General features: G+C 43.1%; 2 protein-coding genes across 11 annotated transcripts; both read right to left on the bottom strand.

Annotated features, from left to right (window-relative positions):
* Positions 1 to 4,675: 4,675 nt before the first annotated feature.
* Positions 4,676 to 37,550, bottom strand: TSEN2 (tRNA splicing endonuclease subunit 2). 6 transcript variants are annotated; one of them, XM_081276320.1, is made up of 12 exons: positions 37,404 to 37,486; positions 30,668 to 30,865; positions 29,098 to 29,179; positions 25,166 to 25,202; positions 22,320 to 22,824; positions 21,675 to 21,752; positions 18,753 to 18,803; positions 16,602 to 16,740; positions 10,203 to 10,239; positions 8,730 to 8,841; positions 7,572 to 7,661; positions 4,679 to 6,534 (listed from the first exon to the last, which is right to left on the bottom strand). In XM_081276320.1, the coding sequence occupies exons 2-12, from the start codon at positions 30,851 to 30,853 to the stop codon at positions 6,475 to 6,477; spliced, it is 1,377 nt and encodes a 458-aa protein (XP_081132446.1). In that variant the 5' UTR covers positions 30,854 to 30,865; positions 37,404 to 37,486; the 3' UTR covers positions 4,679 to 6,474. The 6 variants fall into 6 exon arrangements, with proteins under 6 accessions (XP_081132449.1, XP_081132450.1, XP_081132446.1 ...); XM_081276322.1 differs by lacking the exon at positions 37,404 to 37,486 and adding an exon at positions 34,417 to 34,428; XM_081276321.1 differs by lacking the exon at positions 37,404 to 37,486 and adding an exon at positions 33,973 to 34,046 and having other exon boundaries at positions 30,668 to 30,870.
* A 38,599-nt stretch (positions 37,551 to 76,149) lies between these two features.
* On the bottom strand, positions 76,150 to 215,404 carry PPARG (peroxisome proliferator activated receptor gamma). 5 transcript variants are annotated; one of them, XM_081276298.1, is made up of 8 exons: positions 215,382 to 215,404; positions 189,772 to 189,847; positions 123,324 to 123,551; positions 121,653 to 121,822; positions 111,789 to 111,927; positions 101,654 to 101,853; positions 90,546 to 90,996; positions 76,152 to 76,604 (listed from the first exon to the last, which is right to left on the bottom strand). In XM_081276298.1, exons 3-8 carry the CDS (start codon positions 123,541 to 123,543, stop codon positions 76,357 to 76,359), a joined length of 1,428 nt encoding a protein of 475 aa, XP_081132424.1. In that variant the 5' UTR covers positions 123,544 to 123,551; positions 189,772 to 189,847; positions 215,382 to 215,404; the 3' UTR covers positions 76,152 to 76,356. The 5 variants fall into 5 exon arrangements, with proteins under 5 accessions (XP_081132420.1, XP_081132424.1, XP_081132422.1 ...); XM_081276296.1 differs by lacking the exon at positions 215,382 to 215,404 and adding an exon at positions 215,126 to 215,318; XM_081276297.1 differs by lacking the exon at positions 215,382 to 215,404 and adding an exon at positions 213,840 to 213,901.
* Between the last annotated feature and the right edge of the window lie 22,852 nt (positions 215,405 to 238,256).

The raw sequence follows: 238,256 nt of genomic DNA, 5'->3' as shown, positions 1-238,256 counted from the left end.
AGAGTTGAGGACACTTGACATCAGGCTCACACAACTAGCGTAGAATGAAGTGGGACACAAACCTGGGTCTCACTATCAACCCTCCGGCCTCCAGCAAGAAATTGCTGAAACCTAGAACCCAAACCCGTCTTAAAGCTTTTAAACCCTGTGAACTGTCAAGTGCTAATTCTCACCCAAGAAGACGGTTCCCTAAAAGGAAGACAGGTTTGCTGCCCCTGAACCACTTTATTTATTTATTCAAATATTTGTTTTTTAGTTGTAGTTGGACACAATACCTTTATTTTATTTATTTATTTTTATGTGGCGCAGAGGATCAAACCCAGGGTCTTGCCTTTGCGAGGCGAGTGCTCTGCTGCTGAGCCACAACCCCAGCCCCCACTGAACCACTTTAATCCCTGTGTCACTGCCTGGCAGAGCCGGGTCAGGGCCTTCCCAGGGTGACCCCCCTAGTGGAGCCCCAGGCTCTTCATAGGGCAGGACAGAGATAAGTCAGTTTGCTCCCATGATGGAATGGCCCCTCTGGCACCATCCCAACACGGAATTTGCTCTGAATACAAATAGACAGATGTTGTGTCTTTTTGGCCTCTTTGGGTGGATTTGAGTCACTCCTGCCAGGAAGGAAGACTCCCTGTTGTGCCAGGTGCCTTTTGGGTCTGAGCTTTGTCCCTGTCACCGCACAATGAGAAAAACATTCACAGGGGCCCATTTTAGAATTAAGATCACTGAGGCTGATAAAAGGCATCAAGGAAGTTGCTCAAGGGCACAGCCCAGCCTGGTTCCTTTCTAGAAGGTTCACTGCCCTCCTCAGCCTTCAGTGGGAGTTATCTGGGGAAACCCCTGTGCTGAGGTTGCTAAGTTTGGATCCACAGATGGACCTGGTGGGATCCGCCACTCTCCTGATGCCATCTGCAAGATCATTACACACGAGGCCTGGGGTGTAGCTCAGTGGCGGAGTGCTTGCCTGGCACCGCGTGAGGCTCTGGGTTCCATCTCTCCAGAACTGCAAATCAAATCAAATAAATAAAATCTCAGATACAGGAGGGCATTCCTGGGGGAGGGGCCTGGCTGCACCCCAACCTTGTGGAGCAGGACCATCGTGCATCTGCAGAAGCACACACCCAAACGCAGTGGGGCACTTCTGACCTCACGTGGCTGAGAGGGTGCTCCTTGAGCTCGGTTTCTGAATGCCACTTGAATGATTTTGCCGCCAACCCTGCCCTGGTGGTTATATTTGATTTGGACATCCACTGTGGGGTCACAGTTGTTTTTTTGGAAGTCATGGTAGCACATGTTCACAGCAAGAACCGAGGTGGTACAGACACCGGTGTGTCATTTATGCAAGAGCAGCCCTATGGGTTGGGGTTGAGGGTCTCACAAGAACAGTGGCTAAGGCTCAGAGATGGCCACTTCTGTGCTTCACCAATGACTATGCAAGTGGAGGACTTGGCGCTGGACTGGACGGAGGAGGTGGCACAAGCAGCCATCTTTGCAGGTCATCTACTTCTTCTACTGTTTGGGCTTGTGGTGTGCCATCACCCCATCTCCCCACCTTGGTACCTGAAAACATGGAAGGATAGGGAGAAACATCATAAAATAAGTAGGTGAGTTTTGGAGGCCAAGGAGAAGTTGGAAGTGATAAAATGTCCTGAGAAAGTAAACATAAAAGGCATAATCTTGCCGGGCGTGGTGGCACACGCCCTGTAATCCCAGCAACTTGGGTGGCTGAGGCAGGAGGATCACAAGTTCTAGGCCAACCTTAGCAATTTAGCAACACCCTGTTTCAAAATTTAAAAAAATCCAAAGGGCCAGGGATGTGGCTCAGTGGATGCATCCCTAGGTAAATTCCTAATACCAAAAACAAAACAAAAAACAACAACAAAAAAATCTTGGCCAAGTATGTATATAATATTGTGTACAATATTTTGCACTAAGTGACAGAATTTGTGAAAGTAGTTGGTTCCAGAAAGCTTCAGGGTGTTCCCAATTATGGTGTGCTCAAGCCAGTGACATCCCTGTGCTAAGGGTACATGGTGAGCCACTGAGACTAGCCTCATACAGTGGAAAGCTTTGTTTTTATTTTCTTTTTTGATACTCAGGGGCACTTGATCACTGAGCCACATCCCCAGCCCTATTTTGTATTTTATTTAGAGACAGGGTCTCACTGAGTTGCTCAGCACCTCGATGTTGCTGAGGCTGCCTTTGAACTTGTGATCCTCCTGCCTCAGCCTCCCGAGCTGCTGGGATGCCAGGCATGTGCCACCACACCCATCTATTTCTCTTTTTTTGATATGGGGTCTCACTAAGTTACTCACGCTGGTCTCAAACTTGCAATCCTCCTGCCTCAGCCTCCTGAGGAGCTGGAACTATATAACCAAACCACACCTGGCTCAAGCAGGAAACTGAACACCTGGAGAGCCCAGTGATGGAGAAGGATGATTTTGTGAAGGCTTTGTTTTGTTTGTTTCTTGACACTAGGGATTAAACCCCGGGCTTTGCACATACTAGGCAAGCTATACTGAGCTACATGACCTACCATGCGAGGATTTCAGGTCCCAGTATGGAGGGACTGAATCCAAGGGCACTCTACCACTAAGGTGTATCTCCAGCTCTTTTTTCTTTTTGGTACGGGATTGAACCCAGGGTGCTTTACCACTGGGCCACATTCCCATCCCTTGTTTTTTTTTTTTTTTTTTTTTTTGAGGTAGGGTGTTGCTGAATTGCTTAGAGCCTTGCTAAGTTGCTGAGGCTGGTCTGGAACTCGAACTCTTCCTATCTTAGCTTCCCAAGTTGCTGGGACTACAGGCATGTGCCATTGTACCTGGTTTCCAGCCCTTTTCTTTCTTTCTTTCTTTTTTTTTTTTAGTTGTAGAACTAGCAACATTATGCAATCCAGCCCTTTTTGAGACAGGGTCTTGCAAAGAATGCGGAGGCTGGCCTCAAACCTGTGATCCTCCTGCCTTAGCTAAGTTGCTGGGATCACAGGTGTGATACACAGCCCTACCTGTTTTGAAGCCTGTCTGGAAGGGTCACAAGATTGAGTACCACATAAGCCTGAGGCTTTGAAGCTACGGATGAGGCAATCACTGCTGTAAGCGAAGCTGCAGCATCACCCCCATTGAACTGTGGAAAACTCCTGGAGGTATTTTTATTGCAAAACAAATTTCCAATCTTGACAAAATTGCTTTTTTTTTTTTTTTAAGAAAACACATACCACCTTGTATATTTATTTCAGAGAACAAAAGTGCCAGGATATAAATCCTCCAAAGAGTAGCTACTACTGCTGTTAGCTAGAAACTGTGAGGGCAATGTTAGACCCAAACCCCATTCTAGAGCCCAAGGGCCCTGTGGCAATGCTGAAGAGCACCTGGCCTGCCACACAGAGTCCAAATCATGTTCACAAAGGAACACCTTCCATTCAGGCTTGGAGAATGCTATTGCTTCTGGGCTGGGGTTGCAGCTCAGGGGTAGAGTGCTTGCCTACCATGTATATGGCTCTGGGTCCCCAGCAGCCACAGAGGACCATATCACACCACTACTGGAGTCACTGGGGATCCAGTGCCCTGAGCTACATCCCCAGTCATTTTTTAAACTTCGAGACAGGATCTTGCTAAATTGCCCAGGCTGACCTCCAACTTGCTATCTGCCTGTCTCAGGCACTCCCTCCCTGCCCCATTACCTGTGCCTGACTTATGGAAGAGTTTTTACCTAAAAGGCATTTAGAGTACTGAACACGCTTGCAAAGAAGTGTTGTGTAACGAAAGGCACCAGTGAAGGGCTTGACACTCCTAAGAAACTTCTGACCAAGGGCTGCTACCAGCCAGAGGCAAAATGGACTGGTTGTGAACAGCAGGATCAGGACCTGAACAGAGACATAGGACTACATGCAGAACCTGCATATCGACCAGGGTTCATCTCACAGAGTTCTCAAGCTGTCCCCACTGGGAAGGTCGGGGGCCAAGGCTGTCAGCCAGTTTCCTGGATTTAGACGTGGGATGGATGACAGACATTTCTTGTATACTTTCACTAGCTCGCTTTGACTTCCTCCTCCCCATCACTAAAGAACAACCATCTCCCTCCTTGTTAAGGTTTGAATGTGGTTTGTTTCCACCAAAACTCATGTGGTTCCCAACAATAAGAGTACCAAAGTATGGGTCCTTTAAGGGAGATAGCAGGTAACGGGACAGGGATGTAGCTCCGCCATGCTGCGATACAGCCAGGGAGCCCTTGCTGTTTGAACTTTCCAGCCACCAGAATTGTGACCCCGGTGAATATCTATACCTTACCCAGCACAAGGTCACAGGTGTTCTATTTAAAGACATTCCTCTTGTCACCAAATGCTTCTTAGGCAATGTTCATTTCTTTTTCTTTTTTACAATTTGTTCTAATTAGTTATACATGACAAGAGAATCTATTTTGACACATCATACATAAATGGAGTATAACTTCTCATTTGTCTTGTTGTACATGATGTAGTTACAGAGATGACGTAATCTTTCTTTATTTTTTTTTGTTGATAGACCTTTATTTTATTTTTATGTGGTGCTGAGAATTGAACCAGTGCCTCACACATGCTAGGCCAGTGTGCTACCACTGAGCCCAAGCCCTAGTCATGCAATCTTATATGCTCATAGGATCATTGATATTTCATGCTCCCTCCTCTCCCTTCATCCCCATCTAGTCCAAAATACCTCTATTCTCCCCTGCTCCCTTATTGTGAATTAGCATCTGCATGTCAGAGAGAACATTCGCCTTTTGTTCTTTGGGATTGGCTTATTTCACTTAGCACGATAGTTTCCAATTCTATCCATTTACCAGCAAATGCCATCATCTCATTCTTCTTTAAGGCTGAGTAATATTCCATAGTGTATTTACCAATTTCTTTACCCATTTAATCTGTTGAAGACACCTAGATTGATTCCAGAGTTTATTTATTGTGAATTGAGCTGCTATAAATGTTGATGTGGCTGTGTCCCTGTTTATGTTGATTTTAAGTTCTTTGGGCATAAACCTAGGAGTGGGATGAGGGGGTCAAATGGTGGTTCCATTCCAAGTTTTCTTAGGAATCTCCATACTGCTTTCCATATTGGCTGCACCAATCTGCAGTCTCACCAGCAATGTATGCGTGTGCCTTTTCCCCCACGTCCTCACCAACATTTACAGTTGCTCGTATTTTTGATGATTGTCATTCTGAATGGAGATGGAATCTCAGTATAATTTTGATGTTCATTGCTTTCTAACCAATTAAACATATTTGTTTATTGTACTTTCCTACATGTTAACTGCATTTATTATGTGTCTCCAAACATATTATTTTATCACTTATTTTTATTTTACAAGTTCCCCAGAGCAAGAATTTTTAACTATATTGTGATATTGTTGTGTTCCGCACATAAACCTACCCAATAATGAGTTGAGAATTAAGCAATTCAGTAATTGATTTTTAAAAAAAAATATTTTTTAGTTGTTGAAAGACCTTTATTTTTTTATTTTTTAAAAATATTTTTATTTTTTAGTTATCGGCGGACACATCTTTGTTTTTATGTGGTGCTGAGGATTGAACCCGGGCCGCACACATGCCAGGTGAATGCACTACCGCTTGAGCCACATCCCCAGCCCCTAGACGTTTATTTTATTCATTTACTTATACAGGGTGCTGAGAATCGAACCCAGTGCCTCATACTTATCAGACAAGCACTCTACCACTGAGCCACAATCCCAGCCTCTCAGTAATTGATGTTTTAAAGATTTTCTTAGAATCAAAAAATCCTTGGCAGACAATCAATGGATTTTTTTTTTTTTTCTTTTAAATGCTGGGGATTGAACTCAGACAAGCTTTATTGCTGAGATAGATTCCTAGTCCTTACTGTTTATTTTGAGGCAGACTGGGTTACTAAGTTGCTGAGGGTCTTATAAGTTGCTGAGGCTGGCCTTGAACTTGGGATCCTCCAGCTGAGTCAATGGAATTACAGGTGTGAGCCCCATACCCAGATGGATTTTTAAATCCAAGGACAAGTCCTTGGATATGCTGAGATGCATTCATACTTTCTCCATTTAAAGAATGGAACATGGGGCCCTGTGATCCCCACATCTGCTCTCTGTGCAACAGATTAGATGTGCAAACAAGAGAGATCTTGTTCATATCTGTGTATGAACATGCTCCCAAAACTGCAGAGTGCTGTATCAATGGAAATTATATTTTTGTATAAACGTGTATTATATTTTTGTACAAACTCAAGAGAGCAGACCTACCTGTTCCTGGGAGAGTCCTCTCTGGACTCATCTAGTCTGACCTCCCCAGTGACTGGATGAAGACCCAGGCTGGGGCCTAAGAGGGTTCATCGAGCAAGTGACTTGAGGACAGACCTTGTGGCTTCAGCACAGGCCTCTTTTTCCTCCCCTAAGTAGCTGGATGGACGATTACAGGGAAAGGACTTTGTGGAAGGCTCAGTGAGTGGGAAATCTGAGGCCGAATCACTAGAGTTCATCTTGGTCGCTTCTCTCTCGTGAGGAAACCCATCGACTGAGAATCACCTCCTGTAACCAAGACAAACAAAAGGTGACTGATTTCAAAGACAGAAATGAGAGAATGTTCCAAGCATCTGACATCACAGCTGTGCTTCACAAAGAGGCATCCTCTGTGCAAAGATGATACCCTCTCCCTCTTTTCTCCTTCTCTCCCTCGCTCCTCCCTTCCTTGCATACTAGGGATTGAATCCAGGGGTGCTCTCCCACTGAGCCACATCCCCAGCCCTTTTTACTTTTTAAATTTTGAGGCAGCGTTGCTCAGGCTGGCCTGAAACTTGTAACCCTTCTGTCCCAACTACCTTGGCCACTAGGATTACAGGTGCTTATAACAGAAAGATCTGGAGAAAACACAAAGGCAACAATGTAATCCTTACGTTATCTATAATATCTATAGTAATCACTACAGAGACTTTAAAGGCTGGACTTGCTCAGCTGTGCTTCCCACCAGCACATTTTGGGACAGGCATGCAGATATGGACGCTAGTGCCCAACGTCAGAACTGGGTCAGCCACTGAGAAAGGGAGGAGTGGATTTTGATCAGTATTTTATGAAAACCTAACCCAGTGGAGAGGAGCAGGGCAAATGGAGGGAGGGGCTGTGCCGAGGGCCAAGGCAGCAGGAGTGGGGAGGGAGGGTGCAGTGTGCGAGGCAGAGGGAAAGGAGGACAGGCCAGGTGGCGGGGAGGAGATCTACCTGCAGGGGGAGGGGCACAGAACAAAGAGCAGATGATCTGACAATGAACTTGGCAGAGAATTTGACAGAGAAAACTCAGCCAAGAAGACAGCAGAGAGCGTAATTCAATACGGGAGTCAAATGAGAGGCGCTGGGGTGCAGCTAGGTGGTAGGGCTGTCTGTGCAAGGGGAAAAAAAAAAAAGGAGAGAGAGAGAGAGAGAGAGAGAGAAACATGCAGAGGAGGCTTATGGGCCGAGAAGGCTTTCCATGTCTCTGTGGCAAGACCATCTGCACTTGCTCTCCTGGCACAAGTTCCAGAGGAGACAATAGGTACACAGAGTCTTTGGGATGATGTGTCCCTCTGTTTACTCACCTGGACTTTAATTCTTTTCATACATTCTGGGGACTCCATTTCCTCGTCAGTCATGGTGGAGGGCTTGATCAGATAGCAAAGCATAAGTTCCTATTGAGAAAAGAAAAGCCATTTCCATAGCTCACAGGACGGCAGCGAGCGCAAGGGGGTGCAGGCGGGCTCCTCGGCTCCCACTCTGAGCTCCCAGAGCCAACAGCACAGGGGAACTTCGCAGCACATCCGTTTCCTCCTGGGAACTTTAAAACTGGGGCTTGGGGTCTCACAGTTGACACGGCAGGGGAATGCAGATAAAGGAGACTTGCTGATCAGAAGCAGAACTTAGAATATTAAGGATATGCTAAAAAAAATCCCATACACTTGGTTTAAAAATGCTAGAAACAGATTCCTTGTTTTCCTTTGGGGTTGCCTAAGCCAACTCCAGCAACACTGGGAGTGGGAACACTTATGGCCTGTCAGTCAGCACACACTGTGGCAGGAGACTCAGCGGGCATCCTTATTTTTTTTTGGGGGGGGATGGTGCTCAGGAGAGGCTCCACCACTGAACTACACCCCAAGTTTGTGTTCCTGATAGTCCTAGTGCAGGGTGAAACTGTCCTCCTGCCTGCAATGGCTACAGGACACAGAACAGCAGTCAGGAAGCCAGATGGCTGTGGGTCTGGGCCTCTTCTGCATCTGAGCCATAGACCTGGGATCGGTCACCCAGAATTGCTGGACCTCAGGATTCCTCATCCTCACAACGGGGATGAGAACAGGGAGGTGGGAAAACAGGGTGGCCAAGTGCTGAGTGATGCCTTTTAACTCCCTTCTCTCAGAGATCTGACAAATTTAAAAAGAAGTATGTCAATGATGTGTGGTTTCCTTTGTGTTTGTGATGAACTGCTGAACTGCAGGAGGAAGGAGCCTGGGACAACTGATGGCCACAGAGACCCAGCCTAACCCGGGAAGTGGAAAAGAGAGACCCCCAAAACACCAAGGGAAAAGAGAGCAGCAGCCAGCCTAATAGGGGCGGGGTGCAAAAGACCCCAAATGTCCCAGAACCTACTGTCAGGAACATTGTGAAGTTTCTATAAATGATCCCTTTAATTCTACTATATTTAAGAAAACAAACAATCAAACGACTTTGGTGACGCTCTAATGCCAAAGCCGTTGCTGTGCTACCTTAGAGACATTAACTGAGATTCTGCTCAGGGTGGCCAGCGACTTCCAACTGAATGGTCTGCGGAGGGAGCCTTCCAAGTGATCATTCACGAGCTCAACGATGACAGAATAACTGGAAGACACAGACAGGACGTTTTAAAAAATAAAAGGCACAAGGCTGAGGGCAGGGGTGAGGTGCACACCAGTAATCCCTGTGGCTCGGGAGGCTGAGGCAGGAAGATCACAAGTTGGAGGCCAGCCTCAGCAATTTAGGGAAGCAGCCCCAAGCAACTCACTGAGGCCCTGTCTAAAAAAATAAAAAGGTCTGGGGGCGGGCTGGGGAATGTGGCTCAAGCGGTAGCGCGCTCGCCTAGCATGCGGGCGGCCTGGGTTCGATTCTCAGCACCACATACAAACAAAGATGTTGTGTCCGCCGATAACTAAAAAATAAATATTAAAATTCTCTCTCTCTCTCTCTTAAAAAAAAAAAAAAAAGTCTGGGGGCATGGATCAGTGGTAGAACACCCTTAGGTTCAATCCCTGGTACCAAAACCCAACCAAATAAATAAATAAATGGCATGACATCATGTGTTCAAAATAAAAGTGTTTGTTTTATGAAGATACAAAAAATGGAATTTATATGTTCTGACCATAAAGTACACCTGGACTGCTAATGAGAAAATAGTAATGAAGAACTCATGAACACCTGAGGTTATAGCTCAGTGGTAGAAATCTTGCCTAGCACGTGTGAGGCACTGGGTTGGATTCTCAGCACTCCATACAAATGAATCATCGAAAACAAACAAAAAAAAATCCAAAAAACAAAAACAAAAAACCCTCACCTCATGCAAACTTTCAGCTGATTTCAATGCTTATTTACGAAATCATTTTCCCAACATGAAAACTATAAATTCATTCAACTGTTGAAACACTAACACTGACTGATGTTAAGATGAATAACCACCAAGAGGTCTATTCAAGTGTTTCACACACAAAAAAATACACTGTCATCACCTACAGATTACTGAATTTTTAGCATAACGATGTCATAAATGAGGCATTAATTTTTTTTTTTTGTGTGTGTGTGTGTGTGTGTGGTGCTGGAGACTGAAGCCATGGCCTTGTGCACTCTACCAACTGAGCTCTACCTCCAGCCCTGGCTTACACATTTAATATTTGGTCCCTGTCAGGGCCAGGAGGAACATGACTTTGTCTCTGTGGCACTGAAAACAAAACTGGAAGCCAGAAATTTCCTTCTGCTTTGTGTGTGTCTGTGCAGGGGCTGGGTACTGGGGATTGAACGCAGGGGTGCTCTCTCCCCAACTACATCCCTAATCTTTTTATTTTTTATTCTGAGATAGGGTTTCACTACATTTTTGAGGCTGGCCTTGATCTTGTGATCCTCCTTCTTCAACCTCCCAAGTCACTAGGATTACTGGCATGCACCTCCTTGCAACTTTTAAGCTGTTAATTTATTTGAAAATCATTCCAAACCTTGCATGGTAGAATGGCGGGCCTTTCCAATATAGCACTGCAAAGAAGAAAAAGAAAATGTATAACCACTCAAAATCAAAGGTTTGTTTTATTATTACTAATTTTTTTCCCTTCTCCAAAGGGAAGCAAATATCTAAATCTCTGTACATGGATATTCTGCAATATACTCATGATCTATTTTTAAATTCCATTAAAAATAGAGTATTTTTGACACCACACAAAAATACACTGTCATCACCTACAGATATATAGCATAACAATGTCATAGACGAGGCATTAACTTTGTTGGTTTTTTTTTTTTTTTTTGTGGTGCTAGGAATTGAATCACTGTGTCTATAACTATTTTTCCCCCCAAACAAAGTACAATTGTAAAGCAAATCTGTTGCCAACACCCAGCCACCTTTGCCCCCCACCCCCACTCTCCCAGAGTAACTCCCAAAGTCAAGTTCAAGTAATTCTCCTCCCCCTTGGGGCTGGGGATTAAAGCCAGGGCCTCTGAGCTATACCCCCCCAGTCACAAGTAACCTTTGTCTTGCCTCTTATGCTCTCCAGAGTTAGGGTGTGAAATTGTATCAACAGTGTGATGTTGTGTAATCTGTTATTCATTTCAAATCAATTGAATTTGAAGTGACCGAGTGGCCACTTTGGCCAGTTCTGTGATAGGTGCTAGTTGGTGCTAGAGATGAACAAGATTCAAGCTTGTTTTTAAGAAATTCAGTCTCATGCCTATTTTTAATAAATCCAAAGTCAAGTGGTTAAAAAGAAAAAAAAAAAAAAAAGGCTAAAGTATCAGTCTGCCCTACTCTTTGGGCCTTGAGGGAAGCAGGGTTGATTTGATCTGTGGAGGGCAAGAAGAACTTCTAGGTAAAGGAGACTGGGGCTAGGGACTCTGGAACTTTCCTGGGACCCTTTGGATGCACACAAGGCCCTGTGGCAGAGAATGGCTGCCTGCTCACCAAATCTATTTCTTCTTCCTCTTGGGCATGTGGCCAGACCACAGCTCTCAATCTCCCATGCAGCCAGGCATGGCCGTGTATGTGCTGACACTTACTTCCAGGTTGGCTCACGAACCCTCCTTTCTTTTCTTTTCTTTTTTTAATATTTATTTTTTAGTTCTCGGCGGACACAACATCTTTGTTGGTATGTGGTGCTGAGGATCGAACCCCGGGGCCGCATGCATGCCAGGCGAGCGCGCTACCGCTTGAGCCACACCCCTAGCCCTACGAACCCTCCTTTCTGAAGGGGGCATTGGAGGCTGGTGCTGGAGACCGTGAGGCACAGGAAGAAGCCTGCCTTCCTGAAGCACCTTTTGGAGCAGATCTGCCCGCCATTCAGAGACACTCATTTTGGATTTCACATGAACAAAAAAATGAGTGCCACTGCTGAGCTCCAGAGACCTGGCATTTATAAGTTAACTGTAGTTCTGGGAATCACTGTCACTAATGCAGAATTACACTATAAGCATTCAGCTATCCCCTGTGCTAAAACCAAGGCAGGATGGTTCGAGGGAAAGTTTTGTTCCCTTGAAGTACTGATGATACAGTTTTCCTTTTTAGACTTATCAATCCTTCAGGGAATCATACTTGCCCCTGGCTTGGGAAATCAAGAAGCTCAGAGACAAATCTGTACCACCACGTGCACAGCTGTAAGGTCCCCAGGAACACAGGGGAGACCCTTTACCACCACTGGGCATGGTACTTTTCCTGATTACTGGGTTCCCCTATGAAAATTGTATTTATAGTATTCCACAAGTCAGCTCATTTTCCCTGGCACAAATTTAAGTAAACATCCAAACATTTTCAAACTTTTTGGAGACGTGGTGGAGTGGAAAGAAACACGTATGGAGATGAAGGGGAACTCAGAAGCTTTGCCTCCTGTCCAGTCTCCCTACTCCAAGCTTATGTGGCTCTCAGGCCTGTGATGAACTTCTCAAACCTCAGTTCCCAAAATTCTAAAATGAACACATGGCTGGGCGTGGTGGTGCCGCCTCCAGTCCCAGCCCTCAGGAGCCAAGGCAGGGGGATCACCTGAGTCCAGGTTTGGGGGCCAGACTGGGTGCTATAGCAAGAACTCGTCTCAAAAGTCAAAAGCAAAACGAGAGAGAGAGAGAGAGAGAGAGAGAGAGAGAGAAAGAGAGAGAGGGAGGGAGGGAGGGAGGGGGAGGAGAGAGAGAGAGAATATCTTTTTTTGGTAGATGGACACAACACAATGCCTTTATTTTTATGTGGTGCTGAGGATCGAACCCGGGTCCCGCCTGTGCTAGGCGAGCGCTCTACCGCTGAGCCACAATTTCAGCCCAAAGCCTTGTTATTTTGAGATGGGGTCTCACTAAGTTTCCCAGGCTGACCTCAAACTTGTGATCTTCCAGCTCAGCCTCCTTAGTAGCAGGAAAAAACAGGTGTGTGCTGTCATACCCAGTAGCCATTTATTTTTATTCTTTTAAATCAATCCTTCCTCCTTCCTTCCTCCCTCACTCCCTCCCTCCTTTCTTCCTTTCCTCCCTTCTGCTAGACATTGAACACAGGGGTACTTAACCACTGAGTCACATCCCCAGCCCTTTTTTTCATTTTTAAATTAAACAAGTTCAGTGGGGCTTGGAGGTGCACGCCCATAAGTCCAGCAACTCGGGAGGCTGAGGTAGGAGGATCACAAGTTTGAGGCTAGCCTCAGCAACTTAGTGAGGCTCTCAGCAACTTAGCAAGAAGAGATTCCAAAGACAGAAGCTCGGTCACCGAGGCCTGGCTTCAGGACCCCTTACATTTTTACGTCTCAACATAAAAAATAAAAAGGGCTGTAGATGTGGCTCAGTGGTTAAGTGCTCCCTGGGTTCAATTCCCAATACCCCAAACAAAACAAAATAAGGAAAATTCTATGTATCATCTACAGACTCGATTGCTGAAAATAAAATTTGCAGAGGAAGGGGCTTTGGTGAGTGCCCTGTAAGCATACATCATCAGCTATCTTTCTTGTAAGAATTTTATAAAGAAGATGTTGCTTTGCACCTTATAAGATGAGCAAATGGGAGCTTCCAGTGACTAAGGAACTTGTCTGAAGTCACAAGGTTAAAGAAGTAGAGCCGGCTGTGAACCTGAGAGCTGTCTTCCGTCACCCCACGCCACCTTTTTACATTGATGTGGCCTTGTTGACTGGAAAATTTGACTCCAGTTTCCCCCACGTAATGAGCAAGCTGGAGGAGGCCTGCCAAAGGCTCACACCAAGCGGCTCTGCTTACGGAGTGTGAAGAGGACAGGGCAGGAAGCCAAGGAAGAAAAACAGAACCCGCACTTCGCTTATTTAAACAGGACGGTGGCCAGCGCAGTTATCTCGGAACTAGTGAACTCCTCACAAGCTCCTCTCCAGCCTTCATGTGGTTGCCCTGGGTTGGACATCTGTACTGAAATCCAGGTGTGGAGAAACAAAAGAAGCCATTCATCCCAAAGATGGGCAGGCCCCACCCTTCATTTTGGATTGATGATCCCCTCTGAGAACCCAGGAAAGATAAGAGAACATGACCTGCAAAACCACTCCAGTCTACAAACACTATTTTGAAAAGAATTTTGGAGGGCATTCGGGTCCCCCTGAAAACTATTCTCAGATTCCAGGTTAAGCACATTTTAAGAATTTTCAGGAATAAACTGAGTTTCTTTGGGAATTTAAAAAGGCTTAAAGGCTTGGTGGCACATGCCTGTAATCCCAGCTGTGTGAGGCTAAGGCAGGAGGATCGCACGTTGGAGGTCAGCCCCAGCAATTTAGTGAGACCCTAAGCAACTTAGTGAGAATATGTCTCAAAATAAAAAATATAAAAAGGGCTAGGGTTTTTGGTTCAGTGATTGAGTGCCCCTGGGCTCCATGCCCAGTATGGAAAATAAATAAATAAAAGGCTCAAAACCACATGGGCCCTGACTAAGTAGAAGGCTTCTAAAACACCTCAAATCTCGGATCAGAACCTCACCAATGGTTCTGAAAAGATCAAGGAAGAGCCCTCATTTGGCAGATGTGGAAAATGGGTTTCAGTGACTTAAAGGAATGATTCCGATGCTGGAAGGGATTCCAAGGATAGAGGCTCGCTCACCAAGGCTTGGCTTCAGGACCCTTTATATTTGAGGACTGTCAAGGCCACTCTCCTGTGCTCCAGAACCACCCGTCTCTGCCGCCTCTGCTCATTAAGCTGAGCATCGTGAGCACAAAAATCTGAAGTGCTCTAAAATCTGAAAATTTGTTGTTGTTTTTAGTGGGCAGATGCTCCACCACTGAACCACACACCCTGCCTGCCAAATCCTGTGACTTCTTGGAGGGCTGACAAGATGCTACAAGCAGAAAATTCCATACCAGGCAGCCTTGCTGCACACATTAAATTATTTTAAAAATATTATATAAACTAACAGTCAGGACTTGTATGCAAGATGGGTATGGACCGCATGTGAATTTCGTGTTTTGACTTGGGTCCCACCCTGGAGATCTCTCCTTATCTATATACAAATATTCTAAAACCTAAAATGGGAAATGCTTCTGTTACCCAGCATTTCAGATATGAGATTCTCCATCTGTATCTTCACAGAACTTGTTTGGTGAGCTCTAAACATGAAGCGGCCCCCTGGAGGAGCAGCCATCTCAAACTCTTCTCTCACCTGAAGCTGCCACATCCACTCCTTCAGTGGGCCCAGCTTCTCTAGTGAGTCTCTGTTTCTACTTTGTCTCCCCAAGTCATGAACAAGGCGGCAGAGACAGGGTTCCATTAAGTCAGCTCATTAGATTCAACTCACTCCTCTGTTCAAAATCTTCCTAATCAAAAACATCCACATTCGGGGCTGGGGATGTGGCTCAAGCGGTAGCGCGCTTGCCTCGCATGCATGCGGCCCAGGTTGGATCCTCAGCACCACATACCAACAAAGATGTTGTGTCCGCCGAGAACTAAAAAAATAAATATTAAAAATTCTCTCTCTCCCCTCTCTCTCTCTCTCAAAAAAAACAAACAAACAACAACAACAAAAAAAAAAAACAAAAAACATCCACATTGGGCTGGGACTGGGCTCAGTGGTAGAGTGCTTGCTTAGCATGTGTGAGGCACTGGGTTCGAGTTTCAGCACCACGCATAAGCAATTAAATAACTAAAAAATGTCCATCAATAACTAATCAAAATATTAAACAACAAAAAGAAAACATCCATGTCTTTGGCAGCCCCACCTGATCTGGTCCAGCTTGACCCTCAGTACTCTGCCTCCTGTCACCCCTGGGGATTGCACATACCCCTGACTCCTGCTGTTCCTGAAACCTGCCCAGCATATTCCTGCCTCAGGGCCTGCTGTCCACTTTGCCTAGCGTGTCCTTTTGAGATTCTCCTGTGAGCTGCTCCCTCGATCTCTGCCCACCTCTTCAGGGAGTCCTTTCCTGAGCCTCCTGAGCAATGCCCTTGGCTCCCTGCCTTGTTTTTCTTAAGGTACGTAGCGCCTGAAGTTGCGTTCCATATTTGTATGCTTGTTTGTCTCTCCCTGGCCCCCGTGAGCACCAGGAAGGCAGATTTATTGTCCAATTGTGTTCTTTTTTTTTTTTTTTTACATATTTATTTTTTAGCTTTAGGTGGACACAATATATTTATTTTATTTTTATATGTGGTGCTGAGGATCGAACCCAGTGCCTCACGCATGCCAGGCGAGCGCGCTACTAGTTGAGCCATATATCCCCAGCCCCCCAACTGTGTTCTTGACCCCTAAAATAATAGCTGGCCCACTGCAGACCTTCTGGAAAGTCGACTCTCACTTTAGGAAGCTCTAGGCAGGCAGTGCTGTGAGGCAGGGTCTAAGACACTATGCTCTAGAACCCAAAGCCCAGCCCTTGAAGTTCTGGCCCTGGAACGACTATGGACAAATGATCCAATCTCTCAAAATCGCAGCCTATCAGAAACATTAGGAAAAGATCTTGTGCAGCCTGTAGCCCAGGACTGACTGCTGGGAGGACTAAGTGAGATGACAAATGTCAAACAGCACAATGCCTGACGCATAGTCAGCGCTCAATACACACCAGCGATGACTCTTACGGAAATAATAAGATTATTGTTACCTGGCAAATGAGGCAACTGAGGCCCCAAGGATACAGGACTGACCTAAACCACATGTGACGTGAGGTCATGGGAATCAGTGCTGCAGAACCCTAAGATCACAGAGTGAACTGGGGGGAGAACCTGAAGGGGGGCTGCAGGTTTCCGCTTCTGCTCCCAGGCTGCCTCCTTTCCTGCCTGGACTTCCCCTCTACCCAGTCCAGCACCCAATATTCTTATCTAAACCAGAAGGACGATATTGTCTCAGACAGGATCAGCAACAGCAGGTAACCCATCTGATTTTCTCAGATGAATCTCATGCAAATGCCATTCTGGCACCTGTCACGCACACCAAGAATACTCACAGAAATCTGTCCCGTACTTGAGCCCCACTTTGGGCACCCAGCCCTTGCTTCGGAAGTAGTGGTAGGCCATGTAGGTGGTCCTGAAGGTGGGCTGAATGGAAGTGAAAACTTGCCAGAGTTTCAGTATCGTCAAAGGTTCCTAAAGTCATTTAAAAAGAAAAGGCGTTATTGGGAACACGTATTCACTCACCAATCAACAAACGTGGAGCTAAGGTACAAACCGAAATCAATGTGGTACCCCTACCAGAGGGAGGCCCCCCGGAAGGCCTAGACTAGAGGGCACAGCTGCCAGGCACATCTGGCTCGTCCTAATAGCGTAAAATACACACCGAGTTCCAACTCAGTATGAGAACCAAAAATGAATGAAAACTAGCTCCATAATTTTGGATGTATTGGGCTATAAAAACTATGGAATATGTTATTAAAATTAGTTTCACCTGCTTAAAAAAGAATTTTTAAAAATGTGGCTACCAGAAAAATCTAAAAATGATACACATGGCTCCCATCCGAGACGTGCATGATATTCCTCTTGGACAGCGGGGCTCTACAGGACTCAGAAATGGCAATATCTGGGACCTGGGGTGGAGCATGTGCCTGGCCTGCAGGAAGCCCTGGGCTCTATCAGTAGCAGAAATTAAAGGGACGGCGGAGAAAGTGAAGAAAGAAAAGGTGACATCTGAAAATGAGAAGTAGCCAAGGAGAGGCGATGGTGGTATGGGGGTGGTGGTGGAGTCTGGGATGGACATTCTAGGTAGAGGAACTCGGAGTCACAGCACACTGTGAAGTGTCAGCTGTTTCCTATGGTGATTGCAGGGTGGCCAGGAGGGGCAACTCATGGCTGCTGCTGCTACCCAGCTAGCGATCTGCTCAGGAAAAGATCCCAAGTTCAAAGTTCAAGGTGCCGGGGCTGGGGATGTGGCTCAAGCGGTAGTGCGCTCGCCTGGCATGCGTGCGGCCCGGGTTCGATCCTCAGCACCACATACAAAGATATTGTGTCCACCGAAAACTTAAAAAAATAAATATTAAAATTCTCTCTCTCTTAAAAAAAAAATGTTGCGCATAGTCCCACCTCAGGGGCTATGTACTTGCCTTAAAAAAAAAAAAAAAAAAAAAAAGTTCAAGGTGCCATTTCTACCAAAGCATGTTATTTTTACACACATAAAAAATTCGAACCCTCGTCAGTTAGGGGTGTCTGTATCTTCCAACAGGTATCATATTCACATCGTTTGAAAATCAGAAAGTATAAAAAGCATCCAGTGTAAAGTCTGCCTCTCCTCCTGTCCCCAGTCCCCTGGTTCCTCTGCCTGGAGGCAACGGTTCTACAGTCTGCTGCTGCTGCTTCTACTTTTTCTTCTTCTTCTTCTTCTTTTTTTTTAGTACTTTTAGTTGTACATGAACACAATAACTTTATTTTATGTGGTGCTGAGGATCAAACCCAGGGCCTTGCACGCACTAGGTGAGTGCTCTACTGCTGAGCCACAACCCCAGCTCCTAGCCTCTGCTTTTTAAGGGGGCAAGCCACTATATAAAGTCAAAGGCTCTGGCGTTATCTGAACATATTACCTACCTATCTATCTATTTTGGGGATCAACTCAGGGCCAAGCACTCGCTCTACCCCTGAGCTACCCCTCAGACCCCTTCAATCTTATTGTTCTTTTTCAGTATTTTTCTGACACATTTCCTGATTATCATATATTACGCTTCATCTCTAGGAACGAAACTCAGTCTACAAGGGTTCAAGCTGGCTTTCACCTCAACAGACACATTCAGAACCCAGAGCGAAACCTTGAAGAAGAATATCCAAGTCCTGTTTTATTCACTAAGAATAGATAGGTTTGCTTGGTTTTGCTTTGTTTGTGGTGCTGGGGATTGAACTCAGGCCTCAAGCCACATCCCCAGCCTGAAACAGACACAATATATTAAAGCACTTTGAGAATTAGCACAACTTGCTTTTTTTTTTTTTAAATTTTTTTTATAGTTGTAGGTGGAGACAATAACTTTATGTTGTTTATTTATTTTTATGTGGTGCTGAGGATCGAACCCAGTGCCTCACGCATGCGAGGCAAGCGCTCTGCCACTGAGCCCCAGCCCACAACCTGCTTTTAACACTCAGGAAACTTAAATGAATTGTGTCTGAACAAAACACCTTACCTTCTCATAGTAAATACTGAGACATCCCAGGGCATAGACCAGGAAGAAAGCCTGAAAGCAGAGCAAGCAGAAAATGCTCATTAGAAATAGGTCCACAGGGCTGGGGATGTGGCTCAAGCGGTAGCGCGCTCGCCTGGCATGCGTGTGGCCCAGGTTCGATCCTCAGCACCACATACCAACAAAGATGTTGTGTCCACCGAAAACTAAAAAATAAAATATTAAAAAATTCTCTCTCTCTTAAAATAAATAAATAAATATTAAAAAAAAAAAAAAAAAAAAAGAAATAGGTCCACATTCTTAGGAGTGGGAGCACTGTAGTTCAGTGGTGAGCGCTTGCCTAGCAGGCTCAGCGACCTGGGTTCCTTCCTTGGCATCACACACACATACACACACACACACACACACACACACACACACACAAAAAAGCCACATTTTTGAGAAGCTATTGTATTGGCTGAGATTTTTTTCCACCATGAATACAACTTATCTATTTTGATACATCACATATAAACAGAGTATAGCTTCTCATTCGTTTGGTCTTATCACTGAGATACATCTCCAGCCCTCAAATTAATGTTCTTTTTCTCCTTTTAACTTATTATTTTTTAAAATTTTTATTTAATTTCCTGGGGACGGAACCCAGGGCCTTCAGTATGTTATGCAAGCTCTCTACCACTGAGTGACAGTCCCCATACCCCAAAGGTATGTTTTTAAATCAGCAAAATTATCATATATTTTTATCATAAATGACTCACTAAAATTTCAAGAACTGAGAAAAAAAAATCTTAACATGAATGTTACAAACTGGTTTAGATCAGTAAAAAATAAAATTATATATATTTTCCTTAAAAAATTGAACTGAGAAAGATATCAGTAACTAATAAAAACAGAAACCTTTGCTAATTGGATTGCCTCCTGTAAAAGGAAATAACCATATTAAGCTGAGAAAAATATAGAAAAAAATTGTGAAATGTACAGGGAATTGCAAATTTTGCTTACGTTACAAAATATAGAGTAGACTTTGCTTATAAAATACTGGGGTATACTGAGTGTGCCTAGTTTGCTAGCATGTTTGGGGCCTGCATTCAATCCCCAATACTGAAAAAAAGAAAAGAAAAAGTCAAACAAAATACTGCCATGCACAGTGGCACCTGCCTGCATTCCCAGCTACTCAGGAGGTTAACGAAGTATTCCAAGTTCAAGGCCAGACTCAGAAAATTAGTGAGACTCTGTCTCAAAATAAAAATATAAAAGGGCTAGAGATAGCTCAGTGGTAGAGTGCTGCTGGGTTCAATTCCTAGTACCACACACACAAAAGAAGAAAAATGAAAAAAAAAATTTAGATAGGCACACTGGCACACGCCTGTCATCCCTTTGATTTGGGAGGCTGAGTCAGAAGGATGGAAAGTTCCAGGTCAGCCTCAGTAATTTATTGAGGACCTCAGTAACTTAGCAAGACCCTGTTCAAAATAAAAAAGGCTGGGGATGTAGCTCAGGACTGTGCCCCTGGGTTCAAACCCTTGTACCAAAACCAAAATAAGTTTCTCAGCTCTCCTGTCAAGCATCTCCACTGAGTTATGTGAAATTCCATGTTCTACTGTATGAAAGACGCTGGAGAACCAGCCTTCAGAGTTGGCCTGGTTGAATAAAATCACTCTTAAATGGAAATAAAAAGAGCTCTCTGATGAAAATAATAACGTCCACACAGCCACGTGTTGTTGGCTGTACCTGTCTCAGGTGATAGAATCTACAGGTACAACTGAGGAGGCTCCCCAGAGACTGATGTGCAGCAAGTAGTGGCTAAATGGTGGCTCACAGGAAACTGGGTTACTTTTTTCTTTTCTTTTTTTATGCTAGGGCTGGAACCCAGGGCCTTGCACAGGCTAAGCACATTCTCTATCACTATGCTCTGTCCCCAGCCCTGATTTTTCTTTTTATACATGAAAGCATGTAAGAAGATATGGAAGACTGAATTCATAACCAACAGCAGGAATGCCTAGTGGGCTGAACGCTATTTTTGCAGGACTGGGGACTGACCCCAGGGCCTCATGCTGGGCAAACACTATGCCACTGAGTTGTATCCCAGTTGTGTGTTATATATTTTAAATGAATGAACTTTTTTTTGGTACCTGGAATTGAACCCAGGGCACTTTTTTTTATTTTATTTTATTTTTTAGCTTTAGGTTGGCACAATGTCTTGTCTTTATATTTATGTGGTGCTGAGGATTGAACCCAATGCCTCATGCACGCTAGGCGAACTCTACCACTGAGCCACAACCCCAGCTCCGAACCCAGGGCACTTAACCACTCACTGAGCCACACCTCCATCCCTTTTTTAATATTTTATTTTGAGACAGGGTTTCCTTAAGTTGCTGAGGCTGGCTCTAAACTTGTGATCCTCCTGCTTCAGCCTCCTGAGCTGCTAGGATTACAGGCGTGCACCACTGTACCTGCTGTACCTGGCAAAATGGATGAACTTGATAGTATATAAATTACATTTCATTGAGCTGTATTTTTAACAAAGCTGGTGAAAATTAGTGACATAATATTCAGCCAATTTGAAATCTTGATGAGAAAAGAAATGCTTAATAAACCCCTTAAATGCCGCATGCAATGATATAAAAATATCCCCTAAAACACACATCTTTTTTTTCTTTTTTGCAAGGCTGAGGATTGAACCAGAGCCTCTTGCATGCCTGGCAAGCCCTCTACCACTGAGCTACACCCCTGGCCCCCACACACATCTTAGAACCAATGAAATAAAGGCTGAGGAATGAAGTTGGCAGGCCAACTTCGGAAGCTGCCAATGCCCATGTCAACACTTAACTGGAATCTTCAGTTACTGCATGACACTTAGAACTGTGTTTGAGGTAGGTTCCTGCCTACAGTGCACGGTGCTGAACACACACGATGAAAACCTACCTCTTCTAGGCTGAGCTGCAAATACTCGAAGATCCTATATGGGTTTCTTCTGCACGTTAATTTCTGTCTTTGCACCACCTGATGAGAAAGTAATACCATCAAACACACACGGAACACCCGGTAGCACCCCAGGCCACATAGAAGACACAACATTTTGCAAGGAACATTTTTCTGATGACTCTCAAGCTGCACATGCTATTGGGTAAATACTAGATTTTTTTTTTTAATACAACTTATGGAGAGAATGCAGCTTTGATTTTCCCCATTGTTTTAAATTTCCTTTTACTCATGAAATATATTTTTTCCTGCAGATCATTTTGTGGAATTGTTGTGTTTTATTTTGTTCACTTGTATGTGTCTGATTTTTTTTTTTTTTGGGGGGGGTACTATTAGTACTAGAAACTGTACCGGGGGTGGGGGCCCAACTGCTGAGCTACATCCCAGCCCTCTATTTAAATCACCTATTTATTTATTTACTTACTCACTTATTTATGCAGTGCTAGGATTAACTGCTACTTTGATACGGGGTTTCATGGGGTTGTCCAGGCTGGCCTCTAACATGCCATTCTCCCACTTCAGCCTCCCAAGTCACTGATTACAGGTGAGCACCACTGTACCTGGTGGGCTCTGCTCTCCTTAACTTACTTCCTCTTTGGGGGCGTCATCCCCCTCGCTCACAGCACACACCTCTTCTTCCACGACGAGCACATACTCATGGTCAGGCCCTTTCTCTCCAGCATGGATAAGACCCGTTTGCTGACCGCCAGCCTCAGGCTGAAGGCCACGCAGGGGGATGAGGACATCTCGGGGCAGAGGTGTAGTGTCCTCTCCCACCCGTGCATCGAGGCCCTTGGTGGGCAGTGGGTCATGTGCAGAGTCCTCCTGCAGGCCGCCGTCTGAGTGCCTGCTGGGCTCGTCTGACTGTCCAATGTCTTCATTCATCTCAGAAAGGTTCTCGGTGCCCACTGTGCTTCCCAGGGTGGAAGCTATCTCAGGGTCAAGTGTGTCATGCACCTGAACCCCTTCGTTCCTTCTGACACAAGGATGTTCAAGCGGTTTTGTGTACTCCTTGAGGATCTCGTGCACAGTTCTCGGGTCCTGCCCCTGTCTGTGCATGAGACTCGCGGCCCATTCGACACGACGCTGGTACCTGCCAGGGGAAATATTGTCAGTAACTCTTGAATTTTAAAACTGAAGACAACAAAACATATACAAAAGACTGGAAGAGTTGGGCACAGTTTCCTGGAAGCTTGGGAGGCTGAGGCAGGAGGATTACAAGTTCAAGTCCAGCCTCGGCAATTTAGCAAGGCCCTAAGCAACTTAGTGAGACCCTGTCCCAAAATAAAAAATAGAAAGGGCAGGAGATGTGGATCAATGGTAAAATGCCTCTGTTGAAGTCCCAGTTTAAAAAAAAAAAAAAAAAAAAGTTCGGAAGGTGGTCTACTAAGTGCTAAGACATTTGAAGCAATTTCACTGAATGTTGGATTACAGGTAGAGGTGTTCTTTATACCTTTCGGCATTTTCTACATGCTCTGCAATAAGCATGTACACTTTCTTGTTTTTATTAATAAAGCTTCATTTCATTTGCTTGATTTGAAAAAAAATCAGCCCCCATTTTGCAAAGTATGAAAATGTGTGCAATTTAAAACTAAAAGACACAAGTAAATAAACAGAGACAATGGCCACCTTTTATCAGGATTTGCTTTGTTATCATTTTCAATTTGGGCTACTGCAGTGTTTTCTGATAGATATTCCATTCATCCTACAACTAGGCCCTTTGTTGAGTACTGGAAAGCAAAATGAGAATTACAATATTTAAAAAAAATTTTTTTTTTAGTTGTCAATGGGTATTTATTTACTTTTATGTGGTGCTGAGAATCGAACCCAGGGCCTCACACATGCTAGGCAAGTGCTCTACCACTGAGCCACAGCCACAGCCCATCCACTAATATTTTTCCACAGGACCAAACAGCTTCTTCACCATATTGGAAATTATTTGGCTTATCTAGCTATGTGCAAATATTCTAAAAGAAATGGTCCATTCCCTCTAATAATTTTCATGGTATATTTTAATGACAAAATGCACATAGTTTTTAACACTTCCATCTGAACACTTCCCATACTATTAAAAAAAAAAAATCACAGGTGAAAACACAAGCCCTGCCGTCAGAAAGAAGAGCCCGTGCCAAACCACGCTGCGGGCTGCGTTCCTGCGCCTAAGAGCCACTGTGTTGAAATCTGAGGACCAACAGAAGGCTAACGAAACTGGTGACATCCAGCACTTTCTGTCTCTGCCTTTAGCATCAGTCTGTAAAGACCCTAGGACACGGCCAGGCGCAGGGGTGCACGCCTGTCATCCCAGTGGCTCAGGAGGCTGAGGCAGGAGGATGCGAGTTCAAGGCCAGCCTCAGCAATGATGAGGTGCTAAGTAACTTAGAAAGACCCTGTGTCTAAATAAAATACAGAATAGGGCTGGGGATATGGCTCAGTGGTTGAGTGCCCTGAGTTCAATCCCTGTGTCACGGTCTGAGAAACGCTACAGCTCCCACCCTTAACGGGGAGACTGGCTTCTGCTGTACCTAAGAGACCCGTGGCTGCTCACCAGGGATCATCAGAGTCCCCACGCTGTCCACACCCGTGTTTATCCTGTGGGCAGATGCGCACGCATCTCTACACACCAGAAACCGAGTTCTAAAGACTGAGAGCCGGCAAGGACACACACACACCTGCCCCACGATGCAGTAGGAAGCAGTAACGCTGGCATTACCCACGTTCTGTGTGTCGCCGTGACTTGGCCGCTTACTTGCAACTGTGTGACAAAACAAATCACCTTTGTGCTTTCATTTTCCTAAACCCATAAAACGGGGACCCTGGTACTACTATCTGCAGGGACTTTCACAGGGATTGTTTCTTATATTTGGTGGGAAAAGAAAGGAGCTGTCCATAAGATAGCTGGTGTCCTGTCACCTGTGACCTGGCCACTTGTGCAGAGTTAAAAGCACTTTCACGGGAGAGATCTAAGAAAGATCCTAGCTCTTCCTACCAACGACAGCACTGGCCCTGCAGGCTTCCTAGGTCTGTGAGTCTCTATTATTTGAACACGAATTTTTCTGTCAACACACATTTTTGTGAAGAAGAGATATACCCCCTCCCCCAGTGCTGAACTTGAGCCCAGGGTCCTGTGCACGCCAGGCAGGCCATGAACTACGCTCCCACCACAGGACCCAGAGGTTCATCACCTTACCCGCCCTTTCTGGGAGAGGCATGGAATCAAACCCAGGGCTTCACACTTATAAGGCAAGTGCTCATCAAATTCCTTAACTCACAATATACAAAAGACCACTGAATTAAAAGTCCAGCGCTGGGGCTGGGCGCAGTGGCATATGCCCATAATCCCAGCAACTCAGGAGGCTGAGGCAGGAGGATCACAAGTCAGAGGCCAGCTATGGCATCCAGCTTAGATCATAATTGTAATGCGGGTTATAACTTACTTCTTTGATGAGATTACAGGCAAGTCTGTCTTCATACCTGTAACAACAAAGCAGTTCTATTAGTTTCAGACAAATTTTCCTTAAGAGAAAAAAAAAAAAAACCACACTACAGATCCAAGGAAAGTCGTACGTCCACGAGGTTAACTGTCCTGTGAGCCACACCAACGGGCAATACGTGCCATCCTTCCCTGCACCCACGTGCCTGGCAGGCTCTGCTCGCCAACCAGGCCGCTCCCGCTGGGCTCTGATTGACCTCAGAATGCTCTGTTCAGTGCTCTGCCAGGCAGTGGTGGCGTGGATGGAGATCCCTATCCCTCCGACCGCTCACTCCGGCATCCAGACAGGAGCCTGCAGGCCGGGAGAAGGGGCTCTGCCCTTCTGTGTGCCTGCAGCCAGAGAGGCGCACTCCACGGCGGGGGGTCTGGAGTGTGGGCTTGGAAGTTCTGGACCCCGGCTCTTGCTCTGGCCAGAGTGGCGCATCTTTCTTTCTAAGTGCTCACTGGGGTTTTGTTCTGTTCTGTTCTGTTCCTAACTCATTCTGCAAATCAGGAGACTAGGGAGCAGCAGGGTTGCTGTTGACAGCTGATGAATTTTGGGTGGTTTATTAAGCAGCATCATCATGACAAGAGAAAACTGGCAGAGTGGACCCCATTAGGATTGCAGGAATTAATGTACTTAAAATACCTAAAATAGTTACTTAAAATAGTTTCTCTCTGGGTGGTTACACAACCAACAGTGATATACTAATTCAGTTGTTTCACCTTTATTAAAAAAAAAAAAAAAAAAAAAGGTTGCTTTTTACAACTTAACTTTGTTTCCAGGCAGGGGGTGTAAGTCTGTAATCCCAGCTGCTCAGGAGGCTGAGGCAGGAGGTCTGCAAATTTGAGGCCAGCCTCAGCAACTTAGAGAGACCATGTCTTAAAATAAAAAGCACCAGGGATGTCGCTCAGTAGTAAAGAGTTCTTGGGTTCAACACCCATCCCAAAAAACAAACTAAACTAAACTTTGCTTTGCAATCATGTAATACATTTACAAGATTTTCAAGTCCAATCTATAAGGTCTCACATCTCTCCATCCTGTTTCATCTCTTTCCATAAGCATTTAAAAAATTATGGTTTATCCTTTCATATTAATTTTTAAATTGATTTTTTAAATCAAATATGTAAAACATAAAAATTGTTGTGGGCTGGGGATGTGGCTCAAGTGGTAGCGCGCTCACCTGGCATGAGCGGGGCACTGGGTTCCATCCTTAGCACCACATAAAAATAAAATAAAGATGTTGTGTCCACCAAAAACTAAAAATAAATATTAAAAAAAAAAGTTCTCTCAAAAAAAAAAAAAAAATTGTGCTAGGGATTGAACTCTGGGGCACTTGACCACTGAGCCATGTCCCCAGCCAAATTCTGTATTTTATTTAGAGACAGGGTCTCACTGAGTTGTTTAGGGCCTCGCTTTTACTGAGGCTAGCTTTGAACTCTTGATCCTCCTGCTTCAGCCTCCTGAGCCTCTGGGATGACAGGTGTGCACCACTGCGCTCAGCAAAATTGTGCATATTAATGGGGATAATGTGATGTTTTCACACGCGTCTACATTGTGTAATGTTTAAATTGGATTAAACGTCTCCTCAATCCTTTCATATTTAAAAAGCATAATATAAACCTTCCTTTTTGGATGAACGACAGCACACTGCACATTCCCTTACCTGGCTCTCTTCATTTAATAACTCACCCTAGAGGCCCCTCCTGTCGCGTCTCTAGAGTATCAGTACATGAACATGCTGGAGTTGAGGCCACTCTCCTTTTGGATGGACATTTGGGCTGCTCCCTTTCTTTGGATATTAGAGACAGTGCTGCCAGACAGCCCTGTGCTATTTCTTTTCAACTTTTGCTAGTATGTCTTTAAAATAGATTCCTGAAGTGGGATTGCTAGGTTAAAAATAGCAACAAAGTCCTAACTCAAAAGCTAAAACAAAACTACTAGGAGACAGAAAAGCCAAACCATACTGTGTGTATGCACAAATATGGAACAAGGAAGCCTACCACTAGGTACAATTATAATACACCAATAAAAAAAAAAAAAAAAAAAGAACAAGAAAATCTGCCAAAGTTGGATTTGGCGATAGTTTTTTAAATATAAGACCAAAAGTACAAGCAATAAAAAAAAAAAAAAAAAAAGATAAATTGGACTTTACTGAAAACAAAAACCACTTCACATCCATTAGAATGACTATTAAAAATTAAACATAAAATGAACATATGATCCCGTAATTCCACTCCTGGGTATATATGCAAAGGGGTGAAAACCGAGAGTCAAACAGATACTGTAGACCAATGGCTACAACAGAATTTTTTGCAACAGCCTAAACTTAGAAACAATTTGTTTGTTAATAGATGAATAAATTTAAAAAAAAGAAATTGGTTCGTCCATACAGTGGAATATTATTTGGTATTATTTGGTCACGAAAAGGAATAGAGTTCTGATATCTGCTAGGGAGGGATGAACCTTGGAAACATTATGAAGCCAGGCACAACAGAACAAATATTGTAGGATTCCACTTATATTTTGTAAAAGTTCCCTAGAACTGAAGGGAAAGAGAAATGAAAGAAAAGAAAAAAGTCGATGTGTATACAGTTTTGTGAGACACTGTTAAATTCTTCTAAGAGCTACAGCATTCGCACTCTGACCAGCAATACAGCCAAGCCCGTGTTTCTCAGGGCTTCAGCAATGGAGCATGTGGCCAGACTTTTGGAATTTTGCCTGATTGCTGAAATGGTATCTCAGTGCATTTTTTATTTCTCCACTTTTTTCTTTTTTTAATATTATTTTTTTTATACCTTTATTTTATTTAAGTGGTGCTGAGGATGGAACCCAGTGCCTTGCACAAGCTAGGCAAGTGCTCTACCACTGAGCTACAGCCGCAACACCTTCTCCATCTTCTTATTTTTTTTTTCCTAAAAATCTGGATGCAGTGGTGCACACTTATAATCCGAGCAACTTGGGAGTTTGAGGATGGCAAGTTGGAGGCCAGCTTGGGCAACTTAGTGTGAACCCGTCTCAAAATAAAATAAAAATTACAAGGGCTGGGGGGTGTAGCTCCGTGGTAGAGCAATTGCCCTGGTTCCCTGGAGGTGGGGGTGAGGAGTTTAAAAAATCCTTTCTAATTATGTTTGAACATGTTGGTGTTGGTTTCTGTACCCCCACCTCCCATTGGGGATTGAACCCAGGGGTGGTCTACCACTGAGCTACACTACACCCCCATCCCTTTTAAAATTTTTATTTGTTTGTTTGTTTGTTTGAAGACAGGTCTTGATAAGTTGCCCAGACTGACCTTGAACTTCCAATCCTCCTGTTTCAGCCTTCAGAGTCACTGGGATCACAGGCATGCACCAGTGCACCTGGATATAGATTCTTCAATAACTACCATGAGCGTTCCTTAGAAAAATACACAAAGATGAACAAGCTAGTGAGACCTCTGCATATTAGTATGTCTTAATAAATACGTCAATGTCATGTTTCTTGTTATAAGTTCTATTTTTGAAAACAGAACCCTTTTTTTTTTTTTGGCGGGGGGGAGTACCAGGGATTGAACCCAGGGGCACTCAGCCACTGAGCCACATCCCAGCCCTATTTTGTATTTATTTAGAGATAGGGTCTCACTGAGTTGCTTAGGGCCTCGCTTTTTGCTGAGGCTGGCTTTGAACTCTCGATCCTCCTGCCTCAGCCTCCTGAGCCGTGGGGATTACAGGTGTGCGCCACCACACCCAGCAAGAACACTTTTCTTTTGATAAGAATTATCTTAGTTGCTCTTCTGGGCAGTAAAGTTGTCAGTGTGCCCTGTCACTCTCCTCTAGAACTTTACTCACCTGAGATGTGTGATCACAAATGAAAGAAAATGCTAATTTGCCAAAGAACTGAATGATGTATGAGCTTACCTTTCCACTTAGCAACCAGCTTAGGATCTGAAATTGTGAAGTTCGGCCGGCTTCTGGAAAGAATGCCTTTCCCAAAGTAGCCCTTTTGAAAAGAGAGAAAACAAAGTTCATGTTCAGTTACCCACTTTTTGTAGCTGGGGAGGAATATCAGCATTCGGGCTAACAAGAGGTTCACCCCACTTTTCGCCGCTCTGTTTCCCCTCTGACAATGTCACGGTGACTTGTGTTGACTTCAGGGTTTTATGTCTCTAATCTTTTGAAGAATAAAGGTTAAATTTCAGTGCCCCTCATTTACCTCATTACTAAAGATTTCAATCTGGAAACGACAGATTGAGGGTGACAGAGACGTCTTCTCCTTTTGGTCATAAACACATAGAGGGTTGAAATAATAAAGGGGACACCCTTTACCTTCCACTGTAGATAGCATAACTAACTAGAATACAGACTGAGCAGGGCCCTTAGGAAGCCACTTGCAAATGAAGGCTTCTCTGCGGAGCTGTGGGGAGACAGGACCTAAGTGGGGACTTCGCATCTCACCATCGAGAAGGCCACCCACTTTTGTATAACATCTCCAGAGAAGGCACACGAACAGAGACAGGAAGCTCATCAGTGGTGGTCCTGGCTGGGAGTAGGAGCAGGGATTATGTGTGATGGCACAAAGAACTTTCTATGGCGATGGGAACATGACCGGACCGTGGGCTGGGGATGCAGCTCAGCAGTAGAGATTGTGCAGAGCATACACGATGCCCTGGGTTTGGGAAAAAGTACCTAAAAAATTAAAATAGGGGCTGGGGTTGTGGCTCAGCGGTAGAGCGCTTGCCTAGCATGCGCGGGGCCCTGGGTTCGATCCTCAGCACCACATAAAAATAAATAAATGGAATAAAGGTATTGTGTCCAACTACAACTAAAAAAATAATAATAAATTAAAAAAAATTAAAATAGGATTGTGATGATGGCTGTACCACTTTATGAATGTATAATCCCCGGATTAGACATTAACAATGGGTGGGGGCCCTAAGCCACACAGCAGTCAAGCTGGTTGTAAAAATGCCACTGGTGATGAACAGGCTACGGAAAATACGAGAACACAACAAAACACAAAACAGAGAGAGAGAAGGCCAACCACCAGCCAGCCCTCACACAAACCCATGACTGCTAGACAACAGTAAAAACTAGAACTTGACCTCATCTAAGAACTTGCAGGGACAGGAGAGAAGCAGAGGAGGAGCCGGGGCACACTCTGAAGCCACCACTGTCTGTCTGGGATCAGTGCCACTCTGTGGCTACGTCTGGGACTGCGATGGCGAGTGGGGGCTTCCTGTTTTGCTTGTCACATTCCCACACATCCTCGGTCTTCTGTTTGTCTGTACAGTGAACGAGCTCTGACAGATGAGAACGGCCAGCCGACTGACCCCCTGTCTGAGGCAGGTCTGCGTCTGCCATCTCATCACCCCCTGGGTGCACGGACCACACTGCGAGGGAGGAAGCCGCACTCTGATGGTTAGTTCGAGGGGACGGGAGGGAAGGGATGGCCTGCTCAGGGTCGGGCACCCGTTGAGGTCGCACTTACCTTCCCATACAGCTGCTTAATGTCCTCGGGACTCCTCACAATCACGTTGTTGTTGATTATTTCTGCGCAGAAGATTCTGAATTTCTTAGGATCTTGGTCCTGACCAAGAGGGACTGGCAGTGGAGACTCGTAATTCTCATACACCCTCCTTTTCCTCTTTGGGGCGTGGAAAACTGCTTCCGCCATTCTTCAGGGCAACTGTTCTTTAAAGAGCCGATGAGGAGGACAGTCCATCAGTAGTGACACTGATCAGAAGCACAGAGCCAAAAACTTTGTAGTCTGTGCTAAAACCAGCATTTATGGTCTGGGGTTGGGGCTCAGTAGTAGAGCGCTTGCCTAGCACTCATGAGGAACTGGGTCGATCCCCAGCACCATATAAAAAAAAAACCTAAATAAACAAAATAAAGGTATTGTGTCCATCTGCAACTAAAAATATATTTAAAAGAGCCCAGTATCTATAAAGTGATTAATTAAGAGGCATGGAATAATAAAGAACATGGTATAAGTTGGGTGCAATGGTGCACACCTACAATCGTAGCAGCTTGGGAGGCTGAGGCAGGAGGATCGAAAGTTCAAAGCCAGCCTCAGCAACCTACTGAGGCACTAAGAAACTCAGTGAGACCCTGTCTCTAAATAAAATACCAAACAGGGCTGGAGATGGGGCTCAGTAGTTGAGTGTCCCTGAGTTCAATCCCTGGTACCCCTCTTCACCCAACAAAAGAACACGGTACAGCTGGGCACATCCTGGCCACTTGGGAGGCTGAGGCAGGAGGATTGTAAGTTCATGGCCAGCCTGGGCAACTCAGTGAGACTCTGTCTCAAAATAAAAAAGTCCAGGGATATAGCTCAGTGGTGGAAGGCCCTGGGTTTGGTTCTCAGTACTGCAAAACAAAACAAAAAAAACAAGGGGCCAGGATTGTGGCTCAGCGGTAGAGTGCTTACCTAGCATGTGCGAGGCCCTGGGTTTGATCCTCAGCATCACATAAAAAAATAAAATAAAGATATTGTGTCCAACTACAGCTAAAAAGTAAATATTAAAAAAAAAATAATCAGGGCTGGGGATGTGGCTCAAGTGGTAGCGTGCTCGCCTAGTATGTGTGAGGCACTGGGTTCGATTCTCAGCACCACATTAAAATAAAGATATTGTGTCCACCTAAAACTAAAAAAAATAAAATAAAAAATAAAAATCACAGTCACCAGGAACATTTTAATCCTCAGAACTCCAAGAAATCATCAGTTTTCTGTCTATCTACAGTGAACCACACTGAGGCTTAGTGACATGCTCAAAGTCACCATGCTAGGTCTCCTGGGAGCAGGCACAACAGGGTTTTTGCCTGTAAGGATTACTGCCATTGTTTCACTCAGCACCTTCCTGGGGCTCCTAATATTCAGAGGTGCTGAGGCTACCAAGATAAGACCAAGGGAGACCTTGTCCTCAACAAATTAAACCTAGTGAGCACCTTATTTTCCCAAAGAGGACCTTAAAATCTAGTTTAGACATTGGGCCAATCAGCTCCCAGACATGGGTGGGGGTGGAGTGCCATCCTATGAGTTGAGCGCCTTGTACACTCCAGAGGCATTTAACTCAGGAGAGCCCGAGTGCATGCAAAAGTTAATCACTAGCTCAAGGAGCAGCGGATGGCCTGTCACCAGGTGAGAGACAGGAACCTGCTGTTCCCTCAGCATCGGGTCTGGACTGGATTTAAACTGAGAGCTCAGGCAAGGCGGATGACTGAATGTGTGAGTCATACACATATTTAACCTGCCAGACTCCAAGCCCCTCTCAAGGGACAAAAACGAACAGCTCACCTAGGTCCCCATATTCCACACCAGCACCTATCAGGCAATGGACGAGGGCCTGGGACATCCAGGATGTGGCCACAGCTGGGGGGAAGAGGGGGCGAGCAGCTTCGAGGTTTTCACGACCACTAAGAAATTAAAAGCCTTGTCCAATGCGTGAGGATGCCTTTGTGTTAGTGCTCAAGGAAGAAGTTGTGGAATAAAATGAAGACACAGAAAAACACAGTATGAAGAAGAGGTAGAAGAATTGATAAATCGATTACAAAGAAACTAGGAAGTCACAACCCTCCTAGAATGGCCAATCTGTTCTAGCAGCAACATGCTAGAATAATTTTTCTTGAGCTGTATCCCTAGCCCTTTTTATTTTATTTTGAGACAGGGTCTCGCTAAGTGGCTGAGGCTGGCCTTGAATGTGTGATCCTCCTGCCTCAGCCTCCTGAGTAGCTGGGATCACAGGCATGAGCCACCATGCCTGGTTTAGAATAATTTAATTACTAGTTAAGATCCCTCAATGGGATACATGCTGAGCATCACTGTATGTACTGATGCACATACCTATTGCTGTGTAGTGTTTATGACAAAACCATGCCTACTGTATACTGATAGGCAAGGGCATTGTGACTAAGCTTTCACTTTACTTGATGACTTAGGCCACCACCCAGGCCAACTATCATGTCTAGTACTCAACTGAAGAAAAAAAACAACATTTTATTCCAAAACTGAAAATAAACAACGCTGTGTTAGCGTTTCTGAAGCAGGATGTTGGTCCCCAGTAAGGGAACTCTTAGGGACTTCCAGGAACAATCTGGACTTATCAGATTGTCAGGTTTATCGCTGAAGCTCTGTTCAGTTCTTGCCTTGTTTGGGTTTTTTTTTTTTTTTTTTTTTTTGGATTGCTGTCATCTGCTTAAATAATCAAGACTGAGTTATGAGACTAATTTACCGGATCAAAATCTGACAGTGGAAACCTGGGATTCGGATGATTCTAAGGCACCACCAAGTTTGGGGATGGCCGCTCTCTGAAAACTCCTTCATATTTAAATCAGTCAAATTTTGTGTACTTCAGCTATGTCAAAGCAATGTAGCTGAGTCCTAAGACCAATGATCTGCAGTTAGGAATATTGGTTACTGATAATTGGATTTATCTGGAGTATAACTGCATTCTTGGTAATATCTTAAATATTCTCCACTTCTTGATAAAAATTAATTACTTCCTAATAAAGCCCTTGTTTATTAGTCAAATATCTTCAGAAAACAGAATGAACAAGATACATACAGCTAGACTCTATATTCACTAGTTCTATATCCATGGATGCATCCCTGAGAGAAAAGATGCAGGAATAAAAGTGACTATATGGTAAATGTGTACTGACCTTCTCCCTGCAGACTCTTGTCATTATTTCCCCAACAGTAAGTTTAACTACCATTCATGTAGAATTTACATTGTATGATAAGTGCTCTCGAGATGGTTTAAGTATATAGAAGGTTGTGCTGAGGTTACATACAAACACGACACCACTTCATAGAAGGGACTTGAGCATCCTCAGATTTTGGTATCCATTGGGGTCCTGGAACCAATTCCCTGTGGATGCCAAGGGAAAACTTCACTAACCCAAGACAAGGGTCCCTAGAAAAAACAGTTAACCTCATAATCCAGTTTCAGGGTGAATTGTGCCTATGTACTGTGTGCAGTGGTGCATGCCTGTAATCCCAGCAGCTTGGGAGACTAAGGCAGAAGGATCACAAGTTCAAGACCAGCCTCAGCAATTTAGCAGGATCCTAAGCAATTTAATGAGACTGTCTCAAAAAAATAAAAAGGGGTGGGAATGTGGCTCAGGAGGGTTCAATCCCCGGCACCAAAAAAACAAAGAACAAAAAAAAGTCCTCTGTCTATGTGACAATAATATGTGCATCGAAACTCTGGCTCAAATCATGAAAGTCTTTCATACATGCAAGCTGTCATTGTTGTTCTGTGGCCTTGCACAACCCAGATTCTTCATCTTCAACTTGAACAGGACTGGAGGTCTGTGAGGCAAGTCCTCAAAATGTCAAATATAGTCAAGCATAGGGGGCACATCCCTGTAATCCCAGCTACTTTGGAGGCTGAGGCCGGAAGACTGTAAATTCAAGGTCAGCCTGGGCAATTTAGAACCTGTCTCATAAGAGACTGGGGTTGTGGTTTGGTGGAGTGCTTGCGTGGCACGTGTGAGGCACTGGGTTTAATCCTCAGCACCACATAAAAATAAAACAAAGGTATTGTGTCCATTTACAACTAATAATAATAATAATAATAATAGATAAGTAAAAAGATCTGGGGATGCAGTTCAGTGATAAAGCACCTCTGGATTCAACCCCTAGTACCACCAAGAAGAAGTCAAACAAAGAGCCATCATATGATCCAGCGATTCCACTCCTATGTGCAGATTCAGGACTGACAACATATGGCAAAATTCGTACATAAAAGTTCACAGCCGTATTATTCATCATAGCCAAAAAGTGGAAGCCATCCAAGTGTCCATTAACAGATAACTGGCTGACAAAATGTGCTCTATCCATATCATAGAGTATTATTTGGCCATAAAAAAGGAAAAAGTCCTGGTACATTCTACAACATGAATCAGCCTTGAAAGTGTTATGCCGAGTGAAAGAAGCCAGGTACGGGACTGGGTTTGTGGCTCAGAGGTACAGCCCTCGCCCAGCATGCCTGAGGCACTGGGTTCAATCCCCAGCACCTCCTAAAAAAAATAAAGATATTGTGTCCACCTATAACTAAAAAATACATATTAAAAAAAAGAAGCCAGGTACAGAAGATCACATGAGACTATAAATATGAACTATCCAGAAAAGGCAAATCCCTGGAGATGAATTAGTGGTTGCCAGGGCCTGGGGAAAGGGGAATGAGGAGCCATGCTAATAATATGGGATTTATCTTTTTTGGGGGGGGTTGATGAAAATGTTCTAAAATTAGACTACAGTGTAATAGCTGCCCAATGCTGAATATATATAGTCAAGCAAAGGGGGCACATATATTAAGACCATTGTGTGTGTGTGTGTGTGTATATATATATATATATTTATTTATGATGCTGAGGAACAGACCTGTACCATGTGCACGCACGTGACCTGTGAGAACTGCGATCCTCATTTCAAATCACAGACAAGGAAAGGGAGGCTCAAAGAGGACAGGTCATTTATACCCAAAGCCCCCACTGCTCAGGGACATAAGAGGGAAGGCAGGGAGGGAGGGCATGGTAACTAGACTGGTCTAAAGAGGAAGCCTGTCTGAAGTACAGGAAAATGAATAGGTAAGATGGGGTCAGTAGAGATAAGGAGTTTGCAAGCAAGGGTTGTGTTTGTTGTTGCTGATTTTCTGGTGCTGGGGATGGAAGCCAGGGCCTTGCACATGCTAGGCAAGTGCTCTACCACTGAGCTACCTCTCCAGCCCTTTAGGAGACAGGGTTTCACTTAAGTTGGCCTGACTAGTCAGAAGCTTGTGATCCTCCTGCCTCAGCCTCCCAAGCTGCTGAGATTACAGGCGTGGGCCACCACAACTGGCTCAGTACTATTCTTATTCCCAATGTACAGATGAGAAAAGTGGAGGCGGGGGCTGAGTGCTCCTATAAAGGATTGTTACTTTTCATTTCCCAAACCCCAGCATGCCTGGGTTAAGTATATTTACTTTCTATCAAAAGTAAGCGCCTGTTCTTTATTCTTTCCTTGTGCCAACAACTTGACACCTTTTAGAGGCTGAGTAAAAGCCTATCCAAGAACAAATGACAGGGGAGGAAATGGTTCCACTTAATTTTTTCCAACCCCCTAGGACCAGGCGCCAAACATGCCTCCCACCCAGCAAAGCTCTCTGTCTCCTGATTTAAAAACACCCAGCTCCAATTGCAATACCTCCTGGGCTCAGGGAAACAAGGATGAAAGGGATAAGGCAAACAAATCCTGCCTCTGGGGAGCTTTCAAGTTACAACATATAAGACACATAAACAAAGGACCAACCTTTGAAGGGTGCTGTCAGAATTAAATGGGTAATTTAGTGCAGAAGGAACCTTACAAGTCCTACCACTTGGGATGTGCTCACCAGATGACAGATGCAACTGCAATAAACAACTGCACATAGGCCACCCTCTGGGCAGCACCCCTTTTTGTCTTCACTTGTCCCTTTGATGGTTTCCTTCCCTTTGGGTCCCCCTCGACCCAACCCCACTAGAGGCTGAGGCTCCTCAGGGGCACAGGCACTGATGGACACCCCAAGCCCCTAGTGCAGGACAAGGCCCAGTGTCCCCACGAAGAACCTGAAGACGATCAGAGACTCCCACCCAGAAGACCCTTACCATAATGAAGCAGAACCCCCCACCATATTTAAAACACACAAGTTCCTCTTTTCTACCAAAAAAAAAAAAAAAAAAAAAAAAAAAAATCAACGTGGGATGGGACTTCCTATTTCTTGGGAGACATAAGTTACTCTGTCTTGCAAAAACGAAATGTGGCCGCGGACTTGATGATGATGATGTCACTTCTGCTTTTGTAAAACCTCAGACTAATCTTAAAAAAAAAAAAAGATAAAAAGCACTTTCTGTGAATTCAAGAGGGAAAAAAATAACCTCTTACTTGACTCCTATAAAAATGCAAAACTCCAAGCCCCCCCCCCCCCGAACTTGCAGTCAATAAACCTTCCCGAAAATTCCCGGGGTGTGCAGGCTCCAGGGTCCCGCATGACACCGAGCGCTACAGGTGGGACATCGCGCTCCAAGCCCGGCCGACCCGGGAAATCGGCCTCTGGGCCCCGGGAAAGTCTCTGGGCCCTTTCCGCCCTCGCCCTGGAGGGCTTCCGTAGGAACCCTGTCTCTTCGGGATGCGGAATTGGCCCACCAGACTGGGCCGCGGCGCCCCACGCGTCGCGAAGCCGCCGGCTCCTCTGGAACCTTACCTTCCTCAGCGCCACGCGCTTTCCGTTACCTGGGAACGCCGGCCGGGGAGGGCGGGCCGACGCCGCTGCCGTCAAGCAGCGCGGCCGCAAAACGAGCCGAGTGCGCAGCCGCAGAACTGCGGCACGCCCCGCCCATCCCGCCGCGGTCTTAGCGGAGTGCGCCTGCGCACGGCCCGAAGGCGAGTGTTTTCTGCACCCGCGGGGCTGCGAGCGGAGGCTGCAGCTGAGGCTGCGTGTCCCGGGTTTCCATGTCTCTTTCCTTGGCGTTGTGCGCACGGCCTCTATGCACAGATGCTGTTCTCCTTGATTCCTCTCAGCGATCCTGCAAGAGTCATTTTGCACCTGAGATACGAAGCTATCTGTGCAATGTCATAAACTTCATTAGAGAGCTTGTGGCCCTTCGGAACCAGCTCTGGGTGCAACACGTGGGTCGTTAGAGCGCATGTGCATAGCTACATCCTGGGGAGGGGGGTGCTCTCTCTACTGGACACGAGACCAAAGCCAGGGTGTTGTAGTTTTGTGCATCTTAACCAGGACCTCAGCCCCAGAGGCCAGCCTAGTTAGAATCTCCATCTTTGCCCTCATTGACTGTGATCTTGACCGAGTGACTTGACTTTGTGACCCTCAGTTTTCTCTACTGAAAGTTGGGTGGTCAGGATTATGAGAGAGGGCCACGCACGGGACCTGTACTAGTTATTGCTTACCTGGATATTTTCAAGGAGGCCCTCGTGGGGGGTCCCATAGACACCTTCCCACAGTTGATTGACAGGTTCTCCAGCGCACAGATCTGGGACGACCCGACCCGACCGTGGAGGTGGGTGATTAACCCTGGAGAGATTCATGCAGCTGAGTGTTGACCACAGACTTTTAAAATTCTGGATCTTCTCCAATGTCCTTTCGCCTCCAGATCTTGGCACATTGTGTGGTCACTGCCTGGAACATCTTTCTCCCTTCTGTTTGCTACAGTTATTTCTGGGCATCCTTTAGATTTCAGCTCAGATCTCTCATCTCTTCCAGGAAACTTCTTGCCTTCTCATACCTGCTTGGGGGACCTCTGTGTTCTGCAATAGTGTCTGACACAGCCTAGATTGTTCCCGTTTGCCGAGCCTCCTTGACCAGACTATGAGCATGATGTGGCATTCACTGGCTGCTTTGGGCTTTGACTGGTAGGCTAGGAAGTGCAGGCTTCAGATGGGAAAAGGCAAATGAATTTCATGGTTAGAATGTTGGAAAAAAAAAAGTGGGGGTGGACAGGGAGAAGATTGTCAAGATTTGCAGAATACTAGTGTCTTACTCTTTGCCATGGCTATGACAAAATGCCTGAGGCTGAAATTTTTATAAGGAAAAGAGGTTTATGTAGCTCAAGATTCAGGGGCAAATCATCACCGCAGAAAGTGAGAGGGAGAGGTCACATCAAACAGGAAGCCAGCCAGCAACTAGGGAATCAGGCTCAGCCATTTCGTTCTCATGAGAACCCATAACACAGAGACCAGTGTTCCCTTCTGAGGGCAGTGCCCACAGTCACCTAAGGATGTTCTGCTAGGCCTCATTCTCGAGTCCTACCACCATACTGAGGTCCAAGCCTGCCACATGTGAATTCATATCCGAACCATTGCAAGTGGTAAAGGAATGGATTGGGCATCCATTGGGAGGGTTGTAATGTCACACCAGAACACGCCAATTTGGGAAACGCAGGCTGAGTACTTTTTTTTTTTTATTTGAAATTCTTGGGACCAGAAGCGTTTTGGATTTCAGAATACTTGCATGTACATCTTGGGAGATGGAAATCCAACTCGAAACAGGAAATTCATTCCCGTTTTATGTACACCTCGTACTCACAACCCAAAGGTAATTTTATATAAGGTTTTTTAGTGCACAAAAGTAGAGAGAATCATCTAATAAACCTATCACTTTGCAACCTTCAGCCTTTGGTATCTTGTGAGTTTGTTTCTTTTGGTACCAGGATTGAACCCAGGGGCGTTTAACCCCCGATCCACACCCCCTTTTCTTTTTGATTTTTAAAAATCAGTGAGACAGGATCTCACTGAGTTGCTTAGGGCCCTTGCTAAGTTGCTGAGGCTGGCTTTGAACTTGTGGTTCTCCTGACTCAGCCTCCCTGGTTCCTGTAACGACAGGCGTATGCCATCACGCCTGGCTTATTTTTTATTTGGTGACAACGTCCAGCTGAATCGCTCAGGCTGACCTTGAATTTGTGATCCTCCTGCCTCAGCCTCCAGAGTCACTGGGATGACAGGAGGGCACCCCTACGCCCAGGACGAGTGGCGATTTATTGAGCACTTACTATGTGCCAACCACTGTATCCATCATTCTCCTAACAGACCAGTGAGATGGGTGTCACCGTACGGGGGAGGCTGCTTCACTTGCTTGTGGTCTCATGATCCAGGTTCCTGGGACCAGGTCCAGAGCTTGGATTCTAGCCTCTCATGTGGATTACCAGGAGGCCGGAAGGCAGCTTTCGATAAAGAAATATAAACAGAGCTCCCACAAAGTGTTGGGGGAGTGGCGGTCAGGAAAACAAAAGAGCAAGGTCCTGGAGGGCTTCCTGGAGGAGGTGGCCCCTGAGCTGAACCCGGAAGAAGGGTTCACCTGGGGGGGGAAGTAGGATGAGCCTTGCAGATGGGATCTGGCTCAGGGGAGGCCCACGTGGGAGGCTGGGATGGGCTTTGAGGTTTTGGAGCCAGGGAGGAGCTGGGGACAGGAGGTCGAAGCTGTGATAAGGTCTGATAGGTAGGGCTGGGCCCGGTTGTGGAGGTGCTTGAATTCCAGGCTTGGCTTTTGGACTTTGCCCTGTAGACAATGGGGAGCCACGGGCATTTCTGAGCAGGGCAGGGCGGCCCCAGCCGTCGCCCCATTGTTTCCCTGCGGCTGGGCCAAGCCCTGCAGTACCTCAGGGCGTCCACCAGGTGGGGGTGTTTCAGCAAATTTCAACCCCTCGGGCTGCAGAGAGGAAGAGAGCCAGGACCCCAAGAAGGATCCAGGGCTTCTTCCCAGACAGACAGACAGACAAACAAATGCAAAGGCTCTGAAGCAAAATAATAATAATAATAATAATAATAATAATAATAATAATAATAATAATAATAATAATAATAAATAAAATAAATCAGGGGTATTTGTGCAACTTTGCTCTGCTGTTAAGAGTTTAGCTAATTTCTCAGCTTTGCAGGAGAAACAGTCCAGATGAGCAGGCTGGGGAAGTTGGTCACAATGTCCTGTCTAGCTCCCAGGTCCCACGACAGCCTTTTTGAAGCAGTTAGTCCCATCCCATTTTGCAGGCAAGGAAACTGAGGTTCCAAGAGTACAAATGCTTCCTAATTTACCCTGCTGACCCCAGGCTAGGCCAAGGGGAATCGAGGGGTCCCCACGTGGGGACAGATTCAGGGCTGGGGACGTGGCTCAGTGGTAGAGCGCTCGCCTAGCACGGGTGAGGCACTGGGTTCCATCCTCAGCACCACATAAAAATTAATTAATGAAATAAAGATATTTTATCCATCTATAACTAAAAATAATAATAATGATCATATTTAAAAAAAAAAGATCCAGAGAGGTGAAATGACCTGCCCAAGGTCACACAGGGAATAAGTGTTGGAGGGTAGATTGGATCCCAGGAATGCCTTGCTCCTGCCAAGTGTCTTCCCACTGACAATCCAACATGTCTTACTTGGGGGTCAGTTTCCTGGAGAAACTTGGGCATATATATCCAAAGAGACACCAAGATTTGTATCAAAGCATGGTGGTTTGTAATAAAAAAAAGAAAGAAAGGAAATAGATACATCAAAAATATGGTATGAAATGGTCACATACTGGAATACTATGCAGCCATTAAAAGGAACAAACAGAGAAAGATATAGACATTAATATCTATATCTATAGATCTCAACATGGATAAATTTCAAAAACATGTTTGGTGACAAAGACAAGAGACAGAATGATAGGAATTCTATGACACCGTTTATGTAAATTAAAATATACACAAAGCAAAGGGGACTTTGGATTTCTTTTTTTTTTTTTTTCTTTTTGTGTGTGTGGTCCTGGGGATTGAACCCAGGGCTTTGTGCATGTGAGGCAAGCACACTACCAACTGAGCTCTATCCCCAGTCTCTGGATTTATTTCTAATAATAATTAAAAAAAAGGAAACAGAAACCAGTATGCGTGTTGGGCATAGAGGTGATTGTTACATTATTTGTTATTTTTATTTCTCTATCTTATTTTTTTGGTACTGGGGATTGAATCCAGGGGCACTTGACCACGGAGCCACATCCCCGGGCCTTTTAATTTTTTTTATTTTGAGATAGGGTCTCAGTAATTTGCTGAGGGTCTCACTAAGTTGCTGATTCTGGCCTCGACCTTTCGATCCTACTGCCTCAGCCTCCTGTGTCCCTGGGATTACAGGTATGTGCCACCATGCCTGGCTTATGGGTATATTTGAATATATTTAATATTTGCACAAGAAGATGCTTCAAGCAAACAGATACATACAACGCTAGGGGGGGGAAAAAGAAGTCTTTTTCCTATTTGAAATTAACTGTCCTCTGGGAGGGCCAGAGAGGAGGCTGGGAGAAACAAGAAGGTGGCCCCCCTGTCCTGGTCCTGGGAGGCAGAGTCCCACAGTCTATTTTACGTCTACGTGGGGGTGGTGGGCTATGATTCATCAGCCCTTCCACAGTACGAGCCCTGTCCTGGAGTGCCAGGAACGGTCCCCAATCCCTCCATTGCTGTTAAGTGGGGAGCCGTGAGGAGCAGGTGAGGCTGTGGAACCCCTTCAAGGAGGACTTTGAGAACTGGGGAGGGGTACTGAGACCCCAGGGAGACGGGGTTCCACCGTCAGAGCCAGGGGGCCAGCAGTGGCCATACCCCCCGCCTGCGTCTCTTTTCCTTTTTGCTTTGGTCATTTTCTCTGAACTCCTGGTCACATGGAATTTTCTCTCTTTTTCTTTTTGATGGTCCTGGGGGTGGAACCAGGGCTTGGCCCAGGCTCCGCCACTGGGCCACACCCCAGCCCTAGATCACTTCTTAACAACCCGAGACAGACGATGCTCACTCCCAAATGCCAAGTGCCCCAGGTGGAAAATAAGGGCGATTCTGTCTTCTGTCTTTTCTCGTCTTCCAGGGCTGTGGTGACTCACGTGTCCCATCTTGAGTGCTACTGTCCTTGGAACACTGTTAATCACTACAAAGAAATAAAAGGAAATCAAGCCAGGGGCACGGTGGGGGGGCACACCTGTCATCCTTGCAGCTCGGGAGGCTGAGGCAGGAGGATCGCCAGTTGGAGGCCAGCCTCAGCCACTTAGCGAGGGCCCTGAGCAACTTCTCCCTTTCTCTCAGAACAACATAAACCTGTTTGTTTTGAGTTGCTTTTCTCTTGCGTGTGATCCTCCTGGTACGTTCCGAACTTCTGATCTTGGGCTCATCATTTCCCTGGGTGGCTCTGCTCACACACGACAGAAGGGAGAAGAGACCCAACAGGGTCCCCAACCTGGCTTTCCCTGCCTCCCTGGGTACATCCGTCCTAGATGTCAAAAGGTCTACATTCCAGGCCAACCAGGAATAATGTCCCCGTCATCAAATTTGAAACCAAATTGCAGCAAAGACATGTTTTTTTTTTTTTTTTTGCTTCCAGAAAGCAAATAGCTTTTTCTTTTCTTTCTCATTTTTTTTTTCGTCCAAACAAAACATCCTCTTAGGAAGTTATGTGCAATTTGCAAAATTTACTTTCCCTTTATTTAATAACAGGAAAGGGTTTGCTGAACTTTTTGTTGATTTTTGCATTTCTTTATTAAAATTCTTAAAGGGGGGTTTTGGGGGGAACTTAATCAGCAAAAAAAAAGAAAAATCTCCTCTGCATTCCACAGGAATGGAGGAAACTGGCTGTTTGTTTCAGAGCTGCTTCGGATAGGAACTGGCAATTGGTCCTGTGTTCCAGAGCCTTCCTCTGACTCTTTCTTTCACTCTTCCTTCTCTGCTGTCCCTGTGTCTCTGAATCTTAGCCCCCCCAGGACAGCTCTTCTGTGTGCATTTAGCGGATGAGGAACTGAAGTTCCAAGAGGTGGGCAATTTCTAATTATCCAAGGCCCAGAGAGGTCAGGTGTTTTGCTAAAGGTCACACAGCTGGAGGGTGGCAGAGTTGACATCCGAGCTGTGCTTTGCCTCCTCACTGGGGGGCCAAGAGCAAAAAAATCATGATTCCTGTAATGGAATAACATCTTTCCCTTCAAAGTTTCAAATTCGGGTAGCTTTTATATTATCATCGTAATAGAAATCATGATGTTTCTCGACATTGTGTGGTTGTTACGTCTGCTTCTGGAATTGGGCCTCGTAGAGTAAGTTTTATCAACAACATGGCGATATAATGAAGTTCTGATGTCCTCGGTTTATATATAAGGAGACCGAGGTCTAGAGAGAAAAAGAGATTTATTACCAAGGCCCTGGGAGACCAGAATTCGAATCCAGGTCTCCTGATTCTTTCGAGAGCCAGCATTATGCTGGAGGTCAAGGTCAACTTGACAGCTGGGCGTGGTGGCACACACCTGTCATCCCAGTGGCTCGGGAGGCTGAGGCAGGAGGATCGCAAGTTCAAAGCCAGCCTCAGCAAAAGCGAGGCCCAAGCAGCTCAGTGAGACCCTGTCTCTAAATAAAATGCAAAATAGGGCTGGGGAGGGGGCTCAGGGGTCAAATGCCCTTGGGTTCAATATTTGGTACCAAAACAAATCACACAAGGTATTTCACATCAAAGTTCTCATGATCCAACCCGATGGGATGCTCTAGAAAGCTAAACTCTCATACAGTCTGGCAAAGGCCCTGAGGCCCAGAATTGACACCGGCCAGAAGCTAACATTTGATCTGGGTATTAAAGAACAAGAGGCCAGGTTGGTGGGGGAGGATATTCTAGAGAGGAGCAGCTACCGAGCAGAGGCCCAGAGGTGTGACTATACGTGTCACATTCAAGAACCATCGAGCAAGGCACAGTGGGTGCATGCTTGGAACTCCAGCTCCTGGGGAGGCTGAGGTAGGAGGACGGCAAGTGGGAGGCCAACCTGGCAACTTAGTGAGATCTTGTATCAAAATAAACTCCATAAAAAGGATTGGGCGGGGAGCTGGGGTTAGAGCTCAGTTGGTAGAGGGCTTGCTTCACATGGGCAAGGCCCTGGGTTCAATCCCCAGCACCCCCCAAAAAATAAAAAATAAAAAGAGGCTGGGGGTGTAGCTCAGTGGTAGAGGGCTTGCGTTTTCATGCATGAGGCCCTGAGTTCGATCCCTAACACTGGGGGAAAAAATTCAGCAGAAGCCAGGCAGGTACTGAGAGTCAGCTACTTGGGAGGCTGAGGTGGGAGGATCACTTGAACCCAGTACTTTGAGGCCAACCTGGGAAACCCAGCAAGACCCCATCTCACAGATGAAAAAACCATCCAGTGGTCGGCTAGGGACAGAGCAAGTCTGGAAAGAAAGGTTAGAGTCAACTGTGAAGGGCCTTGCCTTCTGTCCTTAGGAATTTGGATTTTTCTTTTTTTTTGGGGGGGGGATACCAAGGATTGAACTCAGGGGCCCTCGACCCCTGAGCCCCATCCCCAGCCCTATTTTGTGTTTTACTTAGAGACAGGGTCTCACTGATTTGCTTAGGGCCTCACTGTTACTGAGGCTGGCTTTGAACTCACAGGAATGCGCCTCTGTGCCGGGCCCCTTCTTGTTTTTGAGATAGGATCTCACTAAGTTGCTGAGGCTGGCCTCCTACTTGCAATCCTCCTGCCTTAGCCTCCACTCTGGCTGGGATTACAAATGTGTGCCACCAGGCCTTCCTGAATGTGGTCCTCTGTTTAAAGAGAGACTGCATCCATCTGAAGAAAGGTTGGAGAGCCAAGGAGGCAGAAGAAGGAAGAGAGGAGGAGGCTCTCTCAGGCCCAGGATTCGGTGGATCCCAGGGGTGGGTCTCTTCTGCCTCAATTCCACAGAACCCTGGCACCCTGTCACCCACCCCTCGGTGCTCCCATTCTGTGCTTCCCGGGCGTCCACATCCATCGTTCTGATTTGAACTTGGCTTTCCCTGGACGGTGCCTACAGGGAGCTGACATGTTGGCTGAGGAGACATGTATCCGGTCCCCTTTGGCAGTTACATTTCTCGGGTTGTAAATTAGTACATTGGGAACAGACGATTCACAGAAGAAGCCATACCAATGACTAATAAGCCTAGGAAGGAAAAAAATAAAAAGTTCATCCTCACCAGGATTCAAAGAAATGTAAATTCAAACCAAAACTGAGATTTGTTTCCAATCTGTTAAGTCAGAAAGGATATATATATATATATATATCCTATATAATTATTATTATTATTATTATTTTGCAGCAGGACTAGGGATGGAACGCACGGACTCACACATGCTAGGTAAGCCCTCTCCCACAAAGCTACATCCCTAACCCTCTTCATTTTATTTTGAGACTGGCTCTTGCTAAGTTGCCGAGGCTGGCCTCAAACTTGCAATCCTCCTGCCTCAGCCTCCCGAGGAGCTGGGATTACAGGTGTGCACCACCACCATGCTCGGACATATTAATTTTTGTTGTTGTTGATGGATGTTCATGCTCCACCGTGTTGGATAATGTTCGTGACAATGACTTGTACAGCTCTGGCTGATACCATCATGCCTCAGACCCAGAAGACCCAGGCTCTGAAGATTTCTTGAAAATTACAGAAGAGAAAAATTCAATTGAATCAGGTCTGACCATCGTCTTAATTTTTTAAGAGTTTTTTCTTTAAAAAAAAATATATATATATATGGCCGATTTTTCAACGAGAGGGTCCCCAGGCCCTAGTTGTGTGAAGACACTGTTTAAGAATTCAGGCCCTGCTGGGTGGAGTGGCCCACGCCTTTCTTCCCAGCGACTCAGGAGGCTGAGGCAGGAGGATCGCAAGTTCAAAACCAGCCTCAGCAACTTAGTGAGACCCTGTCTCAAAAATTAGAAAAAATTAAAAAAGAAAAATCAAAAGGGCTGGGGATGTGGCTCAGTGATGAAGTGCCCCTGGGTTCAATCCCTGGTACCAGATAAAGAAAGAGTTCAGGCCTCAGTCCTAGGATCCCGCAACTGATTCGCTGTGTGGCCTCAGGCCAGTGACTGCCCCTCTCTGAGCCTCCTTGGGTTTCTTGGTCTCTGTCGGGAATAACACGGGTCCCGACTGCAGGTGGGTTTTTTTTGGGGGGGGATGATGTAGGATGATGCTGATGAGGCTCTGAGCCCAGAATCTGGCCCATGTGAATGTGGCCTCCAGATGGGCCTCTCCCCCGCCGGGAACAGGTCCTTCCCATAATAGTCTGATTCCCTTGTGTGACAACTCCCGTGCACACGCGGAGCCCCAGGACATAACGGCTTACTTGGGGGTCTTATTGAGGACCAGCAGTGGGTTCCCCATTTCCTCAGGGCAGTTGGGTCACAACGTCCCCTTTGGCCACCGAAAGGGGACACGTGAAGAGCCAAACTGACCCCTCTCTTTTTATGGCTAAGAAAACCCTCAGGTCCCAGAGGGGCGGCTGGCTGACAGATGTTGCTGAGGTTTCCGACTTTGTAAGGGGGCCTGGCCTCTCTGGTCCATGTGGGCCTCCATACTGGAGGCCAGGTGCTGGGAGAGGCTTCTCGGGGTGGGGAGCGCACCTGGGGCCGAGGGAGGCAGCCCCAACGGTCCCCTGGGCTGGCTGACCTTATTGGCTCCCCTGGGGACTCCCTGCTAGAGGTGGTCGAGGTTTTGCAGGTGGCCAGAGGACCAGGGGGCGTGGGGGGCGGGGGCGAGGCCCATATGGTGAGGTTCACGGTTACGGGTAGGGTGACTCATCTGTGCCAACAGGCTGGTGAGACATAGAGAAACCCCGGGTACAGGAAGATGAAATAGGGTGACAGGCTCGAAAACAACCCATCCACCCCAAGGTGCAGCTCTGGCTTCCGACAGAGCCGGGTTCAAGGGCTGAGCAGCTGGGATTGACCTGTGACCTTGGGCAAGTGGTTTTACCGGTCAGAGTTTCTGTTTGCTCATCTGAAAGATGGGAATGGTCTAGGGGAAGAACCCAGGGGTACTTAACCACTGAGCCACATCCCCAGCACCCCCCCTTTTTTTTAAAAATATATTTTATCTAGGCACAGAGTTTCACTGAGTTGCTAAGTGAGTTTAAATTGCTGAGGCTGGCCTCCAACTTTCCATCCTCCTGCCTCAGCCTCCCAAGTGGCCGGGCACACCGGCATGACATTTTATCTGAGCCTTTTTTTGCAGTTTTTATTAGGCCTGGCATTCGCTGCTATTTCATGAATGTACTTTATGGTCCTCAGTGGGATGAGAGATCTGCAGGACAGGGCCTGGGTCTTAACTCATCTCTGTGCTTCCTGTGCCTCTGCTCTCTCCAGAGTCATCTGTGAAGGCCAGCAGAATGACCGAGGACTCAGTGTACTTCAGCAAGGTGACTCGGGGTCTGCAAGGGTCCCCTGCCTGCACTTCAGCCCCGGAGGGACATTGCTTCTAAGCACTGAAGTCTGAGTAGCCAGACGATTATTTGCTGTTGGAATTGATCTTTCCAGATGCAGTGGCTTCTCAATGTCTGTGGTTTTAGGAAATTCTGTGCATAACTTGGATTTTTGGTTTACTCGGAGATCACACAGGTTTACTAAGGGTCACTACTTTGGCAGAGTAGTAAAGGTGGCTTGTTTAGTGGCTTTAGGAACTCTGACACCCTCCTTTAAAATACTGCATTACTGGGCCGGGGCGGTGGCTCCGTGGCCGAGCGCTTGCCTCGCATGTGGGTTCGAGTCTCAGCACCGCATAGAAATGAATAAAGTTAAAGGTCCACGGAGCATTTAAAAATTATTTTTTTAAAAAAGACTGCATTTTTACGGAAGCCAATATTTTAGCAAATGTCTATAACTTGAAACAGTTGATGAAAACCAAAGTCTGACAAGCCACATTCCAAGCTCGGTTGCTTAGAGAACTTTAAAGACCATGCACCCTCCCAAGCCATTCAGGGAGCAGGTCACAGGTCCCACCCCTCATTTTTGACCGTGGGATTCCAGTTGGGGTTTGGGTCAGAAGTTGGCACTTTTGGGTAATGTTGAGAGCCACAGCCAAAGGGGCCCCAGCAAACTTCCAGCTGCCAGCAAACTTCAGACTGCCAGCTGATGATTGGCTCACAGCGGCCTCAGCAACATCTAGCTGATTGGCTCCTCCACAGAGCTGCTCATTGGGGGACTTCTTTGGCTCCGCCCACACGACCCAGCCAATCAGCCTCAAGAGCAGGAGGATTGTGGGAGGTGGGGAGGTTTGTGTGGGGGTGAGAGGCTTGTGGGAAGCCGGTGGTGGCAGTTGGGCTCTGAGGGTTTTTTCCTGAGGAGCTGTTTTGTTTGGCGTGTGTGGTTCTAAAAATAAAGTTCGTTTCTTTTGACAAGTGGCTCCTGAATTGTGCCCAGCCAGACTGCGGCAGGGTACCTTCAGGAAAGTCCCCAGAAGTGTTCAAAAAGTCTTTGAAGCCAAAGGATATCCAATGCCTGTCTCTGTGCACCCAGGAGTCTCTATGCCCACCCGAATTTCCTAATAACACAAAGAGAAGGTTCTAGACTTCATCTGAATGTCAAGGGAGCAAGGTGGACTTTTTTGGTCAGAGTTTTGAATGCCCTTTTTTTTTTTTTTTCCTATATTCTCTTCCACTCTGTTTTTGTGAGAGAACAGAGAGTTTGGTGGCCTGGGCCTCTGGTGGACATTTCTTCCAAAAATGGAAAATACAACAGATACAGGAGTGGGGCGGGGGGAGAAGACACCGAGAAGCTGCTCTTTCCAGCTCAGACGGGGTTAAGGAAGCCATGTGTGCCTTCAAGGGGACCATGGCATCCTCCAGCTATGGGTAGCGGCTAAGGTGGTCACCAGAATGGGCACACTGTGGACCAGGGCAGTGTTTTTCCTGCTTAGCTCCGAAAACTCTGGATAAGGCTTTATGGGATCCAAGGGCCCAAAGATCCAAATGCATGGGAAATAGTTCCAGAGGCAGGAGAGCCCATCTAGGGTCTTCTGAACCTTTTCCTGTGACTGAGGTCCTGTAGGGGACTGTCACTCACCAAGTCCCTGTCAAAAGTGCCTCCACGATGCTTGTCCTGCTCACAGATGCTGCCGTCCTGGTTTGTCACCGAAGCCACAGCCTAAGAAGTCAAGGGTGATCACTCGATGAAACCTCAGGGCCAGACCTTCCCCAAATTGTACCTGTCACAGTCAGCAAAGGACACTTGTCTCAGGACGGCCGGCTGCACCCACAGAGTTGTCACCTTGTAGGTGACAATCTTGCTGGAAGTCTTGCATGAGCGCAGAGCAGGAGGGAGCTGGTGTGGGGTGTGGGGTGGCATGGGTGGGTATGTGGCCAGCAGGGGCCCGGTCAGTGGCCCTCCCTGGACCCGACACTCCCTCATCCTGACTCAGGTCAGGCCTGGGCTACAGGACGCTGTGTTTGGGGGACAGGATGGGACAGAGGTTCTCGGCCTTAGCCTAATCCCCAGGGAAGACTCTTCAACCCAGGGCCTTGGATGGGCCTAACTGGACTCCTGTGTGTCTCCGAAGACCGCTTCCTGTTTGTGGTTTTAGGCCAGAAAATGGATCAAATGCACGGTGGCTTCCCAGGTGACCCACGGGATGATGCATCTACGGGGAATGTTTGCTAAAGAGCAGGGCAGGGCCCCGGGTACGGAGCCCTATCGCCAGCCATCAGCAAAGGCTCCAAGAGATAAAACCAGAAAGGGACCCACTCTCCAGGACGGGAGAACCCGGCCTGCCCGTGGGTGCACCTTGGGACATGAGCTTCCAGGGCACAGGCTGTCGCTTTGAAGAATGGGGGAGGAGGATGGATCCTCTCAAGGGTAGAGAGGGACGGGCAAGACCTGGGCAGGTGGTAGGCGCCCAAGAACACCCTCTCTCTCTCTCTCTCTCTCTCTCTTCCTCCTTCCCTGTTTTCTTCCACCGGGGATTGAACCCAGGGGTGCTCAACCACTGAGCCCCATCCCTAGCTCTTTTAATTTTTTATTTAGAGACAGGGTCTCACTGAGTTGTTTAGGGCCTTGCCATGTTGCTGAGGCTGGCTTTGAACTCACGATCCTCCTGCCTCAGCCTCCCGAGCCTTTGGATGACTGTCACATACACTTACGTGGCCGTGCAATGTTTGCAAGGCTTGCCTGCACTGTGGCAGGTATCAAGACCCCCTTTTTCCTGGGTGGGTAATATTCCACGATAAGGCCGGACCACATTTGGTTTATTCTTGAATCCGTTGGTGGACCCTTGATTTGTCTCTGCTCCCGTGTTCTGAAGACCGCTACTACCATTTCCCCATTGAAAGCACCTTGGAGTGTGCACCTTCATCTCAGGGGAGAAAGGGTGTATTTCACCTACTTCTGCTGCCCAAGTGGCTAACCCATCAGCTGCTCTCCGTCCTCGCCCATCCTCCTCATTCGGAAGGAGCAAGGAGCACAGCGGCTTTTGATGACTTTCCTTGGCATTCCCTTCTTGCGCTAACCTGCCTGTCCTCTGTGCCACCCTGCTGTGCCAACACCCCCCCCTCTGCTAGCCCCCACTTAGGAGGAGGAGAAGATAGTGTCCATCATGAAGGGCCCCCTGTGTGGCATGTGGGGGGCCTTGATGGCCACACTCACCTCCATTTCCAGGGCTGATCTCTCAGAGGGAACAGAGAGGGAGGTGTTGGTAATGGAAAATCAGCAGAATAAACACAGAGCATTTGGGTGTGCGGGGCGGGGGTAAGGCAGACAGCTTACTTAGCGGTTTGCAGGGTGTGTCCGCTGTTGTTATTTTAGCACATTGGAATCTCTTGGCTTTGATTTCCTTTAATTAGCGTTCCCCACTCAAGGGGACAGGTCACGATCTCTAGGAAGTATCCCAGACACACTGCCCAGCAGACGGACATCCCAAGACGTTCATTCCTAATGGCTCAAGTGCACCCTCTTCTCCATCCCCAGACCCAATGTAGGGGGCTGGTAAACCATTTTTTGTTTTTTAAATCACTGAACCCCCTCCCCAGCCATTTATTTGGGCTTTTATTTACAGACAGGGTCTCCCTGAGTTGCTTAGGGCCTCATTAAGTGGCTGAGGCTGGCCTCCAACTCACAATCCTCCTGCCTCAGCCTCCTGAGCTGCTGAGATGATAGGTGTGCCATGCACAGTTTTTAAGCAGTTTTTACCTCTAGTACTTTGACTTTTCATTCCCTGCCTTCCCTCCCAACACTCAATAAGTATATTATTTACAAAATATCTCTATTGCCTAGCAAACATCTCTCTGGGAAGAATTAAACGGTTACACATTAAAACTCTTTAAAAATTCAGGCATGCAAACTGGCGATCGTGGGCCTCCTGCTACAGACCTGTTGGGAGTCTGTTTAGAAGCAAAACAAATAACGGAGGCTTCTGACTCTCTGGAAGGAGACCGGGCTGCAAATCCGGGCACCGTCGGAGGCCACAGAGCTGTCACCATTAGTAGTGGGGGGATTTGCTAAATGTGATGAGGATGCTTTTTATGGGGGACCCAGGGATGCTCAACCACTGAGCCCCATCCCCAGCCCTATTTTGTATTTTATTTAGAGACAGGGCCTCACTGAGTTGCTTAGTGCCTTGCTAAGTTGCTGAGGCTGGCCTCCAACTTGCAATCCTCCTGCTTCAGCCTCCTGGTTACTGGGATTATAGATGTGGGCCACCACACCCGGCCACAGTATGCTCTTCAGAGAGTACCTTGACCTCTCCTAGGATTGGGCACAGAGAGCAAGGCTGGGCATGGCCCATGGACATGTGCCAGGTACCAGAGTGTCTCCTGGTAGCACTTCCAGGAGACACTCGAGTCTGCTGTAGTATCCATGTCCTCTTCCCAGGGATACCCAGCTGTATAATGCCTGTGCAGTCAGGAAGAGGGACCGACTTTCCTCCTGTCTCCATGAACCATGGATTCTGGCAGGACATCGTGGCACACGCCTGTCATCCCAGCAGCTCAGGAGGCTGAGGCAGGAGGATTGCAAGTTGGAGGCCAGCCTCCGTGAACTGCACAGGAAAATGACCGCTGCTCAGCTGGGGTGGCACCATCTCCTGAGTTCACCGAGTCCCTTTTGACCCCAGTGTCTAAGCCTGATTCACAGCTCTCACAGCCACACAAGGCTCTGGGAACCGGGGCTGCTTACACCTCTTGCTTTTTCAGCAGGGTGTGTGTGTGGGGGGTACCGAGGTGCAGATTGGTGCCCGACTTGCCCAGCCTCTGGGGGTAAAGAAAGGGCATAGAGTCTTTGGGTTCCCAAATCCCTGTCGAAGGCTACCTCTCACCACGGGTTGGGAGAAGGGGTACTTCTCTGAAGGGTCTTCACTTCAGACCTCCCATTTTGCAGATGAGGAAACCGAGGCCCCAAATAAAGAAAAGGCCCGTCCATCGGAGGCCTGGCGATGGACCCCAGCTGCCTTCCAAATCTGAACACAGATTTGGATCCAAACAAAAAAAAACAAAAACAAACAAAACCTGTGTCTGTGCTGGTGGCCACAGTGGACCACGTCTTGCTGAGCAGGGGCAGAGGAGGACCCAGGCCTCTGGAGATGGCAGTGTCCTCCTCCCTGGTGTGGCCCGTGGCTTGCAAAATCCCACCGTTTGGAGCGAGTTTCTGCAATGCAGCGATTGAGGCCGGGCCAGGCCACAGTGCACTGGGACAGATAATTCAGATCCCAGCCTCAGCCCCAGGACAGCCAGGGGAAGTGGCCCTTCCCTCCCCCCAGAAGGCACCCACTTCCTCCCAGGCCCAGGACAGAGGGGGCCGTGCTACTCTCTCCCGGGTGAGCGCCGTGGCTCCCTGGGCCCGGCCCCAGGTACCCGGGGTTTGTTTTATGGATGGGTCTGTCCTGAGTCAATATGATATTTCCTGAGAGAACTCGATTTCCCTGCATTGTTCCTGGAGTCTGTGTGTGCGTCCCAGCACGTACTCCCCAGTCACCACCCTGTCGTCGTCGGCTGTGCCCTGCCGCACAGGACACCTCTGGGGGCGGAGCAGGGGCCAGGGGAGGCCAGACTGGGGTTGTCCCCGTCCCAATATGCCCAGCCTCACTTCCACCCATGGTATGGCAGGGGGTGGCTCTTTGCTTGCTGAAGCCACATCCATCTGTCATCTCTAGAAGGAAAGCATGTTCTTTTTTCAAAAAATTAAAAAAAAAAAATAGTTGAGACAGAGTCTTGCTAAGTTCCCGAGGCTGGCCTCCAAAGTGTGATCCTCCTGCCTCAGCCTCCCCTCCATCGCTGGGATTATCGGCCTCTGCCCCAGCGCCTGGCTCTCTTCTGGGGTTTGCAGGCCCAGTCTCCATTTGGCCTTCAAAGCCACCAGCGTGCCTTGCTCAGACTATCCCCCTTTGGGGACCTCTCTGTCAAAGCCACCGGGTTTCCCGAGAAGGTTCTAGAACACAGAGGCAATTGCCCGGGTGCTAAGAGATGACGGTGGGTATTAGTCAGTAGCTTACCTAAGAGTTTTAAAAGAAGAAGAAGGAAGGAGAAGAGACGTTCTCCCTGGTTTCTGGTCTTGCTGCCCACTTCCCTGTCTGTCCCTGTCCCCACCATGTCACCCAGGGACGGCCCCACGCCTGTCCCTCCGAGCTCCCCCGGCTTCGTGATTATCTCTTGTTATTTCTTTCGAGTCTCATTTACATCTATCTTCTGCTGCCGTGGAACTTTCCAGTGGGCAGAAGGCGATGTTTCCACGAGGGTTCCGAGGCCCGCCCCACGCCCCCTGCATGAGGTGTGGTCCTCAGAGAAGGGTTGGGAGAAAGCAAGGACCCCCAGATGGTTGGAGCTTTGCAATCCCATGGAGGTGACCCAGAGAGAAATTCCAGGTCTCCGTTAGGCCCTGGGAGCTGTGCCTGACCTTTCTCTTACCCTCATCCTGGGCCATGGTTCCTGGGGATGCAGTCGTTGGGAAAAAAAAGAAAAGAAAAAAGAGAAAACGAAAATTTGAGACTCAGCGATTTCTTCTCAGCTGCTGATTCCACAGATGGGGAAACTGAATCCCAGAGAAGGGAAAAAAGGGCCTATAGTTGCTGAGATTCAACACCATCACGGACTGGTTTCAGAGCCTGGGTTCTGCTGGGTCCCGTGGAGGGCCGTGGGGCGTGCGTCTGTCATCCCAGCAGCTTGGGAGGCTGGGGCAGGAGGATCGCAAGTTGGAGGCCAGCCTTAACAAATTAGGGAGGCCCTAAGCAACTGAGTGAGAGCCTGTCTCAACATAAAAAAAGAAAAGGGCTAAGGAGCGCTGGGGTTGTGGCTCAGTGGCCGGGCGCTTGCCTTGCACATGTGAGGCACTGGGTTCGATCCTCAGCACCGCATAAAGACAGATAAACAGAATAAAAATATTAAAAAAAAAGAAAGAAAAGGGCTAAGGATATAGCTCAGTGGTAACGTGCCCCTGGGTTCAACTCCTAGTACCCTCCCTTGCCTGCCCCTCAGAAAAGCCTGGGTTCTTAGCACTCATGGGAAGAAGTCCCAGAGACCTGTAGTCATGCAGTGTGATTCCAAATTACAGCTCCACTGTTATAAGCTGTGTGTCCGTGGGCAAGTTTCTTGACCTCTCTGGACCGGAGTTTTCTTTACGGGCAAATGGGGGAAGCAGAATATCTCCTGCAGAGGGTCCATGGGGTGGATTCCAAAGATGGTATTCAGGAAGCAGAAACAGCCCGATGTATGGCATAGGGTAAGTATTTAGGGAAAGTTGGCTAATCCTGATCATTTCACCATCTTGTTCTGCTCCCCACGGGCCCTCAGAAACTTGGAAGTGAAAAAGATTTTAATTAAACAAAACCAGCTGGGGCCCCACGTGGAGAGGCCCGGACAGAGGCAGCTTTCTAAGAATGTGGTGCAACACCCCTCCCCTGGGGTATCGGCTCCCTGCTTGGTGGATGGAGCAATGGCTCGGCTTGCTCAAGGTACCCAGGACAGGGCCAGGCTGTTCCCTCCTCCCCTGCCCCAGAATTTCCCAACAGGATCCGGACAGACACATTTCTTCAGCGTTTGGGGGAGGCAGTGTCCCTTCCTGCCCCCGCTCAGAGGATCCCCCTGAGTGATAGAGGCTGGCTTTGTGACTTGGGGGTAGTCAGGAGCCCCACTTCTCCCCTGGTCAGCGGTTCTCAGCCAGCTAGGAAGCCTCTGGCCTCCACGAAGGTGGGGTAGAGGCCAGGGAGGAAGATGAGTTCTCACGGTGCCACCTGCTCTGTATGTGATCTCTGTCTCTGGGCCGGTGACTTCACCCCAGAAGTCCTGCTGACTTGGCTAAGTTGTCCCAGGGATGAGAGGGTCCGGCTCGTTGTTTATTCGGCTCCTGTGGAGGGCAGGTGGCGAGGACAGGGGCCAAGGGGTACTCTGGGTCCCAAGAAGTCCCCGGTCTGCAGCCCCTCTGCTGGAGGTCCTAATGATGGCGTTGACATTGAAACATGTCACCACCGGTAGCTGCACGTTTGGATTGCTGAGGCAGGGAATCCGTCACTAAGCACTCATGTGGACAAATATGAAGGGACGCGGAGGGCAGAGGCCATTCTTTCCTTTGTCACCTGTTTCCCAGCTGCTGTGACAGTTCATATTGGTGACACCTCAGCAGGGGCGGAGACTCTGGGAAGGTCACTCTTTGGCTGGTGGCTTCCGTGGGTGAGCCGAGCCCCATGGCCCACCTGGACTCCAGGCCCAGACACTCCCAGACCTGGGCCACCCCACGGGGACGTCGCTGTCACTGACCCGGAGTGGCTGCTGGCTCCGGCTCTCCCGCCCCTGCACATGTCCCTCATGGCCAACTGCACAACTTTCCACAGAGGGTCGCTCTGGCTTAGCCCAGGACCAAGGGCCAAACGCTGGCCCTGCTGTGCCCCATGCTTGGGGCCACACACTGTGTGTCTCTGGGGGATGTGCTGCTGTGACGGGGCGCCTGAAACGGGACCACCTTGGGGACGTCCAAGGTCCAGGGGCTGCATCTGATGGGGGCCTTCGTGCTGTGCCATAATGTGGTGGACGGCACCACAGGGAGGGAGAGACAGAGAGAAGGAGGAGGAGGAGGAGGAGAGGAGCAGGAGACGCTGAGAAGGTCACTGTTTGGCTGTTGGCTTCAAACAGTGGAGGAGGATGAAGAGGAGGAGGAGGGAGAGGAGGAGGGAGGGGAGGAGAGGAGGAAGAGGGGGAGGAGGGAGAAGAAGAAAAGTGGGAGGAGGGAGAGGAGGAGAGGAGGAGGGAGGGGAGGAGGAGGGAAAGGAGGAAAGGGAGGAGGGAGAGGAGGAGGGAGAGGAGGAGGAGGAAGAGGAGGAGGGAGAGGAGGAGGGAGGGGAGGAGGGAGAGGAGGAGGAGGGGGAAGAGTAGGGAGGGGAGGCAGGAGACAAGGAGGGGGAGGAGGGAGGGGAGGAGGGGGAGGAGGAGGGAGAGGAGGAGGGAGAGGAGGAGGAGGGGGAAGAGTAGGGAGGGGAGGCAGGAGACAAGGAGGGGGAGGAGGGAGGGGAGGAGGGGGAGGAGGAGGGAGAGGAGGAGGGAGAGGAGGAGGGAGGGGAGGAGGGGAGGAGGGAGAGGAGGAGGGAGGGGAGGAGGGAGAGGAGGAGGGAGGGGAGGAGGGAGGGGAGGAGGAGGGAAAGGAGGAAAGGGAGGAGGGAGAGGAGGGGGGAGGGGAGGAGGGAGAGGAGGAGGAGGGGGAAGAGTAGGGACGGGAGGCAGGAGACAAGGAGGGGGAGGAGGGAGGGGAGGAGGGGGAGGAGGAGGGAGGGGAGGGGAGGAAGGAATGGGAGGAGCCCAAGTCCTCCCCACAGCAGGGACTCGCCCTGCACTGCCACCCTCAACCATTTCATGGGGGCGGGGCCCTCCTGGCCCAAACACCTGTTAAAGGGCCCACGTCTCGACAGGGTGGCCCTGGGAATCACGTTTCCAACACGGGAACTCTGGGGGACTGATTCGCACCACGGCACCCTCGGAGGCCAGCTCAGGCAGCAGTGGCTTAGGTCAGCCCCTCCAGGGACCCTCAGATCCTTGATCCTGCAGCCTTGGAGCTAGAGAGTCAGGCCACCCAGGGCGGGGATGAGGGTGGAAGTGAGCCCAGCAGGTCAGAACAGTCCCCACACAGGGAAGGGCGCCCGGGGCCATCCCATCTCGGTGGGGTGGAGGTAGACCTTCTTGGCAGGATAATTTGTTGGCATTCTAATTTCTGACTTGTCCTTGCGAATGTAAGAGACTCAAGGAAGAGAGGAATCGTTTCTTCTTCAATCACCTTCTCCCCCAGAGAAAAACCAACTGGCATCCCTTCCCCCAGGCCTGTGCTCACAGAGGTGTGCAGTTGGGGTCCTCTGCACGAAGTGGGTCCTTTTACCCACTGAGCCATATCCCTAGCCCTTTTTAATTTTTATTTTGAGACAGACTTTCCCCGAGTTGCTTAGGGTTGCTGAGGCTGGCCTCTAACTTGGAATCCTCCCGCCTCAGCCTCCTGAGCCACTGGAATTATAGGCATATGCCACAGCACCTAGCAAAAATGTATCTATTTTTATACTCAAGTGTTCTATGGGACAATTTCCTACCCTCTTACACAGGCATAGAAGAATCTACTGAAGAGCTGGGGATGGGGCTCAGAGGTAGAGCTCAGGCTCAGCCTGCACAAGGTCCTGGGTTGATCCCAAGCCGTTAAAAGAAGAAGAAACAAAACAAAACAAAACATTTGAGATGATGAAGCAGGTTTCTAAACAGCAGTTGGGTTAAATGATCATGTAAATGTACGCACCCCCTGAGACAAAAACTTGGGGAGATCTTAGTGGCACTTGAATCTCAGTGGTCGAGCTGCAGTTGAATTTCTCATTTCTAGTTTCTCCTTCCTCCTTTTGAAATGAGTATTTGAAATGAATCTGCATGAAGCAGAGAATTTCCTTCTCTATTGACTATAGTTTTTTTCCCCCCTATAGTAAAATGAATTGTAAGGAACAACTAAATAAGATGTTTTCTAGAGGGAATCTCGGCCTCCCACGGCCCCCCGGCCAGGCCCCTGGACAGATGGGAGGCAGAGCGGCCATTGGGGTGGCAGATGGCTCAGCAGAAGCCTAGAGAGGCCAGAGATTCTGAACTGCGGAGAAGGCATTGAGCAATGTTTGGCTGGGCAGGGAGGGTGGGACCCGATCCCGAGGGCTGTCCATCAAATCCTCACCCACCCTGACAAGAGCTTGTGCATTAAACTTTTGCAAACGTGCCCTTATCTACCCCCGATGGCTCTACAGCCCTGGGGCCCTGAGAGCTGAATACATGGGGTGCTCTCCCCGGGTCACTGAGCAACAGGTTTTGTTCAACAAGCATTTATTGGGTCCCTGCTCTGCTACGCTCTGGGATGTGGAGATGAAGGTGATAGGGTTGGTGGAGGGAAGGAGGGTGAGCTTCTGCAGATAGATCTAGTTCCAGTTCTGCCTCTTCCTGGCTGGGCAGCCTTTAGCAAGACCCTTGACCTCTCTGAACTTCAGTTCATTCTTCCATAAAAATGAAGAGAATGTGATTGTTTTCTGCAGGGGACTGTGGCCAGGCTTAAATGAGGGTGATTGTGTAGGCAAAGCACCCAGCCTGAAGACTGACCAGGAGATGCTCAGTAGAGGTCATGCCCTATGTCCCATTCTTGGGGCTCTAGAAAATTCTTTACCTTCCGAGCCAAATGCCCCAAGACTATTTACACAATAGTAGTCATGATAATGGTAATAATAATGGAGATAAAATTGCTCATTAGGCACTAGTTAGTATCAGAGTAGAGACAGCATTTTGGTTTCCCCGATAACACTGAGGAAGAGGTCACCATACCCATTTTACAGAAAAGGATACAGAGGGCCACAGAGGCCATGGGACCTAAGGCCACCCAGCTAGAAATTGGCAGGGGGGGGACTTGACTGATTGTCTTGCTCTTGGCCAAGACTATATTCTTCTCCAACCTGATAGATGCCCACACGGCTCTGTCCGGGGAGCTGGGGGTACCCAGACACACAGGCTGATGGGAATTAACCCATCAAGAGGTGGTGATAATTGTACTGGGCCTTGAAGATCCTGTTGGAGTTTTCTGGCCTCTATGTAGGACAGACGCATGGGTTTAGAGGCCAGGGACTGCCAGAGTTTGGAGCTTGACTTTTTTCCAAAGGCCCAAGTGTTTAGGCTTGGTCTCCAGGTCTGTAGTGGAACCTCAGTGGGTGGGGCCTAGCGGAAGGCAGTTAGGTCATTGGGGGCGTGTCCTTGAAGGGTGCATTGGGACCCTGCCCCTTCCTGTCTCTCCTTCCACCCACCATGGTGTGAGCAGCTTTGTCTGTCACAGGCTCAAAGACAGAAGGGGACAAGAGATCGTGTGCTGCGACCCTGAGTCAGGGTGAACCTTTCTTGCTTAAAAGTTGATCATCTCAGGTATTTTGTCAGTGACGGAAAGCTGTCGAACGCGGTGGCTGTCCCTTCCAAGAGATCCTATGGTCACGTGGAACTCAAGTTCCTGGTCCCCAGAGCCCCCTGATCCCTCGCCCTTCAGGATGGCAGTCGCAATGGATTAAACTCCCCATCGACACATCCATCAGCTCAATTTAGCTGCTGCACAAAGTACACAGCTGTACTTACAAGTAGCAGGTCGTGCGTGATACGTAGCTACGATTTTATTTGCGAATTAAAAAACTAAAAGAAAAAAAATAATTTTTAAGGGAACCCATTAGCATTCTCTGAGGCGAGGGCACCCCACAGACCCTGCGGGGCATCGGCTTGCTGACCTCTCAAGACACCTGAGGCTCGATGAGTCTCATTCCTAGGCTAGGTATGAGGAAACAGATGCTCTCAGGCCAGGGGACTTGCCTGAAGCCACAGAGCTGCCTAGTGGCAGATTAGGTCTTGGAGGCAGGTCTCCTGTGCCCCGTGTTTAACCCCTGCACACCAGGATTGCACAGGGATTCTGCAGTGAATGTAGAGGGGGGGCCACCCGGCAGCCAGGCCTCCTGCGTCTTTAGAATGGAGGGTGTCAGCCGGGTGCGGTGGCACAGGCCTGTTTGTCCCAGCAGCTCAGGAGGCTGAGGCAGGAGGATCGAGAGTTCCAAGCCAGCCTCAGCCAAAGCGAGGCCCTGAGCAGCTCAGTGAGACCCTGTCTCTCAATAAAATGCAAAATGGGGCTGGGGATGGGGCTCAGTGGTTGAGAGCCCCTGAGATTAATACCTGGTACCCCCAATACCCCTCTAAAAAAATGAGGGGACACCCCAAGGGCTTCTGTTCTGATCTGGGAACTCCATAACCCTGTGACCTTGGTGTGTCAGTATCCCAGCTCTGGGCTCGGTTTCCTCATCTATCAAGAGGGGATGATGATCTCCAGTCTATTCATCCCAGAAGTGTCGGGGCCCTTCGCCTGGGCCACCAGGACACAGACACCAACACGAGCCTGTTGTGGTGGTATCCAAGGAGCCCAGCGTTGTTTATGGGAGCCTCTGACTGGCAAATCCTTGACCCAAACCGTTGCACAACGGACGGTCCTGATCATATGAGCCTTTGCGCCACAGCTCAGGTCCCCTGAGTGCCCGTGGCCATCTCCTAAGATGCTGAGCTGCGCGAGGGGGGCAGTGATTGCCTCACACGGCGGCAGCTCTTCTTGCCATGGGAGTACAAGTGGCAGCCAAGAGCTCGGTGGAGTCACGCTCATGTGCTCTGTCCCAGCGTGGACCCGCTCTGCTTGGGGATTGCTAAACGTGGCCTTGGGTCCCTGGCACCGTTCACGGAGCTTACGCCAGGGCTGGGGACGAATGTGTTCCCCAGAGCCCACCAAGGGGAGGGGTGCAGATATCGGACCCTGTCCCCTTTCTCATTTGACCCTTTTCTACCATAGAGAGACCTGTGCTGCAATTCAGCCTCTACTGTTTTTTAGCTGTGTGACCTCCGACGGCTCACCTCCCGTCTCTGAGCCTTAGTTCCCTCGTCTATAAAATAGGGCTTATCAGTCCTAGGGATCAGGGTTGCTGAGATTCCACAGCACGACGCGTTGACAAAGTGTCCCACCCAAGACCTGGCCCCGAGTGGGTGCAGAATATGTGTTGGTTTTCTGGTGACTTTGGAAAACCCCATTTTTTCTTTTGGACTTGGGTTTCTTCACATCCAACACGAGATCTGAGGGCCTCTTGGGTCCTTCCCAGCTAGCTCCCTCAAGAGTCTCCAAGCTTTTTGGAATAACAATCACGGGTGGTGTCAGCTATTGGGCCCCAAACAGGAGGGCAGAAATCAGGTCAATGTCTCTGGGCCACTTGACTGGAAGCTCTGAGCAAGTCGCAGATCAAGGTGTCAGTAGGACTGAGTCCTTAGAGGGTCTTCTATTTGACTTATAGATGGCCGTCTTCTTGCTGAGCCTCACATGACCTTCTTCTGTATCCTTTTGGGGTTGTGGCCATCATGTTTATGATCCCATTTAATTTTCCTTCCCTTCTTGAAGGGCCTGTCTCCTAATACAATCACATTGGCAGCTAAGGGGTTCAACATTATGAAATTTAGGGGACCCATTCAGTCCCATCGAACCATGTGAGTGCGCCCTCTTGGAAGGAGATCCCACAGCCCTGGTTGGAGTCTTCAGAGTGGGCAAGAGAGAGGGACCTGGGGTTTATTCTCAGGTTCCAGTTCTTGGAGTGGGGGGGTCCCCTGGGATCTACCACCCTGGGCCAAGATCAGGCTCCCTGTGAGACCACTCTCCTCCCAAGGTCGGCCCCTTTGCCCTGTTCTGGGGACTCTTGGTCCCTGGGGGGTGGGTGTCTACCCTGCACCTTGCCCATCCCTTTCTAGATCATTCCTCTAGCAAACTGCCCAACTAGAGTGGGCTGGGATCCTGGTATAGTTCTGGGTGTCCTGCTGCAGTTGATGGAATGTATCCCATGCTTCTTGCGAGTGGTTTCCAACTCTTGCTCCTCCAAAAAAAAAAAAAAAAAGAAAAAAACATTTCCTTTTCCTTTAGAAACAACCCTGGAGTTTGGGACAAATCCTCTCCCCAACTTGATAGAGGGGAGGCTTCAGCCTCTGCCCTGCAGAGTTGGGCACGTGACTCACGGACAAGCTCATTGGCTCGCTGCCTCCCTCCACACAGTGATTGGTTGGGGGGGTGTATCAAGCTGGTCCAATCAGATTGCTGCCTGGGGAAGGGGGGCGGGAACCCAGCTGCCTCTGGACCAGAACAGGTCTAACTGGGCTGGACTTTTGGGGGGTGTCAAATTATACTCATCAGGAGGCTTCCTCTATGCTCACAGGACTAGCTTGGGGTGACTCAGTTCAGATGGGCCTCGGCATGTTGGAACAACCTGTCCCCCCAAGCACCCGAAGGATAATCCAGACCTGAGTTTCCCAGAGCCCCAGCAGGCAGGGACATCTGAAGGGCAGTGGGTTTCCACTCGGGTCATGTCAGCAGGGGGCTGTGGTGTCTGATGGGAGGGGGAGCCAGATGCTCCTAGCTTTCTAGACTAATCTTTCCTTCAAAGCCTTGTCAGTCATTGCCGCAGAGCCTGCCCCCCAGCACCCTTTGCCAGAGGCTGGTGATAGCCATGCCTGAAACCCCTGTGAGGCAGGACCAGAATCGAAGGACCTTTTCCCAGCGCAACTGCTCCTCCAGAGTCTGAAACACTTCCCCATGACAGCTTCCTTTCTTGAGACTTCCCTTTAAAAAAGTGCAAACATTCCAGCCTGTGGGTGCGATGGCGCACGCTTGTCATCCCAGCAACCCGGGAGGCTGAGGCAGGAGGATGGTGAATTCAAAGCCAGCCTCAGCAGATTAGCGAGGCCCTCAGCAACTCAGCGAGATCCCTGTCTCTAAATAAAATATAAAAAGCGGCCGGGGATGTGGCTCAGTGGTTAAGCACCCTGTGGGTTCAATCGTGTTACCAATCAATCAATCAGCAATAAAATAAATATAAAATAAGAAATTAAAAGTGTCCAAGAGCCTTTTAGGATTGAGGTTCCGCTTCATTTCTCACTGATCTTTCACCTGCACCCCGTGTCCTTTCCCCAGGGAAGAATGAGTGGCTCCAGAATGTGCCAGGCTTGGTTACACCTCTGGGACTTTGGCACGCCTTCTATCTGGGACATATTCCCCACCTGAACAAGTCCCGTGGGACTCCTAAGACTCGGCTTAGCCATTGGTCTGCTGGCCTCACTAGACACTGCATTTCTTAAAGGCAAGGTCTGCGACAGACTCACCCCAGTGTTTCTAGAATCCGGGGTGTGGTATGCAGTAGGTGCTCAGCATGTTCTCACTGACTGTATAAATGGGTGATACCAGTGTCCTGGCTGGCCACGGTGTGGGAAGGGAAGTCAGCCTCCTGAAAGTGTTTGCAGGCAGCTTATGCCACCAGAGATTGGCTTTTGGTTCCGTTAGGGAAACTCTGGGAGTCATCGCAGAACCCGCAGAACTCCTGCCTGCAGAGACAGGGAGCTGGGGTATTTGTACTCCATCAATCTTGGGTTGAGGGCTGTTCCGGGGGAAACATGGAGACTCTGGTGATTTCAATCTGCCCCATGGAAGGGCAGAGAGCAGTATCTTGCAACTGGAGAAAGGCCTCAGGCTAAGAAACACAGGGACTGGCAGGTGGAAGTCAGGTCAGGCTGTACCCAGGAGGAAAGGATGAGGGATTTGGGTGAGACTTCTACACTCTACCAGCCTCCTGAACGGTCGCACGTCTGGTCTCCCCATTGCAATCCCTGAGTCCACATGGCTAGAGGCCAGGGCCTGTGTCACTCAGCTTCAACACTCAATAGTAGAACCTGTCCCCAAGTCCCCAAGAAGATGCATGCTGAATTCAGGAGGGGACAGAGGTACCGGTGGCAGGTGCTGGGGACGAGGCAAGCCAGAGCTGCCCAACGGCTTTGAGGCTGGTGACCCAGGTGGCTGGGAAGCAGGGCTCACTACGCATGCTCTGTGGGGTGGCGAGGCTCCCCAGGCCCCGGGGCTGCTGTGGGAACGGGTTCTGCCCTGGGCCAGCAGGGGATTGCGTGACTCCTGGAATGCCGGGGCCCAGGGTGTGGAGCAGAGCAAACGCCATTAGCCCTATCAGTGATCTGGCGGCGCAGATATGGAAGTTTGAGGAGGCCCAGCGGGCTCTGCCCAACTGTAAAGAGACGTGATTGAGGCGGGTCATGGGGAGGTGGCGGTGATTAAGGGGGGGGCCCGGGTCCTGCTGACTTCCTGCATGGCTGGTAGTGGTGACAGAGGATGGGGTGTTACTCACAGTCCCAACCCGCCCACCGGGCCCATAAAACCCAGGGGCAGACAGTTTGCAAGGGATCCTCCAGCCAAGAGCCGAGTCCCTTGGGGCTGGAATTGGGGTGACCCCCGAGTGACTTGAATCTTGGCCGTACCTGCCCTGAGGCCTGTCTCGGGGGACCACAGGTTCGGGGACAGCATCTCCAAGCACAGTTCCTTTCTGATCTCTAGTGAATGCAAAGCACTTTCTCCTCTTTTGATGTCACCGGATCCATCCACTGTCAACAAAATGGTGACGGCCTGCCTGGATGAGAAAAGTCAAGGCCTTTCAAGTTTCCAGTCCTGAAATAAAAAATGAGGGATGGAGAGGAAGGATGGGCAGAGATGGAGACCAGGGGCCTGAATTTCCGCCACAGCAAATCTAGGTCTGGACTCTGGCTCTGGTCCAGGGATGGGGAGAGGCCTGGGGAGTTTCCTGGGCTGGGAACGGAGGCAGGAGTCTGTATACAGAAGGCACTTAAGAGTGAAAGGACTTTGCCCTCTGCGGGGGAGGGGGGGCACCCCAGCGCCATCTGTCTGAGCCGCGGCTTCCTGATCATAAAACTCTCTCTACAGGGTGAGATAGCTCTGGGGAGTTTACCTTTTGAGTGACAGGAGAGAATAAAGTCCCCTAAGGGAGGAGTCAGGGAGCCTGTATCAGCCTGTGGGGAGTCACCGGTGGGAGTGGCCGTGGGGGACGGGGACCCTTCTCTGGAGATCTGGGACCCTCCATTCCTGGACGTCCTGGGCTCTGCCAACATGGAGCATAGTCACCGCCCTTGAATTCACAAGACCTGACTCCAAATCGCAGCTCTGTAGCTGACTGGCCTCGGTTTACCCGCCTGTGAAATGGGGGCAATGCCGTGGATCTCCTTGTGTAGGAGATATGAGATGACCCTCGCTGGGATCCTTGCCCAGGGAAGGCTCTTAAGAACTGGCCGTTGAATCAGAATCCTGCTTCTCTAACAGCCCCCCAACACAAAAGAAGGCCCCCAAGACGTATTTAGAAAATCAGTTGATGGATGAAAGCGAATGGAATCAGTCAAACTGCCTATTGGCCCAGTGGGAAAATGATTTACCCATAGCCCTAGGGGGAGTGTCAGCAGGATTATCTGTTGGTCTTCTCTCCCACTTTTTTGTTTTGTTTTGTTTTGTTTTTTTGGGTACTGAGGACTGAACTCAGGGGTGCTCGACCACTGAGCCACATCCCAGCCCTATTTTGTATTTTATTTAGGGACAGACTCTCACTTAGTTGCTTGGTGCCTCGCTTTTGCTGAAGCTGGCTATGAACTTGCGATCCTCCTGCCTCAGCCTCCTAAGCTGCAGGGATAACTGGCGTGCACCACCGTGGCAGGCTGGTCTTCTCCATAACCATCACTCTCTTTAGACTGTCACTTCCTTCCATGGCTCCTGCATCCCTCCAACCTCTCCCCTGCCCCTCTCACCTCTGGTGCCCATGTACCTCACAGCCACCTAGATACACCGGCCTGGGTGTCCTATGGGAACTTCACCCTCAGAATCGCTACAGCAGAATTTGTTGTCCCCCACCCCCAGACAAGTCCTCTGTCCCAAGTTGAAACCTGAGTCCCACCTGTGGTATTAGACTGTATCTGTGTTGTCTGTTCCCCCTGTCCCCCCTACCAAGGGCCTCCCCTCACATACCACCACCACCTCTTGTAGCCTCCTGGTGGTCTTCCCACCTTCCAATCCAATCCTAATCTGCTCAGTGGCTGACAGAGGGGTCGTTCCAGTGAATACAGCCGATGTACCACTTTCCTGATCCTCTACTTTGGACCATAAATGTTTCCTAAAGGCCCATTTAGTTCCCTAAACTCCCCAGGATAGAGTGACTAGGAGCTGGCGGAGCCTTTAAGAGGCGGGGCCTAGAGGAACACCTTTAGGTCTTTGGGAATGTGCTCCAAAGAGAACTATAGGGTCCCAGCTCATCCTTCTCTCTTTGCTCCCTCGCTGGCTTGTGATGTGAGCGCCATGATGTCCTTGCCACAGGCCCAAAGCCACAGAGCCAACCAATCCTGCACTGGAACCCTCAAAACTATGAGCCCTAACTCACCTTTTTTTTCTTTATAAGTTGGTCCTCTCAGGCATCTTATTATAGGGAAAGAAAACTAACTAGCACTCTTGCTTAAAACCTTCTCAGGCTCCCCACTCTCCTTTGTTCAATGTCCATTAATGGAGGTCCTGATGCTCCCTGGATTCCATTCTACCACTCCACCGGTTTCTTTCTCCTCCTCCAACATCCTTATCTTCCAATCCAACTGAAAGATTCACCATTCCCAACATGCTCTGGGCTTTTGCACATGAGCCCGTCGCCTGATATTTCTTTCTTTTCTTCCTGTACAACTCGTATAAATCCTCCCAGTCCATGTCAAAAATGTCACCTCCTCTTGGAAGCCTTCCTTTCAGAGATTTGTACAGTAACAGGGGATAGGGTGCTCCGATTGCCTGGGGAAGTGGATCACAAGTGACGTGCTGAGGTGCGTGAGGATCTATCCTAGCCTTTGTTACAGGAAGAAGGTGACAATAAATTAACTCTCGCTGAGTGACTTGGAATACGCAGTGCTTTCCCATGCCATCTCTTTTGCTCCCAGGTGTAGCTACGAGCTTGCCCAATGATAAAAGAGAGACCTCAGAATAAAGGTTACGTGGCTTGCCCAGAGTGACAGAGCCAAGAAAGGACCGAGCTGGGAATTTAAACCTGCCACCTGCCTTGGCCATTCTGTTCCCTTGCTCTTGTTGTGCTCGGGGCGCCAGCTTATGTGTTTATCTCCTCATGAGAGTGAGTTTCTCGGTGGCATGAGTCATGCCAGGCTTATCAGTGTGTCCCCAGAGTGTGAGGAGAGCTGGGGACAGAGAATGTCACTGAGCATTTGCAAACATGGAGCGCCGATCTTTTCCTCCTCTCCCCTCTGAGGCTGACTACGGGTGACCTTTTTTTCCCCTTTTTGGGCTCTCCCCCGGGCCCCATGTTGGCCAGATTTCCTTTGTCTCCAACCATGCCAGGGACAAGGTCATGGGACTCAAAGTTTGACCATTAGCTGTGTGAGGTTGGGCAAGTAACTCTGCTCCCTGAGGACAATAGGTCTTGTGCTTCTCAAAGTGAGGGTACACAACCCTATCTTAGGGGTCCTAGAAGTCACAGGGAAAATGTAGCCCTGGATCCTGGAGAGTCCTTTTCTTCTTGGAAAAAGTCTTGGCACGGATGGAACTTGATGAGACAGTTTAACTGTGAATCGATATTTTAAACATTATTTTAAAATTTTAAAAGAGCCGGTATATGGTGTTGTATGCCTGGAACCCCAGCAAATTGGGAGGCTGAGGCAGGAGGATGGCAAGTTCAAGGCCAGCCTCAGCAACTCAGTGAGGCCTTAAGCAACTCAGCAAGACCCTGTCTCAAAATAAAAATAAATAAATATAAATAAAGGGCTGGGGATGTAGCTTAGTGGTGAAGCACCTCTGGATTAAAAAAAAATAATTTCAAAAATAAGGATGCACCATCAGTTCTTGATATTTGTGGGTTCCACGTGGGTGAATTAAAACCAAAGTTGCAACAAATTTTTTTGGGAAAAAAAATGACATCTGTACTGAACAGTTTAAGACTTTTTTTTTTTTAAACCTTGTCATGATTCCCCAAACACTGTAAAAGAACAATTATTTATACAGCATTTTCATCGTATGAGGTGTTGTAAATCAACTGGAGATGCTTTAAAATATGGGGGAGGCCAGGCGCAGTGTGGAGAAGGCGTGTGATCTCAGTGATTCGGGAGGCTGAGGCAGGAGGAACTCAAGTTTAAGGTTGTGAGGCCCTAAGCAACCTAGTGAGACCTGGTCTCCAAAAAAATGAAATATAAAAGCAATATAAAGACCTGGAGATGTGGCTCAGTGCTAAAGCACCCTTTGATTCAATGTCCAGTAGAAAGGAAGAAGGAGAGAGGGAGAGGGGGAGGGGGAGGGGAAGGAGGAGGAAGAGAGGGAAGAAGAAAGAGAGGGAGAAAGAAAGGAAGGGAAGAAAAAGGGAAGGGGAGGGAAAAAGACTTGAGAAGAATGTGTCTAGGTTCTATGTAAACACCATGCCATTTTTCTATAAGGGTCTTGAGCATCCTCATAGTTTGGCATCCGTGGCGGGGGGTGTCCTAGAATCAAGCCCTTGTGGTTAACTGGGGGCCACTGCACTCTGCTTTGCAGATTTACCCCCATCCTTCCCAACCAGCCCCAGGAAGCTGAATCAAATGGAACGCAGCCATTGGCTCTTCCGAGCTCTGGAGTCTTGTTGGCTTTAACCAATGGGAGATGTTGGTGGGAGGGTGGGCGGAGCAAGAAGGTGGGTTCCTCTTGTTGGATTTGACCAATGGGAGACGCTAGTGGGAGGGTAGGCGGAGCAAGAAGGTGGGCTCTTCTTGTTGGACTTGACCAATGGGAGACACTGGTGGGAGGGTAGGCGGAACAAGAAGGTGGGTTCCTCTTGTTGAATTTAACCAATGGGAGACGCTAGTGGGAGGGTAGGCGGAGCAAGAAGGTGGGTTCTTCTTGTTGGATTTAACCAATGGGAGACGCTGGTGGGAGGGTGGGCGGAGCAAGAGGGCAGGTTCCTCTCAACCTGCCTCCAGCTGCAACCTGGGCTGGGAGCCTCTGCTGGGGCTGTGGCTCCGGAGTGTAGGTTTGTGTGTGGTTACACCCTTCCCCGCCATTCCTTTTGCGTGTGCTCTTTGTTCCCTGAGGGTGTCCTAAGCCCCAAACTACCCGGATGGCCCTGTGCAGGGATCCGAGGGACGGAAGCAGCCGAGAAGCAGAGCTTACATTTGGAGAATCATGACTGTCACTAGCGGGCAGCGCGGGGAGCAGGGGACGAGAGGGACAGCTCTGGCTTGACTCTGGCCAGTCAGAGGCAGCTCCTAAAAATGTCCTCCTTCATCAACAGCCGTTCTCCACCCCGGGAGCCCTGGGAGGCCTGGCTGGGGACAAGCTTTTCCAGGGCACGATTCCCACCGCCGTGGCCCCAGCAGCGGCAGCACCGTCGATAACATGCCGGGCTCCTTGGAGGCCTTCCTGGCTCCGTCCCATCTGGCAGGCCCAGGCGGCCAGGGACCCCAGGCCAGGAGCCGCCAGCTCACTGACTCAGCACAACGCCCCTCTCTCAGCAGCTCGGCTTTGGGTGGGAACCAACCAGCCATCCGGTGTCCCCTCCCCTCCCCTTGGAGGCGGCCATCCCTCGGGTTGGACCAGCCCCAGGCCCTTAATGAGTGTTGGCTGCCGCCTGGCCTGGGCCTTGGTGCTCAGAGAGAGAACACGAGCTCAGGCAACAGAGCACACAGGGCTCTGCTGGGCAGCCAGGGAGAACTCTGTCTCCTGCCAGCCTCCCCCAGAGGCCCCAGGGTCTGAGGATCTCAGTGCTGGAAGGCCGAACAGCCCTCGGCCGGTGCAGATGGGGACACTGAGGCTCAGAGAAAGCAGTTCCCCAAAGCCCACTCCAATCACTCTTAGAACCCAGGCCATCACTGGGCAATTCTTCCCGGGGAAGAGTTTGGTGATTTCTTCTCTGGTTGAGGATGCTGGTCAATGTCCCTTGTTTGTAACCAAGGTTCCCAGCAGATCCTGTGGGGTTGGAGTCCTTGCTTTTAGAAGATTTTAATTATATTCAGGCCTCTAGGTAGTTCTCACAACAGCCCTACACAAATTGAGGTTGGGCTCTTTGCCATAAATTAGAGGCTCAGAGACGGGAATTAACTTGCCTGAGGTTGCATAGCATGCACATGACTGAGTCAAATTTCAAACTTAAGTCTCTTATGTTCTAAAGTTTGTGCTGTGCTGTCCAAATGACACTCTATGGTTTTTCCGAAGACAGCACAGCATACTAGGAAAGAGATGAAGATGGTGCAGGGTTCAGGAAACTTGAGGTCTGGTCTCAGTTCTGCCTCTCCCTTTCCTTTGTGAAAACTTGGGCTAGCTCCTTTGCCTCCCTGGGAGGATGGCCTGGCTTTATTTATTTGATATTCTACCAGCCACGCAGGCAAGCACTATGATCCCGCTCACCACTATTTTTTTCGGTACTGGGGATTGAACCCACTGAGCCACCTCCCTAGCCCTTTTTAGGTTTTTATTTACAGACAAGGTCTCACTGAGTTGCTTAGGGCCTTGCTGAGTTGCTGGGGCTGGCTTTGAACTCGAGATCCTCCTGCCTCAGCCTCCTGAGCGGCTGGGATGACAGGCATGCACCACTGCACCCTGCAGATCCTCATTTTATAGACAGGAAAGACGAGACCTTATTCACTGTGAATGAATGAGATGTGATCTGCAGAGGGACTTCCATAGGCCAGGTACTATGTCCCCAGAGAGGAACATAGTACCTGCCCAAGGCCTCACCCCTAGGAAGTGACAGAACTTAGTCAGTGGAGTCTCTGACACACACAGACTTGGTGGCTGCCAGGATTGTGGAAAAGTAGCCAGGGTATCGATTTTCCAACTCTTGCAGAAAACCTCTTGGATCCTCCTTGAGACCAGTCCATGGCACTCAACAGATCTCAGAAATGACACTCTCCTGGGAACATTTGGCCTGGAACATATTTACAAAACTCCAGAGGGGATAGAAATATCCCAACCCACTCCCTACAGATTCAAATTAGCAATTTTCTTCTTCTTTATAACCCCTCTGGAAATTTGAACTATGTAATATTAGTCTAAAATTAGGAGCATAAGTCACAAGAGAAAAGTGCCACTACTTTGGGAGAAAATATTTTCGTAGCCTCATCCTGAGCATTTGTTCTAAATCAGAACACAGCAATGGCTCTTTCAAACACATACATTTTTTTTTCTCCTAATACTTGTGGATTGGGGCAAACATCTTTTCAGAGATGTTTTTCCGTTGGCGGTACTGGGATTGAAACCAGGGGCGCTCCACATCCCCAGCCCCTTTTATATGTTTGAGACAGGGTCTTATTAAGTTGCTGAGGCTGGCCTCCAACTTGCGATCCTCCTGCCTCAGCCTCTGTAAAGACATTGGAACAGGAAGAGCCAAGGGCCCCCCAGGATGCCTTTCTTACACAAAGGTACTTTAGTTTTAAAATTTGATTAGTTAACTTTTTGTGTGATGGCGGGGACAAAACCCAGGGCCTTACACATGCTAGGCAAATGCTCTACCACTGAGCCACAACCCCAGACCACAAAGAGCACCTTAATAATGACAACCCCAGCAAGGCTCTGCAGCCAGTACTGGTTGACATGTGCCAAGAAAACCGCGCAGAAGTGTTTTACAACCGTCATTACACTTAATCCTCACGATAGCCCTGCAAGATGGGTTCTGTCACCCTGTTTTACACACCAGGGCAATTTGAAGCCTGGAGCGGTTAAGAGATTGGCCAGAGCCATATGGCTCTGGAACCAGACGTTGTGGAGTTAGAATTTTAACCCAAGTCAGCAGAATGCTGAAGTCCACACCAAGATGCAGTTGACATTTATTGAACACCTACTGTCTGTATACAGGAAGGACTTTATTTTTCTAATTAAATTATTTGTGTGCGCGCGTGCAGTGCTGGCGAGCTAAACCAGGACCCTGAGCTTGCTAGACATAGGTGTCACTATCACTGAGCAATACCCCCAGGTCTCATTTTCTAGAATCCCATGACAAACGCAGAGCCTTTCTGGAAAAGTCGGGTGGGCAGGTTTTGAGTTATGGGAATAGAAATGAACTTGAGATCAAGAAGTTGGAGGCAGAGCTCCCTGGAGCAGAGTCTCTGGGGTCTGGGCTCCCTGAAACAGTAGAGAATGGATAACCAGGGGTAACGGTGCCCAACACTGGGCCAAAAAGATTGTAACTTGGGTTAGAGGGACTGAAGTGGGTCAGAACCCTCAGGGGGCAGTGATACGTGCGTGGTGTGTGTGACTCAGAGGCAGAGCCGGGACCAAGGGCTGATGGTCATCCCCAGAGCATCCATGCCTTCGGGAAGTTGTGCAGGGGCCGGACAAGCAGTTGGAAGCATCATAGAGGGGATTTCTACTTGGGAAGCACTGCCTTTTGGGAAAGTGAGCTTTCCAAATTTCAGATTGGATCCTATCCCCTTTCTGCTTGGCAACATCTGCTGGATCCCAAATGGTCTTCAAATCCAATCCAAGATGGCACCTCACTATGAAAAGTAAGTTTGTTTCAATCGCACTCTGACTTTCCACTCCTGGCCCCTTGTGCTCTGTCTGACACTTCTGCGTCTCCCCATGTCCTCTCTGAATCCATAAATCTCTAGACAGCTGTCCCTGCTGCTGAGTTGGTAAAGACTCACCCCTGTGTCTCCTGGAGGGCAGGGCTCTTCATTCCCTGGCAGACTTGACTGAGCGTGTGTTCAGTGAATGGGTGGGATTATGACACCTGACACCTTTCAAACTCTAAGACCCTATTTATTTTATTTTACTTTATTTTTTAATTTTTTTGGGTACTGGGGATTGAACTCAGGGTCACTCAACCACTGAGCCCCATCCCCAGCCCTATTCGGTATTTTATTTAGAGACAGGGTCTCACTGAGCTGCTTAGGGCCTCGCCACTGCTGAGGCTGGCTTTGAACTCACAATCCTCCTCCCTCAGCCTCCCAAGCCGCTGAGATTATAGGTGCCCACTGTACTGGCAAAGATTCTGTTTATTTTTTGAAGTGGGCTCTCATTATGTGGTCCAGAGTGGCCTTGAGCTCCTGGACTCATGTGGTTCTCCTATGTCACACCCTGCCACCAAACAGCTGGAACTACAGGTGCACACACTATGCCTGGCCATCCTGCTATTTCACAACTGCGTTAAAGGGAAGGAACGCCATGTGCAACCACATTATAAGAATCTTGGGAGGCTGAGGCAGGAGGATTGCAAGTTGGAGGCCAACCTCCACCATGTGCAACCAATTGTAACCACACTGGGGATGTGGAGATAACGATAGTGATCATGATGTAACCAGAGATAACCAGGAGCCAGAGCAGAAACCAGAAGGAGATGAAAAAAGAGAAAAACAGGGAGGTGGCTGCCTTATGAAGAACAGAAGTCTTGCTGGGTTCAGTGGCACAATCCTGTAATCCCAGAGACTCCGGAGGCTGAGACAGGAGGATTGCAAGTTCGAGGCCAGGCTCAGCAATTTAGCAAGGTCCTCAGCCACATAGTGAGATCCTGTCTCCAAATAAGAACTACAAATGGACCGGGGATGTGTCTCAGTGGTAAACTGTCCCTGGGGACCAATTTCCAACCTCCTTTCTCCCCTGTTTTATCAACAGAGGTTTGTAGTAGATATCAAGTCATCAGGGCCTGGCTTCGGTCACCTCAAAGAAGCCATGAAAAAAAAAAATCACTGGAATCAGTTGTAAGTAAGCCTACCGATACCCTTGTCTTTTCTTCTTTAATGCTGTTGATGTGGCCATCCCTCTGGGTTCTGTGTGTCCCCAAACCTATAAGTGGGAATTTGCAGTGTGATACCAGCGGACGCTGCTCACTCTTTCTCTCTGGTGCCTGGTGTATGCTGAAGACATGTTCTCCCATGGGGCTACGCCCCACGTCCCCATGTCACCTCTCTTGCTCACCTCTTGTTTCAAGATCCCTCCTTCAGATTTGTAAAGAAAAGGCCCCTCCTTCACGGGGTCCTCTGTGGTCCTTGGGGGCACAGAGGAGGTGCTAGGGCTCAGGAATCTGGAAACATTTTTTTTTGGACTCTTGACCAAAATTACCCCCCTATTTTTATGAACACGAATCCCTAAGCGTGTTTTATGTCCAGAGAAAAGTCCTGTGAATAACCGATGATACATGTGTTGATGAACTTGTGAATCATCCTGCGGGGAGAGAGAGGGGGAGGCCAGAGAGAAGGGGCAGGAGCTTTGGAGGCTGAATATAATGTGTTGTAAAATATTTAGCAAATGCTCATCCAAGCCACAGGGAAAATGTCAGAGACTTGGGAATTTGCAAGCTGCCAGGATTTAAAAGCTATTTAATATTATCCATCCGTGCCAAAGAGCGGAGAGCGCCTCTCTTCCCACCCCCTCCGTTGGCAACCGCAGCCCCGATAATGTGGAAAGGGTTTGGATGGGAACTGAGATCCAACAGGCAGCAAGCTGAAAGGCTTTTTGTTTGAGAACTTTGTAAACAAGGGATCTCTTCGGAGGTCCCTCCCAAGACTCTCTACCTTCCCAGTCGCTTCTACATTGTCTTTTGTAAGAGGTGCTTGATGATAAACTCGTTCCCTGTAGAACCAACAGAATGAGGACTCTTAGTCATCTAGATGTTTCTTCTTCTTATTATTTTTTTGGTACTGCGGATTGAACCCAGGGGTGCTTATCCACTGAACTACATCTCCAGCCCTTTTTCTTTCTTTCTTTTTTAATTTAGACACAGGGCCTTGCTAAGTTGCTGAGGCTGGCCTCCAACTTGCAATCCTCCTGCCTCAGCCTCCCAAGTCTCTGGGATCATGGGTGCGCTCCAACACACCCAGCTTTACAGATTCATTCTTGATGATTCAGTCTTCATTCATCTTTTGACTTCCGCTGAAGTCTTAACAGCCCTTCAGAGTCTAAGCCATCTACCTGGCACATGATTTCTACTTTGTGGTATCATCTGTTTTAAGGAAAGACTAATCTGTTCTCCTCAATTCAATTGGAAATTCTTTTTCTTTTCGTAGGTGCCAAATCTTAAAAAAACAGTCTGTGTTAGCCAGAGGTTTTTACAGGGTTCAGTGTTCAGTTGAAGCTTGCCACTGGCTAATTGGAACATGTGGTTTTACATTAGTAGGCAGTACGGTTGGCTCTGCCTATCTGTGGGTTCTGTGTCCATATGGATTCAACCAACCATAGGTAGAAAATTGCATCTGTTTGAATGTCTATAGATTTTTTTTCTTGTCATTATTCCCCAAACTATATATTCTAACAGTTATTTACAAAGCATTTACATTGTATCGGGTGTCCTCAGTCATCTAGAGATGATTTAAAGTATGTTAGGATGAGCTGGCACGCCTGTAACCCCAGCAATTTGGGAGTCCGAGGCAGGAGGATTGCAAATTCGAGGCCAGCCTCAGCAAATTAGCAGGCTTCTAAGCAACTTCCCTGTCTCAAAGAAAACAACAAAACAAAAAGGGCTGGAGTTATGGCTCACTGATCCAGGGCCCCTAGGTTTAATCTCTGGGGCCCCAAAAAAGTAAAAGAATGAATTCTTGGTAAGTCAAGTGATATGGCCTATCCAGGTTAAAAGACAGAAATGTTTGAGCAATGTTTGGATGATACATATGTGTATATATTATATATGTGTCTCTATATCTATATAACATGTATATATAAAATCTTTTTTTTTTTTTAGATTGAGCCCAGGGTTTCAAGCATGCTAGGCCAACATGCTACCACTGAGTCACACCCTCAGCCCCCCATTCACATTTTTAAAAGTGACTAAGAAAGGAAGGAAGGAAATAGGAAGACATCTGTGGGGAGAGCCTAGGAGGGCAGGATGGGCAACACAACAGACTCAGTCTTCAAATACTGTCAGCAGTTTCAATAACATGATAATTTTTAATATTAAAAGTAAATTGTAAATGTATCTTTATAAACAATATGCATAAAATAGATCATATTCTAAAACCTTTTTTTTTAAATGCTTTTTTTTTTCACAGTAAATTTCTTAGGTGTCAGATTTTTCCTCTCAAAATAATAGTGCAATTGGAAGAAGAGACAAGCTGTCGCCGGAGCGGGACTTCTGGGCTAATACAGGTCCTTGTAGATCTCCTGCAGGAGCGGGTGCAGACTCATGTCCGTTTCCGTCTTCTTGATCACTTGCAATAGCTGCACGTGCTCGGTGACGATCTGTCTGAGGTCTGTCATTTTCTGGAGCAGCTTGGCGAACAGCTGCGAGGCCTCGGGGTGGTTCAGCTTGAGCTGGAGCTCCAGGGCTTGCAGCAGGTTGTCCTGGATCTCCTCGATGGGCTTCACGTTCAGCAAGCCTGGGCGGTCTGCAGAGCACAAACGGAAAACACAGGGGCTCAGTCACAGCAGCTCTGGGCTCCCTCGAGGTCTGGGCAGCTCCAGACTGCTCCCATTCCTGATGGGGTTTTGTTTTGGAACTCTGGGCTGAGACACACCCCCCCGGGCCCTGTTTGGCTTACAGAGTCAGACAGGAGGGTGGTAAGCAGGTAGTGGGCAGGAACTGAGGATGGAATGGAAACCAAACCATCAGAGCTCCTTCCAGAGAATTCTTTTCCTGGCCAGGCCTAAATCTGGGTGGTTGATGTAACACGACCTCAGAACAATTCTGTCCTCAAATTGAGACCTCTTCTGCCGACAAGGTTCTCCTCAGAAATCTCATTTCCAAGTTCTGCTCTTTCTGGATGAATCGGTCTTAAACAGATTCTATCTACCCTCTTCAAGTATGCTTTAAAAAAAAAAGCATTGTGTTTTTGGCTTAATATAGTATATTAAATTTTCAATGTGATAAAACATAGTTTTAAAATAAGTGTTACAGTTTGGAAGGAGAGACTCCCTCCCTGTCCCCAACTTTAACAGCTTTCTTCTAAGTGGGGACATTGCAACTAATTTTTGTCAACATCTTCTTGGTTCTTATTTCAATTTGTAAATGACCTTAAATTACTCTTAAACTTTTGCTGTTTTTTCTTCATGTAGACCTTACTGGATTTATCCTTAAGTACTTTAGGATAAATCTACTGTGAATGGACTCTTCATTTGCAATACATATCTAATACATCCCTGCAGATGTTTAAAATATTATTGATTTTAGTTATACTGGATCCATTCCAATTTTCTGAACTCTGTCAGCTCAAATAGTTTTTAGTCAAGAGTATTTAAATTTTTCGGATGGGTAATTACATCTGCAAATAATGGGAGCCTTGTTTCTTCTTTTCCACCATTTAAACTTCTCATTTCCTTTTCTTGTCATATTGCGTTGGCTTAAACTATATTAAATTATAGTTGCAATAAGAGACTGCCTTTCTCCCTCACTTTCTCTCTTTCTTTATTCCTTTTTTCTCCTTTCTTCTTTCTTTTTGAGAAGGGGTTTAACTATATTATCCAGGCTGGCCTCCAACTCCTGGGCTCCAGTGATCCTCCTGTCTCAGCCTCCAGAGTAGCTGCACCACACCACACCTGCTGGGACATTTTTCTTTCACTCCTTACGAAGAAGGAAATGCATACAATGGCTTCCCACTAAGTATGATATATGTTATAGATCATGGCCAATGTGTTGTACTCTTGGTTTTCCAAGAATTTTAAAGGTTTTAGTTGGGTACGTTGGTTGAATTTAATCAAACACTTTAAATTTTTTTTTAATCTGAAGAGATATGATATCTAAAGAGATATAGTTTTCTCTTAACCTGGTACAGTGAAGTAGATTAAGAGATTTCTTTAGACCTTTGCATTCATTTGCTAGTATTTTATGCAGGGTTTTCACATTTGTAAGGTCCAGAGTGTTAGTTTCATGCTACTCTTTGCCTGTTTTGGCAGTTAATGTTAATTAGTGTCATAAACAGAGCTGTTTCTGTATAGTTATGACCTGTCCCTTGGTGGTTTCTTGGAAATGGTTTGCAGAACCATTGAGCGTGGTGATAAATCTTTCACGGCCTTTAATTTGTTTCCCATAGTTTCTATTCATGCTTTCTAGAACTTATAGACAAAATTTTAGTAATTTACACTGAGATGAAGTTGTACATGCCTGGGCTGACCTCAAATTTGCAAAGCTCCTACTGAAGCCTCCCAAGCTTCCAAGATTATAGACACGCACCTGACGATGCTCTTTAACCGTAAATGCTCTCATTAAAAAAAATCTGACCTGCCAACTATTTATCAACTTTTTTTTTCTTTTTTTAAACATATAGCTTTTCCTGGGTATGGTGGCATCTACTCAGGAGGCTGAGGCAGGAGGATCGAAAGTTCAAGGCCAGCCTGAACAATTTAGCAAGACCTTGTCTTAAAATAAAAAATAAAAAGGGCTGGGGATGTGGTTCAGTGCCCCTGGGTTCAATCCTTAGCACCACAAAAACAAAACAAAATGGAAAAAAAAAAAAAAGCAACCTTGTCACCTGTCAGTAAAACGCAAACCTGGTGTTTGGATTTCAGTCTTAACCCTTACTCCCTTGCACTGTAAGTACTGATTTTCTCGTTTCTCTCCTCTGTAGTCCCGGAGGTATCCAGGGCAGAGACTGTCTCCTGACAGCTTCTGACCACCGGGTCCCGCATGTTGGCCAAGTTAATGAGGGAGACGGCTGTTCTGGCCAAATGCACTGGACTGGAAGGTATAACTCTCCTGGTTACTGAACAGGCCTGAAGGCAGAATCACCACACAATGGAGAAGTCTGTGAACAGCTGTCTCAGACTCCTGGCACCTTTTGTATTGAGGTGATGAGGCGCAAGAGAACAATGGAGCGTGCAGTGGTCTCAGGGCAGGATATTGTCCTAAATTAAGATTTCTTACTATTTTTTCACTATCAAGGGAAACTTGTCCTTGACTCCCCCACTCTGTCTCCTCTAGCAAACCCCATGAGTGGGATCAAGTCTTTACACATTTCTGCAGCATTTATTCCTGGATCCATCAGCCAAAACCTCCCAGATTCTGAGAATGAAACCAATTCTTTGCTCCTGGCCCACGGAATCGTGTGCACCCCGCAACCCCCTTCATCAGTGTTCAAGATTTCAAAAGCAGCAGCCGTGAGAAAGTGTGTGTGCACCTGAGTGGTGGCAGCTGGGGCGAGCAGGTGTCGTCCCTTGTGACATTCATCTCGTAGGTTCTCGTTTATCAAAAAACCAAACCCGAAAAGGCGAAGGTTGGGGCTGGCTGCTGCACATTTGGCCCCGATGCAGTTAGTGCAGCCGGTCCCTCCCAAGTGAGGAAGGATCTGGTTTGGATTTTCCAACCCTCTCTGGCAAGTTCCTCTTTATGATGTGATGCATGATGTTTGGCTGAAGTGCTAGAATTATGTGGCCGCAGATTAAGGATATTTTCTCCAGTGACAAGTAGGATCATTTACGGATCGGTCCCACTGTCCCCAACACAGCCTCAGTGAAGAGAGAACGGTTTAGGGCAGGAAGGCTGCAGAGTGGGAAGAGCCACATATTCTTCTCCTCAGTCTTTCACTCCCCAGCTCTGTGACCTCGGGGCAAACTGATTAAGTGTGCTGGGCTCAATTTCCTCCTCTGGATGCTAAATGGATGGGATTCAATCGATGATCTCTAATCCCTAATTCAAAAGTTCTTAAGATGTATTCCCGTGTGTCATTCCCTCTGGTACACAGTGCCTGATAATTCGACTGGGGAAATCAACTCCAAAACCTAATTGGAAAAGTGTGATATCAGGCTTATACGTTCAACTTCGAATGTCAAATGGAATGTTAATAACAAAAATAATAAAAAGGATCCTGCCTTGCTCTTTCCACTGTCCTCTACACACACACACACACACACACACACACACGCACACATATACACGCACGCACGCACACGTGTGCGCACGCACGCGCACAGATCTTTACTGAGCTAAGCTGGTGTCACAGTGAGCCACGGGGGTCTTTTGGGACACCCAGAACCGCCCTGGGTCCTCTCCCTAGCCTCTTCATTCCTCAGAGGTCCGGGGCTACCTGAGGTCCCCTTGCTGCACCTTGCTGCGGGTGCGTCTGCAGGAGGTCAAGGCCAAGGGCCCTCTTTGCTGGCCGGGGCTGCCCAGAAGGCCCTTCGGGGAGTGCCTGTTGACTAGCACTCCAGGAGGCTGGAGTCAATTACTGGTTCCTGACTCCCCAGGCAGCACAGAATTGGGTAAGAAACCTTTCTGGTCTCCATTCACACAGTCCTGGAATTGATTAGAGAGGACTGTGGATGAGGGGCAGAGCCACAGAGCTTCCACGTTAATTCTGTGTTCACTGGAGAGTTTATTCCTGATTTCCTTTCCTTTCTGCTCCCTAAGTTCAGAGGTGGGTTCTAAGGACTAGTTCACCTGGGAACTGAAGACGGGATTGCAGTCTGCGTGCCTTTGGACAAACCACATAACCTTAATTTTTAAGACAATAACATTTGACATCAGTCCATGGTGAGAATGAAATAGGTAAAAGAAATGTCAGAAAGCTATTACTATTCTCAGTGTTTGCTCAAATAAAGACAATGGCGGGCTGGGGTTGTGTGGCTCAGCAGTAGAGCCTTTGCCTAGCACGTGCAAGGCCCTGGGTTCGATCCTCAGCACCACATAAAAACAAATAAATAAAGCAAAGGTATTGTGTTCAACTATAAAAAAAAAATTTAAAAAAAGACAATGGCCACTGGGTTGTGGGTTGGGCCTGTAAGTGCGGGTGGGGTGCCACCCTAACTTGGTAAGAGTGGCAACTTGGGAACACAAGGAAAACTGTTCATGACGCAGATGTGTTTGGGGGTTCAGGTAAGTCTCATTGTGGTCATTGACTGCTGGCATGCAGGACAGTTTAAGAACAATCACACACACACACAAAAAGTCACAGGGCCCAACTAGGGATTCTGGGATACTTTTCTGATGGAATCATCAGAATCCTGGAGGTTGTTGGTCCAGTACGGTGTGGCCTCTGGTAATTCCCTCCCACCATCTTTCCTTCGGAAAGTTTCCCCTGAGTTCTGTCCACACTGAAGTCTGCGTTGGAGCTGGGCCTGGTGCAGGGAGTCTCGATTTTGGCTACATGTTGAAATCATCTGGGGGCATCAAACACTAACTAGGGGCTGGGGAGGTTGCTCAGTGGCAGAGCGCTTGCTTAGTAAGTCCAAGGCTCTGGGTTCAGTCCTCAGCACAGCAGAAATTTAAAAAATAATAATAATAATTAAGAACAGATCTGGAGCAGTCACCTAACTCATGGTATTGTTCAGAGGATTAAATGAGTGAACGCAGAGCGAGCTTAGAGCTTGTCCTTTAGCATTACTATTTTTCTTAGTGCTCCTCAAACTTGGCTCCTTTTCCTCCTTTCTTCTCTCATTCTCTAATTATCCTGGGTTTCTTTCTAGATCTTTCCTATTCTTTCTCCCTTAACTGTTCTTATCTCAGTCCCCCCCACCCCCGTTTATTTCTCCCTTCTTGATATTTTCTCCTTCCCAACCCCGGGATGGCACCTTGTCTTGGATTATTAGGAATGCTGAGGGCCAGCCTAAATTAACCAGAGGGCCGAGCAAGGGATGATTTTTAGAAACAACGCCGGTTCCTGCTGCTGTCCGGAAAAAGGGGACGACATAAAATAGAGATGTTGCAAATGCTTTCGCCAAACGGAGACCATCTGCAGCCAGCACGCTCTGAAGTGCATGGGAACGCTTCCCCGCGGGAGCCAAAGCCTCGGGGTCATGAGCTCTTTCTCTGTCTCCGTCAGGTGACAACTATCTACAGGATTTAGCCCGGACGGTGGGAGTCGGTAACAACAATGAAGTCCAACCCGGCCAATGCTTTCTTGTATCTGCCCATTGAGTAACAATTTCACATGCACTTGCCTCATTTCAAACAGCTCCTACCTCCAGAGCCAACTCCCAGAAAACAGAACAAGGACATTAGTGGCAAGGGCAGGGGACACTGGGGGTGTTCACAGCTCCTTTCACTCTGTGGAGGGCCTCCATTCCGGGTTTGTTTTACTCCCAGATCTTTGGGGATGGAAATGGGTCTTGCTATTTCTGTCCTGCCCTTGGGAAGTCCATCTCCTTGAACCTGAGGTTAGGGCCCTTGGCTGGGCTGTTCTAAGTCCCTCCAGATCACTCTGATTAGGCTCCACAGCAGGACGGGGGTTCGGTGCGGGCTGCGGTTCCTCCCTCAGGCCAAGTCCCGAAGAGGTCCCTGCTCCCTGCCTGTGCAGGGTGGGACTGGGGGTGGGGGTGTGAGGAGGAGAGAGAGGAGTGGAGCAGAAGTAGGAAATGATGTCTGCCCTCTCTTGTTGTCTGGGAAGGAGAAAGAACTGAGAGAGAACAAGTAAGGGAAGGCAGGTTTCAGAGAGCCTTCTCCCCCAGTCTTTCTTTAATCTCCAGCAATGGCCACCCCGAATCAGAGGCATTAGTCTGAATTCTCTGCCCTCCACCAATGTCTTCCTTTCTGATGTCTCTGAAGACTTTTGAAAAGAACCTGTGACCTCAAAACAGGGACGATTTTCCAATATGACCTCTAAACACGACCCCTACCCCCAGTTCCTGGGGAGGGTGGGAATCCACCCCAGCCCTGCCCTCCCTGGTCTCCTTGGGGGGCCACACGACTTTCCCACCTCCTCCCCCCCTCTCCAGGCCCCTCCTCCTGCCTCAGGATCACTTTCCCTTCGGGTTTTGTTCTCGGTCCACGACTAATCCCCTTAAAGTGATAGCTGATAAAGGGATTAGCTCAGAGCTCCCCAGGGGTATTTATATTGTAATGAGGGATTTTAAGAATGACTATTGGTGGGATTTCAAGCCACTTGACTGGCAGGATGCAGAGGAGCTACTTCGAATGCTATCACAGGGGGGAAAGGGGAAATCAGCATTGACTGAGTGCTTAACACATCCCAGGCGAGGTGCCAGAAGCTTCACATAATGTTATTGCATTCGCTTGGGGGAACTGATAAGGAAATTCAAGACTCTGGAGGTAAATAATTGCCCGCAACCTCAATTCTAAGAAGTGGTCGAGGGGGGTTCTGTTTAACTCTGTCTGGGGTGATTCCAGAACCTTCTCTGGTGCCCAAGTGAGAGGCTGGCGAGATCATCCAGAGCCCGGTGGCATCTTTGGTCCCCGGTTGGTGGCCTCTGGTTGGTGGCCTCTGGTTTCGTTCTTCCTCACTTGCAGATGAACAAGTCTCGGGGACTTGTGCCAGTCTGGAAGGCTGGCCTGAGGTCACCCAGAGTTTAAAGACACATAATGAGAGCCCCAAATGATAAAGTGCTCCGAACAGCAGCTCGCCCACCGACCGACAGGCAGGTCAACCAAACCTTTTCCAGGACTGCCTGGTGAGGGGACAGGAATGACTCAGCGGTTTGACTTTCCATCCCAGTTCTGAGCTCAGATGCAATTGTGAGATTGCTCACGGTGTGTGTGTGGGGGGGCAGCCCCGTGGAAGAGGAAGTTGGAGTCTGATAAAGTTACAGACAGAGATGCTGCTGTACCTCCTAGGCCCAGAGAAGCCTGTATATTCATGTATTTTTATGTATTTCTTCTATACACACACACACACACACACACACACACACACACACACTTAAGAGACGATTCTAGAATGTTTCACCATTTCCCTGCTACCGGCTCCCCACCCCCAGCTCTCTGGTTTTTAGTGTTCTGTGCCAGTTGGGGACTGAAACACATACCTCGCCCCTGTCATACCAAGTGCACGAGGTTATGAAAACACAGGGCTAATCGGATGTTTCCAGATAACTCAGATTGAGTCACACTATCCAAAGCCATTCTGCCAACTAGTCGGGGCAGCCTCACACAACCTGGTGTAGGTGTCCCTTGGAGAACTCACCCACGAATACCTGTGTGTGTGTGTGTGTTAAACTCGCCCCCCCAGGTATAGGGTATGAGCCAGCTGGCTGACTTGCTCAAGAGAAATCAAATGTCCTTATTTTCCTTTCAGATGTCCTAGAGGACAGTCGGAAATAACAACATTCACCTTAAAGATACCAGCTTGAGTCTTGCCCAAAGAAACTTGGTGGAAGAAGGAAGTTAGATCTTTATCTGGTACATAGAGGTAGGAGGAGGCTGACCCAGGACTGGCTTGTGGTAGAGTTTGTAGCTCAGCGTGTGTGATGCCCTGGGTTTGATCTCCAGCACCCCCCAAAATAAATTCGGCCTATTGTGTTCATCACTGTCTTACTATTTTTTTTTAAACAATTTTGGGTTTTGTCTCCACTCCATTTGACTGGTAAGGCAGATGCTCATAGACTAAGAAGACTGTGGGGTCTTTGGAATGAGCAATATGACAGGTTCCCTAAGCTGGGGTTTCTTCTAGAACAGCAGAAGCCCACTTTCTACAGAAAAATGCTGAAGTGTTCATAACGATATAACTTACAGTAATGGCTGTGCAGAAAAAAAACGGAAAGGTGACACTTTTCATTTTAGAGCTGGGAATATGCTTGGGACTTCAAAGGGCAACGGAGGGATGGATGGGGATGAGAGAGGGGACACTCCTAAGCCCGGCACCCCTCAAGCTCCATGCCTGTGGGTCACCTGGGTTCTGTAAGCTGGAATGGGGTGTTTTGCTTCTGCTGCAGGTGAGTCTGCTTGTTTCTGCAGGGCAGGGAGGAATGAAGGGATTTTAGCAGTTTAAAATTTTTCTGCAAACACTCCAGAATATTAGAGTCTAGGGTAAGATGGTATCTGATTAAGCAGAAATGTGTTCACTTGGCTATTTGAAGTTTACCATCCATTTCTGTGATAGGTTCTGCAAACAGCACGGCTATGTCCAGGAACCTGGCTGGCTGACAGGTTTAAGAAGCCAACCCCAGTCACCAGCCTTATCACTGGGTCCTGTGCCTTCCCTGCGATTTTCAAAATCAAGGGCTAATTTCGTTAGATGGTTAGGTTGAAATGGTATCCTAAGAAGGACTTTGAATACTAATGAGTAATAGCCAAACGATAACCTGGAAATTCTTAATCATGACATTTGGAGATGCTATGGGAATAGGGAACTATTTTTTGACAAGTACCAAGGAACTCCACACCAAGGTGATTATACTAAGATCCTTCCATATATCAATACACGGCAGGCAATCGAATCCGATGGCTCAGAGAATGGAATCCAGGGCTCTCCCACCAAGCTACATCCCCAGCCCCAGGTATGCTCATTTTAAAGTCGTGAGAGACCTGGATCTGAACCTTGGCCTCATCAATGAGTAACTGTGTGACCTTGGGCAAGCTGCTTTATCTTGCTGAGCTTCTATTTTCTCCATCTGTAAATGGGGATGGTAACAGACCACACAGAGCTACAGGAAAGATCTCCCAAAGATTATCAGTGTGTGTAAAGTGCTTAGCACGTTCTAGTATTATTATTTCGGGTTATTATTAATTTAATAAATATTTCTTCAGTTGGGTGTTGCACTTCAATCCTACTTTATGTATTTACTTTTGGTATTTTTTTAATTTTTGGATTGAACTTGGGGGCACTTAACCATTGAGCCACATCCCCAGCCCTATTTTGCATTTTATTTAGAGACAGGGTCTCACTGAGTTGCTCAGCACCTCGTCATTGCTGAGGCTGGCCTTGAACTTGTGATCCTCCTGCATCAGCCTCCCAAGCCGCTGGGATTACAGGCGTGTGCCACTGCACCCCGCCTGATTCTACTTTCATTCCAACAAATTAAAAAGTATATTTGTCCATCTATCATGTCATGAGCCATGAGCCATAGGGGCCTTGGGTTACTGACCTGATAAAGTGAGACACAAAAACTGACAGAGAAGGTCATCCCTTCTGCAAATGTACGGCAGTGGGAACAAATCCTTCTGTCCCCTGTTCTCCCTGCCTGCTCAACAGTGGCTCACTCCGAGAACAGCTGTCCGGGGCTGCTGCAGGGATGGAATGTTCTGGGATCTGCTGGACACAGGAGCTGCCCTAGAGGTGGTTTGCACGACCAGGCCAGACTCCAGAGGGTAAATGAGGGTGGGCGCGTAAATGGTTGGATGCGTGGCCGTCTGTGGCTGTCGCCATGATATTTGCAGCTCCTCTGTCATTCAGACAGCAGTGGCAATGTGCCTTGAAAAGTACATCGTAAAATCCAGTGAATTTCCTCCCTCCTATCTTGGAAGTGTAGGAAGGACTGAAATGGATTCCAAACTGTTCTGAATGAACAGAAAGCGCCTCTTCCTGTTGCCGAGTTCCAGCTGGAACTCGGGTAGCTTTTCTTCACCAAAGGGCACACGCTCAAAGGGGGCGAGACGTCCCGCAGGGCGTCCTGGGGCCTGTCAGCCTTCCTGAGCTGTGCGCTCGGCGCTGGCCACGGGGACCTTCTGGGGGTTTGCTAGGGAGGCTGGCACCGGGCTGTGGCGCCAGTTGCAAACCTACCCTTGCTGGAGGCAGTTTTATTACTCCTGACGCCATGCACCTCACAGTGAGACTAGAGGGTGCGGGGAAGCTATTATTTGCTGCGACAGGCAAGGACGGGCTCCTTCTGGCTGATGGGCCTCGGGAGGATGGGGAAGGGAGGGCAGGTGGCAGTCAGGAGCAGCAGAGTGACTGAGCTGACCTCGCCAGGAGGCAGAGGGGACAGAGCCACGGGGGATGTCCGTTAGGACACCTGGCTCTCAGTCCTAGTTCCCCTGCTCCATAGTCACCAGACCTTAGCCGAACCGCCTGGGTCTAGGACCCTCCCTTTTCTTCCTATGGAATGAGAATAATGACCTGGAATTCTGTGGGGACATAAGAGAGGTGGACCTGGAGTGCTCTCAGAGAGGTACAAAGAACTGAGCTCTTCCTCGGTTAGTGTGATTCTTGTCCCCCAGCTCCGGGTGGGGGAGGGGGAGAGGCAGGAGGACAGTTTGAGAACTAGGTCATCTTTCTGAGCAAGAAAGCTGAGTGAACAGCGGACATGCTCAGAAGCACAGGGGCCAATCTCAGCACCCCATCAAGCGGGTTCAGCAGTTTTGAGGGGTGGTGAAGTTAATGACAGCAATCTTAGGGTTGTAACTCTGATGTCCCCAGCAAATGCTGGGTTGGGTCAAAGCCGCTACCTTCATCCAAAAAAAAAAAAAATCCCCTCTAAGTCTCCCCAGTCCCCTAGCTCGCTTCCCCCCACTTAACACAGCACCCACTCTTACTGGTTCCTCAGCCTAGGGTCCCACGTGCCTTCCCCAGAGAAGCTTCTTCTGTGATTCAGATACTCAGAATGAGGTCACCTGGGTCCCTGCCCAAAGCATTTCTTTCTGAAATCACTAAAGCAGTTGATAAATTTCCAAATAAACGGCAGAGGAGAAGATAATCAATCTTGTGAAGACTGGGTAGGATCAGAAATTTGTTTACTGGCATCAAAGCCTCTTGCTTACATGAATTTTTTTTCCCCTTTCTGGAATTCAGAAACCAACCAACCAAAATCTGAGTTACTGAGGTCACCGACCATGTCACCAATCTACAGATGCCCCAAAGCTTACTAGAGAAGCCAGTCTTTGGGCTGGGACCAACTGCTAGGCAGCTCTTTACCTGGCCTACTCCCAATCAGCTTCTCTGAGCACAGAGTCACACTCCTGCCAACTGGGCAAACAAGGGGTCCCGTCTGCTCCTTCTTATCTGCTGCCTGTGTTTAGATTTCATCTACAAAAGCAAACTTTGGTCGGGGAACGATCTGGCTTTTGTGATACAGGAATGAGTCAGTGGTAACTGCACCCCCTTGATTTTTTTTTTTTTTAAATTTGAGGAAGTCTAAAATTATTCATATGTTTTCTTTTCATTATCACCACAGATAAAAGATGTTAATAATCTGTGGCAGGCTGCTACCCTTCAGATTTCTTTCACTGTTATGAGAATCAAATGAGATCTGGATATTGGCGACCGCGGAGACAGTCTGGAGGTGGCTAAAAAGGCACTTGTTGTATACGACATGGACATTTCAACAGCCCGATCTTTAATTCTCATAAACCAGTATGAATCAGATCCAGTAATCCCGGGATCACATCAAATCCAATCACATTATTTACAGAGCCGTTTCTTGGCAAATTAATGATATTCTTCATCTTTTGTGGTTCTGGGAATGGAACCCGGAGCCTGGTGCATGCTAGGCAAGTGCTGTCCCCCTGAGCTATAGTCCCAGTACCAATTTTAAAGGCCTAATGAACCACTAATTTTTAAATAATGTCACTTGCAAGAAATCAACAGGAAGTAGGGGCAGTAATGGTAATTCTTCCTAGATGGAACCACCTTGTTATTCCATATCTATAAAACAATACTTCTCAGGTTTACAAAGCCCAGAATTATCATGTTTTTTTCTTTTTCTTTTTTTTTTTTTTGTTTAGGGACCAGGGATAGAACCCAGGGAAGAGAATCCAGGCCAGCTTGCTAACACTGAGCTACGTCCCCAGGTCCCCTAGAGTGTTCCTCCTTAGAAACTAACCACATCTGAGTGGCTTATTCTGAACACTCTGCTTTATAAAACCAGGACTACTTCTGGCATGCTCCGTGAGCTCTTGCCTCCCTTCGTATCTGCGGGGGGAATATAAACTGCTACAAACTTCATGGAAAGCAAGCGATTTGGCAATGACGCCAAATCATTGGAAGACTTAAAAATGTCAATAGCCAGCAATTCCATTTCTGGTAATTCAGAATGAAAAAAAATATCTAAAATTTGGATAGAGATTTACACAAAAGAATGTTTCCTATAGCAACACTTAACAATATTCTTCTGTATGGCTATTATTATTATTTTCTTTGGCACTGGGTATTGAACCCCGGGGTGCTCTACCACTAAACCACATCTCCAGCCCTTTTTAGTTTTTATTTTGAGACAGGGTCTCATCTGTGCGCCACCACCTCTGGGTCAAAATTGAACATTTTTCTTCCAGTGAATTTCAAATAAACTGGAATCACATAGTTTTGGGTTGAATGAATCAAAGATCCTAGGGACTCAAGGGTTAATTTAACTGGTAGATTTGGTCAAGATATTAAAACATGTTGGACGGTATATTTTTGTTCTTTAAAACAACATCAAAAGTTACTTGACACTGAGCTTGTGGCCCCAGAGTCAGCCCCTGTCATCTGTTTGCACCCAGGCATTTGAACAGTAGGAGCCCTGAAGGCAGGTCAGGTCCCAACTCTATCTTTGGCGCTGTGCTGCCTTAAGCAAGTGAGCAAGCCTTTCAGTGCCTCCTTTTCCTGGTCTGTAAAATGGTCCCAGCCTCACTGGGTCCTGAGCATTGAGTGAATACGCAGGAAGTGCTCAGAACACTGGCTGGCCACAGGAAGTACTTCTCTGTGCAGCACCACCAGCTCACCAGGCACCTGATTTTAGGAGCAGTCTGCCCTCACGTGACCAACCCAGGACTGCTGAGAGGCTCATGCTCTTTATCGCACGCAGCGTGGCTGATACCTGTCGACATCCGCGTTGATGAACGGCAGCCCCATTCGTCAATGGAGGATGCGCTGTGGAGTTCTACATAAAAAGCTTACCTGAAGTCCCTTTCGGTGTGAGAGAGCACTTGTCCCTTAAAGGGATTTTTATACACAGAGATGAAAGAACAACTTCCTTCGACTCTACTTGGGAACATGAAAGGCTAGTCAACGTCAACGTCGGGTTCAGAGCCTGGCTTTTGGAGTTGGTTACTTAGATCATGTACTGGAAAGGCTCCAAAGGCAGTGACCCCATTTATTTCCCTGCTGTGTGCTTTTTGGGTTCGAGCTGCATTCTTAATCACTGCCAACCACTTCGAAAAGGGACATGAAAGGAAGCCATCAGACAGCTCCACGTGACAGAGCAGGTGGAGGGAAGTGGATAGAGGTTCCTTCCGATCTGTTATCAGGAAGGTAGTCCCAGGTAGGGTCTTATGACGACAGACAGACATATAACTGGACCCGAACCACTTGGGAGCGCCTTCTCTAGACCATGTGAGCATGATTTCAAGCTATGTTAACTGAAGATTGAGTGACCTTCTGAGAAGTAAAGGAAAAAAAAAAAAAACCACAAAGAAAAACAAGAGGACATTTGTCCTTGATAAGTGGATTTTGATAGAAAAATAAATAAAAAAAAACATTTGGATGGATAAAAGAATTAAGCCTGGGTTCCCCTCCCCCCCCAGCCTGAATATGGCAAGTTTCTGGTGTTCTTTCCTGGTATGCGACACGGGTCGTGACACTCTTAAGGCGCCATGCCATTCACATCTGCTGCATGAAAAGTGAGGTTGAAACTGAACAAGAATGTAGATGAGCACAGAGGAAATGCAAAAAAATCTTTGCAGGCATTTTGCCACCCTCCCATCCTCCACTGTGAAGATTAAAAAAAAAAAAAAGAAAAGAAAAGGATCTTACCTCCACTGAGAATAATGACGGCTATAAATATGGCCAAGTCGCTGTCATCTAATTCCAGTGCATTGAACTTCACAGCAAACTCGAACTTGGGCTCCATAAAGTCACCAAAGGGCTTCCGCAGGCTCTTGAGGAACTCCCTTGTCATGAACCCTTGGCCCTCGGATATGAGGACGCCGTCTTTATTCATCAGAGAGGCCAGCATGGTGTAGATGATCTCATGGACGCCGTATTTGAGGAGAGTTACTTGATCGTTCAAGTCAAGGTTCACAAAGCCGGGAATGCTTTTGGCATACTCCGTGATCTCCTGCACGGCTTCCACCGAGCGGAACTGGCATCCCTGAAAGATGCGGATGGCCACCTCCTTGCTCTGCTCCTGCAGGGGGGTGATGTGCTTGAACTTGATTTTGTCTTCTCCCATCATTAAGGAATTCATGTCATAGATGACAAACGGCTGCAAAGGAAAGAGGGCAAAAGTGGTTGAGTAAGAGATTTTTCTCCCTGGTGGCAAACGACATCTCAGTTCAGAAAAGGGCTTCTTTATAAATGTTTGCTTTGCTAATGAAGATCCGTCAAGTTGAAGACTTTTAAGTATGAGGAAAGACTCTTCTTATTACTCAGCTTTATTATGGCCTGGGACCAAACCTATTTTACCAATTGTGGTCTTTTCCCCCTTCAATTTATCCTATTAATGCTTTACCTATGATGGGCTAATGGTTCTGATTTCTCTTTGATTTTTAAAATGCTGCAAAAATCTGCTGTTTATCTTGGCTTTCAACAGAATATGCTTTAAACCTTCTTTCAATGGAAAAAAATCACTTCAGCAACTCAGGGTTGAAAAGACCTACTGGAACATAAAGTAATCTTGCAGTTTTAGGTTGAATCTATTCAGATCACAAATGAAACCGTGTGCACATAAAGCACACTTCACTATTAAAAAAAAAATCACCCTGAAAGCAGATTAGAAATATTGAGCCAAGAAAGTGTCTCTCTTCTTTTAATGCTCTGGAAGCCATCTGTCTCAGGACTAGCAGATGTGGAGGGCTGTGGGTAAGGTATGCAAAATAAGAACTGCTTTGAACTTACTTTTTTAAAAAAGAAAATATTTTGTTTTAGTTGTACACAATAGCTGTATTTTATTTTTCTTCTGATGCTGAGGATTAAACCCAGTGCCCCACCCAGCATGTGCTGGGTGAGCACTCTACTGCTGAGGCACAACCCCAGGCCCTGAACTTACTTTTGAAAATACCTGTCCTCAAGGGTCAACTAATCAATCAAATATACGCATCAGTTACTCAGGTTTGCAATAGGCCATTTTCAAAAGCAAGGTATGCCGAGCATGGAGGCACATGCCTGTAATTCCAGCCATTTAGGAGGCTGAGGGAGGAGGATTGCAAGTTTGAGGACAGCCTTAGCAACACAGAAAGCCCCTTAGCAACTAAGTGAGACCCTGTCTCAATATAAAAAATAAAAAGGGGTGGGGATGCAACTCAGTAGGCTGGGGTCAATCCCCAGTACCAAAAAAAAAAAAAAAAAGTGTAGAATGAATCAAAGATTTGTGGTCACTGTGAAAATTCCAAGGTTATTCTCACTGGGAAGGGGGAAATGGCTACACACATCAGATGCACTGAACTACAAACGGGTCCTATTCATCAGCTTCTCAGGTGAGGGAAAGGATGCAATCGCAGGGTTCTACTTCTCTGTTGCATCTCAGAAGTGCTGTGTATGTGTATGGGGGGGGCAGGAGGTGCATGTGTGGACACGAGTATGGGTGCACACACATGCATGCTGAACACGACGAATCTGGTGTACTAAATGTGAGGTTCCTTTTGAGCAGCTGAGAATTCTCTCCCAAATGGCAGGAGGCAGGGGGGAACATGAATGGTGTGGTAGCCAGCTTCGAGATTCACTGGCCAGAGATTCTATTGTTGCTACCGGAGTCTGTGATTTTCAGCAGTCCTTAATGGAGGGAATAACACAATAACCATTCTTGAGATGCTGAGCAGACTTACAAACTTGCATATTATACGGACACCATATACCCGAGTTATTCTACGAGAACTTTTGTTCCATGAAAATCCACTTTAACTGTACTGCTTTGCCAACCCCAAGGGGATAGATGTGAGGACCCAAGAAAAGATCTGCCTGCTAGCTCTAAATATTTCTTCAAGATAATTAAGAGCCAAATGTGCTGTATTTCTTAGAAATTTTGCTTTTTTTTTTTGGTAGTGGGGATCGAAGCCAGAAGCATTTAATCACTGAGCCCCAGCCCTAAACCTTTTTATTTTGAGGTATACTCTCACCAAGTTGCCCAGGCTGGCTTTGAACTAGTGATCCTTCTGCCTCAGCCTCCTGGGTTGCTGGGATTACAGGTGTATGCCACTGTGCCTGGTGCAGGTCAGAATTTCATCATGAGAATTTGAATGGATAATAATGCTTTTAAGGATCCTAGAGAAAACCTATTTTTTTTTTTTTGGTCTTTCAGGAGTTTTATACTGTATCAAATGTATATTAATGAAACTTTGTCATTTTTTATTGCCCTGAGCATGGGATGGGATAGACACTATGGACACCTGAGAAGTCCCACTGCGCATGCCTGATCCCTAACAGGCCACACACAGAATCCTCCTATCGGCTGGAGTGTGGCTGGGTGGTAGAGCTCTTGCACAAAGCCCTGGGTTCCATCCCCTGCAGTGCACACAAAAGTGGGGGGAAAAAAAAGAAAAAGAAAAAAAAATCCCCTCTTCACACGTGGCAAGACTGTTCTCAGAAATGCCCACTTCAACTCCCAGATGAGCTTCTGCGCAACCATTTGGCTCCTTGGCACAGCATATCCGCACAAAATTCTTTCACCTCCGGGTGAGCCGTGTCTCTGGAACTATGCCCTGATAAATCACCCTTGTGACTCTTCCCCCTGACTTCCCCTGTCCCCTTGTATAGGGCCCCAGGTTCCTGTTTTTGAAACTCTGGGATAGCTGAACATAGGGCACCGAATCCTGCTAATTTTCGCTCCCAATTTAACAACAATGTGACTTTAACCCCTTGGCAATCAGTGTTAGTCAGGATTTCCTGGCAGTAAACGCTCAAGGACAGAGAAAGGAGTCAGCACCCCCACCATCATGCCAAACCAGTCCATTTTTTAAAAATCCCTTCAGCATTCTGAAAAAGTAGTGAACTGGCAAAAAAATTTGGGTACTGACATTTTTTATTTTTTGTTATTGTATTCCCCTAGTTATACCTGATAATGCTGTTTTAATTGTATTTTTGAAGTCTGCATAGACCCTTTCCATCTCCAGGGAGATCTGCCAAAGGCCAGAGTGATTCCCAGGCATGGTGGATCTCTCCTTCACGGCTCACACGGGACCTTCTTATCCTCTAATCTAGGACAAGGGAGGGTTGGTGCACACCTGTAGTCCCAGTGACTTGGGAGTCTGAGGCAGGAGGACGGCAAGTTCAAAGCCAACCTTGGCAACTTAGCGAGAGGCCCTAAGCAATTTAGTGAGGACCTGTCTCAAAATTAAAAATGAAAAAGTCCGGCCCTGGGTTCAATCCCTGGTATCAAAACAACAACAACAAAAACAACAACAATAACAAACAGAGTAAAAACACACCCAACACCCTCACAACCTAGTGAAAAGGTAGTGTTTTGTCTACTTTAGGAAGAGCTAAATCATTATCTTGAGTCATTAACTGAAAAGTACTCTAGTATCCTTCTGTAGAATATCCCATATAAAATGCATTGATCTTCCAGGGTCACTCTTCTGGATTTTTGAACGAAGCAAAGTGAGCCCTTACACATTCGGTTAGCTTGTACACTATCATCCTGTCTGCCCCTGTACGAGGAGCCATATGGTCTTCAGAATTTGTCCCAATGATTTTACTCTTCTAGTTTGTGACTAAAATGTGCTTAATTATCTGCAGATACTGACTGCATCTAGTGTCTGGATGAGCATCCTTAACAGGAAAGAAAGTGTCATTACAACTAGGAGAGGATCCCGACGTGGATCCAGGAACATACAGCAACTGCTGGGGCCTTTTGTAAGAAAAATAATAAAATGGAAAGAAGAAAAGCACTCAGGCCCTTCCCAGAGCAGGAGAAGGGGCTCTGCGTAACGGCCCCCAAACCCAAGCCTCACCAGCCTCAGGAGAAATCTGTGTCTGGCCATTAGGTTAAATGTACTTTTCATGATTGGATGGACCAGAAAAAAAAAGTGGGAATGGAGAGCAATATGGTTTCTGTAAGGAAAAAAATAAATTTTTTTTGGAAACACACATCAAATATAATTTATTTTGATTTTCAAAAGTGTTTCCATATATCAAAGCCAGGATAGGATTAAGGGCACAGTTTCACTAGATGATGAAACTGAAGTCACAGATCTATGGTGAGTCTCCCACGGGAGACAAAAGGGGAAATGGGCTTAATGATGAAATCATGCTCAGTAAGGAAAGTTTACTTTGTTTTTCTTTTCTTTTCTTTTGGTGGTAGGGATGGAACCCAGGGCTTCATGCCTGCTAAGTACACTAAGAGTAGTGTCCCTTAGTAATCGAATAACATCAGCATTTTAATACACAAAGGGATTATATATGAAGGTTCTTAAGTTTACAGCTCCTTGTAAACTTAAAAAAAAAAAAAAAAGCAAGATGAGGAGTGAATGAGAAAGATCCACTAATAAAGCACAGGTTATTTTGGGGGATTTCTATTATTTAAAAAAATATATATGTATATGATTTTTATTTGTTAATTACACCTCCACAAGGTTAAAAAATGACTTTTTAAAAGGGGTTGTGGCTCAGTGGTAGAGCACTCGCCTAGCACACGCAAGGCCCTGGGTTCAATCCTCAGCACCACTAAAAACAAATAAACAAAATCAATGTATACAACTAAAAATAAATATTAAAAAATGCACAAACTTTTTTGTTTTAGTTTATAAAAGGGCTTGAGCAATTCTGTTCTCATCATTTTTTCTTAGAGAAGGCCCCAACCATTGTATGCATTTCTGGGTCTGAAAAAACCTGGATCCATCTCTGATTCTCTTCTAGTTGCAACGAGCCAAGCAGTTGCAGAACATGTGCTAATTGGCAACACAAATTTTTTTCCCTAAGTTTTAAGAAAATGGACAGTCAACCTGAAATCATGAGTCTCATCATGCTGATAACACATGTTCCAGTACAAAAAAAAAAAAAAAAAAAAAAAAAAAAAAAAAAAAACAAAACCCTAAGATATTCACAAAGTTAAAATTTAAATTCTGGAACTTAAACTTACTGCATTGTGACTTTGTAAGTTATGGGGTATTAAATTTAAACACGACGTTTTCAGAACCTATACTCAGAAGTAAGGCAACAGCCTGGGGACTTAGGGATGCATGTTCCATAGCGGGAACTGTTGTGTAGGTCAATTTCAAGGACAGCCTTCAAGATCCCTCTGTACCAGCTGGGGTGGAAGCAGAACTCATCCTTTATAGCATGAAGGGCCACTTGAATGTAGGAGCCAAGTCATCCCTTCCACAAACCATCTATTTGTCAGAGTCAAAACTGGCTTGGGGTTTGGTACATGCTAGTAATCCCAGTGACTCAGGAGGCTGAGATAGGAGGATTGAAAGGTTGAAGCCAGTCTCAGCAACTTAGTGAGACTTTGTCTCAAAATAAAAAATAAAATAAAAGCACCCCTAAGTTAAATCCCCGTACCAAAACCTAAACCAAGAATCTCTCAAGGAAGAGCTGAGTTCTTAGGCCTTGCTTCTTCCCTTTCTGGTTTCTGACTGGCTCCCATCGCATTAGACAAGCACTGCTCTCCTTGTTGAGCTACGATAGGCCAATGCTATCCTGAAGTGAACTGGGGTTTGGTTTCCTTAACCTCTTTTATTGTTCCCAACCCTGTGTCCTCTGCTTTTTGAGAACCAGGAGATTCAAAGAGCACAAGGGGTTTTCAAGGATCATCTGCATCCTTGTTGTCTAAATGAAAACAGAAGGAAACCACGAGACTTTCCACAAACGGTTCTTCATGGCAAACCCTGACCTAGGACCAGCGCTCTCTCCCAACTGTTGCTTGGATTCTTTTCTGCGTCTTTTTCCCTTTCCATAGAAATCGCTATCCTGGAACCCACAGGGGCCTTTGAAACCACAGCTCTTTCAGCTGGAACTTGGGGGCAGCGCCTTCTGAAGAGCTGTTTTCCTCGAGGTGCTAGTTGAGGGCTGTGTGTGATAAAAGGGAAGTTTGAAAGGCTGTCAGCTGTAATTCTGCCTCCCCCCCCGTGGTCTCGAGATCCAAGACAAACAAATGAAAACTTAATAAGAAGAATTGTTCACACTCAAATCAACTAGCATAAAACCACAGCTCTTAAAAAAGAAAAAAAAAATCATCGAATGCCAGCCAAGCAGCTACTCAGGGTAAGCAGGGGCCCTGGCCAACTGAGACCAACCATTGGGGAAAAAAAAATATATATATCCAAATGCTTTCTTTCTTAAATATACGAACGATGATGATGATGATTAGTGCTGGGAATTGAATCTAGGGACTCACACATGTTAGGCAAGCACTCTGCTTACTACTGGGTTATGCTCCAGAATATTTACTTTTTTTCCTTTTTCTCAGAAAAAACAAAACAAAACAAAACAACCACTATTGGTTCAGATCTGTTATAGCTTTAGCTATTCCTGACAGCCCTGGCAACTAATTAATTGATTTTATAATATTGATGTATGGATTAATGATCCCCAGTGCTCAACGTCTCCATCAGCAAACTACACGACAATGCTGTCCTGCCTTTTATTTCCACTGGAGTTCCTGAGTCTCTTCTCTTTTGGGACCCTGTCCCCCCAAGTCCCCAAGTCTTCTTTTCTCAAGGAGGCAAATTCCAGCTCACTGGAGCTTTTCCAAAGATGGAGGAAAAGAGATCCCACTTTGTTTAGCTCTAAGTGTCGGGTTTTAAAAGACAAGCTATCTTTCCGATGGGTTGAGTCACCAGATTTGATGGCCTCTGTAAATTTTAGAAGGCACAGAAATGTTTTCACCAGAGTTTACGATTCCATCTCGGTTTTACGATTCGGTAGGCTCACATTTCACACGCCGCTCAGGGTGACCACTTTACCCATGGCACCAGTTTGCTCCTGTCATTATAAGAACAGCGACTCCTCATGTGCCCATCATCAACAAAGGGATGCTTTGGAACCCAAAGTCCAATACAGTGCAAATAAAAAAGTTTTATTTGTTTGTAGACAGAGTGCAGCCAGGGCTTCACCATCTTTCAGATACCGAGGGAAACGTTGGCTGGCACACCGAGGGCTTTTCTATTTATTGTTTTATGACAAACCATGGCACTGAGAATAGTTTCTGAAAACCACTCTCTATTTATTTTCGTCAACAAACATGGGATCATGTGACAGTGATACACCCAGGGTGACGGCTGCAATAGTCAAACACTGGGCACTTCCAAAGTCCATTCAGCTTTCCATCTGCCTTCCGGAAAGGGAGCTCCCCAGCGCTAGCACCATCCGGGTTTCCAGAGGAGAGCAGGGATCTCTTGGAGAAGGGGCTGCAGAATCAGTCCCATCCTATTTGAGGGTGGCCAAAGTCCCGTTGCTCCCCAAGAAGTTTCTTCTCCAAGTTTCCACAGCCCATCGCTCCCTAACCCAGAGACTGGGATTCCTAACCATTTTTCTTTTAGGCAAGATGACCCCAAGTTGGGGTACCTCATACCAAACTTACGGTGTTCCAGCTGATGGGCAAGCAGGAACATTGAGTTTATCTGTTTGGAAAGGCCTCGGGGAGTAAGATATGGAAGAAGGAAGTTTAGTTGGGGAGAAGAGAAGCTCTGGGTTAGCTTGGAGGCAAATGTGAGGAAGGGCAGCTGGCGGTCCCTCAGGCCGTGGTTTAATGAAGCAGTAAGATAAATTTAAAGAATGGCCTCTTCTAAAGGCTGTTTCCTTTCCCAAAGGTTCTGGGTAATTGGTCATCCACTAAGCTGAGCAGCCTCCCCCCAAGCTTGGCCTCACTAATACGGATGACATCAATCTCCAACAGGGTTGCAGAATGACACTCAGTTGCTTTACCACTCAACCTTGGCCATTCTCCCACATCCCCCACCCTCTCCAGGGTCCCCACTACTGCAAAACTTTTCCTATCAGTGAAGATCTCAGCTTTCATGAGTTCGTGCCAAGAGATAACATAACACCCCCATGAGAGAGATGCTATCACAGGAATAACGTGACCACCCTGACAAAGACCCAATCTCTATTCTCATTGGAAATCACATTTTGGGTTTTCTTATTTTTTTTTTCTTTTCTCCCATTTTTTTCCTCTCTCAACTGTTTCCACTGATGCTTAATTTGATTTTGCAAGATAAGGAGAAAAACAGAGTGCCAAACAATCCTATTTCAGTTCTGTGTAATCAGTGAGCGGATTATTTTAATTTGGCCCAGTCTCTCTTTTTCCAGACCCTAACTAGAGGCAATTCTGTCTCTATCCAGATCGCCTAATAATGTCCAGTTTGGTGAGCAAATATTGGGCTAGTGAGAAGCCCTCTGCGGAAAGTCCAGCTTTTCAAAGGGCACTGGTGACAGTTTTCAATTCAATTAAACAAATACGGTCTGTGTAACTATTATGGGCAAAGCACAGCCAGACCTCTCGAAGCCCAGACCCAGTTACTAAAGGGGAGAATCAACGGACTAGCCCTCTCAACTTGAGAAGCTTGTAAGCAGGTATTTTGTAGCCCTTTCCTTTAAAATAGCTCCATAGCTATTTATTCCATAAGGAAGCTCCAGTTATCTTATTTTTAACTCAAAGAATCAAAGAGTCAACTGGGACGAAGTTTTAAAGTGATTTACAATGATTTGGAGTCTCTGTCCTTTAGAGCCAAGATAAGACTATGTGGGCCACCAGGGGCATAAGTTTAAACTCTTGACTCTTAGGGATTTCTTTCTTTTTCTTTTTAAAAAATCTGCCTCCTGTCTTCCAGGTGCTTTTAACTTGACAGGATTTCCAACAGGGATTGCAGGTCTGGGTTGGGAGGAGGAGGTGAGGGCTGGTCAATTGGAAGGCCTAAGCCATTCAGTGGAGCCAGTGTTGGCTGTAGGGCCCACTCCTTTTCAGCAATCCTGTCCATAGACGTGCTGATGGCAGGCTGCTGCAGTCGGCCCTAAAGTGTGACCGCTCTGCAGCCAGGCTGTCCTGGTCTTCCCTTTATTTGACTACCTGGACATGAACACGAGTTCACCGTCTGCAGTGGGAGCAGCTTCGTGAATCTTCATTCATGGGTGATTCGCTGTGGACCGAGCTTTTCATTTAATGAACAAGGAGGCTCGGCTTTACGAGCACCTGTGTTCCGTCGCCTGGCATCAGTGGGAGGTGACAGTCCTGGTCAGTGGGATTCAAGAGCAAAGCTGCTCCAGTAAAGCTTCCCGATGGGAATAGGCGGGGATGGCAGAAGGCGGTGGGCCACACCAAACCAAAAAATGGCTATTTTACCAAGTGATAGAAAGAGAGCATCTGAAGAAGTTTCTCCCACATTGCAGCTTTCCTCTCTGGACTTTGGTTGGCTTGTCTTTAATAAGAGACTATTAAGAAAGAACAGCAGCCAGACGATGGCTGTGAGGCCCAAATGTTATGAAGGGGGGGTTTAGTTTGAAATTATAATGAGCCGTAATTGTTAAGGGACCGATGACCCCTCTCTCTCTCTCTTTTTATATCTTTATTTTATTTATTTTTATGTGGTGCTGAGGATCGAACCCAGTGCCTCACATGTGCCAGGCAAGTGCTCCACCACTGAGCCATACTCCCTCCCCTAATGACCTCTTTTATACGTAGAAACCTGTCCTATAGGCCATGTGCCTCTATCCCACAGTTTTTATTTTTTTATTTTTGTTTTTATGGTCCTGGGGATTGAAATATGAGGGTGCTTTACCACTAAGCCACATCCCCAGCTTTTTTTTTTTTTTAGGTTTTTTTTTTTTTTTTAGTTTTTGGGATGGGTTCTCGCTAAGTTGCTGCGGCTGGCCTCAGATTTTCAAACCTCCTTCCTCTGCATCCTGAGTTGCTGGGATTACAGTGAGCCACCATGTGGGGCTATCCTGCAGTCTTCTATTTAGCTGATTCTACTAAATGGTTTAGCTAAAGGGAAAAAAATAATAATATCTTGAGGAGGTCATCCAAATACATTAAAAGGTAATAAGATTCCCCCTAAAATATATCTGAGCAGGCAAAAAGTCCCACACATCTATTGAGTAGCTGGGTAGCTCTCCTGGAGGTGTTCACTTGAAAATCAATGATTGCATGCAGGGCTTCTAGAACCAGAATCCAGGTATAGTTTCGTTAGGTTTTAATATAATTCCATGTTGCTTTTTCAGCTTCCTGTCAGGGAAGAGCTCCACTTGGAGAATTTGGCTTAGTAAACCATTCTAACCCGTTCCGAGTTTCCTAAACGGTGCTTCTCCATAAACCTGAAGATGTTTAAAGCACCCATTTAATGCCAGGCGCAGTGAAGCACGCCTGTCATCCCAGCGGCTCAGGAGGCTGAGGTAGGAGGATCATGAGTTCCAAGCCAGCCTCAGTGACTTAGCAAGGCCCTAAGCAACTCAGCGAGACTCTGACTCTAAATAAAAAATAAAAAAGGGCTGGGGATGGGGCTCAGTGGTTAAGTGCCCCTGGGTTCAATCCCTGGTACCAAAAAAAAAAGTAAAAAAAGAGAATCCACTTGAGGGCTGAGGGTGTAGCTGAGGCTATAGCTCAATGGGAAAGCACTTGTTTGATGCTAAGAAAGGACATGGATCCCCGTAGGGTGGTAGCATGAAGGGGCTTCGAGTTCATTCATCAGAGTTAAGGGGACCCCGTACCTTCTTGTTCTCAAAGGTTCCACTCCAATTTAGAGGAATGTATAGTGTACATATATATGTATATTTTTCCCTCCAAATAATGTCTACTTATCCCATCTGAAGACACCTCCTGTGGTTCAGACTTCTCCTGTGATGTGTTAACAGCCAACAGTTGAATGGCACTCTGCATACGCAGGCGTAACGCGGTAAAAATCACTTACCCAAAGGAAATGATCCCCTCCCTCCACCCCTGCTCCCACCCCGGCCCCGGCCACCCCCAGTGAAGGCAGCAGAAAAGAACTAACTGATTTGTCTGTTGTCTTTCCTGTCAAGATCGCCCTCGCCTTGGCTTTGGTCAGCGGGAAGGACTTTATGTATGAGTCATACAAATGCTTTGCCAGGGCCCGGAGATCAGCAGACTCGGGGTTCAGCTGGTCGATATCACTGGAGATCTCGGCCAACAGCTTCTCCTTCTCGGCCTGTGGCATCCGCCCAAACCTGATGGCTGTAGAGGAAGAGGAACGACAGGATGAATCATTGAACTACTACTGCTCCTGGGGCCCCAGTTCCCACCGGGTCAGAGCCCCTCCCTTCGCTACTCATCTCAGAAAGTGGTTTTCCTCTCCCACTTTCCTCATGTTTGTATTTCGTGATAGCAGCCCCGATGATCAGTAAAAACTTAAACTGTTCACATCTTTAATTAAAAAAAATTATATATATATATATGTATGTAATGCACGATCCTGCCAGGAAAGTCAAAGAGTTTGTTTAGCACAGGGAAGAAAATTTAAACATGAAATGATTGAGAGCCAACTCCTATTCATCCCTCAAGACCCCATTTAAATGTCATTTTCTTTGGGAGGCTTTTAAGTGCAGCGAATGATTCTTTCCTGTGGACTCCACTGACCCTGGGTATATACTCCAATGACAGCAATTTTCACATTGTGCCATAATCATTTAATTTACACGCCTGGTTATCCCACCATAGAACAGTGTCCTGAAGGCCAGAGATGGCATCTTATTTATCTTTGGGTCCCCAGGATGATCTGCACGTTTCATGAACTAAAGTAAGGAACTGCCCAGGATTCAAAGCAGCACAAACACGGGCTTTGTTCTCGGGGATTCTGGAGGATCTGGTTTGCTCCTGTTAACCCAGAGATACAGACGGTGCTTTATTTCACTTACCAGGACAGACAGGGCTTTGGCACTTAGTAGGGAGAGGCTGAACTTATTCCCTGACCATGACCCCGTAATGTTTTGTCAGAAAGACAATATCCTAAACATTTGGCGTCTTGGGGGGTGAGGAGGTGTGAAAGCAGAAGGAAAAGAGAGAAGGGCCAGGAGGAACAGTTAGGAGAGGTCAGCAAGCCCTAAGGAGGGGGGAAAAATAATTCGATGGGGCTGGGAGTGTGGCTCAGTGGTGAGCGCTTGCGGAGCATGTGTGAGGCCCTGGGTTCCATCCCCAGTTCCTGGGGGGGGGGGATTGTGGCATGAATCTTGGGAAAAATCACACTTATTATATAATGAAATAGAGGTGGCTAAATCACCACTGTCTGATTTCAAAGACCACAAAATACTGTATCTTCCCAGATACCTAATGATTGAGCGTGCCAGGCACTTTTCTAAGCATTATTTACATTTTTAAAGGTAAGAAAGTATAAATATACATAGATGTTTACATGCCTAGGAAAGCATTTCCTTTTTCCCTAGTGGACAATTAAAGAAGCTTTCAATAGCCACTTACTGCGCTTACTATGTTGATAGTCCTGCTTTCCCATACCTAACAAAAATATCCAAAAATCACTTAAACTTTAAAAAATATATATTTTTTTTAAATTCCGGGGATTCCAGGAGCATTCTACCCTTGGGGCTGCATCCCCAGTCCTTTTTATTTTAGTTTTGAGACAGGGTCTTGCGAAGTTGCTCAGGCTGGCCTTGAACTTGTGATTCTCCTGCCTCACCCTCCTGAGTCACCAGCCGTATACCTCTGTGCCTGGCTGAAAATTATTTTTAATCATGAGATATTAAAGCAAACTATTTCTCCTAGAATTTAAATACAATGTGAATTTTCACAAATGAAGTTCCCAAAAGGCCTAAGTCTTTTTTTTTTTTTTTTTCCTTCTTTTGAGACAGGGTATTGCTAACTTGTCCAGGCTGGCCTCCAACTTGGGATCCTCCTAGAAAAGGCTGAATCTTCTGAACCAATTATTTGTATTGTTAAATGTCTATGCTATACGTTAGATCTAGCTATAAGTGCCACTAGTTAATGTAGGTGATTTTATTATTTTTATACATCGGAGGCTCAGAAAGGGGATGAAAAAAATACGACTTATTTGGTGGGACTGAATTTGCATACAACATACAGAAATCTGAAGTTACAGAGGAAATAAAAACTTTCATTCGTGTGTGTGTGTTTATTTTTGTAGAACTAGGGATAGAATCATTGAGCTGTATCTCTAGCCCTTAACTTTTGTTTTAAGCTTCGAGACAGGGCCTCGGTAGGTTGCCCAGGCTGGCTTTGAAGTTGTGACCCTGCTACCTCAATGTCCTGAGCAGCTGCGATTACAAGAGTGCACCACCATTTTTACCCCAAACACAGAATGGGAGTTCATAACTCACTCGAAGCTTATGTATGAAATATGATATGTCAAGAGCTTTGTAATGTTTTGAACAACCAATAAAAAAAAAGAAAAAAAAAAGAGTGCACCACCACACACCTGGCTTGTGTTCTTTTTTTTTTTTTTTTTTTTTAAGGGGAAAAAGCTGACTTTTTTTGTTGTTGTTGCTTTGGGGTCCTGTTTGGTCATACCTATGTGCCCCACGTGAAGTACTACAGAAGGCACAGAAGTGGTTAGTGCTGGGCTGGGGATGTGGCTCAAGCGGTAGCGCGCTCGCCTGGCGTGCATGTGGCCCAGGTTCGATCCTCAGCACCACATACCAACAAAGATGTTGTGTCCGCCGATAAAATAAAAAAAAAAAAATATTAAAAAAAAATTCTCTCTCTCTCCCTCTCTCACTCTCTCTGAAAAAAAAGAAGTGGTTAGTGCTTCCTAAACAGAGCTTTTATGACTGTGGCTAGAATGGTGGCTGCTGTAGATCATAGATCAGAATAGCAGCCAGGGCACACTGCTCTCCCCACAGAGAAAGGGAAAAAAAGCAAAACAAAACTTATCTCTGTCCCTCTGGTTAGGGAATGGTGATTTTTAGTTGAGCAATGTTTTTGTTTTTTTTTTCTCCTGCTGGAGATGGAACCCAGGGCGGGGCACAGGCTGGGCAGGCCTCTACTCCTGAGCCACAACCCCAGCTCAGGTCCCACTGTTTCGAGTGGGGAATCTATGAACCAAGAGGAGGGACATTATGGGAGTTGTATGGTCGTTTCCTAGAAGACCTTCTAAACCAGAGTTTGGAAATAGAGATGAATATTCTAGACTAGGAACCAGAACTATAAAGGCTGAGTGTGCCCACATACAAGTGAATGTTTCCAAATCTTCTATCATTGATGATTAAACTTCAGAGAGAGGGGAAAACACTCTGTATATTGCTGTGAGTCACTGTGTGAGAACTTTTGGTTTCTGGAAGGCAATGGAACTCATGCTGCACTCCACACAGTCAGCAAGTCCATTTTCTAGTCTCTGCTCTGTGACAAACCAGCTGGGTGACTTTCAGATAATTACTTAACTTCTCTGGTCCTCAACTGCTTGATCTACAGAATGGAGGACCTGAAAAAGAGGATCTCTCAAGGTTCCTCCCTTTAGCTCTGTATTTAGCTCTAAACTCTGCACATGTCTGTGACACAAAGTACTTAGAAATATACTCTGCTTTCTCTCTCTCTCTCTTTTTTTTCCCCTTGCGGTACTGAGAACTGAACCCAGGGGCACTCTACCACTGAGCTACATCCCAGCCTGCCTCACCCACCTTTTTTAAAAAATATTTTTTTTAGTTGTCAATCACCTTTATTTATATGCGGTGCTGAGAATCGAACCCAGGGCCTCACACATGCTAGGTAAGCGCTCTATCACTGAGCTATGACCCCAGCCCAACCCAGCCCTTGTTATTTTTTATTTTGAGACAGGGTTTCACTAAGTTGTTGAGGCTGGCCTTGCACTTACCATCCTCCGGCCTCAGCCTCCCCAGTCACTGAGATTACAAGCGTATGCCACCAAACCTGACTTCAGCTCTCTCTTTATATATATATATATATATATATATATATATATATATATATATATATATATATATATATTTTTTTTTTTTTAATTGTCAACAGACCGTTATTTTGTTCATTAATTTATTTATATGTGGTGCTGAAAATCGAACCCAGTGCCTCACACATGGTAGGCAAGCGCTCTGCCACTGAGCCACAACCTCAGCCCCACTTGCTCTATTTTTTAAAGCAATATTGGTCTACTTTTTGAGGCCCTAAGTGGGGAAAAAGTATTTTCTGTTCTACAGATCTAGCACCTATCACAGAGAGCAACTTTCTGAAACCTGGCATTCAGTTTCATATTTGGGATAATAAATCAGCTAGAGAGGGCTGCAGGCCGAGCTCAGTGGCAGCTGGTGTGCGTAGCACATGTGAAGCCCTGGATTTGATCCCAGGCACTGCAAATAAATAAAAAATAAAAATAAAAATAAATTTTAAAAAATGAAAAAAAATCACAGAAAATTCCTTTATCATGGTTAAAAAGAAATGCTGAATATTAGACTCAGTAGGCTCTCGATATGAAGAGTAGGTTTGATAGAGGCTCATTAATTTCTGAGTGAAACTGTATTAGCTTATACTTTAAAAAATACACGTTTTGGGGCTGGGTTTGTGGCTCAGTGGTAGAACGCTCTCCTAGCATGTTCAAGGCCCTGGGTTTGATCCTCAGCACCACATAAAAATAAAATAAAGGTATTGTGTCCAACTACAACTCAAAAATAAAATAAAATAAATTTTTAAAAATGCACTTTTGCTAGCATAGGACAGATTCATCCTGGAGTTCTTGTCCTGATATTACCGAACAGCAAACTCCAAGTGCACCAAATAGATATCCTGCTTTCTGGATCTGGGTACAGCACTAAGAGACAATTAATAGACACATTCTCAAAATACCTTCCTAGCTATAGGCGCGTGAAAGACAGAAGCTACTTAATTACAAAGGTTAATTAATGCAGGTTCTCAATACAATAAATCAATAGAAAACAGCCCAATGAAACAAGTTGTGTCTTATTAAAAATATATTTCTCTTTCAACATCTAAGGGACGGAATTTGCAATCATGTCAGGGCTTGATAGTGAGTAAAGCCACCTTTCCTGGTCACTATTCCCACTTTTTATGGGAACTTTTATTTTTTAATTTTTTAATTTATTTTTTAGTTGTAGTAGGACACAATACCTTTATTTTATTTATGTATTTTTATGTGGTGGTGAGGATCAAACCCAGGGCCCTGCACGTGCTAGGCGAGCACTCTACTGCTGAGCCCCAACCCAACCTGGGAACTTCTATTTTTGTGTACATATAAGACACAAAACTGTTGGTATTCGCATGACTATTGCTAATAAGTGATACTTTTCTACCTCTCTCTGCTTTTTTTCTTTTGCAGTCCCCGGAGCCTTGCACATGCTAGACAAGCACTCTCTCACTGAGCCACAACCTCCTTAGCTTCCGACATCTCTTGAAGGAAACAACAAATAACCAAACAACAACAACAACAACAACAAAAAGAAGAAACAAGAAAGAAAATTTGTGCACTTTGAGGTTTTGCGGGACTTGGCAGTCTAATAACTACGACTTTCTAGTTCCTCTAGAGGAAAAGAAGGAACAATCCGACAGCCAATACTATTTTTACAGAGGGGTGACATTTATCTAATTATTGGCAGAGGGCATTTAAACATTTACCTAGGTGTCTTTGCAGAAATGTGCAAAACACCACCTTCCTTCACCATCCGACTTGTTTCCAATTCTCTGAAGGCTAAAGTTCATTCAGGGAGTATCTGTTTTGATTCAAGACATGGTGCCACACATTCTGCTCTGGGAGACACAGGGACAGAAGGATTCCTCCAGAGGGACCATAAGAAACACTATGGATGAATCTCTCTTGCTGTCTGACTGGCTCCGTCCTTTCTGCCAGAGCAGGCAGGTCTCAGCTTCCTACCCGGCCACCTCTGCCCTTGCAGCATTTCTGACTGACTTGCCCTTTCTGGGATCCAGCTTTTGCTGAGCTGAACTAATTGAAACTGGAAACCCTGAATGTGAATGTTCTTCTCCTGGCCAGACCCAGGGCCTCTTGTGCATTTTCAATCTGCTCCCATTAGGAGCACTCCCCCACCTTCTACACACTGGACCACCTCCACCCTTTCCTTTAAAAAATTTCTCCTCCTGGTTTTTCTTTCCTGGTGGACCCCTTTCTGCTGTTTCCTAGATCTCTCTGCCGCCCCTTCCTTGGTGCACATTCTGTGTTCCTATTACAGCCTCCCCCCAACTCACAACAGGTACTAGTGACTCCTGCTTTCTCCTTCTAGAGATTTAGATTTTTACTTTGCACGCCTTCAGGTCTTCCTTTATACACGGAGGCTCCATGTTCCTTAAACACAAATAAAACTAAAACTTGAACGTTCTCCTCCAAACCATCTCTTCTTCCTGTGTCCCTCCCCGCCCCCAACTTGGTCCATCCATTCTGTCGTTACCCAGACTGAGATGCCCAGAGCTGTCTCTGATAACCTCTCTCCTCTCAGACACTTTTACTCCTTGGTCACAGCTCACTTCCTCCCGTCTCACCTCCCCAGGATTCCCAGCATAGCGTTCTTTGTCTTCTGATGGCCTTTCCTGGTTCTTCCCCCGCCCCCTTGCTGCTGTGAGTGGTGTGGTGTTGAGTCATATAGACCTAAGCACTCCCTTGCTTTTCAAGCCAGACTGCAGTGTCCCAGGAAGGGATAAATCACACAGAAGAGGAAGCACAAGGAATCCACAAAGTCTTATGGAAGACAAGACTTTTGAACCCAGTGTTCTCTTCAAGAGCACGCTCCCAATGACCTAACCTCCTTGCAATAGGCCCCTCCTCCTAAACATTTTGCCCTTCCCAGTAGTGCCACAGGCTGGCAACCAAGGCTTTAACACATAGGCCTCTGAGGGGGGCACTTATCAAAACCATAGCAAAGGTTAGAGGAAAAAAGTATCAGGTTAAATTGAAATACATTTTTCATTTAGCTTTTTTTTCTTTCTCAATATATACTAGAGCAATTTTCAAATCATCAAGACAACTACCTTAAAAATGCTGAGTGCTGCAAAAACTGGTGAAACCATTTTTTTTATATTTGATGAAGTCACTGAGAAATTATCTTTTAAAGTAGTCAGCTTTTTTTAAAAAAGAAAAAAAAACACTCACATTATTTATATCACTGGACATCTAATCAGCAAAGCTAAGGTTTTGCTCCTTTTTTTTTTTTTTTTCAAATGTTGCAGATTAAACCCAGGGCTTCACCCTTCATAGGGTAGGCAGTTGCTCTCACTGGAATCCCCAATGCTCAGTCATTTTTTAAACTTACGAAAAGCACATTTTTTTAAAAAAATCAACTTTCAGTGTTCTAGGGCACATGTAACTGAACTGACTCCTAAGGAACCCAAGCCAGTCTTTTCTCAGATTATTTTATAAATGCGCCGACCCTGGACTTACTACTGTTCTGGTCACACACAAAAGGCAGTTCTGGGGGCTGGGGTTGTGGCTCAGTGGCAGAGTGCCTTCCTCTTGTATGACAGGCGCTGGGTTCAATCCTCAGCACCACATAAAAATAAATAAATAAAATAAAGGCATTGTGTCCATCTACAACTAAAAAAATATTTTTTTTAAAAAAAAGGAAAAACAGAAATTTCAAAGTTGAAAGAATTCAGTGCCCACCAATTTCAGTAATGTTCCAATTATATCCCCCAGGACCCTTAGAATTCTTTGACAATTACTTCAGAATCTGCCTTCAAATATATTAAATGGATTAAACAGAGACCAAAGAGCAGAAATAATAGTGATATAGAATGGGGTGAACTTACTTTGGGGGATGTTCTTTTTTTTTTCTTGCAGACACTGAAAACTGACTTATAATACTAGATGCCTATTTGGTAACTTAAAAAGACATTTTATATGAATGGAAACATCATTACTTATATTGGACAAAGTAATGAGTATTTTTTTTTTTTTTTTTGCTTTTGTTTTGCAGTACTAGGTATTGAACCCAGGGCCTCTTGCATGCTTGAACTATAGTCCCCAAATCATGAATTTTAAACACTGATTATAACTACCTAGAAGACTTTGTGTTTAGAAATGTTTACTTCATCAGAATAACAGGCAACACTTATCAAGTGTTATGTCTCCTTTCTTGGGCTCAGAGAATCTCGGTGCTTTCTTTCCTGTGCAAAGGACACACTGCCATAAAAACCTACAAGGAGGGTTTTCTTAGTCAAGTTTGCAATCATTTAAGTGTTGAGCTGTTTAGGTCTCTCATGTACTGATATTCAATTCCTAATTTTTTCTTGCCTTTGCAAAAACTGAACACTTCATCAAGATTGCCCCTCTCTCAAAACAGAATAACCTAATCGTTGCATGAAGTCAAAAGTTGACCGTGTTATCGAGTTTATGGTAGCTCTCCAATTTTTCTGGGAGGAGGTAATTATACCACCCATTCTACATACACTGGGCTTTTTTTTTCAGGGCTAGGAACAGAACCCAGGGTCTCCTGCACACTAAGCACGCACTCTACCACTGAGCTAAACCACCAGCCAGTAGGTTGGGCTATGAATAATATTTGCCTATAAATAATAAGCAACCAGGGATATATTTTATGTGAATGTTTGCTCTGCCTGTAAACAGAAGGAAACATTTTACATCAACATGTGCAGTTCCTGAAAGTATTAGGAATTATATTTCACAAGAATGTGTGAAGTGACAATTGTTTTAATCGGAAAAAAAAAAACAAAACAAAACAAACAAAAAAAAAAAAAAACAAACCAAACAGCATTATGAGTAGAATGGGCAGGTTTCCTGAGCTATCTTGATGATAATGACCTCAGAGTCCAGGGTTTCTTCATAAAGATAAAATAAGTTTATTGGAACTTCATTGCATCACGTAAAATAGAGAGCTCTCTTGACTTGAAAACTTGCCCTTATGTTTTATGAGGCTTGAAATAAAAAGGAGACGGATGGAATTCAACCAGCAAATTATTTTGCAATCAGTGACTGCAGTTGTACTAAGCAGATGTGGTCAACTGTTGAGGAAAGTTGGACCAAATTCCTGTCCTGTCCAACGCTGTTGATAGCTCTATTCATAAGAGATTCTTAACAACTCTAATTCTGCAAACTATTTTTAAAGGGTAGAGTATCAACCAATTAGCGGTTCCCAGATATCTTGATGATTTCCATTGTGAAAATCAAACATCTGCACTACAGAACAACAACAAAAAAATTAATCAGATAGATGAGGATTGACTTCAAAGACGATCTTTTTACCAGATCAGTTTTGAGAGAGATGAAAGCAAAGGCAAGACACAAATCAGAGTTGAGGATGTATACAGTGGTAGAGTGTGTGTTTACCAGGGGCAACGCCCTGGGTTTGACTCCCTGAAGAAAGGGAGGAATGAACGAATGAAGGATAGATGGAGGGAGGGGAAATAAGATACCAAATGAAACGAAACTTTGGATTCAATTTGGTCACTTTGGAATTTTTTATTTCTTGAACCCATAATGATTAATTTCTCTCTCTCTCTCTCTCTCTCTCTCTCTCTCTCTCTCTCTCTCTCTCTCTCTTTCTCTCTCTCTCGGTACTGGGCACTGGACACAGAGATGCTTTAGTACTGAGTGATATCCCCAGCCCTTTTATTGGTAAGCTGCCGAGGCTGACCTTGAACTTGCAATCCTCCTGTTCTTGCAATTCTCCTGTTTTCTGAAACCAAGGACAGAGCTACACTCCTCTTTGCAAGGTAAAGGAAGGAAGGAAGGAAGGAAGGAAGGAAGGAAGGAAGGAAAGAAGAGGAGGAGGAGGAGGAGAAGCAGCAGTATAAATCTAAATTCTGATATGCCACTTAAAATTCCATTTACAGAATTCTTCAACATTTTCTTACATTTAACTTAGAAACTACACACTAAGTATAATTCTGTTCTAAAGCAACATAAAATGAATCATGATAATCACTGCCTTTATTTTAAAACAGTATAGTCTTCCCCCTCCCCCCTTCCCCCAGGTTTTCAAGTCTTTTCTCCCATCATCACCTCGAGGCTCAGCCACGAAAGAAGGATTCTATACTAAGAGTTTAAAATCACTGACCTAAGTGAGAAATGTCTTCTTGGCACGTGATATTCTGAAACCTGATGTTTTGTGGGGAAACTGTACGAATTGCCATCAAGGGCCCTGGTGCCTGCTGACCTGGCAGCTACCAAGTGTATGACAAGATTATGGTGACAAGTGTTCACTTACCGTTATGAGACATCCCCACGGCCAGGCATTTCTGAAATCGACAGTACTGACATTTATTTCTACTTTTTTTGTGGATCCGACAGTTGAGATCACACCTATCATAAATAAGCTTCAATCGGATGGTCCTCCGGAAGAAACCCTGCAAAGGGATTTAGGAGAAAAAAAAGAAGAAAAGAAAAGAAGTGAATTTTTTTTTTTTTAAGTCTTTAGGACACTTGGAAGTGAAGTCCCATCGCTAGAGGGACATGGGCGTGGGTATCAGAAGAGGCAGGTTCTTAAAGCAGTTTTACCCACTGGAGGCCTTAGGCAAGTCCCTCGGCCTCTCTGGAACTTGTTTCTTTGCTATTAAAAAATAAAAATATATATTAAAAAAAAGGAGCCAGAGGATGGATCTCCAGTGTGCTTTTTTAGCTCTCAGATGGACGGAGCACATCCAACTGATGTCACTTTGTGTACCCTGGCTCCGTGTTTGCTTTTCAGCCAGCTCTAAGAAGTGCTCTGGATTTAATGTAATGCAAATAAAACACCATGTAATCAGTCCAGCCTCTCTGCAAACCATTCCAACAGCAGGCCCCGGCCTTTATAATTTGTGCTAAACAGTTTGGCAAAGTTAGAATCATTTCATTCTAAAACATGATCGGGGCCAATAAAAATCCACATGTGGATATATTTTTTTTAATTCTCTATGTTGCATAATTTCCTGCTGAATGTTTCATTTATTTGTACAGTTGAAAGAGAGCCTTGCTGTCGGAGCCTATAGTAGGAAATAATGAGACAAGTGATATAGAAATCCTCAGAGAACCTGGCTATCTCAAAATGGCAAGCACGTCCATTTGGGGCAAAGGGGATTTTTTCTGCTCTATTTGCCACATCTTTTGAGGGATGAATGGGAAAGGTTTGCAATCAGAAATGTCTTCTCACTTCATTTTTGGGAGTTAATCAGATTCCTATTCATTTCTCTAGTGTTCATCTTCCTGAAAGAATTCAAACTGATCAGTTCCCCTTTGGTACGAAAACCACTGGTTTGGTATTGACGCGGCAGCCACTGGTGTGCACCCTGACTTTCTCCAGAATTTCATCTTTAAATCTTGGTGTGCATGTTCTACTCCTTACTTGACGCCTTTACTTGGAAACCCAATGGCCATCTCCACTCCAGCCTGTCCAAAACTAGAGTCCTGATCATCCCCTGGGAATGATACCACTCCATCCTCTCCAGCCAAAGATCTCTAAAGTCACTCTTCTTTCTCTCAGATGGGAAGCTCTTTTTTTTTTTTTTCTAAATACAGGTTGAGTAACCCTTGGGATCGATGCTCAAAAATTTTGGAGCGCTGTGGATTTTGGATTAGGGACACCCATATACACTTGCCCATCAGCCTCAATGTAAGTTTGGGTCACATCTCACCTTCTCAACGACGAGCCTCAACCACCCTAACGAGAACTATGGCCTGCCCCTGCCCACTTCTCTTCGAGAACTCTCGGTCCCCTTTACTGTGCTATAGTTTATCTGATTTCCGACAGCGATTATGACTTTTCAAATATCACAGAAATTTCCTATGTTGTTCAAGGTTTCCGTCCGGCCCCTCCCTGCTTCTCAATTAAAAATCATGAGCTACATGGGGATGGGGATGGTCTCTTTTACCCCTGGATACACGCAACACCTACAGTAGCACTCTGTTAAAGTGACACCCATGCCACCTCCCTTCCCTTCTGGCCACACCTGAGCACCGGAGGATGAGAAAAGCACATCCCTCACTGACAGCTGGTGACCCTAAAATGTGACAGACTTTACAAGGGCCACTGACATGCTCTTTTCTTCTAATTTTTTTTCTCTTCTGATGAAATGTGATATTAATTACCAATGAAAAAATAGATGAATGGATAAAAAAATGTGGCATCTATACACAATGGCGTATTATGCAGCACTAAGAAATGACAAAATCATAGAATTTGCAGGGAAATGGATGGCATTAGAGCAGATTATGCTAAGCGAAGCTAGCCAAGCCCTAAAAAACAAATGCCAAATGTCTGCTTTGATATAAAGAGAGCAACTAAGAAGAGAACAGGAAGGAAGAGCATGAGGAAAAGACTACAGTAAACAAAGACGAATGGGGGGAGAGAAAGGGAGAGAGAAGGGAAAGCATACGGAAATGGTAGGAGACCTTCAATGATACATAAAATTATAAGAGGTTATGAGGGGCAAGGGGGAGGGAAAAAAAGGGAGAGAATTGAACAACAGCAGGGGAGGTAGAGAGGGAAGATGGGAGGGGAGGGGAGGGGAGGGGGGATAGTAGGGGATAGGAAAGGTAGCAGAATACAACAGTCACTAATATGGCATTATGTAAAAATGTGAATATGTAACAGATGTGATTTGGGGTGAAAATGGGAGTTCAAAACACAATTTGAGTCAAATGTATGAAAGATGATATATCATGAGCTATGTAATGCTTTAAATAATCAAAAAAAAAAAAGAATCAGCAATCATAAAGCACAGGAGATGTCACACAGGAACCTATTTTCTGACACTAGACTTAAAATCATGATAGCAGCTTGCATTTATGTACGTATTGTTCCAACCCTTGCTCCCTGTCCTCCCTGGACAAAGCAATCACTATTCTCTATTTTGTGTGGATTGTTTCCTTGCCCTTTAGGGCAAGTTTATCCACTAGCATGTGAAACGACACAACATGTTGTTTCATTAAGCTTGTTCTGAGGCCTTCAGTGATTTCATACAATTTGTTATGGAGGGGGGAATCTCTCTCTTTGTTTTTATAAATTGAGCATTTCGTTTCCAAAATTTATTCACTTTCCAGTGAAAAGCCATGCGATTTATTCATTTTCTTTAGTATATTTTTATTGGTGCATTACAGCAGTATAATTTACTCATTTTCACAATTATATACTATTTCATTTTATGACTATACCACGATTTATTAACCTACTCCTATGGTGATGGCTATAAGCATCACTGCCAATTTTTAGCTCTTAAGGGGCAGTGCTTCTATAAATAACCTCGTAAACATTTTACGATGTACATGTTATAAGAATTACGTTGGCATGCTCACTTGGGCAGCACATACACCAAAATTGGAATGGCACAGAGAAGATTAGCACGGCCCCTTCGCAAGGATGACAATCAAATTCGTGAAGCATTCCACAGTTTTTCTATACCCAAAGGATTTAAAATCTGCAATACCACAGTGAAGCAGCCACATCAATGTTTATAGTAGCAGCACAAATCACAATAGCTAAACTGTGGAACCAACCTAGGTGCTCTTCAACAGATGAATGGATAAAGAAACTGTGGTATATATACACAATGGAATATTATTCATCATTAAAAGAGAATAAAATTATGGAATTTGCAGGTAGATGGAGTTGGAGAATATCATGGTAAGTGAAGTAAGTCAATCCCCAAAAACCAAAGGCCGAATGTTCTCTCTTATTGATAAGTGATGCTGATCCACAATGGGGGGAGGGGGCATGGGAAGAATGAAGGAACTTTGGATTGGGCAAAGGGGAGGGGGGAGAGGAGAGGGCACGGGAGGTAGGAAAGATGGTGGAATAAGAAGAATGTCATGATCCTAGGTAAATGTGTGATTGCACACATGGTGTGAGTCTACATTGTGTACAACTAGAGAAATGAAAAGTTGTGCTCCATTGGTGTACATTGAAACAAAATGCATTCTGCTGTCATGTATGACTAATTAGAAAAAAATCTGAAAGATGTTAATTAAAAAAAAGAATTACCTTGGCATGGAGTTTCTACAGTGTATGACATATGAAGGTTAAATTTTATAAGAGAATGCCAACTTATTTTCTGAAGTGTTTATACATAGAGTTTATGAAAATTCAAGTCTCTTTCCCACACTTGGTGTTGACTTTAGTTTTGTTTTGTTGAGACAGGGTTTTCTTATGTTGGTGAAGTTGGCCCCAAACTCCTGGTCTCAAGTGATCCTCCTGTCTCAGCCTCCCGAGTTGCTGGGATTACAGGCATGAGCCATCAAGCTGGGCCCACCCTCTTTCTTTAACCAATTAAAACAAAATTTTTAATATATATTTTTTAGTTGTAGATGGACACAATGCCTTTATTTTGTTTATTTATTTATTTATTTATTTATTTATGTGGTGCTGAGGATCGAACCCAGGGCCTCACACGTGCAAACCAAGTGCTCTACCTCTGAGCCACGACCCCAGCCCCTCTTTAAACAATTTTTTTACATAGTTGTTGTGGATTCTGTTTCAGGCACCAGTAATTTCTGCTTTCCTTGGGTAGGAGACAGATGGTAATAAATTTGTACCTTTTTTTTTTTTTTATTTTGATGAATTTCATCCAAGGTGACTGCCATCTCCCATTGCTTGCAGATACTTTATTTTGAAATCATGCCTCAATTTTGTGGAAGTCCTATAGGGCCCACATTGAGAATTCTTTCCTTCAAAGAGATTTTGCAAATGCTTCTGCTAAATGCCACTGACTTATGACCTGCAGATACCCCTGAGGATCCTGGCTCAATCCAAAAACCCCAGGCTCAGCTCCCCCTCACTGATGGCTCAGAACACAGAGACAGGCACCTGTCTTTGGGGGAAGTACTGCACCTTGGCACCTCTATGGGAGTCTATTAGGAAGGAAGTGCCCCTGCAGTTCTGTAGCTCCTGGCTCAAGACCTAGGGCTTTGTTCATTTCTTTTGTGTCATGTTGACACTGTTGTCTTAGAGGCCTCTTGTGAGATCAGCAATATCTCAAAGATTATGTCCCATGTTGTATCTGCTGGAAGCAGAACCCACTTTAATTTTCAAAAGATTCGAGGACCTCTGGGATTACAAAGCTGTGGTTTTCTTTTCCCATGGGTTAGTAGAAAGCTAATGTACAGAACTGTTTTCACTGAAAAATGTTGGTCAAGACTTTGATTTTTGCCACTGTGAACAGATGTAGTTTATGATGTTCCATGACTTCTGATTTTCATTTTTAAAAATTAATATCAATGGTTGAAATGCTGCTTGGCCTACTGACAGAGGGGTGGGTCACAGAGTACTCAGTTATTTGGCATGGCTAGACAGGAAGTTTTTTTGATAAGAGAATCATGTTATTTAAGTTTAACCCTCATGGTGCCCATTTTTAGTCTGCCTCCTATGATGCCTTTTCAAAGGTGAATCATATTCTCTTTTGTGATGATTCGGGATCTTTCATTGCTACAGAATGGCGATTCTGAGTATCACTTATGTACTGGATATGTCTGTGAATTCCTGAACTGAGTGTCTCTAGACACACACCCTGAACTTGCTTTTATTGTTTCTTTTTTCCACTACCTTCAAGATAACTGATTGTTTTCTTATCTTTTGACTCTTCCAAGAAATGAGAAGAAGATGTAAGGATATTACTGAGTGTTTTTCTGTTTCTTTTTTTTTTAAAGAGAGAGAACAGAGCCAACTTCTCCAAAGTTCCTTCATGATAAAGAAACTCCCTAACAATACTCTATTATTTCACGGTACCTAAGACAATGCACAGTTTCAACTTTCATTATTATTTTTCTTATTCTTTCAACAACTTCCTTTTCGGGGCGTGCATTCTGTGAGTTGGGGTGATGAAGATCACTGGGTCACCGTTTCAGAAAATGGTTCTGTGTATATATTTTTATTCTAAAGTCTCCATATTTGTCTGTGAGAAGGCAATTCCTGGTTTTGTTTCTTTTTTTTTTTTTCTGGCTTTTAAACTTTTTCCAACTCCTCCTTAATTAATTATTATTTTTTAAACAGAATTTCAGGTGCAATGAGGCTTCAGAATGGCCTTGTTAATTTTCACACTGAGATTCAAAGCCCTGTGTGTCCCGTGGAATGGGACACGGGGAAGCGGAATCAATGACCTGCTACCGGCAGACAGAAATATATTTAAAACCCTTCCTGGGCTGGGCACTCTCAGAGAAGAGGAAAGGGTTAAGAAGAGGTGGGGGAGGGAAGGGTAAGAGAGGTAATGGGGGAGGGGGATATGATTGAAGTATGTTATAGGCATATGGAAATAAATAAACACAAAGAAATATGTTATTCTGTATAATTAATATAAATGCATGTGTGTGCACAAGTGCACACACACACACACCCCACAAACACCCTTCTTGAGGTAGGGTCTTATGTAGAAGTATAAAAGGAGATGACTTTGTAAGGTACAGTAGTTCTTCTTTGCTTATATTTTTAGGTAAATCTATGGCTCTAAATGATCATTTACTGAAGATTCAAAAACATGATTGCTACGGTTTGGATATGGTTTGAATGCAACACCCAAGGGATCATGTATTGAAAAGTAACCCCCTGTGAGGTATTAAGGGTGTAGCAACTTAATCCGACAATGGTGTTTGGAGATGGGGTCTTGGGAAGTGATTAGGATTAGATAAGGTGATCAGGAAGGAACCCCCAGGATTGAATTCTGATGGTTTTGTAAGAAGAGGGAGAAGGACCAGAAGACACATGCCCACACATACATGCACAGCTGCCCACAAATGTGCTCCCTGTCTTTTGCCATGATGGGCCCTGGGCTGCACTGAGATTCTGCATCAAGAAGGACATCACCAGATGTGGGCCTTCGACCTTGGATCAGAACCATGAGCCAAATACACCTCTTTTCTTTGTAAGTACATGGCCTCAGGTATTTCATTCATTAATTAAAATGGACTAATACAATAATAACCTATTAAAGAAAAAAATACATTATCTAATTTGTAAGCAATAAACGATAGCTTTGCAAACTCTAAGGCGTATCTTTTAGTAGCAAAGGTTTAATTTTGCATAAGTCCGCAATATGAACACACCTAAGAATCTGCCACTATTTCATTTTATTCTAAACCAAATCTACTCATTCCTAACTGTTCCATTTTTGACAAGGACCACTAAAACAAACCTGCCTCATCGTAAAGTTATTTAGGATCTACCAACAAGTACCATATGCAATATCACTACTCCTTTCAATCTGTAAGTTACTCTGCAACTTTATGATAAACTTGATTTTAATTATGGGTATACCCAGTATTCTACCAAAATGGCAAAAATTAAACTGCCAAAGCACTTTTTTTTTTTTGAGGCAGGGGAGTACTGGACACCGGGGGTTGAACCCAGCCGTGTTTAACCACTGAGCCATATCCCCAGCCCTTTATTAAATTTTATTTTGAGACAGGACCTTGTTAAATTGCTTAGGGCCTCGCTAAGTTGCTGAGGCTGGCTTTGAACACACAATCCTCCTGCCTCAGCCTCCTGAGCTACTGGGATTACAGATGTACACCACTGCCCCAGCTTCCAAAACACCTTTCAAAATTCATACAGATGAGTCAAGCCATTTGCTAATTTCATTTTCTTGATTTTCATTGAACATTGGTGATAAGGAGACATCTTAGATTACTGATAGCCACTGGTCTAATGGGGCTGTATTCGGGAGGTGGCAACAGATTTGTGTAGGTCCTAAGGACAAAGAATGAGTCATTGTTCTTCTTCTGCCTCCATGCCCTGTAACAAGTGGTTTTCAAACTTTTTGATCTCCTTGAATCTTTAAAGAATGACTGAAGACCCTAAAGAACTTTTATTTATGTGGATTACATCTACTGATACTTTTCAGACTGAGAAATAAAACTGACAAAAAAATTGTTTGAGACAGGGGGTCTTGCTATGTTGCTCAGGGTAGCCTCAAACTTCTGGGCTGAAGGGATCCTCCTGCCTCGGCCTCCCAAGGAGGTAGGATCACCACAGTTCCCCACCCAAACACAACTTCAGGCACTCTGCTTTTGGGTTCTGGGGATTGAACCCAGGGGCGCTTTATCACTGAGCTGCATCCCTTACCCTTTTTTATTTTTTTATTTTGAGATGGATTTCACTAAATTAGCTGAGGCTGGTCTTGAACTTGCAAACCTTCTGCCTCAGCCTCCTGAGTTGCTGGGATTATAGGCATGAGCCACTGTGCCTGACTATTCTACAGACTTTATGAAGAGTTTATCCCCTTTCTCTACCATATATATATATAATTTATTTATTTATTTATTTATTTATTTTTGTTTGTTTGTTCGGTGGAGCTGGGGATGGAACTCAGGACTTGCCATGCTAGACGATCCCTCCACCACTGAAGCCACATCCCCAGCCACACGCATTTACTAATGTGCATTAATCAACATGACCCAAACCTAACGGTTTCTTTAGATAAATATGGTTCAGAATTGAGCAACAACTTACTCAAAACACTGTAAATCTTAACTCAATAAAATGACATGCTCTTGTTATCATTTAGATCTTAGGATACTGACTGTTTTCATTGAGAACTGTAGATATTTGGATTTGGTTCTAATCATAGAACGAAGGGGTTTAAGTATCTTCCTCTCTTGCCAGGAGTATATTGAGGACTCATTTTGAAATTCAGAACTTCAGAGATGAGTCAGAGCTTGGACGGCCGACACAGCCAAGCCGTTCAACACATGAGGCGGCCCGGGGCTGGTGTGATATGACTGGCTGGTGACTTTGAGCAAGTGGCACAGGGGATGAGTGGTTTGTCACTTTGTAAAACATGAGGTTGCCTTTATAGTAATAAACTAATAGAACTAAAAGGACTGTAGTGACCATCTGCTCCAATTCCACCACTTTATAGATGAGAAAACTCTGGCAGAACGTGGCTAAATAATGATTGACGTAGAGGCACCTGAACCAAGACTGGTGCACAGTCACAAGAGTGAAAATTCATTTCCTTTTTGGTCCCATCCTCCCCAGATGTCCTGGCTCCTGCCTACCTGCTGTTCCATATCTTTACTTTCATATTCTTGATTCACTGATTACAGTATTATTTTAAAAGACTGAGTATCAAAATACACGTTCATCGGCACATTTCCCTAATAAACTGGGGCATCACGTTAGGAAATGTCTGAATCCAATAGTGTCCTGAAGTGGTTGTACCTCTTTGCCTGTCTGCACAATACACGGCTCAAACTGATACTTGAATAAGGAAACAGAGAGCACCGGTTTAGGAGTTGATGTAGAGTCAGAGCCACATCCCACACCTCAATCTGCCAGTTACCAACTTTGGAAGGGCTGGCTAATCCATAATTTATTTTCTTTATTTTATTTTATTATTATTACTTTTTGCGATATTGGTGATGGACCCCAGGGCCTTGCACATGCTAAGTGAGTGATCTACCCCCAAGTGGCATCCCCAAGCCCTCAATCTATAATTGCTTTATTTGTGATGTGGCCATAAATAAGCTCCTTACGGGGCTGTTGTAAGGAATGAAATGATAAACACACACAAGTAACTTGTCAGCCCTTACGTTATATAAAAGATTACTTGGTACAGTGAAAACCACACTAGAGAATTCAGGAAATCTGGGTCCTGGTGCCGGCTCATCGTTGACTATCTTACCATGACATCTTGGACAGACTGCTTTGTTAAAAAATAATAAGAGTGGGCTGAGTTTGTGGCTCAGTGGTAGAGCGCTCACCTAGCACATGCGAGGCCATGGGTTCTATCCTCAGCACCACATAAAAATAAATGAAATAAAGGTACTATGTCCAACTACAACTAAAAAATAAATATTAAAATAATAATAATAATAATAATAATAATAATAATAGTAAAAAGTCTGCAAGACAGCAGGGCTGACATGAATCACTGCCAAAGGACCCACTTGCAGAAAGGTGAGTAGGGTGAAGCAATCCTGCTTTTATCAGTTTTCTTCTTAGATTTTTGAATATTCTATTACTTGAAGAATGGGTTTGGCTCCCACCTCGCCAAAAAAAAAAAAAATCTATGACCATTTGATCTTAATTCCTTGGAGTGAGTTTGCAAAGGGAAATGAAATAGGCACATATCAGCCAACTTTTTGGAGGAGAGATTTTTCGTGCTGTTACCTTGCACCCTTCGCAGGCGTGAACGCCGTAGTGGAACCCAGAAGCCTTATCTCCACACACGCGGCACTCGATGGCCATGAGCGAGTTGGAGGGCTCCTCATGGGGCCGATTGTAGATCTGAGTCTTTTCAGAATAATAAGGCGGGGACGCAGGTTCCACTTTGATCGCACCTGTGCAGAGAGAGAGGTGAGAAGATCTGTTATCACCTGGAAAAGGACCCTGCAGGGGTGCTGGGGCCGGGGTGGCCACTGGACTCCTTCAGGCCGTCAGGGCGGAAGGGCTCAGCAACATGCAAAGACCCAGGTGAAGGCAGAGAACTATAGAGGCTTTGGCATTACAGGCCAGTCCCAAACCTGGCGCATGCGGAGCCCTGGGTTCGAATGAAAATAAATAAATGAAAACATAAAGGTGCTGTGTCCAACTACGCCTAGAACATAAATATTAAAAAAATAAATAAAACAGAGATATGGATTAAGTGTGAAGTCCTCCAACTCCTCAACACCCCGAAAGACTAAACAGGTAAGAAAACAGGACTTGAGACAACGTGGCTCGTCTGGCTGGGGATGTACTGCCCTGTGTGTGTGTCAGTGATATATTTTACTTAAATCTTGCATACCAAAGGTCTCTTTTAGTATTCTGCTGTCATATATAACAAAGCAGAATTAAAAAAAAAAAAAAAAAAGAAGTCTTTTTAAGCCACACTAGTAAAAGGAACCCTGCCACCACTATGGGCCTCTTTGAAAGGTACAGGAAAGTAAGAACCCGGGTTTATCAACAGCTGTGAGTTGAGACAAAGAGTTTGCAAAAAAAAAAAAAAAAAAAAGATCTTTGAATGAATGCAGGAGAAACCTCTGGAAAGCAAGTCCTACCTTTTACTGGTTAGGTTCGGGCCTATTCAATTTCCATATTAGGCTAAAACCCCAAACCACACAGATAAATAGAACCAGCTATACTATTTATCTAAGAAATAAAACTAGAAATACAGGAAGTTCTGACTTAGTGTCACATAATGGTTGCCAATTACACAGCGGTGGCTCTGGAAAACCAGCACATCAGCCCACGAGGAGATACCATCAAGGAAACAGCATCACAGAAATTATATTTTATCTTGAAAAGTGCAGTCCTCGGTTTTTTTTTTTTTTTTCTTGAGCCCGATGTTTTGATGTTGACTGAGTTCATGGCAAGAAGAGCCATAGGCTTTTGCAATGTTCACTTGTGAATTTTTTAAGTTGACAACCTTAAAATGCTCATTTGAGCCTGAAAAGGCGGGTTTCAATGTAGATTTCACACATCACAGATTAGGGGTGGGAAAAAGAAACCCACAGTCAGAGTAATTTAAGGATGATAAATTGTATACGATAACTTGCAACTGTTACCTATTAACTTAGAAGAAGCTGAAAGTTGGGTGGACTCCACTCAGCCTGAGATAGAAAAGGCGATGTAATCATCTTAGAAAACGCTAAGAAGGAAGCCAGCCAGAAAGGACAGAGAGAGAAAAGGGTCAAACGGACAAGATGGACCTGCGGCATTTACATCCACCTTCCTTTCTGGCATAAAGCGGAGACCTAAGATCTGGCTGATAATGGGAGCCGCCTTCTCTCTAGAGTCCCAGCCTCTGGAGCGCGTACTCCAGGGTCACCGTGGTCTGAAACGAGAACAGAAGCATCTTACTTTGGTAGTCTTGGAGCTTCAGGTCATATTTATAATCAGGCACCAACGGATCAGCTCTCGTGAATGGGATGTCTTCGTAGTGGGGGGCGGAAATGCTGGAGAAGTCCACGGTGGTGAAGGGTTTGATGTCGAAGGAGCGGGAGTGGTCATCCATCATGGAGAGGTCCATGGAGCTGATCCCAAAGTTGGTGGGCCAGAACGGCATCTCTGTGTCAACCATGGTGATTTCTGAAATGGCAAAGAGAAGGCTTAGGAAGCCAGGGCCTGGAGAGCAGAGCCGTCTTCTAAAGACCCACAGAGAGGGGGCACACAGAGAGACGCTGGCCAGGCAGTCTCATCCACGTTATGAGAACACAAACACAATCTTTTTTTGGGGGGTGGTACTGGGGATTGAACCCAGGGGCACTCAACCACTGAGCCCCATCCCCAGCCCTATTTTGTATTTTATTTAGAGACAGGGGCTCACTGAGTTGCTTAGTGCCTCACTTTTGCCGAGGCTGGCTTGGAACTTGCTATCCTCCTGCCTCAGCCTCCCGAGCCACTGGAATTATAGGCATGCACCACCATGCCCAGCTATACAACCACATTCTTAATGCAATGGGGGTCGTTTTATGATAAGCAGGAAGTTACGTGTACCAGGGCACCCTAAAAGACACCCCCATAATAGTTGCATACAGCATATCCACATAAATGTCATATAACACTGTTCTCATCATTCTCTAAGTAAGATCATCAATTGACTCTGGGTGTGGTGGTGCACCTCTGTAATCCCAATGCCTCAGGAGGCTGAGGCAGGAGGATGGCAAGTTTAAGGTCAGCCTCAGCAACTTAGTAAGACTTTGTCTCAAAATAGAAAATAAAAAGGACTGAGGATGCAGCTCAGTGGTAGCCCACCTCTGGGCTCAATCCTCAGTACCAAAAGAAAAAAAATATCATCAATTAAGTCTGTTAATAGATATGTTTAATCTATTTATAAAGTTTTCCCACCTTTATTGAGGTATAACTAAAAATAAAAAATCCTATATTTAAGATATGGAATGTGATATTTTAAATTATATATACATTATAAAATGACTATCACAATCAAGCTAATTAACATATTCATCATTGAAGTGAGAACACTTAAGATTGATTCTCTTATGAAATCTCAAGGTAAACAATTCAGTATTCTTAACTCTAGTCATTTTGCTGTACACTGGGTTTTCCAGAACTTATTCATACTGTATCACTGAAACATTGGCCAACATCTCCCCATTTCCCCCACCTCTAAGTCCCTGACAATCTCCATTTCACTCTCTGCTTCCATGAGTAGTTTTTAAAACAAGATTCCAAATATAAGTGAGACCATGCAGTGTTTTTCTTTCTGCATCTGGCTTATTTCCCTTAGCACAATAATAAGAATCTTCTTTTTGAAGGATGTATAGTATTCCATCACTCAGGCATGTTCACTGATTTTTTTTTTTTTAAAACCCATTCATTTGTCTACAGACACTTAGGTTGATTTCATATCTTGGCTGCTGTGAATGGAGCTGCAATGGCCAGGGAGTGCAGGTATCCCCTCAACATACTGATTTCAGTTCTTTGGATATATACCCAGAAGGGGAATTGCTGGATCATGTGGTAGTTCTACTTTTAATTTTCTGAGGAACCTCTATTCTGTTTTCCACAATGGCTGCACCAATTTACATTCCCACCAATAGTTTGTAAGAGTTTCTTTTTTCCTACATTCTTGCCAACGCTGAATCTCTTTCTTCTTTTTCCTAGCAGCCATTCTAACAGGAGTGAGGTGCTATGTCTAACTGAACCTTTGGTCTGCATTTCCCTGATGATTAGAGATTTTTGAATATCTCTTCATATAACTGATGGCCATTTGTATGTCATCCTTTGAGAAAGGGTTGTCCAGATCCTTTGCCTGTTTTTAAGACGGGTTGTCTTTTATGCTGTCGATCTGAGTTTCTTACATATCAACCCCACTACCAATTATACAGTTTGCAAAATTTTCTCTCCCATTCTGTAGGTTGTCTCTTTATTCTGTTCGTTGTTTCCTTCTCTGGGCAAAAGGTTTTTATTGTTTTGATGCGATCTGTTAACAATTATTTTTAAAGAGCATAGGTTTCTAGGACAGTTTTGTGTTTTTTTCCTTAAAATTAAAACCCTAAATATTTTTCTCTTTAGGATGAAAATTTTGTTATTCTATTTGTGTTTTAAATGCTTTTGTATTTGAGTTGCTAAGTTAAATTATGTGCATTTATTCAACAGCATTCTAAAATAATTTGTTCTTAAGGTAATACTATAATCAATCTTTTAGAAAAGCTCCCTTCTGCACTATGAACAATTACTCAAATATTTATCTTTTTGAGGGGATACAGCTTTTTTTCAGACGAGAAAGTTTTCCCCATATAGAGAACAGGCAGGTGAATATGTAATATGTGAGAAAATGTCAAAGTCAGAATCTGGTCCCCCAGCATCAACTTAGCTCATCCCCCAAAGGAAACACAAACAAAACAGAGAAGAATACAAAAAACAATATAAAAGACGAACAGAGAGCCAGGTATAGCAGTGCATACCTAATCTCGGCGGCTCAGGAGGCTGAGGCAGGAGGATTGCCAGTCAGAGGCCAGCCTCGGCAATTTAGTGAGACCCTCAGCAGTTTATAAAAAAATAAAAAGAGCTGGGGATGTGGCTCGGTGGTAGAGCTTCCCTGGGATCAATGGCCCCCATACAAAAGACAAAGGAGAAAAGGCTTCAAAATAACTACTTCCATGAATTTACCTGCTCATGATGCCACAGGCCATGTGCATTTTTCTAAATCTGATTTGTTAACACAGCAAGTGAACTGAAACCCTGACCAGTTGGGTTCCAAGTACTCTGTGTGAACTTATGTGAGCCTCTGGTGAGTGTAGACTTCAAACTGTGGTATAGCAGCTACTGGACTGACTTGGTTTACCTGAAACTAGTCCACTATTCAAAGGGGTGTGGAGAAAAGCAGCCACTGAAATATGTTAAGTGTTAGCTCTGGTAGATGCACTGGTGAACTTCAGGAGGGTTAAACCCGAATGCAAAGAAACAAATGCTCTTAGATCCCAAGGATCCTGGAATCCGAGAGGTCTGTCTTGTTTGCAGGTATGTCTGCGCCTTCTAACAAAGCTCATAAAACACTTATCAAATACTCATTGATTAACTAATAAAATGAACGATTAACTAATAAAATGAACTAATAAAATAAACGAAATCCTAGCTGAAGGGGCAGGGGAGGAGAGAAGCAATGGATTGATGAACGCCACCTTTTATCCTGTGTAATCTGAGGTCCTGGGTTCACTCCATGGAGAAGATGGTGGGATTAGGAAAGTCAAATCACTTGCTCAAGATTCATGAGCTAGAAACGTTGAGATTCAAACTCAAGAGGGACCCAGAAACCCTGTTCTGTCCTCTCATTGATAAAAAAAGATTGATAGAGCAAGAGCCACGCTCCTCGGGGTATCTGGGAATGGGCCTCTTGCTTTTTCCCAGCAAACAGAGAGCGAAGGAATCTGCTCTCAAAGGCAAACTCTGGCCTGAGACTCAAGATTTCAGTTGTGGTCGGCATAAGAGAAACAAAGCGCCTTAAACAGACAAATCAGAAGACCGGTCCTGTGATGTGCTCCGGAGCCTCGAGAGGGGCTCATCAGGCACCGTTTGGGCTCCCGTGTCTGAATGGCTACGTAATAAGCACCCAAACAACCTTCAGTTATCTGTGTTGCCGTGTAAACAGCACACACCAGCAAGAGGAATGTGATAGCTGAAAGGTGGTACTGGGTCTCAATGACATTCAGGGGGGGGAAAAAAAAACCCTGTGTTCCTAATAACAGAGGCATCCATCCAACTGTGGCCTGTTTCAAAATTCATTGAAACTGGCCCAACTTGAGTCACACTGTTCACTTTGCCCGCCTCTGCGGCCTGCTCCATTATTTTTTGGGGGGTGGCGTGTACCAAGGATTGAACTCAGGGGAACTTGACCACGGAGCCCCCTCCCCAGCCCTATTTTGTATTTTATTGAGAGACAGGGGCTCACTGGGTTGCTTAGGGCCTCGATTTTGCAGAGGCTGGCTTTGAACCTTCGATCCTCCTGCCTCAGCCTCCCCGGGCTTGCACCACTGTGCCCGGCCTGCATTGCTGCATTCTTATTTCTCTGTTAGTTTTTCTTAGTGTCAGTTATTTCCCTACTCAAGGATCTGTCTCTTGTTGAGACCTGTCATAGCTTCAAAGGTGAGTTTATCAGCTGTTTCTCAGTGAGGCCCACTGCAAAGCACCTGAGTGTGAAGAAGGTGAAGTTGAAGGTGGATTGTGTGCCTTTGTGTGAACACTGGACATGGGAAATAAGGAGGCCAAAATCGTAGGAGTGCAGGAGACATGGGTCATTCATTATTTTACTGGCTGACTTTTGTTTCGTTTTGTGATCGACGACTCCAGTGACTCCCTGTAACGCAAAGTCATGCTTCTTCACGCAGGAATTGCATCCCCGGGGGTTTGTCTGTTTTGCTGGAAAATTCTGGGGAAAATTTTTTAACGCGAAAATAGCCACTTATGTGTCAGGGAATAGAGTGAAAAGTTCATGTGAGTTCTACGATGAAATATGAAGCTTCTAAAATAATTTGTACTTGTAGTACATTGTGTGGCCAGAAGGATTTAAAAAAGAAATAATAGACCTTACTTTTTTTAGAGCAGTTTTTTTTTTCCCCTCCAAAAGAGCTATTTTAGGTTTACATAAAATTGAGCATAGAGGTCCTAGATACCTTCTCCCTGCCTAGATACCCTCTCTCCCCTCCTCAACAAGACAGTTAGGTCTTCCCTATTTTTAACATCCTGCACCTCTGTAGTACTTGTTACAACAGACGAACTGATTCTGATACGCCATTATGAACAGAACTCTGCAGTTTATATTAGGCTTATTCTGTGCCTTGTACAGTTCTATGAATTTTGATAAAAGCATAATGACATCCAACACCACTGCAGTGTCATACAGAATTATTTCAGTGTCTTAAACATGCCCTGGGCGCCATCTCGTCATTCTCCCCTCCTTCCCTCAAAGAATGCTTGCTTGCTTTATTTATTTATTATTTTTTGGTACCAGGAATTGAGCCCAGGGATGTTTAACCACTAAGCCACACCCCCCCCCCCCCAGCCTTTTTTATTTTGAGACAGGGTCTGGCTAAGTTGCTGAGGGCCTCTCTAAGTTGCTGAGGCTGGCCTCAAACGTGTGATCCTTCTGCCTCAGACTCCTGAGCTGCTAGGAATATAGGCATGTGCTACCGTGTCCAGCCAGAATGCCGTATTATTGTTCTCTACTGTCTTGGGCACATCGGAAAAGTGGATCTCCATAATAAATGACCATGTCTTAGCTTGGCATTCAAGGCCCCCCTACACCACCCTAACGTACCTTTTCTCTCTTATATTCCTCTGCTTATCCCAGACAGGTGAAGCCTAGAATGCTGTTTTTGCTATTTTCTTCTTGTTTGTTTTATTTTTATTTATTGATTGATTGATCTGTGGTGCTGGGGATCAAACCCCGTGCTTCGTGCGTGAGGGGCAAGCACTCTCATCATTGAGACACATGCCCAGCCCCACAGGTTCAAGATGCCCTGCTCCGGTCTGTTCACGCAGGATCCCTTCCCCTCATCTCTGCAGACTGCAATCCTACCTGTCTTGCAAAGCCCAGGTCAAGTGCTAATTCCTCCATGAATCAATCCTCCAACTTAAAAATACTCTCCATTCTCTGTCTTGCCCCAGCATTTTCTCCCTCCTTTAACTCTGACATGATGACTGATTTGGATTCGTATCTCCACCTGGACATGGCCCGTCTGGAGCAAAGGAGAGCAGCTTCTTAATCAGCTTTTCCTCCCGTCCTTAGTTGGTGGTTGTTACTAAATGCCTGCCAATGGGATGATTCTATCTTATAGAGAGAAGCAGACTGGGTTTTCGTTTTGCTGTGAGATAAAGATTCCTTCTCAGTGGTTTAGTTGTGCAAGATGAAGCTCCCCACCAGCCAATATGTCAGTCTTCAATATTGTAAATAAAATACAATATAATCCCCCCACCCATTGCTTATCAAAAGAGAATCGGGATCCTGTAAGGTTTTCTTTTTCTTTCTCTTTTTGTGGTGCTGGGGACGGAACCCAGGGCCTTGCACATGCTAGGCAAGCACTCTCCCCCCGAGCTTCACCCCCAGCTCATGTTTTCTCATTTTTTTCTAAAAAGAAAGGACAAAATAAGAAACGAAACCAAACCAAAGCTTGGCTCTCGGTCTCTCTGAAAACATCCCGCTCCAGTGCTTCTTCTCCCTTCCCCCTTTCCTTTATCGGGGACACCTTGACCTAAGCAACAGGGCCGCAGTGATGGAGGCAGGGTGGGTTTCCTGGATGTCTTATTTTTATTTTGACTTAGAAATGGGTCCAGGAAGCCTGCTTCTCATTTTGTGTCTAGAAAACATAAGCTTCTGTCGCTGCCAAGCTGTAAGTGGAGGGGGCGTATTTGGTGACTCTGTGCAGCCACCCAGGAAAGAGCACAGGACCCAGATATCTGCAGGAAGAGCCGCTCTCTTCAGGGACCAGCGAGAGTCTTAGCTTTCCCGCTGGGTGACGCGGGTCGTGCTACTTCGAGGTGCCTCCATCAGTTTCACCTCCTCTGGTGGATTTCAAGCAGGCCAGAGTCTTGGGGCTGTCCTCATGGGCAAGGACATGAATTTCCTGCCATTTCTGCTCGACCTTCAAACTTGGCTTTGGACTCAGTCGTGGTCAGTGGGCCGTCTTGCCACGCTGACCCTGGAGCGCAATGGATTTCAAACGAAAATAGGATGGATTTCATGCAAGAATAAAGTCACTTCTGGAATCTGACAGGCAGCACCGTTTGGGAAAGTGGCAGTGGGTCAGAAGAGGTGCTCAGTACAAACTGAGCACCAGAACTGTGGGGCTTATCTCTGGGGTTTTCTATGGTCCCTTGTGAAGAGGAAAGAGACTATTAGAATAGGATGGGAAAATGATCAGAATAGCTGGGGAGTAGCCCTGGGTGTCATTCGATGGTAGACACTCTCCTGACACATTTGAGGCTCTGGGACCAATCCCCAGAGCATGCTCTCTCTCTCTCTCTCTCTCTCTCTCTCTCTCTCTCTCTCTCTCACACACACACACACACACACACACACATACACACACGCATGCACGCACACGTGCATGTAGCTACAGAAATGTTACCTCTCCTTTAATATTTGCATTAGTTAATATTAACAGAACTCTAAATCTTTGCTAAAGATCGTGCCAAAATACTGTATTTGAATTGTCTCATTTGATCCTCGTAATAGCCCTATGAATCAGCTACCCTTAGAATTCTAACTAAAAGAAAAGGAAACTCAGGTTGGGGAGCTGGCTCTGGGGCAGAGCACTTGCTGAGTGCACGTGAGGCCCTGGGTTTGATCCCCAGCACTGCAAAAAGGAAAGAAAAGGAGAAGAAAGGAAAGGACAAGGTGGGGGGGAGGGAAGGGAAGGAAGGAATGAGAGAGAGAGAGAGAGAGAGAGAACACTAAGGCACAGACACCAAGCAGATAGTTGGGCACTGATGGTAAAAGCTCAATATCCACACTTAACCTTGTACAGTAAATAATATTGATGAGAAAAACACATCCCTTCCTGATCTTCCACTTTTATATTAAAAACAATTGGTTTTACTAAACTGTCACTCAAGACCTGTGCTGGGCCAAGACCTGTGTGATCTAAATAGTAACTCAGAGGGCTGGGGATGTGGCTCAAGTGGTAGCGCGCTCGCCTGGCATGCGTGCGGCCCGGGTTCGATCCTCAGCACCACATACCAACAAAGATGTTGTGTCCGCCGAGAACTAAAAAAATAAATATTAAAAATTAAAAAAAAAAAGAGTGACTCAGAAACGTGCTTAGCTGGGCACTGAGACTGTGTGGTGGGGAAAAAACCTTTCATAGAATCTCAAAAACTTGGTAGCCTTGTTAGAAATGACCTTCACAAGACACTGAACGACTGGTTTTCAATCTCCTCTTGTTTGCTTCAGTGACATGTCATGGTACTCGTGAATAAATATGGTTCCAACTGATCTATCCAGCCAGTCCCTCCTTACTGAAGAGTGTAAATCATTTTGCAGTATAAATGGATCTGGGGATTATCTGATTCCTCTCCCATCATGATAGCCAACATCCAGAGACAGAAATCCTCCTGAAATACTAGAAAAGGCCTTTTTGAGATGATCTAAGTTCCTCATTGGACAGAGGAAAGAAAACCAGGACAGAAGGAGAGGCTAAGAATGCGACTTTTCTGTCTCTGGCCCAGCACGACATGATGAGGTGGTTACTGTATCTAAATATGTCGAAAAAGGCACTTGGAAGCTCTGCCAATTTTCATACATCCAGGTCTGTTTGGCCTTAACTAGTTGATATGTGTGAATGACATCAAATTTTAAAACTCTTATGCAAGAAATCCTTTACCAGATGGCAGATTATAACCGAAGAAAACGCAGAAGAAACAGGGTCTGACACAGAATTGGTTTCCTTAACAAAAATAATGCACTCTGAATTAAGCCAAAGGTTTAAGGAACGGTCTTAAGTAGTCTAATAAAGCAAGTGTCATGTTGGGCCAAGTTTTTACACAAGAAGTACAATACGCCTATCATCTTTGGTTTTCTCCAGGTTGACTCTTCAACTGTGACGAAGGAAGGAGCCGGTATCATGTCGCATGCCCTGGGTTCCAATGATGCCTTAGAGGTTGCCCCTTTAGTGAGTTCACTGTGCCTCACTATCCCCATCTGTAAAATAGCAGCACTGCCTGTCTCCTACAGCTGTTAGGAGCACTATCGGCAGACACAATAGATGGAAGGCAACTAGCCCAGGTTCAGATACTTAGTAAGTTCTCAATAAACAGTGGTGGTGGTGATTGTTGGATATACTAGTAGCCAGAGTCCTAGCGTCATTCAAAAGGTGGGCTAAAAGCCTCCAACGCCACCATAGGGGACAGGAAGAGGAAGAAACGCCAGCAAAGTCCTATTGTTCCAACAGGACCACACCTAAAACAGATGTCCTGTTTTCAAGATGTCTGGAAAAGGAGAGCCCCAGGCTTCTTCTCCGTGTTACTCACTGGAGGGCTTAACTGCTCTTCTGTCGCCAGGACAGTCTCATCTGGCCTTGCCCCAGCCATGTCATATGTATGCTAAAGAGGTTCTTTAAAGAATAATGAAAAAAAAAAATGGGTGGCAGTCAAATTCAGGAAAGGCTAGATCAAGCCAGGTGAAGTAGGTGAAGTAAGACTCAGACTGCCTTTACCATTTTGCCAAAGAAAGTTGAAAGGTGTGATGTTGACCACCCGCTTTCCTTTAACTTTAGAATGAATAAAGCCAAGGATTCATAATGGTTTCAACAATAAAACACAAGATGATGCCAAGAGGAATTACTGTGGACCAACACCCTTTCTAGAAAAATCACTGTAAAAAACTCCCGGGTAGTAGGGAGACCCATATAAAGGCTCGAGAACCAGAATAGCACTGAACATCTCAACAGTCACTCTGAAAGCTAGCAAATCAATAGGACAATGCTTTACAAAGTAGAGAAGAAAATAATTTACAATTTACAAATTTCTGGGCAGGGTACCAGGGATTGAACCCAGGGGTGATCTACCATTGAGCTACCTCCCCAGCCCCCTCTTTAAAAATGGTTCCTCATGGTTCAAATTAGGATTCATTCTGACAAAATTATAGATGCATGGAATATAATTTGCTCTGATGAAGACCCCAATCCTTCTTATTTTTTTTTTTTTTTTATTTTGAGACAGGATCTTTCTTGCTAAATTGCCAATTCTGCCTCGAATTTGTGATCCTCCTCCCTCAGCCTCCTGGAGTTCCTGGGATTACAGGTGGGTGCCACTGTGCCCTGCCCAGTTTAGAACTGCAAACCATCAACGAGTATGAGAGTAGAATAAAGGCATTTTCAGAAACATGAGGTCTCTCGTGTTGTACTCTTTCACACACAGGAAGCAAAGGCTCAAAACACAGAGGTGCAGGAAGTCCAGGACTGTACATGTACAGTAGTCTCAAAAGGAGGAGGAGGAAGCAGAATGTCTTGTGGGATGATCCAAGAAACGACCACCCCATTCCTCATAAAACTGTCCACTTTTAAGAGCTGTTAGTATTCCGTCAGGGTTCAAGATGAACTTGGTGATCGTATAAAGACAAGAAAAGATAGCAGGGCATGGTGGCACATGCCTATACCCCCAGGGACTCGAGAGGCTGAGGCAGGAGGATTGCAAGTTCAAACCCAGCCTTAGCAATTAAGTGAGTCCCTGAGCAATTTAGTGAGATCCAGTCTTTAAATAAAAAGTTAAAAGGGCTGGGGATGTGGCTCAGTGGTGAAGCACCCTGGGGTTCAATCCTTGGTACCAAGAAAAAAAAATTAACTCCAGAAAAACAAATAGCTATATAACACAGAAAACAGAACTCTAGTACTGCTTGGCCCAACTGCAAGTCCTCTGTAAGCACAGACAACTGACCCAACACAAAATTACGAGTAGCGACAGAGTGAAGCTGGGGTTTAGGAGGAATGTGTGTCTGGGGAAAGGGTCTGTGTTGATAGAGGACTAAATTCTTATCTTCTACTGCAGGAAGTTAATGGGCAATGAGTACAGTTTACAAAATATCAAATACAAGCATGCTATTCTAAAGAAATAGAGGTGAAGGTCTGAAATCCTTGCCTCCAAGGAGTGGACACTGGTTGTGGCACTGAGAATCACAGTTTTTCCTCCTGGTACTGGGGATTGAACCCTGGGGTGCTCTACCACTGGGCTACATCCCCAGCCCTTTTTATTTTACCTTTTGAGACTGGGTCTTGCTAAGTTGCTGAGACTGGCCTCAAATTTGGGATTCTCCTGCCTCAGCCTCCTCAGTTGCTGTTATTATAGGCATGTGCCACCGCACCAGGTTGAGGATCACAAATTTTTTTTAAAATTTTATTTATTTTATTTTATTTTTTGGTAAGTGGGTTCAAACCCAGGGGTGCTTAACCACTAAGCTAAAGCCGCATTCCTTTTTATTTTTGATTTTGAGACAGGGCCTCACTAAGTTGCTGAGGCCAGTCTCCAACTTGAGATCCTCCTGTCTCAGCCTCCTGAGTTGCTGAGATTACAGGCATGCACCACTACGCTCAGCTGAAGATTGCGATTATTTATCAAGGGTTTTATATTATTTGATTTTGGAAGATCATACACAGGCTGGGGATATGTCTCAGTGGTTGGACCCTTGCCTGGCATGTATGAGGCCCTGGGTTCCATCCCCAGCACCGCAACAAAACAAAACAAACCAAAAAAACTACATATAAGTATTACTTTGATAAAAAGTAAAAATCAAGCTAAATATCTTTTAAAAAAATCCTTTTGGAGCTGGAAATTGAACCCCAGGCCTCAGGCATGTGTGTATATCATATGTATTCCTTATTACTCTACTGCTGAGCTAAATTCTATCAGTCCCCTAAATTCTATAAATTCACTCCTTATCCTTCAACGATATTATGAGTTTTTCTGTTTAGTAAAGGAGAAAAAAGACTCTGAATCCCATTAGCAGAACTATAATTTAATAATAGTAGCTAGCTAACAATTTTTAAGCACTAATTATATGACTGGCATTGTACCTTATATCTGTCCTACATGTGATTTTGTACATATTAATATATATATGTATATGTATAATGTACAAATAAAACAGTCCTGGGGGTTATGTACAATTGTTTTTTAAAAAAATTTTTTCTTTTAGATGTAGATGGACACAATAACTTTATTTTATTTATTTTTATGTGGTGCTGAGGCTCGAACCCAGACCTCACACATGCTAGGCAAGTGCTTAACCACTGAGCCACAACCCCAGCCCGAAAACTATTTTCTTAATCACTTAATAGGATTAAAAAATAAGACATAAAGAGTTAAATGATTTGCCCAATGTTACATAGTTAATTTGTATTAATCCTGAGATTTGAATTTTGTTGTGGTTTCTCTGAATATAGAACTCCTTATTTTGGATACAATGAATTAAGAAAAGCTTTACAAATGAATTCTTTGGTGTGTCAATTGTTTCTTTAATATAATACATTTCATTCTGCTGCCTAGTTAGACTATATTAAAACCAAATCCAGTGTTCTGCTGTTAGATTTCCCACTGATAGGTTTGACAGAGACTGCAACATACCAGTATGTATCTCTACCTGCACATTTCTTTATAATAAACCAGAATATCTCACAGCAAATCTTCAAATTCAGATCTACAAAGTCTTAGAGAAGGTCTGGGCTTATCACTAGCCTTAGAGAAGATTCTGCTCATTTATGATCTTTAGAAGTTCATTTTTTCTTGCATGGGTCACATCTTGCTTGGAAAAGTTGCCTAAGCCAGTCCTGAGGTATTGGGTGAGGAAAAATGATAGGAAAACACTCTCATTCATATTAACCACCTCCTTTGCTTCTTTAGCTAGATAGTCACGTCCTCTTCTCATTGTGGCCAAACCAGCTCAAACATAGTTCTTTTGTTAAGACTACCTTCACGTGTTTCTATAGGGAGATGTTATTAAGGATCTAATCAGGACTAAGGCTAACTGTTGAACAGTTTACTCTGGTTGAGTGGAAATTCCTATTTTGCCAAGTACACAGTGGCCACAAGTGAAGAATGGTACTCATTCCGAAATGAAAGAGGAGAGACATCACTACAGATCTCACAGACATTCAAAGGATAATGGGCTGGGGCTGTAGCTCAGTGGGAAAGCACAAGTTTAGCATTGAACTCTCAGTTCAATCTTCAATACCAAGCGAACAAACAAAAAGGATAATATGAAACATCATGAACAACTCTATGTCCACAAATTCAGATGACATGGATCCATTCCTTGAAAGACACAATCTGTCAGAACTCTTACAAGAAATAGAGAATCTGAAGAGCCTTATAGCTACTAAAGAAATTGAACCTGCCAGGTGCAGTGGCACACACCTGTAATCCCAATAACTGGGGAGGCTGATACAGGAGGATCACAAGATTGAGGCCATTCTGGGCAACTTAGTGAGATCCTGTCTCAAAATAAAAAATAAAAAGGACTGGGGATGTAGTTCAGTGGGAATGTACCCCTGGGTTTTATCCTCAGTTTAAAAAAGGAAGGAAGGAAGGAAGGAAGGAAGGAAGGAAGGAAGGAAGGAAGGAAGGAAGGAAGAAATTGAACCAGCAATAATAACCTCCCCAAACAGAAAGCACCTGGCAAGATGCATTCATTGGTGAATTCTATCAAACACTGAAGGAAGAAATTATACCAATTCTGTTTAATCTCTTTCAGAAAATGGAGGCAGAAGGAATAGCTGATAACTCATTCCATGAAGTCAGCATTATCCTAATACCAAAATAAGACAAATACATTACAAAAACCCCCCCAAACCATAAACCAAACTCTTAAGAAGATAGATACAAAAATCCTCAATAAAATATTAACAAACGGAACCCAATAATGTATAAGAAGAATTATATACCATGACCAAGTGAGATTTATCCCAGGAAGGCTAGGATGGTTAAACATTCAAATGTCAATTAATGTAATGCATCCTATCATTAGGCTGAGGAAGAAAAAGTGCATGATCCTATCAACAGATTTCAAAAAACAATCTGACAAAATCCAAGACCCATGCATGATAAAAATTCTCAGCAAACTAGAATACACACAAAAAAACTTGTAGTTAAACATCATACTTAGGGTTACGAACTCAAGCCTTCCTGCTAAGACCACGAATGAGGCAGGGATACCCCTTCTCACTACTTGTTTTCAACATGGTGCTGGGAGTTCTAGCTAATATAATAAGATCTGAAAAGGAAATAAAAGGTACATAGATTGGGAGGAAGAAATAAAAAAATCTTTGTTTGCAAATGATCTGATCAGCTATATAGTAAATCTGAAAGAATCAATAGCAATGAAAAACTTTCCTGAAACTAATAAGAAATTATAGGAAGCCGGCTAGATATGAAGTTAATATACAAAAGTCAACCCAGGTGTGGTGGCATGTGGCTGTTGTCCCAGCTACTTGAGAGGCTGAGGCAGAAGGATTGTTTGAGCTTACAAGGTTGAGACCCCATCTCAAAAAAAAAAAAAAAAAAAAATTGCTTTTTTTTTATATGCCAGCAATGAACAAGTAAAATTTGAAATTAAAAACATTTTACCATTTATATTAGATCCCCCAAAAGGAAATACTTAGATGCAAGTCTAAAAAAATGTACAAAACATATATGAGGAAAATTATAAAACTGATGAAAGATATCAAAAAACTTTAAAAAATGGAGATATTCCATGTTCACGAATAGGAAAACTTAACATTATCAAGATATCAGTTAGTGTTGACTTGATCTATAGATTCACCACAATCCTAATCAAACTCTCAGCAAATTATACTGTGGGTATCAATGAATTGGTTCTAAAGTTTATATGGAGAAGTAAAAGACCCAGAGGAGCCAACTCCATATTGAAGGAGAAAAATGAAGAAGATCTACACTCTCCACCTTTAAGACTCATTATAAAGCTACGGTCATCAAGATAGGGTCGTACTCCAACAGAACAGACAGAAAGGTCAGAGGAACAGGAGGAGAGCCCGGAAATAGACACGTTCAAGGGCAGTCGACTGAACTTTGTCAAGGAGCAAGGGCAATACAAGAAATAGAAGGTAGTCTTTCCAATAAATGATGCTGGAGCAAGTTGGATAGGGACATACAAAAATGGTGGATATCCACATATTCCCTTCGTAAAAGTCAACTCAAAATTGAACACAGATCTAAATGTAAAATGTAAAACCATCAGGTTCATCAAAGGTGACATGGGGAAACCTAGATGGCCTTGGGTATGGTGATGATTTTTTTAGATATAACGTGAGCCATGGAAGATATAATTGATGAGCTAAACTTATTAAAATGAAAAATTTTTTTTGGCACAAAGTAATGTCAAGAGAATGAGGAGCCAAATCACAGAATGGAAGAAAAAATGTGAACCCACCCCCTATCTGTGAAAGGACTGCTGTCCAAAATATATAAAGAACCCTTAAAACTTGACAAGGAAATGAACAACCTGATTAGAAAATGGACCAAAGATCTGAACACACAACACACCAAAGAAGATAAAATCTTCAACATCACCTGTCATTAGGGAGTTGCAAATTAATGAGACACTACTGCACACTTATCAGAATGCCCAAAGCCCCAAACACTGACAGTACCAAATGCTGACAAGGGTACAGAGCAAATAGGTGCTCTCATTTAATGCTGGGGGGAATGCAAGATGGGCCAGACACTTTGAGGGACAGTTTGGTGATTTCTCACAAAACCAGACATTTTCCTACCCCACAAACCATCAACTGCACTCCTTGGTATTTACCCAAATGAACAGAAATACAAAAATAATTGCTAAAACCTAGAAGCAACCAAGACAGCCTTCAGTAGATGAATGGATAAACATCCAGATGATGAAATATTTAGTCCCGGGAGAAAGGATCTACCAAGTCACAAAAAGACGTGGAGGAAAGTTACATGCCTGTTACCAAGTGAAAGAGGCCAATCAGAAACTGGTACAGACTGCAAGGTTCCAACTAGGTGACATTCCGGATAAGGTATAACTCTGGAGGGAGGAAAAGCATCCATGGTTCCCAGGGGTTAAGGGGAGGAGCACAAAGGATTGTGAGGGCAGAGAAAGGATTCTGTGTGCTACTGTAAGAGTGGATACCTGTTCATACCTTTTGTTCAAACCCACAGAATGCCCATGGCCTGGAGTGAACCCCAAGGTCAGCTATGAACTCTGGGTGATCAAGATGCGTCCCTGATGTTGATTCACCAATAGAAACAAACGTTCCACTCTGATGGGGGCTGCTGACCTTGCGTGGGGAGGGGTGGGAAGCCTACTGGAATGAGAAGGGGGAAGAGGAATGGAAATGAAGTGACAAAAGCCATACTGAAGGACAGTCGGTCGCGGCTCAGAAAGGAGGGAGCCCCTAGAGTTCTACCAGATCCTTCTCTTCTCTGCCCACCTCTCAACCACTGCAAAGGACACCCCACAGCCCAGCCTGGGGAGAGGGCTAGGGGGCTCTCAATAGCACTTGACCGCTGAAGCTCCGACAGCAGCTTGGGATCATCTGGAGGGGAAAGCCGCTCCCGTTCCTCAGAGCTGTTTAGTCTGAGAACCAATTATGTGATCCACTGTGCGCTTTTGGTTTTCGATGCATTGTGCCAAGCGCCCTTCATGTGAAGACAATGGTCTCCAGCCAAACAGACAACTGAGAACCCAAGTGTCAAAACAGATGCAGCCAGACTACGAGTAGTTCTGGGCTGACTGGCAGATTGTCTCTAGCTATTTTCTTAAAATGCATTATAATGTGATATTAGAGTATCCACAGAAAGCATTTGTTCATATTTTTAGTCTTCCTCCTGGGCTATTATAACATCACCGGAAACATCCTATATGAAAATGTTTGATGTCATTCAACATCCACTCATGATTTTATTTTTATTATTTATTTATTTATTTTTGGTGCCGGGGATTGAATCCAGAGGTGTTTAATCACTGAGCAACAACCCCAGTCCTTTTTTTAAAAATATTTTTTTAGTTGTTGATGGACTTTATTGTCTTCATTTTTATGTGGTGCTGAGGATCAAACCCAGCGCCTCATGCATGCTACCACTGAGTCACAATCCCAGCACCCACCCCGAGTCCTTTTTATATTTTGAGTCAGGGTCTTGCTAAGTTGCTGAGGCTATTTGCAATCCTCCTGCCTCAGCCTCCAGAGTCGTTGAGATTACAGGCATGCACCAACCATGCCCAGCTCAATCACAATTTTAGAAAGATCTCTTATGTAGGAAGGAAAGGGAACTTCATCAGGCTGATACAAAATGTCCATGAAAACATAAAATTAACAAGGGGTTGTGGCTCAATGGTAGGGTGCTTGCCTAGCATGCATGAGGCACGGGGTTCGGTCCTCAGCACACCACATTAAAAAAATAAAATAAAATAAAGGTATTGGGTCCACCTATAATTTTTTTAAAAAGGTAAATATTTAAAAAATAAAAAAATAATAAGAGCAAAAAACAAAATACCTGAAAGTGGCCATCATCATAGCTAGTAGTGAAATCCTTAAAATTTTCATCCTGAGGTCAGGAATGAGATAAGGATAGCAGCTATCACTACTTCTATTCAATCATGAATGGGAGATGCTGTTCGATGCAGTAGGAGAAGAAACACACAAGGATTGGAAAAAGAGTAAAACTAACATTACTCACGGATGGCATGAATAGGTTTCTAAAAATCGACAAAACCCCACTATGGCTGACAAGAGAATTTAGCAAAGTTGCTAGGTAAAAGGGCAATATCCAAGAACCATTTCTATTTCTAAAAGTCAGCAACAAATATAAGACGAAACTTTAAAAATGTTTTCTTATTTTCACAATAGCATCAGAAACATCATGTCCGTGGATGGGGAGACTATCACTCACTCTGGATTTATCTACAGGTTAAGAACAACTGCAATCAAAATCACAGCACTTTTGTGCAGAAACTGACATGCTCAGTCCACAATTTATGTGGAAAAATTCCAAGGGCCAAGTAGAGCAAAGGGAATCTTGAAGAGGACCAATGACGCTGGAGAACTCCTACCCCTAGATAGTCAAAGCAATTATAAAGCTACAGTAATTCGCACAATATGTCGATTGATACAAAGATATAAAAATAGATAGCGGAAGAGAAGCAAGTCCAGAACCAATCGCACACAGAATAAGGTCATCTCATTTATGACGAAAATGTCACTGCTGGCCAAGGATGATTTTTCATTAAATTTAGATCAACCGGATAACCATGTGGAAAAGAACAAACCTCTCTACTCTCCATGATACACACAAACCATTCCATGTGGACTGTAGATACTAAATGTGAAATTTAAAACACAAAAGGTATCAAGCTAAAAGCAAAGCTGGGTGTGGCACCTGCCCTGTAATCCTAGTTGAGGCAGGAAGCTGAGGCAGGAGGATTGCAAGGTGGAGGCCAGCCTTGGCAACTTAGTGAGGCTTTGTCTCCAAATACCACCCAAATGCCCCCATGAACAGCAGAGCAGATGAAATATGTACTGTGATAAAACCAACTCAAGGAATCACCACGTAGTACAGAGAATTAGGTACGTTTATCCTGTAAATGAGATAGATCTCACAAATGCTGAATGAATGACAGAATCCAGACCCAAAAGGGGTCAACAACATAGGATTTGATTCTTACATAAAATTCAAAAACAGAGAAAAACTAATCTATGGATTAGAAATCAGAATACCCAGAAGGCTGCTGGAGAACTGATATTGTTCTGTTTCTTTAGGTGTTAATTGCACAGGTATGTTTTCTTGTGTAAACACTTTAGGTACTTTTCTCTATGTGTGTCACATTTCAGTTAAAAAAAAAAAAAAGATAAATAAGGGAGAATGTTCTATCGGGGTCATAGAATTCCAGGGCATTTGTTTAAGTACTGTTCAATTCGGAGGTTATTAAACAGTATTAAAATTAGTCTGGACATATCATCTCTCTTTTTCTCACTGGTTTCCTTTCACGATAAAGGCTCAGTACATATCCAATCAAGGCCCTCCAATCAGTAGTTACAGGGTGGGCAGAAATGCAAAGACAGTATATTATTAGTTGCAAGGAACTTATAAGCAGTAAAAGTTACATTTTGTTTTAGAAGTGATTATCTTTTGCCATATGGAAGGCCAATTCTGTTTTTTGTTTACTTCTCTGTTTTTGGTACTGACCTACATTCCCAGCCCTTTTTTAATTTTCATTTTTGAGACAGGGTCTTGGCTAAGCTGTTTAGGGCCTCGATATATTGTTGAGGCTGGTTTCAAGCTTGTGATCCTCCTGCCTCGGCCTCCTGAGTTGCTGATATTAGGGGGTGTGCCACAGCTCCAGGACCAATTTTGTTTTTCAAGTTCACATATCTATTAACGATGGAAGAATTTTTTTTCCCCCAAATACTAATGCCAATATTAGGAGTTGTGTGTTTGGGAAGTTAATATTCTTGGCTCAGTTGTCTTTTGAGTTATTTCATTTAAAATAAATAAAGTCAATGGGTGAAACCCATTCAAGCTATCAATTTCATGCTCATTATTTAACTTTTCTTTATATCTACAATCTATTTTATGAGCCTCGATTCTCAGAAGAGTTATCATTATCTTTCCCTACGGCATTTCTCGTCCCAAAACCTTTCCTTGTTTTAGTTGTCTTTGGCATTTTTCTTTCTTGGTATCTTAAGCGCAGTAAATGTTCAATCAGTAACATAAACCTAAAACATCTCAAACCAAGATAACCAATTACCTAAACCCGATGTGTTTCCCAGGCCTCTCAAGAAATGCACTGTAATGGAGTCCTTGACCTTGATCAGCTTACAAAGGTGAAAGATGTGGTAGAGACAACAAGATCTCTACAAAGAGAAGGGGGGAGACTAACATGTTCCGAAATAATCAGAGCTAACTTTTGGGTGGGGCTGGGTTTTGAATTATGTCAGGATTCGCTTTATTATCCAAAGACCAAGGAAAAAGTATTTGTCCCTGTCACCCGGCATGCCCCTTATATCATTGACACACTGCTGAAGAAATATTAATGAAATGTATACAGCACTAAAGTTCAGGTTTTACATGGGACATGGACTTGACCATGAGGACTGTTTCTCCTTGGGTCAAATGCTTCTATCCTGGGTGACTGCAGCTTGAGATGAGGTTCTATCAATGGTAAAGGGATTTCTTTGTAAATGGCAAAGATTTCTAGTTGAATCTGGCCATACTTTGGGCTCTTAATTGCATCATGTTTTAAACCATTAAAAAACCTTGCAAAGAACCTATAGAGTAAGTCTGTGATTTTAATTACTACCCTAAAGGCAGATCTTCAGGTTAAGTGTAGTATCCAATGATGTTACATTAAATAATTACATTAGTACAAAGCAAAATAATAACAGTAAAATCATTTTATTTTGTCCCCAAGAAGTGGCTTAATAGAACAGAAGTAAGGGGGACCACAGCCTCGACTTGGCTGGATTAGAGGAAGGACAGTAGGAACCCTGTTTTGTTACGTAGTTTTGTCCTTGGCTCTCTGCCAAAGCTGGTCATTGAAATTTGGTTTCTTTCTTCTGGAACTGAGATTAACAATGTGCATCTATCAGATAACATCTAAGTATTCTGAAAAAATTGCTAATAAAAAGATGGCAAGAGAGTAAGCAACAAGTCCTACTTAGCTTTACCAGAAAACCCTAAATAGCATGCATAATGAAAATCTGTATTATCCCACATGGGAACTTTCATTTTAAGGGGGAGAGAAGATAGAACTAAGGTACCTACTCCTTATCAGGCAATGCACTAAATGGTTTATATATTAGATATTAGTTATTTAATCAAATAAGCTACCTTTTTTTTTTTTTTGGTACCAGGGATTGAACCAGCCAGGGGTGCTTTACCATCAAGGTACATTCCCAAACCCTTTGTATTTTTAAAGACAGGGTCTTGCTGAATTGCTTAGAGCCTCAATAAGTAGCTAAGGCTGGCCTCCAACTTGCAATCCTCCTGCCTCAGCCTCCAAAGTTGCTGGAATTATAGGCATAAGCCACAGTGCCTGGCTCAAATATATTTTTTTAAGCACTTCTAGCCAATAAGTCTTTTGAAGGTTCAAATAAATACTGGAAGTATCAAAAGGTAAACAGACTTGCAGAAGAACTTAAGGATTTGGAAAATATACAAATAAATGGTGACAAAATTAATATGTGAATAACATTCAGTTAATGACATTCAAACCAATGGAAGAACATTCTACCAATAACTTAATCATAGAGAATTTAAAACATATCTGTACCTGACTCGTTGTGTACACAGCATTGTTGGTTTGTTTATGTTGGCATTGGTTTTAGAATAATTTTCAACACACACTATACTTCTGTTTTCATTTGCTAAACATATTCCAGCCCCTGACCTCAGGAGTTCGCTGTGGTACAGGAGGAGACCATCTTGGTAATAATGAGTTAACAAGGACTTATTAGAGACCTATTCTGTGTTAGGAAATGAGACCGAGACATGAGACTCTGCCCCAGTGACTATATAATTTGGCTGAAAAAAAAAATGTATGAAACAGAAGATAAGAGCAACTGTCTCTTAATTCAGGGTTCAACTGTGTGACAGAGGCCACCAAGGCAAGAGGATTTTATTCTCCCATTTAGTAAATGTTAATGAGCACGCTGTTCACCCTGCAGTTGTCCATGGCCGCTGGAAGGTTTCCCTGGATGAACAAAGACCCCTGCTTCCCTGGGGTTAATGTCCCAGTGGGATGAGGCGGACCATGAACAATAAACACAACCAACCCACCAACGATGAGGTATCCTAGACTAGGACGGATGCTTTGGAGATGGGATCTTGGAGAGCAGACAGGGGAAGGGCAGTGGGGAGGATGGAGCAGTCAAGGTAGTTGTCAATGGAGACTGGGGGAATCAGTCAAGAGGGTGTCAGAGGAAGCGGGTCGCGGACAGGAACAAGGGCTGGAGTAGAGGCATCGAGGCAGGTTCACCTTGGGATGATGGAGGACTAGCTAAGAGGCCGATGCAGCTGCAGCAGAATAAAGAGGAGCTGGGGGTGGGGGGGACAGAAGACGAGAGGGGGATCAGAGAGGTTGTCTAGGGAGGGACAGGGGACAGGGCAGATTTCTTATGTATAAAATGGAGCTACTGCAGGGTTTTGAGTGGAGTGACAGATCTGACTCTTTAACATGATCCCTCTGGACGGCAGGTGTTGGGAGACAAGGGCAGACTCAGAAAAACCTGTCAGGGGACTGGCGTCCAGGCAAGAGGCGGTGGCTTGGATCAGGCTGGTGGCCACCAAGGAGGTAGAAGAGACAGAATAGTCACATTATCAGTTCAGAGGAGATGAGAACAACGAATAACAATACATTCAGAGCAGGCGTGTGTGTGTGTGTGTGGGGGGGGGGGGGATAGAGGTTTACTTAAACCTGACCTTGAATGACAGGGAGGATTTGAAAAGATGGAGGAATCAGGAGAGGCATTTTAGGACGCAGTGTGCTTAGAGGCAAGGATAAGAATGGCTTGTTCTGGGGACAAAGAGATTAGCCCGAACAGAGCAGGGCAGGCCAGTCCCCGGGGTTTGGTGGGAAATAAAGTAAAATACAGAACGTGGGGGTCAATTATGAAGGAGAGAGCCACAAAAACCAGGCGAAAGTGTCTAGATGTCACAGTGTTTACTATGAGGCCTGGTAAATAGTAGGTGCTCAATAAATATTAGAAGACTGATAAAGGGAGGTTTTATAGCACTGCTTATCTGCTCATCTGGATTGGACAGCAGAGTGTGTCTCATTTGGAAGGTCGAGGGGAGGAGGGCTAATTCACACGTGGATAATTGACAGCTGTTTCAAATCTCCTTCATCATGTTAACCACCAGGTGCCATTCACCACTTGTGGGAACCTCAAATCTCGTGTTGGCAATCTCTTGCTCCTATAAAAATTTCATGGGTCTAAAACGCCGTGTGCTCCAAAAGCCATGTGATCATAAATCTGAGGTTATAAGGGCTGGATTGCCACTACCATCAGTTACAGGTGTAATTTCGGTGTCTCGAAATTAGTGACAGGTGCAAAACCGCATTTGCAGAAAGAAAAAAAAAAGAGGAGAGAAACAGAAAAAGTAACGTCGCTGAAGTTTATAGAAACTTAGTTCTATTCAAATGAGTCCAATTCATTATCACATATATTTTCACCAACCCGAGGAGATGGATATGGGGCATGGACTGGATAACCCCTTAGCGTGCATTTTAAGTGTGTCCACAGGAAGCTACAGGAGCAGCTTTGGGACAGTTCTGTTGCTCTAAGACAGTGAAGAAATTCACTTTGTTCATATTTTGACAGATCCAAGGAGTATGTGCCTAAGAAAGAACCAGGGTGAGGTGTGAATTTCCCCTGGGGTGATTTCTCCAGGTTGAAGATGCAATTGACAATGCTCACAAAAACAGCATCTGTCACACCATCTCTATTAGAGCTATAAAAATCGTTTTCATTTAAAGACTCATGTTTTACAGCTCAATTAACACTTTCAATGGATGACTATTGCCCAGGACTTTCCAAGGCCAGGTTGTGTGATAAGGTCTAAAAAAATAATCCTGTGTTATCTTGTATTCGTCTGACGTAACTGCCATTTCTTTCAACTGCTTCTTATACTACAATTCATAATTTTGGGGGAAAGTATCAGAGAAATGACAGTTTTTTTTTTTTAAATAGGGAGGAGATTCTTAAGTGTAGAAATCTACTGAATCCTGAAGTTCAAGAAAGAACTTGAAAGTTAAATCAAGAAGTTAAATCAAGAAATAAATGATAAAATTAGAGGCACACTAATTTAAAAAAAAAGGTTAATATGGGCAAGAGTAAAATTATTTTTTTAAAAACCTTGATTTTTTTTTTTCTTTTGTGGTTTTGGAGATGGAACCCTGAGCTTCGTGGACGCTGGGCGAGTCCTCTGCCACTGAGCTGCAATCCCAGTCCTCTGACGGGTCATTTCAGGGGAGATTATGAAATTCAGAGCTTAAATCTTTCCTGGACTGCCTCTTCACTGTATAGAGACAATTAAAACTCAGTTTTCCCACGTGTCTGAGAAGAAAACATGCAATCGTTGTTCCCACTTAAGCCCCCAGAATGATTTCAACCTTTGGCAAGTCAATTTCTTCAGAGACAAATGTTAATAAAACAAATCAGGGCTGGGAGGATAGCTCAGTGGTGGAGCGTTTGCCTTGGCACACCGACTCATTTTGGTTTGATGAGGACAGCTCTGTTTTTCCATATTCTGTAAAAGACTTTAAATTTATTTGATTCTCCAGAGCGATTAATGCGACTACAATAAAAATCCATATAGGACGTTAGATCTGCTTTTGCAAATATTCTATCGCTCAGTCCTCATGATAATCCTGTCGTTTCTGTTAAAACACGTGGACACAGAGGGGCCAGAGAGGAAAAGGGACTTGGTCGTGTTCAAGCAGCTTGTCAGTGGCCCCAATGGGATTGGTCCTCACATTTCCAAGTACAGCATGGATCCCTCTGAACTTCTGAAAAGAGGCACATTTGGGTCCACTGTCTAGATGTTTCTGAGTCCCTTGGAGTCATGCAGACACAGTTTAAGTATCCTTCAATAAAAACAGCGTGCAATCAATCACTCGCTCCTATCTCGGGAGAGAGACTCGTTTCGAAGGATTGACGATTGCAGCATTTATCATGTCTCTGAGGCATATTTGCATTGCTCAATTCCCTCCAAAGGACAAGTGTGTCATCATCTCTCGATGCTCTGGTGCAACTGCTTAAAATGATAGAATTCACACAGGACCAAGTCTGGCACTGGAAGCGGGAGGCACCGTGAGCCTGAGCTTGTGGAAGCTTCCCTTGGATCTTGGCAATTTCTTCTGGTGGAAATGGTTTTGGAGCCAGCGTGGGGTTACTTGGGGTTGCTTGCAGAGCTCTTGGTGAACAAAGAGAGGGGAGTAACCTAAAGGGGCCGCAGGAAGAAGGGAGCCTTGGAAAAATTGTGGCAGTTCCCTCTGAGCATCGTGGAGATCTTAATTCTTGTGGATAAGACAAATATAACTGGACCTCTGGGTCATTCACAGTAAAAGTGTCACTTCTTCAGTAGCAGTTCCCAGCGCCCCGCAACCCACAATTCCTTTTGCTCCATGGCGAGGAAGAACGAGCTCCTAATTCCACCGAAGCCAAATCCACAAGCTTCATGCACGGTGACCTCAGATAACCGATGATCCTATACCCGATTTATTTTCAAGTTTATCTCCTTGGCAGGAGCAGGATATTTGGTGATCGTTCAGAAAACGCAACAGAAGTAACAGACGTAGGATCTCGAAATTTTAACAGAAAAAATACCACTGAATAAGTGGTAGAAGCCACGTAAGACAAGAATTGAATGGCTGATATAAAATGTTTTATCCTGCTAATAATTCTATTTTGTTTTGTTTTGAAGGGAAGTGGGGGTGTCTTTGCTGTGTTTCTCAAGGCTGTTCCCAAACTCTTGGGCTCAAGGGATCCTTCCACCTCACCCTTCTGAGTAGCTGGGACCTCTGGTGCACCCCACAGTGCCCGACAAATAATTCTGCACCATGTTGATTAAGAAGAAAAGTGCTGGATTTTTTTTTTTTAACTTTTAAAAATTGTTGGTATTTATTTATTTATTTATTTATTTGTGTTGCTGAGATTCGAACCCAGTGCTTCACACATGCCAAGCAAGTGCTCTACCTCTGAGCCACACCCCAACCCCATGGGCCCCAGCCCCTGCCCCATGGATTATTCTTTTGGAGGGATTTGAGACTCAAAGAATATTATGCTCAGGGCATAAAAACAGAGATTAGCACAGAATGAAAACTAGCTGGAATCACATAATCACCCCTTGCACAAACAGGACTTGCGCCCCCGGTCAAGCTAAAATATTTATTGCGCTGCATTCTAAACATATTCTTCCGAAAGAGACAAAACTATCAAATTTTGACTCAGAACTGTTACTTCACAACACATCCAGGACATTCTGCCCTGAGGCAGGCTAAAATGAATCACTAAAGGAAGATAGCAATAATTTTTATGGCTTACAGAAAAATAGAAGAAGGCTTTTTAATAGAATGTCATGGAACTAAAATCCTATTTAAGAGCCTCAGATGACAGAAATGAATCAAATGAGTGGGATGGAGGGACAGTCACTGGTAGAGCACAAGGGGCCCCGAGTTCTGGCTCCAATACCCCCCCCCACCCCACACACACACACTCATAATAAAATAAAATACTACTTCAGGAGACTTTTTTTCCCTCAATTCTTAAAAAAGTTCCATTTTTTAAAAAAATTGTGATCCCTATGTTCAGGCTTCTAGAAAAATCACAAGATTAAGAAGCCATCCATGTCGACCATGAAGTGACTTTCATTTGAATGCTTCAGCACTTATACTGTAAAACATGAATCCCCCTAGTTAGTACCGTCTGTTTTCACATGCGCTCTGTGAGAAGAGAAAGAGGGAACAAATAGAAATACAGAAATAAATACGAAACAATGCAAAACAGAACAAACTGTCCTGAGAAACTCCAGTAGAAGGAGCTAGACAAATGAAGAACTTAACCTTTAGCAAGAGCCAAGAAAGAAAGGTTGAAAAACTACGTTTCTGTGTGAATTGGACAAATTTGAATAGAAGTCACAGTTAATCATTGACTTGGCATGCATTTAACCTGTTAGGGACCTCATTTTCTTGATGTGTAAAATAAGATGCTTAAGAGAAGACCTTCTTTGAGGTACCCACTATCTTTTTTTTTTTTTCCCCTCTCCAATACATTTGCCACCAGGCTAGGAAGCATCCTAAGAAATCTAAAGCAGAATAGAACTTGTTCCTACACTCCGGGAGCTTGCAATCTTTATCTTTAGGGGAGATAAAATGTACACACAGATACCTAGATTTCAAAGTCGAACTGAGAAATGATGAAAGGACGTTAAGAGGGATAAAAATGCCCAAGAGGGATCAAAAACTGCTGTTAGATGCATCTGAAGTCCAAGATCAAAAGGGCAAAGAGTGACCCTTTCAGTATTCTAATAAGCTAAGAAGGAAACACATGTAAATTCAGGAAATAAAAATGAATAGGATTGTTTTGGGGGGTATAAATGTACCTTTAATACTTAAAGTCCAGGAAGCAAGAGCCCCACACAGATATAAAATGCAGACTAGGCTAGGAGTTTGTGTGGAGGCTTGGAATCCATTCATAAGTGAACCCTACAGTAGCAAACTCCGCATTAAAACACCAGAGAATACACATAAAAGGATCAGAATAAGGATAAAATGGAAAACAGACAATCTGCGCAATTTCGTCCTTACGCAAGTGCCCAAAGCAAATGCCCAAAGCATCCCCAGCCACCGCACCTGGAATCGCCTTTACCTTGTGAGGTGCTTGCGGACAGTGAACCGGTGAAGGAATCGCCCTCTGGGTCAACAGGAGGATCTCCCAGAGTTTCACCCATAACCGCGTGGAATGGGGATGAGCCGTCATTCACACTGACGTTTGGTCTGTTTCTTGCAAGAGATCAATCCATTAAAGGGAAAAGGCTTGTGATGGTAGGAGTGTGTGAATACCACCAACGAGTCAAGACGTTAGTTTCTGAATATTTGGGAGAGGTCGGAATAAACACAGAAAGGACCGGCTGGCACCGTCCTGTGAGAGGGCCAGCTGTGACAGAATGTTGTGTCATAATGTTTGCTGCTTTGGCAAGACTTGGTACATTACAGGGAAAACATTGCCACACTGTCTCGCCAGTGACCCACACATTCTGTGTCTTGAGAGGGGCAGGAACACTTGGAATCATCAGAGCGGAGATCATTTCAGGATTTGATCGATTTTTTAAAATTTCAATAAATGGGTTGGGGCTGGGGATCCGAGGTAGAGTGCTCACCTAGCACGTTCGAGGCACTGGGTTCGATCCTCAGCACCATGTAAAAATAAATAAATAAAATAAAGGCATGTGTCCAACAACAACTAAAAAAAAAAAAAATCTAAAAAAATTGCAATAAAACGCACATCTATCGCTTCTTAGTGGAAAACTTAAAAATCTCTGGGTTATGAAATAGCAATGAAACTTATTTGGGTAAAGTTTCTTTTAGGTGTCCATCCACTAGGTGTCCATCCTTGGTTGAATCTCAATTATCTGAAGAATATTTTGGATCTCAAGTGTGTGTGTGTGTGTGTGTGTGTGTGTGTGTGTATTCCTCCCCTCCACCCCAAATGATATTAGCTTCAGATATGCTTTTGGAATTTTTTTTTTTTTTTGTACCAGGGATTAAACTCAAGGATCCTAAACCACCAAGCCACATCCTTTTTTTTTTTTTTTTTTTTTTTTTTTTTTTTTTTTTTTTAGTTTAGAGACAGGGCCTCACTAAATTGCTGAGGCTGGCCCTGAACTTTCCATCCTCCTAACTCAGCCTCCTGAGTTGCTAGGATTATAGACGTGTGCCACCACACCCGGCTCATATTTTAAATTTTGCTACCAGCATGCTACCCCAAAGTTACATGTCTAAGGTATTTAGTTGACTGTTTTACAAAATCCAATGTGACAGCAACTACTACCCAAATTCTATGAAAACTATAAACGGCCGAGAGACGGAGGGCCTGATATGGTTTTGATTTTCAGTTACGGTTTGCTTTTTTAAAAAGTTAAAGTTTATCCAGCTATAGCCACTTCAGTCATGTTTCAACGGTCGATGGTTCAATGATAAATGCTATGTCATAATGAAAAAACTCGATTCCTTCTGAAAAGAATAATGCGTTACCAGAAGAAAAAAAAAAAAGACTGGCCCTGTTAAGTTGGCGAGGAATTGTGGTCAGTTTTGTAATCAGGAAAAAGCTGGCTTCTTGCTCAAGGCCTTTGCCCTTTTTGGCAAGGATAAACATGAACCGTGCCAAACTGCTAATGTGGGAGCAGGTCTTGTCATACAGACGGCCTAGTGGAACTGCAGTGAGCTGTGGGTGTTAAAAGGTGCCCCCACAGAGGGCAGTATATCCGATGGCAATAATTCTCTGAATTACACTCATCCTGATATTCCCCAAGTGGAATAACCATATATCTGGTTAATCTAGGTTGAGTAACTACTTATTCTTCAAGGGGACTAGTGTAAGTTTCCCTGTCAATCATGGAGCAATAGCTCGATGGGATAACGCTTAACCGGTCTGAAGAGCACACAATGAAGTAGAGATTTGGGCAATTACATCATTACTTTAAGCCCCCAAAGCCCTGAACTAATGTAATTCAAGTTAAAGCAAGTTTCTTGACAGTCCAAATGATGGGGGTAATTATCACTCTGGAGGATTAGTTTTTATCTACATTGACTTTGAATCCTCCATAAGAGTTTCTCCTTCCCTCTCCACGTTTGGAAATTTACTTTTATACCAAATTAATCCAGACGTGAGGCTGTCTTTCTTACAGATGTGATGTAATCTAAGTAAGGTTCTTGGTGGAATTTGAGACAGACCAAAAATCATTTACAAAGGCCAAGAATACACTTCTTTCTAATAGTATAGAACAAAAATGGAAGTCCCACTCTGCCTATAGATAACTACCATTCAATGTCCCAGGACATATTTGAGACTAAAGAGCAAATGGCAGCCTTATTTCCTAAGAAGTGGCAATATCTCACTTCATTCCCTAATGTCTCCTCATTTCTGCCTGCATATTCCAGACTCTTTTTTTTTTTTTTTATACTAGGAATTGAACCCAGGGTGCTCTACTACTGAGGTATATCCCTAGTCCTTTTTTTTTATTTTTATTTTTATTTTTATTTTTATTTGGAGACAGGGTTTTGCTAAGTTGCTGAGGCTTGCCTCAAATTTTCGATCCTCCTTCCTCAGCCTCCCGAGTTGCTGAGATTATGGGTGGCAGGCACCACCACACCCGGCTTTTCAACTTTTTAAAGTGATTACGGCTAGGAGTATAGTTCAGTGGTAGAGCGTGTGGTTAGCATGCACGAGGCTGTGAGTTCAGTCCCCAGCACCAAAAGAAAAAAGGAAGAGTTTTATTAAAATATTCTGAAGATCGTGTTGAGTATGGAGGGTCACAATATTGGCAGAAGGATCCCATTAGAGAGTGAATGTTAATAAAATGAGAAATGAGAAAAGTACATTCTCCAAGTTAAACAGCCAAATGGGGATATATCCCATTTGGCACTGGAACTAGAATCTAGGTTTGCAGGACTCCCACGCCCAAGCCAGTCTACTATTGGCCTTGCCGTCTTCTACTCTGACAAGGGTATACATCGCCTCTTTTAATAAATCAGGCACAACAAGGATAGAGTGAGAGGTCACTTAAGGGGAAAGTCTGTTAACTCTTTCAAGGGACATTAAAGAGTGCCTGTGTTTGCTCACACCTGTACTCCCAGTGGGATGGGGAGGCTGAGGCAGGAGGATCTTGAGTTCAAAGCCAGCCTTAGCAACTCAGCAAGACCCTTTCAATTCTCAATAAGAGTTTCTCCTTCCCTCTCCATGTTTGGAAATAAATAAAACATTAAAAAAAGGCTGGGGATGTGACTCAGTGGTTAAGTACCCCTGGGTTTAATCCCCAGTATAAACAAAAGGGGGGGGGGCTATGTTATTCCTTTTCCACTGCCAATGGTCATGGTGGGCAACCCCTCCGTGCCTGTCTTCCCCTTGTTCCCACACCCCTGGAAGAAGATGTAGCTCGCTTGTGCCACATAATTCTCTGTGGGCATCTTTGTTTCTCAGGCCAAGAGCATTGCCTAGTTCTCAGGTTGCACTGTGGTCTCTGTGACTATTTGGGCGACACCCCGATCCAGTCTTTTCAAACGTTCTTTAAGGAATGAATTTCTCTGCCTCCTGTTATTTCTCTTCTCTCTTTTTCTTTTCAGAGGCCAATCAATTTGCCAACCTCCTGGGGAGGCAGGCCTTCCTCCTAAGTCTCTAGCAGTTCTGTGCTTCGGTTACTCTACCATTGAAGTCATTGCTAATAGTTAATTATTCCCTCACACCCGGATCGGCTAACACACTGGCCATACTTGGGCATTCCTTCCTGCCCTGGGCCAGACTGTTACTCACTTGAAAGCAAAAATTAAAAAAAAAAAATTCTCTCTTATTTGTTGTATTGCATTCATTTGTGAGCTCAGCATTTATTGACAATAGGTGGCAAGCCTTGAACTAGGGGCTGCGAATACTGTGGTGTTATTTTACAGAGTGTGGAAACAGCTGACACACAAAATTGACACTCTTGATCAGCGTGGAGGCTGGCATTCAGCAGGTTCCAGACACACTGTTTACAGTCTTGACAGCGCTTACCAGCCAGGCAACACATCTGACATGGTGAGGTCCTCATGACATAGCTGTACGGTGTGGATCGTTTGATCCACGTTACTGATAACCTTTTGTCCTACCACACGGAAGTGGAGGTCATTTCAGAAATAACTTGCCCCCCGTGGATGTTAAAGTGGATGAAAATGGAATCGAACAGATTACACTGTTATTCTTTTATACACCTGTTCTGTTCCCAGATTCTGAAGACAGTTTCAGTTTACAGCCCAGCATCCGCCTGCTCACTGGTCAGATATTCACCAAACACCTACTAAGGGCCAGGTGTTGTTCTAGGCCTCGCAGATAAACACACTGAGAGGCCGAGGATCCTCCTCAATCGTTCACCTGTAACTGCATTGACCAAAATTACCCCAAGAGACCTAGGGGAGGTATCTTTCAGTTTAGTTAGCTTTGAAGGTCACCTGGCCTGCGCTGGCATCAGAAATAATATATCTGCATCTTGATAAAAGGAATAAATTGAAAAGAATAATATTATTTGCTTAAATGAAGTCATTTCTATCACCGGATGGTACGTGATCACAAGAAAATTCATAATGGTTCTGACGTGCATGTGAATGTCCCTGTCCTTCCAGGTCTTCACACTATTCCTCAGTGTCCCACTCTGCAGAATGTCAAAATCAGAAGGACGTGGTACTGAAATAGGCCAAAGAGCGGAGGGTGCATTACGCCACAGTATAAACTCCTGGAGCCTCAGATCTTGCCTAGGGTGCCCCCGATGGGGGATGAGCACCTTGCATCTCGATAGAGGAGCCGCTCTGTGTACCTCTTGTAGGGGAGGCCCCTTCAAGGGTCATCCTTGGTCACTTTACAGAGTGAGGGGACGGTCAAAGAACACCTCTCTCCTGCGCTGTACACAGAATGAACTTGACTCCTGCCGAGGCTTTGTGCGAGGGAGAGGAGGAGAGGGGGCCTGTCTCCTGGGACCGGGGAGACACTGGGCTGGGAATGTCTGTGGGTGTAACACTGTAGCTTCAGCACAACGAAGAATGAGAATGAAGGATGATTATAAAAGGAAGAGAGGGAAAGCCCACTTAATGCTCTCCCGGTTTGTGACACTTGAAAAAAAAAAAATGGACAGTTTGGTATCCGAGAAGGCGACGTCTGTGACGTTACTTTATGGAACCAGCCCTTGGCCAGAAGAATCTAAATGTTACTCAACTAAAAAACTTCCAAAATCTTAGCACATTTGGGAAAACACAATGAGACATAAAAATTGTGAATGGTTCAATAGCAAAAAGGAAGAAAAGACCTAAACACCTCTAGTTAAAATCACAGTATTCTATCCCCATGAAGTTATTTTTAGCGTTACTCACTGTTAGAATGATTTATAAAGAATCTTCCTATAATGCAGATTTTTTTTTTGGGGGGGGTATACTAAGGACTGAACCCAGAGGCTCTTTATCTCTGAGTTACATCCCCAGCCCTTTTTATTTTTTATTTTGAGACAGGATCTCACTAAGTTGCTTAGGGTCTTGCTAAGTTGACAAGGCTGGCCTTGAACTTGCGATCCTCCTGCCTCAGCCTTCCCAGTTGCTGGGGTTACAGGCGTGCACCATCAAGCCCGGCTCAGAATATTAAATATATTTTACATTACTTTAGTCTTAAAGGTTAATGAAAACCTTGCCTTTTTTGACTTGGAATTTGTCCTCTAGACTGAACTTGGATTTCTAAACTTGCTTTGATTGGTTTCTTTTGGGTCAAACAGGCTCTGGTAGCATTGGTATAGAATAGTAGGTATAGATTTTTTTTTCTTCTGCCATAACTTCATTTAAAAATTGGCTTCACTGAAATATATAAGGGCTGCTAACACTGACGTCAGCTCCTGAGAGCCCAGGAGCACCCCGACAGCTCCCTCCTCTTGGTATCCCCAGAGCCTAGCACAGTACCTGGTTGGCACTAAAATCTTGTTTATTGGTCTTGTTGATCATAAGAGTGGCGAAAGAAGAGCTCATTGCCACATCTGTGTCACATGCACCATTCAAGGAGGAGCTTAAAAGAGACCTAATCAACTGATAACAGCATCAATTTTCTTCTTGTTCCAACAAGACTTCATTTTCCCTCTAAGGCCCCAAAGCAACCACCAGCATGTCACCCTAAGCCACCTTCTACCCTCACCCAGGACAGCTGCCTTCTCCTAGCACAAGTGCAGTTGGCTTGGAACCTTATCTCCAAGGGGTGGTTGCATCAGCTCAGGGTTTCTTCATAGTCACGAAGGAGACAGCAGGGGAGGACTGTGCCAAGGGGACTCATGCCTTTGAGAAGAACAAATAATCCTGTATCTTAGATGCAAATTCTACCCTAGCCATCACCGCCAGCCATATATTCCCATTGACAGAGGAGACGTTTGAATCCATCTGCCTCGTTTCTTTTTTTGAAAGGCAGAATCCAATCTTCTTTTGTCAAAAATTGTGATTTTGCCAGGTGCAGTGGCGCACACCTGTCATCCCAGCAACTTGGGAGGCTGAGGTGGGAGGATCACAAGTTGGAGGCCAGCCTCAGCAATTTAGCAAGGCTCTATCTCAAAACAAATAAAAAGGGCTGGGGATGAAGTTCAGTGATAAAGCACCCCTGGGTTCAAAAAACAAAAACAAAAAACAATTCCAAGCAAACTGTAATTTTGTTAAGAACTATATTATTTTGATTTAAAATAAAAACAATAAAATGATGCTAACTTGAAGCCTACACTCCAGCAGATGTACATGTAATATTTTAAAAAGTGTTTAACAATGAAGCAGTGGAAAAGAACACTGACATTGAGCCAGAAAGGCGAGGTTGTAAGTTCTAATCTGGTCTCCGCCACAAATTCTCAGCTCCTTGGATCTATATCTCTCATCTCTAGAGTAAGAAGGCCTCTTTACAAAAGAGCAAAATCTTTAAGGTCTCTTTGTTGCTGTTGTTTTGTGGTACTGAGGACTGAACCCAGGGGCATTCTATCACCAGAGTATATCATCAGCCCTTTTTTCATTTTATATTTTGAGACAGGGTCTCACTAAACTGTTGAAGCTGGCCTCCAACTTGTGATCCTCCTGCCTCAGCCTCCCAAGTAGCTGGGATTCCAGGCATGTGCTACTATGTCTGGCTTCTCTTTGGGTTCTAATGTGAAGATATTGAATAATGTCAGAAGTTGGTTTATTTGTAGCTTAATGGAAATGCTATATATTGTACTCTTATTCATGTTCTGATGCAGAGAGACTATGTCCTTATCATACCCAATAACAAACGGACAGTATATAAGGCACTTTCATGTGGAAAAATAATGTCCAATAGTAAATGAAAAGCCTTGAAAAGAAAAACCAACTGAAAACTTTCTTTCTTTTCCTTTTTTCCTTCAAAAGTTAACTTTTGTAATACCTGAAAAAGAGCCTAACCTGTCTAACCACTTTCTAGGGATCAACTAAACGCTTTTCAAATTACTGCACCTTTGAACCAAAGACTACTGCCTGAGCTATGTTAACGTGTCTTTGCAAGTAACATCTGAAATTCTCCAGTAATTGGGTTTCTTGCATGATAAAATACCACGAGCCATACTATCGACTGACGTGTACACATGTTGTGGGAAATCCTAACCCTCTAAGGCACGCATCTTTTGTCAGACTTCAGATTTTATCAATTAAATTTTGGAGATTATTTACATGGACATTTCTTAAGTAACACCGTCTCACGGGTGAACCATACTAGGAATCCCCAGATGCCACAGCAAACTAGGAGACAGGGAATGGCAGGTTTCGTTTACGTAAAAGAAGCAATTTATAGCCAGGCGTGGTGGCACAAGCGACTTGGGAGGCTGAGGCAGGAGGACTGCAACTTGCAGGCCAGCCTCAGCAACTTAGCAAGGCCCTGTCTCAAAATTAAAAGGGTTGAGGGGCTGGGGTTACTGTAGCTCAGTGGTAGAGCGCTTGCCTAGCACGTGTGAGGCCCTGGGTTCGATCCTCAGCACCACGTTAAAGATAAATAAATAAAATAAAGGTATTGTGTCCATCTACAACTAGAAAATTATTATTTTTTTTTTTTTAAGAAAAGGGTTGGGAATGTAGCTCCGTGGTAGAGCACCTCTAGGTTCAATACACGGTACCAAGGGGGAAAGCAATTTACCAATGTCATGATTGCATTGAAGAAAATATGAGGCTACTGACATCCCATGACTCACAAAGAGTACCAGGGAGATTAATACGATCATATTGTAATTTCTCATATGTGGTCAATGGGTTCCAAAGGAATGAAATGATTTGCCCAAGGCATTACCAAGATAATTAGTGGCAGAGTTTGAACCTGATTCGCAGTTCAGAGCTCCAAACTGTTCAGATCAATGTTCGGACCCATTATCCTTAATGGCAGCAATCACGGTAGAAGCCTATCAGCATTGGAAGCATTCAATCTGCCGCGAGGTGATTCAGGTAATGTGGACAAATGACCCATGCAAATGCCATAGTTCATCACAGAGTCTGGATACAAAGTAAGCACTCAATAGTGTCGTGGTGATTAAAATTTGATGATATTGGAACAGCGACTCAGGAATTCACTTTGCTGACTAATGTCCTTATTTCATACATTCTGCATGAGTCACCCCAGTATTCTGGGGTTCTCCCAATACCAACAGAGTTTTTTTTTTTTTCCCCTTCCTAATGACAGTTCCTTGCTTTTATGAAAATAATCAAGATTACCATGCGAAAAGGGTAATATCACTCTAACCAAAAAAAAGTACCTTTGAGCTGAACAGTGTTTTATATCATTTGAAACTCAAAACCTTGCTGGGTGGTCATTCGAAGCAGAAAAGAAAATAATAGCAATTATTGGAAGAGGACTTCAACATGGAACCTGGGGTTGGGCCTGTAGCTCAGTGGTAGAGCACTTACTTAGCATGTACAAGGCCCTGGGTCAAAACCTGGTGATAATGTTTGGCTCTAGAGCTTTCCTTATTTGTCTTTAGTTGGTTTAATATAGTCAGACCTGGGTTTGAGTTGGAGATCTACCATTTAAAACCCTATTTACGTGGCTAGGCTCACTGGTGAACTTCTATAATCCCAGTAACTTGGGAGGCTGAGGCAGGAGGATCATGAGTTTGAGGCCAGCCTCAGCAATTTAGCAAGGCCCTCAGCAGCTCAGTAAGATTCCCATCTCAAAATTTTAAAAATTAAAAAAATAAAAATAAAGAACTAGGGATGTAGCTCAATGGTAAAGCACACCTGGGTTTAATCGACAGTACCAAAAGAAACAAACAAAATATTTTCACTTTGAAGAGGCCACTTTATCTTGCTAAGACTCTTGTTTTCTCATCTGATAGAGCAGCTTTGAGAATTAGAGGTGATTTATGTAAATCAGTGCCTGGAACAGAATAGGTGCTCAAATTACACTAATTATGAATTCTTATAATCAAAACCTTAAATCTTATACATGATGTCTGATTAATAAAATAGTAAGAGCAGTCACCAAGCAGCAATCTTATTGCTCTTATGTTAAAAGGAACTACATTTTAGGGGTTCCCAAAACCCCTAAAATCAGTGCATAATGAACTGAATTTTGATGACAATTAATAATAAGCCATATAGAATATATTATTTATAACTACTTTTCAATTAAGATTCATCAAACAGTTAATAGTATATTAGGTCAATTACCTAAAAGTTTGTCTCTTTAATCTTCATTCATTAGTATAACACTATAAATTCTCTCTCCCAATCTTGGACTCTCCATTCAAATTTATAGAAATTTTTTGTGTGTGTATGTGTGTGGTGCTGGGGATTGAACCCAGGGCCTCACACATGCTAGGCAAGCACGTTTACCTCTGAGGTGGTTTTTTTTTTTTTTTTTTTTACTATTTATTTATTTTGTAGTAGATGGACAGCCTGCCTTTATTCTATTTGTTTATTTTTATGTGGTGCTGAGGATAGAACCCAGTGCCTCACATGTGCCAGGCAAGTGCTCTAACACTGAGCTACAACTCCATCCCCCACCTCTGAGCCCCCATTTTTTTTTAAATTTATTTTGAGATGGGGCCTCCCTACATGGTCAAGGCTGGCCTCCAACTCCTGATCCTCATGCCTCAGCCTCCTGAATCACTGGGATTACATAGTGTGAGCCACTATGCCCAGCTGTAGAACAGATCTTTCACCACATTGGTGAAAACAATAAGACTGAAAAAGATATAAAGTAGTTTTAACATTTAGATTCCATATTTACTGAGCGACTACTCTGTCAGATGCTGTGCTCAATGTCCTAAGACACAAAAACCTTGCTTAGACTTCATAAAAACTCTTGAGTTTGAAAGGAAACATACTTGGAAGCCAATGAGGCCAGTTTGTGATTAGATGATGAACAATGAGGCACCAAGCAAAGCATTTCAGTATCACATAACTAGGACTAGAACAAAGAGGAAGGCTGAGCTTCGGTTCTCAAACCCTTTCCCTACTTTTTAGTAAAGAGGAACAAGATACAAACAAATCACTCTTCTATAAGTAGGTGACCTGAGAGAAGGGTAAATAATAATCACTGCCACTGAAGTCCTATTTTGGTGTCAACTACATGCACGCCACATACTGTAGTACTGGCCACTGGTTTTCATTCTCTCTACTCTTCACCGCCGGGTGGACTGCATATTTCAGGGAAATCACACAGCTTTAATTCCTGAAGGCAGCTCTCTTGGATAGAGATACTAGCTGAGTGATAGAATCAGGAACACTTCCTTTTGGAAATTCAATGTGTGGATTCAGGAAAAGACAAGTTTATTAAAACTTGCTGAGGCTGGCCTCTCATGGTCCTCCTGCCTCAGCCTCCCAAGAAGAGAGTCTAATCGCTAATGAAACCAAATACCTTAGAATCCAAAGTAGCATATCTAAAGGAAACAAGAACTCAAGTCCAGAGGTAGGACATTCTTTCTAACTGGCCCAACACAGTTCCTTCAGGGAAGACTAAAGGTCTAACTTGATCTCTTTCATTAAAAAAAAAAATTGATGTCTTCAATACCACACTTTCTTGGTTAGGCCTGTCTGTTTCCTCCATTCATTGAATGTTCACATCATACAACACAGACCTAAGTTTCATTCCTGGTAGCCAGGGAAGCAGCTGCTTCTTCACCGTTTGATCAAACTACCTAAAATTCACTTTTCCACCGTTGGTCTATTTCTTATGTGGATGGGTGGCCAAGTCCAGCCGGGATCCAGGCAGGCTCCCTAGCCTGCTGTTGAGAATGTTTTCTCAGTTACTTTAAAAACTTTTATTTAACCTTCAGTCTTTGTTTTTTTTTTTTTTTTTTTTTTTGTTGTTGTTGTTGTTTTCCTCTGACAGTTACAAGCAATACCCATGCTCCTGGTTCTTCAGATATCTAATCTTTTTTCTTTTTGTTGTCTATTCACAACTGCCAACCAACCCCTAAGTGATATAATGCATGCTTCATTTTTACCTAGAAATTTCCATTAAGAGAGTTTTCAATTTTTTTTGCAAGTGGTTATATCATTAAGGAAAATGATGCAGGATAGTTAGAATACAAACTTGGGTTCTTTCGGAGGAGTTGTGGCTTTGGGAAGAGAGTCTAGGATCCTGGGCAGGTTTGTGGGCTAATTAAACCCCAGGCCAGCCACTCAGCTTGCTCCTCATACCCAGGGCGGCTTTTCTGCAGAAGAGACCCCAAGCCCGAGGAAGATGTTATGTTTTTATATTTCCAAAAAAGGAGCTCCATTTTAATAAACTTTTCATCTGAAGCATTTAGAAACATTTTTAACTGAAGCAAAGATTAAAACAGGAAGACAGACAAGAAATAACTTTTGCAATTCTCCAAATAAGGGGACTTCCCTCCCACCCACCCACCTACTCCCCACAAAATTAAAATAACATTGAGCCTTAACTCAGTCCTCCTTCTAATTATGTTTTTCTTTGTTATCTATTGCACACTTTCAGATGAAGCGCTTAAAATGCCTACAGTAACTCTGGGCAGATTGACAAATATCCTACACATTGAAATGAGACGGGGTGGGCAGGAGGCCAGATTGCTTAACTGTGACTTAGGAATCCGTGGAGGTGGACCAGCCAAAATCTCTTCGGAGCTCCAAAGCCAGGCGCAGAGCCGAGAAAACAATGGGCCGGGTTCTCCCACAGGAGATGATTCCCATTGTATGGACCATTGTTTCCCTTGTGTACCGCCTGAAGGTGAAGTGTACCATGCTGTGTGGGAGACCTTCCTTTAAGGGAGGGACCGACGATGAGAACGTAGCCTCTGGGAGATTCCGGAATGATATGCCGATAGGTTCAGCAGGGAACTTTCAGACAGACTTTCTGGGAACAGTGTACCCCAGAGCCCTACGCATCAAGGTCAAGAAAGTTTGGGGACCAAGAGTTCACGGGACCATCCATGTGCTGGGCTATAGGAAGGGGCCGTGAAGAGAGTATTGGGAAAGGGATAAACAGAAATGGTAGGAGGGGACTGTCATAGGTACAGGGAATGCTAGAGCACATTCACTCATAATTTCCTCTTCGTGTAGAGCTAGCTGGGGAAACTGAGGCACAGAGGTGTTCATTTACAGAAGGGGAAACGAAGGCACAATAAGGTTCAGTGATGGGCCCACAGCCTTGTCTAAGGTTACTACAGAGTGAGAGACACAGTCAAAGTTAGACCCATTCCCTGGTTCCACTACGATAGTCATTTTCTGTTTCAACTGAGGCTCCTTGCTGTGGGCTGGGGAGAGGCAGATATCTAGCAGATAAATATTCTCAGGAAGTCCTATGGCTCTTTATAAAAATCCCTTTTCTTTCTTTTTTTTTTAAACCTTTATTTTATTTAGTTATTTTTATGTGGTGCTGAGGATCGAACCCAGGGCCTCCAACGTGCTAGGTGAGTGCTCTACCACTGAGCCACAACCCCAGCCCTAAGAAGCCCTTTTCTCAACAGCTTTATTGGGGTGTATTTTACATTTCACAAGGTTGACCATTTCAAATGTGTAATTCAATGGACTGCGGTGGTATAGATTACTTAGTTTTGCAACCAATACCCTGAGTCAGTCTTGGGACACGTTCACCTGGTAGGATCTCTGCTGCTCATTTACATCCAATCCTGGTGTTTCACCCCCCTCCGACCCCCGCAGCCCCCCATCCCAGGAGACCACTGATCTCCTTTGCTGTGTCTATAGCTCTGCTGCTTTCACTGGACGCCGCACACAAACGGAGTCACAGATCACAGGGTTCCACGAGCCTGACTTTCTTGCACTTTATGTCTTTGGGGTTTATCCACACTGTAGCGTGTGCGAAGAGCTCACTGGTTCTTACTGTTGAACTGTCTAGATGAAGCCATGTATGGACACAGCATATTTTGTATATCCTTGCAGTTGATGGACAGGTAGATTCTAATTTTTGACAAAGTTTTTAATTCTCTGCATTTTGTTTATTTTTTTTTTGGTGCTGAGGATTGAAGCCCAGGGCTCCGTGCATACTATGCATGCAATTAACCACTGAGCTATAACCCCAATGCGATGTTTTAAATTTTGCTTTTGCTTTAATGAAAAAGAAATATGTATTTGGGGGCTGGGGTGGTGGCTCAGTGGTAGGGCACTTGCCTGGCATGTGTGAGGCCCTGGGTTGGATCCTCAGCACTGCATAATAAATAAGTAAAATAAAAGATCCATTTATAATTTAAAATTTTTTTTTTTTAAAAAGAAATATACCTGGATGATTTTATAACCAAACACTGGTGAAAGCAGTTTTCAGTGCTACAGTTTATTTTTGTGATTTCCCTGTGCCCTGCACTGCCACTCCAGCTACCCACGATTGGTAAGGACAAAGGTAGCCATTTCGTACGTGAATGATTCCTGTGACTCAAGCAGAGGCCACATGAGATCCAGGAATGCTGTAGAAAGGCACGTTTCACAGCGGAGTTCGAAAAAGAGAAAGGTCTAGGGAAAGTCTATACAGTTTTAAGAAGAATCCCCATCTTCCTTACTATATTTTTGTGGCGCTGGGGATTGAACCTGGGGCCTGGTGCATGCTGGGCAAGGGAAGTACCATGGAGCAACATCCCCAGCCTCCAGGAAAATTTAATCAAATATACGTGGCGCTGAAAGTAAGTGCCAAACCCCAGGAAGCATGTGTGACTGCGGTGGCTTCCACTTGGCACTTTTACTTTGAATGTGAAGGGTCTTGTAACTTGTCATCTTTTAATTTTTCTGGTTGTGCAGATGTTTAAGAGTAATGTAAAGAATTTATGGCTGATTTTGTGCAAATTACAATAGAAATGAGGTGAACACTGAGAAATCATTAAGAAAAAAACTTTTGGGGGGTCACTTGGGGCTGGGGCTCGGTGGTAGAGCGCTCGCCTAGCATGCGTGAGGCATTGGGTTCGATCCTCAGCACCACATGAAAATAAATAATAAAAAATATTCTGTCCAATTGTAATGCCAAAATAAATAAATAAATAAATATTACCCCAAATTCTGTTCATCCACAACTACAAAAAATTTTTTAAAAAGAAAAAAACTTCCCTTGACATCTGTGTTGTACTTGAGTGTTACTTAAACATAGCTATAAAACTGAAACTGACTTCAGAAATCTTCCTAAACCCTCTCATTTTATTAATTTAGAAAAAACAGGCTAGTGCAAAATGCCACAGCCAGTTAGGTGACAGAGTTCAGTTTAAGACATGGTCCTTGAGTGTTGTGACTGCGAAACATTTATTCCAAATTGTGTCCTCTTGGCCTATGGAGGCTTTTGGCATTTTGCAGACAGGACGTCCCTGAAACTGAGACACAGAACAGATTCATCTTCTAAGCTGTATTTTTTTCTATCAATGATTGACCGTCAATCACAATCCCAACCTTTTACTGAGGACCTAAGATGTGCAACTTGGTACCGGAGCAGGGAGGAAGGAAAAACATTTTAGCTAACTTTAAGAGACACAATGGGATAAGGCGAAAAAGTGGGAAAAATTCAAACAACAACAACAACAAAACACACACATGGCCTTCGGTAATGCTACGGACTTGGTTTATAAACTTACACCAATTGCAACGGCTCTGGTCTTGATTTCCCTGTTTTTCAAGTAGAGATAAGGGTAGGAGAGTAGATTAGAAGGCATCTAACATTTGCTTTGTGCTTTTCTCTTCAGTAAATTTAAATTCTGAAGGGCTCCTCTATTATTAACTCTTGTGCCTAAAGAGAATCAGCCTAACTTTTGAATAGGCTTATTATTGCTGCCATCTGCACATGTGCATGCATGTCCCCCCGCCCACGTGCCCATCTTATTGCTCACTATTTCCTAACGTGTGACTTAAGTTCTATTCAGAAGAATTTATCCACTCATTTCTAGATGCTTATGGTAGATAGATGTGCCTGTGGTATATACAGTAGGTGCTCAATAAATGTTGAGCGGCTGCATTAATGGATGAATAAATGTATACAGTCCTATTTTCTGCCATCCAATGGGACTTGTTTCTGGTTTTCTTTTCTGAGATAGGCTATAATGCTTAATGATATGTTTTTCTTGGTTAGCACAAAGTAAATGCTCAGTGAATGCCCATTCATTAGTTCTTACCCCTTAATAATTCATTGTGTAGAGTCCACACCCTGTAATTTAGACCCAATTTGTTCCATCCTTGTTTTATTTCTATAGGTTAAGTCCTTTGAAAACATGTGAGAGTATGGACGCCTTTTGCTTCACTGACAATTCTAAATATGGCATTAGTTAGGTGTTAAAGATTTGATTGACTGATTTTTAAATTCCAAATGAATAAGACACTGTAGGTTTAAAGGCTTCTAGGAAAGTACCTTGCCCCAAACTTAAATATTCATAAGAAGCTCAATCCCCTTGTTTTATTTTCAGAAGATGGTTTTCTTTCTTTGGAAAATGTTCTTGTCCATACCTAAAGAATATCATTCACAATATTCTTCTCCTTTGGTTTTCTTTTTTCCAGCTAAATAATCAATTGCTCATAATTAGTTCCTTAGATTTGATTCCATCTTTTGGTGCTTGCAACTTTGAGTATGATCAAGTCCCTGAGCTATATATAGAAAAAGCCTTGGATTGTAAAGGGGCAGGGTTCTAGCTCAGGATCTCCTGGTGCCCAGGGTCCCTAGGTAAGTCGCTGGACGCTTCCAGGCTCCCATTCTTCCACGTGCAGAAAGAGAAATGGTACCTTCTCTGCCTTAGATGGGTATTATTAGCATTAAACATGTTACCTAAAACTTCATGTTTTAAAGCGCTATGCCGCCGCCAGGCTCCTGGTGCATTCTTATAATCCCACTACTAGGGAGGATGAGGCAGGAGGACCACTTGAGCCCAAGGGTTTGGGAAAGTTATAACGACAATTTTTTTGGTTGGAGGAGCGCTGGGGACTGATCCTAAGGTCTTACTCGTGGGTCTCACGGAGCACCGGCCAAGCCCAGGGGATTGGGGCCAGCCTGGTCAGCACAGTGAGACCCTTTTCCAAAACAAAACAGAAAAAATCTCTATGTGAATGATTAGTTTCTCCTATTGTTACCAGAACATTAAAAGCATCTTCCTCAAGGTTATAATTTAAGCACTTGATTGAATAAATGTTAAAGTACACAGATATGGGCTGGGGTAAGGCTCAGGTAGATCATTTGCCTAGCTTGCACAGTTCCTGGATTTGATCCCCAACACTGTGAAAAATAAATACAAAATAAGAGAAAATACTCCGTGTGTGTGTGTGTGTGTGTGTGTGTGTGTATTTAAAAGTAGAAAGGAATTATACCACAATGCTAACTTTTCTCTGGGTGATGGAATGATCCTTTTTTAGTAGGTATTTTTCTGTACACTCTGCAATAGTAGCGATTGCTCTTATACTTGCTAAAAGTTACTTTAAATGAAATATAAATGCTATACCAAATTGATTATTAAACATAACAGCTATAAATCCAGAGGACTCTGTGGAGGGAAAAACACATCCACAATAATCTTACTTCTATGGTTGACAAAATTAAATTTCAGAGTAGATTACTAAGCAAAGTGGCAGGGATGTTTAGCTAAGCTTTTTCAAAAGAAAAGCAGAGTTATCTAGAATAATGTAAACCTTTCCATTTTTCTAAAGAACCATTATCTCCCATCTTTTTTTTTTTTCCTCTGAAGTGTTTTTATTAGACATCAGCATCACTAGGTCCTCAAAGAGCATCAAGAGGTGAAACACAACATGGAAAACCTCAGACAGGAAGCTTAACGGTAGGACTGCATCAAAGATACCACAAGCTCCTGACCCGGTTATTATCCTTCATCTCCCCCTAACTTCCCAAGAGCAACCACCAAACTGGTGTATCTTGTGAGGCTCAGGATGTGTTCATAAATATGTATCAGTTTGCAGCTCAACCTTCATCTTATTGCTGAGAATTTCTTTTCTTTTCTTTTTTTTTTTTTGAGGTGGGGTCTCACTGTGTTGCCCAGGCTGGCCTCTAACTCAAGCAATCCTCCTTTCTCAGCCTCTACAGTAGTGGGACTAATGGCTCACACCGCTACCCTCCTGGCTTCTTTGTTACTGAGAATTCTGATTAGTAGCTTTCTGGTTCCTGTACTTCTCTTCCTGAATATCATTGTCCTCTGTAATACATTCTCGTCATTCCCAATCCTTTGCCCTGCAGATTAACGTCTCTGAGATGAAGGGATTAAATTAAGATGACCCGGTATTTTTATCACCCAAATAGGGATATATTTGAAGAATAATATACATATTTGACTAATAATATATTTGAAGAGTGGAGAGGGACAATGAACATAAACTGTGGCTGTCACATGCAAACCAGGTCATTGTCACTTTAAGATTAAGCAAGGTGTGGACATATAGAGAGGAGAGAGGTATCATGATGTTCTTGGTCCTGGCCACTAGAAACTAGGTCACTGCTGTCATAGCTGTCTCCTGGCCCCATATGCATTGCCTTCCACTCTGATGGTTACCTCAGTAATCTAGGTATTATATGAATTATTGAAAAATCTATGATCAGAATGTGGTGCAATGAATTTTCTTTTTCTTTCTTTCTTTTTTTTTAAACACTGAAGGTTCACATGGGGCAGTTGTTTTGCAAAGGAGACTGGGAATTTCGACGCTCTTGCCCCAGGCTTCTCTTGCATTAAGAATTGTTGCATCTGGCCATTTTTCAAGGAATCAGATGTGAAGTAAGCAATGCCCATCTGGATTACCAATCTCATTTTAATGTCTTTCAACATAAATAACAATAACGAAGGCCAATGTATGTATTCAGGCTATCTAAGGTGGGAGAGACATTAACCACACGGGAACCATCTTCTAAAAAAGCTAGATCAAACAATTATCCTAGTAAAAATATTTTTCAAATGATCGAAACAGCTTATTTCAATGAGGGTAATGAAATAAAGCTTAGTTCCTTAATTACAATGAACCAACACTGCGAAAACAGCAAAAATGGGAAGAATTCAATTCAGTATATTCTTAGCACTTGGGAACTCTGAATCATAAGCCTTACTTAGTGAGATCATTGTATTTGGGGGTTATTACCAAGTCTGCCAAGGTCCCATAAGTGTGGCCTGAGGCAATACATGCTTTGATGGTACCAGCCCTGACATATACTTTAGACAGTACACAGAATTCTAAAACAAACTAAAAAAAAAAAAAAAAAAACTCTCATCATTTAATTCCTGACAACAAACTCTGTCAATCTGAAGCTGCTCAACTTTGCAAGATAGTGAACAATAATTTGTATTCCTTCCACTTTTGCGTATGAGGGGCCCTTGGGATCCGTGAGATCGGGTTTGTCTGACAACAGGTCTTACCATCTGAGTCTGGGGTCACAAATAAGGACATATTTAGGAGCAAACGAAATAAAGAAAAAAAATTAGAAATAAACTTAGAGTAAATAAATGTGTTCCACTGTAAGGAGCTAGATGACAGAATGATAGAGATAAAAATAGATCAATTGACTAACTGAAGTAAAAGTTGGGGCAGGAAGGTTTATTGGAATGACCTGGGATAGGGTAACTCTGATCACAAGGGCCAAGATAATCAGTAACACTTATATAATCTTTTAGAGTTTACAAAGCACTTTTACATATATTACTTATTCAGTGTTTAGAGGTGAGGGCTATTTGCATTTTACTGAAAACTGACACAGAAGATATGCAATTTGACCTAGATTATTCGATCAGATTAAAATCATCTTGTAAAATATTTAACTCAAATCAGCAAATATTTGTTCAGAGAATTTAGTAAAAAAATAATAATAATAATAAAAAAAAATAAAGACAACCACCTGGGCCCCATGGCCCATACCTGTAGACCCAGGTATTCAAGAGAACAAGGCAGAAGTATAGGAAGTTTGAAGCCATCTTAGCAACTTGGTGAGACTGTTTCTCAGAAAGAAAAAAATTAAAGAGTCTGGAGTCGTGGCTCAGTGGTACAGCACCTGCCTAACACGCTCAAATCCCTGGACTCATCCCCAATGCCAAAGGAAGGGGGAGATCCAAATTCTTCACTCACAAGATACTCTGGGAGATACAGAGTCTGCCCTCGTGGAATTTAGAATCTTGATGGACATACATGCTGTGAAGAGGTAAATAGTTCAACAGTGTGATTCATGACTTGAAAAAGAATTCCAGCCCTTCAAAGAAGAGGATGTTACAAGGTGGGCCTGCTTCTCTGCCAGGAAACGATGAAGTTTCTTGGGGATTCAGAAGAACATGTCAAAATGGGGCGGCGCGTGGAAAAGGCTCCCTGGTCATGGGGTTTCAGCGAGGGGGGGTATGGGGAGCAGGATTCAGCTAGTCCAGGAACGTGGCTTCCAGAAGGGCAGGGGCCAGGCAGCTATGCTACTATGCATCCATGTCACTCAACAGAACCTCCAAGACTATTGCATCAATCCAGACTACTGTCTGGTTAACTGATCAAACTAACAACTGGATGGATGAAGAGAAGAGGAAGGTGTGGAGCAATGGAGACAGGGAAGAAGGAAGAGTTCTTGATGGGGGTGGAGGGACAGAGTGAATGGAAATAAATCATTGTGCTCTGAAGCAGTATGATAAGTGGCTTAGTCTGAGTGCATTCTTAGAGGAGCAGCAAGAGAGAGAAGACAGGTGTCTTGACTTCCAGGGAGGTATGGAAACACAAAGAAGGTCGGTTCTAAACTTAGCTATGCCTAGGCGGAGGCAGGAAGGTCCCGTGGATGAGGCGATTGAGCAAGACCCTGTCTCAATAAAATCAAAAGGCTTGGGATATAGCTCAGTGGGAGAGCAGCCCGGGGTTCAAACTGCAGTACCATAAATAAGATAAAATATTAAATTAAATAAGCCTAAACTCAAATCCCAGCACCACCTGATATATACTAGGGATGTAACTTCATGAAAGACATGTGAGTCTTAAGTTTCTTCATTTGTAAAACAGGACTTTTGTGAAGATTAAAAGAAATAATGTGGGGGTAAGGGGTGCAGGAGTGGTAGAGAGCTTGACTGGCATCCACAAGGCCCTGGGTTCAATCCTTAGTGAGGAAGGGGCTTGCACACAACTCAAACTCTACAGGTCAAAGTCTGTGTTCAAATCTACTTCCCCAAACCGATGCTCGTCTAGTGAGCTCCTCCAATCTCCCAGCTGATCATCCACAAATCTCTTTTGCAAAAGTCCTAATGGCCTGTGCTAATTAATACCCATATGCAGTCAATCATAAAAATTCTTTTTGACTCTGCTTGTTGAAATAGTCACAGCAACCACTTCTCTCCACGTCCAGTCTCTCCACCGTCATCCAAGCTGCTCTCCCCTCTCACCTTCCAGTAGCTTCCTAGCAGGTGTCCTGTCTGCTCTTATCTCTTCCAGTCATTCTGCGCACAGTAGCCAGATTCACGTCTCAAGATGCAAACCAGACGACAACTCTCCCCCGTTTAAATGCTGTCCTGACTTCTGATGGCCAAGCCCAAGCTGCCTTGGAATGATCTAGTCCTTGCTGATCTCTGCAGCCTCCGCGGTCTTCTTTCCTCCACTTAAATCCTGGGGGCTTCATGCCTGAATTCCTCTGTGCCACCGCACACTCAGCTCCTGTAAGGTAGCTCCTCTCCTGACCACATACAAAAGCAATCCCCTGGGCCGTCAGGCCAGGCGAAACCACCTGTCACCATTCTGTAAATCTCACATGACCTTTCCGTCTCCCTCACAGCTCTCCTGGTTTTAGTGACAGTTTCCCCACCACACTATGAAGCCAAAGGAGGCAGGAGGATCATTGCAGGAGTCCCACGCAAGTACAAGGGACACCGAATTAAGCCTTGGAGAACTTGGGCTTGATTTTATTAACTTGCTGTGCTCTCCTGGGCCGGTCACTTCACTTCTCTGGGCCTTCTTTGTAAAAGGAGAGGGGTTGGCTTTCATTAGTCCTTCTTGAATTTAACGATACGGTTTGCTTTTCAATGAAAAATAAGATTCTACAGATCTGCCCATGTTGTGCCCTCTCACCCCTGCAGAGGTCCTGTGCACCCAGGTTTAGAAAACTGATGTAAACAAAGTCTTATTCCATACAAATGTTCTTAAATCGAGACAATCAGGCTTTAATAATGACTTTGTGGATTGTGATGATAATGAAAACAGCATCTTTAAGTTGTGCGACTCTCGGAGCCCAGGGATACCTTTGTGAGTCCCCAAGAATCTGTGAAGCCCGGTCTGAGAGGGAGACGATCTCTTTGAAGTCATCGTTTTTTTCCAGAATGCTTCTCAGAGAAGCATATCCTGCCCGTGGCCTCATCAAACCGATACTCAGGAACAAAATTCCAGAATCCCACGGCATTAAAGCATCCAGAAAAAAACTTTTTCATTTGAGGAGGGGCAGATTCTCAGGCATTGATTTTTGGCAAGAGCACGGAAAGCATTTGGCCTTAATCCAACCTATGAAGCCGTGGAAGGCTGGACGGAAAACATTCACCTGCGTGCCAAGGAAAGAACATTTCTGACTTTATGCGGGAGTCTACGAGAAAACGAGCTGAGGAGTGGGAGGAGGACAGAAGGAATATAAAAAAAAAAAAAGGACAAACAGACATTTCTCCAAAGATGACATGTCCCATGGCCCATGAGCGCCTGAGAAGGGACTCGACAAGACCAGTGATGAGGTCCTACTAAACTCCAGCCAATGCCAGTGCCATGCCCCTGAGCTTCTAAAACCTCATTTCTTTGCAAGTCATCCAACCTCACGTATTTTGTTATAGCCATGGAAAATGAACTAGTAAGCTATGTGACTCATGTACCCAGAAGAACTGGAAGTGGAAACTCAGATACTTGAACACCAATAGGCACAGCAGCATTATGTGCAATAGCAAAAGATAAAACCACCTAAGATGAACAGATAAACAAAACGTGTTTGTGTGTTACATATACACGGGTCTACACATAAAAGGGAATGTTATTCAGCCATAAAAAGGAATGATGTTCTGATACACGCTACAGTATAGATGGACCTTGATGACTCTGTGCTAAGTGAAACGAGGCACATATAAAAGAACAAACGCTGTCCAATTCTACTTACATGAAATAACTGGAATAGGCATCTTTCAAGAGACAGAAGTTAGAATAAAGGTAACCTCAGGCTAGACATGGGCAATGGGGAGTTTCTGTCCGTGGGCACAGAGTATCAGTTTGGGGTGATGAAAACATTTTAGAAACAGACAGGTGTGGTGGCTGCGTAATACTGTCCATATAGCCCATCCTGGGGAACTTGGAAATTCTACATTACTTATATTGTTCTACAATAAAAACAAGAGAAAACGTACACCTCATTTACGGGTTAAATAACTGCTAACCTGGTCATGATCAGAGAAAGATATACAACGTGCAACGCGGCTTTCCCAGGGAAACCTTGTTCTGCAATCATGGATCTCAAGGACTAGCAGCAACAGCGACTGGGCTGCAGCTCAGGCAGAGGCCCTGCCTATCGGGCATGAGGCCCTGAGTTCCTGCCCAGCACCACACGCTGAAGTGTTAGCAGTTGCGAGCATTTAACCAGCCACCTCGACCACCTGCTTATTTTGGAATTAGAGAAGTCCCCACGGCTGGTTTCTCCCCAGCAAGTACAAACTTTCATTCTGTGGCTCCAGTTAATTATTAATCATCCTCAGTGATAAATACTAAAGGTCCCAAAGATAATTTAAAAACCAACAGAGCTACAAATATAGATATTCTCCACTCCTATTATCCATTTTTATCCTCCTTGAGTGGAAGTGACAATGAGGGACGGAATGACCATCAGAATTAAGGAGAAAAAAATGACAACACAATTATACTACAGAGTAGGCTCCAGAAGCAGAACTTCATTATATATGTAATAGTTAATATATTAATTTTAATAATTAATATATTGCATTATATACTATGATCATCAATTATAATATATACACAATTTATATATTTTGTATATATACATTATATATATTTTGTATATATATACATTATATATGCATTTTATATATATTTTGTGTATATATACTATATATATATATATATATATATATATATATATATATATATATAAAAATTAAGGGTTTCATTAAGTTGGTGAGGCCAACTCCAAACATTCGATCCTCCTGCTTCAGCCTCCCCAATTGCTGGAATGACAGGCCTGCACCACTGTGTCTGGCAGGACTTAATACTATTTATTCCAATTTTACCCTTATGGTATGTGTATCATGCAAGGGAAGACAGAGCTTTACCCACACCACTGGTGTCCTAAGGAATCATTCGTGTTTTTGTTCACTTTGTTCCCGATTAGTTGCTAACAAAGGACACTCAAATTTCAAATTTCGGGTGGGGTGGTGGCTCCGTGGTAGAGCTCTTGCCTCACCTGTGTGAGGCTCTGAGGTTTGATTCTCAGCAGCACATATAAATAAATGAGTAAAATAAAGGCTCATCAGCAACTAAAAAATATATTTAAAAAAAAAAGTTTCAAATTTCCACTTGACCAGTGACTGATGACTTAAAAGTCAAGTCCAAAAAAAAAAAAAAAAAAAAAACAAAAAACAAAAACCAGCGAGTGCCATTCTTGGCTGGAAAATCCTTGGCTTTCATACATCCTCTGTGATATGGATCTATGCATGAAAGACCTTCTCCAACTCACTCGTCTACACTGCGGGACAGTGTTCGGTCTTGCTCTTTGCCACAGAAGGGAATCCCTGCCTCTCTGGGGGCTTTGTCGACAGTGGCGCAGGGAGCACTCAGGCCAGCTGCTGGCGGACAACCTTCTCTGCTGTGGTGTCTGTTGTCTCTTCTGTCAGGCGTCTCACGCTCTATAAATCTGGCCCACGAAGTCAGAAGAGATAATGCCTTTATTCCGCCCCCGCCCCGCTTCCCAGTCTACTTGGAATCAAACCCCTAACTGGAAATAGGTGAACTGATGACTCATAATAAGTATTCTGTTCTTCTGGACCAAGTGTTCAGAGGCCATGCGTGAAAATTATCTAAATATAAACAGAATGCTGGTTTCCTGACGGCGACCTCCTCTGCCAAGATTCCACCCTGACTGCTGATTTATAGGTGGTTCAACTGTCTTGGTGCACCGAGAGGGTAACAGAAATCGGCCAGCTCCAGGAAAACCAGCCTCGATCCAGAGAGGAGGAGGCAGAGTGGGTAAAAATGTCGTTATCCTCTGCTGACCCTTGATGATTCTTACTTGACCTTTTATTTATTATTATTATTATTATTATTATTTTGGGACTAGAGATTGAACCCAAGGAGGCTTAACTACAGAGCCACATCCCGAACTCTTATTATTTTTTGTTTTTGAGACAAAGTCTTGCCGAGTTGCTTAGGGCCTTGCTAAGTTGCTGAGGCTGGCTTGGAACTTGTGATCCTCCTGCCTCAGCCTCCTGAGTCACTGGGATTCACAGGTGTACATCACCATGCCCAACAGCCCACAAATTTTTTTTAAAAAATAAAAACATTTAAAATTCAAGTAACTTTTAAAAGAGGCAAAATAAATAAATAAACAAACAAATAAATAAATCACTCTGGGGATTTTCAGAGGATGGCTACTAACTCTATAAGTGTGTCACTAATTTGACTCAAAACTTGGGATATTGAGCTGGGGGCAGTGGCACTCACCTGTGATCTCAGCAGCCCAGGGAAGCTGAGGCAGGAGGATCGCAAGTTCAAAGCCAGACTCACCGACTTAGTAAGACCCTAAGTAACTTAGTGAGACCCTGTCTCTAAATAAAAATAAAAGGTGGAGGAAGCTGGGGATGTAGTTCAGTACTTAAGTGCCCCTGGTTCAATTCCTAGTATCAAAACAAAAACAATGCAATTCTCACTAAACATTCTTGGTTCTCCTGCCCAAAGAGCCATTTATGAGAATCTATACTTTTTCATAACCCCACGGAAAACAAAGACTCTAAATGTCTACTTGAGGGAAACAGAAGTTCAAAGGCAGTCTGCAAAGTTGAAACTAGGTAATGGGGTGGGAGGAGAGAGAGGGAAAGAGGAAGAAAGATAGACAAAGACATCTTTAAATCACCAGATCATGGAAAATGAGTCCACTAAGCACCAAAGGTAGAATTATGACCTTAATTCCTAATTGGAAAGATGGGGGGGGGGACAGTGACCTTCAAAACAGCACTAAGTGATAACATTCCGGAAGGTCGTATAAAGTATGTAAAAACCACACATCTGGAGAAACATTTCTGCATTCAGTTTTCTCCCTTCTGAACATTAACCAGAGGCTCGACAGCTGTATCTTTTCCACTGTGTGAAGTATTGAAAAGTTAAACGGGCTTGCTGCTGGAAAGGTCTGTATCACTGGACTGCTGTAAATTCAGGTCCACTATCCTCTTGTTCCCAAGCTCATCTTGGCAGAATACTTGTAACTAAAAGTGCCATAAACTATATTGTCATATTCCAGGGTTTTTACAACTCGATTTATCATATTGGGGACGGGGTGGCAAGAACCCATAAGGAAGTAAGAGGTATTATGGAGACATCTTGTAACTTTTTTCCAGCCGGAGAACAACTGAAATCATGTGTTTAATGAGAAGCTCTCCTAAATTTGGGACAACTTCTTGTGATTTTTTTTTTCTCTTACACTAGCATCACGAACTTTGTGCAGAAATAGATTTCTGTTTTCCGAGATCATTTTTCCACCACAATATAAAACAAGGGTGTCTTTTTAACAAAGACAATTTTCTTTGGCAAATCTTAAATTAATTAAAGATGGAAAACTAAAATGCAAATTATTTTTAAAGTTGCTGCATAAGCCTTTTTGTTTGTTTGTGGATTTTTGTTTTGTTTTTGTTTTTGGTATTGGGGATTTAACCCAGGACTGCTTTGCCACAGAGCTACATACCCAATCTTTTCTTTCTTTTTATTTTTTAAATTTTGAAACAAAGACTTGCTAAACATCTCTTGATTATGCAGAATGCCTAATACAATGTCATTGCTACTTAAGATAACTGATACATTGTAGTTTTGGGGGAATAATGAGAAGAAGAAAAAATTCTAAGTGTTCAGTAGAAATATGATTTTTGACCCCAAATATTTTCAATCTGTGATTGGTTGAATCCAAGGATGTGGGACCTGGGGATACAGAAGGCCAACTACATTTATAACTATTCCTTTCTGCATCGGTGATTATCTGACACATTTCCATTTGTTCTCTCTCATTCCATTGGCACAGTGATCAGCCACATTAACCTCATTATCTTTTCTTTCAAACTTGGTAGAACAGGTTTCCCTCCCGCTCTCTTTCTTGCGCTCTCTCTCTCTCTCTCTCTCTCTCTCTCTCTCTCTCTCTCTCTCTCTCTTTCTCTGTCTCTCTTAAAACCCAGAAGCACTTTACCACTTTACCCTGTCTGCAGCATTTATTTATTTATTTAGAATTTAGAGTCAGATTATCACTAACTTGCTTGGGGCCTTGCTTAGTTGCTGAAGATGGCTTCCAACTTCTGATCTTCCTGTCTTGGCCTCCTGAGCTGCTGGACCGCAGCTGTGTGCCACCCAGCCAGCTGAGTCTATTCTCCTCCTCCTCCTTCTCTTCCTCCTCTTCCTCCTCCTCTTCCTCCACTGGGTTGTACTCTTCCCTACTTTATTTGACTCAACTGCTTCAAGTGGAACGGTCCTACTTGCTAAGATTGTCAATGACCTAAATCTACTACTCCCTCTGTCATTTACTGCTGATTACTTCCAAACTCCCTGATATAGCCATTCCTACCAGTTTCCTTAATATTATATCTTTAACAATGATCTCATGTGTTTTTTTTTTTCTTTTTCTTTTTTTTTTTTTTTTTGTGGTGCTGGGATTGAACCCAGGGCCTTGTGCATGTGAGGCAAGCACTCTACCAACTGAGCTCTACCCCAGAGCATCTCCTAATCTTGAAACTCAATGATCCTGAAACCCGAATCAACAGTATACCTTAAACAGTGACCTTGCCTTGTAATGTTAATGATCTATCTTCTTTTTTCATTCTTCTTCAGCTTTTCATTGTACAGTATTTTAGTAAAAATATGCACGGGCTTGAGAGTTAGACAGATCTCACTTTTAAGTTTAGACTTCACCTTGTCCCCAGAGAAGGAACTTTATGCAAGTTATTTATTTTTAAAAAACTTATCTTTTTTTATAAAATATTTTGTTTTAGTTGTTGATGGACTTTTATTTTTATTTATTTGTATGTGGTGCTGAGAATCAAACCCAGTGCCTCACGCATGCTAGGCAAGCACGCTACTGCTGAGCCACATCCCCAGCCCTACGCAAGTTATTTAACCCTGCTGGACCTCACTTGGTTCACCTCTACAGCAGGGATGGTGTTGATTTCTCCTTCACCAGGGCCACTGGGAGGACCAACTATACTGACATGTGTAAGTTTATTAACACAACACCAGATACATAAGAAGCACTCCTCTTAAAATGCCCCCATTTGGGCATCAAAGATACCACGCTTCTCTCACTCTCATGATTAAATTCCACCTTTGTGTTGTTTCATCCCCCCCCCCCCCCCTGGGGATTGATCCCAGGGAGACTTCATCACTGAGCTGCATCTTTGGTCTTTTATTTTTATTTTGAGACAGAGTTTCATTAAGTTGCCCAGGCTGGCCTCAAACTTGCAATCCTCCTGCCTCAGCCTCCTGAGTCACTGGGATTACAGGCATGCACCACTTTGCCTGGCCTTTGTGTTGTTTCTTAAGAATTTAGCTTTCAACACATTCTTCGGTAAGAGCTAATGAAACTCAAATTTATATGTCGAGTTCTGACTTCTGGGATGAGGGTGGAACACAGATCTCCACATCTCCCTGGGGTATTTCTACTTCCACCTTCAATTTCAACAAGTCCAAAATCAAGCTCACCTTTCCTTCCTCTTCTCTTTTCCCCCTTCCTCTTTACCCTGTGACCATACTATCAATCACTGGGAATGTCTCTTTAACCTGTCCCTTCCAAAAATGCCTTTGGTCATATCATATGAGGCCCCTACCCTCAAAATCACCAGGTTCCCCAATGCCTCCCAGTCCAAGTCCAAGTTCAAATTCCTCTCTCTTTAGTATGCTCACGGGTACCTTGAAACTTGCTCCATCTTTAAAATCTCCAACTTCTTCCTCCTTGTGTATCCATACCCTTCCTCTCAGAGTTCAACTCAGGAAAATATCTTATGAAGCAGCTACTGCTCATTCCACTTCCGCCATGTGTACTTTCTTCTATGAACTTCCATCACAGGTGTGCTCAGCTCTTACTTAACTCTTTCATGTGTAGTACTGTCTTTGAAACAAGACTTTGATTAAGGAATATGTCATAAGTGGTGTTTTATCTACCACAGCACTGGATATATAAAAGCAAGGTTTAAAAGTAATTCAAACAGGAATCAAAAAATTCCCAATGCTAATGACTCTTCTGGCTTTTACTTGACTAAGAAGCTCTGCCTCAAATGCTATGGAAAGTATGTTTTCCCTCAGATGTGGGTGCTAAAGAGGAAAAAAGGAAAATAAAGGGGGGATCTCATGAGAATCAAAGGGAAATCAGGAGAGGAACAAAGGATCCAGAGGGTGGGAGGAGGGGAGGAGAAGGGGAGGAGGAGGGAAGGAGGAGGGGAGGAGGGGAAAGACTGGGGAGTGATTTTGGCCAGATTATATGATTATATTATGTGCACGTATGAATATGTAACAACAGATCCCACCATTATGTACAACCATAATGCACCAATAAAAAAATAAGGAAAACACCCAAATGTTATGGAAAGCGAAAAGGCTATAACCTGTCTGTGAACTATTCTGCAACCCTGAATTACAGATTGAGAAGTACTTGGAGGTAGGGAAGAATGAAGGAACTTTGGATGGCACAGATGGGATTGAGGGGAGGGGTGGGGCAGAGGGATGGGAAGGATGGTAGAACGAGACAGACGTTATTAGTCTCTATACATCTATGATCACACTATGGGTGTGACTCAGCACCATGTTCAGCCAGAAGAATGAGAAGATAGGCTCCATTTGTATACAATGTGTCAAAAGTCATGTAAAACTAATTAGAACAAATTATAAGAAAGAGAAATACTTGGTAAGGGTTCTACGAGTTTTTCATGGATTTGTTTTCAATATTTACCATGACAAAAAACATGTTAGCAAGGTCATATCTACAAGATTGAAATTATGGCCTGAGGATCCCTTATCTGAAATGCTTGGGACCATAAATGTTTCAGACTTTGGAATATTTGCATATATATATACCTATATCTATATATAATGAAATATGCTGGGGAGGGGACCCAACTCTATATACAAAATTCATTTCCATTTCATATACACCTTTTGAACATACTCTGAAGGTTATTTTATATGATATTTTTAGTGCACCTGTGTTTTGATTGAGACCTGTCATATGAGGTAAGGTGTGAGATTTTTCACTAGTGGCATTATGTAGCATTTAAAAGTTTTGGGTTTTGAAGCATTTCAGATTTTTAGACTAGGGGTGCTCAACCTGTAAATATCCAGCAGGGAAGTTCTCAAAACAACTCCATTCTGTAAGAGCATATTTTACATCCTAGGTGTATAAATTAAAAAGTAAGTTAGTGGTAATGACTGCTAATAATACTGTTCAATTAGTAGAAATAAAAACATCCAAATAATTTAACTTCAATTCCATTATCATTTTATTATTTGCATAATATTATTTGCACTAGGGACGCCCTGAAGTTGGTTTCTGTTCTCAGTAGACACACTGTAAGCCCGTGCAGTGGCGCACACCTGGGATTCCACCTACGTGGGAGGCAGAGGCAGGAGGATGGCAAGTTTGAAACCATCCTGGCAACTTGGCAAGACTCTGTCTCAAAATTTAAAAATGAAAAAGAGGCTGGGGTGGGGGGTGTAACTCAGTGGTAGAGCTAGAGCACCCCTGGGTTTAATTCCTAGTACCAAAAACATCTACAAAAGATGAAGTCTCCATAGTGCAATACAACTGGTCTACTGCAGTCATGAACATGATGCTGTCCAAGGAGCGCTGAGCCGGCCTGTCGGAACAACTGCAGGTGACAACACGGAGATGTAGGTTCAAGCTGACCCCCTAATGCTCCTTCCAGGAGAAAGGAGGTAAAATACCAACACAGAATTTTAAAAAGAAATGAGGGGAAAGAAGGAAAGGAAGGAAGGAGGGAGGGAGGGAGGGAGGGAGGAGGAAGGAAGGGAAAGAAAAACTCTTGAACTTGAGGATGAAATGGGAATGGTGAATGGTTGAGCCAGAGAACCAATGTCCAATAACTCAGGTAAATAATAAGAAAAAATCTGAAGTAAAACAGTATTAATGGGAAAAGAAGTATACCCCCTTTCAAAAAGAAAAAAAAAAAAGTTTACTCGTTGTTGTTATTTTATTCCAAAATCTGGTGGGTAAACTAGTCACCTCATATATTAAAAACATGTGTTGGCAAGATTTTTTTTTTAAACAATTTGCATCTATCAGGGGGAGAGTCAAGTCACTCCCCATGTGCAGGATGTGAACTCAAAGGCGCTGAGTCCACATAGTCAGATGCAGGGGCCTGGCACTTTCAGAAGACTGAGTGTCCCCACTAAGCACAAGGCCAGCTTCTTTTTCTGGTGAATATGTGGTAGGGTGCCAATGTGAGCCTTGGGGTCTTCTGCTTGTCATGGTGGTACATAACAACAATGAACACCAGGACAGAACTTAATGCTTATCCTAAATGAAGACATTAAAAAGATCCTGAGCAGCCCCACAGAGTCTCCGAACTCATGCCACATAGATAAGCAGTCAAGCAAATATATATATATATTATATAAATTAGTATATATCAATATAATTAAATATATAAAATATAAATATATAAAAATAAATATAAATAATAAATATATTAATATAATTAAATATATAAATATATAAAACAAAATATATATAAATAATAAATATATTAATATAATTAAATATTATATATATATTATATATATTTTTGGGGGGTGCTGAGGATTGAACTAAGGGTCTCACACATGCTAATCACAACCTCTATCTATCCCTGGGCTATACTTTCACTCCCCAAAACAAGTGGTATTTATTTCTTATTGCATGGCACTGCTTTATTATGGGGTATGAAATAAAAAAATAAATAAATGCAGGCATATCTAAATGATTTCACTAAATGGCTCTGGTTACAGAGAGGGTCTCAGGAGGAAGGGCACCCAGGTATGTTCCCATAAATCTTGAATTACTGAAAACTCATTAGCAGCATGAATGAAATGAGTCTCAGTAGGTCAAAGAGAAAATACATTCTCTTACCTTTAATTTGTAACAATCAAGCAAAGATTTGAAAATAATGATGCCCATTTCTCTAAAGCAATAAAGGGAGAATACCTAAGACCTTTCCACTGATATCCTCAAAGAAAGTTAGTGTGTGCCAGGAAACAATCCATGCATATCTCTATACACCTCGTAAAGGGACAGCTTCGGTGAAGATCCTATCTTTCTAGGGAATGACTTAGATTTGGCTAGTGAGTGGGTGCAATTATTGTGTACAGATGACCATGACCTTGAGTGGAACAGATTGAGCTATTTGACCTCTATTTTGATTTCCTCATTTGGAAAAGATTTAAAAAGTAAAGACAATACCTTTAAAATACATAAAGCTGGAAAATTTTTCTTTTCCTCTATGTGCTCTTACTTGATCCTCATGATAAATGACTTTCTACTTAACAGATCAAGAAAAAAAGGACTAGCATTTTTTAAAGAGATGGTCAACTATAGAAAAGGGGAAGACCACAACCCAGTGGCCTGACTCCCCAGACAGAGAATTTCTCTGAAATTATGCAGTAAGGGTCCTTCCAAAGTCTACCTAGAGGTCAGGGTTAGAAAAAAGTTGATTAAACCTCTCTATAGTGACCAGAAATATAATTTCATTGTATGTATTATACTATCTCCTGAGTAATAAAATTTATATTTCTAGTGAAAGTTACCAAAAAACAGATTTTTTTTTGTGGCTTGTTAGTCATGCTACATTTATCTGGCTATTCATAATAGATGGCTTTAAAAAATGAGGTCCTGTCAATTGTATTTATACTTCAGTGGTCACTTCTGTATACAAAAGCACTTCAATTTTACGACAGTCTCTGGAAGAAGTTCAGTGACTCATTGTTAATATTCTCCTCCTACAAAATGAGTTCAAGGCTCCATGGGAATTCAGATTTGTACAAGTTATTAGGATGTGACCTCTCCCTTAGATTTCTTATTTTAGGATCAACTTAACATGGTATTTCCCCAGCGGGAGCTGCTGTACTTCCTTCGCAGATAAGAAACATAGCAATTACAAATTATAGTGAGTAAACTTAGGGAAATATATATTTCTGTGATGCTGATGAAGCTGAAGTCTTAAAAGGAGTCCACACTTCTTACTCCTTGGGTTTGAAAGGAAAGCCATGTGGACTTGCTAACAAAAGAAAACAAAAGCCATGCCATTATGGCATTTCCCTGAAATTTATTCCTAATTGTTTCTTGTCCGGGCCACCAAGTCTTATGACTTTTAAAGATTATTAAAGATGTTTACGTCACTTGATTTCCTATGTCCTGCCTACTTGGAGAATGAAAGGTTAAAAATATCAAATAATTTAAATTATTTCAGATCACAGGACCTGGAGAACAGGCAGCTCATGAGCTTTAGAAGAAAAAAAAAACCCAGAATAAAATGAATGAGGTCACAGTTGCTTCACTTTTGCTCCATGGAATAAATAGTAGCTTCTGATTTTTGAGCTCTTACCATATAATGCTTTGGTACAATCCATGAATATTATTTGTATTACAGAAGTTACCAAAAGTAACCAAGCTGAACTACAGAGCTCATAATTGTCTTTTTTTTTTTTTTTTTGGTACTGGGAATTGAACACTAAGGTCCTTTACCACTGAGCCACATCCCCAGCCCTTTTTATTTTTATTTGGGACAGGGTTTCACTAAGTTTTTTTAATTTTGGGGGGGGGGACAGGGTTTCACTAAGTTGCTTAGAGCCTATCTGAGTTGCTGAGGCTGGCCTCAAACTTGCAATACTCCTACCTTGGCCTCCCAAATCGCTGGGATTACAGCCGCCTCCCCCCCCCCCCCGCGCCCCCCCTTTTTTTAAGGCACATAAAATTGGGCAAGGAGAGATAATGAAGTCACAAACCCCCAAACAGTTGAAAATAAAAAGAAATGAATCTCACCCATAATCTTTGTCATATTCATTTTAACAATATAATTTTTTATCTTAATTTTTTTAATGTTATCTATATTCTTAAAATTATTCCCTCAAATACTCAAACTACAAATTTAAAACAGTTAACTTTTCTTCCTTTTTTTTTTTTTTTTTTTTTTTTTTTTTTTTTTAGTGCTAGATGCTGAATCAAAGGCCTCATGCATACTAGGCAACACTCCAGCCCCCTGAAATAGTTTATCTTGAATAAATAGTTCTTTAAAAGTTGACTTATATCCTTCTCTATGGGAGTCTTACTTTGTTAAGTCTGCACTTGCCTGGCATGTCTGAGGCACTGGGTTTGATTCTCAGCACCATGTATAAATAAATAAAAATAAGGGTCTATCAACAACTAAAAAAATATTTTTAAAAACCAACTTTTATTCCTTCTTTAACTAGTGATGTTAGGGCTTAAAAACCATAAGGAACCCACAGCACACGATCTTTACAGTTTATTTAAATTTGCAAAGCCTCCAGAAATAATCCCCAATTTTCTTGCTATAGAGCCTACAGACTCTCTCTCTCTCCCCCTCCCCCCATGTTATCTGATCCCTACACAACTAGAGAAGCTCTCTGCTCTCCACCCTCTCTCCAATACTCCACCATCACAGATATAAAATCAAAATAAATAGTAATTCATTTAAATTTACAGAATATACTGATACCTTGCATGTTTTGTTCATGTGCTAGCAGTATCTCCTTGAGCCAATGTGCAGTGTCATAAAAACTAATAATGCAAGAGTAATGTAATCGCTCAACCACTTTGACACACAAATTCCTCTCCTGGCAATTTATCAGAAGAAAATTACTTTTAAAATTAAATGAAATAAGATGCCTGAAGATATTCATGGTATGTAAAAGTATAAGAATAAGCCATAATTGCATAATAGCTAAAAAAAAAATAACCTCGAAACCACCTAAAACCTGGTTTAGGGGTTTAGGTGATGTCACTATGCCTTCATGGTGGGTCCAAAAGCCAGGAAAAAACAAAAGAAAATATATATTGTTTCTAACAGGGAAAGAAGCCAAGTGGAAAAGCTCCAACACACTGTAACTGTCAGTGAATAAAAGAATGCACACAAAGAACTGGAAGAAACGAAGAAACTAAGGAAGCAAGAATCATTTTTGTGTGGTTAAGTGTGATCTTTTTTTTTTTAAAGCATATTCATATGGGGCTGGGGTTGTGGCTCAGTGGTAGAGTGCTTGCCTCACACATGCAAGGCCCTGGGTTTGATCCTTAGCACCACATAAAAATAAATAAACAAAATAAAGTTATATTTAAAACAAAAGCATATTCATAGCTTTACAGTAATAAAAATACCTTAAAAGAAATAGAGGGTTGTAGCTCAGTGATAAATATATACAAATAAAGGTCTATCAAAAGTAAAGGTGGGCTGGGGATGTGGCTCAAGCAGTAGCGCGCTTGCCTGGCATGAGTGCAGCCCGGGTTCGATCCTCAGCACCACATACAAACAAAGATGTTGTGTCCGCCAATAACTAAAAAATAATAAATATTTAAAAATTCTCTCTCTCTCTCTCTCTCTCTCTCTCTCTCAAAAAAAAAAAGTAAAGGTAAATGGGTACTTTAGCATGTAGAAGGAAGGCCTTGGGTTCAATTCCCTGTACCACTGAGAAAATAAAATTAATGTAAAATGAAAATAGACCCAATAGCCAAAAATTCAAAATCAATTTGTCCTAGTCTCACAATTTTATTTGCCTTAAAAAAGAGGGCTGGGGAAGGGGGGCAGCTGGCATGGTAGTGTCTGTAATCCCAGCAACTTGGGAGGCCAAGGCAGGAGTATTGTAAGTTTGAGGCCAGCCTCAGCAACTCAACGAGGCTCTAAGTAACTTAGTGAAACCCTGTCCCAAATAAAAATAAAAACAACTATTTGTAATGTACCACCTACTCTGATTTATGATTTTAATAGCATATGGGATCCATGTTTCAGCTCCAAAACCCTTAGCTCATAGCAGCACAGCAGGGCAGGGCGGCTGTACAGAAGGCAGGCCTGAACTCGGCACGTGAGTATATACAGAACATACAGAAAATGATAAAGATCACTGGGTCCTATTAGTAATTTACAGAATCATGATTTGCTCCACCCAGTATACCTATAATTGAATTCCTCAGTCATAAAATCATTGAGACCAAACAAGTTCAGATATCTTTTATCTAAGCCCTTTTTCTCCTTTATCATCAGTTAACATATTTCTTATGGGGCTTTTGCTTCTTTTTATAGATTCATTTGTCTTAGTTATAAATTAACCCCACAAGTAACTCTCCCAGGCACCCCAGCTTTGCTGTTTCCTGTGTACCAGTTTTTTTTTTTTTAATTTCACAACTTATGGTACAGAGGGCTGCTTAAATTGCTAGTTGGCAAATGGTGTTCAGAGAGTCCATCTCTAGATTAAAAATCAAAAAACAAACGAACAAAGGTTCCTAAGGATAAATGTCTCCAATGTCCCCAAACAGAGGACACTGGACACACAGGCAAAGTGGAATGTAACTACAGAAGACTTCTTCTACTTTTCTTTTTTTTTTAATTTAATTTTTAAAATTGTGATAAAATATACATAACATAAAATTCACCGCTTTAACCATGTATTCCATTATTTAAAGCCATTTTAAAGGGTGCAGGGCTCAGTGGCATTAAGTGTATTCACTAAGTTACATATAACCAATCTCTACAACGTCATCGTTTTGCAAAACTTGGTACCCATTAAACAGTAACTCCTCGTTCCCTGCCCCCCCCCCAGCCTCTGAGAACCACCAATCTACTGTCTGTCTCTATGAATTTAACTGTTGTAGGTACATCTTCTGTTATTCCTCTTCTCACCTAATTTTTTTTCAGGGTCAAATTCCAAATACTTAGCTTTTCACTTTTCATGCCCAAATCATACAGCTTAGACTGCTCAGTTTGAGACACTAAAGTATGTACCTGTCCGTGTCTGGTAAGAGTTCAGTCTATTTTAATTGGCTTTATGTTTTTCATTTTTTAAATAATTATTTTTTTTTTGTAGTTGGACACAATACCTTTATTTTATTTATTTATTTATTTATTTATTTATTTATTTATTTATTTGCTGTGCTGAGACTCAACCCCAGGGCCTCACACATGCTAGGCAAGCGCTCTACCACTGAGCCACAACCCCAGCTCTGGTTTTGTTTCTTCTTCTTCTTCTTCTTCTTTTTTTTTTTTTTTTTTTTGCAATGCTGGGGACCTCTGCGCATGCCCAGAAAGCTCTGGGGAGCTTTTCTCACTCACAGGTCTTGTAGGGGACTGGAAGTAACTGGCTGGAGCATTCAATAGATGAAGTAGAGACCAAACTTGCAGAGACAGGGCTGCAGGTTTTTATGGAGAGAATTAAGGGAGCAGGGAAACGTAGCTCAGTGGGAGAACATGTGCTTAGCACACAGGAGGCCCTGGGTTAGACCCCCAGCACCAAACGAAAACAAACACCAAAAAAAAAAAAAAAAAAAACAAATGAACAAACAGCAAGAACCTAAGAGAATTTTAAAACCCAGCTCAAGAAACAGTCCTGACCTAAAGAATGCACCTGCTTAGCCCTAAAACTCCAAACACATAGAAACTCCACTCCATAAATTAGTGAAAACCTAATAAGAAGGATTATTTACTGACTTCAAGGTGACTTTTTAAAAAACATTACCTTGGGGTTGGGCTGTGGCTCACTAGGAGAGAGCCTGCCTCCTGTATTCACCCCCAGCACAGCATATAAAATATAAAATAGTGTCACGAATAAACGTATTGCTTGAGATGGTTTAAGGCTTCCAGAAGTTACAAGGCTAGTGGAGAGACCCCGTGGACCCCTCAGCCTGCCTCTCCCACAGGTAACAAGTGACAGCGCAGCAGGATCAAGGGCACAAAACTATCAACTACTTTATTTGGGTTCCACCAGCTTTCCCACTCAGGTCCCTTTCCAGTTCTGGGAGCTGATCTGGATGCCACACTGCACTGAGCTGCCACACCTCTTTAGCCGCCTTCAAATCTGTGGCAGGTCTTGAGTCTTCAGTTCTTTCACGGCCAGCACTGCTGAAGAGCACTGGTCAGTGTCCTGTAAAATGCCTCGATTTAGGTTTATCTCAGGCTTTCTCAGGACTCCACTGAGCTTGTGGGTTTGCAGAGGAAGAGAAAAGGCGGTGAGATTCCCTTTCCAGGTCATCCGGTCAGGGGTATGTGAGCTGGAGAGGTCTTACTACTGTTGGCATCGAACTTGGTCCCGTGGTTACAGTGGGGTCTGCCAGGATTCTCCCTTGTGGAGTTGGGGTTTTTCCTTTTGTAATTAATACACATTTGGGGGGAAGTACTTTGAGGTTATGCAAATATCCTCTTTCTGTTTACACTCTCACCCTCCCACTGAGAAACCTGACTATAGCAACTGCTGCTATGGTTCTCCGATAATTTTCTATTTTTTGCCCTTCTCTCTCTCTCTCTCTCTCTCTCTCTCTCTCTCTCTCTCTCTCTCTCTCTCTCTCTCGGTACTGGGAATTGAACCCAGGAGTGATTTACCACTGAGTTGCACCCCCAGTCCTTTTTAATTTTTATTTTGAGACAGGGTCTCATTAAGCTGCTTGGGGCTTCACTAAGTTGCTGAGGCTGGCCTCTAACTCGTGATCCTCCTGCTTCAGCCTCCTAAGTAAGCCAAGGGTTCCAGGTGTGCCACAGTGCCGGCTCCTTTTACATTTATTCAGTGAAATTCTGTAAGAAAGAGTTCTCCTTATACCCCAGCTACATTTATTTATTTATTTATTTATTCATTCATTCATTTATCAGTCTGAATCAAGTGTACCTACTTTTATTTGGGGGTTTCTCATTCCATCCTACAGTTGTTTTATTGCACGGATTGTTCAGTTTCAGCCACTGTGCGTTCTTCCTGCTTCCGCCCGACCCCCCCTTGAGCACATCCTTACCTTTTGGTACCACGAGACCTTCCAGGCTCAGCTGTATTATTGCCCTTGCTCTCGTCTTGGAACCAATTCTTATAGGGAAAATGGTTCTGAAATCCACAATCTGGCTTAGTAGTGGGGAGGCACTACTTGTAGGCCCTCTCCAGAGGCAAAGCTAAGAAACACACATTTGTATATAGAAACTCCAAAATACACCTCTGAATGGACTTCTCTATCTACCTATCTGGTCACTCTTTCTTAGATGCTGTGGATTCAATTCGCCTATGAATTTCAGGAAAAATGAGCCATCCTGTGACCTTCCTTAGTGACTGCCACCAAGAGGTAAGCCTACGTAAAACTTAAAGGGACTTCTGTCTCTCTGCCTTCCCCAGATACACCTGGGGACTAAGAACTGGCTTAGGACCCTCAGATATCAGGTCTCAGAGGTGTAAATTCTCAGTGGGGAACTTTCCAAGAACCTGCCCTGGAGCCCCTGAAATCACACCCCAATCGAAGTCGGTCCCAGGGAGGAAGCGGTTTCAATGTAGGGTACCAGCTACAACTCAGCAGCCTCCTTCCTAGAAAGAAGCATCTGTATCTTCTTTGTGATCAGAGACAATGGTTGCCTGGTCTATGGGGAACCAAGCAAGATATCTTGATTTTTACCTTAATTTAATTATAAGTATCATATGAACCTAAAATAATGTACTTATGATTACTATCTGGGTAGAAAAATAAAAGGAATGTAAAAAAGTTATTAGACTTATTTTTAAGGATTGGTATTATTTCTCAATTCCCAGGCCTTTTTCTTACCTTTGTTTTTTTTTTTTTTTCCTTAGACAAATCTGTTACTGTGAACTCCAAATGACTGGTATATTATACAGCAGAAAGTATTGTGATAGTCAAAAATAAAAGCTCTTAAAAAAATTGACAGTAAAATACCACAAAGAATTGGCATGTCCTTTAAAAAGAATACTTTTAAATGCAAATTTAGTATAATAAATTCTGATTTTACCTACCGTGAAAGGGCAATCCTGTTTCAGAAGAGGGTCTTCTTGTTGTGTATCTGGGGTTCAGAGTTGGTTTCTTTCAAATCTGGACAATTAAAAAGAAACAAGGTATTTCAATATGCACACATATTCAAAATCCCTAGATACCTAGGCTGCCAAAATGTATACACACAAATAAATGGATTTTCTCTGCTGGATTTCATTCTGAACATTTGCTCTCCCTGAGCTTCATAGCCCCTAGAAGTAACCAACAAACCACCAAATGACTCATCATAAATCATGCAGGGCTGCAGGATATTCTTGTAATTATTTCATAAAAGAGACGCATTTTGGATTACTCCTCTTACTTTCCTAGTTTGGTTACTAACAAGAGGCAAAACTTTTTTTTTTTTTAAATCTCATCCATCTTATATGTCAAACTAATATGGATACCTACATTATTGGGCAGACTTATGGAAAAATAGGTCTTAAAGGGTTTCATAACCTCAAAAGAGGGCTAGGGATGTGGCTCAGTGGTAGAGTGCTTGTCTAGCAGAGGTAAAGGCCTGGGTTCCGTCACCAGCATCACGAGGGGAAAAAAAAAAAAAAAAACCTCAAAAGATATTGAAAAAAAATGTTGTACGTGGTAAACTTGGTACTTATTGAAATGCAGCTTCATCTAGATGGCACATGGTTGGTGAGCCTCACATATGTAGTACGGAAATGAGCCACACCATTTAGGCAGGGTAGGTATAGCACACCCCACACACAGCAGATGTTTCAGAAGAAGATCCAGAAAGAAGATTTCTAAATAAAGGATTCACATCCTTGCTCTCTTATGAAGGGCTCAGGGATCCTAGAACAGTTTACTCCATAAAGACAAAACAGCACTTAATGCCAAAGCCTCATCAGGTGGGTCTAAAGAGTCTGAGCATCCAGACCCAATGTTTGCACAGTTGAACCTCCACAGAAACCTCTAAATCTCTCTCTCTCTCTCTCTTTTTTAAATTTGGTACCTTTTAATTTGGAATTTATCAGAACTCATCTGCAACCTGATGCATGACATATATGCAGAAGACTGGGAAGATATGCCGCAGTCTGGCTGGGCACAAATCACGAGCCACTCAAGCAGGAACAAACTTTATTTCCGAACTCCCACGAACGCCATGCCCGGGACACACCACACACCAACCGGAAAATCCCTCCTCCGGCACTTCCCAATCAAGGTGAACTCCCCGGGAATCCCCAAAGTAGGGGGGGGGGCCTGAGGCGGACAGCAGGGGTCTAATATACAATTGAATACACAGCTTAACATAACCATCATCATCTCAATGGCTTGCTGGCGACACCTCTCATCCACTCCTTTCTGGCAAAAAATGCCATGCCTCATTGCAACTCGGCTATGGCTCTCAGCAAAGATAAGCAGTTTTCCCATCTAATTTCTAATGTGAAGGAACGTGAACTATAGCCAATGTATGTGGCTTTGACTTTCTAGCATTGTTTAGTGCTTCTGCTTGGGAGCTGAAAACCTCTGGATGACAACTGAGTCTCAACAATAAAGCAACTATTCTGTTTTCAGGATGGGGTGTGGTCATTTACAGGGACAGCTAATTTGTCAGTGCTGTCCGCCTGTATGTTCTGTATTCTCTGGATGTGACAGCCGACCTGTATCACAGCCATTTACAGAAACACTCTTTATTTTAGTTAGTATAGAATGAAAGTATATCCATATCCAATCTGTTCTTTACACCATAATGTGTGTAACACATGAAGTCAGCTTTTTATGCTTAACACAGCTTTGAAAAGGTCTCAAATGTGTGAAAATAAACAATTTAATTAATATGAATGAAATATTAATATTATCATGTTAATTAAAAATCATAATGTTAATAAATAAAAATATCTATCCAAAAACTTAAACAACACTGATTCCAGGTTAAGATTATGTCATGGTAGCTTTCCTTACTACCTGTCCCCCTTTCCCTTGGAAATAAATGCGAATTTATTAAGAAGTAGCAAGAAGGTAAAGATTTGGTGGAAACTGCTGCCTGTTCCTAGCTTGTAACCTCAAGAGTTGGATCCAAGAGAAAACTGGGCTGAATCCTAGGACTTTCAGAGGCAGACAGAATCCTCCAAGCTATCCCCATGCTCCTGAGAGCAGAACTCTCCTTCCTCTATCTGTTCAGAATTGCACTGTATCTTGGAAGTTACCGACTGCAGAGATAAAATAGAGTAGGGCAGAGACAAGATCGTTCTGGGGTGATATCTATACCAGGGATTATATGCTCTGTCTGGTCAGTTAAATACAGATGGGTTGATACTTATTAGTGATAAATCCCCTTTACCCAGCCCTGTAAGCCAGAGATCTGGCTGTGAAGACAAAAGGGAATCACCTCACCCTTTAACAAAATGCACACTAGAGGGGCTGTTCATATTACTCATCCAACTATTTTATATCTAAGTTTTTTATTTTGGCAGAATCTTCTTAGATTTACTCAGACCAATCTATCTGAAATGGAATAAATGGTAAAAATTGACCATAGAAATAGAAAAACAATTAACAATAGAAACAATTGAAAATTTATCAAACAATAATTTCTGGGAAAAGCCCTGATCCTAGACAATCTTTTTTTTTTTTTTTTTTGATCCGGGGATTGAAATCGGGGGTACTGGACCACTGAGCCACATTCCCAGTCCTATTTTTTTTTTTTTTAGTTTAGAGACAGGGGCTCACTGAGTTGCTTAGCACCTCACTTTTGGCTGAGACTGGCTTTGAACTCTAGATTCTCTCATCTCAGCCTCCCAAGCTGCTGGGATTACAGATGTGTACCACCGAGCCCAGCCCTACACAATCTGATAGGTGAATTTTTTTTCAAACTTTCAAGGAAGAGACATAAAAGTCTTTCTGATTGTACACAATGTAGAACAAATAAGAGAAGGAAAAAAAAAGTGTCTCTGAGTACAAAAAGTTACAATGACCAAATTAATTTCCCCAAAATAGCATAATAATGATCTGAAAACCTGACAAAAAGAGAAAAACATCCATTCTATGTGTTAATATTGATTCAAAATTATAAGTAAGGGCTGGGGATGTGGCTCAAGCGGTAACATGCTTGCCTGGCATGCACGGGGCGCTGGGTTCGATCCTCAGCACCACATAAAATAAAAAATAAAGATGTTGTGTCCACCGAAAACTGAAAAATAAAGGTAGCAGAATACAACAATTACTAATAGGGCATTATGTAAAATTGTGGATGTGTAACCGACATGATTCTGCAATCTGCATTTGGGGTAAAATTGGGGGTTCATAACCCACTTCAATCTAATGTATGAAATATGATATGTCAAGAGCTTTGTAATGTTGTGAACAACCAATAATAAAAAAAAATTCTCTCTCTCTCTCTCTGTCTCTCTCTCTCTCTCAAAAAAAATTATAAGTAAAATGCTAACTGAAGAATTAAACAGGCCTGGGGATGTAGCTCAGTGAAAGCACACTTATCTAGCATGTATGAGGCCCTGGGTTCTACCCCTGGCACTAAAAAACCCCAAAACCCAAAACTGAAAAACTTCAACAGTACTCTAAAAGGATATAGTTGGATTATCTCAGAAAGGTGAAGAAAATTTATAAATTTCCTGGGTCACACCTGTAATTCTTGTGACCCGGAGGCTGAGGTAAGAGGATCATAAGTTTGAGGCTAGCCCCAGCAGTTTAAGTGAGACCCCGTCTGAAAATAAAAAATTAAAAAGGGCTAGAGATGTAGCTCAGTGGTAGAGTTGGTTCAATCTCCAGTATGGTACCTCCCCCCACAAAAAAATTCACAGTACTAGGTCAAATTTCAAAAGGAATCATATGATTACACCAAAAAAAGCAAAAAAAAAAAAAAATAGGTACTCAATAAAATTCAACATTATTGACAGTATTTCCTGTAAAAGGATATTAAAACTTCTTAAAACTTTAATAACAATAATATCTGTCTCAAACTTAACCAGTGACATCTTAATTGTGAAATACTGTAACAGCATTAGCCAAAGTATATGCTACAAATAACTAGTTCCTCTTCCAACAGAAGAGGTTCCACCAGAAAATAAATTTGCATGTGGTGTCCACTTCTGGATATTAACAAAGTACATCGGCTCTATGCACACTCTGTAAGCTCTGCAGTTAAATACCAAACACCATCAACAACAGTTTGCTGAACTTTATTGGTCTCAAAACACTTGTCTAGGCACTGTCTGTTATTCTCCTCCTCTATCCACTCTTCCACGCTGTTGTCTTCCCATTGAAATTCAAGTACCACTGACGAGCTGTCTTCTTGCTCACTTCGTTAGGACCTCTCCTCTTGATTTTCACTCTATTTTTCTAATGGTGTGCTGATAAATGTTTAACTGACTCTCCTGGCATAAGGGGAAAAAATGCTCTGATTTGTAGATTCGCTACCTTCTGTCGCGTAAAGTCTTCCAGTGGGACTAGAAGCTACCAACATGTCACCCAGCACAGCTTGGTGCAGCAACACACAATATGGTCAATGAAGCGCTGTCCACCACACAGGTACAATTTCCCCAGCCATTCCCTACAATGTAGAATAATTACAAAGTGATGTGGTTTGCATATGTACCCTTGCTTTTAATACAACCTGTTTAATACTAAAATGCATACAATTTAATTCTCAATAGTGGATCTGCATAAACACTGGATCCTTCCAATCCTGAAAATTCAGCAAATGACTTCCTTGAGCTGGTCTGAACTGGTTCCAGCACGTCATTATCTTTGTCTCAGAAGCACTGAGTATACCATTCCTGCTGGGCATGCTGGTTGATGCCTGTAATCCCAGGTGCTTGGGACCCTGAGGCAGGAGGGTCACAAGTTTGGGATCAGCCTGGGCAACCCAAAATGAAATCTATAAAAACATGGGGGGGGGAGCTGTGGGTGTAGCTCAGTGATAGAGCACTTGTCTAGCATGCTCAAGGCCCTGGGTTCAAACCCCAGCACAGAGAAATATTTTTGTCTCCTCCCTTACTTAGCTCCCCAGAAATCAGATTCTCCTGATTCTCACCCCGTCTTATGACTACTTTTGAGTCCTGGTACTTCTTCTGAGATTTTCTGTTGCATGGGCTCTTTTTCTTCTCTTTGGTCTCTTCTTGCCCTCAGCACACTCCCGTTGATTTTTTTCACAAAGCATTTTCTCAAAAGGGGGAAGGTGGAAGGATGCAAACATTTCCAAATGACTAATTTTTATCCCAAACTAAACACAGCCAGAGCTCCACGTATAGGGGCTCTGCATCCTCGGACTCAATCAACTATGGATTGCAAATGTTTTTAAAAATTCCATCTGTACTTAACAGGTGTATAGATTACAATAGAGTGTAACCACTATTTGCACAGCATTTACATTGTATTAGGTAATTTACATCATCAAGAGATGATTAAAAGCATACAGGAAGCCAGCATAGTAGCACATGCCTATAATCCCAGCCCCTCAGGAGGCTGAGGCAGAAGGATCATCAGTTTGAGGACAATCTTAGAAACTAAGAGGTACCCTGTCTTACAATAAAAAATAAAAAAGACTGAGGGTGTATCTTAGTGGTAGAGCACCCCTGGGTTCAACCCCTAGTACCAAACAAAGAGGCAAACAAAGAAATCCACACATACAGGAAGGATGTGGGTAGGTGACATGCCAAGTGTTGAGATATTTTATATAAGGGACTTGAGCATCTGGGGATTTGGGTACCCTAGTTGTGTTGTCCTGGGATCAACCTCTGTGGATTCCACGGTACAACTATATTTGGGTCTGCTACTGCCCTGTCCCCACTCTGCTACAGCTGATTCCATCAGAGAAAAGAACCCAACATGGGCCAATCACATCATTCCCCAGATTTTTACAACAGTCATACAAAATTTACTATTCAGTTGACTTCCATATCCTCAGATAATGAATTAACTCTATTTGCATTAAGAGAAATTGGGGGGCACACAGAAACAGGGACAGAGAAACGGGGGAGTGTTTCTTAATAGTGGTTGGTTTTAAGTGATGGTAGATTTGCTGAATATAATTAATGATTTAGTATCTAATTTACCTTGTCATGGGCAACAAGAACAGGGACTGTTCTTTCAAGTGACTTACGACTTAGAAGACACAAACCTGATTTGCAGTGAACCAGAACAACTGGAGTTTAAATCTAATCCAGGTTACACCCGAATATGGTTACGTTTGTGTGGATCTAATTGTTCCTGTGGAATGGTCGTGGGGGGTGTGTGCAGACATCTCATGCTCTGGAAAGTCAAATGCTGGAAAATTAGGCTCTTGTGCAAGATAGGGTGTTTAGACTGTTTGGGTTCAAGACAGTTCAGGCCTTGTTTAATCACCTGGCAGGTTATTTTGCCTCTCTCTACCTATTTCCTCCTCTCACCTTGATAGCACATACTTTATATGGCCGTTGGAAGAATAAAATGAAGTAATGTATGTTGTGGTCTTCAAATCCAACACAGAACTAATAAGTGCTCCATAACTATTAACTGCTACTATCAAGAGCTAGTTGACATCTTTGGTGCTTGAGTTAATTAAGAAACAGATTTTTTTTAGAAAGATGGTTAAAAGACAATTTGGCTTAGGATTTTATCTGTGGGATAGAATAAAGGAAAAGTGGGGGGCAGAGTAACAATTAATGGAAAGAAAGCAATCTCCAAATATGAAATCATATGGTTCCATTTATAAATCAATTGTAAACTAAATTATCCTAATGAGTTATTTTACTCCCAAACGTCATGGGTGCTATTGAGGATTAGGACATAGAACGAGACTATAGAAGTAAAATATTAAAGTGACAATTATTTGTGGAGCATCTGCTATTTGTTAGCAGGGTTGTGGATGACGGGGGGAAACAGGATGAACAAAACAGACAAATATTCTAGCTCTTGTGCAACTGCCCATATGAAGATACAATTAAAAAATTATATGCTGAAGGAGCATCTGCTGTATGTGCTGTTTGGAAAAAATGGAGTAGAAACAAAAGTTGTTAAAGACGATCAGGAGGTCCCTCGACAATCGACGGTGCTTTTACAAGGTTTTATCAGGCAAGGCCTCTTGACCCAGGTCTGCCTATTGAAGGATTAGTCATTTAATACTTTAAAAAAAAAATCAATGAAAACTCATTTATGAGTGATGCCCAATTGTATTTTGTCTCACAAAGAACAACATAAACATGTTGTTTGTGTAAAATTCAGAATAAAAAATCCTTGTATGTATCATTTGATTAGCAGATTTAAAAAAAAAAAATGTCTTTTCCATGTTAAAGACTGAACCAAAGACACAGGCACTGAGAAATAGGAAGAGTCATGGGGTAGGAATGGGGGGACAGAGAGAGAAAAAGAAGGAGGAAAAAAGAATACAGGAAGCATTGGGAATGGAAAAGGTAGGAGGGAAAGAAGGAAGTAGAACCAGCTCTAGTGCAAAAACAGAGAGGGAAGGAATGGAAAGAGAAAAGGAGAGAGAGGCCCAGAAACCCAGAATCACCATGGGGAATAACTTTTGCATGTTGAAGCTCGGCCATTCGCTTTGGATATAAGCACTGGAATTGGTCTTTACTCACATTTTAAATATTGTGTGTGGAAAGGAAGAAGGCACGGACTCTACTTGGCCCAAAAGTCTTCCCATTGCTCACCCCACAAAAATGCCATGTTAAAGAAACTCTCTTTGCTTTTCTTTAAACTCATGCTTTCCCAACCTCTGTTCCTGTGCTTGTGCTGTTTTTCTACTGGGAATGTCCCGTCCATCACCTCACGTCACCAAACAATATTCAATAAATATTTATTGAGTACCTATTATATATCAGGCACTGTTCTAGGCGCATGTCAAAATGGTACACGTATTTTAAAGATCGGTATTTGTAGTTTTAATAATACACAATGAAATGAGCTATTTTTGACCCCATATTAGCCTTTGAGTGAATATTTTCTTCTGACAACTAACATTTTTCTTCTGATACCATGAGCACTACAGTAATCCTTATGAGAAGAATTGTTCCTTATTTGAGCTAAAAACGTTCCGGAATTTTCCCCCAAATAAGAGTGAGGATTATCATTCCTACAAAAGGATGAGGGCTCCATCTAGGAAGTTCAAGTACTGCAAAAACTATCTGACAGTTACAATCCAACATTTGTAGTGACTAAGTCAAATGGGTTGAATAATAAAAGTTATTTCAACTCTCACCCATTATCAAAAATGGCAACCCAGAGATATCCCCCAAAGGGGAGTCATGTTGGTTCTTGTTCAATCGTGACATTACATCACAGGAGCAACAACAAAATGATTTAAAGGTCAGCAGCTTGGCTGTAATTTATGTAACTTGCTTCTGCAGAAATTTGCATTACTTGTGAAAAACATCACGTGAAAGAGGAACTTACTATAAATATAAAGGCTGGAAATAAATGAATGGCTGAGAAGGCTCTGGAGAATAACTTCTTTAAAAAGAATTGGGGAACTGGGTGGCTGGGGGTGTAGCTCGGTGGTAGAGCACATGCTTAGCATGCAAGAGGCCCTGGGTTCTATCCCCAGCACTTAGAGGGGATAACTCTAAGATGCATATATGAACCTAATTTGTGCATATCTTGACATAAATGCAATAACAAGTACCGATGAAAATGACCACACACTTAGTATATATTAATATTTTAAGATAGCAAATTACCAAGGAAATGTACTCTACTAAGTCAGTATTATAGAATAAGGAATTAGTGTACCTTGGGGTAGGATGTGACCTTACAAGTCACCTACCTTCATTTCTCCCACCAGGGCAAGACTTCCTAGCAGATGGTCACTTTTCCTTGTGAATGAAAAGGTCTAATGACAAAGTATTTTCTTTCTCAAGAGGTGGCTTGTCCCACTATTGGATGGCTGTGGTGATTCGAATTCTTTCCTTATCCTGAATCCCACTGATACTTTCCAGCGCTTCTTTGACAAAGAAGGACGATACAGTGGCTGTGAGTCTTCCTGACTGCTCTAGTCTCCATGTCCAGCAAATGAAGTGGCACAGAGTGACCACAAACAAACAAAAACTGCCCTCCAGAACTCAGCCACAAGGTCATTCAGTTCATCATTTAGCACGGTGGTCCTCTAAGTCTGGGGTGAAGGAAGAATTTTTTTATTCCCTGCTCTACTGTGGATACCCTTATAAAATGCAAAATCGTGACAGTATGAATATTTTAAAATGCTTATCCTCGAATCTGTTCTTAACTTGTGCCAGGCTAGTAGTCAACAACGTGTGGAGCAGCAATTGACTCACAGACTACACCTTGAGTGTCACTCTACTATAGAGCATGGCCCCCATCTCCCCTTCCCCCTCGTTCCTGCAGGCCCCTCTAACATGTTAGGTCCAGATTTTGCAACAGTTTTCTGACTGTCCTCCCTGCATTCAACTGCTAACTTAATCTTCTGATTAAATCATCTCACTCCTCTTCTTAAGACCTGGAATCTCCTGACTTCTTATAAGATAAATCTCATACTCCTTTCACCTACATTCCAGACCTTTTATCATCAGACCGAAAAATCTCTATTTTCAACCATTTTTTCTTACTTCTTATAACCCTGAACTAGCCACCTCAAATTGCTTGATTTCTGAAAAGCTTCTCCAATGTTGTGCTTATTCACTAGTCACTATTCCAGGTTTTGGGGTTTCTTTTTTTTTTTCCTTTTCCTTTCCTTTCTTCTTCTTTTTTATCCCCCACTCCAAGCACTGAGGATTGAACCAGTGCTACATCCCTGGCCCCTCTCTCTGTAATCGACACCCAATCATTGTACGTACTGGCTGTCCGTCTTCCTGACTGCTGTAGTCTCCGTGTCCAGCAAATGAAGTGGCACAAAGTGACCACAAACAATTTCAATACATATGTGTAAGGATCTGAGCAGGGTAACTGGTTAGTTAGGATATTCTTAAAGCAGTGCAACCAGGGGTAGGGGATGTAGATTGGTGGCAAAGCACTTGTCTAGCGTGCACAAGGCCCTGGGGATTGATCCCCAGCATTAAAAAAAAAAAAAAAAAAGTTGTGCAGTAACCTCCTCTATGTGGTTCCAAAACATCTTCATCACCTCCAGAGGAAATCCTGCATCCATTAAGCAGTCGATCCCCTTCCTTTTCCCCATCCCTGGCAACCACTAATCTGCTGACTGTTTCTCTGCAGAATGACCAACTCTGAATAATCCATACAAATATGCAAATGAAGCTGGGGTGATGGCTCAGGGGTAGAGCGCTCACCTAGCATGTGTGAGGCACTAGGTTTGATCCTCAGCACCACATAAAAATAAATAAAATAAAGGCATTGTGTCCATCTACAACTAAAAAAATATTTTTAAAAATATGCAAATGGAATCATACTTGGATGCCCTGATTTCTTTCTCTGCACATGAAAAAAAAAAAATTTTTTTTCTCAAGGCTACCTTGTCCATCTTGAACTTTCAAAGTCTAGTTCAATTCTTCCCAGCTTCTCCACAAGGCTTTTTCTGGCCCTCCCCATCCTCCCCTCCACCCATATCTTAATCCTTTTCTGATTTTTTTTCTAGTATTCATTTCCGGCCTTACTTATTTCAGCCTTGAATCTTATACTGCTGTGAATTGTGGGTTAAGTAATTCGACTGAGTCCTTTCAGATGGATGCAGATTACAGGGTCCTGGCTAAGGAGCTCTGGTGTCTTTCCATGAGCACAGACAGCACCTACCTGAACAGGTGTGCCATTTGTTGTGTTGGGCACTGCAAGGGGGAGTAATGAATTAAGAAAGCCAAAGTCTGGATAATCAAGAGAAAGCCTCAGACCTCTGCTTCATCCTTCCTTCAACCTCCTTCTCTCTAAAGACAAGAGTCTCCTTCTGTCTGCCAGGGCACTTCTTTGCCCTTATAGCTGAACAGGTGTGGGAGCAGACAAGAAATGCTGGGTTGCCCAAGGGCTGAGAGGGTGGCAGCTCCCTGCACTGATCTTTAACAAACAGACTCCTACCTTCGTCCTACATCCACAGATGAAGCTCTGTCAGAAAGAGTGGGTGACCACAGATGTCACAAGTCGTTGTAAAATAAGCCTCCTCCATTTGTTGCTTTTCTATGTCAATCAGTTTGCCTGGTATTTTGATGGGAAGTTGTTCCTAAATACAGTTCTTCCTTGTAAAGGAGATGAATGCTAAATAATTACGGTGATAGTATTTGTGATTCATATATGAAGTAGCTGAGCAATTAAATTGTTTTATAAAGTATAAACAAGCAAATAGGTAAAAACTTGATAGGGTTTTATCTAACAGGACAAAATGTATGAAAGGGAACCAGTTTATTTTATGCATGAATAATATGTCTGAATAACCTGTGGTATTGTGCATCATTATAAAACTTTTTTTTTTCCAGGTGTAGCACTAACCAGAATTTTTGTAACAGTTGCCATTGGAAGCCTCCAAACAGGAATGTGAAACAGTGCTCTGGCCCTTAGGCCATTAAAAAACCTGTTCTTCTGACCAGGACAACTAAGGATCCAACAAGAGAAGGCTGAAGTCTATAATTAACTTTTTTTCCCCTTTTTGTATCCCATTTTGCCTGCTTTAGAATAATGAAATGGAAATTTATTTTGGCATGAATTTCAAATCATTATGTACCATAGAATGTTATATAAAATGGAAATTAACATTTTAATGAGCAATGCAGGGAATTCCCCCAAAATGTGGGAAACAGTAGCACTGAGAATTGCACATGATACTGAAAAAGCACATATTCTTCAAAATAAAGTCAATAGAATAATATAAATAATATGGAAATAATATGCACCAGGCCATGAATTAAGAAAGGAATGCAGTGCATGTACATAAGAAGAATAAGGAAAACTACAATATGCATTCCTGATCTCTAGGAATTAACAATTTTTCGTGGTATACAGAACTTATATTTAAAAATTAAAAGATGTGGTGGCAAATCAGCAAATATAATGTGTAACATGGAATATGGGGTGCATTCGATTTCATTTCAGCAAAGATTTGTCTTGTAATGTTTCGCTTAATCTAAGATTAAAACTAATTTGTGTCTTCTGAAATCAAAAGCTGGTAGCCAAGGTAAATATTTCCTATATATGTATGTCAAAGGAAATCAACCTGACATTTAAATGTTAATGTTCATAATAAAAAACAAATTCATTGTATGTGTGTCTGTATTTGTTAGGATCAAAGACTGTTCTATCAGGCACAGGCAAACAGGTGGTGTGAATTGTGTGAATGGCCTAAAGACACAAGCACACCAACACACATGTTCAATCAGTGATTTTCTCAACTTTTATTGAGCTGTGGTTATTTGTCAGGCCAGTGCTAGGTGCTAGTTCATTTAGTCAGCATGTCGGAATCTCTGGTCTTAAAAACTCCAGTGTGACCATTTATAAGGTCAGTTTTTCAGAAGGGCTGATTTTGACTTCCACATAAGGATACATAATGCTAAGAGTCAATCAAAAATGTGGAGTTTGTGGAATTAAATGAGCAAAAATTTGAAAGCTTTGGTTAAATCTGCATTGAGGTGTGCTCAACATCCCATGGCACTGTATATGTGATAGAACTAATCCTGTGTAACTTCATACAAATTCCTCCAAAATTTATTTTCCTTATCTTTGCCCCCATTTCAGATTCAGAATTTATTTCTAAGTAGTCAATATGATATTTTATGACAATTTAAAAACAAAACTGAAATGGTTATTAGAAAACCTGTGAATATAGAAACCGGAAGTGGCTACAATAATTTGATCAAATGATGATTATTTAAAACAGGATATGGGTCTCCTTGAACTCACATATTATATTCTAAATATGTATAAGTCCTTCGGAGACTTTTAAAATTCACACAATTCATTTTTATCTTAGAGTGCGTGCGTAGAACAGATTCAATGTGATGATACCTCAAAGAGGTATCTTTACCTCAAACAGCCAATTTCATTTCCTAAGAAAAAAATAAGTGTTTTATTTTAATGGGATATTCTCAGTGAACTTTGTTTTATATTTTTGTTCAGTATAAATAATTTTTTGGTAAATAAAGTTCTAAACCAAATCCACTTGGATAGTTAATCATTTCAGTAAGTTCACGGTGAGAACACCGCAACACAAAGATCCCTTGCGCAAAGTGTACAATCACCTTGTCATCTGGATTTCTTAGAACGGTAAAACCACTGGGCATGGTGGGGCATGCCTGCAATCCCAGCGACCTGGGAGGCTGAGGCAGGAGGATGGCAAGTTCAAGGCTGGTCTGGGGAATCTAGCTAGCTGCTGTAAATAAAATAAATACAGTAAAAAGGGATGGAGGTATATAGCTCAGTATGTAGTGCATAGTGGACTAGTTCTGTAATCCCAGCTACTCAGGGGGCTGAGGCAGGAGGGCAATTTAGTGAGACCTTGTCTCAAAATAAAAAAGTCAAAAGGGCTGGGTGTGTGGCTCAGTGGCAGAGCTGGAGCAGGTGTGGTTATTACCAAGTGCAAGGCCCAGCACCAAAATAATAACAGCAAAACAAAACAGCTTTGCTTTCAGTGGGTTTGCTCTTTGAGGTATTAGCACACTGAGTCAGTTCTACCCATGAACTCTAAGAATGAACTGTGTGAGCTGCAGTTTGCCTTGGCCTGTAGGAAGGACGAAATCAGAGACACAGGAGGGCAGAGAGAAGAGAGAAGAAATAGTCACTGTGATGGATATACTGTTTCTTAACAGCTTTTTAAAACTTTAAGGTAAAGGTTATGCTAAGTCAGAAGGTTGATACAAATTTCACAAAAGAAGTCCCCAAAGGATAATCTGTAACCTGGGTCAAAGGCAAAAGCACTTAATTTTCTCCTTTGGGATTTCCAGAACAATGCACTGAAAAAAAAAATGAAGAAAGAATTAATTCAAGGGCTCTTACTGTCCCCTTTGTGTGTGGATATGTGTAAATATATGGAACTTTTACAACGCTCAGACAGATGTTAGGAAACCTTCATTCACTTCCTACCATTAACTCTCGGGCTAATTTTCAAAATTTATTATCACACATTACATCGAGGGTTCATAATGATCATTGGTTATAGGAGTTTACCTTGACCTGCTTCTCCATCAGCTGCTATTTGTGATTACAAGTTCAACATTCTGCCAGGAGCTGGGAAACCAAATAACTCCATCATGAGGTCATTCAGTTACAGAAAAAAAAAAAAAAAAAAGAATATAATAGATACACGTTTTTCTTGGAAAAAAAATTTAAAAGAGGAGGACTTAAAAAAAATTAACTCTGAGTTGGGTACAGTGGTACACACCTATCATTCCAGTGACTCAGGAGGCTAAGACAGGAGGATTGCAAGTTCGGGGGCCAGCCTCACCAACTTAGCAAAACTCGGTTTCAAAATCGAATATATAAATGAAAACAGAAAATAAAGGCCTGGAGAAGTCACTCCGTGGTAAAACACCCCTATGTTCAATACCTGGCAACAGAAAAATAAATAAATACATAGAAAGTAACTCTAGCAGTTTAAAAAAAACTCTATTTGCCAGCATATTCTAAAGATCAAAAGGATTGCAGGCCCTGAGAAATCAGCAAAATTGAACCTTATATATGGCTGCAAACATTAAAAGGCTGTTAACGGAGAGATGGATTATTAAATTTTGTTTTTCCCCCCTTTACAAATAGTCAGGCAAAGAGTCCAGGGAAGTCGAATGTGCAAACCAAAATTTAAGTATGAAATAAAAATTTGGATATAACAGAAAAAAATTCATTTAGGTTTCTTTATGCTGACTTCAGTGGCTTTAAGGGAGTGAAAGGGGTAGAAGATTTTCAGTGTGTAATATATTCTTTTCTTTGATCTTTACTGGTTAGGGTCACTGATACACTAAAAAGAAAGAAAAGCTATACATATAAGGTTTTATTAGAGAAGTAACTTTTAGGGCTGGGGATGTGGCTCAAGCGGTAGCCTGCTCGCCTGGCATGCGTGCGGCCCGGGTTCGATCCTCAGCACCACATACCAACAAAGATGTTGTATCGGCCGAAAACTAAAAATAAATAAATATCTAAAAATTAAAAAAAAAAAGAAGTAATTTTTATACTACTGTATAAACTTTGTAAAAGAGAGAAAAAATACATATGAAGTCTTCCATGTCCCACTTTAATATAACAATTATGACTTTTGTATAGTCCCTTCCAGATTTTTCATGTACATGTTATATAATCAATAGTGCACACACATTTTTTACTCATGTGTGTGTGTGTGTGTGTGTGTGTTTTTGCTGGAGATCAAACCCAGGTCCTCATGCATGCTAGGCAGTACTCTATAACACTGAGCTACAGATATGTCAAGAGCTTTGTAATGTTGTGAACAGCCAATAAAAAAAAAATAAAAAATAAAAAAAACACTGAGCTACATCCCCAGCCCTTTTCTATTTTTTTTATTTAATATTTTTTCAGAGGTGCTAGTGGTCTTCTAAGTCATTGTAGTAACTGTATATCCCATGTAGTCACTGTACCATAATTTATTTAACCATTCCCCTAATATTAAATATTTAAGTTACTTCCAATTACAGGTTCTTGTAACAATGCTTTTTATGAAAGTCTTTATACATATAGTTTTTCCTATACCCTCCAGCCCTTCGGAAAAAAGTCCTAGAAGCTGGGATATAGCATCAGAATTTGCAACATATTACCCAATTGCTTTCTAAGGGGATTGAACTAAATCAAATCAGAGATAAGTGAGTCCAAATTTCTTCAGTCCCTGAATCATAAGTGTGTGTGTTGCCAGAGTTTAAACCCAAAGTCCATGTATACCAAGCATGTACTGCACTCCTGAGTTAAACCCCCCCAGCCCACTCCCTGGATCAGAAAAAAAAAAAAAATCATCAGCAATCATTGGGAAAGGTATACTATTAAGCTGGAATTCAAGATTACACATTTGTATCTTAAAATCTGTTTAACGTGAACCACTTCTCTAGGATTTGATCATCCCCCACAGTCTTAGAAAAATCCAGTCTTTGATTTGGAGACTCAGGATTCCTAATGACCATTCTAAGACAAAAAAGAACCAGCCCCACCCTAAGAAGTGAGCCAGCCAGACTGTCTTGACATGAGCTTATTGACAGCAATGTAAGATTTTTTTTCTTTTCTACTGATAAAAGGACAAGTCAATGGGGTAATTTTACAGGATGGTTGCAAAGGATTCTATGAATGGGGAGAAATATGGCAAACAATTTAACTCTAGGCAAGGGTAAAACCTACTAAATAAAATCCAGCCTGAGGGCATGGACAAATGCTCTGCACACTATCAGATGGGATGCAGGAATCTTCTTGGACCAGGGTCCCTGAACAGTATATTATACTAGAATATCTAAAACACAGATATCTTCAGAGGTTTTGATTCAGCAGGACTGGGGTGGGACTCAATAATTTGCATTTCTAACAAAAATTTCCGAAATGATGCTGATGCTGATGGTTCCAGAACCACACTTTGAGAATTACTGTCTTAGACAATTACTAATTTTGGTGGGGAGGGGTGGTTCCTGGGGATTAAACCCAGGGCCTCTCAAATGCTGCACAACATGCTCTAGGACTGAGCTATGTTGCCAGACTTTTTTATTTGGAGACAGGGTCTCACTCAATTGCCCAGGCTGCCTTCAAAGTGATCCTCCTCCTCCCTCAGCCTCCCAGGTAGCTGGGATTACAGGCATGCACTACCTCACGTGGCTATTTCTTAATTCTTTTTTTTTTATTGGTTGTTCAAAACATTACATAGTTCTTGATATATCATATTTCACACTTTGATTCAACTGGGTTATGAACTCCCATTTTTACCCCGTATACAGATTGCAGAGTCACATCAGTTACACTTCCACTGATTTACATATTGACATACTCATGTCTGTTGTATTCTGCTGCCTTTCCTATCCTCTACTATTTCTTAATTCTTATAAAAACATTTATACTGAGGGTCTCTTAAGCACTGTGCTGCATGTTGCAGAGAGAGATATGAAACCATGTTGGCATCTACCTTCAAAAGAATGATAATCTATATTTCTGCTGAGATTGAACTACACTCTAGTCCTAAAAACCAACAAATTTGAGCCTTGTTGAACACAAAGTTTAAAAATATATAATACTGCCTTTAAATAAAGCCAGGATGTTTCTAACTAGTTCCAAATGCTTTAGGAAAACATGTAGTAATTCTACATTGCCAAATGCCTGCCTGGGTATTTTATTCACTCTTCTGGATTAAACCAACACATGCAAATGATTTTTTTGAAGTTTCTACTTCACTTATATTTATATCATTCATATGTTTGTTTTCTTTTATAAACCTTATTCACTATATAAAAAGAGCAAAGAATTTATATTGGGCACTTTTCCATATGTAGTTCAAAACTTATTTACATAGGTTAATTTTCAACTGCCAGAAAAGAACAATATTTAGGAAGGTACTGGGATACTGTTTTAGATTTATGGACGAGCAAGGTCATGTAGAAAATCAATGACAAGTAAGCAATGTTCTTAGTCATGAGGCATGAGGGTGGCCCACACTTAAACAGTGAAACACCAACAATTAGCTGATTCATAGAGTTAATGAACTTGAGACAGTTACTAAGCTTTTCTTTCTTTTTTCTTTTTTCTTTTTTTTTTTTTTTTGGTACTTGAGATTGAACCCAGTGATGCTTTTATCCCTGTCCCTTTTATTTTTTATTCTGAGACAGGGTCTCACTAAATTGCTGAGGCTGGCCTCAAATTCACAATCCTATTGCCTCAGCCTCCTGAGTGGCTGGGTTGATAGGCGTGTACCACCACACCCAGCTGAACTTTTATTTCTAACAGAGACCCACTGCCTTGAAATAACTATTTTCAGCCAAAAGAATAAAATAAAGTATGTAAGAAATTTTATGATCTGCGGGTATGCCAAAGATGGAAACGTTATTTTTTAATTATTTATTTTTTATAACTTTATTTGATTGATTTTTTTTAATGTGGTGCTGAGGATTGAATCCAGTGTCTCACATGTGCTAGGCAAGTGCTCTACCACTGAGCCACAACCCCAGCCCTTAAACATTATTTTTACTTCCTTGGTCCTTTTTTTAATTTTTGTTTTTCCTGAAGTGATTGAAAAGTCCCTCTCATTTCAATCTCTTAGGAAGCAACTTTCCAAACTGGCAGAACTAACTCATAAGGAGTTGGAACACTGGTTTAACATGGAGAAAACAGAGGAGACGTACTATTTGACTACTTGATTACATTAACCAACCTCGGGCTTATACCTCCTAACTTTGGTAATGTAGCCTAGGAAAATTGATATTTTATAACTGCTTGTTTTCTTTGAAGCCATAATGGTTCGAGGAAGATTTGCAACTTGTTTTGATTTTTAAGAGAAAAAAATGAAGGCATGATGGGTGCATATATCTTTTCCTATCACTGCTATCCAACACGGTTATTTTCGTTTTTTATTGCACAGGGGCTGGCTCATGGGGGAAACTGGGATAAGCATTACCTTAATTTTATTATTTATTTTCTCTCCTGATCCCCTCTGTTCAACTCCAGATACGTTCTCTACTTCTTCCAGGCCTTGTTTTCAGGTAGCAAGGAAATAACCAACTCGCTCAAGTTCTTCCTGATAGCGATGTTATGAATTTGCCCGGCTAGGAACAATGGCTTTTTAACAGTGAACTCCAGCCCTGAGAGCGATAAAGACATTTAAGGAGTTCTTTCCAGAACTTCACCATTGCACTCAATCCGTCTGACAGTTATGTTTCCCCATGGCCCTCACTATAAAGGAAGATTTATTGCTTAAACATACAGGGTAAAATTGTGTAACCTCTTTCCATTCCCTTTCTGGATTCTTTCCTGAAGGAAATTTGAGAGCCACAGAGAACAATGATAAGTGGCACTTTTAGAATATACAGTGATTCTAGAATCCTATAGTGTCATCCTGGAACAGGGTAAATTCTCTGAAACCAAACTTCTGTTCCAGGACACTGTAACCACACATCCTGTTGATGGTGGGAGTTGAGCACACAGGGATCTGTCACACTCCTACTCAGGGTATTTCCCTATTGCTGTCCCTCCCTCCTATCTACCTTCTCCTTATCTGTGGCAAACTGTGAAGGACTTCTCGCCCTAGGTTGATGCTAATCTGAACTCTTCCCAGAGGTCATATAATTTGTCTCAATATGTCTTACCTCTATAATATCATTCAGATGAGTCCACAAATTAAGGCATTTTTTTTTTTTTTAAAAGTGAAACAGTTAAACTTTGGCAATGAATTTATTTTCTAAGAACAATCAAGTGGGGGCTTGGGAGTGGTAGAGCCCTTGCCCAATATGCATAAGGCTCTGAGTTCAATTCCCCAAAATCTCAAAACCAACCAGCCAACCAACCGACCAATGAAGTGAGGCTTGGGGTTTTTTGCTTGGTAGTAAAGTGTATGCTTAGCATGTTTTGAGCCCCTGGGTTCAATCCCCAGCACCAAAATAAATAAACACATACATAAAAAACATATGAAATGATTTTTTAAAAAAAAATAACAAAGCATAATAAAAATAAACAGATACTGGATTAAATTGAAATAAACCGTTCTATGATCAAGTTTAAATCCTGACCGGGAGGTTTTAAAATCTTACTTTAATTGGTTCAAGTTGCACGGATTGACAATGTCATTTCTTTCCGTTCTGAGAAAATGCAGCTGCGAAAAGAAATTCATTGCCTGCTGTCCCAACTTCAGTTGAGAATGGCCTGTTCACTAGAATACCTGAAAGTGCAACAATGACTCCAAAAAAAGCACAAATTATGCTTGCGATTAAGAGAGTAGACGTTAATGAACTCCTTGATCTCACCCCCAAAGGGAAACCCACATGAATGAACTTGCTTTTGAGGTGACAGGGACACCCACCCCACCTACCAGTACTAGCTTGAGCGACTGACTCTTTGCCTTCCATTTCCCTGTCCTTTTAGTTAGGTGCTTGCTTCGGACTGAGCAAGCAGAGGGGTAGACCAGGTGCACTGTGCAGTTAGCTCCGGCCCAGCAAGGGTGGGAGGGATCCTCCCAGGCACCACACGTGAGTCCTGAGTCGCTGTCACTCCAGGCTACTCTCAGCTCACCAGAGTGCCGCTGGGGATCCCGGCCCCTTGTTTGCAACACTCAGTCCAAGTCCCTTCCCTTCTCACACAGGAGACACTTCAAGATGATATGTATTATTTCATTCTGAAGGAGAATTTAAAACAGACTCCTTGGATAATACACGATTAATCATATACTTGTCCAATTGCTCCCTGTTAATAAATAGGTGAGTTATTAGGAGGCATATTAACTTTTCATGCTACTGGAATACTACTTGTTGGTTACTGCCTGTTGAAAGGGACCTCATTTTAAAACACAAGCACAAGTCACTGCTTAGTCTTTTAGGCTCCATAGTAAACTGTCTTCTGGGCAGACGGATAATCGGCCTCACTGGAAAACACATTTGCTCCCGGATAACATGTTTGACAAATTCTCAGATTGCGCCATAGAGACATAAAGAACAGAGGGCTAGGGATGTAGCTCAGTGGCAGAGTGCTTGCCTAGCATTCATGAGGCCCTGGGTTCCATCCCCAACACTGGGAAAAAAAAATGTGAGGAACAGAAATTTAGGGCTGAGGCTGCTCAGTGGTGGAGCGTTTGCCTAGTATGTGTGAGGCACTGGGTTTGATTCTCAGCACTGCATATAAATAAACAAACAAATAAATAAATAAGGGCCCAATCACAATTAAAAAAATAATAGAGATTTGTGAAATAAAAGCACAATCCATGCCTTCTAGACGCATAAAAAGTAAATATTAATCTACTTGTGTACACAGGACTCAGAAAGACGGAAGATTAGACTTGATTTTTGTCTGAAGTCATCAGGGAATAGGAAATATAATTTTAAAATGAATAATGAAATATTCTAAGAAACATTTTATGAATTCACAAGCATTATCTTCAAACTAATAATCTCAACATTAGTACTGGGGTGTACTAAAAGAGTAAAAGAGTTAGCTATGACACAGCTACTCAGGAAGGTCAATTACTCATTTAAGATACACAGGTTTGCTGATAAAAGTCTTAAAAAATCATACCTCCCAGAACAAGGAATAATAACTGAAATATTTTTCCCACTTCGAAAATGAGGAACTTGAGCTAGAAAGGGTAAGTGACTGGCCCCAGCTATAAAAAATTGAAACAGTTAAACAATGTAAACATTCATATTCTAAACTGAATACTCAGTATTAAATTGCTGATGTACGTTTATGGTCAGAGAAATACTAAGAACTGTAGCATACACTATCAGTGGTGTCTTAACATCTATCATAAAAATGTCCCCCAAATATTTCCTACCGTGGGCGAATAGATTTCCAAGAATCTAATGAAGTATGTTAGGTGAATAAAAATCAAAATTCACCGTTTTTATTAAATAATAGCTTTAAAACATGTACTGAAACAGACTTTATTACTGTACATATATATGTAACTACATGACCAATATTAGTCTGCAACATGTACACTCAGAAAAATGAGAAATTATATCCCATCTATGTATGATATATCAAAGTGCATAAATGCATTCTACTGTTATGTACAACTAATTAAAACAAATTAAAAAAATAAAAAAAAACATGTACTGTGTAACTCCCTTGAATCTGCTTCTGTATTCAGAGAAAATACAAATAGTAAATAAGAAACCCCAGGAAGATTTCAAATGGTCTTCAAATTTAAATATTGACGTTGTCTTCGAGGAAACTATGCGGTATGACGTTCTAGGGCTTTCTATGCTGGCAAGATGGATATTGACAGATCTCACTGTTTTTTGGTGTCGTCATAGGATCAGTCTCAAAGGACTTTTTGTAAACAACCTAAAATCACTGCCCTTTATGTTGTTTTTAGGTGTGAAGGAAGAGAATTAAGGAATAGATAATGAAGGAATCTACCCCCCCCAAAAGGCAAAGCAAGTTGGAAATTCAGTTTAATAGTTTGTGGGGACAGTGCACGCTTGTGCTCACAGACCAATTGACTTAAATCCAGTTTTCTCGACTAGTGAATTTTTAAAATCCTTTACAACTAATATTTACTTAGTGAAATCCTATAAAAGTGAAAACTTCTTGCAGTACATTTGCCACACCTTATCACGCCCGTGATATTTCCAAGTTCAAATGACAATGAAATCAGCAGAAATACACCTACAAATTAGAATGACCAATGTTTTCTGTTGTGTGCACTGGTCATAGACAGATCCTATGAAAGAAGCAAAAATTTGGGCCAGGATACAGAAAGCACTTGGAAAATATTATTTAAACATATTTTTCATATTTGTCAAAAGTCTTCTGTTATTAATAACCATGTCGTAATTTGAAAACTAAATGAAATGCTTTATTAACACTTGGATATGTTTCCACAGAGATGCCTTTTCATAGACAGCTTCAACAGATAACCGTCTTGACAAGGTTAGTGGCAAACATTCTTATTTTCACAGAATTACACAAGAGAAAATAAGTATCTGTTGATATTTATATAATTTACTGATTAAAAATAATCAAGTTGCAAGATCAGTAAGCCATTTCTACCTGATATTCCTAAAATCACACTTTGTGTCCTATATGAATTTTAAAAGTCGTAAGGATTTTTAAATATTGTAATTTAAAAAAAAAATGTTACCTAGGACTTTTTGGAAAGTAATTCTGAAACATAAAGAAATGAATGCTAAAGGAAATGAGTTCCTTTGAAGAAAATATTGCATTTAATTGTTAAAAGTAGTAATCGCAAAAATATTTCCAAAGTACCCTCAAGTTCAATAAAAAATATGATGCTAGTGGCCATTTTAGTTTTAATTTTTTTTTAAAAGAAGAAATTACACTCTCTTAAATGTCAAAGAATGACCAACCAACAGTACAAAAGTCTTCGGCCTGGAATTCTCCAAAACTTTATACTTCACTGATGCCATGGGTGCATAGCAGTTATTATAAGAGCTGGAAACAAACTTTTACATATGAAAAAAAGTTTCTGATTAAAAAATAAAAGCATCAGGAGCTGGGGTTGTGGCTCAGTGGTGGAGCGCTTGCCTCACTGCATAGAAATAAGTGAATAAAATAAAGATCCATCAACACTAAAAAAATTTAAGAAAATAAAAATAAAAAATAAAAGCATCGATAGTGTTTTTCCTCTCTTTCCAATGACTTGCAGAAGATTGAGAAGGCCACTAGTTGGTTCTAAGACCTTTTCATTGAAGATACAATCATCAGCAAATTAAATATCAAATATCACATAATTTATATAAAGGAGAAAAATTATGTGAAGTTTAAAGAAGGACAAAAATGCATCCATTTTGGCAACCGACTTCACTCTTGGGCTAATGCGACATTAGTTTTGTATATTAAGATGAATATTATGGTTCAATATTTAGCTCCAGAGAGAGTCTGACTGAAAATATACTACACAAAAATTAAAGTCGCAGCAGAATCTTTTCAAATATCACTCCAAACACTAATTGTTAGCAACAAAGGGTGTTTCTGCCCAACTTTGATAAGAGTGTTTCTCTGAGAAACCACATTTAATGACTGTCACTCCCCACACCAGAAAGATTTTCTGAAGCATCTATCCCCATCACTTATGTTTTCAGTCACTGATCAGTCACTTAGCTATAGACAGGAAGACTGCAGCAGAACACCTGAGATTAGCTGAAGACCTGCCCAGGTTCAAGAATAAGTTATTCATTGCTTTTCTTAATAACTCTTAATAACAATTGTTTCATGAATGATTTTAGAAAAAAGTTGACAGTCCACTAATGTACTTCAAAATCAAGAATTTTTTCTCCCAGCAACAGCTATCCTAGAACTCAGTTCACCACTTTGTCTGAATTTCAAATGAGAATAAACACAGATGAATTCTACATTTTGTCCCCAACTATTCTCTTTTTCACCTAAAATAACTGACACTATTTTTTTTTCCCCTACCATTAGCCTCAGACCCAAGTGGATCAGATTCTTGCTGTAAAACAAGCACACTGCAAGATAATAATGATACAAATACAGAAGGTGAGAGTAATTTTGCCAGTTTTGGACATCTCACCAACACATTCCAACCAAAGGCAATTAAAGGGAGCCGACTCACCTAAGTAATGGGGAGTTAGCAAGAAGACTTTAGAAATGCAGCCTTCTGATCACCAGCAGAGGTAAAGGCCCCTTCTTTACCTACCAACTGCCCTTATATAAAAGCAGCAGTTTGGTGACTCCCAGTTTCTGCCTCCTTACCTTAGGCCCCGCCCCAAATACCGAAGTAATAAGTACCAGGACAGCACACCCACCTCCACCCCCAGCATCGAGGGACGGCAGATCTGTTGGCCGATTCCACCCCTATGTACCCTCAGCCAGACTACAAAGCGACGCAGTTTACGCCTGGCACGTGTGGCAGCCACATCACAGCGATTTGACCTTTCCAAACACCTGGGGGTGCGGGTGGGACCGGGGACCCGCAGTCGGCATCCCCTCCAACTGGGAGGAGCCCGGTGGACATCCCTCAGGGCCGGCACACTCAGGCCAGGTGGCCCCAAGTGCGCCTCTCTCTGAAAACTGTCACCACGACCCACAGAAAGCCACCGCTGCTGAAGTTCTTGGAGACTCAGGGCGACCTCCCCGTCCAGGGAACTCCGCGGCCGCGGGACGGACGAACGCGGGAGCCACGCTCCTCCTCATCCCCGACACCCTGTCCCAAAGTTCCCCGACGCTTGCGCACCTCCTCCAGGGACGCGGAGGTCCCGGTCCTCGGGAGGGTCCCCGCGCACCCAGCTCTCCCCAGGGGGGGCCTGTCCTGGACTCCGGGACACTCGGGTTCCTGTCTACCCAGCAGAGACCGTCCGCGGCTCTCGGTCCCCGCGCCTCGCGTGCTGCCCGCGTCTTCCACGCCGCTGGGTCAGCTCCACGCGGGACGCCACCCTCAGCCCGCGACCCCGCTGGCCTGTCACCCGTGACCCTGTCAGTCTCGGTCTTCCCGGGACCGGGACCGTTCCTCAGCGCGGAACCTCTTCACCCGCCCGTGGGTCCGCGTCCCCTCAGACCCCGTCCGCGGGTCCCTCGGCCCCGACCTCCGCGCGCCCCCTTCCCGGGCGCCGCCGGGCACTGCGACTCTGACCTGCGGCGCTGGCGGCGGCGTGGCGGCCGCTCCGGTGTCCCCGCGGCCGAGCCGAGCGCCCCAGGCGGCGGCTCCGGCTCGGGCTCCGCTCCCAGCGCGGTGGGCCCCGCCTGCCCGCCACCGAGCCGAGCGGGGCCGGGGGCGGGCGCGGGGCGGAGGCGGGGGCGGCGGCGCGCGCCCGAGGGAGCAGCCGGGGCCGGCGCCGCGCCCGCGCGCACAGTAGGACCCTGCGCCGGGGCCACCGCGCCGCCCGCGCCCGCGCCGGCTACCTGGCCTCCCCGGCTCCTCGCAGCCACCGCTGGGAGGCGGCCCACAAATGGTCCCGTTGTCACAGAGCAGGGACCCGAAGTCCAGAAAGATGCCCGCCGTCTGGTCCCGTCGGCGCCGGGGCCCTCCCTCTCCATCTCTCCGCCAGGCTCGCCCTCGGGCGGTGGTCCCCGAGACGCTTCCCCCCAGAGGGGCTCTCCAAGGAGACTTTGAAAAAAGAAAGGAAAAAAAAATGAATGAAATAATATTGAGGATCACCTGGATTTTATCTTAGACCCTAATGAAACCGCATACCCTCGGAGCCCCCCCTTTTTGCCTTTGTCATTTACATCGCTCTTCGCCAAGGGACAGTTTTAATCATTCAAAGTGTTCCTTAAAATCATGAACAGAATTTCTTAAATTCTTCAGCAGTGTTTCTTACAGGGAGGGACCGGGATTCGTGGAGGGGGGTGGGGATTCCGGGAGTGAGAATCGCAGGTTTTCAAGTTCTCCTTAAAACTTTTTTTTTTTTTTTTTTTTTTTTTTTTTTTTTAATTCTAGGTCTGGGTTTCCTTGGGAAGGCAAAAGGCAGGGAAGCCCTTGACTTCCAGATGCCTATCAACGTCTTGCTCAGGATGCCTTCCTGCCCTTAGCATCTTCATTTGTTGGGGATGCCCAGTACTTTGTGAGCGTATCACTAGGGAGAAAGCTCAGGGCTTGACCCAACAGATTCATGTCCTTCTGCTCCTTCCCCCTGCTCTAAAATAACAAGAGGCACCGGAATATGGGGACTTGGAAGACTCTTGTATTAACCAAGGACAGACCCCCATTTCTTTGCCTGTCATTTAGGCGGGCAGCTTGACAGGGTTCAACACTGTAACCCTCAGGCAGAACGACGGCTCGCATCCTCCTTCTAATTCATTCCAGATTTCTGATCTGCTTTTCTAAATATAGCTTTATTGAGATATAATCTTACAATTTACAGGATATAAACTTAGATACTATACATTTAAAATGCACAACTCAGTGAGTTTTAGCCTGTTGACGAATTTGTGTCACCAACACTGTACTCTAATTTTGGAACACTTTCTTCACTCTAAAGAGAAACTTTCTTCTCATTAAGTCATCCTTGCCAATGCTGGGTAACCACTAACCTACTTTCTTTCTGTCTCTATAGATTTATCTATTCTGGACATTTCATATAAATGGAGTCATACAATCATACGAGAGGTGTGTGTGTGTGTGTGTGTGTGTGTGTGTGTGTGTATGTGTTACTGGGGATTAAACCCAGGGGAACTCTACCCTGAGCTACATCCCTGTTTCGTTTTGACTTTTATTATTACTTTATTAATTTTGAGACAGTGTCTCACTAAGTTGACTATACTAACCTTGAACTTGCAGTCCTCCTGCCTCAGCCTTCCAAGTAGCTAGGTTACAGTTGTGTGCCACCAATAATGAAGTCTTCAGTGACTCTCTCCACTGAGCCTAAGGTTTTCAAGGCTCCTCCATGCTGTAGCTTATGTCACCATTTTGTCACTTTTATGTGGACAAATCATATTTCACTGTGTGCATATGCCATATTGTTTTTGGCCATCTATCCATGTATTGATGATCAGTTTCTTCTGTGTGGCTTTTAGAATGATGCTACTAGGAACTTTCATTTGCAAGGTGATTTGTGTATAGATTTCATTTCTCTTGGGTGTATACCTTGGGTCAGAATTGCTATAATTCATGGGAACTCTGTTTTTGAGGAACTGCCTAGAATCCTCATATGCTGCTAGTGAGAATGTAAATAAATATATGAGCAATACATGAGGATGTTCATCCTTGTTAGTACTCGCCACTGTCTTTTTTTACTTGATACCTCATTGAATTGCCTTTCCCTTGTGACTAATCATATTAAGCCCCTTTTCATGTGCTAATTGGCCATCTGTGTACTTTCTTTTGAAGAAAAGCCTATGCAAGTCTTTTGCTCATTTTTAAATTGGGTTGTCTTTTTTGATTGTCAGAGTTGTAAGAGTCATTTACATTCTGTGTACAAGTCCCTTATCATATATATGGTTTGCAAGTACTTTCTCCCATCCTCTCAGTTGTTGTTTTATTTTCTTGATGATGTCATCAGAAACTCAAGAGGTTTTCATTTGTGATGAAGGCCAATTAATTTTTTTAAAATTTTGGTGGGATATCAATGACTAATCTAAAGCCATACATTTTACTCCTAAGAGTTTTATTACCTTAGCTCTTACATATAGGTTTGTGATCCATTTTGACTTAGATTCTGTATGTGATGTAATGTAGGGGCCAATCTGCTTTCGGTAGGGAAATACCCATAATTCATCAACAGTCACTGAGGGGAATTCCAATACAGTAAGGTCACAAATGGTACAAGCTTTAGAGTTGATCTGAATATTTTCTAAAGTCTTCTGAAACAAAGATTGTGAGATTTTTTTTTAAAAAAGCAATCTAAACTATCTAAACACGACAAGTTAGCAATATAAAATGAAAGAGTAGCACTATTTCAAACTGTTAAGTCTTGACCCATTAGTGGGTTTTGAAATTATTTTATTGGGTCCTAGCTCATATTTTTTTTAAAGTCAAGTTAAAAGAACAGACTAGAAAACAGAAACTATCAGAATGCAACTCCTGTATCAAAATGTTGTTTCAGAACTTGTGTGAGTGTGAGTGTGTGTGTGTGTGTGTGTGTGTGTTAGTGGGTGGAGGGGGGTGTATCAGGAGTTGGTGTAAAATGTGGGCCACGTTTTTAAAAGTTGGAATGACACTGTATAAACCACAGTTGTAGAATTCTTTCATTCCACAAACATTTATTGAGAGCTTATTTTGTGCCAGGCCCTCTGCTAAGTGCTGGGGATAAAATGATAAACACCACATGGTCTCCACCCTGCAGCAGCCCACATATGGAGTAGGATCCATATGGAATTTCTAGGGACAGAAGATTGGGCCTAATTCTGTTCTCCTCAACCACAAAGATTCCTTCCAAATATTGGTGTAGAGTCTCATTACTTTTTTAAATTAATGCTCAGTGATTTACTTCATTTGAGATTTATAGACATAGAATTTTTCTTCCAAAGAGTGGAACTTTGTTCCCAGGTTCATAATTACATACTATGTTGATTATATTGTGAAGGAAGTACAGGTCTCGTAATGGGAGGTGACTTGCAACTGAATTGATTTTCATTTGACTTCAACTACATTTAAACTAACCTCACTGTGTAAAACTCTGGTGTTTAAATATTTTTAGGGGAGAAATTAAAAAAATAATAACAAATTTATTTATTTTTCCAAGAGGTCCTGCAAACCAGGGTATTGGCATTAATAGTGACATTTTGCCATTTTAAAGACTGAGTTAATGAAATAAATGTCCCTTATTTCTAAGTCATCTAATGGAGTTATTAATTTATAGCAGCCATGCACAATCACGGCTCTGACATGGGCTCCCCCTCTTTATCTGTGTCACCATTAATCAATCTCCAGACACTATAAATTCCCAGGAGATTTAGAAGATCTTAATTTAAAATTTAAGAAGTCATAAGCAGTTCAACATGACAGATTAAATGCACAGATGCACACACGTATACACACACACACAAACACACACACAGTCATCTACTTTTTGAACAGCATGTTCCCACGTGTAATTTTTAAATCCAGTAATGAAATTTTACCTGTAACTCCCAATTTGACTTTGAGTCTTACTAAAGGTCCTTTTGAAGTTCTTAAGTACCAAAGCTGAGCTTCTAAGACTTTCTCCGAAATTCAGATGGCTTGATTTCTTCCATATATCTCTCTGCTTAATTCAGCATTCAATTTTTGTTTTGAGTGTTTGCCTAGAAATAAAAGAAAAGATGGAACATTTTAGTTAAGGAATCATCAGGTGGGGCTGGGGATGTAGCTCAGTGGTAGAGCGCTTGCCTAGATAGTGGTATCCCAAAAGGCCTTGGGTGTGAACCCCAGTAAATCTCATCCCCGACACATGCACACACAAATCACTATGTAAGAATGGAACATAGCTATATTTGGCGAAAAATGGAGATATAGCCAACTTGATACATATATGTTTATTTATTAATGCTTCAACTTATAGCTGTCTTTCAAGTAATTTGCAAAAACTGAAAGAGACATAATTTCAAGGCCCTACTCTCAATGATGCTCTTTCCTTCAATATTGAATTAAATCACTCTTTGTTTTTCTTTTACTCCTCTATTTAAAAAAAAAAAAAAAACCTTCTCTTTCTTTTTCCTGATGGGTGAACTGCCACAAAATTAATAATAACATTTAATTTGGGGAAAATTTCTGTTGTAATTTCAATAGTTTTGAGTTAGGCTATTTAAGTGTTAAGGTTTTAATGATTTGAAAACATATTTTAAAGATTCAAAAATAGTTTCTATTTTGGGAAATAAAAAAGTGAGCTTTTTGCCCTGCTCTCTCATTTTTTTCCCTCCACTTTTTATGCTAAAACTTGACTATGTAGGGCTGGGATTGTGGCTCAGAGGTAGAGTGCTCGCCTAGCATGGGCGGGACCCAGGTTCGATTCTCAGCACCACATAAAAATAAAGGCATTGTGTTGTGTCCATCTACAAAAAAAAAAAAAAAAAAAAAAAAAAAAAAAAAATTCTCTCTCTAAAAAAAATAAAATAAAAAATAAAAATAAAGGCATTGTGTTGTGTCCATCTACATCTAAAAAATAAATATTTAAAAAAAATTGTGTATCTGACTGACTTCTACTTATCAAAAAGCAAGAAGCAGAAGTAGTAAAAGTTAGAAAGAATACCCATACTCACCTTGGATAGCAAATTATAGTACTTTGTTTTTTCCTTTTAAGAATTTTGTTTTAATTAAGTACCAGTATAATGTAACGAGATCTTGACCTTTATTTCTATTCAGTGTGACCTTGAGCAGGAGAATCAATCCTAGGCTTAGTTTCCTCCTTTATAAAATGAAACTACAGGAGCTGGGGATATGACTCAGTGTTACAGTGCTTGGCTAGCATGTGTGAGATGCCAGGTTTGATTCCCAATACTGGAAAAAAAAAGTATAAAATGAAACTAATATATTCTCATAATTTCTTCAATAAAATAACATAAGAAAATACCAAGTCAGGCTCCTAGTAAGAACTTGATAAATGGAATTTATTAACTCCATAAAGTATTGAATATTTTTTTCTAATAATTATTTATTGAAATATAGTTTGAATGTTATTGGTACCAGGGATTGAACTCAGAGGCACTTGATCACTGAGCCACATCCCCAGCCCTATTTTGTATTTTATTTAGAGACAGGGTCTCACTGAGTTGCTTAGGGCCTTTCTAAGTTGCTGAGGCTGGCTTATGAACTCCTAATCTTCCTGCCTCAGCCTACTGAGTCACTAGGATTATAGTATGTTTGATATACATATATATATATATATATATATATATATATATATATATATATATATAATCTTCATTTTATTGATTTATTTTTATGTGGTGAATAAAACCCAGGGCTTTGCACGTGCAAGGCAAGTACTCTACCACTGAGCCACAACTCCAGGCCTATATGTTTGCTTTTTGATTACCCATCTATAGCGATATTTTACTACTTTATCTTTTTATTTCTTGCATGCAAAAATCACTAGTTCAATTAATAGACTTTGATTTAGCTACAAATTTCTGCATGAGAATGGTTTTCTCAGGACACCTGTGTTAATTTGTAGATCCTGGGCCTTGTCCTATAAAACTAAAATCCAAAACTAAAAAACAAAAAAATATTATGGAACACATTAGACATACATAAAAGTAAACAGAACGGTACCACAAAGCCCCCACGGACCCCTAAGCCAATTTCAGTTCATGGTCAATCCCATTTCATCTGTATTCTCACCCAAGTCCCTCCCTCCTGTATAATCCTGAAGTCAATTACATACAATGCATTTCATCATAAAACTTCCCAACCGTTTTAAAATGTTGTTCTTAGATCTTTGATTTAAAAGTTGGGAAGAATTGATTTGCTCCGGGAGGTTTTGGATTTATCTGAAAATTGTTTTCTCCACTGAAACTTTTTCCCATGCTTAACATCTGTCATTGGTCAGTTATAAAATGTGTGCATTGCCCAGAGGAGCACCGTGGATGCCCTCCAGCAGAGCAACCAAGGACATAAACATGTCCGGGCTAAGAAATAGGCAAGGGACCTGAACCTGAGGAAAGGTAATTAGGGCAATTTCAGTTGCTAAAACAAACAAATTAAAACAAAACAAAACAAAAAAGCAAAATATATACTGTGCCAAGAAGAGACATAGCAGATACTGGTCCCCTAAATTTTAGGAGAGTCTAGGATGGGTAGATCCCTGGAGGACAGTCACTTTTACCCTCTTTGACCCCATATTTATGCCACACAAGTAAGGACTGTGTGCTTCTATAGGGAAAGAGATTCAGAAGGGACAAATGTCAGGCATCCTTCTTCCAAATGCTGCAGGGTTTCTCTCTTTGGAAAACCTTCTGGAACACAACACCGGCAGGTAATCCTGGTCCTTGGTGCTCCTGCCTTGAATGCAGCCTCTATTTTAGTACAGATTGCTGTTAAAGTGTCTGCCTCCTTGGGCATAAGTACCCTAACAGCAGAAGCCACACTTGATTACTTTTTTACGCCCTAACTTACTGCAAACTACAATACCTGAAACCAAGTAAGCTGATAATTGATAAAAGATGCTGAGTGTTTTTCTTATGTAATACAAATTTATATGACCACATCAAGAATCTTACATCACTGCCCTTTGTTCTTCTCTTAACAGCTATTTTCTTTGGGGGGCTGAATACACAATCTAGGGCCAGTGGTTCCACGACTGAGCTACATCCCAGCAAATTTTATTTTCTTTGGCATTGGGAACTGAACCCAGGGGCACTCTATCACTGAGCTACATGCCCAGTCATTTTTATTTTATTTTAAATTTTTATTTTGAGACAGGGTCTCATGAACTTGCTGAGGCTGGCCTCAAACTTGTGATCCTCCTGCTTTAGCCTCCCAAATCACTGAGATTATGCATGAGCACCACTATGTCCAGTTTACATCTACAAAATTAATCAGGCTCATAAAATTTCCAGGCTCAGCTAATGATTAGGGGGCTTAACTTAGGTAGTCACACATCTTTCTGTTTTTAGAAAAATAATTTTATTTTGAACATTTGGACCCAGGTGTCCACTTTCTTAACACGGCTATGATACATAATTTCAGTTTTGAGCAACTCCAGACGGGGAAGGAGGGGAGGAAGGCTCATGAGCTGGGCTTCCTAATGGAATGATTTCAGATATGCTGTTTCATGGGGATTTGTCAGAAATAGAATTTCCCTATCCCCTTTCATAGGAGAAATTTTTCAGGGATCTAACTTTTTCTCCCTGATGATACTGGGGATTGAACCCAGGGCCTCTGCAAGTGGGCTACCACCAAGCTACATCCGCATCCCACCTAGCACAACTCTTGCTTCTGTGACTGTCACCGTGGATTTCTTTTCAGTTTTCAGGGTGTCATCTAAGGGGATATTTTTTCATACATCTAAGACATGAAATTTGGAGCCCCTTTCTGGGCAGGGATGATGCTTTGCCAGGGAGCACAACTCCCTTTTGCGTTTTGACTATAGATTTTCAATGTTAGGGTGGCTGGTCTGTTGTTCTGAGTTGCATTTATGTGTTTAGAAACCTTCCTACGGTAGTGGGAGGAGGTGGGGGAGGGAGGTAGGGAGTTGTGAATAGTTTCCTGAAGAGTAATGCTCTGTTTATTGACAAAACATTTGGCCATCTCTTCTTACCACCCTAAAGTGGATATTTTTTTTTCTTTCCCTAATGTATTTTTCTGGTCTTAATCTCCTATAACATCCATTGATTCTCTCAGTAAAATTACAGTAAGTCAATTTCCTTCAGACGAACGCGTGCACACCTTTTCTTGTCATGCAGAATTAAAAACAAACAACTATTCCTACAAGTTCCTAAATGTTGACCCTTGCAAGCATAGAGCTTTAAAAGGCTGAATTTAGTCGATCTTTTAAACTCTTTTACCAAATGGAATTGCAATGGTCTAGGTGACTGCATAATTTATTAATGATGGAAAGCAAATTATTTCCCTGAAGGGCATTGTTCAGTCTATAAGACATACCTCTTCTGGATATGGTGGCACATGCTTATAATCCCAGCAGTCTGGGAGGCTGAGGCAGGAGGATTGCAAGTTTGAGGCCAGCCCTACTAACTTAAAAGACCCTCAGTAACTTAATGAGAATCTCAATAAATAAATAAAATAGGGCTGAAACCAAGTTTCAGTGGCAGAGCACTCGCCTAGCACATGTGAGGCCCTGGTTCGATCCTCAGCACCACATAAAACAATAAATAAATAAAATAAAGATATTGTGTCCAACTACAACTAAAAAATAAATATTAAAATCAATCAATCAATCAATCAAAGAGCTGGGGATGTAGCTCAGTGGTAATGTACCCTGGAGTTCAATCCTGGGTACCAAAATCTGTCCCCCCCCCATTAAACAACAACAAAAAAAACTATATATCTTATTGTGATTTTTTTAGGAACATAATCCTTGAGTGTCTCCAGACATTTCTAAAAAATAATTTTAAAACCTACCTATGATATAGAATACTTAAAGGAGGCAATATGTAAAACAAACATTTGTAAGCCATAAAATCAAGAGAAATTTAATATATGTGTAACTCAAGGCAATACGACTAAACAATTGAATTTAAGGGGAAAAATAGAAACAAATAAGAAAAAGAAATTAGAGCTTCAGCTTTAATGACTCTTTTCTTTTTTTTAAGAATCTTTAAAATTACATAAGTAATATAATCTTCTCATCAAAGATCAAACCACTTGTATACGAATGTTCATAGCAACATTATTGGTAATAGCCAAAACACGGAAATGATCCAGATGTCCATTAACTGGTGAATAGCTAAAACAAAAATCGGTCTGTCTATACAGTGGAATATTATTCAGCCATAAAAAGGAATTAAGGGGAGATCTGGGATCATAGCTCAGTAAGCCTGGCATGAGCAAGACCCTGCACTGGAGAGAGAGAGAGAGGAGAGAGAGAGAGAGAGAGAGAGAGAGAGAGAGAGAGAGGCAGAGAAAGAGAGAGAAAAGAACAAACTCCTGACATATGTTATAACATAATGATCCTGAAAAACATCTAGCCAGGTGCTAGGTCATACAATCCCAGCTACTCAGGAGGCTGAGGCAGGAGGATCATAAGTAGAAGGCCAGCCTGGGAAACTTAATGAGACCCCACCTCAAGATAAAAAGAATAGGGCTGAGGATGTAGCTCAGTGGTAGAGTGCTTTGCTGAGTATGCACAAGGCCCTAAATTCAATCCTCAATATTGAAAAAAAAAAATTATGCTATGTGAGAGAAACCAGACACAAAAGACCAAAAACTGCATTTTTTTTTTTTTAACACGAAATGACTAGAATAAGCAAGTCCACAGAGACGGAACATAGATCATGGGTGTCAGGGGCTAAGACAAGAGAAAATAGGGAATGACTAATAATGGGTAGAAAGTTTCTTTTGAGGGTGATGCATGTTCTGGAATTAGACAGTGATGATGGCTACAAGATTTTGTTAAATATAGCAAAACTTGCTGATCTTGACAAGGGTAACTTTATGGTATGTGAATTGTATACCAATAAAAAAAAATCTTAAAAAATGTTGAGAAAAAAAGATTATTTCTAATTTCCCCTAACTGAATAGGAACTAGCATATTTTTTTTTTTTTTTAATTTTTCACCCGCCTACCATGTTCTGTCATTGTTATTCCCGGAGCTTCAGCATATAAGGCAGGTTGTAACTGCACAAAAAGAGGCATTAAAGTGATGGTAGAAGGGGTACCTTTTTCTAATTCACACTAACAGGCTTTAGCTGTAGCTTTGATCATTTTAATGGTCTTTGGAGTTGGGGGGTTGGTAAATAAATACACTTCAAATCTACAACCTCGTATTAGAAGTCAAGTCCTTCATTTTACTATCACATAATTTACTATAATCGATTATTTTCCAGAAAGGTCCTCTTTCAGCCACTTGGGTTGAAAATGATCCAGTTAATGTTGAAAAGCACATTTCTGTCTTAGGTGTGTGTTGTACAGTTCCTTTGTGTCTGCCTTTCTTAGTTTAAAAAGAACCCAATACATTGTTTGACTTCACACTATGATCCTCTAAGACAGTTTTTATGTTTTGTATCAATAAAGTGTTACCATTACCAAGGGGATTTCCTGGTAGTTACTTGTTCTAACAATGCAACTTTTCTGATAGCATTCTTGTGTAGATTTCAAAAGAGCTCAAATAATAGTATTTTCTACAGTTAATTGAATCCATGACTCAGCATACATTTATTGAATTACTATTATGTTCAAAATAATATTCCACTCCAGATGAGAAAAACTTTGCAAATTCTAATACTTTACATATAAAGTGCTTTGTGTGCCTGTCACGTGGTAGGCACTTCATAAATGTTTGTAAGTGAATCAAATGACTGGAGACCCATCTCATTTATCTGTGATGCCTAAAGATTAGACAATAGCTAATAACCGTAGAATTTAAGAGCTCCTTCATTTAGCTAACATTCTAGAAGAAAAAAAAAAGCAAGGTGATATAATTTGAACTACTAAGATAAATCTAACAATTCTGGAAAACTATCGACTCTTCATTTTAAGTATCAATTATTTGTATTATTTAAAGTTGATAATTTTCTTCAGCAGTTTCTTCTTTTTTGATTTCTATTTTGCCTGATTATGAAAGGAGTATTAACCCTTGAACGATTCACTTTCTCTTTTTTTAATATATTTTTTAGTTGTAGATGGACACAATACCTTGATTTTATTTATTTATTTTTATGTGTTGCTGAGGATTGAACCCAGGGCTTCACACATGCTAGGAGAGTGCTCTACCACTGAGCCACAACCCAGTCCAAATGATTCATTTTCAAGATCACTGAAAAAAAAAATGTTCCCATTTAAAAATCAATGAAAGGTGGTTCCAAAATCTGGCTGCAACATCAAATTCTGGGCACTTTATTTTTGTTTTAGGTGTTGGATTCTAATCCTAGAAAGGTGGAATCCAGGATTCTTGGATTCATTAGAACCACTTGGTTGACATTGAAGAATCATCCTCGGTAATACTACAAATTTTAATTTTAGCTACACAAATTATTCATTAATGAATTTTTTCATATAAAAAATTGAAAGATTTTAAGTTAAGCCAAATTCTCCTCATTCCCTATTTTAGTTTCTTTTGCTCTTTCCCTTGACTTAATGTTTGTCAAGCGCATTAAAATTTGAGAATCATTTGCTGGGATGGAAAGGTCATAAGTGGTAAGCTAAAAAAAATTTTAGAGTGCAAAATCTGAATGTTGCTCTTTATTGTGTGACTGATAAGGTCCAAGTCCCCAATCAAAACAGAGAATCGCCTTTTCAAGTATTTGAAAGCCAGCATTTCAGATGCTATCTTACCAAAAGAATCTTTTCCTTGTCACGAAAAAAGAAAGTTGAATTCTTGATTATTCTCAGTAAGAAATGCGAGCAATGGAAATAGTAAACATACTCAGTATGTGAGGGAAACAGTTGGTATTCAGTAAACAGCAAGTAATTTATTGACTTGGCAAGGCTCCCTTGGATGCTAGTATATAGTTAACTCTTAATTATCTAGAGACAGATTTACTATTCAGTGAATGGTTTGGAATGTGATTGAGCCACTTCTCCGTCAGTCATCTTGCTAAATTCCAGGTTCACAGTAGTATGACGGAGACAGTCAAGGAGAGTTGGGTTCATGGTGGGCCAGGTAGAGGTTTGCTTTTTTATTTTTTTATTTTTTGGTACCAGGGATGGAACTCAGAGGCACTGGACCACTGAGCCCCATCCCCAGCCCTATTTTGTATTTTATTTAGAGACAGGGTCTTGTTGAGTTGCTTAGTGCCTCACCTTTGCTGAGGCTGGTTTTGAACTCGCGATCCTCCTGCCTCAGCCTCCTGAGCCTCTGGGATTACAGGCATGCACCATTGCACCGGGAGAGATTTGCTTTTAAATCCTGATGGAGCACATCTCCTTTGCCCTGTACTATGTTAGGATGAAGTCCCAAATTCCTGCTTTTAGGGAGCTCACACTCCAGTGCAGGAGGCAGACAATCTTAATAAGATAGTTTGGGGGAAGGGTCAGGCTGGGGTGTGGCTGGGTGGTAAAGCGCGAGCTTAGCATGTCTGAGACCCTGGGTTCCATCCACAACACATGCGAATAGAAAACAACAAATTAAGTGACAATGATTAAATCTAAATATCATGTAAAAAAATTAGAGCACAAAGCCAAGAGTGCTATGGATTTGGTGTCACATAGTGTGTCATGAGGGGAGAAATCTCACTCAGGTTGGGAAGGGCTGATTACTGGGAATCCTTCCCTAAGAAGAAATACTTGAACTTGAGCTTGAAGAACGCATAGAATGTAGCCATATAAGATTACTCAGAAGGTAGAACCCAAGGGCTTTTTTTTTTTTTTTAATTTTTTTGCATTAGAGAGCATGAGTCTAAGCTGACTTCAGGTTTCTGATTGGAACAATTAACAGGATCAATTTGAGACCCTGAGTTTTCCATGTTTGAAAGGGACAGCCAAGTGAGGACATCCGTAGACATTTGCTGGTACACCCCTGTCACTTTGGAAAAAAAGTCTGTGATGGGAATACAACTATGGAGTTGCCACTGTATACCCAGCAGTGGAAGCCACTGATGGGAAGGAGATGACTGGGGACAGGAAGACGACAGAGGAGGTTGGGGAGGCATCCCTAGGGAAAGTGGGCTTTTCCAGGGTAGATGGAATCTGAGAAGGAAACACCACAGAGGCAGAGAAAAGAAAAATGACAATGGCCTGGAAGAATGGAAATCAAAAGAACAAAGTAGACAGCACAGATGGCACAGAGAGACCAAATAAGATAGGCTGGTAACTGGGGAGGCTGAGACGGAGGCAGTCAGCAATGTTTATTGAGCACCTACTACACATGTGCCAGGCACTGTATTTAATCTTGGCGACAGTTCTCAGGGGTCAGACATTGTTATTATCACCCTCATATTATAGATGGGTAAACCAAGGTTCAGGGAGACCTTGACCAGAGCCATACAAGTAGTTTGCAACAGATCTAAGATTGCAACTGGATTCTACCTAACATTTGAGTCCTGCTCTTAGCCTTTTATGGTGAGAAAACACAGATAATGAAAGTCACTTGTTCTTTAGAGACTCTTGGCAGTGGAGCAAAGGTAGTAGATTTTTGCAAAGGGGACACAAATTCCAAACAAGGCGTTCTTTTTTTTTTGCTTTTATCTCTGTATTGGAGACAGCAGGGGTTTGCATATGATCATAAACAAAGAGAAAAGAGCCAATGAAGACAGAGAAAGAGAAATCTCAAGAAAGAAGGGAAGGGATGGGTCTGGGAATGTTGCTCAGGAGTAAAAGGGCCCTGAGTTCAATCCCCAGCACAGAAAAAAAAAAACCAGTGATCAGATTAGACCTGTGGGGGAGTTGGGGGGCTGCCAGTTTGAAGAAGAGAGGGTATTTGGCAGTGTCTGAGTTTGTTTTCATGAAAGAAATCACCTGCCATTAATGTTCATCCATTCTCTCCTCACTTTGGAATTCATTCATCTAATGAATTTAATTTGTAGGGAAACAGGCTGAATTTCTTGTCTAACTACCATTTAGGACTGTATTTGCCATAGGTCTATCTAGATTCAAGGCCAATGGTAAGCCCCGGGACCAGGCTCCATGCATGTTTTCCTGTTCACACTATAAAATCAAATACCTTCTTTCTTTCTATCCATGGCTGCCCTCGAAGTAGTGCCCAGGGCTCTTGGTTTTGCAAGAGGAAAAAAAAAAATAGTGTCCACTACTAAACTGAGATTCTAGTAATTATTCTAGAAAAAGGATTTTTTTTTTTTGGTGGGTGATTTCATCATGAGGACTTCTAATGAAATCCATCCCCAGAGCTCTTGGTAGATAGATAATGGTTTTGCTGTTCTGATGGTGTAGTGGCTTCTCAGTCCCACTCCAGGTCATTATGTTCAAGGGAGACAGACTTAGGGGCTACTCTGTCCCTCACCAAAGCACAGGAAAAGTGCAAATTACAGTGCATGTATCTTCTCTAGGAACTTTCAAGTTTCTGAGAGGCAGTTAAAGGGTGACAGAAATGACTAGAGGGGTTGGGAATGAGGTTCAGTAGTAGAGCACTTGCCTAGCATGTGAGAGTTTGAGTTTGATTCCCAGTACCACAGAAGAAGATAAGACAAAAAAAAAAAAAAAAAAAAAAAAAAAAACCCAGATGTCAGAGTAGTGCAGGGCCAATTTAAAGGGTAATACTGCATCAGGATATCTGAATTTCTTCCATTTAAAAATAATTCTCCTAGGCTAGGCGCGGTGGTGCACACGTGTAATCCCAGCGGCTGGGGAGGCTGAGACAGGAGGATCTCGAGTTCAAAGCCAGCCTCAGCAACAGGGAGGCCCTAAGCAACTCAGTGAGACCCTGTCTCTAAATAAAATACAAAATAGGGCTGGGGATGGGGCTCAGTGATTGAGTGCCCCTGAGTTTAATTCCCAGTACCCCCCAAATATATATATATATATATATATATATATATATATATATATATAATTCTACCAGTGTGCATTGAATCTGTTCTTGTTGAAAAGAATCCAGAAATCCCCAGAATAGATTGTTAATGTTCTCCCTTGCCAACCCCCACTTCCACTTCCCTTCTCCGTTTGAGACATTGCTTGCTAGTGTCTTTTCTATACATTTCCATAAACATGGAAAGAAGTGTATGTACTTCTAAACATACACAGGTTAGCATTCACACTTTGCATCATTGTTTAGCATAAATTAGTTGAAATGTATTGTCCTTTGAGTTTTTCTTTTTTTTTTCTTTTTTCTTTTTTTTTTTCCTTTGAGTTTTTCACTTGAGGTCTTTTTTCATGTCAGAACATAGAGATCTATTCTTGTATGTGTGTGTGTGTGTGTGTGTGTGTGTGTGTGTGTGTGTGTGTTAGTGGGGATTAAACCCGTGGCCTTGTGTATGTTCAGCGAGTGCTCTCTCACTGAGCTACATCCCCAGTCCACCTAGATCTATCCTTTTCAAAGTCCGTTGTAGTATATTTTCTTAGTTTTAAAGTTAATTAATTTATTTTAGAGACAGGGTCTCACTAAGTTGGTAAAGCTAGCCTGAAGCTTGGGATCCTCCTGCCTCAGCCTCAAGAAGTTGGGACAACAGACATGCACCACGGCTCCTTCTTAAATTGTTTTGAATGATACATAATCATAATAGTGGTACATAATAATACATAATATTTGTGGGGTGGAGCGTGATCAGGCAAAACATGTATACAATGTGTAATGATCAACCAGGGAACTAGCATTTGTACCTCCTTGAATTATTTATCATTCATTTGTGCTGAGAGGCTTCAAACTCCTCTCTAGTTATTTATAAACTATTTGGTAGGGACTGGGGGTAGAGCTCAGTGATAGAGGGTATGTTTAGCATGCACCAGACCCTGAGTTCAATCTCTAGCATCAAATAAGTAAATAAATTAAAGCAAGCAAAATGTATAGAATACATTGTTCTAAATTGTAGTCAACCTACTATGTTGTAGGTTGCCAGAATTTATTCCTCCTGTCTGACTGCAGTTTGGTAACCATCACCCAAACCTCTCTGGCCCACGTCCCATTCCTAGCCTCTAGCTATCATTATGCTGTTTTCTTCTTTTTAAATATTTTAGTTCTAGATGGACATAATATCTTTATTTATTTATTTTTAGGTGGTGCTGAGGATCGAACCCAGTGCTTCACATGAGCAAGGCAAGCGCTCTACCACTGAGCCACAGCCCCAGCCTCTGCTGTTTCCTTCTTATGAGATCAACTTTTTCAACTTCCACATGAATGAGAATATATGGTATATGTCTTTCTGTGTTCAGCGTAGCAGAACTACAGAATAAATTTTAGAATGTATCCTGCATGAGAGAATGAAAAATAATTAAGTTATAAAACTCTTGGTTGAAAACAGTAACAATTCTATTAAATGATTCCCACATTTAATTGCTTGTTTGGGAAGACTAAGCCTCATAGAAATTTTTCTCTTAGTCTAAAAACATAGATTTAAGGCATTATTTTGATATATGGAATGGCCTTACATAAATGATTTTGCTTAAAACCAAGCATTCTTTTTTTCTTTAATTTTTTATAATTTTGATTTTATTTATTTACTTTTTATGTGGTGCTGAGGATTGAACCCCGTGCCTCACCCATGCCAGGTAAGCGCTCTACCACTGAGCCTCCAAACCAGCCCGAGCCTCCAAACCAGCATTCTTAAAAGGAATATATAAGTAGAAAATACTGGAATTCTACCTAATAAGCATATGTAACTGAACGTCATGGATCTCACCAGGTAGAAATAGGATGAAATAAAAGAAAAAAATCTGAAATATATCAGAATAATGGAAATTCTTGTGGTACCCAAGGACAATAGGAATTCTTTTGGTGGTGGGGTTGTAGCTCAGTGGTAGAGTGCTTGCCTAACACGTGTGAGGCCTTGGGCTCAATCCTCAGCACCACATAAAGGTAAATAAATAAAATAAAGGTGTTGTGTCCATCTACAACTACAAAAAACTATTTAAAAAAAATAGGAATTCTTGGGGGCGGGGGTGGTAGCTCAGTGGTAGAGCACTCCCCTGAAATGGGGGAGGCACTGAGTTTGATCCTTAGCACCACATAAAGATAAATAAATAAAGGTATTGTGTCCATCTACAACTAAAAAATATATTTTTTTAAAAAATAAAAGGAGTTCTTGGGCTGGGGTTGTAGCTCAGTGGCAAAGTGCTTGCCTCTCACATGTAAGGCACTGGGTTTGATCCTCAGCACCACATAAAAATAAATAAACAAAAAAATAAAGATAGTGTGTCCATCTATAACTAAAAATTTTTAAATAAATAAATAAAACAAATAAAAGGAGTTCCTTTTCAAAATTTCAACTCCTTTCTCATTATTGTTAAAACTAATACCTAAAATCTTTTAAAAAACCAAAACACTATCTACTTATGTATAAAGATATATTCATACATACATATGCCTATAAAATGCTTGGAAAAATAAATTTATGGGTTAACAGATTATCTTTGGGTGGTGGTGTATATTCAGGGTGATTCTGGCTTTTTTGGAATTTTCCAACTTTAAAAATAATGAATATATATTAGTTTTCTTAATCAGAACAAAATAGAATTAATAAGATGAATGAATAAAAGTGATGTAGTGACTCTATCTCTTGATTTGAGGACAGAAACTGTGCTTCTTTATCTTTTTACATTTCTTTATCTTTTACTTAAATAGCTGCCAAGACATATTTTTAAAATATATAAGAACAACAAAAAAAAATAGTCTGAGGCTATAACTCAGTGGTAGAGCACTTGCCTAGCTTGCACAAGGCTCTGGGTTCCATTTCCGGTATTGCAAAAAGAAAGAAAAAAACATTTGCTTTGACCATTAAGTGTAATGCATATAATTATGACCTTAGGGGGGAAAAAAGCCTTAAAATAGACTTGTAACATATAAATAACACAAAATCTAAAGCAGTTCATTCTAGTAGACTTGAGCCAGCACACAAAATACACATTTGTTCATTAATAGGTACATTCTCTTTTGTTAAATCATTTGGGCTTTTTAAATTTATAACTTAGCAAAATGCAGTGTTTCAAAAAAGCTTATTCTTGTTGTTTTCAAAAAAAAAAAAAAGAGAGAGAGAGAGAGCGAGAGAAGGGAAAGGGGAGAGGAAGTTGTGCTCAGTGGGAAAATTGCAACATGCAATTTGTAAGTAGTTTTTGCTTTAGATATTTTTTTTTCAACGACTTCTCTTACATAAGAGCTCTGTAATATCTCCATAGGGAGAAATAACACGGGGCTCCATTATGTCTTTAATTTTTCCTCCAGATAGTGTTTACAAATCAACATGAAGGGGTGACTCCATATTTCAAGTTATTAGCCAACGTTAGTGTCCATTTGCCATTAAGGACAATTGGTAATTTTAACAATCAATGAGAGTTTATTTTAGGAGAAAAGTTACTGAATTTTGCAGGAAATAACCTTTTTGTTCCAAAACAGCTGTCATTGAACACCATTATATCTACAACAATTAAAATGATCTTTGGTGACTTTTAGCATCTGGCATTGCTCCATTATTGTTCAGTTAAATATTTTTCAAGTTTGCTAGGACTTTTGCCCACTGTGTGCTTACGGCTCTTTGTCAGTATGTGTCTTAGAATTCACCTTTGTGACATTACTTTTTTTTTTGCATTGTGGGAGAATATGTTATCAGAAAATTGTAATATATATATCATATAATACATACATATTACATACACACACAAATGACTTACGAAAGTATGATCACAATTTATTCCATTATATTCAGCAACAAATATCTCCTTCTCTTTGTTTCTAGATCCTTGCAAAAAGAAAAAGAAAAAAAAAAAAGAAAAGAAATTCCCAGTTTAAAGAATTAGTTCATGTGCAGTGGATAGATATAGAGCAAAGGGCAATATGGGTTGTCATTTTGATAAATATGATTGAAAACTAGGAAGAAAATTTCCAGATGAAAGTCATCCAGACCATTCATTCAGGATACAGACTGTTAAATACAAAACCAAAGAAAAACAAAAATACGCTATTTTGCACCCCAGTAGAAGTCATAAACATATTAGTTCCACATCCACTGAAAATAAGTAGTCAGCCTTAGAAAAAAATGAACAAATCTGCCATCCTGTAATGGCTCCCCTAATTTAAAACATCAAGAATATGTTTATTTATTTAATTGCAAGAGAAAGTAAATGCTTCACTACTGAACGGATAATTAGGCACTGAAATAGAATAGCTTAGGGAGCTAGTATATCTTACATCATATGATAAGAGGAAATACTATTATAACACCGTAGGACTTGGTCACTATTATTTGATTACTACATTTAGAGGGAAGGAATTGATTTGCCATGATTTTTTTAAAAATATTGACAACAGTGATTTGTGTTCTTTTTTTATACACTTTTTTTTTTAGTTGTGAACAGATTTTTATTTTATTTATATGCGGTGCTGAGGCTCAAACCCAGTGCCTTACACATGCTAGACAAATGCTGAGCCCCAGCCCAAGCCTTTGCCATGGTTTTATACAAATGAAAAAGGTATTCAGAAAATATTTAAGAATTATTACTCATTATTCAAACCTGCCAAAGAACATTTTTTGATACCCTAATAATTTTCTGAACACTTTCAAGCCATCGTTTGTCTTTTTAGATAATTAAAAAGAAAATACTAGAAAGAATATTTTTATTCCTGAATGTGCTCCCCACGCCAACTAATTTCATATATTCAAATTCTGGACTGTTTTCTAGGAAAAATAGTAATAAGGATTTTTTTTTCTCCTTCCCGAGGCAGTTCAAAAGGCAGGGCGTACAAAATATTACTTAAAAAGCAGGATACAAACTAACTTTCATATTGACTAAAAACCAAAAGTTGACTAAAAACTTGAGGACAAATACTAATTTATTGTTAAAAGATCTTAGCATTTGGGGGCAGACTACTGGTAATTTTTCTTTTCTTGATGTTTTCTGAAATTTCCAGAAATTCAGGTTTTGCTTCTATAATTAGCAAACCGGTAAATGTCAACCCTGGGGAAGAAAAACCTATGGGTCACGAAAATGTAAATAAAATATGCAGAACACTGAACTGTTTCAAATAATTACAACAAAAAAACAATGACCTACTTTTGTAAAACAACCCAGGCCTCCAAAGCAAGCTCTTCCTCTCATTTGTGGAACATAAAGTATATTTTGGATCAAAACATGGAACATTCCAGACAATGTGAAATCTAGAAAGGATCTGCACCTGTATCCCGACCCAGCGCCAAAAAAAAAAAAAAAAAAAAAGTACATGTAGCTACTGAATAAATATTCATCCTAAGTTAGGAAAAAGAATTAAAGTTCACTTTTCTACATTTTACTGTGTGCCAAAGTGAAAGTTTTGTTCTTGGCACATATCGAAGAGATTATTAATAAGGTATTTTTTTTCCCAGAGTTTCATTACACTGAGCAGTTTTGGGTGGAAGAGGAAGCACTGCAGGGTACAACTGACAGCTGAAACTGAAAATTTGATGATTTTTGACTTTAACTGTAGCTAGTTACTTTGTGACATTTGAGAATGACTTGATTATTTTCCTTGAAAGGATTGCTTGTTCCAGAGAACATTGTGTATTGGAAGATTTGTTTACCTAAATTGATGCTTTGGGTGGGGATGAATTTAGCCTGAGCAGAAATTTTCTGTAAGAAGAGTAATATTTACATAATGGCAATTGCAATTGTTTAAAAAAAAAAAGAGTTGACTTTTTCATAGGAAACATGATGCAATATTCAAAGAAAGCTACCAAATCAGAGTTGCAGGCAGATGAGGCAAGAGACATTTGGTGTAAGTAATAAAAGAATCAAATAATGACTAATGAGTTTTCCAGCAAAAGTAGTTAATATGGGGAATAAATGATGAATGTGACTTTAAAGAAACAGTCAGAAGTGGTAAAAGAATTCTGACAGGGGAGATGAAGCAGCATGAGATAAATAGGGAAGTTGAGAAAATGGGATAAGTGACCAGACATGTGACTTGGTCATTATTTTTATTATCTTTGCAGAAACCAGACGAATGAGGAAAAAAGTTGGAAGAGAAGAAAACTTAAAATTTTGCTCTCTAGATAAGATATTTTTACCTAGATTTCTTCCTTGTTTGCCACTGTGTGTATGTGTGTGAGTGTGTGAGTGTGTGTGTGTGAGAGAGAGAGAGAGTGTGTGAGTGTGTGTGTGTGTGTGTGTGTGTGTGTGTGTGTGTTTTGGGGGGTAAAGAGGGCAGGGATATATTTCATGGTAGAAAAATCCACCAAAGATCCTAAAACTTACAAAGAACTTGAAAAGCAAAGTAAGTGTGTAAAACTGTTTTTATTCATATGAATGGAGACCAAACATGTGCCTTAGCTTTCTTTTTAAATAATTATATATTATTTTGGCTGGACACAGTGGCCCATGCCTGCAATCCTAACAACTGGGGAGGCTAAGGTAGGAGGATTGTGAGTCCAAGGCCAGCCTCAGCAGCTTAGTAAGACCCTCAGCAACTTAGTGAGTCTATGTCTCAAAATTTAAAAAATAAATAAATAAAGGGCTGGGAATGTAGCTCAGTGACAGCACCCTTGGGTTCAATCCTCATTTTAATTATATATATATATATATATATATATATATATATATATATATATATATATATATATTTATGGGATACCATGTGGTAACTCCATACATGTATATAATGGGTAATAATCAAATCAGGTTAGTTAGCATTTTCATCTCTTTAAATATTTTTTAAAAACTTTGATTAACACATAATAACTGTATGTGTGCACTTTAAATTTCAACAGAAGCTTTGAAATTTTCTTTAAAATTTGACCCTTCTGCAGCACTTTTGGTTTTGCAATGATCTTAGCCAACACTTAAGAAACTTACATTGCTGCAGCCAATTCCAGTCTAGGAAAATTGTCTCTATTTCTTTCTTCCTTAAATATTTTTTTTTAATCGTCCAGTTTCAACGTGTATCAGAATCTGAAATTGCTCTTGAATATACTCTCTCCTACTTAAGTATTTGATAACACAATCCATTATTTGGTCCTATGTAATATATAATAAGATTATTTATATCTACATATATGTAAAGGATCTTGCTGGATAATAGATAACACTGAACCGTTCAGAAAAAGGTCCCTATTCTCAGTGTACACCATGTTCTTTTCCAAAAAGAAAAATAAAAGTATGCAAAGGTTCTGACAATCTCTACAGTGATATCAAAAATACTTTTTTCTTTCTAATTTGGAAAACATAAGCGTTAGCCATTATTTGTTTCTTAGTAATTTTCCACATGCCAATCATCCATCTTGGAACTCCTGTTCAGCCTGAGACCAATCCTGTCTACTGGTGTATGACTTTTCCCATGTGACCCTTTAAATAAATTCTAAGATGTTTCCCATAATTAATTAATCTCAGAAATCAAGATGAAACATGTCACCAGGGTCGTATTTAAAGCCAAGACATTTATTGGCCATTTTCCAGGCTTCTTTCTAAATTAAACAACTCCAAATACGATTCTCACCATTATTACTTCTTCACATGAGTCATTTTTTTTTTCCTTGGGAGAACCAGGGTACATGGAAGAGTTCTGATATATACACACCTGAGCCAGGACCATATTTATGTTTTATTTCAAGTAATATACAAGGAAAGTTTCTTTTAAAATGTCTATGATCATATGTTTTAAAAAAAGATACATGAAATAGAAATGATCTCAGCATCCTCAATAGTATATAAAGTACTATCAATTTTCTTTTTGTGGGGAGGGGGCAGCAGCGATGGGGCTCAGGATTGAACCCAGGGCCTGGCGCATGTCAAGCCTAGCACTTGACCACTGAGCTATATGCCCAGCCTCTTGTTTTTCATTTCTTCGATGATCCAAAATATAACAGCTCAAATCCTTTTCTCAAAGTCCAACTCTTGAGGACTGGTAACAATTTAACGTTACCACTAAATCTTTATGATTTACAGATGCATTACTTGAATTATACTTTATCTTTAGTGACTCAGCTTTTTCTTAACCTTTGCCACTCAGCCAGGTTCAAGGATACTGGAAAGGAGGCTGAACTGAGCCAGGGTCAAATGTGTAGGGTGGAATCACAGTGTGTGTGTGTGTGTGTGTGTGTGTGTGTGTGTGTGTGTATACAGGCGAGAGACAGAGACAGAAATCTATTAATACCCAAGCCAGCCTCAAGACAGTCCATTATTTTCAAAGTCTCTTGTTGAGTTAGATAAACAATTGCATATAACTAAAGCAAAAGCTGGGCACTTTCTCTCTCCTCCCTTCCTTTGTTCTTCCTCTCTGGCTCCTTCCCTTCCTTCCTTTCTAGTAAATAGTCTCATCTTACCCTAAAGCAAAGGATTCTTTTGCAGCAGGATAGGGAAGGTAACTTGCATTCAATGCTCAGTTTCATTTCATCCAGTGTTTGAACGACATCGATGTGCATCCCAGAC

Source organism: Spermophilus citellus, assembly GCF_964194105.1.
Source record: "Spermophilus citellus genome assembly, chromosome: 19".
Taxonomy (NCBI): domain Eukaryota; kingdom Metazoa; phylum Chordata; class Mammalia; order Rodentia; family Sciuridae; genus Spermophilus; species Spermophilus citellus.
The sequence above is the reverse complement of the archived record's forward strand: the minus strand, read 5'-3'. Positions and strand labels throughout refer to the sequence as shown.

Bases quoted from the DNA above. Each gene is read 5' to 3' on its own strand.
- PPARG (XM_081276294.1), bottom strand. From the start codon at position 150,398: ATGGGTGAAACTCTGGGAGATCCTCCTGTTGACCCAGAGGGCGATTCC. The intron at 123,552-150,316 runs GTAAAGGCGATT...TTGCCATTTCAG, and splicing joins GTCCGCAAGCACCTCACAAG to AAATCACCATGGTTGACACA. The intron at 121,823-123,323 runs GTAAGATGCTTC...CTCTCTGCACAG, and splicing joins GAAGCTCCAAGACTACCAAA to GTGCGATCAAAGTGGAACCT.
- TSEN2 (XM_081276319.1), bottom strand. From the start codon at position 30,853: ATGGCGGAAGCAGTTTTCCACGCCCCAAAGAGGAAAAGGAGGGTGTAT. The intron at 21,753-22,319 runs GTAAGTTAAGGA...CTTTCTCATCAG, and splicing joins ATGACGCCCCCAAAGAGGAA to GTGGTGCAAAGACAGAAATT. The intron at 10,240-16,601 runs GTGAGTATTCTT...TCTTCTTTGCAG, and splicing joins CAAGTACGGGACAGATTTCT to TGCTATATTGGAAAGGCCCG.